Here is a 279,767-nt window from a genome sequence, read left to right as displayed (position 1 = left end):
TGTGTGTGTGTGTGTGTGTGTGTGTGTGTGTGTGTGCGTGTGTGTGTGTGTGTGTGTGTGCGTGTGTGTGTGTGTGTGTGTGTTACTTTCCTCCGGTCAGTTGTGTTCAGTAGCATTGTTACCAACCCATTCGCTCACTATTGGCTCCGGATTTGGAGCCTGACGGCTTGAAATGCTGCAACTGACTGCGAGCGCTCGTTTTTTAATAGGAACTGTGTGTTCTTTTCGATCCTCTCCGGTGGCCTTGTCGCGTCTCACCAACTCTGTTGTAGGCAGACTCCACGAGGACGCTCTTCCTCCTCCTCCTCATGACAGTCAAAAACAAAACATAAAATTCAGAGATGACACTCGATGTGAGTCCTAAGATCAGCGTTTCCACTCCACCACTTGAGAACCACTGCTAACATTAAGACTCTTACAACAGCTGATCCAGCATGGTATTTACCGATGATGATGATGATGATGATGATGATGATTACTAGACACCAGAGTCACCCACGCGTCTTTTTTTCACACCGTGGAGCCGAACTAACAATGAACGTGTTGCTAGAAGTAACACACTGGAGAAATGATGCGTGAATGAGCGGAAAGGTTCCAGGTAGACACCAGCAGATATGACAGTGTGCTGCACCAGGAGGACCAAAAGTATGGCACCGTATCAGCACATCCCAACTTCCTGCTGAACTTGTTTGCATGTCCTGCAGAATCAGACTCGCCTTGAAATGTTAAAACTCGCTGTCTGCCTTGAAACCTCTTGACAAAGTCGTTTTTGCAGTTTTGATTGCCAAAGAACGGCTTCAATTAGGAAGCTGCATTCAAGAAATGTCCTATTGGTAATGGCGGGAATGATGACAACCCTACTGCGGTTGAAAGTGCTCCTCCCTACCCAACCTCAGTCAGTACATTTACATGGCACTCGGAAAAAAACAAAACAATTACTAGCTTAATCTGTTTACAAATGAAGTCGATGTAAACGCGTTACTCCGACTGAAGTCGGAATTCTCATTCTCCGGCATAATGCGGTTGGAATTCAACTTTCTCCTTTCTTAGTGGCAGGAGAGAGTGAAGGGGGTCTATGTGATGGAGAAGCTAGCAGCCCGCCTTCATCTCGAGATGGACATTTTCTAGAACAAGAAGGGCTCCCAAGTACTTGAACCAATGGATGTGAAACACTGTCAAACTGTGCAGTCTTCGTAGAACTGTCCAAGGGTATCTGAGATTTTTGCAGACGAACGTTGGAAGCGATCCAATGTGACTTAAAGGTCCAGTATGTAAAATTTCTAAGGAAGCCCTGGTATTTAAGAAAGTATTTCATATTTAGGCCACTGTCAGGAGGGCTTCCTTCAAAAAACAGCTTTAACATGAGCAAATATTTTGTCATATTTAATACCATCACCAGGAAAATGAAGCTTTCAGTATCATTTTCAAATTTTCCCTCAACATAAACTCCTCTATCGTCATACTTGCACTGGAAAGATGAATTTGATTAGAATACAATTGATGACAAGACAGCCAATAGGAGACTTGGTGGGGAAGCAGTCCAAACAGGAAATCAAAAAGGCTGTTCCTTTTGTTTTGTTTTTTCTATCACTTCACTCGCCATCACTCTATCTTCTAGGCCTGAGCGGGTCCGCAACTTATATCAACTCCCTTTTACAGATATATAAAATATTAGATGCCTGGAGGCCCATCAATCTTACTCCAGAATAGATTACCTTTATTTCTTTTTCAGACAATCCCCATATTCATCCCCAAAGCATTCTTTACTGAAATGAATAAATACATATCAACTTTTACATGGAACAAAACTGTGCCACGAATTAGGCGAACCTTTTTAGAGAGACCCAAGGAAAATGGAGGTTCAGCACTGTTACTGGGCAGCTAACCTTCACGCTCTTTCATATTGGACATCTGACATCCTTGAACGTGAGGCACCAGAGTGGTTACTTATGGAACAACACTGTAGCTGGCCGAACTCACTGGCTGCCTTGGCACGCTCCCCTGCCAATGAGCAAGCGTTACCACACAAATAATTCAAATAAAACATTGGGAACTCCCTTTGAATCTGGTCACAATTCAGAGTACATTTTGGAAATAAGAAACAGTATAAGCATTTAAGCTGTGGAAAAGTAGAGGTCTCTTATGTGTAAAGGATTTCTTTAAAGATGGCCACTTTATATCATTTGATTACGTAAAGGTGCGTTTTGGCCTTCCGAACACTCCTTTTTTGCAGATATCTGCAGATTGGAAATGACATTAAAATTAGCTTTTCCCCTTGCCTACAAGACATTGAGAAAGGTTGGATCCACGACTGTGTTGAAAGGGATCCACGAACAAAAGGCTTTGTTTCATTTGTATATGATTTAATTCAAAGTACATCAGCTCCATCTCTCCATCATAGAAAGACTAAATGGGAGGAGGATCTCAACCTGCAGATACCAGATACCAGACTAACACTTCCTCTATCTGTATCAGACACAGCCTAATTCAGTTTAAGGCAGGAGTGTCAAACTGATTTTGGTTCATCACGGGCCACATAGAGGAAAATCTCTTCCCAAGTGGGCCGGACCGGTAAAATCGTGGTATGGTAATAATAACGTAAAAATAACAACAACTTCCAGTTGTTCTCTTTGTTTTACTTTGTCCGTGTTCTTTGAGCACTCTGCACCAGTGTTGCCAACTCCTCAGTAAGGAAAGTCACTATTGGCTGTCCTGAAAGTCGGTAGAAGTCGCCAAATGACGTCATCGTCTAATTTGCATAATTGACCATTTGCACTTGATTGCAACGTAACAACACCAGGAAAAGTCGCTAGATTTGTCGCAAGTCGCTTTTGACAAAAAAAAAAAAAAAAAAAAAAAAGTCGGTATGGGGAGAATAGCAACTTTTTGGGGGGGAGAAAGTCGCCAAGTTGGCAACACTGCTCTGCATCACCTTGTCTGTTTCGACAGAGACATTTTGGGGCAATGAGGGTAGCCAATAGGAGACGTTCTGAGGCAATGAGGGTAGCCAATAGGAGACGTTCTGAGGCAATGAGGGTAGCCAATAGGAGACGTTCTGAGGCAATGAGGGCAGCCAATAGGAGACATTCTGAGGCAATGAGGGTAGCCAATAGGAGACGTTCTGAGGCAATGAGGGCAGCCAATAGGCGACGTTTTGGGGCAATATGGGTAGCCAATAGGAGACGTTCTGGGGCAATGAGAGTAGCCAATAGGAGACCTGAGTGGCTGTACTTGTGCCGGTTTGCTCAGCCCCAGTATTGAGTTTGTTTGCGAAGCAGAAATGATATTGCGACACCAAGTGGCCACATTTAGAACGGCACTTTCTTTCACTGATAAATTGCAGTTTTTATATTTTGCTAAATCATCTCGCGGGCCGGAAGAAAAGAGTTTGCTCGCCTGATCCGGCCCGCGGGCCGTATGTTTGACACCCCTGGTTTACGGTATTTCACAGACTTCACCTCTCCCGCAGCAGGTTAGCTAAACTGTATGCAACTGTAGACCCAACCTGTGAAAAGTGTCACCTGACAGAGGCCACCCTCGGCCATATGTTTTGGTCGAAGTTGAGCTCCTTCTGGCTGTCTATCTTTAGTAGCGTCTCCTATGTTTGCAAGAAAAGGATCAACCCCAATCCAACTATGGCAATATTTGGAGCCTCGCCACAAGAGGTCACACTCTCAGCAAATCAAGCAAAAATGGCTGCTTTTCTTACACTTCTTGCCAGGAAATGGATTCTTGTCAACTGGAAAAGCTCTAATACTCCAACACGTAAACGCTGGCTTGAGGAAGTAATGGCCAATTTAAAGCTGGAGAAATTGAGATACTCCTCAAGGCTGTACAGAGAAATTTTACAATGTGTGGCAGCCATTTATGGAATATTTCAGTGAGGAACTTTCTTTGCCTGCATCAGATAATCCTGATGTTTAAACACCCCCCATCCCCCCACCCCCACCCCGGTCTGTGTAGCTGTGATGTGCTCTTTTGTTCTGTTTTTTGTTTTGTGTTGTTGTTTAGTTGATGTATGGTAGTATATGTATGTAATAATTGTGGTGGTAATTGTGATGTCTGTAATTTTGGCATTGAAAATTTAACCAAAATCTTTGAATATTTCTAGGCGAATTACGTCCTGGACAGCGATCACCTGGTGCTGACTCAGCGGCCAGAGTACGACGTTATCATGTGCCTGAGCGTGACCAAGTGGGTCCACCTGAACTGGGGGGACGGTGGCCTCAGGCGACTCTTCAAGAGGGTCTTCAAGCACCTGCGGCCGGGAGGCCTGTTCCTGCTGGAGCCGCAGCCTTGGGAGTCCTACGTCCGCAGGAAGAAGCTGACGGTGAGAAAGAGATTTTTTTTTGTATGTAACTGAATGGGACCCATTGAATTGTTCTATATTTTTTATCGTCACTTTTATCGTTGTCAATAAAAAAAAATTTGTCCATATCGCCCATCTCCAGTAGCTATTATCTGTTGCTTTCTTGCATTTGTTTTACCTTTGTAAAGTGTGGTTGAGTATTGAGAAAGGCACTTAAATAAATAAAGTCTATTATTATTTTATTTTTAAATATATACAATTATTAGACTCTTTTTTTTGTCTATTAAAAGTATATAATTTTATATGTTTTATATATCTTATGGTTTTTTTTTTTGTTTTTACTTTTTATTTCTTGTTATTTTTAACCTGAAAGCCTTCAACCCTTGTATTGTTCTGTCTTGACAGGACAATATTAGCAAGAACTACCACAGCATCCGCCTGAAGCCCGACCAGTTTCCATCATACCTCACCACTGAGGTGGGCTTCACCAGTTTCGAGTACCTTGGGGCCCCCAAGTGTTCAATGAGAGGTAATTCACTTATTTGACTTAATGTATTATTTTTATATTTGTAATAACTTAACATACTGCTCATACATTTCTTCATAAAAGTGTATACTTGCAGTGCAATAAAAGTAATTTGGTTTTCCTATGTGTACCTATATAGATAGAGAGAGAGAGAGAGAGAGAGAGAGAGAGAGAGAGAGAGAGAGAGAGAGAGAGAGAGAGAGAGAGAGAGAGAGAGAGAGAGAGAGAGAGAGAGAGAGAGAGAGAGAGAGAAGGGGGTGGGGGTGGGGGGAGGGTCTTGCTCCCAGACAATCCAGGTCACCTGACAGCACATTCTGTAATTGGGGTGACTGCTCCCATCTTCAAATAAACCAACATAGTACTAAGTATCCAGGTTTGTGTGCGAAGGCCACCGTAGTTCCCTGGCAAGCTCATGAGGGGGAGAGAGCTAGTGAAAGGCGCTGCAATCTAAAATGTAACCACTTGATGCTGCTGTTTCTTCTTTGGCATCTCCAAATATTACACATTGGACCTTTAAGCCAATTGTTCTCAACTGTGTAGTCTCGGGACCCACAGTTCTTTTTTTCCTTATCATGACGTTGCGACCAAAATTTATGCCACAAAAATAAAAATGCGAGCCCTCACTCTACCGTGTCTAGTAAATAAATTATTGAATTGAATTGTGTGTCCTGCAAAATAAATGTCCAACATTTTCTCTATAAATATTTACATACGTATTTTAAAATCCCTTTTAAAAGCCCACAAAGCCGCAACCTAATCAAAACAGCTACGTGACCCACTTTTGGGTCCCAACCCACCAGTTGAGAAACACTGCTTTAAACTGCAATGGTAGCTCGATTTCACCTTCTTTTTTTCTTACCTTTTCTAAATCTCAATTAGGTTTCCAGAGGCCAATCTACTTGTTCTCCAAGTGACCTCTCCTTCCCAAAAGGTCGATGGACGTGAGCAGTTGAAGCTGCGTACCGCCAGACGTCCATTTCAGCCAGCCAGCCAGCCAGCTAGCTGACCCCAGACTGAGAGGAGGCTCCTGAATGTGTCGCTCTGGCCTGACACACGCTGAAGATGAAGATGAAATACAATGAATGGAAGATGGGACCAGCACTTTGAGTGCGTTGGAGACGAGACCTGGGCAGCCAGGAACCCAGGATCCTGTCAGACTTTATACATTCTTAAAGGGAAAGATGTGGTGAACTCACATTGTACACAAATCATTGTGGTTTATTGACACTGTAATGGAGGAAGCTGGCTGCCTGGCTGCTCCTCAGACTGTCTTTGATGTAGACAAGGTCTCACTCTGATGCTCATTTCTTCTAATATCTTTGGTCTTGAGTTCCTACTTTGATATCTTTGTTACACGCCACCACCACGTCAACCCGACAAGTCGTCCGATACCGAATCCCATGTGATGCAATGCGATGTGATGCGTGACGCGGACACAAATTAATCGAATACACAGGACTGGAAAAAAGTAGCGCTGGCAGCTTCGTGTTTGCTAATTGTGAGCAGCAGAGTGCGACGCCTTAATCCAGTCAATCTGGTCATCTCACGTTTTCAGCCTTATTGCCGCCACTGATATCGTCTTGCAGCGGGTGTCATTGTGTTAAGGCTGCCTAGTTAACACTGGAAAGTGTAATACAGACATTTCTTTAAAATGAATAAATAAAATTAGCCACATCCAAACTACAGCAAGGTGCTGCTGTTTGTCCCACGATAAATCTTTAGCCCATATTTGCACTACAGCCCTCCAGTTTCAATTCACAGCGTGAGTATGAAAAATATAGTTCTCACAAGGATTAACATCATGCTCCACGTCGTCATCACCACTAACAGTGATGCTGATGCACAGCAACAGCCTCAGCGTCGTTCTCAGCCCAAACCCTCACTGAAAATCTCTTTTTTTAAAAAAAAAAAGTCATAATTCAAAGGTGTGGTTCTGCTGTGTGAAGCAACATCAGGGTTCAAGTGGACTACAAACCTGTGGGATCAAGTCAGCGCCTTTGAGTTTCAACAGCAGCCAGCAGAGTTTCTCCCACGCTGACAGATCAGCCATAAGCCGAGTTTACCTGTTGATCTCAGCATTCAGCTTCTTCAGAGTAACCCTGAAGGATCAGATGATGACTGGATGAACTAGAGCCAGGTGGTGCTACAGTAGGATTACTCATCAATGAATTAATTGTTGGAAGTCTCGTCGGCACTGAGGAATATCTTTGATTTATGAATCAGGATCGCCAAACATTTCTAGGATATATTATTTCCAAGCACATATCACGCATCCGTAAACCCTTGACTCAATTGAAAATCAAACAAAGGCCAAAATTGCTGAACTGCTCTGTTTTCCCCCCTCAATTATAAAAAAATATATTTGCCACCTTTTGCTTTTGACCCAGCGTGGACAAGCTGGACTTTGCAGGTGTTAAAAGTCCTGTTGATTGTATTTTGTGTTTTTATTATTGATTGCTGCTGCGTATCTACATTTCACTCAAAAGTGTCTGAGGCACAAAATTCATTTTAAAGTGAAAGTGATCAAGAATGGAAGGTTCCAAGCAGCATTTGCCATCATGTGGCGTGAAGGACAATGGAGGTTTCTATTGGAAGGAGTGATGATCAGTGTAAATAAATTGAGGAATTGTCAAATTGCTGTTGTCAGTTTTTTTTCCAGGTTCGGAACTGCTTTGATAATTTGTTTCCCCCTTGAGTGGAATTTTTTTTTTTTCTGTGTCTTCTTTTCAGGTGTTTGCTGCCAATTTAGAAATGAGAATGCTAATCCAACTCTAGCAGGTCATTGAGTCGGTGCACTGTGTGATCCTGTTTTCTTTTTTGCTGTTGCTCTGTCCCAACAGGCTCATGGATTGTTATACTGGCCCTTTATTTTATTTTTTTTTTATAAACTATTTGAAAGTAGACTTGTTGTTGTTGCTGCTACATCCTCATTTCACCACATTAAAATGTTTTAGGCTTACAAAATTTCCTCCTATTTAGGGAATGATATTAAAATACATTTTCCATCAGCCTTTGTCTATATTAAAACACTCAGTGAGGCTAAAACAGGCATGGGCAAAGTATGGCCCAGGGGCCATATGTGGCCTGTTAAGCTTTTATCCAGCTCAGCGAATTTGAAGGAGTGATATTAATAGTAAAAAAAAAATAGGTAATAAAATAGCTGTATTTCAGCAATTTTTTCAGCAATTTGAGAGTCAATAAAGAGTTAAATACCATGGGGTTTCAAAGACACACATTTTGTTATAATTTCCTTTCTCTTATTTTCAATTGACATTTAAGCACATGTTTTCTACGTATCCCATTCTATATTTTTTTCCTCTTATGAGGTGGGTCGCCAAAACAAAATAACACTCCATCCATCCGCTCCTGCTCCGCCCCCTCTGTCACATTTTAGAACTCATTGTGTGGCCCACTAGTCAAAAAGTTTGCCCACCCCTGATCTAAAATGTTTTGAACACAGCTCCAGCTCATGGTTGTAAACTTGCAACATCAAGTCGACATTTTTCTGTGCTAAAAAATCTGCAACCAACTCAAGAAAATGTGGTGCTTCATATTGATTACAACCACCAAGAAAACCCCTTCAACCCTTCTTCTGCCTGCTGTTGTTGCAGTACTTAATCAACCATGCACTGCGTATGTTTTGTAATAGAACAGAACACAACTGGGGAACTGGGAAAAGAAGATGAGAAGATGATTCTCTAGGTTCTCGAGGTTAATTACGCTGAAATTCAGCTCTCGATTGAATGTCAAGAACCTGCTTGAAATGAAGTCAATCAAGTCAGAAAGAGTCTAATGAACTGAACAACAGCAGGTTGGAGGTTGGACCATGATTAATTGTCAGTGATCAGTTGTCAATTGTCATTGTCAACATTTGAATAATTATACATATGTTGACAGCAACATATTTAGCCCTCTGTTTACTGCTAGGTGGCTAACGCTCCATTTTAGCCTCCTGTTGAAATGAAGTAGAATAGAATAGAAGTCTTTATTAATCCCACATACAGTGGGGAAATTGGCCTAATTACAGCAAATTACTTCCCGTGCCCTTTGTGATATCATGAAGGGCATGTTTGTTTGTTTGTTTTTTCTACAGCACAAAAGAAAAAGATGATCTTTTCTGGAGACTTCAGAGACAAAAATGCAATTGTCAGAAACCAGCAAAAAATAATAATTTAGTTTCACATCTTTCATCATTTACCTTTATTTGGTAACAATAACACCTGTCCTCCTGATTTATTTATCTTGTACTAGCTTTATAATATAAGTATGCCACTTTTGGATTGTTTTTTTTTTTTGGCTGATTTTACAAAAACATTAAAAAAAAACAAAACAAAAAAAACATTGTGCCAACAACACGGGTGTGCAGCCTCTGCGCGGCTCCTCACTGTCAAGTTGTCACTCTGAGCTTTGTGAAGACAGACAGAGGCCTGTAAACACGTTCGCGGGATTTCAGACCCCTTTGTGGTTCGGTCACGCTGTTGCTCTCTGAATAGCACAGAGATTCACCCCAGATGACAATGCAGGGCACAATGCAGTGGCTGTGTTTACAAATAGCATCCGTCCCTTTAAAGGTCCAGTGTGTAAAAGTATTTTTGGCTTTATTTTACGATTTTTAGATTGGTAAAAGCTTAACATACTGCCCATGAATACTGTAATAAAAGTGTATACTCGCAGTACAATAAAAGTAATTTGGTTTTTCTACCCTTGGAACAGTTCTCATAGCGCAATAAAGGTCTTTCTCCTAGTTAGCTGCCATTCTTTAAGGAAGCCCGTCGAACAGTGGCCTGAATACGAAACGCGAAAAAATGTTTACACACTCAACCTTTCTCAAGCGTCGTGGACTAACTATGGATCAGTGTTTTAATGTGATACTGCAGTTTTTCTCAACTGATGGAGTCTCAGGACCCAATTTTTTTCCCCAATCATGAAGTCGAAGCCTAAATTTATTCCACAGCACTCAAATTTATCCCACAAAAAATAAAAACTCTAGCCCACTTACTAGATAAATTATTGAAATTGTTGAATGCCCAACATTTTCATTATATGACTATCCGATTTTTGGCAAGTTCTACAATAGAACATATATACATATGAACACGCACACACAAATATATACATATAGATACACACACATACACACATGTGTATATTTATATATGTATATATATATATATATATACATATATATATATATATGTATACACACACACACGCACACTCAGGGGCAGTTTCTTTTTTTAAATCAATTTCATATAAATATGTATATGATATATGTTTATATATTTTTTTTTAATCCCTTTAATAAAAGGGGGGAGGGGGCCTCCCCCTCGAAGCCATGACCCAATCAAAACAGCTCCACGACCCACCCGTTGAGAAACGCTGTTATATAGCCATCAAGATTTGGCAGTGCAGGACTGGAAAACATTAACCCTGACTTGGTTTTTTGAAAACAAAAAAACAAGGGTCCCACACAGAGACGTGTGGCTAAGCAAAGACAGGAACCAATATGACATTGAATTTTGCTTGGCAGCGATTGACTGACTGACTGGCTGACTGACTGACTGACTGACTGGCAGCGACCGGTGACACTGGTCGTCTGTCTGTCCCAGACAGACAATGTCGTCTGGGACAGACAGAATGGTGAAATCACCCAACACACTGGGACATTAGCGAGACATTAGCACTTCATTCACAAAAGCTCGGCTCCATCGCAGCTGTTTGGGGGGTTTCGCTCACTTGACCGTCATTGTCCGCTGGCGGTGGCCAGTGCTGAGCCAAAGCATGCTGGACTCTCCCTGCTGGTAGTTTCCTCCCGTCAGGTCAAACTCACCACGGACCACCTACACTAGTGTTTGTTTCTCAATCCAGCACAGTGGGAGTGGTACAAATACTTTGTGACTGCACTTCAGTAACCTTTTCAGGTATCTGTACTTTACTTGAGTTGTTTTTTTTCCACTGACAACATTTTACTTTGACTCTCTACATTTGTACACAAATATCTGTACTTTCAACTCCTTACATTGTAAAAACATGGTGTTTGTTTAAAAATTGCAAATGATGTTAAAAATAATTCATCTATTACCATAGTTGTTGTTGCTTGAAGTGGAGCCATAGTTCATATCGTGTCATATAGTTGGGTAGATATATATAAAACTGTATAATATTCAGTTCTGTTACTTTTACCAGAGTATTTTCTTTACACAAGTATCCATACTTTTCCTTGCGTACAGAATGTGAATTCTTTTGCCACCTCTGCCGACGAGTGAAGTAAATCCGGTACAGATGGAGGAGACCCACATCTACACACAACACTTCCGACACACACAAAGCATTGATCATTCATGTCTGAGCATTTATTATTTGCAACACAGTGTTTTATGGAAAAGAAAGTTTGTTTAAAATTCAAATTTCCAAACAGGAATTTGTTTACCGAGAGCTTTAATTCTAACATCAGCATGTCAGTGAGAAACCTAAATAAAGTCTGTCTCACGTTCAGATTCTTTAGCATGTTAGGGTTTCAGGACAGGTCCAATCTTTGGCCGGGATGTTAAATCAACAACTGTGCTGCGAATTGAAGCTCGTCGTCGGCCTCTGTGCTGGTTGACAATCTCCCAGGGATCATTCCGTCGCAACCATTGCTAAGACCGCGTCGCACAGCACCTAAAATGAGCGAAAAATACAACACTGGTGTCAGTCTCACTCATTTCTAACCCCCTCTGAGACTGATCACTCCTCCGCCATTGTCTCGGGGTTGCCCTACCTGTATCGCCGGGGGCAACCGTGATGGCCCACGATGTACTCCTGAGCATAGCAGAACCGCCTGCAGAGTCCTCTATACCCGCACGTGTAGTACTGCATCTCTGGATCGTTCCCTTGGACTTTTCAATCGACACAATGACAAAGTGTGAATAACTTTTGACGTGAATGGCAATGACAATTTAGCAGACAGGCCTTTTCAAGAACACACTTGATTTTCCTACACACTGTAGAAAACAATTACATTTTCTAGTTCCATACCATCGTTATTTGAACTATTATAATCATGGAGTCATCAAAAAGCAGGCTGTGAATATCAAGCTATGACTGCAATTGTGCTTTGATATTTGGTCAAATATATATATATGTATGTATATCTATATCTATATCTATATCTATATAGATATAGATATATCTATATATATATAGATATATATATGTATATGTATATTGATTTGACGTCACACTGGAATGAAAATGAGCATATCCGTTTGCTTACCCTCCCCAGCTGCGAGCATCAGGAGAAGCACAAGGAGAACCAAGCTTAGTCCCTTCATGTCTGGGCACCACAAGCTTTCAGACACTGTTGTGGACAGGCTGATGCTGCATTTATACAGCTTTTAAAACCGCGGGGGAGGAGTCCGTCGTGCCCGCTTCCAAAATCACAATAACAAGTGTTTGCTGGATGAGAGCAGCAGACTGAGGGATGAAGGTCAGGGCTGTCAGTATACCTCGCGGTGGTCCATAATCAACAAGCTCTTGAGAAATTGAATTGACTGAGGGTTTAGCTTTTCATTTTATTTTAAAACAGCAAAGTACTGTTTTTCCCTGCTACGCTATTGTGCAAAACATCTTTTTCCCTGGCAGTAGTTATAATAATGTATTTTCAGAAAGTCATGTGAAAAAAATAAAATAAAAGCTCTTTGCTATTGTACTTACATACGCCTCTATATCTGGAACAGAGGCAAGAACACATAGATACACACGCCACCGCAAGGGCCTCCTTTAAAAAAAACAAGCCACAGTGTGTGTGTGTGTGTGTGTGTGTGTGTGTGTGTGTGTGTGTGTGTGTGTGTGTCTGTCTGTCTGTCTGTCGCAGTGTTTTTAATGGGCTGCCCTCTGTTCTAGCGCTGGGCTGCCCTCATCTGAAAAATGGCCATAGTGTTTGTGCTATTGCTGATGCTGTGAAACCACAATCAAACTGCACAAAACACGCCGCTACAGTGTCACGGGCAGGATTGTGTTGCCAAACAATAACAACACGAGGCGCAGCCCTCCCAGGAATAAGCTTGTACAGCGTGCCCCCTAGTGCTAAAATGTGGGAATAAGAATAAGAATGCCCTTATTTAATCTCACATTAGGGACATTTAAAGTAGCATGTACAGTGCAAAGAGAACTAAAAGCAGCAACAACAAAAAAAAAGAAGACATGAATTAAATATACAAAAATTATTTTCAGGAGTGTTTAAAAAGAAGTGTTTATAAATAAGTGTTTTATTGCACCTGTATTTAAATAAGATGCAGGTCTGCATTCCCATGTGTGTAAGTATACACAACAGCATCTTGACTAAACAATGTATGTTTTCTTCTAGCCCAAAAGTCGCTTGAAACTAGCACCACATGTGAGCATTGAATTGGAATGCTCCTTTAACTAACCACTGACCTCAACAGCTTTCCCCCAAAGTACGCTGAGCAGAAAAAAACGACGCACTCTGAACTTAGTCATCGATTACACAACCTCAATTTAATTTGTGAAAACGGCATTCTACAGAAATTTAAAATTGTTAAATTATGGATTTTCTTGACAATACGGTGACTCCACCAGACAAGCACACGTGCATTTCTTTTGTTTTTGTCTCTTGACTTTTGTAATCGCATGCTACTTGTGGTCTGATGTGAGGGTTTGAGACTGTCTGGAACCATGAACCGAAATGGTTTAAAATTGGTTGCAGGGTCGTGTCATGGCTGAGGATTAAAAAAAAAAAAAGAAAAAAAAACTTATCTAAATAAATCTATAAATCTAAACATTTAAGACAAGAAGTTGCGTTTTGCCTCCCTGCTCCATGAAATTCATTGCTGAAATATATTGATCGCTTGTCATTGGCAGCAGGGCCATATTGGCTCTATCATTTAAGTCATTAAATTAGGCAACAACACTTCAAAGCACTTCAATCCTTTAAACGCAATTCAAAAACGAGACAATTAATAATAACAAAAAATAAAATAGGCCAATTAATTTAAAAACAAAAACAAAAAAAGAACCATGTAGTACGCCGCAGTCTCTTGTTCTTGCTATCACTGTTAAATTAAAGAACACACACACACACACACACACACACACACACACACACACACACACACACACACGCACACAAAAGCTTTTATTGCTCGACGTCGTCTCTCTTTTTTTAATAGCTTCAGAAGAGTTGGCTTCCGGTGGCGGTTGCGCGCGCCTCCCGCCAAGCCCTCGCCGAGCTCGGCGGGCATGCGCAGTCTGTCGTAACAGCCGCCGTCGCCGCCGCAGTCGACCGACCGACTACGACAACAGCGCGGCCCGGCGCCCCTCTCACTGCAAGATGGCGGACCTCCTGGGTTCGATCCTAAACTCGATGGAGAAGCCTCCGACCGTCGGCGATCAAGAGAGCCGCCGGAAGGCTCGAGGTACGGAACGTCATGCTACACCAAAATAAAAGTTTTAAATAGTCGCTCTAAACGACTTCCGTGGTTTAACACTAGCGACTGACCGGCTACGAGGACATTCCTGCTATTGTCATTGGTCGGTCGAGCTCTCACGTTAACGCCGTCGTCTCGGGTTTGCTTGCTCGTTTCACGTAAGCGGTTATAGGTCTCACTTTAAACATTTGAAATAGAACTGAACCAAAAGTCTTGCCGCCGTGTCTCGGCGACAGCGACTCTGTCGACTCCTGTCTGTCCGTCGAGCCAGTCGAACGCATTTTGCCAGATAGTAGCGACACCTATTGGTGAAGTTGTTGTGTTGTATTTGTTCTGTCTGCAGCGTCCATCTGACTCGTCTCGACTTTCGTTTCTTTCAAAGCGCCCCAACAGGGGTTGATTTTGTATCAGGTTTAGTTGTTTGTCTCTCTGTGAACGTGTGTGTGTGTGTGTGTGTGTGTGTGTGTGTGTGTGTGTGTGTGTGTGTGTGTGTGTGTGTGTGTGTGTGTACTAGTATATCACCGTATGTGAATAAATATAGGAAATACTAATTTCTATACCATCTAATTATAAAACTGCTATAAAGTCTGGTTGGAGTGGGACGCATCGTCTTCTTTTTTTTTGTGAGACAGCTGTGAGATAGTTGGAAAAACAGACATCCAATGACAAGTACTTCTCCGTGACCTAAACATGGACAATCAAGATCACTTTGAAACAATGTGTCAGAAATGTTGAAATTCCATGTAATACAAACCAATGAAAAACTTCTTCATTCTTCATTCCCTCTCTCTGAAGAACAAGCTGCGAGACTCAAGAAGATGGAGGAGGAGGAGAAAAGAAAGAAGGCAACGTTCAGGAAAAAGGTGAGATACAACATGTCACTCTGTGCTATGAATATCACCGACTGTTTTAGACTTCATCATTGTACATCTTATAGTTCTCATTGCTTATGTTCACTTTTCTCGTTGTTTAATCGTGTGTGAATTTGAGCAGATGGAGAAAGAGGTTTCGGCTTTCATTCAGGACAGCTCGCGGCAGAAACAGAAATACAATCCGATGGGGAAACTGGAAAGAAGTATACTGTAAGTAGTCTGTATCTCAGTGGCCTGCATGAGCGCCCACAATTCATTCAGGAAGCACAACAGCTTTATCACTTCCTCGCACACTCCAAAAACATGCATGTGAGGTGAATTGGAAATTCTAAATTGTCTGCAGGTGTGCATGTGAGTGTGCATGGTTGTCTGTGTCTATGTGGCCCTGCGATGAACTGGCCACTTGTCCAGGGTGTCACCCTGCCTTCACCCTAAGACAGCTGGGATAGGCTCCAGCAGACCCACCGTGACCCTGAGCTCGGGAAGAAGAGGGTATGGAAGATGGATGGATTAGTGATTTTAATTTCCCATTTCCTCTCCAGCCACGATGTTGCAGAAGTAGCTGGCCTGACTTCCTTTTCCTTCGGGGAGGATGAAGAGAGCCGTTACGTCATGCTGTTCAAGAAGGTACGAATGTTTTGTTTTTGATTAGGCACCATGTGATGTGGCCTTATTAAAAGAAGGGGTGCATCTTGTTTTGTCTCAACATGTTTCCAGATGAAGTGCTCGTCCTCCTTTTTGTCTTTTTCCCGGTTTTTCTTGCACTTTAATTTTTTGAATCATTGTTGATTCGATTCCACTCAGTTGGTCGTCAAATATTTGAACTTCAATGTCCAGTGTGTTCAATTTTTTTAGGAAGCCCGTCTGACAGTGCGTTTGGCTATTTAGTTCACGGTCAGGAGGGCTTAATGAATAATGGTGGTGCAGGATGGCAGCTAACTCGGAACAAGACCCTTGTTGCTCTCTGTATTTTTATATGTATGGGAACACTTTTATTGTATTGCGAGTATACACTTCTGAATGTATTTATGGGCAGTAAGTTAAACTATTACCAATATCAAAACCATAAATCAAGCTATTTTTTTACACACTGGACCTTTAAGTCAAAAGTCCAAACAAGTGACCAAGTGCAAACAGGGCCTGAGAACAGGAACTGCGGAGGAACGATGCGTGCTTCGTCGTCGGCCCACAAAAAATAACGCCGGGAAAAGTCGCTCGATTTGTCGCTCGCCGCTTCTGACAAAGAATTCTCGCCAGATTTAGCGAGAAAGTCGGCAAGTTGTCAACACTGCAGCGTGTCTTGGCTTGCCCAAATGGTGCGTCGGTGACGTAAAATACTGCCGAAAAGCGTGTTTTGCGACACTGCGATGTACTCCATAGAGCTTCATGATAAACGATAGACATGTTCTATCGTCCAGACCATGTATAGCAGGCATGGCCAAACTACGGCCCCCACCCCCCCCAACGAAACTTTCGTGGCCCGCCGACGCGATGCAGGTCGGTCATGTGGCCCGTTGCAAATAAAGTTTGGCCACCCCTGATATATATCGTCATATCGACCAGCCCTAGTGGTGGGTTTTACTTTGTCTCACAACGCCTTTATTTTGAAATAACGTAGGCATTTTTGTCTGTGCTGTGGCAGGAATTCGCTCCATCAGACGAGGAGCTGGAAGCCTATCGCAACGGAGAGGAGTGGGATCCGAAACTGGCGGAGCAGCGACGTAGGCTCAAAGTAAGGCTGGATGCTCAAAGCTGATGCTTCTATTTGACGAGGTCCTCCGGACCATGAACCTGTCACACACCGGGTGGACCTGCACACGTCAAACAGCTGGAAAACAACACGTGCACATTGTGTGGAACAGTCTTGTGGAGCCAGTTGTTCTATCCTCTCTGTTCTCACTGCCTTGGTCTAAAGCCTCTTATGAGCTTTAAAGGTCCAGTGTGTAATATTTGGCTTCATTTATGATTTTTATATTGGTAAAAGCTTAACGCACTGCCCATAAATACATTAATAAAAGTCTATTATGGCAGTTAATATAAGTGTATAATGGCAGTACAATGAAAATCATTTGGTTTTCCGAATGATTCTCATATACACAGTGGTATGCAAAAGTTTGGGCATCCCTCTGACATTTCATGGTACAACATTTTTGATTCAGGAACAAGCAGCACTGGAAGAATCTGTGTCCAGTCAGACGAAGAAAGCGGAGACGTGTCCAAACTCCAACTACAGAGACAAGTACAGTCACCTGATCGGCACCTCGGCAGCCAAAGATGCGGCGCACACGCTGGAGGCCAACAGTGCCTACGGCTGCGGTGGGTGAAGCTCCAGGCCCAGTCGCTCTTCCTCCCTCCTGGTCCCCCTACTCCTCCTCCTCCCCCTCCTCCCCCTCCTCTGTCTTTAATTATTTTTTTATTTCAACATTATTTCATTTGACAAGGCTGCCTAACTGCTATGAAACAATTCCATGACATAAAATAATCTAGAAAGAAAATGTAAAGATGCAAAATTCCAAAAACACCAAAACGAAAACATACACCGTGTGTGTGTGTGTGTGTGTGTGTGTGTGTGTGTGTGTGTGTGTATATGTATGTGTATGTGTGTATATATGTATGTGTGTATGTATGTATGTGTGTGTGTATATATATATATATATATATATATATATATATATGTATATATATATATATATATATATATATATATATATATATATATATATATATATATATATATATATACGTACATGTATATATATATACATATATACATATATATATATATATACATATATACATATATATATACATATATATACATATATCTATATACATATATATATATATACATATATATAAACATGTATATATACATATATCTATATACATATATATATATATACATATATATAAACATGTATATATACATGCGTATATACATATATATATATATATACATATATATACGTATGTATATATATGTATATATATGTAGACATATATACATATAGACAATCACGCTCACGTAGGCTCATCCGTCTCCCAGTATCAGTATGTCATGAATAATCCATGATAATCAACGTTATTAACCTCCTCTCGGGTGTGTTTCCCTCCCTCAGTGCCGGTGGCCAACAAGAGGGACACGCGCTCCATCGAGGAAGCCATGAACGAAATCCGAGCAAAGAAACGTCTGAAGCAGGACGACACGGCAATGGCGCCACCTGGTGGCGGCAGCAACAGCTCCTGAGGCTCGGCTGTGTTGTGTCGTTTGTTTGTGTTTGTGTGGGAGGGAGTGTGTGACCAGCGCACATACTCTTTTATCCTCCTTAATGCAATATTATGAGTGTAAGTTATATGACATGACTTTTGGTGGAGGTGCATCAGGTGGGTCGCTCGCTGTCAATGTCCCATCACCCACTGGTAGTGACAAACAGAATTTCATGTGATCTCCTTTTTTTTTTTTTTTTTTTTTTTTTTAAAGTGTCAGCAAAGATGAAAATGTTTAATTTAGACGTGCATTTACAGTTGTAAAGGTGGCATTTTCATCATTCAAGTATTGACTATTAGTGAGCTGAGGTCAGGCTGTGCACCTGCTGCTGCGTTTTGGAGAATGTGTGGGCTGAACGTCTGTGTCTTTTTTTGTCATTAGTGTTATTACCCAGATTCCAAATTCTTACGTGTGTGTGTGTGTGTGTGTGTGTGTGTGTGTGTGTGTGTGTGTGTGTGTGTGTGGACACACACACACATACATATATTTTAGAAAATACAGTTTTTGGGCTTTAGGAATGAATGAACCAGTGTTTTTACATGTGCACATTTGTGAGCTGTTGAGGCTACCTGGCGGCTGTTAGTGGCTGCTGAGGCGACCTGGCGGCTGTTAGTGGCTGCTGAGGCGACCTGGCGGCTGTTAGTGGCTGCTGAGGCTACCTGGCGGCTGTTAGTGGCTGCTGAGGCTACCTGGCGGCTGTTAGTGGCTGCTGAGGCGACCTGGCGGCTGTTAGTGGCTGCTGAGGCTACCTGGCGGCTGTTAGTGGCTGCTGAGGCGACCTGGCGGCTGTTAGTGGCTGCTGAGGCTACCTGGCGGCTGTTAGTGGCTGCTGAGGCGACCTGGCGGCTGTTAGTGGCTGCTGAGGCTACCTGGCGGCTGTTAGTGGCTGCTGAGGCGACCTGGCGGCTGTTAGTGGCTGCTGAGGCTACCTGGCGGCTGTTAGTGGCTGCTGAGGCGACCTGGCGGCTGTTAGTGGCTGCTGAGGCGACCTGGCGGCTGTTAGTGGCTGCTGAGGCTACCTGGCGGCTGTTAGTGGCTGCTGAGGCGACCTGGCGGCTGTTAGTGGCTACTGAGGCTACCTGGCGGCTGTTCGTGGCTGCTGAGGCGACCTGGCGGCTCTTAGTGGCTGCTGAGGCTACCTGGCGGCTGTTAGTGGCTGCTGAGGCTACCTGGCGGCTCTTAGTGGCTGCTGAGGCTACCTGGCGGCTGTTAGTGGCTGCTGAGGCGACCTGGCGGCTGTTAGTGGCTGCTGAGGCGACCTGGCGGCTGTTAGTGGCTGCTGAGGCGACCTGGCGGCTGTTAGTGGCTGCTGAGGCTACCTGGCGGCTGTTAGTGGCTGCTGAGGCTACCTGGCGGCTGTTAGTGGCTGCTGAGGCGACCTGGCGGCTGTTAGTGGCTGCTGAGGCTACCTGGCGGCTGTTAGTGGCTACTGAGGCTACCTGGCGGCTGTTAGTGGCTACTGAGGCTACCTGGCGGCTGTTAGTGGCTGCTGAGGCGACCTGGCGGCTGTTAGTGGCTGCTGAGGCTACCTGGCGGCTGTTAGTGGCTACTGAGGCTACCTGGCGGCTGTTAGTGGCTGCTGAGGCTACCTGGCGGCTGTTAGTGGCTGTGGTAGGAGGAATCCTGGGTCACACTCTCTTTGGTCTCACCTCTCGCTCTGGTTTGTCAAACCTTCAAGTGTTTTTCTGAGGTTTCTCCTATTGTCTATTTTCTTATCAAGGTTGCACTGTTTTACCCCCCCGCCTCAATAAATGGAGAGCTGTGATTTGTCCATGTCGTCTCCTGATGTGTGGTACATGAACTGGGAAGGTTAGGTGATCACGAGGAGGGAGACTATACATCTCTAAAACATGCCAGATCTCGTTTGATATAAAATGCTTTACACATTCGTTAACCCTCCTGCCATCAAAAGTGAGGCGACAAGCACTTTAGAGATATTTCAAAAAAACATTTCAAAAATAAAATGTAATTATTTATTTGGCAGATAACAAATTGTAACCGCTTTGAATTTACATTCTCTGGCTTTTAGGTGGTCCACTGTTAATTTGAAAAGCAATGACACATTTAACCACCGCGACTCATTTTTCTGTTCAGGAATGCAAGGAGATAATTGTAATTTGACGATACTAATAAACAGTAATTTGCTTTGCTTTACTGTTTTTAGAGAGGGGAATTGGAATTTAATGGATTACAAAAATTACATTCTAGCTGTAACAACTTAAAAACTTTTCTTTTTTTTTTAATCAGTTCTTAAACATTCAACACCTCTTTTCTCCCGCGGGGGGGCGCCAAAGATCAACCATAAGGCGGGTCGCCTTATTTATTTATATATAAATATATATTAAAGAGACTGTTTGACACCGTCTCACAGTTTGCGTCTCGCACAAACACGTTTGTTGCCTGTTGCGAAGCTCGGGCCGCGCACACGAGGGAAGAACATGAAGTCATTTTTCTTCTTCTGCCTCATCATTTGGTTCGCAGATGCGGAGCCGAAAGCCCGGAAAGGTAAGACAACAGGAGCACGCAAAGGTTTTTTTTAAACTCTCCTATTATGGACATATATGAAGTAGTCGGTCAAATTAAACAAACATACAAATAAACATGTACGTGAAGAAAGCTAAGCGGTGACTGGCGGCGCGCATTGCGTTTACAGACTATATCCTGACTTTTGGTCGTGACTGAAGTTGGATCTGGATTCGTGTGTGTGTTTTGTTTTCTTGGTGCTTATTACAAACTCTGCTGGGATTAGCGCAGTTTCCTGTGTTTTCCGCCTCTGGGTTTTCTCCCTGGCTGCTGCCCCTTTTAGTCCCCTTTTTTTTTTTTTTTTTTTTTGCGACGATTTAGTGGTGCATCTGCGCCACACACACACACACACACACACACACACTGCGCTGCTGCGTCTCGATAACGCCTGACTTTGTGACCCCCCCTCCCCAGTCGGTAGCGCAGCACCGGGAGGGCCGCTGTGCACCTTCAAAGACCGGACGTTCGAGCCCGGGGACAGCTGGCACCCCCACCTGGAGCCCTTCGGACTCATGTCCTGTGTGCGCTGCGTGTGCACTGAGGTGCCGTCCAACATCAGCTCAACATCCAGAGGAAGATTCCTTAGAATAGAATAGATTAGAATCCCTTATTAATTCCACGTTGGGAATATTTGCATAATTACAGCAACAATATAGTGCAAAAGAAGGAAAATTTAAATAATTAAAAAGTGATAGAATAAAATATGTATAGCGTAAGAAAGGGAAAAACAAGATATTTACATCATGGACATTTGGATTAATTTCCAAGTTATGTACATACTATTTTGACATATAAAAGTGTTTTATTGCATTTTTATGAAATGTGTTTGAGAAGATGATTTTTTTTATTGCTCGCTACTTTATTGGCATTCACTTGACTTACTGTTACTTTTTTTTTTTTTACTCCACATTCCCCCCTCGTCATCCAGGCAGGCCGTGTGAAATGTAGCACGATCAAGTGTCCCCCTCTGCCGTGCGGAAACCCAGTGGCTGAACCTCTGCAGTGCTGTCCCAAATGCTCCAGTAGGTAAAACCCTCCTCACAAACACCTTGTTTCACTGGGCTTTGCTGTCCTGGTGTGACCCCCACACCCCTCGCCATCCATCATCATACCGCCTACCCCACAATCCCACCCCCTCCAGGTGATCAGCCCAGGATCCCTGCAGGCCTGAGGGCTTCGGCCAAAACCTGCAGGTACAACGGGACAGTTTACCAGCCCGGGGAGACCTTCAACAAGCACGACCTCTTCCCCTCCAAGCAAAGCAACCAGTGTGTGATGTGCACGTGCTCCGTGAGTTACACATCATTTGACATTTTTAATTTAATTTAATTTTATTCTTTTTTTTTTAGATTGTATTATCAAGGAAAATTGTACATATATATGGATTGTAATTTTAAGAGGTGGGGATTCTGATGAAAGAAACTTAGGTTTCCTTTGCAGGCGCATGTTGTCACACCAGGTCTATAATTTTCATTTAAAAGGGAATTATATGCTCAACAGGCAATGGGGAAAAAGGAAAAAAAAAATCTGGTTTGAAAAACTGCCCATTATAATTCTCTTCGATCCATTTTCTATCCTGGCTGTCGTGGAAGCAATGGGCAGGGTTACACACAGCACGGGTTGTCAGGTCAACACAGGGCCACGTAGGAAGATTATCTTAAACCTGTATGTCCTGTATATTTATACACTTTAGAGTTCTAACTTTGTTCTAACTAGTATCTGTATGTATAGACGTATGTATAGAAGTGTGTGCATACCCCCCCTCCCCGCCCCTCGAAACTTATCGAAAATATTATCAAAAATAAGTACTTTCCCAAATATCGTATCGAAGTCTGAAATCCAGTATCGTGACAACACTAATATATATACATATATATATATATATATATATATATATATATATATATATATATATATATATATATATATATATATATGTATATATGTATATATATATATATATACATGTATATATATGTATATATATATATGTATGTATAAATATATATATATGTATATGCATTGCAAATGTATTGAAAATGTGTATTCTATTATATATATGTATACACATATACCTATACATATATGTGTGTGTGTGTGTGTGTGTGTGCAACTTAAATAACTTTATAAGCTTTTAAAATGTCTCTTCCAGTGGAGCTCTTCTTTTCCTTTACTCACAGAAATACTTAACCTCTACTAATGCACATCGAAGGGTGTGATAGAATTCAATAACCGTCTTATTGCACCAGACCCTCATTCTGTATGGACACAGTTTGATCTCTTTGTTCTTCAACCCATGAGGTTAAGTCACATAAACAGCTGACAGCCGTTGGCACGCTCCAAACATTTCTCCTCCTCCCTCTGATCATCGACTCATGATGTGTATGTCGCGTCTCTGTCTCCTGTTGTTTGCCGTGTGTGTAATGATGCTGTCGTCTAGCTGCCAGCCGAGGCTGCTGGAGCCCGTTTTGTTATGATTGCCATAAAATAATTAAAGCACGATGGTTCGGTTTGCTGGTTGGCTCGGCTGCTTGTTTTCCCAAACAGAGAAGCAAACCATGAAAGTTTTTCTGTCTAGAAAAGAAAATAAAGAGCAGATCTCCGACGAGGGAAAAACAGCCGTGAAGCCAGAAGTTTGAGTGTGAGCCGAGGGCGAGTGGGATGGGTTTGTGATTTATTGAAAAAGGTGCCTGTCTGGATGATGACGGCGACGTCTGTGATCCAGAACAGGCAAAATTCATGTTTACGTCCATGTTAAGTGCCTTAAATTGGGCACGTTGGTCTCATATTGGAGCAGCTTGGATTTCATTAGCAGGATTAGCAGCTATTTTACACGAATACCAGCCCTTCATTACTACTATTATTATTATTTGAGATGCAACCACACCAATATCAGATTTGGGTATTGGTACTGATACCAGTATTGGGTATCGGTACCGATACTGGTACGCATACTGTAATGGAAAATTGCGTGCAATACCATGACACTGATACCATTTGTAGATGCATGTGTATGTGAATTTTGTTAAATTTGCGTTTGTAATGCAGTGAAAGTTGTTATAATAAAAAAATAATAAAACTTTATTTGTACAGCGCTAAATCACAACCAAGGGCGTCTCAAAGCGCTTTATACAATCAGAGAGAACCAACCGGGTCCCCGGAGCACGTCGGGCGAACGCTTCAGTTCAGTTCATTTTTTTTTTGTCAATTTCTTGTTATTACTGATTATTTACTGATTCCAATAATAAAACTATGACAGTTAACAGTGTGAATGTTGAAGGAAGCAGGAAAAAGGTTTTATGTAAGTTAGAAGTTGTCATAGTGTAAAACAACCAGTAATGGCAGCAGGGCTGTGCAAGTGGTGTAATAGTGCAAAGATCTCACTAGAATCCATCAAACTTTGTCGAACGTGTCACTCGAAATCCAGAGTGTACACACACACACACACACACACACACACACACGCCTTGCACTGTGGTGCACTTTTTGACGTGTGAGAGATCTCACTTCCCTTTCTTTCTTTGTTTCTTTGTTTGTTTGTTTGTTTGTTTGTTTCTTCCTGTCTTTCTTTCTTTCTTCCTTTCTTTCTTTCTTTCTTTCTTTCATTTCCTCAGAATGGAAACATCTTCTGCGCTCTGAAAACATGCCAGCCAATCACCTGCTCTTCACCCGTCTCCGTTCCAGAAACCTGCTGTTTGGTGTGTAAAGGTAAACATGACATGCTAACGACTGGACAAAGAGTGACTACACTTCTTCACTCTTGCTTTTTAAATGTTGCAATCGTGGTGTTCAGTGCTGAAGACGAGTTTTACAAAAAAAAACAAAAAACTTTGGTGCCTAAAACTGCAGACACACACGAATGATGAAGCAAAAGCTTGTCTTCATCGCAAGGCCCGGTCAGTGATTATACTTCTCACATACTCTTAACACATTCCTTTGTCTAACAGCTATTTCTTCTTTTTTTTTGCCCTTTTCTTTGGTTTTTAGATCACAGCATGAGTGGCTCGTCATCCACAGAAGACGGGAACCTTCAGCTGAATAGAGGCGTTGTACGTTCCTGCTGAGTTTTTATATATACATTTTCTTTTTCAGGTTATGAGGAAGTTGAGGCGGAGCTAGCTCGCTGTAGGTAAATTAAAAAAAAAAAAAAACCCTGATGTATCGCTGCAGGCTTCACATGTCAGTGATGCAGGTGATTATGTGACTTTTCCAGACAGTTTTGCAGTCATTTGCAACCCTTGTGTTCAGGTCAATTTGTCAATTTTTGTCCTAATTATTTACTAGCCCACTTTATTATACTGTTATGTACAGTAAAGAAATGTTTGAATTTATTGAATTGAATTGTGTGTCCTGCAACATAAATGCCATATATATATATATATATATATATATATATATACACAAAAATATATATATATTTATATATATACATATATATATGTGTACAGTTTATAAAACTGCCCACAAAGCAGCAGCCCAATCAAAACAGCTCCGCGACCAGTTGAGAAACACCAGCTCCAGACGTCCTCCAGTGTTGGTTCCATATGACCACTTGACTTTTCAGTGCTATGACGAAAGTGAGATGTGGCCAGTGAGTCGTGATTAGACTTGATTAGACTTCCACCAGGACAAACACAACCAACGGCAGTAGTTAAACAAACTTTTTTTTCACTCTGTCTGTGTTTGCAAAAAGAGGCATTCGTTGGACCGGTGCTCCGGGGAGCCAAGCAGGCCGCGACCTGACCGCGCCACCCCACCAAAGGTCAGGATGTCGCTCCCCAGAGGCCTCAACCTCAGCAGGCTCAACCTCAAAGGGGCTTCAGAGACCACCGTGAAGATTCTAATGCAGAGGAAACACCAGAAAGGTGAGACCCCCCCCCAAAAATCTTTTTTTCACCCATTTTATCAGTGATAGGCCATCAGGGCCTACGAGGTCTTCTCTGCTGACCTGAACATACTTAGAAGAGTACATTTTTCCATACATGTGATAATAAAGTTATTCTACATAGGCTGTTCTTTACACATTGTGTAATATCCACTAGGTTGCGCTGCTTCTGTTGTTGTATATTAAGGTATAGTTTTTATCCAATCATATTTCAGCTAGCTTGTGTTGTCAGATTCAATGAAACCTGCCTGAGGCCTTCAGAATCAACATTGCAGCCTCCTGTTCACTGTAAGTGAACACATCACCGTCAGTTGCGATCTGAGCCAATCAGACCAATCAGGCCAGCGAGCTGGCTTAAGCCCTGAGAACCTCTAAAACCAACCCAGAGATCCAGTTGCCACCACAATGAACCCACGACGGTAGAAGGAGAATCTGAAGATTTAGTTGCCGAATCATCTGCACTGTATAATGTGAATAACGTGGGGCATTGGCACAGGACCCACCAACATTTATGAAGGTGGTGTAATGCGTTAGTGTGATTCTGTATGGATTCTGGAGCCGCCGTGGTGTCATATTGACGGTAATATGAGGTGCAGTGATTTAAGGTAACTGATATCCTAGACGTGATTTGTTCGGCCCACCACTGCATTTTATAGACACGTTCCTGCCACTCGACGATGGCTTCCACATGTCCCCCGCCCCAAATCCCCTCCACCTTCTCCCCCCGTCCCTCCCCGCCCCTGACGCTCAGATGTTTCCCATTTCATCACCAGCGTGTTTGTACAACGGCAAGACCTACTCCCACGGAGACATGTGGCACCCAGTTTTGGGGAAGGTCCTGGAATGCATCCTCTGCACTTGCAGTGACGGCCTGCAGGACTGCAAACGCATCACGTGTCCCAGCCAGTATCCGTGTCAGCACCCCCTGAAGGCAGCAGGAAAGTGCTGCAAGGCGTGTCCAGGTGAGGCGGGACGTATTTTACTAGTTCGAGTACAGTTCAGTAGTATTGTAGTACTGGAGATTGGTCTTTTTGTCTCCAGACCACTTTTTAAGGGTCTCATTTCGGTCTTGAAGGCATTTTCACTCGGATTTGACTCGGACTTGGACTGGGAATTTTTGATCAAGACTTGGTTGAGACTCAGCCAACACTGCAATGACAGATAATCAAAGCTTTGGTGTAACCACTTCATCCAAACCCTTCGACCAAAACCTTGTTGTAAGTTCTGCATGGCCATGCAGAACTTTGAGCTCTTTCACAACCACGATGAGTGAGATGAGCTGTTTTTAGCGTTGAGCTCAAACATCAAAGGTTTTTACGCATTTTGTATGCATGTCATCATTTTCAGTTAAATTATTCCCTGTTAATTTTTCATTTTATGAGGCAAAGTTGTTTTTTAAAAAATGGTTCGATATAGCAACATGTTAAAGAACATTATTAAAAGGTACCTCGATGCTTCCGGACTTCCAGTGATGTCATGGATACGCTTGTAGCATAGTATCTCTGCTCTGCTGGACAAGAGTGAAAAAAGAGTGACAAAATACTATTTTTGATGCTGAAACTTGAGACAACCCGAAAAGAAACTTAAAAAGATGAAAGATTATTCAGGAAATACGAGTCTGAGAAAGAAAAACAAAGATGAAAACATGCTGAACATGCGGAATCAAGTCAACACGCCAAATCAAACCGGCACAGCTGACAGCAATACATGTCAATCAGACTCAACAGTACTTGAAGAGATGAAGAAACTTCGAAAAGAAAATCAAGACGAACATAATCACACCAAAATGGCCTTTGACCGCCTGGAACAAACTGTCTCTGTCATAAAGAACCAGTTGGCGGAACACGGAAAGAGATTTGGAGGTCTGGAGGACAGAGTGAGCACAGCCGAGGACACGGGTACCTGCTGCACCATGATTCAGACCTTTCGGCAAAATGTGATGATCTCCAGAAGAGACGCAGACGAAACAACATCAGGATTTTTCAAATTCCAGAAGGTAGTGAGGGCAGAGGTATGGTGGGATTTGTTAGAGGTCTGCTCCACAAAAAACTCAAACTACCACCAGACACAGACATTCGGATGGAACGGGCACATCGGTCACTGGTGGCCAAGCCCACAGATTTAACAATTGTGAGATTCCTGGACGTTATCATACAACAAGCATGGAGCCAGGGGCCAGTTTTCTTCCAAGGCAAGCGGATCTACTTTGATCAAGATTACTCTCCTAATTTAAAGCAGAAACGGATGAGAGTCCAAGAAGTAATCAAGCAACTTCAAAAAGAAAGAAATACAGCGAGGTGCTTGTACCGAGCACAGTTGAGGATTAAGCTGGACACCGGGGAGAAGACCTTTACAACACTATACTTTTGGAGGAGCTGGAGATTGATGTGCGCTGTGCGGAGAGGGAGCGCATCGAGGAGGAGCTGAAGGATGGATGGAGGAGCCAGGAGGGGAGAAAGAGGGGTGCAGTCTACTACTGAGGTCACCGGATCTTAAGGCTCTCCTGCAAGAGGAAGACTGATGTGGCTTTGCCACCACCAAGATGAATTCATTTTATCACAGTCAAAAACGAGTACGAGAAGACAAGAAATGAGTAACAGATTCTTCGGAACAGAATAAGCGTTTTTGAGGAAGGTTTGAGTTCATTTTGTTGTCACAAATTTATTTAAAAACAGGTTATACATTTTATAGTCCAGGTGGAGGCTATGCATAAATTGATGAGTGAAATACACTCACTTAGACCTTTTTTGCATGTTAGTGTAATATAGGTCACATTTGCACTATGTGTGCTTTTTCCCACAGGATGGGCAGGTCACGCCTCTTTGCTTTAGTATCAACGAGGATTTGATATAATTAGGGCTCAGCTATTGTGTCAGGTTGGTAACGTGGGAGTCAGGTTTTATGTTTACTGTGTTTTTGTTCTTCCTTTTTGATATATGTGATGGGGGCATTATTGTTGACATTTGACTGATTGGCAGTTGGTGGAATAAAGATAACCATATTGAATGTTTACGTCCCTAATGACGACTGTCCACATTTCTTTAAAAAAGTGGCAGATTTACTTGCAGATAAAAGTGAAGGAATTATACTGATGGGTGGTGACTGTAACTGCACATTAAACCCTAAATTGGACAGGCTCCCTGGAACAACCAAATCTTTATCTAAATTGTCTAAGGGACTATTAAATATGATGAAAGAGGTTGGGCTAGTGGAAGCATATTTCCATCCCAATGAGAGAGATTTCACTTTCACGTCCCAAGTACATGGGAGCTAATCAAGGATAGACCTATTTTGTGTATCAAAAAACAAATTAAATATAATTAAAGAAAGTAAAAAAGAGCCAATCACCATCTCAGATCATGGTCCAGTATGAAAATCAACTTACTGAAAATCAGCCCATATTATGTCAATTATATAACTATATGAGAAAATCAGGAGACCCTCCAGAATCATGGTCAGAAGCCATGTTGACCGTTTTGCTAGTTATTGCCCAATTAGTCTTTTATGTGTTGGTTATAAAATTTTTATTTCTATCATGGCTGCCAGAATTCAAAAATATGTAAAGAAATGAATAAAACCAGATCAAAGGGGAACAGATGATATAAGGAGAACTTTAAACTTGCAGTTAATTGCGCCAAGGTACAAGCAACCATCCATGCTTCTCAGCATAGACGCTGTGAAAGCGTTTCAACAAGTTCATTGAATGAAAAAAATAAATAAAAATAAGACACTAGTCATTTTTTCTGGTTCATTGTGAATTTTCTTTGATATGTACAGTCATGGCCTTGTTTTGGTCTTGATACTCTCTAGTCTGTGATTATGTCTCTGTCTCGGTTGGTCAGTGATGGTGTTTGTCATTCTCTCTGCAGAGGACAAGGCTGTGGGCAACCAAACGCAGTGTTATAATAAGAACAACGTGCTGGTGTACAAGGTGGAAACGTCCTTGAAGGTGGACTCGCCCGACATGGTCCGGGTCATCGCCGTGGAGAGGCCGAGCGCTGCGGAGGTGGAGGTGCATATGTGGAAGGCCGTGGAAGGTGCGTCAATATTTGCGAGCCGTTGGTCAAATAGTGCCTGATAAGCGCCTGTGCCTGAGAGTTTGGTAAGGGCTCATAGCGCTTATCTTGCCTTTATTCCTGGTTCCTTCAGACATGGGTCACATCGTGAGGCGCACCGATGGGGCACACTGTCAGGAGTGTCTTCGCATCAGGAACTTGGCTGTGACTCCAGTAAATTAGTATGTTTCTGGAGGTTTCAGGGCAATCAGATATCAGATTAGTCTTAGTATATAGAATAGAATAGAATAGATGTGCTTTATTGATCCCAAATTGGGAAACTACGCAATGAATTTAGAAGCATACACTGTTTATAACAAATCTTGCACACACTGACAGGTCTGTTTTAACTTAGTCTTTATTCTTTGTGAACAACGCGCTTTGCGTGCTGCGTCCTCAGGTTCACAAAGACGCAGCACACGAACATTAAGTTAAAGCAGACCTGTCAGTGTGCGGAGGATTTGTTTTTTTTAAGTCTGTCTGACCCTCCTGCTGCCAGAGGAAAATTTGGAATTCTGATATTTATGTACATACTGTATATGTACTGTACATACGTATATATATGAATATAGTATGTGCGTGTGTATACGTATGTATATGACAATTCTGCAACATTTTTGGTTGTACTGCAGTGAAACTTGTGACAGTCACTGTCAATGTTCTAGAAAAATATGCTGATAACAGCACATCTGTTGAAAACAGAAAAAAATAAGTAGTGAAATGCAAGTACTTGTACTCTGCTCGTTCTGTATCAAAGTGGCATGGGTATATATGGAGCTGCAGGCCTCCCATTGGTTTAAGGGCCAGTAGAAATGTGCCAGCAGCCTCTGGCAAACTGTGATGTTTCACTTGACTCTCACCCAAGCAAAGTTGGGAGTGAATCAAAAATATTTCTCCACCCTGGATGAAAAAAAAAACAAAACCTTGGCGATCGTCTCTTGAAGCACAAAAATGCTGCCCATTTCTAATAAATAAAACTGCTGTTGCTGCGACATCCTATTTTTTCCCACTCGACGTCCCAGAGTTTCACTGACGGGTCTCCAGCTATCCTGTTCGTGAAGCCAAATTGTTGTGGAAAAGAGTAAAGACACGCAGAAATACTGAGTAAATAATCAATTCAATGAACAGAAAATGAATGATCGGAGCTCCGAGGCACAAGCACAGTACAACCAACAGAACAGATGCAACAAGTGCAGGCGCTCAAGTGAATGCGAGTGCAAGTGCAACGAGCTAAGGAAGATGGAGGTCCTTTATACCTTGGACTGGATAGGACGAGGATAAGTAAAAGGGGAGGGGACTGATCACTGCTCACAGAATAGTGACACAGACGAAGTTGAATATTCCTGCATGGATGTGCGGCTCCTCATCCTAGCTGTTCTGCTCCACAGGGGTGTTGCAGTTGATGGAGATCGGCGATGTCTACAGGAAAGACATCGTAGATCATCCAGAGAACTACACACTGCTTACCACACTGGATGAAGGTTTGTCTCACAATATCTTCTCTTGGCACGCCCAGTGGTGTAGTCTAGTTTATTAGAGTGCAGTGTTCCTCAACTGGTGGGTCGCGGAGCTGTTTCGATCGGGTTGTGGCTATGTGGGCAGTCCCCTCCCCCAAATTTTGGGCATTTATTTTCTGGACACGAAATTCAATAGAATAATTTATTTACAAGACATGATAGAAAGTGGGTTAGTGTTCTTATTTTGTGCAATCAATTTGAGTGCTGTGGAATAATTTGGGTCGTGACTTCATGAAAAGGAAAAAAATGTGGGTCCTGAGACTCCACCAGTTGAGGACCACTGGTTTGGTTTATTCATGTGGTCTCCTGCTTCTAGCCTCGTATACGCACATCTGTCCGGAAGGCGCCGGACGGTTTTCCAGAACTTCTTCAAGGCCAACTTATAGTCCTTCTCCGTTGCCTCCCTGAACTCCTCCCAGGCCTGAGTTTTTGCCTCCACTACGGTCCGAGCTGCAGCACGCTTGGCCTGTCGGTACCCATCAGCTGCTGCAGGGGTCCCACGAGCCAACATGGCTCGATAGAACTCCTTCAGCTTGACAGCATCCCTTACTTTCGGTGTCCCCCACTTAGTTCGGGGGTTGCCGCCGTGACAGGCATAAGACACCTTACAACTACAGCTATGAGCAGCTGCATTGGCAATAGAGGTGGAGAACATGGTCCATTCGGGCTCAATGACAGAGGGCTCAACCAGACATTCACAGCAGACCTTCAGGGTAGGCTTGGGCTTGCTGAGTCTCTCCCGTCTCCTCCCCCGCCAGCAGATTCAGCTCACCACCAGGTAGTGATCAGTTGACAGCTCAGCCCCTCTCTTCACCTGAATGTCCAAGACACTCAGGTCAGTATTCGTCTCACATACGTTGCAACTTTCGGCTGACGTCACACTGTTGTAAAGCCTCTTCGAACTGGCCTGCGGCTGTATGTTACATTTACCCCACCTTTTCTGGAACCTGAACAATTTAATTGAACATTACAGCCAGTCAACCTGCCTGGCTAAACCAGGTGGAGTACCGGCTTGCCTGCATGGCCTTGTGGGTTATTCTGCCACACGACAGGCCATGCACTAACTAAATTGTCAGAAGTCTGTCACATAATCCTTGAGGTAAGATGGACTCTGGTGGACCTGAATAGGGCGGGGTCCGAGCTGCAACGGTACCAATTCCTGCAGGGAAACCGCTGCCTGGAGGGGCGTGTGCAACATGAGGATCAGCTCCAACTCTGATGGGTCCTGGCTGTCCAACGTAGGATCAGGAGCAGCTCTGGAAAGTGCATTTGTGACAACGTTCTCCCTGCCGGTTGTGTAAACTGTGTGGTGAAGTTGTACGCCTGCAACCACTCAGACCACCAATAGAGGCATGGCGGCTTATGCCCCTCGCTGATTGTGGCCAGCAGGGCAGTGAGGGCGTAATGGTCTGTTCGCAAGGTAAAATGGCGCCCATAGAGGTACATCATTTACATGCCCACACACAAGACAGCACCTCCCATTCCCCCACCGAATATTTACACTCCGTCGGAGTAAGAGATCTTGATGCAAATTCCATTGGGCGCTCAGTTCCCTACTGAAGTTGGGACAAGACTGCGCCTACAGCAGTGTTGTATGCGTCAAATGTCACAAATGTAGGGCTCTTTAGGTCAAAGTAGGCTAGTACAGGTGAGGAGGTGAGCTGGGACTTGAGCCGACGAACAGCAGCAGAGCATGCAGGGGTCCAAGACCAGGGTGTATCCCAATTGAGGAAGGTGCGCAGCCGTGCAGTGGTCTCTGAATAGTGGGGCATGAAACGTAGATAATAGGCTGTCATCCCGAGAAACTATGAAACCTGCGCAGGGTAGGAGGCTCAGGCAGGTGCAAAACGGCATCAACGTTTGGGTGGAGTGGGCTCAGGCCGTCACTTATCAGGCGGAACCCCACAAATTCAATGTCGGAAGTGGCAAAGATGCACTTCTCTCCATTCAGCGTCAGGTTATGGCTACTGAAGGCGTCAAGCACCCAGCAAAGGCGTTTTGGCGTGTGAGGCAGACGTCTCCCTATGTACCACAATGTCGTCCAGGTACACAACCACACCAAGGATAGCTGAAATGATGGTTGCCATGATCTTTTGGAAACAGCTAGGGGCAGAGCGAAGCCCAAACCGCATGCAGATGTACTGGAAGACCCCCATGTGGGTCACAATGGCAGTGATATCGTGACTGTCTGGAGGCAATTGGACCTGTGGGTAGCCCTGTTGCAGATCTAGTTTGGAGAAAACTGTCGAGCCATAAAACTTGGCAGACAACTCCTCCACCGTGGGCAGTGGAAACTTGTCAGGGATCACCGCTTCATTTACCCGCCTAAGGTCAACGCAGGGGTGCAGGCCACCCGTTTTTTTCTTGGTGACCATCAGGTTAGAGACCCAGGGCGAGGCTTTGACCCACTCAATGATGCCAGAGTCTAACAGGTTCTGCAGCTCAGCTATGACATCACGCAGTGCAAGGGGAAGCCGACGTAAAGGTTGGATGAGTCGGGGCACCTCAGGTGTGATGAGCAGTTTGTGGTTGAAAGCAGTAAGGCAGCCCAGTCCAGTGTAAAGTGACAGCCAGCGTTGCTGCCAGGGTGTGCCATGCAATCCGTGATGGAGAAACCGAGGGCACGGAACAGGTCGAACTCCAGGAGGTTGCCGCCTTGGCTTGACACCTGAAAGAGGAATGCTGAGTGAGTCTTGGAGCCGAACGCGCAGAGAAGATGGTGGTGCCTACCATGCCAATCTTTGCATGCCTACAGCCGTGTTTCTCCTCAGCATCCGCCCTGATCACCTGTCGAGGAAAGAGCCACCGGACTGTGGACATGTTAAGTAGAGACCTGGATGCGGCAGTGTCCAGCAGCAGCGGCAGCCAGACGCCATCCAGTTCCACAATACACCATGTGAATGGCTTGGTGCTGGAACCCACCGAGTGGGTGGTCATTGGACTGGGTTGGCGGGGTGAGCGGTCCAAAGGTTTGCAGAGGCAGGAGCAGAGCGTCGCACTGTAGAAAATTGGTTGATCTTTCCACAGCGCTGGCACCGTTGCTCCATGGCCGGGCACATTGGCACGCACGAGGGGTATAATGGTGAGCCACAGTTCCCACACTATCGACATCCTGTGGCGCCCTGACGTCCCACGGCATTTGCTTCGAGGTCATAGCAGGGTTGAGAAGACAGGGCCACTGTCTGTGCTGAAGGGGCAGTGTGCGGCAAAGCTGGGTCCGGCGCCGCTAGCCACAATGCTAACTGATCGGCCGACTAAAGCTGAAAAGCCAAGTCCACCGCTTTTGATAATGACTGGTTGTCTAGTGCCATTAACATTTTCTCATGGAGCTTAGGGTCGACTGTAGGTTCTGCGAACTGATCTTGAATCATTTCGTCTTCCAAAGCGTTAAATTTACAAAGACTTGGCAGACATTGGAGGTCAGCGACATACTGGTGGACCAACTCGCCCGGTTGCTGTTGGCGTTGGTGGAAGATAATGCGCCATACCATGGCGCTCTGTGTGGCGGCGAAATGTCCAGCCAGTAACACGACACAGTCCACATATGTCGCTGTGGGCGCAAGAGTCCGCAAGATGTGCTGTCCCTCGTTGCCCAGACTCTGAATTAGCAGGGCTCTCCATCTCGCATCTGGGCTGTCTGTTGGCCCCATAACCGCTATTAAAGTCTTGAATGACTCGTGCCAGAGGGACAAGGGTATCGGTGGTTCACCGGCCAGAGCGAGGAACGGAGGTAAAGGAGAGAGTTTAAGCTCCATCCTTGTCGCTAGGGTTGGGCATCGTTTGAATTTGAACGATTCCGATTCCAGTTTCGATTCCTTGTTTCGATTCCGATTCTGAGCGATTCTCGATTCGATTCTTTTTAAGCGGCAGGGTCAAAAAGTTTTCTCGATTCATTTTAAATTGATAAACTTTTATGAACTTTACTTTGAATTTCTCACATTATATTTATCAAGTCTATGAACTTTAATTTAAATCTTATACACCTTCTTCTCGCCCTAATTCCACTGGCCAAAAAACGTGGTGATGTCCCGCTACTAATCCGCATTTGGTGGCGGTGGAATCTGCTCACCGAGCCGCGCTGTTGCACGACAAAACGGGTCAAACAACCCAGCAAGCGACCCGGGCTCCGATCGGCTCGTTATGGAATTGGGACACCCGGGACATCGCCACCTTTTTTACCTGCCGCACGGGGTGACGTTGAGCGTAACGTGCGCTAAATCATAATATCGCGCCAGTCGCGGCGTATATCAAGCACTGATGCAACAGTTTTACATCACGTTCCATCAGCGCTCGATAATTGTTCATTGTCCTCTGGCTGTTTCGCCCGCTGCTCGCGCACAAAGTGGACCAGACGCCGAAACAATCGCTGCACGGCGGGAAGCGGCCGCGGAGGCTCGCGCCGCTTCGAGTCTGGCGGCAACGACGTCATGGTTCCACTACAGCCAAAAGTGACCCAACAACTAAGAACACTGGCCACCGCCGGACTCTGGAATTCTGTAGCACTTCATCATGCGATCTCAGCGCGATGACGTCAGCAGACACGCAGCAGTGACAGCGGAGGGGGTGCAGCTTGCCGGCGGGGGTGACACCCCGCTGGTGTTTGATCATGTTAGTCGTGAACCCTCCTTTGCACGAAATAACCGTTTTGCAGGTCGTGCATTTAGCTGCTTTATCATTTTTGTAAAGTGAAGACAAACCTTGGAGCGCCGCCGCTCACTTTCCATCGCTACCTACTTGCACACTGCTCTGCGTTTGCCCCTCCCCCAGGAATCGAAACTTAAACATTTGAAGGATTCCGGGAGCATCGGAACCTTAGAACCGGTTCCAGTCGATGCTCGATGCCCAACCCTACTTGTCGCCAATGTTGCGTTTATAGCATACACGGATATATACGAGCATATACGACTTGAACTGGCTCAGACTTTATTGCCGTTCATCACTGTTTGTCTCACATACGAAAAATGATGTAGGTCCTCCTGAGACTCCAACAGTTGAGAACCGTTGAGCCGTAACTGCTGTGATTTTCGGAGGGAGATTTATTCCACCTTGTCACTGCTTTTTTTTTCCTCTTGGTTTTTTCCCAGAGACGTGGAGGAGGTTCAGAGAAGAGGGTGAAGGCCTCAGCAGAGCCTCCCAGGCCTCAGTGTGTGAGGACGGCATCAGAGAGATGGTGACCTTCCTGAACCCCAGGCAGATAGAAGAGCTGTGCTCTCCCTGATTCTCCCGTGTCTCCCATCTAAAGCAAATAATTACTGTCCCTTATCATGTTTTTGTTTTTTGTTGATGGCCATTTTTGCGGCATTCGTCATTTTCATTGATCACACTTTTCTTATTTGAAAGCCGAGGCTTTTCTTTTTAGTGTTGTGTCCATAAACTGGCAGGTCGCTGTTTTTCCTTGCAGTGAGACAAAGGTGGCAGTGGATCAAAATTAAACTCAATAAGCAGAAATATGTGAATGTGAAGGCCAGAAAGAGCTACATTTGTGGTTGGATTGTTTTTTTCTTTGTCTCCATGATGTTAATATATTTTCAATCAGTGTATAAACACTTTCACCACATGAAAATTAAAAGAAGGTTTTGGTATGTCTGATAAGGGACCATAGGCAGGTTCAGAAGTGCAAATAAATAAATGAAAGGATTTGAAGAATTTTTTCATAATCAAAATGCTGATTGTAAATGTATTTTTTAAAAACTTGTTCATCTTATTTAAAATGTACTAATTCGTGAAATTTTTTCCATGTTTATATTTGACTCAATGAATGTTTTTGCACGTTGCAGCAAGAGGAGTGGAATCATGGATCTGGTCTTTGCATTGCAGAAATGTACGTTTTGTTCCTGATATTAAAATGCAGACCAACTGTGTTTTTTTGTTTTGTTTTATGTTGTTTCTTTTTTACACCTTTGCACCATTTGGTTTGTTGTCAGAGCATAATTGCATTTCCACATACCAGAAGTGTATGTTATTGTCAAAGCTGAATGCAATCTGTTTCCCTGCTCAGTTTGAATCTATGAACAAACAAAAAGAAATCCTCTCTTTTACGATTAAATGTGTTTTTTGTCCGATTTGTTCTTGGCTTTAGCGTTTAAATGGTGCACCACGTGATGTAATAAACCTGTCTGATCTGGAGCTGTTCCTCAGGCCTCACCTGAGACAGATCTTCATATTCTTTCCATTTATTCATTTATTTCATTTTGGAAGTGCTGTTCCAAAAGGGCCCTCTGATTTATGGTCTGCAGACTGGCCTCTCCAAAACAGCCGGAGAACCGTCCCTGCCTGCCTGGGGGCTGCTGTCAAAAAAAAAAAAAAAAAAAAAAAGCTCCGGAAGGCCGGATAAACTGTTGTCCCACTGGAGACGAAATGTTATCAGAGGAATGGAAATTAAATGCAGAAGTTGTAACTCCCTTTCCAAAACACACACACACACACACACACACACACACACACACACTACCACTCCCATCAGCAGAAATTCTCACAGAGACAACGCTTTGTATCCGAGGACAGAGTCAGTCGACGGCATCAAACCTGCACATTGCTCGTTGTTTTCCAATTGCAACGCAATAGAAAACAGTCTGGAATGTGGATCTGCTGGCCGTGTCATGATTTCATTCTAACGTCATGGCCGGTATTAGGAAGATGTGAGATCAAGTGGGACGTGAGAAAACAGGGATTAGTGCCAGAATGACCTTCCTCCAGATGGAATTTCATGATGAGAGGGGAAAAAATGTTTGAAGGCTGAAGCTGAAGTTCAGGAGGAGTCGCTCACTGTTGCCCACTGTGATGTTTGATTGATGGGACAGTTGAAAAAATGTTTGAATGTCAAACTGCAGTCGGGGGAGATTAACGCTCATTGTTCATCCCCACTTTTGAATGAAAGTTGCACTTTGTTGTGGTAAACTGAAGGGGGGCGTCGACTGTTCCAGCAGTTCAACCAGAAAAAAAAAACTGAAGAAATACGCAAGACATGAAAAAGAAATATAAAAAGAAAAGACAGATTTGACTTCCTGTGCATTTGTGTGAACCACTTGATAATAATATCTGTTCTGTCATTTCAAGGACGATGATGTTTTGGCCTTTGGACTATTTGCTTATACAACCCGTAATTATCCTTAAACGTTGCAGCTGTATTTTACAATATTGGATACATCCCTGAATCACTGCCAGTGTTTCATTTGTTTTGTGAGGTGTATACGTAAATATGGCAGAGGTCTTTTCCCATATGCATCTTTTGAGCAGCAGTCCAAATGTTTTGTGAGTGAAAAGGGAAGCAGACCAAACTTGACAACACATGATGACGCCGATCTTCAAAAGGTCTGCGGCGGTAAATAACATTATGCGGCCGAAAACTGTGTGTTTGTGTGTGTGTGTGTGCGCAGGCTGTGAGCAGGTCTGTCTGATCAACAGGTGTCCGATGATCTCCGCCGTTCCCAGGACTCCTCAGCCCTGGCATTGCGGCTCAACTCGTCCACAATGACTCATTGTGCTTCTCTCCTCTCGCTTTGCGCCAGACGGACCCCTAGTCCAATCTCTGGCTGAAACCGTGAAACAATATTTTTGAAGCAGATGCACTTCCCTTGTGCGCCTTCATTACCCTCTTCCTCTCTCTCTCTCTCTCACAGAAAGTCTGTCATGGTTTGGGGAGCCTGCTCGAGAAATATGGTGCCGCAAGATGGCAGATAACTAGCAGCAAGAACCTTATTGATCAATTTATACAAGGGGCCACCAATGTGGTGCCCATGGGCACCAGGTAGCCCGCAAAGACCTCTCAAGTTGCTTCCCGACAGGCCAGTATATATATATATATATATATATATATATATACTGTGTATATATATACATACATACAGTATATGTATATATATATATATATATATATATATATATATACATACAGTATATATATATATATATACATATACATACAGTATATATGAGAATATACATCTGTTGTCACCAACCTTTTTATACCTTGGAGCTACTTCATGGGTTCTGAGTCATATGAGGGGCAAATAGTTTGCTACTCTCTACTGAAATAACAAACTTTCTCAGTAATATAATATTACTAATGACACTGGTCTATGTGAAGACACTGATCACGTTCATGAGCTCTTATTAATTAACAACAATGACTTAACCATGTTGGATGAAAATGAATTTTAGGCACAGGTCCACGAGTTGTGCTCTTTTTCAAACAGGCCAGCAACTTGAGAGGTCCTTGCGGGCTACCTGGTGCCCATGGGCACCACATTGGTGACCCCTTGTATAAATTGATCAATAAGGTTCTTGCTGCTAGTTCGCTGCCATCTTGCGGCACCATATTTCTAAGGAAGCCCGCCTGACGGTGGCCTAAATAGGAAACAAGCTGTCAATACCAGGCTTCCCTTAAGATTTCAATTTCGAATCCACCTTATGTTTTTGTTCCTGTTTATTTGAATTGATATTGACATCACAAATACATTAACACCATCACTGTGGACAATCAGATTGCTTTCGTGTTTGTAGCGTGTGTGCTTTTCAACGCCAGTCCATAGGCAGCTTTTCTAAAAACAGATTAAACAACAACCTCCTCACCCCTGTCGCTCCACCTCATTGACAGTGCTGCAGTTTGTTTTTTTTTAAATCATCTTCACCGCTTCCATCACCTTCATTGCCAGGCTTGACGTAAAATCCCACCAGCCTCTAATTTTGTTGAGGTTTGTGGATTTGTCTCAGCTATGCATGCCGAGCCTTGGCCCCGGCCATTGAAACAGCTGGGTGCAGTCAGTAGATATAAATCATGCAGTGGCTGGGCTCTCTGTGTATGTGTGTATGTGTTCCCCCACGCTGCTGCCGGAGTAACCCAGATTTGGTGAGAAAGGGAAAGTAATGTTAATTTCACTTTCTCAGCCTGGGACCTGAGTGTGTGTTGCGTTTGCAGTTGTTCCGTGGGAAATCTCCGCCGAGGGTGTAGTCAGAGAACCTACAGATGTTGTCAGGATTGTTGCATGATGGATATTTGCACTCATGAGGAAAGAAAAATGAACAGGCGTCCACACTAGGCGTCCTTAGAAATATGACGGAGCTAGATAGCCGCTAACTGGGAGCAAGACCCTTGATCTTTGTATATTCTTATATGACAACTGTTTAATGCTGAGGAAAACCAAATTACTTTTACTGTACTGCATGTACACACTTTTATTCATGTATTTTTGTGCAGTATATTAAGCTTTTACCAATATAAAAAAAATCACAAATCAGAGAGAAATTTAACACACTGGACCTTTAAGTCATCAAGACTGAATCTCACATTTCTGAATGTGCTGCAAGCAGGCGGCAGTGTTTGTGGGGAACTGAAGCATTGCAAATCAATCAGACAGTCTTTTGATTCAAAGGGAGCCAAATTGTGTAAAGTTAATGAAGTCTGATGGATGTGTTTGCTTTCATAGCTGATTAAGGCGCTTGGCGGAACCCCTGAGTTTATACTTCATCAGAATACTTCCGAAATCTATCAAGGGCCCTGTTTTTTACACCCCTCGCTCCCTCGTTAATTAAGTTGGCCCTGATCATTTTAGCTGGTGTCTGGAGTTGGGCCAGGAACACATGAACAATACCGGGATACTTGTGGCCAACACTCGGCCCTTTGTTCCCCCCTTCTTCTCAGCCGGTCGCTCCAAAAGGTCACAACTTTTTAAACACGCGCTCGTAATGAGTGTAAACAACTAAAGACAGAGCACGCAGACATCTTTGATGATGGCAGCAGCGACAAACTGCAATTAATAAGGGCCCCCCCCACACACACACACACCCCCCAGCCTCCCCGGTGTCAGCCAGAGTGTCTGGAGCCATGACTAGTGTGTTACATAGGGATGCACCGATACCGGTATCAGGTAAGTACTGTACTCGTAAAATAGGAGCGATATATATATACAAGTTTTATTCTCCTTAAAACCTCCAGAAATATACAAATTTAGTGGACTCACATCATCGAAGTGAGTCACATCACACACACACACACAACAGTAGAACAATCTACTTTCTCAAATGTTTTCTATGATCTCTTTACCATCTACGATCTCTTATATAAATCTCTATCTATCTATCTATCTATCTATCTATCTATCTAACTATCTATACATATAATATATATATATATATATATATATATATATATATATATATATATATATATATATATATATATATGTATATATATATATATATATATATACATATATATGTGTGTGTGTGTGTGTGTGTGTGTGTGTGTGTTAGAGATGTACCGATACCAATACAGTATCAGGTATCAGTATCGATACCAACGTTGAGTACTCTACCCGTACTTATAAGTAAAAAAAATAAGTGCCGATACTACGACACAGACACCAGTTGTATTTGGATGTATGACAATTGACAATTATGTTAAATTTGTGTTTGTACTGCAGTGAAGCTTGTTTGAGTACAGAACAAGTACTTGCAAGTACTCTACTTGTTCTGTAAAAAAAAAAAAAAAAGTGGTATCGGTGCATCACTAGTTTTACAGTTCAATTGTCCATCTATAAAGGGGATAGAAGAAAGAAAAGAAAAGAAGAAAAGCCCTGAGTAGAAGAGGTCCAATCTGCAATGAACTCATTTGGCACTCAGAGTAATGAGGAGTGTTGATGAGGTATTCAGGCCGGTGGTGTGTCCTGAGCCAAGTCTGGTGTGTGAGACTCGGCGGGGTCTTTTCTCCTGGCTTCATGCTCACTCGGCCCTCACTCACTCTCAGAGTCAAATAAAAAACTCACCCAAAATACTCCCTGCAGGCAGACTGCAGTCAGGGCAGGCCGCTCCAGATGTCAAAATGTACTGTGTTGAAGTATTTAGACTAAAAAAAAGAATGAAATAATAATACACTTGCAGCGAGCACATAAATTGCTGTGTCCATTTTGTTTGACTTTTGTGAGCTTATTTATTTTTTGTGTTTTATTTTCTTGCATTCTGGAGAGCCCGCAGCGAGCTCTTTCAGCCAGACGGCCTTCTATCACACAGAGCACAGACGCAAATGTGTTTTCAGTTAGTAAAACTCAGCATCACTTTTCATGGGCAGGACAAGTATTTGGAACGAGGAGCTGGGTCGAACCCTCTCGCCCTCTCTCTCTCTCGCTCCCTCTCTCTTTCTTTCTGTCTGTTGATTCGGTGCTGATGTTTGCATGCAGACACGCAAACTACAAAGTCTTTCTGCCCCCACAACCCCAACACTCCACACACCATAACAACTCTGGGTGCTATAACTATAACTTTGTGTTTGCAGTCTTTATGTAATTTCTCACTCATACCACCGAGCCACTGTCACTTCTTTAGCATGAACGCCTCCGTGAGGGAAGATGATGTAAGTCCCCCTGTGGAAGCAATTTTTCCATATTTGCGGATATGAGTAGTGTTTTCCCGCTTATTGCGAATGTTACGAAATATCATGCATTCTGTGTTGTAGGTTTATTACGATGATGCTGATGATTATCTTTGAAATGATGGTTCCTGAAATCGTAGTATTGAAAGGTCCACGGTGCAAGGCTGCTGCATCCTCAGGGCAAGAAGGAGCTGCTTTCACAGGTCATTCGTCCCTGCAGCCATCAGGTTGTACAACTGCGATCAATAAAAATCATCCTGTCAACTACCTACATTTCATAAAGGTGCAATGAAACACTTATTCATATGTCAATGTGGAGATAACTTGTAAAATAATCCAACTGTCCACATGATGCGAATATCTTGCTTTTCCTTTCTTACTCAATAAATCCTTTATTTCATTTCTTTATTTCTATTTAATTTATATAATGTTCCTTCTTTTACTCGATATTATTGCTGTAATTATGCAATTTCCCCCAATTTGGGATTAATAAACGCATTCTATTCTATACATTTGTGTAACAACACATCAGTAGGGAGCAGCTGGAGGTCAGACACAAGTTGATACAATGTTTCGGCCACCATGTGCTGAAGAATAGAATAGCCTTCACTTAACTGTCCAAACTCTCTCTCTCTCTCTCTCTCTCTCTCTCTCTCTCTCTCTCTCTCTCTCTCTCTCTTTCTGTGTATGTGTGTGTGTGTGTGTGTTTTCTCAGGGGATGGAGGGGAGTCACCTACCAATTGCACAGGCCAGACGGTGTAGTGCCCCGGGTCACACAGATCACCTCAAATGAAACATTGTTTTCCTGCCAATCACATCATTGTCCTCGATAAGTAAGGGGGGGGGGGGGGGGCTTGTCCGGTCCACGTATTTTATCGGCGCACTGTCAGGTCAGGGTCTGGGATCAGGTTGGGGTCCAGGATCAGGTCTGGGGGTCAGGCCTCCTTTGACATGTAGCACGACTACATGAACCTGAGCGGGCTGTTGGGGCAGCTCATCGATGAGCGGCGACTGAACCCCCCGAACCCAGCAACACCTGTGGAGGCAGCATAAAGACAGCAGCAAAAATCACCACCACCACCAACAACAACAACAACAACAACAACAACAACACCTCTGCATTCTATGGCCAATTTAGAGTTCCCAATTCACCTCATATACATGTTTTTGGATTGTGGGAAGAAGCCGGAGAACCCGAAAGGAACCCACTCAGACATATGGAGAACATGCAAACTCCACCCAGAAAGGCCCCAGGCCCGGAATGGAACCCATGACCTTCTTGCTGTGAGGTGGCAGCACTAACCACTGCGCCACCATATCGTTTTTATTAACCATTAGTAGTGCAATATTAGCCACTTAGTCCAGAATATTATCTATGACACAGTGGGGAAGAGTTATAGAGGGTGATGGGTCGAGACAGGAAGGATCTCCTGAAGCGTTCCTTCAGACAACCAAGCTGTCTCAGTCTCTTGGAGAAGATGCTCCGCTGTCTGTCCAGTGTGGTGGTCGAGAGGGCGGTCCTGGTTGTCCATGATGGAAAATAGTTTGTTTACCAGCCTTCTTAATCAGTTTGTCCAGTCTGCTGGTGTCACCGGTTGAGATGCTGCTTCCCCAGCACACCACAAAGAAGAAAAGAGAGTGCTGGCTACCAGAGACTGGTAGAAGATCTCCAGTTGAACAAATTGAAGGTTTCTTAGTTTCCTCAAGAAGTAGAGCAGGGGTATCAAACTCAAATACACAGTTGACTAAAATGTAAAGCCTGGACAAAGTCTCATGCAATATTTTTTACATTTACAGTTTTTTTTTTGTTTGTTTTTTAGTTACACAGTTACAGTCATTACTTCATAAGTCTATCAAATAAGCATTGTAGAAAGTAAATAAGTAAATCCGCTCCACCTCTTTATTTTTGTTATTTATATTCTGTTTCAAGAAGAATGTATCCTCTTTTCCTACTGAATATATATACATATATATATATATATATATATATATATATATGTATATATATGAATTTCTTTGATAATAACATGTGTATAACATGTGTATATATATATATATATATATATATATATATATATATATATATATATATATATATATATATATATATATATATGAATTTCTTTGATAATAACATGTGTATGACAAACTGCTGGAGACTGCGCCACCACTAGATGGTGCACTTGGAACGCTTGGGGATGGAAAGGCCCCCTCTCGTCTGCAAATGCCTCGGCTGTCCGGTTCCAGAGCTCCGCCCTTGTTCCTTCTGGAGTAAAACTTCCCTCAAAAGCAGCGTCCACAAGGTGGCACCAGTGGGAACCTCACAGGAGAACAGAAAACATCTGAACAACTCCAACTGCTGTGTCTGCCACGATGCTGTGTGTCAGTGTCGTGTGTATCACAGGGCTGTGTGTATTACAGATTGTGTGCATCGGTGTCGTGTGCGTTGTGCATCACATACTTTGTATCATAGTTCTTCTATGTGTGTATCACAATTTTGTGGGTATATTACAATGCTGTATGTGTATTGCAGTGCTGTGTGTATTACCATGATGTGTGTATCACAATGTTACGTGTGCTAATTCAACTCGGCATGAGTGCGACGCTGAACAGCGTCAAGATAACCACGTGACTGTGTCGCTGTCTCGAGTCCCTTTTATCTTTCTAAACTTCTCGGTGGAGGTCGTCTAAAATTAGAAGCAAATGTCAATATAACTCGCGGTGTCGAACCGCCTTTGCTGGAACTTTGCGTGTTCATTATTTCAGCGACGCGTCATCGCGATGACGTCAAAGTTCCTGACAAAACATCAACAAACACGAGACACTCGGAGAGAGAGAGAGAGAGAGAGAGAGAGAGAGAGAGAGAGAGAGAGAGAGAGAGAGAGAGCCACGTGGTGCCGTGACCGAAAATAACCGCCAATCAGGCTTTTTGTAGTAGCAGCGGCCTGACGGGCCAATCAGGGGGCGGCCCGCTGGTTACCGAGCAGCTCCCGTGACTAATGCCTGTCATATGACTGTGACACCCATGGAGACGGAGAGCGCGAGCAGCAGGATCCGCGGTCGTCTCTGACGGAACCAGACGGTCGGGACCGCCAGGCCGCATCGGGGCCTCAGACAAGATGCCTCCGACTCTCTTCCAGAAACTCTTCAACAAGCGGAGCGCCCTGTCGCCGCCGCCGCCGCGGTGCAGCAGAGAGGACCCTGCGTTCAGGTAGCTGCGCGTGCGTGACGTCTGTCGAGGGGGTGGGGGCGGGGGGCTGTATCGTGGTGCTATTTATGACTTTGGCTTAGAGCCGTCGAGAAAATGGTAAAAGTGTGTGTGTGTGTGTAAAGTCTGACTGGCGCTGCTTTTGGCGGTGTTGTTTTGTGGAACTAACTTCCGGTTGGCTCAGTGACCAGTTGCTACTTGTGGCTACGCTAAAGCTGGCGAGCAGCATGCGCTGTGTGATGTGCTGTTGCTGCTGCTGCTGCTAGCGTTTGCTAGCTAACTGTCCGTCGCGCCAGTTTTCAAGGTGTTGTTCACAGTGTAACGCTGTCAGTCTGTCGGCGACCGTGTTGTCTGGTGTATGTGTGTGTGTGTGTGTGAGAGAGAGAGGGGGGGGTGGGGGGAGGGAGGGAGGGGAGGGAGACACAGAGAGAGAAAAACTGCGGGCTGCTTGTCTTCTTTTGTTTTCTTTGTGCGTGTTGGCTGTGGAAACTGCGGTCAAAAACATCCCTCCGGGCTTCCGTAGTCTGGAGCAACATTCACGTTGTCGCCCGATAAACAAACTCAAAGTCCAGCAGCCACACAAGTCAGTCAGTGTCAGGCTAACCCAGTTCACCAGGGCCTAGTTCCAGTTCCAGATCCGAACCGGGTGTCTGACATTTGTTATAGCAGATGACGAGAAAGTGATCCCCCAACAATACAAACAAGTGAGCACGTGGCATCTTCACAGCGCTCTAAAATGAACGTACGCCTATTTTCCTCCCAGGATACCAGCTTAGTGAGCGTCTTAACAGGCCCAGGTTTCACAGTGAATGAGTGTAAATAAATTAAGAGACTATAATGTCATTGTTAGGCTAAAAAGTGGTAGAAATGTGTGTGTGCGTGTGTATATACTGTATGTGTGTGTATGTATATTTAAATGTGTGTGTGTGTTTGTGTGTGTGTATATGTATGTATATATATATATATATATATATATATATATATATATATATATATATATATGTATGTATGTATGTATGTATGTATGTATGTATGTATGTATATATATATATATATATATATATATGTGTGTGTGTGTGTGTGTGTGTGTGTGTGTGTGTGTACAGTATTTTTAAGTGTGTGTGTGTGTGTGTGTGTGTGTGTGTGTGTGTGTGTGTGTGTGTGTGTGTGTGTGTGTGTGTGTGTGTGTGTGTTAAAATAAACATCCCAAATACACATTGAAGAGGAACATGATGTTCTTTCATTGAATAATGATAAATGAAAGTAGGCAAACCTTGAGCTCCTTGTGCAAACAATAAAGCCAGGATGCTCTTGCTTTGGATGGTTGAAGTGGGCTTCGTTATTGATCCTGGATGTCGGGCCACAGTTGAGGAGGAGATGTTCAACAGTCTTCTTATAGCTCTTCTCAGGACCCACCTGCTCAGCTCATCTCCAAACACCTCATTTTCCCATCATTCCTGCTGAAAGGAAAATTTTGTTCCTTTTTTTTTTTAATGACATATTTGCTTACAAAAAGTATTTCTCCTTTATTTGACAGTAAATTGGGAACCTGGAGTGAACACAACATGTCTAGAGACAACAAAAGGGGTGAAATGCAAAATGTTTTAAATTTAAATTTAAAACTCTTGCGTCGTTGTTGTTGTTGTTGTTGTTGTTGCTCGTGGTTGGCCTGTATCATTGTCTTGCGTCCTCAGCCTTTGACCCCGCGGGGCAGTCGTTGCTACACCTGCATTGCCAAATCAGATAACGCAACCACGCAGTGTTACTTAGCTATCTTTCCTCGTGCAATCAAACCTTTTATAATTCATAAACCAAGATCAACTTGGGCTTCTGTATCTTTTTGGTTTGGTGCTGTTCCTTTTCACGTTGCAATTTTCGCAAGAGTCCCAGGATTTGACAACAAACCCACATGTGTGCAAAGATCGTTCAATCATTGGACAAAACGGTCTGGGAGATGTTTACCATTTTGCGACAACGAAGACGTTTGGCAAGAACCGTCTCCTCGTTGCTACACGTTGAACCACGGCTCATGTTAGCCTGACGGTCCGACGACGTGCTACTAAACTTTCTACTATGCTAACCAAAACATTATTTCCCATAATGGTTGTGGCTACGGAAGCCTCTGACGTGTAAAAAAAAGTGTGTGTGTGTGTGTGTGTGTGTGTGTGTGTGTGTGTGTGTGTGTGTGTGTGTGTGTGTGTGTGTGTGTGTGTGTGTGTGTGTGTGTGTGTGTGTGTGTGTGGCGCTTCGTCAATGTCTCCTGACACAGCACGTCAAGAGGTCAGAGCAGGCCACCAGTGTCCCTGGCGCTTGCTGTGTTAGCAGCTGGCAGCGTGCTGTCAACCTGCCTGCCCTCTCCCTGGGCCTGCACCTGTTCGGGTGAGGTGTGGACCTTCCAGGTTCACTGTTGGCCTCCAGTGCTTTGCAGGTGTATGAACAACCACACAAGGTTGTTTTTTGCCCTGCAGTGAGAAGCTTCAGCTTCATCACAGGACCTCTCTGCAGCAACAACCAAAACTGCTTAGCAGTGAATTGAATACAAATATACAGTACGTACACATTATTTATAATGTGTGTGTATGTATGTATATAATATAAATACGTGTGTGTGTGTGTGTGTGTGTGTGTGCGCACACACACACGTATATGAGTGCAGGGAAGTATTGACAGTGTTTCAATTGTTTCAAGGAAGTCTCGATGTGTTGCCTTGTGACTTTTGTCACACCATTGCACACCACACTACGCTACACCACACTGTGCACTTCCACCCCCCCCCCCACACACACACTCCTCCCGGCAGGGAAACCTCAGCGGCCTCTCCTGTATCCTCGGCATGCTGCACATTGCTGTGGGAGCTTGTGGTGCACCAGTGATGTTACCTGAGCCAGCCAGCGTGGCTGGCTGGCTCAGGTAACATCACAGTTTCCTGTTTTTGCTTTTCAAAGAAAGGGCTAAAAAAAAAAATCAATTATGCACACACAGGCTTATAGAGAAAATGTTGGGCATTTGTTTTGCAGGACATGCAATTCAATATATCTATTAACTAGACATGATAGAAAGTGGTTCTTAATCCCCTGTCGTTTTCAACGAACTGCTGTCTCGTCTTCTTTTCTGATGTCCCATCAGTCTCATGCGTGAGGTGTTTGTGGCAACGGGACGCAGGGCCGGCTGTGGACCGCCGACTTCTCTGCTTGCTGATTGGCCAGAGATCCTGTCAATCACTCTGCAGGCAGAGTGATTGAAAAGTCACTGCGTTTCTGTTTGAGAACACCAGTGAGTCGTTCCTCCCGTGACTCAGCTCATTGGCCATCAAAGTCACATGACCCCTCACTGATGACCTCATCACATGACTATCCAGTTTGGACTGGACTGTAACCGTCATGGGGTGGCTCCCATCACTTCCTTCCTGTGTTGAGCGACTTGAGTCACTGGAGATTGGGACACGCTGCTCCAGTGTTGACACACACGCGGCTCCTCGGGTCGTTTAGGAACTCAGCTCTCCTCAACACAAGTCTTGGGGTTCCGTTCACCTAAACGCTGTGCAACTTGACCTGCACCTTCACCTTCAGCAGCTTCTTGACCAGAATGTCCGCAGCAGCAGCAACAGCACTGCTGGATGTAAGAAAGTTTGGAGTTTAATTTCAGGCTTTCAAGAATTTCAGACTTCTGTCAGGTTGTGGATCTGGAATGATGATGATGATGATGATGATGATGATGATGATGATCAGCTGTTTCTCCTTTTCACTGTGCAAAGTGCCTCCAGATGGCTTTTGGGTGTGATCTTGCGCTTATTTATCAATAAAAGTTGATTGATTCATCATCTCTCATCTCTGGTCCTTGCATTTAAACCTGCTGGTGACGACTGACTGAGGGGAGCAGCTTTGTGTGGATGCAGGATACTTTTCTGCTCTATCGCAGTTAGTTCTGGGGGAATAAGCAGCTTTCATTTTCAACCACTCTGGCATCTCCAGATGGTCGTCTTCCCTCCCTCAAAGCAAGACTTCCTTTTCCCATCCTGGAGAAACTCTCACATCTGAACATTTTCCATGTGAGGAGGAGGAGGAGGAGGAGAAACAAACTATGAATGGAGGAGGAGGTGGACGAAGAGGAGGAGGAGCAAACTAGAAATCAAGGAGAAGGAAAAAAAATACAAATGTAGGAAGAGGAAGGGGAACAAAGTACAAATCAAGCAGCAGGGAGTAGGAACAAACAAGCTATGAATCAAAGAACAGCACAGATTCCCTCTGTCAGGCCCTTATCACAGCACACACACACACACACACAGTCTGAGCGATCACCTGACAGTCTCATGTTGTTGTGTGAATTCAGTCTGTGGCTATTCTTGGAGCAGCGGAGGAGTGCAGGGAGAGAAGAGGAGCGGTGGAGCTGACAGCAGCCCCCCGGCCTACTGACCACTGCCATGGACAGGTAGGAGGTGCAGCGAGATGGATCCTGGACCTGCCCATCTACGTGACTGTAACGGTCCGACTGCGAGTCTGTGAGAGGCGGCTGTGTGATCATGTGACCAAGTCACTTCCTGTCAGGCTGCAAAGCACCGCAGGATCCCAACGCTGATGGTGAATGCGTTCCTCTCATTGGCTGTCTGTCTGTGAAGATGGGTGTCTTTGGGAGTCTTGGTGACATCACTGGAGGGGTTGGTTTCATTGCTCAACAGCGCCACCTGCAGTTCTTTACAAAGACGTATTGGCAACATCAAAGGGGAGCATTGACAGCCAGTCCCCCTCTCTCTCTTTTAGTCTTTTTGCAACCAACTGTGGTGGCACCTGCTGGCCTGGCCAGTTTCTACTAACTTAAACTTTTGGATTTTTAAAAAAAAAATTTTTGGAAGTAATAGCTCCGCCCACCTTGTTACACCGTCAGTGGTCAAATAGTTCTGTGTGTGAGAGAGTGATGGTGGTGAGGTCATGTCATGTGACCTCCTTCCTCTACGCCTCCTTCTCCTGCTCTCTCTGTCTGCAGTGATTCAGATGTCATATTTTCAGTGGCAGCTGTGAGCTAAACAAAGGAAGTAGCGCATGGTTTAGTGTTTGAGAGGTGTGAATGAGCTGCTGCACTTCTCTGGATCTTCAGCTTCAGGTGAGCTGCTCTTCCTCCTCCTGGCTCCTCTGGGAGAGCGGCTCTCACGTCCTGCAGGGCTGGCCGAGGTGCTGGAAAATAATACAGTTCTTTCCCTCTGAATCAGAGGATGCTGGAGTTCAGCACAAACTGGACATCTGTCTGTTTTGAAGATGTGCACCTGAAAGGAGATGAGATGTTGAGCTGGAGGAGCAGCTGCTGCTGCTTCTGAGGAGCACAGATCTTCTCCTCCTCCTCCTCCTCCTCCACTTCCTGGGGCCACGTGTACAAAAACGTACGTGGGTTTCATCCTGAAGCAGAAATTAACTTTGCAGCTTGGGATTTCTTTCATTCTGCAATTGATTTCAGCATGAAAAAGAAAAACTTCACTGACTGTAAGCTGGAAACACGAAGTAGAAACTTGGAAAAGATGTAAATACCTCCACGACAGACGGAGTTGATTAATGGGCGTCGTCGTATCGGTATGCGGTGTCGTCAGCCACGTCTTTCAAGGAAAGCCACGGTCACCCAGGTCCAATCCACATTGTGCACAATATGCCTTTTTACACGTCGCCAACATGGATCGAACCGTAAATGCCACAGCCCGCCGCTGATAATCAAATCACCAAACATGCACGCCTGTGATCGACGCACTTGGGGCTGCCAAACACACAAAGAAATTCGGAGGCTTTTTCAAAATGTTTTGTATTTGGTTCTGGTTCTGCTCTGTTCACCTCGTCCTCCCGCCATCGTGCAAATGCTGCCATTGTTGGCTTCATTTTCTACCCCCCTGTGCACGCGTGATTTTGTACGATCAATGAATGTGTTGTTCGCCGTAGCCGTTATTGTAAATCAGACTTTGTTCTTAATAACCTGCCTGGTTAAATGAAGTATTTTCTTTCAAAGCCTGTTTGAAACGGCTTCAGTAATGGATTCCCAACATAACCAGTGAGTGTCGCCAACGAACCAACAAGTGCAGAAATGTACGTGAAGCACTGCACATTTCTATGGTCAAGGCACGTTTTTGTGCGTGTGTACCTTTTGTACGTGATGGCCCTGGTCTTTCAGCTGCACTCTCTCTGACTGAATGAGGTTTCTTCATAAGATATATATATATACGATTATTAGCAATAATCATATGTGATCTCTCTCTCTCTCTCTCTGAGTGTGTTCCTCAGGTCTCCTCATCCTTCAGATCTTCTCTATTTTACTCTCATCCATCATCTCCGCATCTGCCTGACAGTCTTGCTCCCTCTGTCCCTCTAGCTGGCCCCTCCCCCAGCTGGAACCCGCTCAGATCCGCCTAATTGTCTACCAGGACTGCGAGCGCCGCGGCAGGAACGTCCTCTTCGACTCCAGTGTGAAGAAGAAGAGCGCCGAGGACACGCCCATCGCCGTGAGTCACGTCTTCGTGTTCCACCGCTGGCTCGGCGTTACGATAGGTCGGCTTTTACTACGCCACGCAAGTCGGTCCATTTCCAATTTGGAGCGATTGGATCGCTGATGTCACAGGAAGTAACCCTTCAAAAAAAGGCCTGAGGTTATTCAAGATTATCAATTAAATTGTTTTCCAAGGTGGCTGCAACATGAATTACAGGCTTCTGTAAAGTAGTAATGAAGCTGACAGTGCATAGACACACACACGCGCGCGCACACACACACACACACACACACACACACACAGTTGAGGAAGTTCAGATCTGATCCAGGAACAGCAGGAAGGTGTTTTTAGTGCTGCTCAGTCACGAGTTCCTGACCAGTCATATGACTGAGAGTCACATGCTGCTGCTCTCTGTACAAACACACACACACACACACACACACACACACACACACCCTCTCGCCCAGTTGCATTCCTGCTGCTTTGTGTGGTGCAGTCGCACTGCTGAGCTGACGTTGCTGTTGACTGGGCGTTGACTTCCTGTCTGCTCTGCTGCCCTCAGCCCCCCCTCACTTCCTGCTCCTCCAGTCACTCATTCATTCAGTCACTCAGTCAGCCAGTCAGTAAATAGGTCAGTCAGTCAGACGGTCTCCTGGACGGTCAGTCATTCAGTCAGGCGCTCAGCCAGTCGATCAGTCAGTCAATCAGTGAGTCGGTTGACCTGTCAGTCACTCATCCAGTCAGTCAGTCAGCAAACCAGCCTACCGCTCATCCCACACATTGAAGCTCTCCTCCACCGATTTGGTCCTGACCAAATCAATCAGTCAGTCGATCAGTCGCTGCTGATCAGCCAGCAGTTAAACGGCGCCACCACCAGGTGTCGTCCACGTAGTGCAGAACTCCTCTCTCCTCCCTGTAGCTGCTAAATGTAACCGTCCCATTGGCTGTATCTCTGTGGGAGGAGCCTGAACCCTGACTTGACCATTACACTCCCTTCCCCCATAGGGCAGCGATGGCCAGGCCAAGGTCTTTGGAAAGTGCTGCCAGCTGCGTCCTACAGGGGGCAGCAGCAGCTCCCTGGACAGCTCCTCCTCCTGCACCTCTGACAGCAGGGAGCAGGGCCTCCGCTACCAGGTCTCACACACACACACACACACACACACACACACACACCTCCAGTGCTCCAGTTGTCTCTAACTGCTGCCGCTCTCGCTGTTGCTGCTCCAGGGCTCCAGATGCTCCTCAGATGTGGCCATGCTGGGGGAGATGATGTTTGGTTCTGTGGCTATGAGCTACAAAGGTTCCACGCTTAAGATCCACCAGATCAGGTGAGTGACGGAAGATTGGGGGGGAGCAGTTTCCGCTTGCGTCCTCACTGGACTGAGATGAAGCCTGAAGAACCTGAAGAAGCAGCTGCTGTGTCTCCACCAGGTCGCCCCCTCAGCTGATGCTCAGTAAGGTCTTCACGGCCCGGACAGGAGGGAGCGTGTACGGCAGCCTCAATACGTGAGCACGGGTCCACGCACATAAGCACGCACACGCGCACACACGCACGCACCAGGCCTCACACCGTCTCCCTCTGTGCAGGTTGCAAGACAGCCTGGAGTTCATTGGCCACGAGAGCAGCGCCACCGTGAGGCCAGAGCACAACTCTGGAGCTCACAGCCTGCTGGGGAACATAGGTAGACATCCTCTCCTTCACCCGTCCTCCCTTCTACCCTTCTATACTTCTAGACCCCCACCCAGGGAGCCTCCTGCCCCTCCACCTCTCCACCCCTCCTGACCCTCTACTGACTTCAGTGTTGTTACCTCAGTGTTAACCGCTCTCCCTCTGGCTTCCCTGCACCAACCTGAAGACCAGCAGAGGAGACTGGTGTGACTGGTGCAGAGAAGCAACGCCTGCCTGCATTACCTGTCGTTGTTGTTGTTGTCGTCGTTGTCGTTGTTGTCGTGTGCATTTCCTTTGTTGTCCTCACAGAAAACGGGCCATCAGCTGTGTTCTCTGTGATGCTAGCTAGCTACCTTCCATCCCTCCAGATGCTAAAACCTTCTGCTAATCAAGTAGCACAGGACTGTAGAGGACTCAGCAAGAGGGCGTGGGGGTTCGAGGGTGGCGGCGACTCCCCTCCCCTCACACTTACTAACCATGGTCCATGTTTTTTTTGTCTCCTTTCCCTCTTCTTCCCTCTTCCTCCTTTTTTTCCTGTCTTGTCTGTTTGTGCCGTGCAGGATTCTCTCAGCTCTGCAGCCCGCGGCGGGCCTTCTCTGAGCAGGGCCCTCTGCGCCTCATCAAGAGCGCATCTTTCTTTTCAGGTTGGCGCTGCCAGCTGCATGCCCTTTGTGTGCGCATATATGTGTGCGCGCGCATGTTTGTGTGTGTGTGTGTGTGTTGGCGGTGGTAGCAGCAGCAGCAGTAGTGCAGGCAGTCCAGGCTTGGAATGCAACAACATTCTTGTGTGACCAATGTTTCTGCACATAACAGCACACAGCATGTCAGTATTTTCTGCACTACAAGTAGTTGTGTGTGTGTGTGTGTTTGTTTGCTTCCTGGTGCTGGTGGCTCTAGTTGTAGTCCGGCCGCTCTGGGCTGTGTGTGATTGTGGTTTCTGGCCGGTCAATTCAGGCTGTTTGAACTTGTGGGTTGCAACCTTCTCTCCTTCTTGTAAGTCTTCCATGATTGTGTGTGTGTGTGTGTGTGTGTGTGTGTGTGTGTGTGTGTGTGTGTGTGTGTGTGTGTGTGTGTGTGTGTGTGTGTGTGTGTGTGTGTGTGTGTGTGTGTGTGTGTGTGTGTGTGTGTGTGTGTGTGTGTGTGTGTGTGTGTGTGTGCCTGCGCACATGCATGTTCACACTGGTATGTGTTCCAAAGCGTGACACAGACACTTTGATGCCATCTACTGCTGAGCTGTTGATGGATGAAACTTTTTTGAAGAAAATAATCAACCTTCCCCTTTGCTGGCCACTAACATCTCAAAACTGTAGCTCACCACTAGCATCTCAAAGCAATAACTAGCCACTAGCATCTCAAAACTGTAGCTCACCACTAGCATCTCAAAGCAATAACTAGCCACTAGCATCTCAAAACTGTAGCTCACCACCAAGCATTAGCCAACCTGCCCCCTGCTGGCAGCTCAGTCCCTCCTCACCCACCGTAGCACCTGGTGTGAAAGTCAGCAGACATCTGGTGTGATGCTCCACACAGCATGCAGCTCCATGGCCCACACCTGTAGTGCATCCTTGTCCCAACAGATCATGTGACCAGGTTGTTCCAGGGTTTGCTCTTCTCCTGCCTACTGCTGGTGATCCCTGATGTTGTGTGTTGTGTCCTCCACCTCCAGGCCACAGCCACCCCATGGACATGCCTGGCCGAGGGCTTCACGACGAGAGGGATAGCGGCATCGCCAGATCAGGTGGGTTTCACACTGCAAACTGCAGGGAGTGCCAGTGGGCAGGGCTTATCGTCATCTCCATCTTCCAAGCGAAAGGTTTGAGCTTAGGTTGTTTGTTTTCATGGTTCCTCCTTAGCGCACACACACACGCACGCACGCACGCACGCTTGAATCCCAGGCCTCCAAGTGGAGGAAGGTGAGGCCTAGGTTAGAAGAGCCTCCAGGTGGAGGAAGGTGAGGCCTAGGTTAGAAGAGCCTCCAGGTGGAGGAAGGTGAGGCCTAGGTTAGAAGAGCCTCCAGGTGGAGGAAGGTGAGACCTAGGTTGGAAGAGCCTCCAGGTGGAGGAAGGTGAGACCTAGGTTAGAAGAGCCTCCAGGTGGAGGAAGGTGAGGCCTAGGTTAGAAGAGCCTCCAGGTGGAGGAAGGTGAGGCCTAGGTTAGGAGGAAGGTGAGGCCTAGGTTAGGAGGAAGGTGAGGCCTAGGTTAGAAGAGCCTCCAGGTGGAGGAAGGTGAGGCCTAGGTTAGAAGAGCCTCCAGGTGGAGGAAGGTGAGGCCTAGGTTGGAAGAGCCTCCAGGTGGAGGAAGGTGAGGCCTAGGTTGGAAGAGCCTCCTGGTGGAGGAAGGTGAGGCCTAGGTTGGAAGAGCCTCCTGGTGGAGGAAGGTGAGGCCTAGGTTAGAAGAGCCTCCTGGTGGAGGAAGGTGAGGCCTTGGTTAGAAGAGCCTGGAGAAGTTCCTGCAGGGCCTCTAGGGGCTGAAACACTTGCCCAATGGAAACTGAGCCCCTGCCTCCACCTCCTCTACTCTACCAGCCACACCTCCATGTCCCTCTGGTATGACTGGCATGACTGGCATCATGGTGAAGAGTGTTGCTGCTCCGGCACCCCAACCCTGGCTGCTGGGGTCACATGGTAGTGGGTCTGGACAGCAGCTGTGGAAGCTGAATGAGCTTCTAATTCTGACTCTTGAATAACACAAATAGACTCCAACCATCTCACCCAGAGAGGAGGGAGAATGGAGGGAGGTAGGGGGAGTTAGTCCCACCTCCTCATTTCCCTCTGCTGGTTCCGCCCACATTACATTCTTTCCCATTGGTGCGTGGCAGCAGCAGCAGCAGCAGCAGCGGTGGATAATAATCCTGTGGGTCATGCTGCTGCTGCTGCTGCTGCTGTTTTTCTTCTCTGTCCTACTGATTGATTCAAAGATGTTCCTTCTCTTCTTTATCCTCTCCTCCCCCAGCCTCCCTCAGCTCCCTCCTCATCACTCCCTTCCCCTCGCCCGGCTCCTCGCTGACCAGCAGCTGCGCCTCCAGCTACCAGCGCCGCTGGCTCCGCAGCCAGACCACTAGTCTGGAGAACGGAGTCTTCCCACGATGGTGAGGATGAGCACGACCTGTAGGTGGTGCTGTAGGAGGCTGATGGAGCTCTGGGGAGACGACCCGACTTACTGACTCACTGACTGATTCATTCACCGACTCTCTGACTCACTCACTCATTCACACAGTCACTGACACTCTGATTAACTCACTGACTGACTGACTGACTGACTGACTTACTGACTCACTGACTCACTGACTCACTGACTGATTTGGTCCTGCAGGTCGGTGGAGGAGAGCTTCAACATGTCAGATGAAAGCGGTGGTCCCAGCCTGGGCGTCGCCCGCAAGAAGAAGATCGCCATTGGAGTGATCTTCACGCTGTCGACCGAGCCCGAGGAGAATAGCCGCTTCCAGGACTTCTTCTTCTCCCACTTCCCGCTGTTTGAGAGCCACATGAACAAGCTGAAGAGCGCCATCGAGCAGGTGGGCGGTCATGTGACTAGGCTGGATGGAGTCTTCCTTTCTTTCTTTCTGTCTTTCTTTTCTTAAGGTGTTCAGACAGAATCTACCTGCTTTTAGCTTAGCATTAACGTTCAGAAAGAGGGACTGTGTCTTCCAGCCTGCTCTTGTAGTTGTGTCTGCTCTGTTGCCAAACGTGTGTGTGTGTGTCTGTGTCCCCCTCCAGGCCATGAAGATGAGTCGCAGGTCTGCTGACGCCAGCCAGAGGGCTCAGGCCTACAGCCGCATGGTGGACGGCCTCAACGAGTTCAGGTCAGTCCTGGTGTGGTGCTGCTGCTGCTGCTCATCCCTCCAGCAGGTGGAGATGATGACCGGACCAACCGTCGTGTGTGTGTGTGTGTGTGTGTGTGTGTGTGTGTGTGTGTGTGTGTGTGTGTGTGTGTGTGTGTGTGTGTGTGTGTGTGTGTGTGTGTGTGTGTGTGTGGGGCTGACTGACAGTAACGCCTCTGTTCTCTCTCTCCATCTCTCTCACTCTCTCCCTCCTCCCACTGTCTCCCCCTCTCCCTCACCCGGAGCAGGAGGACCATCTGCGACCTGTACACCATGCCCCGGGTGGTGCAGCCCGTCTGGCTCACCATGATGTCTGGAGCCTCGGAGAAGAACCAGCTGTGTGGCCACTTCATGAGAGAACTGTCGCTACTGATGGAGCAGGCCTCCAAGAATCAGTTGAGTGGCTGCCGCCTTCTGTCTGCCTGTCTGCCTGCCTGCCTGCCTGCCTGCCCTGTGTAGCTGCTGCTGCTGCTGCTCCTGCTCCTGCTGCTGCTGCTCAGCATGTCGGCTCAGCAAGGAGATGATGGGAAATGCAGCAGAGAAAATATTAATGTTCACTTCTTAAGTATAAAGACACACAAGTTACACACACACAAACCCACACACGCACAAACCCACAAACACGCACAGCACAAACTCACTCACACCCACACACAAAGAAATCACTCCCTCACATACACACACACACGCACACACGAAAACTTGTGGCTCAGCAAGGAGAAGATGGGAAATGCAGCAAAGAAAATATTAATATTCACTTTAAGTGCAAAGACACACAAGTTAGTGATGGTCAGTGGTTGCACGCGCACACAGACACAAACACACACAGTGTTTGCCTTGTGTCACCCTCATTGTTGTTGTTCTTACAAAGCGGTATTGCTAGGCTACGGCTAGCTCGGTGCTCCTGAATGGGTGGCTAGGCGTTTATTGAACTGAAGACATTACCCATTAGCCCCCTCTGCACTGAACTGCAGTCAGTGATTTCATGTGATGTCACGGCATGTGTCGTTTTCCCTCCTGCTATTTCACTGCTGCTCCAGGGGGAGGAGCCTCAAACATTGGGAGGATTCGCTGACTGGCAGGCAGGAGAAGTTAGAAATAACTGAAAACTTGAGCCTGAGGGTTTGATCATGTGACCCCTTTGACCTTTTATCACTGATAGAGGCAGCAGACAGCAGCAGTTTTTAATCCCATTGACAAACACTAGATGGCTCTATAGCAGTAGTTTCCAGATGTTCACCAGAAGAACTCTGAGCTCCCTGATGACCACATGGGCGTCATGGAGACCATGACACGACCACAAATCACGCCCTGGGTTTCCAGCACACGACAGAAACTGAGTCACATGACAGGGTGAGGGTGGGGGGGTTTAGGGGGGGCGGGTGGAGGAACCATGGAGGAGAAGTGAAACAGGCCTCCAGAGTTTCTCGGCTGCTATTTTTCACTGTGTGTTTCCAAGTCAGAAGGTCAGATGTTCTCCCAGTGCGGGAGGTTCCTGTTAGCCACTGTTGCAAGCAACAGTAATGCTCACCCTTGGTGACCCTTGGTGTTACTGTCCCCAAAGCTCAGTAAAAAAAAAAAAAAAAAAAAACATGAGAAAAAAGTAACATTGGTTATTGCTATTAAAAGTGTGAACATCCAATAATGTCTCACTGGTCAGAACTTTTACCAATTACAGATTGGTGGTGCTGCAGTTGAAAAAGAACAAAAAAAAAAAAACTATCACAACTTTTTCCATTTTTGCAAAATGATCAACAAGTGTATTGTTTCATTCATCACAATACAAATGAAAATTTTTACTTTTAACTTCAGTACATTTCAGAACCTTTACTGTCTTACTATTACTTGAGTAAAGGAGTTAAATCTGTACTTTTACAGAAGTACAGAATGTGAAGACTTTTCCCACCTCTGGTTGGTGGTTTGAACCCAAACCAACATCCAAGTCACAACCCAACAGGACAGCTGGGGCCCCCTCGTGTTCACCCTGTGAACGACGCCCTCGGACCTTATTCCCTGCGGCTGTCCTTTCGCTGAGCAGCCCCGTGTGTCTGTTGCAGGTTCCTGCCGGCGCTGCTGACGGCCGTCCTGACCAACCACCTGGCCTGGGTGCCCACCGTCATGCCCAACGGCCAACCGCCCATCAAGATTTTCCTGGAGAAGCACTCGTCCCAGAGTGTGGATCTGTTGGCCAAGACGCACCCCTACAACCCGCTGTGGGCCCAGCTAGGTGAGCAGGGGGCACAGTGACACCCAGTGCTCATCACAGGGAACCACGCCCTGATTTATTTTATTTTTAGGCCTGTAAAATTATTAATTAAAAAACATTGTGTCGCTTAATTATGTAAATTTCCCCAATGTGGAATTAATAAAGGCCTCTATTCTATTTTAAATGTAAATGTAAATGCTGTAAACAGAGGGCTAAATACATTGCTGTTTACAGAGCTGTAACTATTTAAATGCGGTTGTTTTGACAACTAATCATTCTCCAACCACTGCTGCTGTTCAGTTTATTAGCGAGACTATTAGCATAACTGTCTATGCTATTCTATTCTATTCTGACCCCCCTGCAGGCGACTTGTACGGCTCCATCGGCTCCCCGGTGCGGCTGTCCCGGACGGTGGTGGTGGGCCGCCGCCAGGAGCTGGTGCAGCGGCTTCTCTACGTCCTCACCTACTTCATCCGCTGCTCGGAACTGCTGGAGACCCACCTGCTGGACAGCGCAGAGGACGAGGCCATCGTCATGCCGGGCTCCCTCATCACCACCTCGCTCAGGAAGGGCGAGGTGGAGGAGTCGGACTACGTCCTGGTCACCGTACACAAGCCCAGTGGGGACTACCTCTCCCAGGGGGCCGAGGGGCAGCAGCACACCACCACCGCCCAGTGTGAGGATGGTGGTGGCAGCAGCAGCAGCTACCGCTCGGGGAACAGCCTCCAGAGCAGCACCTACACAGACACTGAGGCGGAGCCTGAGGCCGGGGACATGCCCAGAGAGGAGGAGGAGGAGGGGGAGGAGGAGGAGGTGAAAGAGGAGGATGAGGAGGAGAATGATGAGGAGAATGATGAGGAGGAGGAGGAAGAGGAGGAGGAAGAGGAGGAGGAGGAGGAGGAGGGGAGCAATGTCTGTGTGAGTCTGGGATCCAGGAGCAGCGTCCTTCAAACGGCTCCAGGTCTTGTCCAGAACCCATCTGCACTCATGATCGAAGAATCAGAGGAACCTGAGGAGCCTCAGCAGGAAGCCTGCAGTAGCAGCAGCAGCAGCAGCAGCAGCAGCAGCAGAAGCACCGTAGCAGCAGCGGTGGAGGCCACTTCATCTGAGGACCAGAGCCACCTGAATCCTGGACCACCAGCACCGCCCTCTAGTGCCCCCATGGAGGCTGTAGCAAGCCCTCCCCGGACCCTGGCCTTCTCCTTGGAGAAGAAGCCCCCGGATAAGAGCTCAGCTGTTGGTGCTGCTGCGACCCTGACAATGACGACAGAGGAGCAGCAGCAGCAGCAGCAGCAGCAGCAGCAGGAGCAGGAGGAGGAGGAGGAGCCGGCAACGAAGGTCACCTTCCTCATCGGAGATTCCATGTCCCCCGAGTCGGACACGGAGAGCCGCCGGAGGAGGATGGAGGAACAAATCAAGAAGCACAAGAAGCTGCTGGGTGACGTTCATCTGCTGCATCCGCAGCACCCACAAGCGGAGCAGCAGCAGCAGCAGCAGCAGGCGGCCAGCAGACTGAGTTTACACAGTGCAACAGAGGACCAAAGCAGGCCCAGCAGGGGGGCTCCAGCCCTGCAGAGGGTCTCCAGCAGGATGCCCAGTTGGAGCACCAGTGGTGTGGAGGACTTGACCGGGTACTTCGCCCCGGACCCCCACCGCCACCATCCCCACCCTCACCCCAACAACCTCCACCACCCCTCAGGGACCGGCACCACAGAGGACCTAGCCCAAAGAACCCTGGACAGTTTACACAGAGACCTGCTGGACCCCTCGGGAGCCCCTCAGCCCAGCGAGGTCAGAGGTCAAAGCAGCAGCACCAGCAGCAAGGCCTCGGACCCCAGAGGGTCCGGCCGCTTTGAGGCGGACCGGAGGTGCGACAGCAGCTCGGCGGACCTGTGTGACAGTTGTTGCTGCGGGAGCTGCTCGGCCGAGCGGGACCACGGCCTCCTACTGCGTCACAACAGAGGTCAGAAGGTCAAGGCAACGGGGGGAGCGGCCACGACCAACGACTGGGAGATCCCTCGCAACGAGAGCTCGGACAGCGCGCTGGGCGACAGCGAGACGGAGGACGGCGAGGACTGGCAGGAGGAGCTGCTGGTTCCATTCCCGGGGTGAGTAGAGAAACCTTCATTTGAGGATGAACTGATACCACTAGTGGGTATCCGTACCAGTATCGGGTATTTGTACTGATACACTACCGGTATCAGTATTGGATATCGTTACCAGTATCGGGTATCAGTACCAATACCGAGGTTGAGTACTCCACTCGTACTCGTAAGATAGGTACCGATACCACGACACAGATACCAGTTGTGTCTATATGTATATGACACTTTTGTTAAATTTGAGTTTGCACTGCAGTGAAACTTGTTCTAGAAAAACATGCTGAGGAATGTTGTTCAAAATCACAGAACATCTGTGGAAAAATTAACAAAATCAAAGTAATTCTATAAGGTGTAAAGACCTTATTAAGTACTCGGTATCGGTGAGTAGTGAAATGCAAGTACTCGTACTCTACTCGTTCTGTAAAAAAAAGTGGTATCACTGCAACCCTAATTTCATTTTGAATTCATTTATTTATTCAAACGGGTGAAAAGTAAAAAAAATTAAAATAAATAAATAAAATGTGTAAAGATGCTGAGGCAAAAAAAGCCAAGTCCATAACATCAGTAACCACTCCATGTTTGAGAGCTTGTTGGATGAAGTTCATAACAACTTAATGTCCTTGTCCTGTTTTCCTTTTCTCCCACGTCCACCGCTCACACCCGACCCGACCTTACCGCCCGCCGACCCCTCCGTGTCCCTTGGACCTCCAGCTCCAAGCTGGTGGAGAACTACTCCAAGCCCAGCGTGGCCAACTTTGGCCGATCACTCTTCGGAGGCTACTGTCCCGCCTACGTGCCGGACTTTGTCCTGCACGGGATCCCCAGCGACGACAAGCTGCGGCAGAACCTGGCCGCCGAGCTCAACCACGCCGTCCAGGTAGATGGATGGATGGATGGATGGATGGATGGAATATTTTATTGACATTCAGGAGAAATTTGCGTTTGTGGCAGCTTGACAAGGGAACTAGTATAATAAAAGGCTTGCCATGTGCTAAACTATAGTTTTTTTTAAGCACTATTTGTGCCACAGTTTTGCTAACCAGTTAACTCAAACTGTGCCATTTTGGTAATTAATTGACTCTCTGCAATATCTTTTAAAGTACTTAAATAGGGCTGCAACAATTCCTCAAGTAATTCAAGCAACTCGATAACAAAAAATAATCGAGGCATTTCATCTGCCCCGAGGCGTCGTTTAAGTAAATTTAAAGCTCACGTTTCGCACGGACTCTTTTTAGTGTGACACAACGTGCTTCTGTCACAGGCCAAGCGCCCAATGCAAATCGGTAGAAGGTGGAAATGGTCTTTTGGCGGCGGGGTTTTACGCTTCTGGGACGCTTCTGAAACTGGCCGCGCCACATCTGGTGTGAACTTGCACCACTGCATTAATGGCCGTGTTCTGCTGCGCATCGGGCTTTAATTAAGCAAACGCACGTTTTATCTGATGACTCAATGAATTGTTGGAACGTTTGATAGAATAATTAATTATTAAAGTATTTGTTAGCTGCAGCCCGAAACTTACATTTTCATCAAGTCTATTATTATTTATTCTTAATGTCATTTAATACTGTGGATAAGATTTTGAAGAAGCAAACCCAACATGTTGCTGGCCAGGTTCTGAACCGAGTCCACACTGACTCACGGTGCTAAACAGCCACAATCATAACATGACATGACATAACAAATGCACTTACACACACACACACACACACACACACACACACACACACACACACACACACACACACACACACACACACACACACAGTCGGCATACAGACGTGACATGGGCAATTTGTGCACCCTGAAAGGTAGCAGTGCCACTGGCATCTAGTTGCTTGGTTGCTTGGTGGTCACCGTGACTCTCTGGTGTTGTCCGCAGCACCCAGTCCTGGACGAGCCCATTGCAGAGGCCGTGTGCATCATCGCCGACACGGATCGCTGGACGGTGCAGCTGGCCAGCAGCCAGCGCAGGGCCACGGAGGCAGGCCGGCTGGGAAAGGAGGTGCTGGTCTCCAGCCTGGTGTCCAGCCTGCTGCAGTCCACCCAGCAGCTCCTCAAGCTCAACCTGTCCCCCAACTTTGTAGGTGTCTCCTCAACCCGGCTCCTCTTTTATTTGTAAAGTGCTAAAAATCACACGCGATATTATGACTCGACACACGCCACGCTCAACATCATCCCGTGTGGCAGGTAGAAAATGTGATGTTGTCGAGTGACTGACGTGTGTTGATGTGGTCAATTTCATCAAAACGAGCCCTGAAAGCGCGGCTATCCTCTGCACTTTGTGAGGAGATGGGAGCACAACATGAAGCTGTGTTGTTTCACAGGGAAGCCAGGATGGTGGATGTTACAAAAAAAGTAATTTGCAGAGCAGAAAAGTGAAAGGAGTATTCTCGTTTTAAAAAGTAATGTTCAGGATTTGATGTCACAAAGAGTGATTTGCACATTTATGTTGTTTCAGTGAATTTGAAAAAAACTATTTTGTCACCATTTTGGCTTTTGGGGGGCATGAAAATTTTTCTTCCTCCAAGGTGGGGCGTGACGGAGAAAGTTTGAGAACCACTGCTGTAGACACTCCAAAGCAGCATTTCTCAACGTGTGGGTCGCAACCCACTTTTGGGTCTTGACCCAAACTCTTTGACTGGGTGGGGGCTTCCTGGGTGTTTTTTGTTTTTTTAAAGGCATTTTAAAATACACATTTTTAGAGAGAAAGTTTTGACTGTTTATTTCACACAATTCAATTCTGTAATTTCAATAGTTTTATTTACTAGACATAATAGAAAGTGGACGTGCGGTTGTATATGTTTGTTGAATAAATGTGGGTCCTGAGACTCCTCCAGTTGAGAACCACTGCTCTAAAGTAACTCTCTCTCCCCTCTCAGTGTGTCATGCACCTGGAGGACCGGTTGCAGGAGATCTACTTCAAGAGCAAGATGCTGGCGGAGTATCTGAAGGGCCAGACCAGGGTCCACGTCAAGGAGCTGGGCATGGTCCTGGGGTAAGGAAGGTTGCTCCCTGGGGAAAGTGGGGCCGTCCCTTGTCCTTCCTCGCTACTGGCCCGCATTGCTAACCAGCTCTCTGCTCTCCCGTTTCAGCATCGAGTCCAGTGACCTCCCCCTGCTGGCAGCCGTGGCCAGCACGCACTCGCCTTACGTGGCCCAGATTTTGTTATGATGCTGTGAGTAGGAGGAGGAGGAGCCATCAGAGGGGAACACATTGTGATTGGTCCATGCCTGGCAGCAGACCCCACCTCCCATAGCTGTTGCAGGTTTTGTGGGCGGTGCTGCATGATGCACCCCCATCCCACCAGTCCATCAGGCTCGTCAGCCCACCGTCAACACTGCTGTTGCACTGTCGATGTTTACCACGAGGGGGCAGTAGTGACACAGTCACAGGTGGACGAGGTTCCATGGGACCTTCTCCAGTCTCTGAATGTCTCTTTTTCAAACATTCTTTTATTACATCCATCATTTTCTCTTCAGGACGAAGGTTTAAAAAAACAACAACGCTCTATTTGGTCTTTGTTGTAATTGTTGTTTTCTGTCCACTTTCTGTTGCACATTATGAGAAGCAGCGACAGCGATGATGAGAAAGAAAAGTGAGCAACGGTTTCGGACATTACGTTTTTGCTTCTTTATAGCCTCGCGCTGCTTCCTGTTTTCACTTCTTATAGAAAACGCCAAATGTCCAGAGATCTTTAAATAACACTTGTAACTATTTTGCACAGCAGAATTTTTTTTTCTTTTTTTTTTTCTTTTTTTATTGTTGACTTCACGGAGCCTGCCTGTGAAGTTGCAGACTGGTTTATGCTGCTCAGGAGATGATTTTTGTTTTTTGAGAACTTGAGATTGGGTACTTCACGAACCCTCGGAGCTCCTTGGATGAGAAGAAACGTGCTGACTGCCGGAAGGAAAGACTATTGCCTCCTTCTGCTGTAGAGTGGAAGCACTAGAGAGCCCGTTCAGTGCAGCTGACTTTCTGCATTTTAAGACCCCCAAAGCTGTGGCGCCCCCACTTGTGCGTCAGCGGGTTTACAACTGCAGAGAGGGAGGACTACAGCTGGCCTGTCGACAATACTGTTTTTGTTGTTGTTGTTTTTTTTTAAAAAAAAAACGTTATTCTCACAAATGGAGAAAGATTCAGCTCTCTGTCCTTCAGATCCAGTGAATCTGGTCTCCAAAATCTGTCCAGGCGTCCCAGACTTTGTTTTACACGCAACGTAACTAGAATTGCGCTTTATAAAGAGCTTTCTGTCCACTCAAAACAGCCGCAGTCTTAAAGAATTGAAACGGGAGAGCTCAGCTTAGTGCCAGAAAAATATTGTATTTACACTGATGATTTTCTACAGGGCAGGAAGTGACGTTTACCCATTTCCCCTTCCTTTTTGTATATACATAAGTTATTAAATTGCCTGTTTTACGTCCATTAATTCATTCATGCATTCGTATATGCTGTACATACTTGTTTTATTGTCACACGTGTACAGAATGTATTTTTTTTCCTTCAAATGATAATTTTTCCCAATTTTATGGGAACGTTGTGCAATAAAGATGCCGATTATGAGAAGAAATGTGTGGGGAAACCTGTGTTCGAAGTGAACAAGTTTTTCAAGAGGAACTGAGCGCCTGCCGGGTGGACTCGGCTCTCATCCCCGGCCGCTAGATGGCGCCAACAGTGTGACGCTTGTTGCAGCGCGGAATCATCTCTGGGAAACATCGGAGGACCAACCCGTCTTGTGACTCACCTCGTCTGTCCGCATCTCAAAGATATTTCTATATTGAGGTTTAAGTATGTGTGACGTCACGTCACGCTGCTCCCGGTCGCGTCCTGTTTGCTTGCCTGTTGTTGTGTTGTGCGACTTGGCCCAGTGGGGGTGGAGACAAGACCTTCAGGCTCAGCTCAACTGGGCCCCCTTATTGCTTGTTCAGCCTTTGTCTTCAGTTCGGAACATGTCACCATTATCTGCACCTGACTCTTGGTCAGCTTGATCACACCTGCGCTATCGCTGTACTGGCGAATGATATTTTATTGTTCCCGTATAAATGGATAATGACTGCTGATTAGCCTTTCAGGACAAGCTGCTGTGATGGTGAACTTGATCAGTCACCACCTTGTCCCGCGGTCTTCTGGATCTGAGATCGATCCTGAAAGTTCAAATATTTCCAGTTCCTATTTCTAATGTCACATGACTGAAATAGCCACATTTGAGCGCGCGCATGTGTTTTGAGAACTTCGTGACGAGATTCTTCAGTTTCGTGTGGAGGACTAACAGCTGGAGCCGGCTGTGCCCCCGCCCGCTACACAGAGGTGAGGGAATCGAGCGTACACACGGTGGTTATGCAATGAAGGGAGGAGTGAACATGGAAAAAACACCCCCGACAAAGTTTCCTGTCAGAGTCTTGGTCTTCTACCTGGAGCCGGAAATCTCACTGAGTAACATTAAAACGACAATAACAGAGGGACATTTATAAAGTGTTCGAGGTCAAAGTCCGATGGGAGATGTTGCCTTTGAACGCACCACGACACCGTGTTGCGTTTGGACAGGGAGGAGCTCTGCCGCGTTTAGGGCCCTCCTCTGAATTCGTGCACTGGAGCTCCTCAACTGAGTGAACGCGCGACTGATTTTTTTTGTCAGTGAATGGAAACCGGAAGTGGAGGTCGTGCCGATATTCAAATCAGTCAGCTGACGACGAATACCATTCATCTAAAGTACAAGTACTATAAGAAAGACACCTATACAGGGTCTAATGTCGTTGTTCTTTATTCAGAGTGCTTAATAATTTAAGACATCAAGTCTTTGTCTTTGTTGTTTCATATGTGAGAGTCGTGACATTGGCTCTTTTTTTGGGGGGAAACGCGGATGACCCACAGCCAGTGAAGGTAGCAGTCCGGGACAGATGTCGTCAACTAAGAGCTGAGGAGGAGGAAGAGGAGGAACCTCAGAACTCCTTCAACTCAATGCGGAGCTGCAATCTGACCGAGAGGCCAACTTTTCCGTCAGAGACATGCGGCGGCTCGCTTGTGTTCCGTCAGCCCGGGTCGAAGTGTCCCGCTGCCCCGGTCTTCACTGAGGTGGAGGACGGGGGAGGAAGAGGAGGTGGAAGAGCAGCCGAAGGAGGACTTCACTTTGGCTCCCATAGAAAGCGGCGGTAGAACAAGCACAAGTAAAAGGAGATCGGCGGAGGAAGAAGAGGGGGGAGAAGTAGGACTACTTCCTCCGGAGTCGGCTGTCCGCGGAGATGTGACTGTTTTTGGCCACGGAGCGACCGCCTCTCCCCGGACTGTGTGTGTGCGGCGAAAATGAGCGCGGCCACGGAAAGTTCCTTCAGACTGGCCCTGAAGAAGCCGCCCGCCCTGCGGACCACAGAGGTAAACAAAACCATCATTCCGCACCGCGCTTCGCTCGCAGTCCGCTAGCAATGTTAGCCGTTGCCCCCCCCAAAAAAAACAAGTTGCTTGTCACTTTGCTGGACGGAAACCAGCCCGCTGCCAGCGTCCGGCGAGGCATTCAGGCGTTCTAGTGACCGGAACTTTTCCAAGCAGTCAGTCACGTGGTCGTGTGGTCACCCCGAGGTCCCAGGCGCCGTTTAACAGCCGCCGCTGAGCGGCTCGGCCCAGATGTGTCACTCTGCTCTCATTAACACTCAGGCTAGCTAGCTGGCTAGTTGCTCACACCGGTGTCCAAACCTCAAACCGGTGTGGAGACCTCCATTGCTTCTCTGGAAATGCTGACCTCTGACCTTTGGTGGGGCTGTGTTGGTCCCCAACATAATGGATATCCAAGCAAGGAAGATCGTCCATCTAGAGCTCAGGGAGTTTCTCCCTGCTCCCTTCCTTCACCTCCTCCTCCTCCTTGTCCTCCTCTGTCTCTTGCTGCTTCTTCACCTCCTTCTTCTTGTCCTCCCCCCCCCCCCCCTCTTCTTCGTCCTTTTCCTCCACCAGCTAGCTCTTCCTTCTCCTTCACCTGCTCCTCCTCCTTCACCTCCTCCTCCTCCACCGGCTCTTCCTGCTCCTTCACCATCCCCTGACCTCCTCGTTCTCCTCACCTTCTACTTCCTCCCTCCTCTTCTACCGTACCTCCCCCACCCCCCAGCGTGTTGTGGTGACCCAGCTGGCCATCACCACTTCAGCTCCATCTTCTGGCCCAGAAGTAGCAGGAGCAGCCTCCTCCCTTGGTGTCCCGTGATGAAGTGAATCTCTTTTCACAGAATGAAAGTAAGGAAGAAGAAAAAAAAGCCCCGGGTGGCCTTTGGCTTTGCTTGCTGTTCCATAAAGACAAGCTGCTCCCAAAGGTTCTTAATCCTCTGTTTGTTTGTGTCTGCTGGCAGTAGAAGGGCCCTCTCACACCTCACAGAGGGCTCTTGTGCACCAGCCAACACACTGTGACGTTTGGTCGGCCAATCAGGGCAGCAGTGCTCTGGCAGCTAGCTAGCAGCTTGCCGCTAAAGTTCTCCTGCGTCGGTAGTTGTGTCAGTCTGAGGTGAAGACCTGTAGCCAAGCCTGGTGTGGTGTGGTCTGGCGCAGCATGGCCTTTTCTGGCGTGGTCTGGTCTGGCCTAGACTGATCTGGTGTTACCTGGTCTAGCCTGACTGGGCCTGGTCCTGGTCCGGTGTAGCCTGGTCTGTCCTGTTGCAGTCATTCAGTCCTGTTTAAATTTGAGGGCACAAAGAAATAAACAGATTTGACATAAACATCGGCGGTGCTTTCACTGACTGTGGGACAGCAGACCCTGCAGCAGCACCGCGTGTTGTGAGACGACAGCCTTCACCTTCTCTGAGTGGTAGAAGCTGTGCGTGCGTGTGTGCGTGCGTGCGTGCGTGCGTGCGTGCGTGCGTGCTGGAGTCCACAGAGGTCTGACCACAGAAGCTCACACCTGCACCCACTGTTCACAAAGCTGCTGGGATTTCAAACCCACAACCTCCAGGTCACACCACAAACACTTAGATGCTTGTTGAGAAAGTCATGTGACATTGAAAAAAAACAAAAAAAAACAAGGTCCCACCCCCCTCCCCAGTCAGCTTCGGGCCAAAGAATATTAAGACAAATTTGAACATCTAGGCTGAGGTCCTGCTCGGTGAACTTGGGAGAAGATCCAGAGCAGCTGATGTGGTTGTTGCTGCGGTCAGTGAGTGTGAAGATGCTGAGGAACATTTCGGAGTGCACAGATACAGGATTTTTTTTTTTTTCCCAGCGTCACTCGTTCAACGACAGACGAGTGAAGCTGCAGCAGGACCTCCTGGAAGCTTCTAGAAGGAGGAGGAGGAGGCTGCAGCTTCTCCAGCAGCAGCAGCAGCCACACGCCTGGAGCGTAGCCACCAGCGTGACTCATCACAGTTTACATGACATATAATTTGGTTTTTGGTGAAATTTCCCCTGATTTTCTCATCATTTGGCTCCATCAAGCTGCTCATTAAAGGGCCGTTCCAAAGACGTGCCATGCGTTTTGGAGGAGGACGGTTGAACAAAGAGCAGCTGCTTAAGGACCAGGACGGAGACCCGGCGGGAATCTGGGAAAACTCATTGCTGTTTCTGTAGTTTGGAAAGTGATGAATTTCATTCATTCATTCATTTGTTTATTTGTTTGTTTGTTCCGATCATGACTGAAGCATGAAATATTCCCGAACCGAAGAGGAGCACTTCACACTGCAGTCATAAATCAGTATCATAAATAAGAGAGAGAGAAAGAAAAACACAAACAAAGTAGATTCACTTTCTGTCTCAACACCCGTACACAGTATACAAACCTGCCTGTCCGGCCACTGCAGTCCAGCTGTTCTTTCTTGATTCTTGTTCTTTTTTTTTTTCCTTGATTTTAAATATGTTAAAACAGCCATTTAAATCTCTCCATGAGGAATCCTAAGGCTGCAGAAACACACATCTGCTTTAAAGCTGATCAAATTTCCTGTGGTGGTCTTCATGATCAGAACTAATATAGAACTCATATGATAAAACCAGATCAACAAGATCGAATGACCTGTTGTTTCCATGTTCTCTATAACCCAGATTATGAACAACTCACTGCTTGTTTCTGTTGTAGAAATAAGTATAGCTATATAGTAGAGTAGGACCCCAGGTTTGGCGAGCAGTATAAAATCCACATTGATTGATAATTGAACACATTTCCTTCTTCAGCACAAACATATTCTTACGTATGACTTCAGTTGTTCTTTTCTAAAGACAAGGTTTTCTTTTCACTCTTACCTTTACGAAGACATGATGAATGTCATCGAGCTACTATATTCTTATGTACCATTGATATAAGAAGCATGAGTTGAGAACGTACTATGTCTCTCAGCTGGCCAGGGAAGTCTGGGTGTCTCTGCTGAGGCTGCTGCCCTGTGTTTATATGTATATGTTAATATATGTATTTATATGCATCCATGTATATACAGTATGCATAGTCAGTTGACTTTCTGAAGAAAGACTTTATGAGCTGCAGCAGAAGAGTGTGTGTGTGTGTGTGTCACTCACACACTCACACTGTGTGTCATGTCGACTCTCACATCTCAACGTGTTCACGCAGCTCCTGCACTGACAGGTTTGCCAGGAATGCTGAGCGTCCACCTATGGAATGCCGGGAATGTCGCCGCAGGATTCCCGCCTGTTTCAGCGGCTCAGTCCATTTGTAGATCAGCCTCCAGCAGACTCAGCTGAACCCTGCTGAGATACTGGACCCAACACAAGGTCTTGAACTATTTAAGAAACAAACTCAATACAGATAGTTTGACCCAGTTTGACCCTGTCACATGATCAGGGCTGTTTTAGTTGGATGAATCCGCGATTGGAATCTATTTTCAGAAGTCAGGAACGGCTGGTCAGTTGGTCTTCTGGTTCTGGTCCTGGTTTTAGAACTGGTCAGCTGTTCTTCTGGTCCTGGTGTTGAACTGGTCAGCTGTTCTTCCGGGTACTGTTGTTGAACTGGTCAGCTGGTTTTCTGGTTCCTGGTCCTGGTGTTGAACTGGTCAGCTGGTCTTCTGGTTCCTGGTCCTGGTGTTGAATTGGTCAGCTGGTCTTCGGGTTCCTGGTCCTGGTGTTGAATTGGTCAGCTGGTTTTCTGGTTCCTGGTCCTGGTGTTGAACTGGTCAGCTGGTCTTCTGGTTCCTGGTCCTGGTGTTGAATTGGTCAGCTGGTCTTCGGGTTCCTGGTCCTGGTGTTGAACTGATCCGCTGGTTTTCTGGTTCCTGTTCCTGGTGTTGAACTGGTCAGCTGGTCTTCTGGTCGCTGATCCTGTTGTTGCACTGGTCAGTTTGTCTTGTGGTTCTGGTCCTGGTGTTACACTGGTCAGCTGATCTTCTGGTTCTGGTCCTGGTCTTTGCACTGAAGTGACTCAGAGTGCCAAGGTCGGACTGATACTGTAACTGCTTTCCCCCAGGGCAGAGTTGTAGTCACGGATCTTTGGTCTGAACCATCTGGGATGGAGCAGGAAGTACTGCAGCTCCGAGCCTTCACTGCAATCTTCTCCTGCTGACCTGATTTGCAATCACCTGCGAATGTTGATGGAACTAAAATTAGAAAAAAAAAGTGCTCCTTTCAGGGCCCGCGGAAAACCTGGAAGCTGTCACTGTTGTGTGTAGGTGTGGCCCAGACTGACGGGTGACAGGTGAGCTCCCTTCCCACCAGACATGATTCAGCTCCAGCAGCCAATGAGCTGGGACGAAACCACTCATAAAAAAACTCCCACCAGGAAGCGAAAGCAAAGACGTGTTCTATGGTGTTGTTTTTGATATCATGGTGAGTATACAGTCAGTTACTACTGAAGGCTCCGCATGTTGGAGCCAGGATGTGCTTGTGCAGAACAGAGGAACCTTCTGGGCTCGCACTGCTGGAGGCTCATATTTTCCAGAGTGGCGGTGTGGCTGTTTGCTTTGGCTGCTCTGAGTTCAGGCTGCTGGAGAAGTGGCCAAGAAGTAGAAGAAGAAGTAGTTGACGATGATGAAGAAGACTTTCCTTATCCCTCAGACAGCAGTGCTCCAGATACGATGTTGAACGGTGGAGGCCTGGAGAACTGCGACTTAAGTCCCTCGGGGAGGACTGGAGAACTGCAGCTTTAGTGTCTTGTGGAGGCCGGGGGAACTGCAGTTTTAGTCACATCAGGAGGGGTGCTGCAGTGTCACGGCTGCTGGGCCGATGCTGCAAACTAGTCGTGATGTCATGCTGCAGCTCCTACTCACTGCTCTGACAGAAACGTACCGGGCAAGGTGGCACACACACACACACACACACACACACACACACACACACACACACACACACACACACACACACACACACACACACACACACACAATAAGGGCATCTTCCTCCTGTCACAACTCACACTTAGGTCACATGGTGCTGCAGGTATCAGGTTCACTTGATGTTTCTGGAGAAAAACTCTGTCCTGCCTGAACCCTGAAGTTCAGCTGAGCTGTTTGAGTTTCTACCAGATGGGGGCAGTAGCTGCTTGCTCAATCTGAGTCTGTCAGCTGCATGTGTGATGATGATGATGATGATGATGATGATGGTTGTGAAGATGGTGACGATGACAATTCAGATGATAATGACAATGATGCTGATGATGGTGATGATGATGTCATGGTGTCTCTGCAGGACCTCCACACCATCTACTGCCACCTCTACCACATGGACGTCCTGTCTCACCTTAGGGAACATCAGCTACGGTCAGTCGTCCTGCTGTGTGTGTGTGTGTGTGTGTGTGTGTGTGTGTGTGTGTGTGTGTGTGTGTGTGTGTGTGTGTGTGTGTGTGTGTGTGTGTGTGTGTGTGTTAATCTTAAAAATCAGTTTCAAATATTTTATTTTGTTTTTTTCGGGATGAAACATCATTCATGTCTAAAGTGAGATGTGAGATTTGTGATGTCCCGCAACCTGTCATTGTTTTGTCTTGTTCTTAGCTCCATGTGCACGTCGGCCAGGTTAGAGAGGCACGAGGCCAACCACATCCTCTTCTAGTGAGTATCCAGTGTCCACCCTGGACGTACTCATCTCCTGCTGCTCCTCACTGTACAGTGACAGTGAAACTGCTCCACCTCACTTCTGTTTTTGCATTATTTAGCATTGGTAATGTTGTGCAACATGATGATTGATTGATTGATTGGTGCATTTAGTTTCTAGGCAACAGCTCAGAAAAATTCAAACTCACTACAGAAAGAGAAAATTCTCCTGCGCTGTGACCTTTGACAGAGCAAAGAGCAGCTGCGGCGCCCCCAGCTGGTGGAAGTTTGTGTGTGTGTGTGTGTGTGGGTTTTTTTTTTTTTCACACCGCTGTTGTGTTGCTATGTTGCAGCCCCGACAGTGTGGCCTGCTGCTGGTACATCCTGCTGTCCGGCTCAGTCTTCGTCAAGGAGCACATGTACCTGGCCAGGTGCTGGTAAGTAACATCACTTCCACTTCCTGTTTACTTGCCAGCGTTCGTCCGAGTCAGCTAGGAGCAGTGTGAGATCAGCAGCAGCAGCAGCAGCAGCAGCAGCAGCAGCAGCAGCAGCAGCCTCACCACCTCTGCTCCCCCTGGTGGCCATCACTGATGATGAACCACATCTTCACGTCAGATGTGACTTGTAGAATGGCCCTTTAAACCAGTGGTTCTCAACTGGTGTCGGAACCCATATTTTTTTCCTAGTCATGAAGTCCCGACCCAAATTTATTCCACAAAAATAAAAACGAGCCCACCTTCTATCCTGTCTAGTAAATAAATGATTGAAATGATTGAATTAAATTGCAAAATAAATGTCCAACATTCTGTCTGTCTCTCTCTCTCTCCCGGAAATGTGTGTCTTGAGACTCCACCGGTTGAGAACCACTGGTTTAAAGCACATTCACTGAGCAGCAGGACAGGCTGAGCTCAGAGCTGCTGCCAGTGCCCACCATCACAACTCACTAAACATCTTCCTCCACCTTCACAGTAAAGTTCTCACCGTCTTGTTGAGTCCTGGTTTGACTTCCTGTCACCAAGGACCTTCAGCTAATCAGCATCCAGCGTCTGTCTGTTCTCACTGCAGTTGGGGGGGGGGGGCACACGACAGTGAGTGTTGTGTCGGAGAGGGGTCACAGCTGTGTGTGTGTGTGTGTGTGTGTGTGTGTGTGTGTGTGTGTGTGTGTGTGTGTGTGTGTGTGTGTGTGTGGGGGGAATGCGGAAGCCATGGCAGACCAGTGGCTGGCCATGTGTTCCTGAGCAGCCAGTGTGGAGCCCCGAGCACATCCAGGCAGGAAATGAGCAGGCAGGCACACACAGACACACACACACACACACACCCTCACAGAGGCCGACAGAGTGGAGCGGGTGTGTGAGACACACTGGGAATTATATCAGGATTTCTGAAAAATCTTTTGCCGTCCTGATGCTGTCTGTGGATTCATACTCTGGATTAATTATATGAATTTATAATCTGGATCCAAATTCTGGATATAATTTTTTCCCCACATGGAATCGAAAGAAGCGGATCGCTGACAGAGCCGTTCCCGGTCAGTCAAAGTTCTCATCTGTCAGACTCACTGTGGCAGGGACAGCAGGAGGACAGTGGGATGTTCAACACCTTGACCAGGAAGATGTTAGTGGCCAGGTTCTACAGGTTCTTCAGGTTCCCTGCCGTCCACCACTGATGTTGTGATGTCGAGGTGGTGCCATGCTGCTGGACAGCGGCGTTCCTCAGGGCTTCGTCCTCCTGCTCCCAGGCTGTTGGTTTTCTTTGGACCCACGTTGTTGGTCTGAAGATTGTGGGTTGTTTAGAAAGTGCTTCACTTTTGGACATGAAGAGATTGTGGCATTAACTGTGTGTGTGTGTGTGTGTGTGTGTGTGTGTGTGTGTGTGTGTGTGTGTGTGTGTGTGTGTGTGTGTGTGTGTGTCCTGCCTCCAGCTGTCCCAGGATGAGGTCATCAGCTGCTGCCACAGGTTTCGTTCTCAGCCCACCTATAGTGTCAGGTGGTCAGGTGGTCTCTGTAGTCAGTTGGTCTTGGTGGTCTCGGCGGCCGCTGACTGACTTCAAGGTCCAAAGAGAAGTTTTATGTTTTTGGAGGAACTTTGGAGGAATCCAGTTGATTCCAGTTTAAATGGGGGTTTGCTGCTTGACTTCTTATTACTTAAGGTGGAACTCCTTTTAATGGCACTCTTTTTTTTCTTCTCGCGCGATTAACGCCTGGTCCACACTGGTCCCACGTGTTCAGACAACTCCCTCTACATCTCGTGTCGTGCTTGCGTTAGGCTGGGTTCACACCGGCCGCAGAAGCACTGTGAATAGCTGCGGAACAGAGCCCTCTTCCTTTCGCACCCTTGTTAAGCGATGGTGTTGTTCAGAGCAGACTCGGAGTGGCGCGCATCTCCGCGACCGGCTCGCGCTGTGCAGCGGTCATTCCGCCGTCTGGTCTATTTTGTGCGCGAGCGATTGGCGTCAAGCTGGACAGGAAGTCACTCAAAGAAATATGAGAGAATCTGGTTTCAAAATTTTCAAAATAAAATACGACAATTGAGAAATGCGATCATATTTGTGTACATTATATTTGTCAGTAGCTAGTATCGGAGTGCGAGAGAGATGAAACAAACAAACACACACACAAACATTAGTACACGCACGCACGCACGCACACATACACAAACACACGTACACACACACACACACACAAGTGATGAAGGGGCACACAATGAAATGGCCAATCTTGCACGCAAGTAAAAAGGAATTGTTTTATTTGTAAACCCTAATGGTTAGGAACATTGGCTTGAGAATACCTCAAGGTTTGAGTTTTTTTTTTTTAGGAGAGTATCTGGACAGTTTAAGTATGTAATCATTTTGGAATGTTCCAATGAAAATAAAAATAGTATATTTCCACAAAATACTTATTATTGTCCCCACCAATTTGTCCTAGTGTAGAAGAAACACAATAAATATCTTGTTGTTAAATATAGAGCAGGGTATAAAATTTGCACTTAATCGCAAGTTAACTCACGAATGTGATCAATCTGATGATGATGAAAAAAGGAACAGTGACATCAAGTGGTCATATTTTAGATTGCAGCGTCTTTCACTCTCCCTCCCCCTCCTGAGCTTGCCAGTGAACTTCGGTGGCACTGCGCACACAAACATGGATAGCTCGTCCACCATCTTCATTTGTTTATTTGAGGACGCTGGCGTTCACCCTAAATACAAAACACGCTGTCAGGCAGCTGGATTGTCCACACCAGGCTTCCTTTGAAATATGGTGGTGCAAAACGGCAGCTAACTGGGACCAAGAGCCTTATTGATCTATGGATATTCTTATAATAACCATTCAAAGTGTATGACTTTTATTGTACTGTGATTATACACCTGTATTAATATATTTATGGGCAATATGTTAAGCTTTTACCAATACGAAAATCATAAATTACTCACTGGACCTTTAAGGGATGCGTTCAGTGTTTTTGATGGTGGATAATCCCTCAGTTTGATACTGTTTTAACACTGTGTGTGTGTGTGTGTCCAGTTTTGGCAGACAGCTGGGCGGCCGACGGGGTTGTGAATGCATCACCTTGGAGCCGTCAGAGATGATCGTGGTGAGCAGAAACTTCACCTCTCCGTCTCTGTCTTTTTCACCCTCTTCCATCTTCATCCTCTTTTCACTCTCTTCCTCTTCTCACCCTTGATGTTGTTTGATGTCTGCATTATCGTTATTTCTACTGTCTCTTGCACTTTCTCTTGTCTTCCTACCTTCCTCTTGGTCTTCACTCTGTTTTTGACCGCTGGCTGACACGGTGACACACACACGCTCGCACACACTCGCACACACAGAGGCATGGGGAAAAGAGTATGCTGCTGGGTCTGCAGCCAATCAGCTAATTGTAGCCATGGGAAAGTGTGTGTGTGTGTGTGTGTGTGTGTGTGTGTGTGTGTGTGTGTGTGTGTGTGTGTGTGTGTGTGTGTGTGTGTGTGTGTGTGTGTGTGTGTGTGTGTGTGTGTTGATTGGCTATGTGGCCAGAGTATCGGTTAGGAAACACGGTGGTCATGTGATCATCACGGCTGCTGTGTGATTGGAGCATCCAGGTCTCAGTGCTCAACCCCCCGCCACCTCCGCCCTCCAGGTCACAGGACAACAAGCTGTTTGTGGAATCATGGGACCCGACACACAGTCCTCTTCTGCTCCGCACTGTCCCCCTCAGGCCATGTTGAACAGGTGGTTTTTTAGGGCTGGGCAATTTCGGACAAAAATAAAATCCAGATTTTTTTTCTCTCTGAAAACTATTTTCATTTTCGATTTTCATTGTTTTTGTCTATTGCTGGTTTTAAGACATTTGAAAAGTGGGGCATGGAGGGGCCCAGAGGGAGCAGCGTACTGTTGACAGCACCTAGATCACTCTCACTATCACACACATAGCCTGAGCATCTGCTCACAGCAATTCACAGTCCTGCTTAAAAGTGAACCTTTGGCGAAGTGGGTTCATTATTTTTCATTTAGTGATCGACTTGCAAATAAATGGAAGACTCATACCGATTTTTTTTTTTCAAAATACGTTTTTTATTATTGCTGTAATTATCATCGAGGACAAACGTGGAAAGGGGGCGTGATATTTTTATCTCCAATACCCAGTAAGCACTTGCGACATTAGATTACAACACATCCTTCAAAGCACGTCTTAGTTACGTGACATTTCTCATGAAATATGCTACAAAAACTGAACAAGTGCATGTCGTACGCAACTTCGGGAAATAATTTACTAGCGGGTAGTGGCGAGGGCAGCATTCAGAATCACTTTCTGGTTTTAACACCTGCTGTAGCTCAGGCAACTACAGATACGAGTAAACAAAGGTAGCCAGTTAGCATAGTAGTGAGTTGATCCGAAACACCGGTCTTTCGTCCTCATGTACAGCCCGCAAAGCAGCACGCTGCTCCCACGCTCGCTCGTGGTGTTTGCGAGGTGTTGAAATAAGTTTGTCATGCTGCAGTGTTTAGCAATACCTCCTTAAGGAATACTTTATTGCCTTTTTTAAATGATTGGACTGTGAACCTAACTTGCTGCTATCCGAGAGATGCTACCAAATGAAATTTCGTTGTATTCTGTACAATGACAATAAAGCTTCTTCTTCTTCTTCTCTCGGGGAGTGGTGGCGCACAGCCCGATAGCATGCGAGAGGAAAATCGATTTTACGGTTCGCCTTTTTTCAACATCGTCTTGGCTAAAAAAATCACCCAGTCCCAGGTGGTTTAACACTGTTTTACACGCCGTGACATTGATCTGAGATCAGGATCATCACCGGGGGAGTGGGTGGGGCATCAGCACCTGAATTCCACATTTGACTAAAAACTCTTTGACCTGCTGAAAAAATACAAACGTATCACATGGGACTAAAAATGGGAGGAGAAGGGAGTTAAGTTTGAAAGGCTGACAACATGGCGGAAAAAAATTCAATTGAATTTAATTGTATTTAATTATATTAAAAAACTTTGAAGCTGAAGAAGTCAAAGCTTGGAGCAGCTCAGCCGGCGGAGAATAGGAGGGTTATGGGTTTGTTCTCTGTGCAAGGAGGCGGGGCTCGTGTGTGCGCGTACTTGTGTATTTACAGTTTCCTACAGGAAACTGTGGCTTAGCGTGCTGAGTAACTCAGACACAGACAGCCAGTGAGTTTCTGCAGCGACCTGCCGGGACCTCGAGCTCTCCGGGCTTCTCGAGCTCCTCGAGCTCCTCGGACTCCTCGGGCTCCTGCCGCTGATGTTGTGGCGGCTGTTGGACACGTGCGGCCGCTGACTCCTCCCCTCTCTTCCTACTTCCTGCTTTCTTGGGGTTTGGTTTTGTTTTCTTTGCCTCGGTGTCGTCCTCTGGTCCGGATGAACGTGCTGCGCTGGCAGCGGCTCTCAGTGCTCTGGAGGAACTGGATGTTCAACCAGGAGCCCCAGGAGGAAGTTCAGAGAGTTGACCTGCAGGATGAGGGAGCAGACGTGGGACGGGGTGGAGGAAGAGAAGAAGAAGTAGTAGGAGGAAGAGGAGAAGAAGGAGAAGGTAGAGAAGGAGGAGGAGGAGGTAGACAAGAAGAAGCAGAGGGAGGAAGAGCAGAAAGAGGAGGAAGAAGAGAAGGAGAAAGAGAAGAAAGAGGAGGAGATGAAGAAGGAGCAGGAGGAAGAAGAGGTGGAGAAGAAGGAGGAGGAGGAGAGAGCGAAGGAGGTGGAGGAACTGAAGCCTTGGACTCCACCGGTGTGGACTTTGAGCACAAGGTCCAGGCGTGTGCCCTTGACCTTGGCCCTGAAGGTGAGGGCTGCAGGCCCTCTGGGAGCTGCTGGTCTGAGGAGGCTGTGGTGTCTCTGCTGCAGGTGGACAACAGCAGTAGCGAGAGCGACGAGGCCGTCCTGCAGAGAGAGGAGTCTCAGCGCAGGTCCCGCCGCCGCTTCAGGAGGATCAACCCCCGAGGAGAGCGAGAGGTCATCACCACTGACGGCCAGGAGGACTGCGGCCTCACCACGGTAGGAGCACTTCCTGTCAGCTGACATGTCAGCAGCAGAATTCTATTTTTAGACCTTCTGAAAATAGATTTTCATCCAAAAAATGTGTTTGATGCATCAGCAGCTGCTGCTGCTGTTACTTTTGCTGCTTCTGTTGCTACTACTACTACTGCTACTGCTACTGCTACAGTACTACTACTACTGCTGTTGCTGCTGCTACTGCTGTTACTACTGCTGCTACTACTACTGCTGCTGCTGCTGCTGCTACTACTACTGCTGCTGTTGTTACTGCTACTACTGCTACTACTGCTGTTACTACTACTACTACTACTGCGGCAGCTGTTGTTGCTACTACAACTACTACTACTACTATTACTATTCCTATTGCTACTGCTGCTTTTAATACTACTACAACTTCTGCTGCTGTTGCTGCTCCTGCTACTGTTACGACTGCTACTTCTGCTGCTGTTGCTGCTGCTACTCCTACTGTTACTACTGCTACTGCTGTTACTACTAATACTGCTGCTGCTGCTGCTGCTGCTGAAGGGTCTCCAGCCTCACCTGAGACTGCAGATAGGAGCTGGTTGAAGCTCCCAGAGAGTGTGGGGTTCCCTCCATCTGATAGTGTCACCGCAGCCAGCAGTGTGTCAGTTACAGTTGGACTAATCGCCAGTTAACACACACACACACACACCCGCCCACACACACACACCTACCTCAGCCTCAGTCCTTTCTGGACCGCTGACGGTCGGATGTCTCCACTCAGAAGATGAAACAAACAATTTCAAAGAAAGTTTTACTGAAGTCTCGCCGGAGACTTTGTGTCTGTTGACTGTCACAGACACTGGTGACCACTGACCTTTGACCTCTATTCACTGACCGCTGCACTCTTCTCTGTTCTGCATGTTTCCACCGATGGTCTCTCAGGACACCGTTGCCAATCAGGTAGGTGTGTGTGTGTGTGTGTGTGTGTGTGTGTGTGTGTGTGTGTGTGTGTGTGTGTGTGTCTAAATAATAGTGTATAACAGGTGCTTACAACACAACTCTCTCTCTCTATCTCCATCTCTGTCATAGTCTTCCTCTCACACACACACACACACACGCACACACACACACACACACACACACACACACACCATGCTTTGTGTGGCAGAAGGGGATATGGCTACTGGTGGAAAGAGCCATGTGCGTGCTGAGAGCAGCAAGTGTGTGTGAAGCTTCTGGAGCTGCTGGAGCTTCTGAAGCTGTTGGAGCTGCTGAAGCTCCGGGAGCTCCATTCCATTCAGCAGTGAGGAGATTTCTGGCTGCAGTTCCTCACACTCATCCGTCAGAGGAAGAACGTCTCTCAGTTTGTCTTCACTTCTCTAGTCAACTGAAGCTCCATGGAGGTGGTTTTTGATGATGCTCTGTGACGGACGGAGACCGTCCTGCAGGCTGAGGTTTTTTTGTGGCCGGAGCTTCAACAGCTTTTTGTCCACGGGTGCTGGTAGTCTCAGGTCAAAGGTCATTCAGACTTGTATTTCTTCTGTTCTCTACAGTCACGAGAGGTCTGATGGATTTCCCAATTTCCCAATCCTGAAAACTTATTCCACTACTGCTAGGATGAGGGTCATTACACACACACACACACACACACACACACACACACACACACACACACACACACCAAGTCTCCCGGTGGTCCAGCAGAAGCTGCAGGGTCACATGATGCAGCCTGAAATCACAGTCGTTTGATTAGGTGCTACCAGTGTCCTGGCTGATGCGGTGCACATCTTCTCTCTGGTCTGAAGTAATCTCATGTCGCCTTGCACAGGAAGTGGTGCGTCTTTTGAAACGTCTGTGGTCGGCCGACTTCCTATGCTGCAAGTCTGGTGTCTGTTTTTCCCCAATGTGACGGTTCCCCTACCTACTTCTGTTCTGCTCTAACACTGAGACACTGATCCAGAACCTCTGCTCTTCATCAAAACCTCTGGTCTTCATCAGAACATTTTGGTCTGTATCAAATCATCTTGTTTCATCAGAACCTTTTGGTCTTTATCAAATTATCTTGTTTCATCAGAACCTCTAGTCTTGATCAGAACCTCTGGTCTTCATCACAACCTCTGGTCTTCATTAGAACATTTTGGTCATTATCAAATCATCTTGTTTCATCAGAACCTCTGGTCTTTATCACAACCTCTGGTCTTTGTCAGATCATCTGGTCTTCATCAGAACCTCTGGTCTTCATCAGATCATCTGGTCTTTATCAGATCATCTGTTCCACCTGTAAAGATGTAGGAAGCAGATGGTGGGGCGAGAAGGGGATTCCTGGATGTCAGCTGATCTTCACTCTTCACTCTTGGCCTTCAGCTTGATGAATGCTGGATGTCAACATCATAACATCACCTTGTTCTTCTGCTTCTCCCGATGATTCATGTGATAATTCGATCTGATCATCTCAGCTCCCACTGGAAGAGCTCCACTAACCCCATCAAGTCAGCCTGGATTTTACCTTCCAACCCATCATCAATGTTCTGAGGGTTCGAGCTGAAGTCCAACCTATCCTCCAACCTCAGTTTTGTGGAGCCAGATGGAGTTGAAGGCTCCAACCAGCAGCAGCGCTGCCTGTCATTGACTGCTGGTCAGGAAGACAACACGGGTTCCTCCCTCAGTCGCCTCTTCTTCCATCACTTCCTGCCCACTTTCTCAAGGGATGACTTCTCCGCCTTCCTGGAGAAACACTGACCTGGAGGTCTGATCTTCAGCCAGATGTGCTGGAGGAGTTTGAACCTGCCGCCTGCTGATGTTCCCTTAAATCTTTGTCTGTGCTCTCGGGTCTCAGACCACTACAGATGTTGTCATGGTTATTTTGAGCGTGTTCGTGGTGTGAGCTCCTGGAGGAAACTTGTTGAGTTTTGGCTGAAGGTTAGTGTCGTTCTGAAGTCACTAGTTTGGAATCATGTTCAGCCACAGCAGCTGCCGTGTGGTATCCTCTCAGAACATCCTGAACTTGTCAAGTCTTCGGCAGCTCTAAGCTACCACGCAGAGGAGCAACATCTTGGTCAGAAATGAAGCTGAGCAGAAGAGGCAGCTGTCGGAATGGACCTTTGACTTTTGAGTCAAGATGTGGTTATGTTTTTTCCCCCTGATGGCGATCTCTCTCTGGGTTCCACTCGATTCCCGCCAGTTTTCCCCCTGAAGTTGCTTTGGGAGGTTTTCTCCTTCACTGAAGGACGCAGACGATTGTGTGTCTGGAGAAAGTAATTCCTCTCTGACGTCTTTCCTGTGGCGCGACTGATCCTGAGTGTGAACACCCCTCTGGCAGGATGTGGAGAGCAAAAGCTTTCTGAACAGACCTCTGTTGTGAAACTGCATTGCAATGCTTTATTGCTGGTTGTTGAGTGTGAGAGTGCAAGATGGCTGCTTCACCTACAGCCGCTTCATCAACAACTGCTCTATCTACAGCTGTTTCACCTGCAGCTGCTTCATCCACAACTGCTTCATCTACAGCTGCTTCATCCACAGCTGCTTCACCGACTTCACCTGCTTCGCTTACAGCTGCTTCACCTGCTTCGCCTCCAGCTGCTTCACCTACTTCATCTACAGCTGCTTCACCTACAGCTGCATCACCTACTTCACCTACAGCTGCTTCACCTACAGTTGCTTCACCTACTTCACCTACAGCTGCTTCACCTACAGTTGCTTCACCTGCTTCACCTACAGTTGATTCACCTACAGTTGCTTCACCTGCTTCACCTACAGTTGATTCACCTACAGTGGCTTCACCTGCTTCACCTACAGTTGATTCACCTACAGTTGCTTCACCTGCTTCACCTACAGTTGATTCACCCACAGTTGCTTCACCGACTTCACCTACAGCTGCTTCACCTACAGCTGCATCACCTACTTCACCTGCTTCACCTACAGCTGCATCACCTACTTCACCTACAGCTGCTTCACCTACAGTTGATTCACCTACAGCTGGTTCACCTACTCCACCTATTTCACCTACAGCTGCTTCATCTACTGCCTCACCTACGGCTGCTTCACCTACTTCTACAGCTGCTTCACCTGCAGCTGCTTCACCTGCTTCACCTGCAGCTGCTTCACCTACTTCACTTACAGCTGCTTCACCTATAGCTGCATCACCTGCTTCACCTATAGATGCATCACCTGTTTCACCTACAGCTGCATCACCTGCTTCACCTACAGCTGCATCACCTGCTTCACCTACAGCTGCTTCACCTACAGCTGCATCACCTACTTCACCCGAAGCTGCTTCATCTACGGCTGCTTCACCTGCAGCTGCTTCATCTACACCTTCACCTACAGTTGCTTCACCTACAGCTGCATCACCTACTTCACCTACAGCTGCTTCATCTACGGCTGCTTCACCTGCAGCTGCTTCATCTACAGTTGCTTCACGTACGGCTGCATCACCTACTTCATCTACAGCTGTTTCACCTACAGCTGTTTCACCTACTTCACCTCCAGCAACTTCACCAACAGCTGCTTCATCTACAACTGCTTCACGTACAGCTGCTTCATCTACAGCTGTTTCACCTACTACACCTACATATCTACAGCTGCTTCAGTCTAAACATTGAGCTCAGGCTCAGTGTTTCACTTCCTGTGTGGTCTTTAGGGGCTTCTATAGAGCTGCTGCATGATTAAAAGTGTGTGTGTGTCTGTGAGAGAGAGAGGGACGAACACGCCCCTCAGAATCTCCGCCCCCATTATGTCTTTGTGCTGCACTCCCCCCTCCCCTCCTGTGAATGCAGGGCTCCATGTGCTCACATCTGATTGGCCACAGAGTGAAAAGATGATGTCATCCTTAGAGGCAGAGTGTGTGTGTGTTGTCTCTCTCTTTCCCTCCCGCCCTCTTCTTCTCACTTACATTCCCCCCCACATACACACACACACACACACACACACACACACACACACACACACACACACACACACACACACACACACACACACACACACATACGCAGACCAGCTCTGCACATAGAGACCCAGTGAAAACTGTTGACAGGAGGAGAGCCAAGGATACAGACAGGAAGTGTGGGGGGGAGCTGAGGATGCAGACAGGAAGTGTGTGTGTGTGTGTGGGGGGGGGGGGTGAGGATGCAGTCAGGAAGTGGTGGGGGGGAGCTGAGGATACAGACAGGAAGTAGTGGAGGGGAGCCGAGGATACAGACAGGAAGTAGTGGAGGAGAGCTGAGGATATAGACAGGAAGTGATGGAGAAGGAAAGCTGAGGATACAGACAGATAGGAAGTGATGGACGGCAGACAGGAAGTTGGGAGACGTTGTTGTGTTGTGTCCTGGTTGTTGTGACATGAAGCCAGACGGTGGCGTTGTCGTCTCCGAGGGAAAATTGTCCAGAAGCAGGACGGCTTTCAGTTAGCAATCATTTAGCCTAATGCTAACTCTCGCTCCTGTCGGCATCCAGTGCTGGGAAAAAAACAAATCAGCTTCTTTTCTTGTGTCACAAGTTCAGAGGAGGGAGTGGGAGGTGGGGAGGGGGGAGTGGGAGGGGTATGGTTGCCCCTCCTATCACCCTCCGCCCCCGACCCTCTCCCCCCATCACCTCCTCCCTTTGTGTAATTTATGGGGGTGTCCTCAGTTTGATGTTACCAGCTGATCAATAGAGGCTCCCTCTCTCTCCCTCTCTCTCTCCTTCTCTCTCCCCTCCCCTTTTCCCTCTCTCGTCCACATCTGCTTAGCAGCCAATCACACTTTTGCTCCCTCCGGCCCCTCCCCTCCCCCTTCTTCAGGCCCCACCCCCTCCAGCCCCTCCCATCCCCTTTCCTCAGGCCCCTCCCCCCTGGCTCCCTCCAGCCCCACCCCTGCCCCTCCTCCTCCTCCATTGTACAGGTGATGTCATTCTTTTCCAGCTGGATTCTCCTCCCTGGCTGCTCCACTCTGTACTGGGCGAGCTGCTGCTGCCGCCACTGCTGCTGCTGTGGCTCTTGCTTGGCGGTGCTGGCTGGCAGGGAGTTACGGAGGGGGGGAGGGTGAAGGAAGCGGGACCACCGACCTGCTGCTGCTGCTGCCCGTTGTCATGGAGCCACGGTGCAGTGCCCATGCACACGCCAGTGGCAGCCAGAGGAGCAGCAGCGTGTAGGAGAGAAGAGTTGCGAGAGAGCAGAAGAGGAGTTTTGTTCCCCGGAAGACCTCCCGTGGGGGGCTGCAGATGCACAAGCCGTTCTTCTGCTCCAGCCGGCCGGCCGGCGGTGGATGGAGCTGCACTGGAACAGAAGAAGAGATCCAGCACTGAGACAAAGAAGTGGATTTGAATCTTATTTTTTGTTTTTCCGCTGGGATAATAAGTTGGAAAACCATACCTGATTCCCGGCTCCAGTTGCTGCGCCTCCTCGGACAGGAAGCAGGAGTCGTCTCCGAAGACTGCCGGACTTCCTTCTTCTTCTTCTTTTTCTTTTTCTTCTTCTTTTTCGTCTTTTTCTTCTCTTTCTCCTTCTCCTTCTTCTTTATCTTGTTTTTCTTCTTCTTCATCTTCTTTGTCACATTTTCACTCTTTTTCATCTCCTCCTCCGGTGAACAAGGGGGAAAAGTCCCTCTGCACTCTGTAAAAAATGGCTTTCCTGGTGCGTTGCTATGCCAACTGCCTGCAGCCGTGGTCCTCCAAAGTAAGCCATGTCGTAATCCCTTTTCTGGCTGGAGCCTCAGATCGAGTGCGCGTGTGCGCGCGTGTGCGTGTGCGTGCGTGTGCGTGCGCGCGTGTGCGTGCGTGTGTGTGTGTGTGTAGTGGCTTGGAGATGTACAAATATTTACCGCGTCTCTTCCAGCTCCTCGCAGAGCTGCTCTAGTTCCTCCTTCATGGAACCAAGCTGACATGTGCTCATGGTTTCTTTTTGTTTTTTAGGATGGTTTACCGTGATTGGCTGAGCCAACAAAAATTTGTTCTCTTCTTGTGTGTGTTTTTTTCTTACTATTATTTCTCCAGGAGTGGTGACTGCTGCTCTCCGCAGGAGGTTTTTTTCATCAGATTTTTTCGTCAGGGCACCTTGCATGTTGAGCGGGTCTGAAGTGGTGAAGGCTCTTGTTGTTCACGATGTGCCCACCGGGGGACAGCACTGAGGCCACAGTGGCAGGAGAGAGCAGAGTTCATCAGGAGCAGCAGCGGTTGTTACAGAGGGAGAGTAAGAGGAGCCCAGTGCATCATGGGAAAACCCCAGCAGCTTACCTGCGACCTAGTCACAGGAAGCGACCTAGCTTCCTGTGGTTTCAACTCAGTCTAGCAGCCCAGTCTAGCAGTGATTCATTTGACGTAGTAGAAAATATTCCGAATATTATTGAGTTTGATTTTTGATTCCTTACAGGAAGGAAATGTGATCCTGGTGGTTGGCTGTTTAGAATAGATAGAATCAACCAATCAATCAATCAACTCTTATTTGCACATCGCAAAATCACATCCAAAGGCGTCTCAAAGCGTCTCTTTGTTGCAATCAGAAGAAAACCAACCGAACTGATCTGAAACCACAGCCCGGCTCTTCTGCACTTGTGAGGCCTTTTTATTTTATTTTAGACATGCTGTTTGCTGACAGCAGCTGTCAGACGTCTGCCGGAGAGAACAAGAGGCTGCGCTATTTATAGAGGCACCGACCGCTTTAAATACAACAGTCGTGTCTTGGTGGCCGACGGCTGAACCTCAGAGCTGAGATGAAAGCAGCAGCAACTGACTCAGGAGGATCATGTTCACTGCACGCTACCGTCGGTCACGTGATCCACAGTCAGTCACTCAGTCGTCCTCCAGCTGGTCCAGGTCCTCACTGGAACTTGCAGCTCATCAGAGCTCTGTTAGCGTCCTCTCCTGCTGTCACGCTAGCAAGCAAGGGATGGAGAGTGTAGCATGGAGGGCAGGGATTGACTTCATCTACATCAACTTCACAAGGTGGAAGAGGAAAAAGTGGAGGATGAGGAGGTGGAGAAGGTGGCGGATGTGGAGAAGAAGGAGGAAGACCTGGTGAAAGTGAAGGGGGGGGGAGTGGAAGAAGAGTAAGTAGGAAGAGGATGTAGTGATAATGGAGGTGAAGTGCAAGAGGATGAGGTGGAGGAAGTAGTGGAGGATGAAGTGAATTGACAGTGACTCTGGGGTGCATTTCCACCTGATCTGGGTAAGCGTGAAGGTGTGTCAGTGGGGGGGGGTAAGATTTCGGGGGGTACAGGATGCTCTTTGATTGGCTGCCTTGTCTGCAGCAGGGGCACAGACTGGCCACTGGGCTGCACTCTCACGTCCCAAATGCCCCAATTTTCTAACCTCTGAGGGCGGTTATTGAAATATTGACCGTGCGTGCGGCTGCAGCTCTGGCATCAGATGACAGTGGAGGGTGGGGGTATGTGAAGGGGGGGTTATGTAGGCCAGTGGAGCTGCTCTCTGATTGGCTGTGGACCCACTGGAGGAAGTGGCTGCACCACTGCTGAGGCCTCCTGCTGCAGATGTTGCTGCCACTGCAGCTCTGGCTCCTCCTGTCCTGCCCCGACATCCATTATTAAAGCATTAATAAGCCGGCTGCTGCTGCTGTTGTTGTTGTCTCCTCCTTCATCTCCTGCTTCCTGTGGCAAATCTCACTGCCTGCTTGCCTGATTTGCTATCTTCTGCTGGCTCTTTGCCCACAGTCTGATTTTTAGCTGAGATGAAAATGATGATGATGATAATGATGATGATGACGATGATGATGATGACGAAGAGGGATGAAGTGGGGAGAAAAGCTGTTTAATAGCTGATGAGTGCCCTGGGCTCGTGATGGTCAGGGATGCACAGATGCGAAGGAATGCACAGATTCTGGTATCGGGTATCCGTACAGAGACCGATACCGCGGTTGAATACCATACTCGTACTCAAGAAACATGTGCTGATACCACGACACCGATACCAGTTGTATATGTGTGTTTTTGACATTTCTTTTAGTAGTGAAACTTGTGGCAGTCACCCCATGTTCTAGACCAGGTTTTGGGAAAACTACAGCCTGGAGGCCATATAACACATATTTTGTTGTAACTTTGCTTTTGTTCATTTTCAATTGACAGGAAAGCACATGTTTTCTACATATGCCATGATATATTTTTCCTACACCGAAACACTCCATCCATCTGCTCCATCTGATATGGCTGCATCCCTAAACATGGATCTATGAGGTTCTGGGTCCTACCGCAGCTCCTTCATTATGGGTAGTTGTTGGTGTTTTATTGAATGAGAGAGTGATGCGATGCGTAGGAATCACTGACAGGACAGGAACTGCTGCTCCGACAGTAACCAGCAGGGGCGGTAGGTGGTGGTGGTGGTGGTGGTGTTGGTGGTGGGCCTCCATCAGTCAGTCACGGCAACAGGAAGTGCATTACAGAGGTCATATGACCATCAGTGGAAACAAAAACATGTTGTGTTTTGTACAGGTGACGGATTAGATCAGTGTGTGTGTGTGTGTGTGTGTGTGTGTGTGTGTGTGTGTGTGTGTGTGTGTGTGTGTGTGTGTGTGTGTGTGTGTGTGTGTGTCTTTGTAAGATTGCTTCAGTCAACAATTTTTTTTTCCCACTACTTCCTGTCTGTCTGCTCAGCTTCCTGCCGAGCTCAATAAGATGCACCTGACAGACCACAGCCACCAGCAGATGGCACACGTGCCTTCCAGCCAATCCGGGTGCAGCATCGCCAGCGACTCCGGCAGCAGCAGCCTGTCAGATATTTACCAGGTGGGTGCAGCCTCTGTATGTGTGACGCAGTGGTGGTGTGTGTGACCTTTGACCTCCACCGAGGATATTTAGAAAGCTCGTGTTGTTTTCTTCCGCCCATGTCCAGGCCACGGAGAGCGAGCTTGGGGACGTGGACCTCTCGGGTCTCCCGGAGGCGGCAGTGGACAGTGAGGAAGAGGAGGAGGAGGATGAAGACCTGGAGAGGGCCTCGGATGCTCTGCTGGGCCGGGACCTGGTGCGGGAGTGTTTGGAGAAGGAGCCAGCGGACCGCAACGACGACGACATTGGTCAGTACGGTAGCAGCAGCAGTAACAGTAGCAGCACTAATGTACTATCAAACTTTGGTCTGTGGAGGGGAAATGGAAATGGACGTTGCTTAAGAAAACCAATGCAATGCAACAAAAACAAAATGATGAACATAAAACATACACACAAATTTTGTAAAAAATTAAAGATCAGATGTAATTAAAATATATTATAATGTAATCATAAAAGACTCCACAAGTAACTGAAATTTAATTACACATTTATTCCCCAGTAGAATATTATATAGGATAGAAGCCTTTATTAATTACAGCAACAATGCAGTGCAAAAGAAGGACATTTATATTAATTGTGAAGAAATAAAACATTTATAGAATAAGAAAGAAAAAATGATTCAATTAATCTTTTTCGTAATTAAATTACCCAACTACGTTATAACTGGCTTTCTGACGACCTCTTTGTCTTCTGGCATCAAACAGAGCAGCTGCTGGAGTTCCTGCACCAGCTGCCGGCCTTCACCAACATGACCATGTCGGTGCGCCGGGAGCTGTGTGGCGTCATGGTGTTCGAGGTGGTGGAGCAGGCCGCCACCATCCTGCTGCAGCACAAGCAAGAGGTAGGACCTCCATCAAGTCCTTCACTGTATCTTTCCCTTATCAGCCACTGAAGCAGGAGATGGAGATCAGAAATGACGGATCCAGAACGTGGATCATAGATCTACGATAGAAAGAGATGGACCTAGAAGTAATTGGATCTGACAGAAGGAGACGGATCTAGAAGGAATGGATATAGAAGGAAATGGATCTAGAAGTAGATGGATCTACGATAGAAGGAGATCGATCTGTGAGAGGAGATTTATCTAGCAGTAGATGGACCTATGATAGAAAGTGATGGATCTAGGAGTAGATGGATCTGTTATAGAAGTAGGTGGATCTAGAAGGAGATGGATCTATAATAGAAGTAGATGGATCTAGAAGGAGATGGATCTATAATAGAAGTAGATGGATCTGTTATAGAAGTAGGTGGATTCAGAAGGAGATGGATCTCTGATAGAAGTAGACGGATCTGTGATAGAAGGAGGTGGATCTATAATGTGAGGAGGATCAGAGTGACTTCAGGTCAGAAGATGAGGAGTAGCTGCTCCACAAGCAGAAGGACCAAGCGACCGTCAGGAGATCTCAACGGCAGCTTCTTGGTGATGTTTGTCTGCTTCCCTCCAGCTGGACCTGTGGTACGTCATCCTCAACGGTGCCGTGGAGATCAGCCGCGGAGAAGGCCGGACTGAGACCCTCTGCATGGGCAACAGCTTCGGCATCTCACCCACCCTGGACAAGCAGTACATGAACGGAGAGGTTCGCACCAAAGGAGACGACTGCCAGGTGAAGACACGCCTCCTACTCTGTGTCCTTCACTGCCCACTGCACCCAGAACCTCCTGTCTCCTCCTCCATTGCACCCACTACTTCTTCTCTTCTCCTGCACTGCACTTCGAACTTTGGCTGTGTCTCAATTCAGGGTCTGCATTCTTCGAAGCCTGCATTTGAAGACCAGTTATGGTCATAGCACTGCGCGAAGGCCTGTCCCAATTCAAGGATGCTCCAAATCCGCCCTTCAAATGCGCCTTCCTTTTAGCCGATTTGGAGGATGCACCGCTACTATCCATCGTGGCCTCCCCTATCCCAGGATGCTTTGCGTGCTGCTGCAACGCATCCTGGGATCTTGGGAAGTCAGCTGAAATGCTGGTATCTACTGGCAAAGACATGACTTATAAATTTAAGTATTCAAATTTCACATCAAATATGAAGTTTTTACCATAGGGCTTTAACTTATTTGAACATCCATATATGTTAACCTTCAACCACAAAATTCACTTAAAATATGTGACTGTTAATGCTGATAATGGTTAGCTTGATGCTATAAAAACGTCACTTCCGGCGTTGGCCAGCAGTAGGGAACGGCCGTGAAGCAACCAGGAAATACGCCGAAGGCTAGGCCGTCCCATAACGCAGTGTTATGATGTAACTGGCCTTCAAATGCAGGCTTCAAAGGCTGCAGACCCTGATTTGAGACACAGCCACTGTCTTCGCTGCTGGGTCTTCATCACCTTCATCGTCTTTCCAGTTTGTCTGCGTCGCCCAGGAGGACTACTGGCGAATCCTCAACCACGTGGAGAAGAACACGCACAAGGTGGAGGAGGAGGGTGAGATAGTGATGGTGAAGGAGCACCGGGAGCTGGACCGCAGCGGCACCAGAAAGGGACACATTGTCATCAAGGTAAGTGAGTGAGACCTTCTCCCGCTCTCCCTCCATCCACCAGGTCCTTTGACCTTGTGTGTGTGTGTGTGTGTGTGTGTGTGTGTGTGTGTGTGTGTGTGTGTGTGTGTGTGTGTGTGTGTGTGTGTGTGTGTGTGTGTGTGTGTGTGACACCTCAGGGAACTCCAGAGCGTCTCATCATGCACCTGGTGGAGGAACCTTCGGTGGTGGATCCCACCTACATTGAGGACTTCCTGTTGACCTACAGGACCTTCCTGTCCAACCCCATGGAGGTGGGCAGGAAGCTGCTGGACTGGTTCCATGTGGACAGCCTGCGGGACACGGTGTGTGTGTGTGTGTGTATGTGTGTGTAGTCTTGCACAGGCCAGCAGGGGTCACCCTGTGTACAGACTGTTGACTGAGCTGCGTTTCTCCACCAGGTCACCAGAATCGTTCTGCTCTGGGTCAACAACCACTTCAACGACTTTGAAGGTGACCAGGCCATGACGCACTTCCTGGAGGACTTTGAGAAACATCTGGAAGTCACAGTAAGCTCCCAGCTCAAGCATCCTCCTTCTCCTCCTTCTCTTCCTCCTTTTCCTCCTTCTCCTCCTCCTCCAACCTGCTCTCAGCCCAGTTCTCCTCCTCCTCCAACCTGCTCTCAACTCAGTTTTTCTCCTCCTCATCCTCCTCCTCCTCCTTTTCCTCTTCCTCCAGAGTGGATCTTGTTGAAGTTATCAGTGGGTGTGAAGTCTGCAGAACTAATGTCTCCCTTCCTCCACCTCCCCTCTCCCTTTCCTGGTTGTCTTCTCCCGTCAGAAGATGAAGGGCCACCTGCGGCTGCTGAACATCGCCTGCGCAGCCAAGGCCAAGTGGCGGCAGATCACTCTGCAGAAGACCTCCAGGGAGTCGCCACTGCACTTCAGCCTGCAGGGCGGCAGCGAGCGAGGGTTCGGCATCTTTGTGGAGACGGTGGAGGGCGGCAGCAAGGCGGCGGAGGCGGGGCTGAAGCGAGGGGATCAGGTGAGAACCTGCTCAGGAGCATCAGCACGTCCAGTAGGTCAGGCTCTGGCCCCGGGTTCACTCATGTCCTGCTGCTGTTTCAGATCATGGAGATCAACGGGCAGAACTTGGAGAACATCTCCATCTCCAAGGCCGTGGACATCCTGCGGAACAACACGCACCTCTCCCTCACTGTCAAAACCAACATCTTCGGTCAGCAAAGGAGAAGATGGCTTTGCACCAGTTCCATCAAAGCAGCACCAGCAGTTAAACCCTCCCTCTGATTTTTCTTCTCTCCAGTCTTCAAAGAGCTCCTCAGCAGGGTGGTGCACGAGAAGAAGAACGGCGGCCCCCACATCCCCAAGATCCAGGAGAAGAAGGGCAACCGCTTCTCCATCCCGGACCTCCCTGGGGACATGGAGTTCTCCACGGGCCACAAGAGCAACAGGAAACTGAAGGCCAACACGGTGTCAGGAGGCCGGAACAAGATCAGAAAGATGCTGGAGAAGACGCGCTTCAGCATCCTGCCCCCCAAACCTTTCAGGTGAGACGGTCCGACGCCATGGTCTCACCGCGGGTCTCCCACAACTGATCAATCAATCAATAAATCAATCAATCAATCAATCAATCAAATTTGTATGGTGATAAATCACTTCCAAAGGTGTCTCAAAGATCTGTGTGCAATCAGGAGAAAACCAACTGATCCCTTCAGAGCACCAGGGGGTGATATATATATATATATATATATATATATATATATATATATATATATATATATATATATATATGTATATATATACACACACACATATATATATATATATATATATATATATATATATATATATATATATATATATATATGTATATGTATATGTATATATATATATATATATATATATATATGTATATGTATATGTATATATATATATATATATATATATGTATATGTATATGTATATATATATATATATATATATATATATATATATATATATATATATATATATATATATATATACACACACACACACACACACACACACACACACACACACATGTAGGTGTAATTATACTTACAAACATTTCATTTATATATATATGTATATATATAAATGTTTGTAAGTATAATTACACCTGAATTGAATGGAATGGAGTGGAATTGAATTCTTTATTGTCATCATACAGGAGTACAACGAAATTTAAAAAGTGCCTTCCATCGGTGCATCGTATAAAAAAGAGCAATAAATACTAAAAACCATACTAAAAAACACTTTTACCACATTCAACCTAATCACATTCTGCAGTTACTGCACTTTTCCCCTTAATTGCACAGACCATGCCCCTTGTGTCTGTCTGGTTCTTGACTTGTTCAGTGAAACTTCAAATTATCATAGAATTTAAATAGGCTTAACTGTGGACAGTTTTTGCTGCCGTCCATATAGAAAGTATTAGTCAGTGATTGAAACAGGAAGAATTTGGTCAGAGGGAGGCAGAACCAGGGAGGTTCCTCTGATCGGACTGAACCCTCCCCCGCCAGATCAGACTATACGTTCTACCCCCCCTGCCCCCTCCAACAACCCCGCGCCTCCCCCCTCTTTCGCTTCACACACTTTCTTTCCTCTCTCTTCCTGTTTCCTCTGCTGCGTCAGGGGCCTTTTTGGGTAAGACCTCCTGCCTCACCTCCATCATCCGGCCATACCAGTCCAGATCCATCCGCAGAACACACACACACACACACACACACACACACACACACACACACACACACACACACACACACACACACACACACACGATAACCTACAGCAGCATGTCAAAGATTTCATACGAGTTCAGCTTTCATCCAGTGTTTGACATCTTCAGCTGGGTTGAAACTTCTCCTTAGTGCTTGGCCAACGCCAGTGGAATGGGTGTAATGGGAGGAGATGGGTGTTGCATTAAAGTGAAATTGAATCCATGAGTTTTTTGAGGGTGGTAGAAGCTCTACTGCCAACGAGCAGCAACATCCAGGCAGCTGTGTCACCTGTGCAGATGGTGGCGTGGATTGTGAATTTTACACCTTCTGCACCACTTGCAGCTCATGGGAAGTCATGGAAATTCCTAATTGGAAGGAAATATTGTTACCTACCACTGTTCCCTTTCTTCTTTTGGCTGTGTGTGTTCGTGTGTGTCTGCACAACGTGAGGATTGATGTTGCATTTAACAGCAGCAGTAAACATTTTGATTAAATCCAGGTTTTAATCATATAAAAATAGTAATAGTAATATCAGTAATATAAAAAAAAATGGAAATAAGGTTGTTGGAAAAGTTCTGCTGCTGCAATGGCTGAATTTATAAAGGTCATTAAGCTCATTTCCAATGTCAAACGCATCTCAACTCGTTTTTTTGTTTCTTTTTTTCCTTACAGCATCCAGCAAGTTTTCCCATTTTTTTTCCCTGTCTCCGTTGCTGTTGCTTCACCTTCACCTTCACCTTCTCCTTCTCCTTGTGTTTCATCTGTGCAGCGACGGCGGCCTGCCTCAGTCTCAGGACGATAGCATCGTGGGCACCAAGCAGTGTCGCCACAGCGTGGCCATCATGCCCATCCCTGGGAACCTGTCATCCAGCAGCCCTGACCTGCTGCAGCCGGCCTCCAGCATCCTGGACTTCTCCAACCCAGCTGGTAAGACCCAGACGCAGGCACATGACCCTATGATTGACAGAATTGCAGAATTGGTAAATTAAAAAGGAATTCAAGTTTAACTCAGGATGTTTGACTGAAATGCCGTTTTGTGTTGAGGTAGGCCCAATTTCTGTAGACAGCAAATCAGAATCCCATCAAAATAAAAGCGTTGTAATTTTACAGTGCTACAAAATAAAGGCGACGTTCAGACTGCAGGCTAATCTGATTCAAATCAGATTCCTTATCAGATCTGATTTTTATGGCCGACTGTCCACATTGTTTTTAGCAAGTGTCCAAATGGGATCTGGCTGTGTTCAGACTGGGCCACATTATTGACTGATATGACAGGTTGCTGTAGCAACGATGTTGGAGCAGAGGCATCGTCCAGCACTGTGTGATGCCATATAATAGTGACAGCGGCCAAAACTAAATCGACTTGGATTTCATGTGATTTGTGACTGTTCAGACTACAAAATACCCATCCGGTTTCAATCTGGATGGGCTAAAGATTGGATTTTGGCTGGCAGTCTGAACGAGGCTAAGAAGAACAAACAGGAAATGCAGAATAACCGATTCAACCTTCAAAATTAAAATTAATCAAAAGCCAACATATGGGTATTTTATACATGCAATGATCATATGATAACAAGAACCCATGTAAGAAACAAGGAAAAGAACCAGTCACCACGTCTCTACATACAGTGCGTTGCTGGTCCTACATTTAATTCATTGGATTCAAGAAAACAGTTTGTGAAGGATATTTTGGTTATGTTTGCTGAGGCTGAGGCCTTCCCTATTGAAAAAATGACAAAACTGCACCCATTTTTATATGGCTGTTGGATATAGGAGGATATTAAATGGATATTGTATGGAGTGTGTTTTTTTTGTTTTACCTAATTAGATTTAAGGTAGCTATTATTTTTGCAAATTTTATTCATTTTAATTTAGAAACATATTATATTTGGTAGTAAAATAGCAGTAAAAGGTTAAAAAAAAAATCTCAAAATTAAAACTGTAAGCAAAACAATTCCACTAGTTTATGCTAGCATAGTGCTGGAAGGCTCCACTTTTCCTGCCAGATGGTCTCAATCACGTCCAGAGGTGGAAGAATCAAGCACTGTGGTCAGTGATTGTGTATTTCTTGGCTTTGCCCACCTGCCATAGCTGTTCCAGGGCCTGGGCTGCTCTGTCCCCTCCTCTCCTCCAGCAGCTCCTTTCTTTTCTTCTTCTACTTCTCCTCCTCCCTCCCTCACACACAACTCACTTACTCTTGTTCCTCTCTTCCTGCTGCGGCTGAAGCTCTGGGACTTTACTGTGAGTCAACCTGCTGTTTGTTCTCCACTTCCTCCTCTTTCCACTATGCACCTCTACCTGGCTGATAAGAATGAAAAAAACACAAAGTTTTTTTTTTTTTTTTTTTAATAATTTATTTGAAAAATGTAAATTTGACAAGGCTTCCTAACTGATATTAAACAGTTTCTTAATATATATTTTATTCATATAAAAAATAAATTTAAGGAAGCAAAATTCATTTAAAAAAAAAAAAAAGAAAAAAAGAAAAGATAATTAATTGATCTCCTCCTGGTTGTTTTTTTTTCTCCACTTCTTGTTTTTGACAAGACAAATGTCTAGCTGTCAACTCTGAGCTCCTCTCACTGACACTTCTCCATCTGCCACCCCCCGCCAGACATCCCAGACCAGGTCATCAGGGTATTCAAGGCTGACCAGCAGAGCTGCTACATCATCATCAGCAAAGACACCACAGCCAAGGATGTGGTGGCCCACACCGTCCACGAGTTTGGTCTGCTAGCGCCGGCCGAGACCTACTCCCTGTGCGAGGTGTCCGTCAGCCCCGAGGGAGTCATCAAGCAGCGCCGCCTGCCTGACCAGTTCTCCAAGCTGGCTGATCGGATTCAGCTCAACGGCAGGTGAGAATCAACAAATCCATCCATCCATCCATCTTCTATTCCCACTCCATCCTGGAGGTTTTGCTGGAGCCCATCCTAGCAGTCACAGGATGGAGGCGGAGCTCCACTCTGGACAGGTCAGGCTTTTGGCATCAGGCACTAAACTACCTGGTGAAGGACGAAGATTCTTGAAGAAGGTCTTGGACAGGACCAAGAAGACCAAGTGATGGATGTTGGAGAAGAATCCAGAATGATGTACGACATCCAACTGTGATGAAGGTTCCCCTCCTTTTTCTTTCCCAACTGCCTGGAGGAGGACAAAGATTATTGAAGGTCTTGAACAGGATCAGGAAGTTCTTAAACCAAGTGGTGGATGTTTGAGAAGAATCCAGAATGACTTCTGAGGTCTCTGATGCGATAAAGGTTTCCTTCATTTTTCCTCCCAAACTGCCGTCGTTTCACCTCTTTGGCTGCATTGAACTGGATTTACCCGTTTACACCCCACAACGTTTGGAACCCTGGGCTGCTGAGTCGACACAGCAGGTCTCCAGTTGACCAGAGCAGATCTATCGAGAACCTTCAGTTACCCGAAATGTGCTGGAAGTCTATTGGGATGCAGTTGTTGTTGTTGTTGTTGTTGTTGTTGTTGTTGGATCTGCTCAGCTGGATGAATGGAGACTGGTTGGAAGATCTGTAGCCCTGTGAGTTCAGAGTAATTCGGACCAGGAGGTCTCAGGAGGTCAGCAGGTCAGGAGGCCTCCTCGCTCCCTTCGAGCCAACTCAGTGCGAGCCACTGGCACACCAGCAACACCCCCAAATAGAAGCAGCTGCTGCTGCTCCACACACACACACCTTCTACTGGCTCCTCTGCATAGCATGATGTTGAAAAAGGTTCCACTGATGGTCACATCCCAAAGGGGGTGATGACCTTTCCTCCCCTGAGATGGCAGCAGCTCTTCACATGGGTGCACACTTTGGTTTTGAAGTGTTTGAAGCAGGGGTTGAAGGTGAAGCCAGCAGGCGTCTGCTGTCCCCCACTGTAAGCTGAAGGTGTGTGTGTGTGTCTCTCTGCAGGTATTACCTGAAGAACAACATGGAAACGGAGACGCTGTGCTCGGACGACGACGCTCAGGACCTTCTGAGAGAGAGTCAGATCACCCTGCTGCAGCTCAGCACCATGGAGGTGGCCGCCCAGCTCTCCATGAGGGACTTTGAGCTCTTCAGGAACATCGAGTCCACCGAGTGAGTTGCTACTTGCCCTAAGCCGTGCTACATGCTACTCTGCAACCTTTGTTTGTTCGCTTTCCTCTTAACAAACCTCAAAAGAACAGAATTACAGACGTGGAGGTCACCTTGTGTTGAGGGTTCTTGTCGCTGTGGTTCTCGGCAGGTACGTGGACAACCTGTTCAAACTGTATTCGGCAGTGGGAAGCGGAAACCTAAAGCAGTTTGAGGAGGTGATCAACCAGGAGACCTTCTGGGTGGCCTCGGAGATCCTGAAGGAGCCCAACGCCCTGAAGAGAATGAAGACCATCAAGCACTTCATTAAGATTGCGCTGCACTGCAGAGAGTGCAAGAACTTCAACTCCATGTTCGCCATCATCAGGTAAGTGTGGCCTACAGCAACGCTTTGAGCTGTGAGACAACCGTCTTTCTTCTTCTATCTCAGCGTGAGAACTGGCCAAAGACGTCAAGACACGTCAAGTGCTGCTTTGCAGGCTTAGTTCTTCATGTTCATCTCCTTCAGTGAAACAGAGGAACAAATTCTGCCAACAGTCTAGTCTAGATCACACCAGTCTAGATCTTGCTCGTCTAGAAATCATTTGTCTGGACTACAAGTCAGCAGTCTATTACTTGCATGTCTGGAACACGCTAGTCTAGGACTCGCTAGTCTAGAAATCACTTGGTCTAGAATTGCTAGTCCAGAAATCACTAGTGGAGAACTTGCTAGTCTAGAACTCGCTAGTCTCAAACATGCTAATTCAGATCCTGCTAGTCTAATACTCGCTGGTCTAGATCATGCTCGTCTAGAAATCACTAGTCTAGAATTTTTGGTCTAGAAATCACCCGTCTAGAATTTTAGGTCTAGAAATCACCAGTCTAGAATTTTTGGTCTAGAAATCACCAGTCTAGAACTTGCTAGTCTAGAACTTGGTTATCTTAAATTCATTTAGTCTAGATCCTGCTAGTCTAGAACACACTAGACGAGAACTTGCTAATCTTGTCTAGAATTTGCGAGTCTAGAACTTGCGAGTCTTGAACTTACTAGTCTAGAACTTCCCCCGAGACGCCTCCCATCTCTGGAGCAAACTCCCAGAAAGCTGCTGAAGTCTCAGTTATTTCCAATCAAATTCTGACATCAATAAATATCTTACCTTGCATTTAGAATTCTCTCTTTCTGACTGATTTTTTTAATAGCTTATTTTAGTTCCTCATCGATCTCCTTCAATTATATTATTCCGTTTTTATATTTGAATTGTATCTACCTTATTTTGCCTTTTGTACCTTTTGTTTGAAGCAGCTTCATCCACCTTGTGTTTAAAATTACCCATAGAACTAAAAAGCCTCTTGCTTGAATTTCCCTCAGCGGCCTGAACTTGGCGCCGGTGGCTCGGCTAAGGAGCTCGTGGGAGAAACTTCCCAGCAAGTACGAGAAGCTTTTTGGGGACCTGCAGGACGTGTTCGACCCATCCAGGAACATGGCCAAGTACCGCAACATCCTGAGCAGCCAGAGCATGCAGCCGCCCATCATCCCTCTGTTCCCTGTAGTCAAGAAGGACCTCACCTTCCTGCACGAGGGTACCGAGCTCTGCCACCTCTCCACAAACCTCAGCCACTCCTAAATTAGATAGATAGATGGATGGATAGATGGATGGATAGGTTGGTAGGTAGGAAGATAAGTAATCAGACAGATAGATAGGTTATCAGATAGATGGATGGATGGATGGATGGATGGATGGATGGATGGATGGATGGATGTACTTTATTGGTCTCAAATTGGGAAATTGCAGCATTCAAAACAAGAAAGAAATTGTACAACAATAACAAGAAAGAATCCAAGTGAATTAGAATAGAATATATAAACAAATAAGAGCAAAATGTGCAAAAGACAGTCAGTTCTGCAGAGGTAAGGCTAAGCAAGGTTTTAAAGACCATTAGTGCAGAATCATTTAAAGAGTGAGCTGCTGGTTGGCCTTCTGCCCTGTGAGGAACCCTCGGTAGATTCCCAGCAGGACAGGGAGGTTCTCAGCGCTGAGATCGACCGTCACGTCACACAACGCTTGTTGTTAGTAGAAACTTGTGACTTTGCTGCTTCACTTTGCGTCTCTCGTTTCTTCTCCCCCAGGCAATGACTCCAGCGTGGACGGCCTTGTGAACTTTGAGAAGCTGAGGATGATCGCCAAAGAAATCCGACACGTGGTGCGCCTGACCTCAGCCAACATGGACCCGGCGCTTATGTTCCGGCAAAGGTGGGTTGATGATGCTGGACCAGGGTCTGCACTCTACCTCAGGCCCTGTCCACAGGGGAACGTTACCGTTTTTACACGCTGGCAGATGGAAACGGAACGGTGGGTGAAAACGATGTAATGCGTATGCCACACCGAAACGTGGCGCTGTTAACAGACGCTGACACAGCCACCGGACCCACGATTTAGAAAGGGGGCATTTCAGCTACACACTTAACACACAGAAAACAAAAATGGTGAGTAGCGGGGGAAAAAAGTGAGTGTGAGGTTTTGTAGTAATATTGCCAACAAATCGTGAAGCGCCAGCGATACAAAGACAACTCTGCTCGCCGCTATCGTTGTTGTTTGTGCCGCGGCATGCCGTGTTTTTTCCGGTCACATGACAGCGACGGTGCGATGACGTCATCGTTTTTACAAGGAAAAGCCGTTTTCACTGTCCAGACGACAAGGATGTGAAAACGGCAAAACAGCGTTGTCAGATTTTCCCACTCTGGAACCCGTTTTCAAAAAATACCTTTTCGGGGGACCCAAAACGCCGTTGCCATACGGACAAAACGCCGTAGCGGTTAAATACTTTACCGTTTCCACCAAAAAACGTTCCCGTGTGGACAGGACCTCAATTGCGTAGGACAAAAACTCCATCGGTGGCCTCTCTGTACTGCAGCTGTTCCTCTTTTCATGAGTTCAGAACCCTAGAGGAACTTGCGCCACCCTCAGGTTGCAGGTTGTATACTCCAGCACCATGACCAGGCCCAGGAGTGGACTGGCCAACGGGCATACTGGGCAATCCACACAAATACACACACACACACACACACACACACACACACACACCGCCCGACATGGGCCACTCCTTATTGGAAAATGCCAGGCCTGTTTTTTGGTGCCAGTCCACTCCTGATCAGGCCCACAATGAAGGTCCTGATCCAGATCATGATCATGATCCTGGTCCTGGTCCTGGTCCTGGTCCTGATCCTGGCCCTACCCTGGACCTGGTCCATTTCCTGACCCTGGTCGTGCTTACTTCCTGTCCTCCTCAATGGGTTTTTTGTGATGTCACAGCTTCTCACTGCTGCAGTGCATGACTGCCCCCTTCAGGAAGTTCCTCTGTACTACTGGCCGAAAGCCTCAGATCAGACCCGGAGCCTCATTTAGTAAATTTTTCCTTGTTTTCCAAAAGGTAACGTACGTACGAAGAGTACACAGCAGTATTTTGATTTACAGCACAAACACGTTTTTAATCACAACCAACTCAAAGTTTGGTGCCGGAGTCAGAGTGCCCAGTGCTGCCCGCTGTTTGCCAGCGTGGCCACACGTTTTTCACAGTTCATACTTCACAGTACCGCACAGTTCATCCGTCTGCCACCAGAGTTTGATCAGCTTGTTGAGCAGCCTCCCACAGTTCCAAAGTCTGCCAAGGCCTTGTTCAGACTGCTAGCCGAAATCTGATTTTCAGCCCATCCAGATTGAAACCGGATGGCTGGTCTGAACAGTCACAAATCACACGATATCCAATTTTTGCAAGACAGACTGAAACCACATTCGGGAAGTGGTTTCAAATCGCATTTGGACAGATGTGTCTCAGTCTGAACAGCTGTAAACACACCGATCGGTTTTGACTGTCTGTGACGTCACTCTACGCGACGCAAGACCCAATGGGCCAGACCAGGGAGCACCATTGGTGCGGAGCTGTAACTTTATGTAACTTAAAGGAGCAGACAGAAGAAGTAGAAAACAGCTGTCCCTGGACAGAGGACTCATTGCCTCATCAGTCTGTGGGAAGAAAGCTTCATTCACGCCAAGCTCCAGGGCATGTATTGCAACAAGTCCATTTAGTTTTTGCCGCTGTTGCAATTATATAACATCACACAGTACACGCGCTGGTTGACGCCTCCGCACCGACGTCGTTGCTACAGCAACCTGTCAGATCGGTCAGCAATGTGGCCCAGTCTGAACACAGCCGGACCTCATTTGGACACTTGCTAAGAACAATGTGGACAGTCAGCCCTAAAAATCGGACTTGATAAGGAATCTGATTTGAATCAGATTAGCCTGCAGTCTGAACACAGCCTAATTGAGAATAGAATTGAATAGAATAGATGTACTTTATTGATCCCAAATTGGGAAACTATGCTGTTACAGCACTAATAACAATAGACAAAATAAGCAATACAGTAATTACGAAAAACAAGTTCATTTATATTCAACGAACAAACGAGCAAATGTGAGACAGTCAACTGTGCAGAGGCAGGGATAAGCAAGCTTTTATGAATGAGGTTTTATAAATGATGAATAAATGAGGCTCCTGGAACTTGATGTTTGAAATGGGTGTTTGAAGGGGGCTGGAGAGGGAGGCGTGAGGTGGGGAGACGTCACATGATGTGTGTGGCTCCGCATCTGGCCACTTCCTGTCTGTCTGTGGTGGCATGACGTCCGTACATGTGTCTTCATGGTCTTCATGGTCTGGTCTGGTCCACCGACACCTGAACTGTCTGAGTCACGCTTCAATCTTCACGCCTCTCGCTTGCAGGAAGAAGAGGTGGAAGAGTTTAGGGTAAGTAGTGTGTTCTGCTGCTGCGGGTGGCAGCCGAGGGTCAAAGTTCACCTTGCACCTACGGCCACCCTAAGCGCTGCATGACCCCCCCCTCCCCCCTCCCCCTCCCATCCCCCTCTCATTTGTTTGACCCCAACTCTCATTCAACTACCTTGCCTGCCTGCGCTTGTGTGTGATTAACGCTCCATCGGCAACGACCGTCCCGCCAAAACCAGACTGACATTCACCACTGACCCATTAACTCTCAGACCTTCTCCTCAAGATGAGTCACATAGTAGCGTGAAAGAAAAAACTTACTTACTGCCCGTCCTCCACCGACTCTGAAGCTCCAGGACAGAGGAGAACAATCTAACCAGGAGGCCACATGTTTCCACACAACACCAAATGGAAACCAAAGTGTCTTGACGTTGACTGTGGATGCGCAGCAGAGGCTTAGCTTAAAGGTCCAGTGTCGAAAATTTGGCTTGATTTATGATTTTTATTTTGGCAAAAGCTTAACATACGGCCCCTAAATACATAAATGAAAGTGTAGACTGAAAGTACACTAAAAATAATTCTGTTTTCCTATTTAAATACGTTTTCATATCCATCTAAGAATATTCCTATAGACAGGGGTCATGCTCCCAGTTAAGAATAAGACTAAGATTGCCTTTATTTAACCCACTTTAGGGACATTTGCACAGTTACAGCAGCATTTACAATGAAAAGAGAATAATAATTCTAAGGAAGTCTGGTGTGGACGATCCAGGCTGCCTAGCAATGCGTTTTGTCAATAGGGTTCCTGCTCGCGTCTTCAAATAAACCAAGTATCCAGGTTTGGGTGCACAGCTCACTTTCAAGCCCAAGACGCTGCGATCTAAAATGTGACCACTTGATGTCCCCGTTTCTTCTCCAGTTATCCAGATATTACACACCTAACCTTTAAATACCGAGCTTCCTTTAAAGTTTTACACACTGGGCCTTTAAGTGTTCAGATAAAAATAACAAAACTTTCATTTATCTTCATTTTTCACTCTTTGTGCCAAAGTCACAGACACACAGAAGTGTGGAGCAGAAGTGTGAGATGGATGTGAAGGTCTGAAGGTGTGCGGCAGCTGATGGCTGATGAAGCAGCAGCAGCGTGCAGCTCAGAGTCAGAATCAGAAACTGAATCCGACTCGGTTGGTTCTGAAGAAGCTCCTGACGGATTGTTGGATGATTGGCTGTTTGTTGATGCTGCTAGCATGGCACAGGAGCGAGAGCGGCTGCATGGTGCCGCCCTCGAGTGCAAGAACTCCAACGTGAAGATGTGGTGGTGATGATGACGGAGGAGGAGATGTTTGAGAAGATCACTCGCTGCTGAATCCTCTGGAATGACTTTTTTCTCTCCCTTCTCTCTTCCTTCTTTGCTCCACCTCAATCTGTTTCTCATCCCCTCGTCTTGTCGCCATGTCCACTACCCCCCTCTTCCCCACGGTGGTCACCTGGTCAGGTCTCTGAGTCAGGGCAGCACCAACTCCAACATGATGGACGTGCAGGGCGGTGGCCATAAGAAGCGCGTCCGCCGCAGCTCGCTGCTCAACGCCAAGAAGCTGTACGAAGACGCCCAGATGGCCCGTAAGGTCAAGCAGTATTTGTCCAACCTGGCGGTGGAGACGGACGAGGAGAAGCACCAGATCATGTCACTGCAGTGTGAGCCTTCCTACAGCACCTGTGAGTCCACCCTCACCAGTAGGAACCCCTTTGACTCCCTCACGAGTTCCCGCCGGTCCATCTGGGGAAGCTTCTTCTCCAGAGGATCCACATCTTCTCCTCACACACTCACTCATTGGCTGTGTCTCAATTCAGGGTCTGCATCCTTTGTCGGCTGGGACCCGGCCGATGGAGGACGAACCCAAACCCGCCTCCCCAGTAACCAAATGGGACGGCCTAGCCTTTGGCGTATTTCCGGCGTATGCCTCACTGCCGTTCCCTACTGCTGGCCAACCCCAGAAGTGACGTTTTTATAGCATCAAGCTAACCATTACTCAGCATTAACAGTCACATATTTTAACTGAATTGTGGGGTTTTGGTTTGATATGTATGGCGTTTAATGTTCAAATAAGTAAAAACCATACGGTAAAAACATTCATATTTGACGTGAAATTTAAAAACCTAAATTTATATGTTGTGTCTTTACCAGTAGATACCAGCATTTCAGCTGACTTCCCAGGATCCCTGGATGCTTTGCAGCAGCACGCAAAGCATCCTGGGATACGGGAGGCCGCGAAGGATAGTAGCGGTGCATCCTCCGAATCGACTAAAAGGAGGGCACATTTGAAGGGCGGATTTGGAGCATCCTTCGAATTTTAGTAATTTGGGACATGCCTGTGCGCAGTGTTGTGACGCAACTGGCCTTCAAATGCAGGCTTCGAAGGCTGCAGACCCTGAATTGAGACACAGTCATTTACTCCACACCAGTGAATGTCGCAGCTTGTATTTCCTTTTATTGGCCCGCACTGCCCCCTACAGAGTACCTGCCACCTACTGCCATCTAGTGAGCAGAAAAGAGCAGAGCAGTATTTGTTGCATTAATCAGGGTATTCAGCAGTATTTTATGTAATAATCATGGTATTAAGCAGTATTCTGTGTGTTAATCAGAGTATTAATCAATATTTAATATGTTAATATAGTTGACGTACTAATCAGGGTGATGCTATTGTAAGGTGGGCGGTCCGTTCAGGGAGCACACTACCTGGCTCACACAGTAATGACTTTGCTGCCCCCTGCTGGTTTGGCTTCAGTGTCCAAGAACTTGAGCGAAAGACGCTCCACCAAGTCGGACGTGACGCCGGTGACCCTGCGCTCGGCTCCGCCCTCGGCCAAGACGCAGAAGCGGGTGTCGCAGGTGCTGCAGGTGCAGGTGCCGCTGAATCCTCTCCGCAAGAAGAGCACGGCCAAGGACGTCGGCCCACCATGTGAGTCCAGCCGCAGCCTTTCACTTTTTCCTGCTGTTTGTATATACATATATATGTATATATATATATATATATATATGTATTATAATTCTATAATTTCAATAATTTATTTACTAGATTCCACAAAACTAGCATTTTTAGTTTTGTGGAATACATTTCGGTGCTGTGCAATGAATTTGGCTGACAACAAAAATAGACTAGAAAATAGAATGTGGGCCCTGAGACTCCACCACAGAACCACAGATGTATAGGAACCAGAGTTATAATAGTTTGGGATTTTTCATTTCAGTTTAGTTTTATTTCGTTTTGACTTATTTCCCTACAATTTAATTAGTTTTAATTAGTTTTTTAGCGTGGGTTTGCTAGCTTTCATTAGTTTTCATATTTTCAAAAAAGCTTAGTTTTAGTTACAATTTTAGTTGTTTCATACTTTGGGTTATTCGTCCGGTGCAAGATTCAAAAAGGTCACAGTGACTATTGTATGATGAAATTCAACAAGAGACAGAGGTTTGAGGGTGAGTTAACTAGAACTGACTTTTTATTTTTGGGTGAACTACTACATCAAGGAATACATACAAAGTGCATTACTGAGACACATCTGGTCAAAGCAAAAAATTCTAAAATAACCAGCAAAGCCTTTTCCATCTTACCTCCCCCAAAAAAGCTTATTCACTCTTGCAGCACCGGGGCATTTGAATTTTGGTTCAATGAAAGTGCCGCTGCGTCATTCGTTCATTAACCTACTGCTGTGAAAGACGGGTGACGCCACAGAACGCGAGGTGCATTTAGGTGCTGCTGCGTAAAACTAAAACTAAACATTTCCTTGGCAAATAGTTAGTTATCGTTTTTGTCTCATAATTTTAGTTTTTATCTATTTCAGTTAACAAAATTGTTTTTTCAATTTTATTATTTTGTTTGTTCCTTTTCGTTATCGATTATAACCCTGACAGGAACCCCGCCCCCCTCCAAAAAAAAAGCAAATTTCTAACTGCGCTTCACTGGTTTTCTCCAGACTCCAGCTCTCCGCAGGTGGTGAAGAAACCTCCGGTGAGTTCGTCGGAAGAGTGGAGCTCCAGGAGGCCATGTGACGACACCATCTCCACTGTCTCCTCCCTTCACTCCAGTCCCACCGTGTCTCCGCAGGGGTCCCCGCGCAAAGGTCAGTACTAGTCTCTGCAGAGTTCCTCCACTCAAAGTGACCCTCTGCTCCAGGAGGATGAGACTCGCTCCTGGATGTTCCATGGAAATTATCTATCTCGACTAGTGGACTAAAGGGGGTCCTGCAGTTATCAAAAACCTGCACAACCCACCTCAGCCCAGAACCCACTGTCATTGTAATATGTCTTTGAATACTGCTTATTTTATTCGGTCAAGAAGGTGATTGTAAACTTAAACCTTAAAGGTTAAGTGTGTAAGGCCTGGTTCACACTGGACACAGAGGCACTGCGAATTCGGTGCCCTTGTGGGGTCGTTCACACCAGACGCGAAGCATCTATTTTGCGCCCTAGCCGCAAGCGATCTACGTCAACTGGCCAGGAAGTTGCTCGAAGAAACACAAGCAAATAAAAGCAATATTCAAAATAAAATACCACAAAAAGGACAAATTCGATCATATTTTGACCTTTTTCTTCGTTGGTTTATTTGCAAACGCAAGCGTTCCTCTGAAATATGACACGTGCTGTCAGGCTGGATTGTCCACACCAGGCTTCCTTATAAATATGGCGGTGCAAGGTCCTTGTGTATATTCTTATAGATATATGAGAACTATTCTAAGGGTAATAAGGTGGGAGTTAAAGACCGCACTGACAGAGGGCTCAACCAGACGTTCCCAACAGACCCTCACAATATGTTTGGGCCTTCCAAGTCTCTCCGGTCTCCTCCCCCGCCAGCAGATCCAGCTCACCACCAGGTAGTGATCAGTTGACAGCTCAGCCCCTCTCTTCACCCGAGTGTCCAAGACACATGGACGGAGGTCGGATGACACGATAACAAAGTCGATCATCGACCTCGGTCCCAGGGCATCCTGGTGCCAAGTGCACCTGTGGACACCCTTGTGCTCGAACATGGTGTGCGTTCTGGACAAACTGTGACTAGCACACAAGTCCAACAACAGAACACCGTTCTGGTTCAGATCAGGGAGGCCGTTCCTCCCAATCACGCCTCTCCAGGTCTCACTGTCGCTGCCCACATGTACGTTGAAGTCCCCCAGCAGAGCAACGGAGTCCCCGGTCGGAGCACCATCCAGCACCCCTCCCAAGGACTCCAAGAAGGCCGGGTACTCTTCACTGCCATTCGGGCCATAGGCCGAAATCACAGTGAGAGATCCGTCCCCAACCCGAAGGCGCAGGGACGCGACCCTCTCGTTCACCGGGGTGAACTCCAACACGGAGTGTTGGCGGCTAAGCTGTGGGGCAATAAGCACGCCCACCCCAGCCCGCCGCCGCTCACCGGCAACGGCAACGGCAGAAAAATGAAGAGTCCAGCCCCTCTCGAGGAGCTGGGTTCCAGAGCCCATGCTGTGCGTGGAGGTGAGCCCGACTGTATCTAACCGGTACCTCTCAACCTCCCGCACAAGCTCGAGCTCGTTCCCCCCCCCCAGCGAGTTGACATTCCATGTCCCTACAGCCACAGGCTGCTTCCGAGGCCCGGGCTGTCAAGGCCCTCCGCCTCGACTGCCGCCGGAACCGCACTGCACCCGACCCCTACGGCTTCCTCTGCGGGTGGTGAGCCCACAGGAGGTTGGACCCACGTCGCTCTTTCGGGCTGGGCCCGGCCGGGCCCCGTGGGCAAAGGACCGGCCACTAGGCGCTCACATGCGATCCCCAACCCCGGGCCTGGCTGCGCCATACCGGGCGACGTCACGGCCCTTCTTGTGTAGCTGTGTGGGGTTTTTGAACTGCTCTTGGTCTGTCCCGTCACCCAAGATCTGTTTGCCTTGGGAGACCCTACCTGGGCCATAAAGCCTCAGACAACATAGCTCCGAGGATCATTCGGGAACGCAAACTCCCCCACCACGGTAAGGTGGCAGTTCAGGGGGAGCCTATGAAGTCTGTCAAAATAAATATTTCATCATTTACAAAAATCCTTTGGCACACTGTTTGACCCACCCTGCCCAAAAAAGTGAAAATGTCCTGACTCTGCTCATTCCTCAGGTTAAAGGTCGGCCCGTGCATCACTGATCTTGACCTTTGCCCACTCTCTCCTCTCTCCAGTCGGCGGCTTGGCAAAGTCCCAGAACTGCAGCCAGATGAACCTGTCAGGATCTTCGTCATCGCTCACTAGTGACGCCAGCACCAAGGCCGCCAGCCTGCGCAGCTACGGAATAGGTGAGCTTCACGTCCTGCAGACATCCCTCTAGAGCAGCACAAACAGAGGAGAGCTGCGGTGAAGGAGAAGAAGAGAAGGGACAGCAGACGTTCTGGAAGGAGGAAGAGAGAAAGGTCCCAACAGTGCATCCTTGCTGGTGAAGGAGAAGTTTGTGAAGGTGGTGGAGGAGCGCAGGAGTGGATGGTGGGAGGGGTCAATGAACGGTGGGAAGGGTCATTACTTAGTGGGTGTGGCCGGTAGACGGTGAGAGGGGTCAGTGGACGGTGGGTGGGGTCGGAGGGAGTTCGGGGGGGTCAGTGGATGATTGGAGGGGTCAGTGGACGGTGGGTGGGGTCAGTGGACGGTGGGTGGGGTCAGAGTGGATGATTGGAGGGGTCAGTGGATGGTGGGTGGGGTCGGGGGGCGGGGGGGTCAGTGGATGATTGGAGGGGTCAGTGGATGATTGGAGGGGGTCAGTGGATGGCGGGGGGGGTCAGTGGATGGTGGGTGGGGTCGGGGGGGCGTCAGTGGATGATTGGAGGGGTCAGGATGTTGTTGAGCCTAATCACCTGACAGGAGGCTGAGCCTGGTATGATGTTTCCTGCACTGTCCCTTTATGTCCTGACCTCTGACCTTTGACATTAAAGTCAGAACCACAGGCCTTGTTGGTCCTGGAAGAAGAACAATCCCAATAATGTCAGTTACCAGTTTTCCCAGTTTTCCTCCCACTGTGTCTGTCCGACCTCCTCCTCCAGGTGTTTTCCCTCCTCACATCAGGTCTGTGCTCCCTGTGTCTCTGCTCAGGCTGCAGCCCCTTCCCCTCCGGACGGCTGGACAACCTGTCCGACTCGAGCCACAGCGAGATCTCGTCCAGGTCCAGCGTCTGTTCGGTGGACTCGGTGCCGCCCCCTGGTGCCGAGGAGCGCTGCGGCCCCGGCAGCAGGACATGTGCACCCACTGCCAGCGCCAGTCCTGCTGCCATTGTGGAGAGTGCGGCGGCGTCGGCGTCATACTGCAACGCTGACTTCAGCCAACCCAGCAGCAGGTGGCGTTCTTCACTGCGTCTCCCACTGTTTGTGTCAATCTGTGTTGTCATGCACGTCAAGTGTCGCCTAGCGACCGGAATCTGAGGAGGAGGGCTACAGCTGGAGACTCGGGGGGGCGGGGGGGACAGGAAGGCAGCCTTCCCATAGCAGCCCTGCATCCTGTTCACACTGGTTTTACTGGTACAGTAATGTTGTTGCAGGGACAGGGCTCTGTTCGAGCAAGGCGGGATTTATAATATTTCTGTTCAATTTTGCTTCTTAATTAATGTTCTTTGAACACGAGTGTAGAAAAATCAATAAAACAATCACTTCTAACAGTTTTACTTTAAAACAGGTTCAAACTGATATTAACTGTAGTAGACTGATTAAAACACTAGATCAAACCTTGCTCAAACTGGTTCTAATTGGTCGTAACTGGATTTGACTGGTTCTAATTGAAACAAACAGGTTCTATCTCGTTCTAACTGGATCAAACTGGACATAACTGGCTCTAACTGGATCAAACTGCAGTTTGAATCAGTTTGAACCACCCGTTCTCGTCCCTCCTCACTTCTCCTTCGACTGCATCTTCGTCCCTGCTTGTCTGTCTTCACGCCTCACTCCGCTTCTTCTCCCTCACCCCAGCTCCTCGCCAGCGGCCCGAGGATATGCACCACGAGGCTCCGCCTTCACCTCCTTGGCCTCCTTCACCTCCTCCCCGTCTGCAGAGGAGCTGACCCCGGACCACGCCTCCTCCGACTCGGTGGCCGACAGCGGCCGGGGTAGCTGGACGTCGTGCTCCTCCAACTCTCACGAGTCCTTCCAGAACCTCTCAGCCTCCTCCTGCCGGCCCTGGGACCACGGCATTCACGGCGGCATTCACGGCGGCGTCCACGGCGGCGTCCACGTCGGCGCCGTCCACCATGTCCACCCGCTCTGCCTGCAGCACCCGTCGGGGTCCTTCCGGCAGCCGCAGCTGGCCCTGCCCGTCGCCGAGACGGAGGCCGTGGCCGCCACCTCCCCCGGGTGGGCCAAGATGCACTCCAGGAAGTCCAGCTCGGACCTGAGCTCTTCACATTCGCGGCAGAGCTGGGCCTCGTCCAGCTCGCTGTCCGATACCTACGAGGGGAACTACGGCACCATCAAGAGGCGGAACCCCTCGGAACAGCTCCCCTCCTCCTTGTCCGGCGGGGGAGGGGAAGCAGGGGACAGAGGAGAGGAGGAGGAGGAGGAGGAGGGGGGGGCCGGGACCCCCGGCACAGACCCCGCCTACAAAACTGTCACATCCAGCACAGAGAAGGGCCTGATAGGTGAGGGGCTGAGGTTGTAAGTTTAATTCCCTGTTTAGACAGAACCCTCCTCTGCTTTCTGCCTCCAAGCTGCTCTGCCTCAGACTCCTGGTGGCTTCATGTAACAGCTGGGAGGAGCAGAGCCAAGGGGTCGGAGTTTCAGTCCTTCAGTTGCATGCTGATTGGACGTCACATGCACCTCGTCAGATTATTTACCTCATAAATTGGGGGTGGGTAAACTTTTTGACTGGTGGGGCCACATTAGGTTCTAAAATCTGACGGGGGGGGGGGCAGAGCAGGAGCAGATGGCTGGAGTAAAAAAAAAAAAAAAAAAAAGATCATGAGATAGAAAACGTGCTTTGATGTCAATTGAAAACGACTCAAAGCAAAGGTCCAAGAAAATCAGTGTCTTTGAAGCCCCCACGGTATTTACCGGTATCTCTGAATTGAAATGACCCTGAGAACATATCAAATGGATGAAATACAACTCTTTTATAACTTACTGACTTATTAATATAATTTCTTCGAGTTCTCCGGGCCAGATTAAAAAGTTTAACGGGCCGCATATGGCCTCCCGGGCAGTGTTTTGCCCACGCCTGTCATATAATAATCCGACAAGGATCATTTGGATGGAAAACATGCCTCCATCATTTCACCTCCATCCGTTTTGATTTTTACTCACATTTCTTTTGCTGCATGGGCATCCTGATGAGTGTCGTGTTGATTTCATTTTCTCTATGATTTCTTTTTGTCTTTTTCTGTTTTTTCCATCCATCCATCCTTTTCTTTTTCCCTTGCTCATCCCCGCCCCTCCTCCTCCCACCTCCCCCTCCTTTTTCTGTTCCTCCTGCATCTCCCATCAGTCTACTGTGTCACCTCTGCCGCCAAGGACGAGCGTTACCGAGCTCCGCCTCCCACCCCTCCAGGCTACCAGGGTCTGGCCCTGGGCGACGGGCCCCACCCCCACCCCCACCCCCACCCCCGGCCTCCCCACCTCCGGCCCCCGGACTACAGCGTGGCCCTGCAGAGGAGCAGGCTGCTGCAGAGCCCCAGAGGAGGAGATGCTGCCCCCCGCTGGTCTCGACCGGCCAGCATCTGCGTCTCGCCGCCGGAGCTGCTGCTTGACAGCGAGGACGGTGCGACCTTTTGACCTTGAATTTGCCGATACAGTCATAGATTTATAAATGATTGATTGATTGATTGATCTGTCTCAGACAAACCTGATTGGTGCCCTTGGCCCTCGTGGGCCTATTAGCCATGAATCAATATTACATTCAAGATTGCAAGAACGAGTCAAGTTGCCCCAAATGAACCCCTCTACAAACTGATCAATGCCCTTGTAAATGAATGACGTTCACATCGTTACATCCACGTTAGCCGTGGGACTAGAAAAAAAAAAAAAAAAGCAGAAACATGAAACAACCTGTAAAAATAGGGACGCATACAAATAAAATATTTTCTCAGACAGGATACGAAACACTTTGCAGGCCTTTTCTAGTTGTGGTGGAGCTTTTTTACGTCTCTGCGGTGTGAGTGAAAGGACGGCTCTGAACTCTGGCTCATGATGAACGCGAGTGTTTGATCGCAGGAGGAGGACCGGAGTGTGCGAGGCATAATAATATTACATTTTATTGATATTGGACTTGGCATTTCAAGCAATCTCAAAGTACTACGGAGCAGAAAAAAATGATTGAAAAATTAAACATTATTAACGAGACGAATTTGAAAATCCGCCTGCAGTGACTTTAAAATGCGGCTGCTGTTGCGCCGCGTCAACCTGCTGCCTGCAAACCTCTTTAATGACTCTTTTAAGACCACATTTGTTTCAATGATTTTTATTGATCTCTATAGTTACACTATTTTACACTTGTCTCCGAGCCTTGAAAATGACTGTTTCCTTCAATAACATTTTCCCTAAAAAGAAAAATTCTGAAATAACTTGATGTAAAAAGTTTTTATTACATTTTTTCTCCTTCTTCTCTTTCTCCTTCTCCTTCTCCTCCCTCTTCTTCGTCTTCTCTTTCTCCTTCTCCTTCTCCTTCTCCTCCCTCTTCTTCATCTTCTCTTTCTCCTTCTCCTTCTCCTTCTCCTCCCTCTTCTCTTTCTCCTTCTTCTTCTTCTTCTTCTGTCCTCCAGATGAACAGGTGTCAGCAGTCTAGAAGACTTCAGGGTCCACTGCGCCTCAAGCGTTGACTTCACCATGGACCATGATGCACCTAGATGGACTAAGATTGCCGGGGGAGGTGTTAGTCATGTGGCTTCCACAATTGCACAATCGTCTGTTTTTTTTTTTCCTTTTTTGTTTTTTTTAAAACAACTCAGAAAATCATAGAAAAATCTTTTCAAACTCTTTCGCCATGTCGGGAGGGAAAACGGACCAATAGCGTGCGGCCTAAGCAGTGATGTCGCCGTGGGCTGCTCCTCCTCCTCCTTTCTGCCGCATCACAGCATCTGAACCAGGTGGTTTTTCTTCTCCTGCCTCTCTGGGCCGTCGGACACTGTGGTGAAGCAGGAGAAGAAGAGGGGAGTCAGCCATCGTCATCGTCTTCTTCTTCTTCCGTGTTTTTTTTTCCTTCTCTCTCAGAACTGAACTGGATCTGCTCAGTTTCCTGTTCTGGAGGAAAAAAAGACTAAACAAGTCATTTTTTTTCTCAACATCTGTGCCTGAAAATAGAATTCGTTCATTCTGAATCTCCTCCCTCTTGTGTTTTTTTTTCTTTCTTTTTGCCACGTAGCCTATTTAGGTTTTTCTTTTTTCTTTTTTTTTTTTTTTTTCTTTGGGGAATAAATGAAACCCTGTGGTTTGCTCGGTGACTTGGACCCGACCTGCTCACTGTGGCACTTCCTGCCTCATTTCCTGTCTGCAGGAAGTTTGACCAAAGGGTGTTTTAGCTGGAAAAAAGGCCTACACCGTGCGCGCACGCACACACTCACACACACACACACACACACACAAACTGTGTGTTGCATAGTTGCCTACACTTTGTGTTTACAGTGTTTTACTTGTTGGTTATAGCTTCCTGTTTAATGCTGAGATGTTCAAAGTGCCATCGTTTGGTTCATTCTTCTTCTTCTTCTTCTTCTTCTTCTTCTTCTTCTTCTGTTTTTTTTGTCTTATTTAATTAATGAACAAGCAACAAAACAAGCCCAAGAGACGTGGTGTCACCACCCACATCCTGTTCCCCCACTTGCTGTCTCGTGGAATTTTAAAGGCTGGCTGTGCTTGAAACACGTTTACTTGTCAGAAAACACGCTCTTATTTTTCCTTTCTTTTTTTTTAAGCAGAAAAAACTCAATATTTTTGAAAATGTTTTCTTTTTTTTGCTGCCCGCAGCAGGATGTGAACTGGAAGAACTTTTGTTTCTCTGACCTTTGGCGACCTCCAGTCGCTTTTCGCTCAAAGACTTGAATATGATTGTTGCTAATATTTAAGGACACACAAATACACACAGCGTCTTTGTATATTGGTGTATATATTTAGTTTGCTTACCTGAAATCAATGTATAGTAATGTAGAGAAAATGGCGGCGTGCAGCAGCCACTGGATCATGTGACCTGCTGGGATTGGCTCTGAGCGGGTGGGGGACTGCTGTCACCCCTCCTCCGTTCAAACCTCTGCTGTGTGGTTTTCTTTTCTCTCTCTCCCCCTCTCTGTCTCCCTCCCTCCTTCTCTCTCTCCTCCTCCCTCCCTCCTCTCTCTCTCTTCCTCCCTTGCTCCCTCTCTGTCTCCCTCCCTACTCTCTCTCTCTCTCTCTTCCTCTCTCTGTCTCCCTCCCTCCTCTCTCTCTCTCTCTCTCTCTCTCTTCCTCTCTCTGTCTCCCTCCCTCCTCCCTCCCTCCTCTCTCTCTCTTCCTCCCTTGCTCCCTCTCTGTCTCCCTCCCTCCTCTCTCTCTCTATCACTTCCTCTCTCTGTCTCCCTCCCTCCTCTCTCTCTCTTCCTCCCTTGCTCCCTCTCTGTCTCCCTCCCTCCTCTCTCTCTCTCTCTCTTCCTCTCTCTGTCTCCCTCCCTCCCCTCTCTCTCTCTCTTCCTCTCTCTGTCTCCCTCCCTCCTCCCTCTCTCTTCCTCCCTTGCTCCCTCTCTGTCTCCCTCCCTCCTCTCTCTCTCTCTCTCTCTCTTCCTCTCTCTGTCTCCCTCCCTCCTCTCTCTCTTCCTCTCTCTGTCTCCCTCCCTCACTCCTCTCTCTCCCTCTCTCTCTCTCTTCCTCCCTTCCTCCTCTGTCAGATCACCAAACACCTTCATCCCACTTTCAGTCACTTTCCTCCTCTACCTCCTCTTGCTCTTCCTCCTCCTCTTTGAACACCTGTCAGTATTAACCTTCCGCCTGAGTGGACAGAGAACAGCAGCACCTGCAGTTTACAGTCACATCTTCAGCAGCTCCGAATGCTCCTGTATCTTCTGTCTTTGTTTTTCCTGCTGCTTGTTGATGAGAACTCGACACTGATGATTTACGAGGGGCCTCTTTATTTTCCGATGTCTTCGGCACCACAAGCAGAATACACCCACCCACCCCCAAACTCCTCCGCAAGCCCCACCTTCACAGTCAAACTGCCATGGTCACCTCACTGGAGAGGAGAAACATACCGCTTTGTGAATACGACGGGCTGATTCTGTTTTAGCCACTCCCTTCCCCGACTCCACCCACAACAACCTGAATGCAATAAGACATGAATGTGTGTGATGTGGCCTCTCAGCATTAAAAATGCACAATGATAAGCTGAAACGAGTCGAGTGCTGCACAAAGTGTCGTGTAAAGTTGCCTCTGTTGTCGTCACTCCATCGTTGCTGTTGTCATTTTTGTCTTTTGAAAAGACAAAAGGATTTTAGCCCATATGCTTTTTATGTATTTTTTACAAGTGACTGTAAAGTTGTTATATTTTTGTTGAAGAGAATGTCTAAAAAAATGAAAATGTACATTTTGTTCCTCAATCCTACTGAAATGAATTTTGACGGTGAATAAACTATACAGAAACTATTTTGTCTGTTGGATCTGCTCCCATCACCACTTATTCCTTAACATCTCAAACTACGGTATCTGCAAAATGGGCACCTATCGAATTCAAAGCAGCAACATAGGATTTATGACTGAGTTGATAATACTGAACAGGATACCAGGGCAGTGGCTATTGCTGTTGATGAGATTAGACATGTGCTTTGCTTTAGCATCCTTTACTGCTCTGCTAGGAGAGAAGACTGTCTCTAAAAATCTCCAGTGACACCTGCAGCCAATCCGTCTTCCATTCATGCTCAGCCCTCCTTCACTGACGCCTCAGGGCTCAAGTAGTGATTTTAAGGAGTCCAGAATCTGGGAGCATATGGTGTGGAATGGCGAAAGGAAAAGGTCCAGACACAGATGATGAGATGTCAGTTTGTTGTTGGAAAAAAGTTCCGAGGCAGAAAAGCCAGCAGCAAAGTCATTGATGGTAAAGGGGGTAAAGATGTGACAACGTTGAGAGGCAGTGGTTGGAGGTGCAGGAACCGCACAGATATACAAAAAGAATGTATTATTATTAATATTATTATTATTATTATTATGTCAAACTGTATGAGAGAGTGGTCAGAGATGGGGAAAATCCACAACCTCACTGATAGACACAGTCGTACCCGCTGTGGTGGAAAATAGGGATGTGCGATAACACTATTTTTCTTTTCGATCCAATACCAAATAATACCACGGCTGATATCCCGATACTGATACAGATACTTTTAGATGCGTCCCTGTGATTACGAAAATGATTAATTTTACAATAAACATTTATGACATGAAAAATGTATTTGATGTCCTGCTTTGACCGTGAAGGTGCTGGAAAAGCGATATATATATATAAGTGCAGTCCATTTACCATTTTAAATATTTTAGGAAATCTAACTCGTTTTATAGCAGAATTTTAACTTAAATAGTATGAATCTTAAACAGTTACTTCAACATGAAAGAAATGTTTAGCAGCAGTACAAGACTCATAAAAAAAAAAAAAAAGGTTGGGAAAATCAAATAATCCAAGCAGGACAGTCATTACTGCTCTCAACATAATTAGCTACAATTTTCGTCTTTTTCATCTTAATAATAAATCTTGTAACACAGAAAACATAAACATTTTCAATTAAAATTGCAGTAAGTGTCAGCAGTTCATGCCAGTAGCTTGTTTGTGGCTTGACCAAAGCTGAACAGTGTCCTCCTCTGCTGCCTGCTGCAGTCACACTGAGCTGCAGAGTGATTCTGCTGAAGAACTGCAGCCAGGTGCTGTCACTCAGGTAATCGGCTGCAGGGAGTAAGGGATCTCTCTCCAATGCAGTGCTCCACTCGGGGAGCACTGCATTGGAGAGAGATCCGGTAAATGGACTGCACTTATATAGCGCTTTTCCAGCACCTTCATGGAATCCCAAAGCGCTTTACATGGACCTCTCATTCACCCATTCACACACACATTCATACACCAATCTACCAGATGTAAGCACCTCCGCCACCTACCTCTGCCTCCTGTAGACCACGCCCAGCCTCTGACATGCCTCATCTCCTGACGCCCATCCAGCCTGTGCAGTAGCAATTGTAATATATTGGAGGTATAACAGGACTGTCAAAAAGAACCTCATGGTACTCTTTGATGTGTATTCATGTTTATTTGGGATGTGTATTTTTATATATGATGCATGGGAAAGTATAAGTTACAATCAAATGATTTCAATATTATCTCAACTAATTTCTCTATAATGATTGAAATTAAATTATTCCAAACGTTGAAATAAGTGAGTCTAGTTGAATGTGGTAACAATGTGTAGTGTTCAGTGGAATAATTATTGGTTTCCGTTGGTGGTGACTGTTTACTGAGACAAGGAGTGAGATTAAATAGATCCTGGAATTCAGCCTGGTCTGAAGCAGGTTCACTCAACAGAATAAATCTCCGTGGTAACTTATACCATAACATGTTGCTCTTCCACCTATTCTACTTTTGTGCAACCGGATCACAGATAAATTCATCCAGGATGACCAACATATCCCGGCTTAATCCCTTATCCTAGTTTCGTGCAACGTGCCCCAGGTCATGAACTCTCGGCTCACTATCGCCCCCTTCTTTGAGGCAGCGGTACTGACTGCCTCAAGGCATGCCTTTCCTTAAGGGTTCGGCAAAGCTGAATTTTTTTTTTTTTTTTGAGGGATTGTGCAATCAGTGGGGAGGCTCTACCTGTCACTGCCTCACTTATCTTCTCTCCGTTGTTATTTGAACAGGAAATACAGAATTTCAGCGATTTTGACTATGAAAACTATCAAAATATTTTGGAACCACACCAAAATTGCATTGAAAGCATAGACCAGAGGACAAATATTAATACTTATTTTATTTTCATCGTGACAGCTGAGGCACTGAGTTTTGAGCCTTTTACCCCCACCTAGTGGCAAGGTGAGGCACTGCCTCCCCCGCCTCCCCTGACAGCACGTCCCTGCAACAGGCCAACAAGTGCAGAAATGTACAAACGCCCGTTTGAGACTTGAGGTGAAGCACCACACATTTCCATGGTCAAGTTATTTTTTTGTACATCCAAACGTGAACGTTGAAACGGATACACGATGGGTTTTTTGTGCGTCTGTACCTTTTGTACATGAGGCCCCTCCAGCTCATACTGCCGGCAGTAGGACTGCAGCTGCGACGCGCGGATGGATCGTGCCATCCCCGGTGTTGTGCCCGTACTAATCCGAACATACTTAACACGCTTAACTTATCGCTTATTGAGGAACTTTAGATTCTCCGCTTGGGCAGCAGGACTAAAATTAGTGTGTCATTATGGTCTTGGTCCATGGTCTTTTTATTATATGGGATTATTAGTATAACTTTCTTTGGATGAAAAGTCTAAAAAAAAAAAAAAAAAAAAAAGAGAGAGAGCAGCTTTTAAAATCATTCCTGAATGTCTTTATTTCATTCACCCATGCCCCCCAAAACCCCAATCATTACAAGGATATGGTGCTGATTCCATTTTACAGCAAGATAGATAAATAAATAAGTACAGTTTATCTCACTAAACGCAAAACGGAAAGAGAAAAAAAAAAATCCATTCAGGCCCATGACTTCCTACATGTGCCTACTGTACATCTAGCTGTCCCATTGCTTTTTATCCACACTCTTTATGCTTTGGGACAAAAAAAACAAAAAAAAAACAAGACTTTGGGTTGCTTCTCCTTGAGACCTCCTTCCAAAGACAACGTGTTGCTCTAGCAACTCGGCCTCAACAACATCTCCACCTCCGCTGCCGTGTACTGGCAGGAGCCACCTGCCTGCTGATAACAAGAAGACACAAAAGCGCAGCGGGACAGGCTCCGCCCCCTGGTGGTTGACCTGACCCTGATGGGTGTGGATGGATGGATCGATGGAGGAAGCAGTCTAGACTTGGGCCATGCAAGCGAAGGTGCTGCAGAGGCCAGGCAGCTTGGAAGTGTGGAGAAGGAGGTGCTTCTCTCATCCTCACGGGCAGCCTGAGGACAGGGGAGCAGGAGGGGCGCCTGGAGGCAGGTGAAATGGACCATTGCCCTGGTTTGCCAGGTGAAGCCGTTCAGCAATGGGAATTCAAGTGTGTGTAGCCTTCAGCCTAAACATGAGATGTGATGCTGTTGTGCTAGATGGAATTTTGAGAAGAAAAACAGCAGATCAATGATTTTCAAACACTCCAAATTAAAAAAAGGAACAAAAAAAATCAGTGGGAAAATTCTAATTGATGTGTGCGTTTGACTTTTATTTTAATTTTTTTTTAAATTAATTTAAAGTGTCAAAACAAATTGAAAAACTCACAAAGTGTTTGTAAATAAAAATAAAAATAATAGTCAGCTTTTTTTTAATTTGAAGAAGAAACAGCAGCAGATTAAAAACTGACAGTATGTAGTGTAGGCTGAGTGTCTAGGTGGCCACCTACTGGACACTATATGAAATACAACATGTTGCTTCCAATTTGTGGAAAATTGGGGCAATCATTGAAGGAGAAAAATACTTTCCGAGGTGTTCTCACCTCATCATGACACTAGAAATGCATTAAAGTAAAGGAGAGACACAAAATAATCTGATCTGATCTTCATTTTGATTCAGGAATTTTCAGCCTCACAGAGCAGATTGACTCTGTCACATGTTCATCCCAGGGCAGGTCGGCGGGTGGAGAGGTGGATGGAGACCACGCCCCTCTGGTCACATGGAGATGCTGCTGTAGAGCTGCTCGATCTGCTCTTTGAAGAACTCTTTGAGCTCCGGCCTCTTAGCCTTCAGCGTAGGGGTCAGGAGGCCGTTCTGGATGGAAAACATCTCGTTGTGGACGTAGATGTTCTTCACCTGCAGATTAAAACACCAGCAGGTAAACTTGACTTACTGTCCATCACGTCGCAGTATTTCAAGAAGCCCCGTGATTGGCTGATTGTAGCTGTTTTTCGGTTCTTTTACTGCGAGAGCTCAGAGCTCAGACAGTCGGTCATGGACCTACCTGCTCAAAGGAGTGGAGGCCACTGGCTTTGCCCAGACGTACCAGATCTTCCAGGATGGCTTTCTTCACCTCCTGTGGAGGAAGGGGGGGTGTTCAAACTGTTCACCACATCCCATCATCGTGTCAGCGTGCAGGAGATCCAGTTGTGCTCCATCCACCTACCGTGTTCCTGCAGAGCTCCTGGTAGGAACCCAGCAGACCTCTTTTCCTGGCCCAGTCCGGCATCACCTCAGGGTCTGGAACCACGATTGCCACCAAACACGACTGGAGGAACAACAACAGAGGAACCAAAAGTTACTTATGTCATCAAAAGAGGATGCGGTGATGATGATGATGATGACGATGGTGATAATAGCGATGATAATAATAGCGACTGTGGCTCAGGAGGTAGAGCGGGTTGGCCAATGACTGAAAGGTTGGCGGTTCAAATCCCGCTCCATCCTAGTCCGTCGTTGTGTCCTTGGGCAAGACAAATATCCCTAAATTGCTCCCAGTGGGGCTAGGCAGCAGCCACCCATTGGTGTGTGAGTGTGTGTGTGAATGGGTGAATGAGATGCCATTGTAAAGCGCTTTGGGGTACCATGAATGTGCTAGAAAAGCGCTATATAAGTGCAGTCCATTTACCATTTTACCATAATAGTGGTAATGGTGATGGTGATTCTGGTGATGATGATGATGATTCTGCTGATGATGGTGAAGACTGAGAGAAGGTCCAGCTGACCTGCAGACTGTCTCCGTGCACGTAGAGCTGCGCCACTGGCTGACTCCTGATGTAGATGTTCTCAATCTTCTCCGGCGAAATGTACTCGCCTTGCGCCAACTTAAAGATGTGCTTCTTCCTATCGATGATCTTCAGGGTGCCGTTCTGCAAGAGGTCCGCAGGAGGAGGCTTCATATCAATATTTTGCGTTTGACTCACAGCACCAGGAGCAGGCAGCTGGCACTGCCACTGCTTACCGGCAACCATTTGCCGATGTCTCCAGTGTGAAGCCAGCCGTCTGCGTCCAGCGTCTCGGCCGTCCGCTCCGGGTCCTTGAGGTAGCCTTTGAAGACGTTTGGACCCTTGACGCAGACCTGGTGGGACAGAGGTTTACACGTGCTGGACGAGGCTGGGAGAGGCCGAGAGCTTCTCTGAGGATCGGCGCTGACTCACCTCTCCCTCCTGCTTTGAGGCAAAGTAGTTCTTCTCAGGGACATCCACCAGTTTGATGAGGTTACATGGCAGCGGTGCCCCCACATGGCCTGAATTGAGGAGAGAACATTCAGTGGATTTGCACCTAAAATTTGGCGGAAAAATGTTCAATCTACTTGTGCATGTGCGACCAGTAAATTTGCCCTATTAAAATTATCTTTTATTAGAGCTGTCAGTCGATTAAAAAAATTAATCCGATTAATCGCATGGTTTTCCATAGTTAACTCAGGATTAATCGCATATTTTTTTTATCTGCTCTAAATCTATCGTAAACTGATATTTTTTCCATTTTTTTAATAATCATATCAACATGGGAGTAGGCAAATACTTGCTTTCTGCAAATGCAGCATGTTTATTCGTGTTGGAGCAATGACAAGTACTACTAACAAAACAAAAGATGCACAGGGTAAAAAAAAAAAATGTGTGCGTGTGTGTGTAAATAGAAACACGCACTCAGGTGTCCATCTCAAGACCTCTTTCATAATGATCACTGACCGGCATCTCTAGGATCAAACAGACGTATTTTGATCAAGTCTTCCTCTGTGTGTGTGTGTGTGTGTATTTGTTTAATCTCTCTTGCACTCTGATACAATGTTCTGACAAATATAACATACAAATATTATCGAATTTGTCATTCGGTTTTTATTTTGAAATTCACCGGATTTTCTCGTTTTTTAAAGCGACTTCCTGTTGACGAGGATCGCTCGCGGCTCGCGCACAAAATAGAGCAGACGCCGAAACGACAACTGCATGGCGCCAGCCGCGCGCCTGTTCGCGTCTGGTGTGAACCACCACATTGATTAACGTGGGCGCCGAATGGAAGCGCTCGGCGCTTCGCTTCCACGTCCAGTGAACTGACGTTAAATGCATGGCGCGATCCGCGAGGGGAGCCGCGCGCCTGTTCGCGTCTGGTGTGAACTACTACATTGATTAACATGGGCGCTGAATGGAAGCGCTCGTTACAGTAAATGCACATCACTTTTGTCCGGTCAAGACTGCCATCTGGCAGGGTTTTGAAGTGGAACTTTTCCTTTACAATTGACGCCTTATCCATGTTAGTCCTTCCTAGTGCTCATCTACGCTCAGTGTCCTTTTTTTGTTGTGTTTACACGCCGGCTGCAAGCGTGTGACTGTGTGCTGTGAGTCAATTCATTTCCCGTTTCCACAATCTACGGAGCGGCCAAAGGTTCACAAAGCACCGTGTGCGTTAATCGCTCGATAAAAAAATTTGTCGGTGATAAAGCGGCGTTGAGTTAACACGTTAATAACGCGTTAACTTTGACACCCTTATTTTTTTTTATAAAAATCAAAATCATCCGTCTATATTCTAAACACACTTCCTCCTGCACTCAGGGTGTCAGGGGGCTGCTGGAGGCCTCAGGCAGGGTAACACCCTGGACAAGTGGCCGATTCATCACTGCACCACATAGAAAGACAATTTAGACAACTTCACCTCACATGTGGGTTTTTGGAGTGTGGGGGGAAGCTGGAGAACCCGGACAGAACCAGCGCAGACACAGGGAAAACATGTAAGTCCACACAGAAAGGACCCCAGAAACTTCCTTGCTGTGAGGCGACAGTGCTGACCTGTGCTAACCGCAGTGCTACATGATCTTTTTACAGATCAGAAGTTTGGGTCTGATTTTATTGTCAAAGTATTAATAGGTAATACAATGAAAATGAGAGGAGATGTGAATATTTACTTTGAAAGTTAATTTGCAGTAGCACCCTTAGGTTTTCTGCTTGCACCCCTAAAATTTAGGGGCTTCCACTGTGCTAATAATTAAACAACAACAAAAAAAGTCTGGTCTGGAGCCCTTGGATGGAATTATAATAAAGGGCAGCAGGGGGCACTGCAAGACAAAACTCTGAATGCTTCCATCGCAGGTTTTAATGTGTGCACCTACAATAATCATTTGCCGTCACCTGACAGCAGGCTTAAGGATTTTTATGGACCCAGAAATGGTAGAAGGTTGTGGTGAGCAGCCAATCACACAGCAGCACTGACCTGAGGTCCAGTCTCCAGGTGTGGTGTAGGTGCAGCCGGCCGTGCACTCCGTCTGGCCGTACGCCTCGTATACCTGCAGTAAAAACAAACAAAAAAACAAGTGTTTGAAATTGGTCTCCTCTGCTTCTGGTTCTGGTTCTAGTTCGAGTAGAGCTTCCATCAGTCCCAGACTGCAGGTGCAGATTCCAGGGGTGTGTGGAGAATGTGTGCAGACCTGGCATCCCAGCGCTGCCCTGATGAAGCCCAGCACGCTGGGCGAGGTGGGAGCTGCTCCCGTGATTATCATCCTCAGTCGGCCACCAAGACTCTCCTGTTGACAGACAAGACTCACGTTCACATATCTTCCTTTCTTACTCTATAGATATTTTTATTTCTTTATTTTCTAAATAAATATAATTTCCCTTCTCTTTTGCACTACATTTTGTTGCTGTAATTATGCAATTTCCCCCAATGAGGGATTAATGGAGGCGTTCTTCTTCTTCCTCTCCTCCTCCCCTTCTTTCTCCTTCTTCTCCTTCTTTATCTTCACCTGCTCCCCCGAGCTGTGATTCCCAGTGCCTAAGGTCCCAGGGAACTTAATACCTGGATCCTGCTGAAGAAGATCTTGTCCCAGATGCTGTCGCTGCGGATGACCCCGGCGCTGACCTCGGCTCCTTTTCTCTTGGCCGCAAAGTTGAGCAGCCACCTCTTGAGTGGAGTGTTGGCCTGGCTGAAGATCTGCAGCAGAGACACAGAGGCCTTCACTCAGTCTGGATCTCCTGCACCGCTGGAGCTTCCCTCCGCTACAGCAGAGCGCGTGTGAGTGTGAGTGTGCTGCAGCAGCAGCAGCAGCAGCAGCAGCAGCAGCAGCAGCAGCAGCAGCCCTTCTCACCTTGTCGTACATGCGGTTGAGCAGTCGCGGCACCACAGGGAAGATGGTCGGCCTAAGGGCCTTCATGTCATCTGGTAGCAGGCGGATGTCACCCTGGTAGAAGCCGATCCGTCCTCCATGGCAGTACACCACAGACTGCACACACACACACACACACACACACACACACACACACACACACACAGGGTGGTCAATAGTGTTGTGACTAGGGGTGGCAGAAAGAAATTGATTCACATAAGTCTTGCGATTTTTTGTTTTACGATTTTTAAATAAAATTTTTTTGGTCAAAAATCTTTTTTTTCTCTTCCAAATTCCAATGCTTCATTTTAGTCCGTTCAGCCGGGTTGGGAAAAAGTTACCACTTTTCAGCAGATGGCGAAATGCAGTTCTGAAAAAGCAAAACGCACAACTAAATCAAGAGCGGACTTTATTCACAGAGAGCCGTGGCTGTATAATGTTGCCGAGAATACAGAATTCAGGAACACGCTGGAGTCGAGGTATGCTATACCCTCCAGAGAGTATTTCTCTGAAACAGTGGTGTCTCAAACCTACGATGACGTTAAGGACAGTGTGAGAGTATTGCAGATAAATGTAGCAGTTTACCTCAAAGTCTATAGCAGTTGTTTTTGCACAAGAATCTTGACATTTGAATGGAGCAGCAGAGTACTTGAAAAAGTATATATTATTGTTGACTCCATTACAAATTTAATCTAGCCTACTGCTTTAGACGTCCTACATTTCAAAGTTTAAGGCTCACATTTGAGTATTCAGGGGCTCTATTTGACTGACTGAGCAGGAACACATACCAGAAAATTGCCACTGGAGAAAAATATAATGTGTTTATATTTATTTATGTTATTATTTATTTGTGTGCAATGTGCATTTGTTTTCCCTTTTTACTATTTTTTTAAGGGTCCAGGTTTTGAAAAGGGTTTTAGTTCACTTTATAATGGAGTATGTTACTTTATAGGCTTCTACAGTATTTGTGTGCAGATAAATGTTACAATGTAGCAGTTTACCCATATCTATATACTGTATATCTCATTTTGTCAGAAAGGTTTCAGAAGCCTGTTTTTTTCTGTACTCTTTTATACTTGGCCCCTTTTATGCAGTCCAGGCTTTTGAAAAGAGAGTAAACATACATATTGCTGCTGAATAAATCTTAAAATCTGACTTACATGTGATGTGTATAATCTGGAGCAAATATGGTTCCTGGAATAGTCTGTAGACAATCATAATCATTCTGTTTCATTGGTGTTAAAAATGCAGACTAAAAATCGAGCTGCTGAAGCCACTGGAACAGCGACAGGCAGCCAGAGGTGGGAAGTAAACCTAGGACAAATATTTTGTTACTGTATTTCAGTAGATTTTGTTAAGTATTTGTACTTTACTTGAGTATTTCTTTTTTTTCCCCTGATATTTTTTTTTATTTTTTACTTTGATTCCCTACATTTATACACAAATATCTGTACTTTCTACTTCTTACATTGGAAAAAACAAACAAACATCTGGTTACTTTTGTGTTTAAAATAAATATGTTATTGATTATCGGTATCAGTCTTGAAAAGCAGGGATTTATTGGTATCGGCTTGAAAAAACACACATCATGCATCCCTAATTTTTTTTTTTACAAAAGTAACTGTACTTTTAGTGACGTACAGAATGTGAATACTTTTGCCCCTTCAATGCCAGACCTCCCAGTCAAATATTCAGTCTATCAGCTCACTGAAACGCAAAGACCACTCTGTCTTAGAAAAGATCCCGACAAACACATCTATTCCCTGTGGTTTGTGGCCCCGCCCCTCTACTTCCACCGAAACAACCTTCTGAGTGAGTCAGTCACAACAGCAGGATCTTTGGGAATTCTCTTGGAAGCTTCTGGAATTTTGTCCGACTGTGGTATTTGTGTGAACGTGTGTCTGCAGCGACATCAGGGCGAGTCGGGTGGTTTCCTGCCTCGCTGCATCTGGTAAACAAACCAGGCAGGTTCAACCTGGTGATAGCCACACCTCCTACCACAACTATCGCAACAACAGTTCGGGTTGTTTTTGTTTTTTTTGGTCGTTTTTTTTTTTCTTTTAGAAGAAGAAGAACTTAAGAGTGTTGTTGGTGTTGCTGGAGGTCGAATTACCACCAACCCAAGTGTGGGATGTTTGAGGCCTCTGAGCAGCTGAGTCGCAGGGTCTGCTTTCCATTCAGACTCCAGCCCCCTGCTGGACACCATGTTGGTGTCCAGCAGGGGGCGTGGTGGTCATGACACACAGGAGGAAATGTGACCTAGTTGTAGTTACATAATACATATAATGAAGCATAATTATCATTTTTAAATGTCAATTTCACTTCCTTCAAAATAATATTTTACTCTCAGAGTGAGGTCTGAGTTAACCTTGATTTTTGGTGGCGAGCCAAAAAAAAAGAAGAAGAAGAAGAAGAAGAAGAAGAAGAAAGAAACTATTGGCGGCCCACATGAAGTTGGCAGTCTCAAATGCAGCAGTGTTGGGAAACCAGGGGAGGGCACTAGAGAGTCAAATGGCAGAAGATGGTATCGATGTTGTGTAACTTTTGGTATCTTGTGCTTTGAAACTGAATTGTAGTTTGATGATGAGCATTGAATTCATTGGACTGGAAGACTTTACAATCTGCCGTATGTGAAACACACTACAGAGGAGACCGGGAGCCCGCAGTGACTCTGCAGGTGAGGTCACAAACCCCCGGCTCCAGGTGAGCAGGAGCTGGGCTCAGGCTGCAAACCTGGTGGTATCCCCATAGTGCTGCACGCACACGGACTGGGAAGCGTCTCTCGCCCACTCATCACTTTCTCCGTCATTCCTGTGAGTCCACTTACTTCGATCAGCCTCTCAAACATGTGTGCCAGCGGTAAGAAGGAGATGAGGCAATCATCCTGGTTGGGGAAAATCACTTTCTGCAGGAAGGAAACAATCAGATGACAATCACACGAATACTGCTGCAACCGGAGGAACGTTTTATTTATATTTTTTTTATTCCATTTTTTTTTTTAGCAAAAGAAACAAGATGAGTGAACTCACGTCTGTCACTTTGAGAAAGCCAGAGAAATCTGCCACCACATTTCCATGGCTCAGCATCACTCCCTTAGGGTTCCCTGCGTGATACACACACACACACACACACACGGTAATGAGGTCAAACTGAAACGTTTGTGCAAATCAATTTCTAGGTCAAGGAGGAGGTCAATCAATCAATCCATCAGCGATGCTTCTTACATTATCCACTGTGTCTTTAAATTAAAAAGCAAAAAAAACCACACTCGACTTAAGTATGGAGTGGACAACACTAGCGTATGAGTTGCTTTAATTAGAGCACCTCATAAAAACAACATCTGAAGGCTTGTCATTTGGTTTTACGTGTAAATTCCCAAAGCCAATCGCCGCTTTGGCATTTTCTCATTCACTGTGAAGTCCACACACACACACACACACACACACACACACACACAAACACACACACACACACACACACACACACACACACAGTTTCTCTTTCCAGACAATCACGTGACTTCCACACCCTCTGAGGCTGATCGGTGTTGCAACACGGCTCTCAGGCAGAGGGATTTCTGCGAAAACCCTGCAGTTAGTGGAAAGCCAAAAGGCTTTCTGCTTCTACTCTTGATGCCAGCAGGTGGCGGTGTTTCCGAGCCAACCGGCGCCTCGAGTCCTCACATGAACTTTCCCTGGTGTAGCGCCAGGAAGGAAAGGGCGGTTTGTGCAAGATATGACCTGGCGTTCACCCGATGGCAACATCGATAAACAGTCTCAAACATTCATTCATTCTTCTATACCCGCTTATTCCTACTCAGGGTCACGGGGACAGTCGAACATGACAAGCCAAAAGGTTTCTACTTAATTTAAGATTGTTTTGAATATCTTCCATCTACCTGTTAAACATGAGGGCATGCCATGCTGCTGGCCTTGAGTGTAAATATGCAAATATGCATCTGTTTGGGTTCTGCTTATTATTTTTTTTCTGGGTGTGTAACGATAAAAAGAGAGATACGAGAGCAGAGGCAGCAGGGCAATGATGTCACGGGATGGTGGGAGGAGCCACTTCCTGTCTGGGTCTTTTCCGAGTGTCTCTCTTTAGATCTGACTGACAGTGGTCTAGACGAGTCAGCTGCAATAACGGCTGTGGTCACAGCGAGCCAGTCAGAAGCCAGCTCAGCTGTAAGTGTGAGAAAAATGGAAGAGTTGTGTTGTTTTGGGGGGACCCTGTGAGAGTCTTCATGGTGATCTGGACTATTCTCAGCTCAGTGGGAAGCTCTTCCTGTTTGTACCACTGCTTCTAGTTCGACACCTGTGGTGCAGCAAGCTTGCGTTCACACACCTCAGGCGGGGGGACCAAATCGGAGGTCAAACCCTTTCCCTCCTGACTTGTCATTTTTTTGTCAAACTGAAGTGGCAGCTGTGTGAGGGAGAGCCTGCGCTGGGTTACCTGTGGTGCCGCTGGTGAAACACACGATGGAGAGGTCGTCTGGTGCCGGTGGCTGTGGATAAAACACCAGAGTCAGCACACAGGCATCTGAGTTGTCCAGTCCCATACAGAGCCCCTTCGACCAGTGGTCCTCATATGGTGGAGTCCCACATTTTTCACAACCCAAATTTATTCCACAAAAATAAAAACGCTAGCCTACTTTCTATCATGTCTGGTAAAAAAAAACAACCAAAAAAACGATTGAAATTATCGAATCGAATTGTGTGCTCAGCAAAATAAATGGCCAACACCTCTTATACTGTATATACATTTTAAAATCCCTTCTTACAGAAAAAAGGGAAACGTTCCCGTAGGGGCTCTGTAGTTCCACTAGCTGGATGAGATTAGGTTTTTTGTAACCTCTTCTACCCAACAGCTAATGAGTCAGGGATGGTGGCGGAGGTGCGGAGGTATGGAGTCAGGCTGTAGGAGGGAGGACTTACTATGGGGTTCCTGTGGTGTTCTCGGCCCAAAGCCTGCAAGGAAATACAGAGACATGGTGAGAAGAAGTTGAACTGATGTGGGAGCCACGTCATAGCGTGAGGTCACATGACCAGTTAGACCAGTTAGAAGAGTGTCTTCAGCAGGTGGGACACGGCTCGATGTAGCTGAGCACGAGAGTCCCACACCCGCTGTGTGTGTGTGTGTGTGTACGTGTGTGTGTGTTTGTGTATGTGTGTGTTAACCTGCAGTCAAGCAGGACAGAAACATGAATGTTCTCCTTCCTGCTAGTTCCTCAAGCCAGGAAGTCCCTCCCATCACTCTACCTCCACTTCCTGCATCGCTTGCACGTGCACGCCACAGTTCTGTCCTCGCTCCACCAGGTGGATCTGCACAGCATCCATCAGGATGATCCTCTGCAGGCCCGGAGTCTCCTGCTGCTCCACCTTATCCAGCAGCACCTCGGCTTTGTCCACCTTGTCGCAAATGACGGTGGAGATGTCGGCTGAGAAGACACCAGCACACAGGAGAAGAAGAAGAAGAAGAAGAAGAAGAAGATTTTTGAAAAATAACATTTATTTGCCGCTCTCATTTCCATTCAATCAATCAAACTAAATAAATAAATAAATAAATAAATAATTTTCTTGTTGTTTTTTACACAAGCACGTCGCTAAAAAATAGTTCCCCCTCTGTCACTGCACACAATGCACTGTGAAAAAAGAAAAGAAAAAGCTCCAAGTCCCCTGCCCGAAGAAGAAGAAGAAGAAGAAGAAGAAGAAGAAGAAGAATATGGCGCCCCCAGGTGTCAACCAGAAAAACAATTCTGCTTTCCACGCAGGATCCTGACATGTTTGAATAGACTAGTAACAATGTGCGTGTGTGTGTGTGTGTGTGTGTGTGTGTGTGTGTGTGTCTGTCAGTCTGTCTGTCTCACCTGTGTTGATGATGAAGCGTATGGCGTCTGGGCCCAGCGTGTCGTACAGGGGAACCACTACCATGGAGTAGGTGTAGCAGGCCAGCTCTGAGATGATCCACTGAGATCAAGAGGGGTCAAAAATAAAACATGCAAACACTTTAAATTCGCTGTGTGATGACGGTGATGACTGTTGAAGAGGTTTTGCAGCAGGATGGTGGGTGGCCATCACCTCAGGTCGGTTCTGTGCAAACACGCCAATGAACTGATCGGGTTGAGGCCTGCAGCCCTGGTGCAGGAGGCCAGAGCCCAGATCTTCAGCCCGGCTCGTCACCTGAGGAGCGAGGCCACAGAAGAACAAGTGTATCTTTATCTGTGTGTGTAGGTTTTCTTTCCTGGCTCTTCAGGCCTCCACTGGACCACTTCTAACACTGGCAACATGGTTCTCTTCTACATAGAACATCTGTGGTCATCTAGTTGTGGCAAGAACATGAGAAGACACCAACCTCTTTGTAAGACATCCACTGGTATGGCTGGTTAGGAAGCCGAGAGCCCAGGCAGGGTCCATCACCTGGGGGCACAGTGTCACAAAACTTCTCAGAGTCGGCTGGGTGAAGTGGAACCTGTCAGGGAGACCTTACAGTGAACTCTGTCAGTGTAACCCTGTCAGTGTGACCCTACAGTGGAGTCTTTCACAAAAATCAAAACCACCATTTTTAAATGCACCTCATGGATTTTTACATTTTCACCTCATTAAAAACTGAAATGCTTATGAAATGTACCATGAGCTGCAGCCGTTTTTGTTCTGGGTGGCCGAAGGAAAAGCTCAAAGAGAGCTGGATGGACGGAGGGACACACAAGGAAGAAGCCTTCCTGGTTTCGCTGCTGGTGGCCGCAGTACAGCAAAACAGTGTCGTGAGAAATCAAAAAAACGCAGAGCGACTGCTGACCACAACAGTCAGAGTGGAACGAACAGAAAAAATGTTGGAGGTTTTGATACAAGTCAACAGTATTAAACAAAATCATACTAAGCCCAAAAACATGGTCAGAACAAAACGTAAAACCTAAGATTCCGGGGACACGGAAGGCACAACAAAAGTCCAGGGACCTTAGGTCCGCCTTGCAGCCGTGAAACGTAAGCCAGTGGAAATGTCTCCCTACCAAGTACTGAACAGAGCCGGCACCAACCGAGTACAGCCAGTGGAAACGCCCTTAGTTTTGAACCTTGCATTGGAACCCTGGCAGTGGAACTTTGCAGTGGAACCCTGGCAGTGGAACTCTTACAGTAGAAACTTTGCAGTAGAACCCTGTCAGTGGAACTTTGCAGTGGAACCCTGGCAGTGGAACTTTTTCAGTGGAACCCTGGCAGTGGAACTCTTACAGTAGAAACTTTGCAGTGGAACCCTGGCAGTGGAACTTTGCATTGGAACCCTGGCAGTAGAACTCTTACAGTAGAAACTTTGCATTGGAACCCTGGCAGTGGAAACTTTGCAGTGGAACCCTGGCAGTGGAACTTTGCAGTGGAACCCTGGCAGTGGAACTCTTACAGTAGAAACTTTGCAGTGGAACCCTGGCAGTGGAACTTTGCATTGGAACTCCGGCAGTGGAACTTTTACAGTGGAACCCTGGCAGTGGAACTTTTACAGTGGAAACTTTGCAGTGGAACCCTGGCAGTGGAACTTTGCATTGGAACTTTTACAGTGGAACCCTGGCAGTGGAACTTTTACAGTGGAAAGTTGCAGTGGACCCTGCCAGTGGAAAGCTGTGAGTGGAACCCTCTCAGTCTAACTTTACATTGGCCTTTGCAGTGACCCCTGCCAGTGGAACCTCATTCTGCTGTTATAGAGCAGTGACATTCCTGCAGCTGAAGGCGCCGAGAAAGTTTCAAGAAGCTTCTCCTGTCAAGACAACAGCCGTTAACAATGTTCTTCATGAGAACTGTGGTTCCTGACAGGCATTCAAGTGTTTGCGTGTGTGTGTGTGTGTGTGTGTGCGTGTGCATGTGCGTGCGTGTGTGCATGCGTGTGTGTGTGTTAAACTGACCAGATATGTGCAGGCCCCTCTGGAAGACCTCATACAGGGTGGTGGCATCGTCATGGTAGTGAGCCAGCAGCTTGGAGCCGTCGGCCATCATGGACCTGCGACCTCCACCTTCGTTCTGCAGTTTTCAAAACACGTTCACGTCACGCTTTTTAGATACTGAGGGCCAGATCCACAAAGCGATTGCCCGGCTTTTGTGCCAGAAAGCGGATGAAAATGCCCTGAGGCGCAGGTAGCAGCAGGGCTGCACTGGACTCATTTGAATGTTCTTTCTATCCTTCTATGCAAATATGCCTCATACGGGAAAAAAAAGCGCCAGATCCAAAAAGAGATTGCGCTCACGTTCGCCCGTAGTTTTACAGACTGTTTCCGGCGTCAGACCCACTCTCTCTCAAGATGAGGTGAGTGTATATAGAAAAATATCATACGCAAATATCATCATCTTATCAAATATAAAATCAATATTTTGACGGATCTATTTATTTATTTATGTGTTAAGAACGCAAAACATCGATAAGTTACAAGTTCACTTGAACCTGCACTCACTCGATCAGATCAGCCACTAAACAGCTACAAATCACACTCAGGTTGGTGTTGGCTACTGTAAAATACACAACACAATAATATATATATAAATGTATTGAAGCGCCTTGACTGCCTTCCGATCATGACCACAGTCGTAATTCCCGTAGCGCACAGGAACGCAAAAAGAGTGCCACAGTTTCTCTTTGTGAAATCAGACTAATCAAAACGATGAGAAGGTTTGGGTTCCTTCTTGCCGTGCAATCAACCACACTCGTCTTCATGTCGTATTTGTCATGTGTGTTCAGTTTCGTATGTGTTCCACTGTGTATTAATGTTCGTGTTGCTGTTTAGTATGGGGCGAACACGTCTAAGAGGACAACAGAGACCGCGGAAAAGTGCGTGTTCCGTGCGCAGGGCTGTGGGGATGTTTGGAGAAAAGTGTGCAACTGTCTCTTTCTTGCCGTGAGTTCGGGGGGAAAAAACAACGTGCACGTTATTTGACAACAACAGAAATAAAGTATTCCGTCAGAAATTCAACTTCTGGTGTTTAAGTGGTGCACCAATGTTATAATATCTGATGATCTATCGCACAGCCAGGTCACTAGAGAGAGTGCATTTTGCGCGTCTGACTCCTCAGGTGCCTCATTTCTGGGCGTTTTTGTGCCTGCATATCATTAGTGCAAAAAACCTTTCTGGATACGATGCAAATGTGGCGGAGATCCCAGCTGCAAAGGCGCTGCACAACGTGCTGCAATTTACCGCTGTACTCCATTGCTTGTGGATCTTGCCCTGAGTGTGTGTGTGTGTGTGTGTGTGTGTGTGTGTGTGTGTGTGTGTTAGTGCAAGTGGCTGTGCACCTGTGTGTGCCTGTGTGTGTGTGTGTGTGTGTGTTCCCATCTTACCGGCACCTCCTCGGACTGATGCTGCAGGCTGCAGGGGGGCTTGATGGGGCGGGGCCTGGTGGCCAGCCAGTAGGCCAGCACGGCGGTCAGGGCGCCGATGCCCACGAGCGTGGAGGTGGGCAGCGAGCTGAGCAAGTGTCCCAGCTGCTCCAGCTCAGGTATCCTCAGGCCGTTCATCATCTCCTGGCCAACCTGCATCTTCTCCACCAGGGTGGAACTCAGCTCTGCAAAACATGCACGTCAAACACGTTAGCTTCAAGAACGACTCTGCAGTTTTGTTGATTTTTTTTTTTTTTTTAAACCAAGCAGTAGGAAGTCAATATCTGGGCAAGAATTTTTATGGAAAAAAAATGAAGTCGTTACGTAAAAAAAATGAGGAGCACCGCAAACATTGTGAACATTACCATAAGCCAGGCAAGGGCAAACTACGGTCCGGGGGCCATATCCGGCCTGCCGAACTTGAAGAAATTATATTAACAGGAAGTAAGTCAAAAAATTTCTGCATTTCATCAATTTTTCAAAGAGTAATTTAAATAAACAGCTAAATACCGTGGGCCATCAAAGACACTTTTTTTTAAAAAAACTTTGCATTTGTTCATTTTAAATTGACATTAAAGCATGTTTTCGACATCTCCCATGATATATATTTTTCTCATATGAGGTGAGTCACCAAAACACTCCATCCATCTGCTTCTGCTCCGGCTCCTCTGTCAAATTTTAGAACCTAATGTGGCCAAACCAGTTTAAAAAATTTGCCCACCCCTGCCATGAGACTCGTACATGATCATTGTGAACATGAATAAATCATGTTTATTTTGTTCTTCTCAAAGTAAGGGCGTTGTTATTTTACAAAAAAGGACGTTTGCGTCATTATGTTATTTTGTTTTGACACTAAGGGTCGAACTGCAACAGAATAAGTTTAGTTTTGAGAAGTTTAATGAATGTGGTGATGTGAAGAGCAGGTGAACAGAGAGTTGGATGGAGAAGGAGGATCTGACTGTGCGAGTTGGTGTGGTGATGTGGAGATCAGAAAGATATGGTTGTGGATGGCCTTGAAGGTGAGCGAAAGTATGTATTGGATACAAACAGGTGATGGAGACAGTGGAGCTGCTGCATGATGGGTGTAATGTGCTGAGTGGATGGAGTTCTTGTAATGACACGAGCTGCAGATTGTAGTTTTTGGATGCATGTTTGAGAGAGTCCAAACAGCATTCGAGTCAGGAAGTGACAAGACTGTGGACCAGAATGGCAGCTGTGAGAGGAGTAAGAGAAGGTCAAAGGAAGTTGATGTTGTGTAAGTGGAAGTAAACAGACTGGGTTGTGTTGAACACGCGGTTTGGTTTGGTACACGCGGTTTGATAGCAGGATATTAGGTAAAGGAACCAAACCAACAATCATCAATACAGAAGTCACTAGCTGCCCCCGCAATTCCCCCCTGAACTGCCACCTTATCGTGTTGGGGGAGTTTGAAGCCCGAATGATCCTCGGAGCTATGTTGTCTGGGGCTTTATGCCCCTGAGAGGGTCTCCCAAGGCAAACAGGTCCTGGGTGATGGGACAGGCCAAGAGCAGTTTGGAAACCACTGTGAGTAGCCACACAACGAGGACCATGACGTCGCCCGGTATGGCGCAGCCAGGGCCCCACCCTGGAGCCAGGCCCGAGGTTGGGGCTCGTATACTTGCTTATCGCTCCAAAGCTCAGCCGCCACGTGTTGGAGTTCACCTCGGTGTTAAGGGCCGTTTTGTCCCTGTATGACCGGAGTAGGAGTCTGGTTGGCATTAGTAAGTCAGACTTGTTCCAAGTGCATGTTGGACTCCAGCAGGGATGCCCTTTTTCACCAGTTCTGTTCATTATTTTCTGCATTATCTAGTCGCTGCATTTTGCAGATGATGTGGTCATGTGCAAATTTCCCCGATCATGGGATCAATAAAGGTCTTCTTCTTCTTCTTCATGTTGGCTTCATCAAGCCGGGATCTCCAATGTGCGCTGGGGTGGTTTACAGCCGAGTATGAAGCGGCTGCGATGAGAATTAGTATCTCCAAGTAACCCCTGGTAACACCTTGGGGTCCCACCGGAGGAGCTGGAGGGGGGAACTGGGGCCAGTCTGGGTGTCTCTGCTGAGACTGCTGCCCCCGCACCCGACTCCGAGTAATGTGGCAGAAGAAGAAGTAGAAGTCACTGGCACAGTCAGGAAGTCCATGTATGGGCAAGAAGTCACTTTCAGACCCTGCTGACAGTTCAGAAGCCTGCGTTGAAACCTGTCTGCTCAATGCTGGTTGCCGACGGTTGCAGCAGGTCTATTTCAGAGGCAGAGTTGAAACTTTCTGTGTGAACAGAGAGAGAGAGAGCGAGCGAGCGAGCGACGCCCCGACAACTGAAACACAACCGTTGCACCTCCGCTGCCACCAACACCAACAGCAGCCAGTTACTCTCTCTCTCTCTCTCTCTCTCTCTCTCTCTCTCTCTCCCTCCCTCTCTCCTTCTCTCTCTCACACACACGCACACACTCTGGCCCTGTTTGCACTTGGCCACTTGCAACTGTTTTGGGGGATCGTATCACAAGTACGCATCTTGAAGCATCTGTTCGCACATGGCATTAACATGCGTCTCGGGCGTGCCACTTGTGATCGCATTAGTGCATTTTTAACCACTAGGGGCAGTAAAGCGCAAAACGACGGCTAGTTTCACCTGAAAACGAATAAGAATCAACTTCCTGTTAGCGGACTATATCAAGCCACTCGTTTTAATTCTACTGCAGCTCGTATGGATCCGAACGAGGAGTAACGACTGGTGGGACAGAGTGGCGACGACTTCATTTTCGCAACAACAGTGGCTGGCAAATTTTCGGATGCAACGTGGCACATTTAATCTCATATGTGGGAAACTGCGACCGCTGCTCCACTGACAAAATACGCTAATGCGGAATGAAATTTATTAGCATCCTAATTAAAAGAGTCTAACAAAAATGATTTGTTTTCGCTTCTTGTTTTTAACTTTATAATGATGACGCCGGGAGGTGGGGCGCCGACCAAGTACGTACACAGGAGAGGTGAGTGGAGTAGGCGGTCGGTAATGTGGACTGAGATCGCATTCTGTTCACACGTCCGTGAAGAATGCTATGCTATGCTATGCGTCAAAACCACCTCCCTGAGGTGGTTTGGGTATTCGGATGACAATACGGATTTGGACTGTTTCCACTTGGTTACTTTGTGTGTTTTTTGCCAATCGGAATACGAAAAACGCTTGAAATGACCAAGTGCAAACAGGGCTGATTCAGACAGATGGCTGATGTGGAGACAATGAGACAGGTCTCTTTGAGGACAGCTAAAGAAGTGACCCCACCGACCCCACTGCCCGACCAATCAGCAGCCTGAACTGGTACTTCCCAGACACCTTCACCACTTCCTGTTCCTGATCAGACAACGACGTTCTTGCACAAACCACACAGCCTTTCTCACGCTGCTGCTGCTGCCTCTTTCTGCTCGCTGCAGCACAGCGCTCTCAACGTGTCCTCTTTCTCTTCTCCTTTCTTCTCTTCTCTTCTCTCCTCTATTCTCCTTTCTTCTCTTCTCTTCCCTCCTCTCCTCTATTCTACTTTCCTCTCTTCTTTCCTTCTTCCCAGTGTAAAGTGGCGATGGATACCAGAAGTCATGTAACTGCGGCCGAGTGCTGAGAACAGTCTGAGAACAGGAGGCTCTGTGCTCTGATTGGTCAGCAGTCAGCAATTTGTGCACAGCTGAAGTCTGTCTGAGTAGCAGCTTCATGAGGCAGGTGGCCAAATTAAATTGAACGTGCAGTTTGTATTTTTCCAGCTCGTTAAAGGGTAACGCAGCATCCACACTGACCAGGTCGAACCCTGGGCTGTAGCCCCGCCTCCTTCACCTCCACAGTGGACTCTGATTGGAAAGTGGTAGCCTGATTAAAAGCCACAAGAAGGATTGAGACTGGAGTTTTTCAGGACGGAGGAGGGGTGCTGAGATGTCAGCGATCCAGCTGAATCCGATTCGAAACTGTGAGAGACGTGATTTGACGCAACTGAGTTTAAGTGACTTTTATTGTTGTAAAAACAGGTTAACTTGTTCAGCTGGTTCACACACACACACACACACACACACACACACACACACACACACACACACACACACACACACACAATCGGGTCTTTAGGTTCAGTCCTGCGCTGCCTGTGGGACGCAGAGTTGTTGTGTTTTTGTGTGTTGTTGCAGCTGATGTTGCAGCAGCGGAGCACTGACCCTGATCCCAGGGTGGAAGGAGGAGCTGGAGGAGCTGCAGGAGTCTTCAGTCTGAAGTCTGAAGTCAGTCTGAACAGAGCCGACACAAGGCAGCAGCAGCAGCAGCAGCAGCAAGACAAGGAGTTTGTGAAGGTGGAGTAGTTGTGTTTAAGTGTCGATTTCCACTGACTGACACTGGAGCCCAATCACCTGATCCGTGCAGAAACGCACACACACACACACACACACACACACACACACACACACCTCCGCCTCTTCTTCTCTCAAGCTTTAAATTTTAATGGACACACATGTGGAGCGAGGCAGTAAAATCCAGAGCAAGAAGGAAGCAGGTGAAGCAGAGCGTCAGGATCGTGTCAAGACTGCACGAAAACAAGCGCTCCCTCCTACTTTTCCACTCAGCAAATGACAAGGCTACAATGTACCACATGATGCAGAACAGCCAATCCAGTTGCAGGTGGGAAAAACAAATACATTTACAAAGGAAGACTTGACCAGTCAAGAAATGAATTTCCAAGAAAAAGCATTGAACAAAATAAAACCCCGCTGTCCTCGTTCCACAAAAGAGATCACATTTCGGGGTCTGGAAGGTTTTTAGTTTCAGAGAAGACGAAAACAGAAGTCAAAAGAATACAAAGAGTGCTTTGACTTTAATCGCAGCGCCGCAAGGAAACACTAGAAATTTCATACAACCACCTCAAACGTCACCAGACAGCAACATTTTGACTAAGCTGAAGACTCAACATGCTGACTAACTGGTGTTCTTAGCAAATAATCTTTAACTTGTCTGCTTTTGCTCCATACAATAAGTGTAATAATAAACATTTGTTTTGAAAATCATCAATTTTCATTTTCCTTTTCCCCAGAATCGTGCAGCCCCAGTTCAGAAAGTACACTGTGCACCGTCAGCGTGAGCTGAGTGCACTCTCACTCACTCCAGATACTCCTCCAGCGAGGAGTGAAGGGTCCACGCTGCAGGGAGCCCAAGCTGTGCAGGAACAAAGCGGAGCTGCTGCTGCCGCCGCCGCTGACACTTCCTGTGACCTCACAAGGCTTAGAGCGAGAGGAAGTGCAAGCCGGGCGTCTTTAAGTCCCGCCCCATCAGCCCATCCGAGGGCTGTCAGCAGCGATTAGAGTCCAGCAGCAGCAGCAGCAACAGGGGGAGATTACAGCCTATTAGCCCTGAGAGTGAGTGACCACTAGTAACCTCATGGCCGCTCGCTATTTAAAGACTCCGCCTGCACTGCAGCACGTTCTTCTATTAACACCTCAATCCTTCCACTTCTTCTTCTTCTTTGATCATCACTTGTGATTTTTTTTTAATCTTTTTTTTTTTTTTTACGCTTTTTGCAAACACGACCACCCACTTCCACTTCCTCCACATCAGACTGGGCTGCAGATTCACCGGTAAAACCAGTGGAGCAGAACGAGAGCTGCAGCGGTGCCACCGTCGGGACTTTAGAACATCAGCTCTGACAACATTTCGGATTGATTGATCGATCGATCGATTGATTGATCTGTTTATTTAAGTGTCAAACACCCTGATTGGTGCCAAGCCCTCATGTCATGGGCTTAATAGACACTAATCAATACATTTGTCAATAATATTCCCACAATTACATCCACAAAAGCATCTATTTCTCTCTCTCAAACGCACACACACGCATGCATGCATGCACGCACACACACACACACACACACACACACGGGTTAAAACAGCTGTGGTGTCAGTAGCAGCACTTACAGAGAGGTCGCGGCAGCTTGGCAGTTGATGAAGTGTGTGTGTGTGTGTGTGTGTGTGTGTGTGTGTGTGTGTGTGTGTGTGATGAAGTCGGGGGACCCAGTGATTACCTTTCCACCGTGTGTGTGTGTGTGTGTGTGTGTGTGTGCAGTGTGTTTGGCCTTGTTTGAGCCTCGCCGGCTGCCGTATCACGCCACCGGCTCCCTGGCACCCTCCCCTCCCCCCTCCTTCCCCATCTTCACCCCCACCCACTTACCCCGATACCATTGCCTTTGGGCAGTAGGTGACGCCCTCACACGGCCGAACGACATGCCTGCAGGTGAGATGTAAACGAGTGATTTGGAAGTCAAAGTGGCAAAGTGGCAGCTGCCGAGCACAAAGACTCCTGTGGCCACTCCTGCATATTTAACGAGAGGCTCCACCCCCATCGGCTGGAGCACGCTCAGTTGTTCCAGTCGCGCGTTGGCTGAAGGGGGAGTGTGCTCCGAAAGGCTGACGCAGCAAAAACACAGGCAGCAGTGAGAGGGGGTCAGCTTATTGATCGGTCCATTCAGCTGAATGATTAGCCCGGTGTTTCTCAAATTGTGGGTCACAACCCACTTTTGAGTGAGGAAGCTGTTTTGATTGGGTCGCAGCTTGGTGGGCAGTTTCCCCCTTTTTTCTTTTATCAAAAAAGGGATTTTAAATTAGAGAAAATGTTTGGTGTTTATTTTGCGGGACACACAACTAAATAAAATAATATCTATATATCTATATATCTATATACTATCATTTACTAGACATGATGGAAAGGGGGCTAACATTTTTATTTTTTATAGATTTGGGTTGGAACTTGGAGACTCCACCAGAAACCACTGTGTTAGTCTGATCAATTATCTGATTTTTAACTTATCATCATCATTGGACCATGACTGGTGCAACATCTGAGCGCCAGCACATACTCCAGGACGGTGAAGGTCCGGACTGATGTGTGACAGCCCCTCCTGGATCCTGGCATGTGATTGGTGCAGCCTCAGCCAAAGAGGCAGGGCCAGGCCTGCAGCATGCTTTCAATCAAATATTTAAAGGAAGGTTCATGGTGGTTGCAGATGGTGGTCAGGGTGAATTATTTACATGCAGCGAGAGGAGCAGCAGCAGGTGACAGGTGACAGGTGAGCCCTCCTGTCTGGTTGATTGGCTGCGCCACATCCCAACCCCCCAGCCCACCTCTTATCAAATATGTCTTGGCCAATCAGCTGCCACCATCCAACCTCCAACCCGCTAACCTCCTGCTGTCCTCCCTCACTGAAGCATCTCCAGTGTCACAGAGAGAGAGAGAGAGAGAGAGAGAGAGAGAGAGAGAGAGAGAGAGAGAGAGAGAGAGAGAGAGAGAAGCCGCGCCTCTGTGTGCTGGTGTGCAGCAGCAGCAGCAGCAGGAGGAGGAGGAGGAGGACGAGGAGGAAGTGTCATGGCGCACCGGCAGGCCGCAGGATTTCAGCACCGCGTTTGTCGTGGACAGCTCCGTCCAATCAGCTTCGCTCGCCTGCAATACGTCACCGCTCCCCACGCCCTCCTCCATCTGAGAGACATGGCGGAGGACACCGCGACCGACAGACCGACCGGGCGCCCATCGGTTTCCCGGCTGCCGCAGGCGGTCAGGGTGACCCGACCCAGACCGCCGGTGTCACAGCTGCGCCTCACCGGCCTGCACGGTGGCCGTCAAGCACAGTCCCCCTTCCCACTCCCCTCCCTTGGTGACGTGTGTCCGGCTTTTATAGGCACAATGTCACCGGACCTGAGCAGCTGTGCGGCCGTACAGCGGCGCGCTGCTGATGCGGAGGTGGAGGAGGATTGCGACTGCGAGTCCGCGACCCGGTGGTATCCCACACGGCGAGACCGCGGCTGTTTGGGGGCTGCCACCCCTCCATCCAGCCCCCTTCCATCCATCCCTCCATCCTTCATCCATCCATCCTGCAGTCTCTCCTATCCTGTCTCACTAGCCGCACACTGTGAGCACCGAGCTGTCGGCCACAATGCGGAACCTTCACACACGTGTCCCGGTGGAAATAAATATAGAAAGAAAGAAAGAAAGAAAGAAAGAAAGAAAGAAAGGGTCCTGCAGCGGCCACGAAGGGCGGCCCAGCCCCGGCGGCACACAGGTGCAGCATCATCATCGCCGCCGTCATCTCTCTCTCTCTCCCTCTCTCTCTCTCTCTCTCTCTCACACACACACACACACACACGGTATAAATCCCAGAATGACAGAATGATGAGACTGACCTAATATGATCCAGAGCGAGCCGGACACCAGGAGGAAGCCGAGCATCGTTCGCTCATGGAGCTGCAGCTGATTCCGATGTGTGCGAGACTGGTCGGGCCGGTGGCCTACTGGAGCATCTTCCGTCCTGCCGCCGCTTCACCTGCCTGTCTGCGCAATGGCACAAATAAGCAGGACTGAACAGAGCTGCTGAGCCCCGGATGCCGCTGCGTGCAGCCGACGTCACGGCTGGGGGAGGGGCAGGGCTGCAACCGAACGCATCGTCACTCCATCTGATCCTCATATTTCCACCGAAGATTTGTCCAGGAAGGTTTTTTTCTCTCTTCTTTTTTTTTTTTTTTTTTTTTTTTAAACGCCCCGTCGGACAGAAATAAGGAATGCTTGAGTGGTTGGTATTTTTAGTCTGCGGCATCGTGAATCCCTGCGGCTGAGTGTAGCCAGTAACTTCACATCAGCATCACGTGGTGAGATAGGGCACTCCCACTGAACTAGAGTAACCTTGAGAGAGGCTGGAGTTGTGAGGAGATGGGGGCAGGTGGGGGGCTTCCACCTCCAGAGTGACAGTGTCCCTGCAGGACACTGCTTCATGCTGTCTGGACCAGTTGTGCAGCTGAGCAAACCACAAAAACCATCTTGAAGTCCAGAGGGTGGACGTAGTAAAGCAGAAGTGGGCCATGTGACCTTTGAACCAGTGTAATGGTAAAGAACACGTTGAAACAGTGGAAAATAATTTGTCTCGACATGAATGAGAAGAAATTGAAATTAATCCCTTTATTGTCATTATGCAGTTAGTACAACGAAATTTGAGAAATAGAATAAAATACTCAAGTAAAGTACAGATATCTGAAAAATCGAATGAGGTATTTGTACTTTGTTGCTTCCCACCTCTGGCGGTGGGGCAGTGTGTACAGTACTAAAAACCCCTGCAGTCATCGATAATCTGCCTTTTTGATCACCACATTGATCCTGTTTGCGCACCAACATCTGCACCTTAGCACTGATTTTACCTTTATCCAGATGTTTTTTTTGTCTTAATCTTCATCAACTGGTTTGGACTGGTCAAAGTTAAAACCCAAACAGACTCCAGAGCAGTTTCAGAGTCAAAGCACCGTGCCAAGGTGGTGGATACCTCTCTGACCTTCCTCGGCTACAACCACTGCTACCAAATAGCACCAGTGTGTGTGCCAAAAAAAAAAGTGCCTCCGTTTGGAGCTAAAAGGAACTTAAATTAGAAAGCAATAAATACAAGAAAAACATAGCTAATAAAACCATTATCCGCAGCTTTTTATTGTCAATGTACAAGGCATACAACAAAATTATAGCACCAAAGCATGACGTTGCCTTAAATGAAATAAAATAAAATGATTAATTAATTTTACTGAAGTTACAAAATTATCAATAACATTATGATATGGCAGCTTCCTGGTGACAAGAGGGTTTAATGTTCATTATTGAAAGGCCACCGAGGTGGGTCATTAGGCCATTAGGTCATTGTTGACCTCATATAAGTCTTTAGCTTCGCTCTGCAGATCCAACTGACTCTGGAGCAATTTAAAGAAGACAAATAGACTGAATTGCACGAAACTCCCCTCGCAAAATGAAAAAACTAAAAGATATAGAAAAAAAAAAGAAAAAAAAGAAACACAATCAGTGATCCCAACAGCCTCTGTCCATCTTTTTACATTTCCACATGAACAATAAGCCGTAACTGACTTTTCTGGCTCATGTAGATGATCTTATCTAGACACGAACAGGAGAAGCACAAATGATGAGATTATTGTGGAGTTCTGAGGAACCATCAGCTTTTCATCAGTCGTCATCAGCGGTGAGCAGAGGCACCAAAAGTATTCACATTTTGTACCTCAGTAAAAGTAAAGATATTTGTATGACAAAATACTATGGTAAAAGATACTGATTCAGTAAAAGTACAAAACAAAAATCAAGTAGAATTCAAGTAATTCAAGTAAAAGTATGAAAGTTTAGGTTCTGAAATTTTCTGAAGTCAAAAGTTAAAATTCTGTTTTTTGCCATTAACAAAACAACACATTGGTTGATGATTTTTCAAAAAGGAAAAATCCAGAATAATCTGGACTGAACTGACCAAAGGACAGACAGGTCAGAGGTCTCGAGCATCGGAATCATTTCGAACAGCTTTGCTACTCCCACACACTATACTTTTTTTTTTCTTTTTCAACTGCAGCTACCAACCAAACAGTTATTAGTAATAATTCTGACCAGTGAGACATCATTGTCATTGTTGACACTCATAATAGCAACAACCAATGTTATTTCTACAAGTTTATTTTTCTCTGGACTGCAAATGGGGACTGGATAGTGACCCCAAAGCCGAGGTCCTCTAAATAATCTCCTGTCTCTAAAATATCATCCACTGTTATATAAAACTACACAACAGTAGAGTTCAAATGGCTCTACTTCAAGCAACAATAACTATAATCAATAATCCATGAATGACTTTGAACACAATTTAAAAAAAAATCTTTTTAAGACTTTTAAACACAAAAGTAACCAGCATGTTTTTCCAATGCAAGCAGTGAAAAAGTACAGATATTTGTGTACAAATATAGGTAGTCAAAGTGAAAAGTCATCAATAAAGGAAATACTCAAAAAGTAAAGTCTGTAAAATCTGTAAAGTACAGATACCTGAAAGATCTAGCAAGCTATTTGCATTCTGTTACTTCGAACCCCTAGTGGTGGGACAGTGTATTGTGTACAGGACTAGAATACACTGCAGTCACTGCATAATCAATGATTATTTAAAAAAAAATAATAATAATTTTTTTTAACAAGTTTTACAACTTTGGGTCCGGCGCTGACCACAACTCCTTTTAATTTTCATTCTTCTGACAACAGGAAACCATGCATGAAGGTGGGTTTAAAACAGGTCTGCATAAACAAAGTGATTATATCATAGGGGCAAGAGTTTCACATGACTATTAAAGGCGTTTTATCTAAAGCGGGAGAAAAAATATGTGTGTCATTAAGCGTCTTATCTGTTCAATAAATGAGATAAGGAGAAATCAGGTTCAGCCACATACAGGTTGATTGCCCTGAAGGAGCTCAGCACTTTTACTGCCACCTTTGTTCCTGCAATAATTTAATCACTGACAGCAGCTCATGAAACTGCTTGACCTCGCGGTGCCACTGTTGCTCAGAAATGTGCCTGATTTCATTGATTTTAATGATGGGCAGCAGGTGGAGGACGGTGTGGTGGCCATGACACTCAACTCTAAGTGACTTGTGTTCTTCGTTCAATCTTTTACTGAACAACTAGCAGCTTTTACAGAAAATATGTGCACAGCATAGAACTATGGAAAGTTCTATCTCTTAAAAAAACAAAACAAACCTTGGTGGTTCCCCTTCTCAACCAAAGAAATTCATCTTTAATGAAGCAATAAATGAAGTACTGTATCAATAAAATGAAGATACAGAACAGAGGCTAGCATGGTGGCCCGTGTGATGGTGTGCTGATTTAATTTATGTGAAGCCCAAGCAGCTGCAGAAGATCGACACGTGTGAGAAATTTCCCCACTCATTGGTTGTAGGAACCAGCGACACTAAAACCGGCCAATGGTGTGACCTGTGGTGCGAGACCTCCTTTAAAATAGCAAAGAAGAAGAACAAGAAAAAGAAAAAGAAAAAGAAAAAAGATGATGGTCAAAGTCCTGACTCAGCGCCGGTAGAAAGTCACCTTCTGCTCCAGCTGCTGCTGCTGCTGCTGCAGAACGGCCGGCTGTGCTGGAAACCACGTGGCTGGAAGTGAACTGCACCCCTAACGGTGAGTCGGGTTACTACACCTCATCCAGTCGTCCGGTGCTAAACAGTAGTGCGCTAAGCAACGGGGGCTAAGCTAGCTACCTAGCTAGCTGCTGCTGCTGCTTTGACTTGTCAAGCCGACGTCACTGACTGAGCCGATAAAGCAGATGGTGTGATGGTCCAAGCTGCTTAAGCCCCCCTCTCCCTCCCAAGACACGCGCATCATTGTGTCTTCCTCACAGGTTGCACACGTCACACACTCACCCCAGTTAGTGAAAACAACAACAACAACAACAACAGCAACAACAACAACACACGAGCATCGCGTCAGTAGTACATAGTTTATGCAATACAGTCAGATCTGCCAGAGGCCAGAAGTGTGTGTGTGTGTGTGTGTGTGTGTGTGCGTACACGCGCGCGCGTGTGTTTTGGGGTGGAGGGGAAATCCCGTAAAGAGACGTGAAAAACTCCCTGCGATTCCCTCCCGAGGGAAGAGCCTGACGTCGCGGTGGGAGAAGGAGCGCGAGAGCACGCGTGCACGCGATGAGCAAAGAGGGAGGCCCCTAGAAGACAGCAGGTGTCCCGTGCAGTGCAGGCGGCACTCTGGGAGTGTGTGTGTGTGTGTGTGTGTGTGTGTGTGTGTCGGGAGTTTGTTTTTTGTTTTTGTTTTTTTTGGGGGGGGGTCTCTGCAGGCAGGTATCCCATGCAGGCGGCACTCTGTGTGTGTGTGTGTGTGTGTGTGTGGGCGGGGGGGAGCGCGCACACACGCACACACACACACACACACACACACACACACACACACACACACACACACACAAACGCAACACGACGATCCAGTCGGCTGATAATCGTTTGATTGTGTAACTTCATGGTGAAACTCTCCAGGACTGTCGGTGCAATAGCGCCCTCACTGGCGGCCTGAAATTACTACAGCATTTATTGTAAATGTGCTGCTTACAGTTGATGGGCGTGCTGCCCTGCTTGTTACGCGGGCGAGAAGACGCGTGGGCGTGTGACTGTGCAGCTTGTTTACGGCACTACGGTATGTAGCTGGTTAGGCTGACCTCAGGTGGTTTTGCAGACAAGAGAAACTATTGAAACCGTTTAACGTCAGTTTTAATTTATATTTATATAATTTACTCTGTGATATAGTTATTTATGATCTGATGTGAGTCACACGAGGCGACAGCGTTTCACAATAAATCCTAAAAAGTAATTCTGTAAAAAAAACAAAAACACTAAAAATCTTTTTAGTAAAAAAAACCCCAAAAAACAAAAGCAAGAAATAAACAAAAAGCCTGTCCGTCAACGTAAGACCGGCTCCAGCACAGAAGCAGGTCGCAGGCGCGCGCACGCAGGTGCCCTCTGCGTCGCCGTGAACTTCCTCCTCGCTGCGAGCAGCGTGATTTCCCGTAAACGGCTCTTCTGCCGTGGAAGGCGCAGCGCTGATGCGCATGCGCCGACGCTGTAAAAAGTGAACCGGACTCCCGAGCTGGAGCTGCTAGAAGTGACAAGGTCACGCGTTGGCTTCCACCAGCGAGGAAGCCCGCCGGCCGTCACTTTTTACAGCGCAAGGGGAGGAGAAGGGAGGTGGCGAAGGGGCGGTGCGGAGGGGAGGGGAGGGGAAGACAAGAGGGGAAAACCAGCACCAGCAACAGTATAAAAGTGCTAGTGCGGGAGTTCAGCGCTCAGCCAACTGTACCTTGTGGAGCTTCTGCAGGTGGATCAGAACGAGGCAGGACCTGGGACTATCATTTGCATCACCTCCTGACGGAGCAGCAGCAGCAGACAGTAAGTCCACTGAGATAACCTCATCTTTTAAATAACAACAACAAAAACAACAACAACAGTAATAATAATACTACTAATAATAATCTATCTTTTAAAAACGAACTTGCTTGTCAGTGACAGAACTATTATAGTCTTTTACTGCTGCAACTTTCTTCACTCACGGTTGAAAACCTGTTTAGTTGGAGAAGAGGAGGAGGAGGAGGAGTAGGCGGTTGGGGATTTGGGGGGCAGTTTATCGCGCTGCTCCAGTGTGGGTGGACAAACCCTCCTCCTCCTCCCACCCACTCCTCCTCTTCTTCCTCCACTTCCTGCTGCTCCACCTCCATCTCCGTCGACACTTCAGAGTCTCGTGTTCTGCTCGTCTGACGCTTTTGGCTCACGCAACCTCTTGTGACCCCTTTTCAGTCCAGCATGCCGGTGAGCAGGATGAGGATGAGGCCATGGCTGACCAAGATGATTGACTCAAGCAACATCGCTGGCCTGGAGTGGATTGACAAAGTGAGTGCCTACAGCTCCTCCTACTGCTCCTCCTCCTCCTGCTGCTGCTGCTCAAGATTCTATCAGTGCCCATTGCAAAATTACAAATTTCCTCAATGAGGGATGAATAAAGACATTCTATGCTATTTGATCCATGAGAAGTTCAGAGATCAGCTTCATGCCTGCTGTGTGTCCTCTAGGATGAGACCATCTTTACCATTCCGTGGAAGCACGCAGCCCGTCACGGCTGGAACCTGGAGAAGGACGCCTGTCTCTTCCAGAAGTGGGCCATCCACACAGGTGAGCACGTGCGCCAAAAAAACAAAAGAAAAAAAACAAACACATCTGCAAACATTTGATGGCCCCAAAGAGCCTAACGTGAAGATTCCTCCACCCTCACCGATGCTGCAGGGAAACACACAGCGGGCCAGACATCGGACCCCAAGACGTGGAAAGCCAACTTCCGCTGCGCCCTCAACTCCCTGCCCGACATCGAGGAGGTGAAAGACCGCAGCGTCAACAAGGGCCACCACGCCATGCGCGTCTTCAAGATGCTGCCGGAGGCTTCTAAAAGCAGAGGTGAGAGGAAGTTTGTCTGCTTTGTGTGCACCGAGTATGGGTGTATCTGTCAGTGTGTGTGTGTGTCACTCACCAGAAGTTGTGTTTGTGTTTGTCTTCTTTAGAGAAGAGAGTTAAGGTCAAGACAGACAAGACCCACAGGAGGAAGGTAACTGGAGCAGATCTTCACATCTTCTCTCAAGTTTAGCCACATTAGCTGATGAAGTTAATTGGGGGATCTGAATAAAAAAAGAAGGGAAGAAAGAAAAATTCACTCCGTTCAAAGTCTCGCTGCCTCACTGAGCAAGACTGCGTTTCTCTTCCTTCTGCAGAGCTCCTCCTCTAAATGCTCCTCCTCCAAGGCTGACAAGGACATGGACAGCAGCGACACTCGCTCCTCCACGGACGAGTCTGTGCTGGAGGAGGAGGAGGTGGCCACACAGGAAAACACGGTGGACAGCAGCACGGCGGACAGCAGCAGCAGCAGCAGCAGCAGCAGCAGCAGCAGCAGCATCAGCATCAGCGGCTTCTCCCCGTGTCCTGAGGAGGGGGCCAGCACGTCCGCTCAGCAGAGCTTCCCAGAGTTTTCCTGGCCGCAGCTTCCAGACACTTTGTTCCACAGAATCCAGGTCTCGCCGGACCACTGCACAGGTGAGATAGTGACACCCAATGGTGACTCAGCGTCACTGCAAGTGCGAGTGTGTTCCTCACCTTCTTTCTTCTCCTCTTGTCTGTCCGCCTCCTCCAGACTACGACTATCCCAGCGACATTATCGAGGTGAGCTCCGCCTCCAACTGTCCTCATGTCCTCATATTTTGCTACGTTAGCCGCTATCTAGCTGGTGGCCAGAGTTCTCTTTGGGTTGGAGTTCTGATTACACCCGTTGTTGTTCCTGCAGATCTGTGCAGAACTGGAGAGACTGGAGGACCAGCACTTCAACAGCTGCTGGAGCAGCAACAGCAGCCCAATGGGAAGCCAGTTCAGTGACTCGTCAGGTAGGTCTGGAGCAGCAGCCGCAGCAGCAGCAGCAGCAGCAGCAGCAGCAACATCTCAGGACTGGAGTTAGAAAAGAGACCTAACTACAGCTGACCACACCTGACCTCACCTGAGCGGACTCTCTCTGTCTTACAGTGGATGACAGTGACGACACACCGCTCTACACGACCCTGTCCTCCTTGTTCTCATCCGAATGGAACTCCATGAGAAACTTCACCTGAGGACTTTTTATGGCTCTGCAAAGACTTTGGACTTTTGAAAAGTTTTTCCCCACTGCTGGATCCTCCTCCAGCCTCAGAGACTCTTCCCCTCACCCAGCCAGAGCTGGTTCATCAGTTCGGTTCTACATCTGCTGGTTTTCATCTTCTGCTGTTAAAATCCACACACCTAGAAACTGACAAGGGCTCTCTCTCTCTCTCACTCTCACTCTCTCCACACCCGCTGGTGTGGGTCTCAATTATTCCAAACGACATTTATCCGTTATGAGCAAAGGAGTTTTTAATGTTATTTTATGTAAATATGTACAGTTGTGCATTTTTTTTTAAATAAAAACTCAAAATATGACTCTATGTTTCTAATATCAGTGTGTTTGTGTGTGTGTGTGTGTGTGTGTGTGTGTGTGTGTGTATAATAATAATAATGACTATTATTATTATTATTATTATTATTATTATTATTATTATTATTATTATTATTATCATAGATGGGGTACTTCAGTATTAATTACTGCTCCGAGCAAATATAAAATATTAAAAGTCAAAGTCTTCCCATAAATAAATGACACTTTAGTGTTTTAAAGTGGTTCCACTCGTATCGTTGTGGAAGAGTTTTTTTTTTTGTTTTTTTTTTTTATCTCAATAGACAATAGCTCCTCCAAACACTGTGAGATTACCTGTGGGATGCCAAAAGGATCTATCTTAGGACCATTACTTTTTAATTTATACACGTTGCCCCTGGGAAATGCCATCAGGAGACATGGCATCTCTTTTCACAGTTATGCTGAAGACACTCAGCTCTATGTGGCCGTGTCTCTGGATGACACTGGACATTAATGTGTGTGTGTGTGTGTGTGTGTGTGTGTGTGTGTGCCCTGAATGGTCTTGCACCAGACTATTTTTCAGAGATGCTTTCACTGTATGAACCGGTGAACCAGGTAGGCCCCTCAGATCCTCTGGCTCCTCTCTTTTAACTGTTCCACAGAGTAGAACAATAACATCTGGCGATACTTCTTTCAGCCACTAAGCTCCAAAACTGTGGAACAGCCTGCCATGGGATCTGAGAAGGGTAAGAAACATCAATACTTTTAAGCATAGGCTAAAATGCATCTCTTTAATCTGGCTTTTAAATTATAGTGTGATTGGTCTCCAGGTTTTTTTGTTTTGTTTTGTTATGTTTTTTGCTTTTTGCTGCTGGTTTTTCCTTTTTATTTGTATATTTCTTAATCAGTATGTGAAGCACTTTGAACGACATTGAATTGTTTTGACAGGTGCTATATAAATAAAATTTGATTTGAATTAATTTGATTTGAAAATATATGAATAAATAATAATATTATATATATATATACAAATAAATGTTAAACTTTCAACTTTTACACACTAAAAAACAAACACACACACACACACACACACAAACACTTGGTTATATATGTGTGTGTATATATATATATATATGTATATATATATATATATATATATATATATATATATATATATATATATATATATATATATATACATATATATATATATATATATATATATATATATATATATATATATATATATGTATATATATATATATATATGTATATGTATATATACATATATATATATATATATAAATAACCAAAAAGACAGATTGGAAAATTTGAAATCATAAAATGCCAATGCGACCTCCTGCCCTCAAAACCCCATATCAGAGGCCAGAGAAGTCTCCAGCTAAAAGTCAATAACAACACCTGCAGCCTCGTATTTTAATTGTGAGTCATAATGACACAATCACAAACGAAAAAATGGAAACAATGTCACATTACTGGACGGTCCCAGAATGGAAGACCAAGTCAGGTGACCAAATGAAATACTTCCGCACAACAACAACACACACACACACACACACGCACACACACGCACGCAGAGTAGGGAGGGTATTACTGTGTTGTTGGTGTTGTGTGTGCGTGTGTTCGTGTATGTGTGTGTGTACGCGCGTGCGTGTGTGTGTGTGGAGGGGGCAGTGTGAGAAAAAGAGAAGTCAGCTGACTTTCTGGAAAGAACAAAATTGTGTTTCTGCTGCTGTCAGGTGAGACAAGATTGTTTTTGTTGAGCATTTGAATGTGTGCGTGTATGTGTGTGTGTCTGCACGCACGTGTGTGATTGTGTTTGTGTGCGATATGAAAAAGGAAAGAAGAAGACAGTGACGGGCTCAGCTGATTTACAGGAAAGACCAGAACTCTTTCTGCAACCACTTGTTTATGCCAGTCACACACTTTTGTGTGGGCACACACACACACACACACACACACACACACACACACACACACACAACACACACATGCTTGGATGGCTGCGACTGTAACCGCAGTGAGACAGGCAGAAGGTAGAACCAGCCACACTGCTGCCGCCGCTGCTGCTGCAACATCTGCTGCAGCTGCTCAACATGTGACACGGCTGCACATATGGCACGAGGTGAACACCAAACTCTCTGCATTGTGAGCAGAACTGTGGTGACTTCCAGAAAGTCTCTCTGAGCTCTGAGAGCAGAACTGGGTCATTGACCGAAGCTCATTGTTTGCATTGTATCTCCCCGGAGACGTCCAGTCAAACAATGGTCACTGATTGGCTGGGTGTGGCTACAGGTGAGTCACCACAATATCAGCTAGATAGATAGATACTTTAATGATCCCGATTTGAAGTAAGCCTTCCACACACACACACACACACACACACACACACACACACACACACACACACACACACACACACACACACACACATATATATAGTATATATATGAAAGACGTGGAAGAGGGCGTTTTCTGGGAAAACAGGTGGCCTGGCTCAACCTGTCTTCTACTGCAGGCGCTGCGAGAACGGAGCCTGTTCTTCTGGCCAGTCACGCGTCCCCACAATCACGTGACTTCCAAGAAAACCCTGCTCTGCAATGCTTATAAGTGACCATGAGAGGGCAGCAGGCAGCATCGCTCACGCTGAACGACGCTGCATTTCTGAAGAACAGCGGTAACACTCGTGGGAATTTCACTTTGCGAGTGACCAGCAACACACACACACACACACACACACACACACACACACACACACACACACACACACACACACACACCTAAATGTAAATATTAAATCCACACCCAACGTTTTACATTTCACTGCACATCCTATGAGCATGTGACAAATAAAGTTCTTCAATCTTGAAACATGTAAGTGTAAACAAGCACCGGTTTTCACATTAGAGAAGAATAAACCATTATTAGGCTTGTGTGGGAAGATTGCAAAATAAACATGACTTCATGCTGTTGTGGCCACGAGATGATTAACGCGTGGCCATGATATAGTAATGCGTGGCCACACTTTTTTCCAGTTTACCAGGGGGGCTCCGTAGAATTGACATCTCACTCACATAAAGTGGCAGTGCATTTTAGATTTAAATGAACATTGATCCACATTTTTCTGATTGCACACTTGAAACCTTGAAATGGACCCACCTGACTCTGCTGGTCTTTACATAAAGAAACTTCATGAATGAAAACATCATATGTTTGGCAGCATTTTGCAGGTTGTGGCGTGCTGTTAATGCATTAGCAATAACCACCTTCTGACTTTGCAGGAAACTGATGGTTCATCACTGCTCAGGTCTGTAAAACGCAGCCAGGTGGTTGCTTATCACCGTATTGCTGTCGAACCCTCCAATGTCAATGATTGACCTTGCATTTTATGGCATGTGACTCAAACGGATGGACTCTCTGTGAACGCAGCAAAAGACCAGAGATCTATTTTACACAGCAGGTTTAGTGAAAACTTTGTGATTTTTGTGAACCCTGAGATGAGGGAAACTCTGAGTTTTCCGTTTCACAAAAGGGGCTAGTAAGCCAGCAAGCGAAATAGAGGTTTAAGGGGGTCTCATATTTACTCACTGAAATATCTTTACGATCACCCTCTCTAATATTATTATTATTATTATTATTTTAAATATGTGTCTTTGAAGCCCGGTATTTAGCTCTTTATTGAAATTTCTCTTCTAAAACACTGAAAAAATGGATGAGATACAGCTTTTTTATGAATTAATTACTACCATGTAATTTCCTGAAGTTCGGTGGGCTGGATTAAAAAGCTAAGCAAAAGCATATGGCCCCTGGGCTGTAGTTTGCCCATGCTTTGTCTAGCCTGTTTCACAAAGGGAGGTAGCTTAAATTCTCAGTCAGTTACAGCAGTAACAGACTCCATGAAACTCACCTCAAAACCAGCTTTTTCCTTAATGAACCTCCAGTTTCTTGCTGCCTCTGCCCTCTTTCACCCACACACACTGTTTAATTTTCTCATTCAGTCATAAAAAAATGACAAACAAATTTTCCTTCGTCTTGTCTGGTCATATTGACAAAAAAGAGATGGCTCTGAATGTCCTAATGATGGCTGACAGATTTATTATCACAGGTAGAGCCTGTGACTCGAGAGTGTGAATCACAGAGGTGGGTTGAGGACGGGTTTCATTATGTTACTGTTATTCATGGCCATGACTGGACTGAGGGAGCGACAGGGGGTGAAAGGGAAGATAGAAAGGGGAACTTACAGTAACGTTGCATGGGAGGAGAGAGTGATAGGAGTGAAGTGAGAGGGACAGACAGAGCAACTGGCAAAAACAAAAACAAAAAAAAACAATACTGTGGCATTGACAAAATCAGACATTTGAACAGCAGCACATGATTACCAAAGGCAATAATAAATAAAAAAGAGGAAGAGTGACAAATAAATACAAATAAACCAAAAATCCAAAAATAACAAAATATAAAATTGTGTGTAAGGGTGTCTATGCATTTGTCTATGCACGTGTTTCTGTGTGTGTGAGTGAGTGTCTATGTGTGTGTGAGTGAGTGTCTATGTGTGTGTGAGTTAGTGTGTCTATGTGAGAGTGTGGCTAAGTGTGTGTATGTGTGCGTGTGTGGCTATGTGTGTGTATGTGCATGTGTCTCAGCGTGTATAAGTGTATATATAGGTGTGTGTGTTTGTGTGTGCGTGCGTGTGCGTGCGCGTTACTGGAAGCTGTGATCTGCTGGTTGGTGTGGTTACACCGCACCACGCCAGCCAAGCAAGGGTCCAGGGCGCGTGAGGGGGTGGGAAATGTGTTGGGGGAGGTTACGTATTTGTCAGGAGATGCTGGTCTGCGGTCCACTGGGTGATCACAGAGCAGCTCTCGGTGCGGCAATAACTTCCTGTTTACTGCAGGTGTTACGTCCTGTTTACTGTGGGACTCCAGCAGATTCTTCAGTCTTATCAGATGCAGCCAGTCTCTGCTGCAGCGTCACTCTGACTCAGCCTCTGTCGCCATCTAGTGCTCCGTACGAGCAGCAAGGGTCTCCTAAATGCTGGCCAATACTGACACCTGGTGACGGTTTTTATTATTAAGTCCTTTTTGCAGCCGCAGCTCCTCTAACAGGTGTGAACACATTTTCAAAGTGACCGAGCTGGTTTTTTTTTTATGGATGAAATCAGTCACGTTAACTGTTTGTTCAGTAGGTTACAAACCATGACGTCATAGACAGGCAAAAAACAAATACAAGTCATTAATGTCACACACTATGGAAAAAAAAAGATAGGACGTACTCCATACTATGGCAGGGTGCGAGAACTTAGTCTATTCTGGCCACTCACGCTTCTCCACAGTCACACGTGACTTCCAAGAATTCCTTGCAATTCTGATAAGTGACCAGGAGAGGACAGCACGACGCTGCATTTCTGAAGAACAACGCTGACACTGGATGTATTATAAGAACTGGATACCGGACTGGCACTATGGCAGCACCCCCCACCCCCAGTGGCCACTCGACGTACTGCAACAAAAAAACAAACAAAAACCAACCGAACAAAAAAATCCGATGGGCTCTTTCTCAGCTCGTTCTGATTGGCAAATGATCATGTAAGTACTTTCTGATCACTTTCGGCTTTATTGTGGCGGATCACATTCCCCAAGCGAGGTCTATAATGAGTAGAAACATTTCGGACTCTGTTGTTGCTGAATTTAAAGAGAGGCTTCCTGATCTGCTTGATGCTCTTGTACCTCTGGACATGCTTCCGGCCTCTCCCCCTACCCACTTGACTGATGTTGATCTTGACTCCTTGTCAGATCGTTTTTCTGGTATTCTGAAATCAACATTGGATGATCTTGCCCCTTATAACGTAAGAATGAAAAGGCAGGATCGATCAGCCCCTTGGTTTACCTCCTCTACTCGCAAATTAAAACCAAATTTGCGAAGGCTTGAGAGAACTTGGCGTTCGTCAAAAACAACTTCATCCTTCAAGACTTGGCAGGAATGTTGTAGGTCCTATAAAAAGGCCCTGCGTATCAGTAGAACTTCCTACTATTCTGCTCTTATCGATTCCAACAAGAACCCAAAGTTTTTATTTAGTACAGTAGCGAAGCTGACGAGGAGCCATCATTGTGTTGAGCCATGCGTCCCAATTGGTCTGTCAAGCAACAATTTCTTGAATTTTTTCCAGCAAAAAGTAGAAGTAGAGTCTTCTTTGTCTTCTTTGTCTTCCACTGGTCACATGGCAGATCTTTCTTAACATGGCAACCCCAGTGTGTATTTCAGGAGTTTTCGGCAAGTTGGTGAACTTGATTCTCTTGTCTCCTCTGCAAAGTCGACCACTAGTCTGTTGGACCCAATTCCAACCAGGCTTCTCAAGGAGGTTTCCCCATTGCTTCATTGTGTCATTCTTAGAATAATCAATCATTCTCTATCAACAGTTTCTGTCCCTCATGCTTTCAAAGTGGCTGTAATCAAGCCTCTGATAAAAAAAAAACAATTTGGACTCAAGTGTGCTTTCAAATTATAGGCCGATCTCGAACCTTCCGTTTCTCTCTAAGATCTTAGAAAAAGTTGTCGCCAGGCAGCTTGTGGACTTCTTGAACGACAACAATCTACTTGAGGCTTTTCAGTCAGGCTTCAGACTTGGTCACAGCACTGAAACTGCACTGCTTAAGGTGAGTAATGATCTCTTGTGTGCATCTGACAGAGGTCTTCTCTCTGTTCTGGTCCTCCTAGATCTCAGTGCAGCATTTGATACAGTCGACCACATCATTCTTCTTAGGAGATTAGAAGATGCTATTGGAAACAAGGATTGCGCCTTGGACTGGTTTGGATCTTACTTTTCTGACCGTTTTCAGTTTGTTCATGTTCATAATCATTCATCAGAACGTAGGAGGGTTAGTCATGGTGTCCCGCAAGGATCTGTACTTGGGCCACTCCTCTTCAACATCTACATGTCACCTCTTGGTGACATCATCAGAAAGCATAACATCAGTTTCCATTCTTACGCAGATGACACACAGTTGTACTTTTCTTTTAAGGCAAACGAGGCTCATCAGTTGGCTAAATTGGAATCTTGTCTTAGTGACGTCAAAACTTGGATGACACAGAATTTCCTGTTGCTTAATACCGATAAAAATGAGGTCATTATTGGACGATTTGGATCGCGAGAGAGTAGGGACAGAGCCTTTCATGGACAAGGTGGTCTATTTGGTACTACACCCAGTTCTACTGTGAGGAACCTTGGAGTCAGTCCTCAATCAATGTTTGACTCTATCTACTCTGTCCAAACTAGCTCTCATTATGCTTTGTACAGTATGCTCGATATGCATGATACTGCCGCAGTCTCTGTGTCCCCGGCAGGTGATGACCACTGCGCCAGGAGCTGGATTGTGCTGTCCTGGGGGTCTTGGTGTCATCGCTTCGTCCCACCACCACGCCTAGGACCTGGACTTGTCCTATCGGCAGATTGTTCATCGAGCGAGGCTCTTGCCTCCCAAAGCATGGACAATTACAGCCCACGTGGACAGCAGCCTTGAATTATTTCCTAATCTTTGTGTCTATATCTGTTTTGTGAATGGCTGGTTGGTGTATCTGTTTTTCACTCTGTCCTGTCTGTCACCCTGGCTCACTCTGCTCCTTTCTCTCTTTCTCTGTCTCTCCTCTATTATTGTATTTCATCCCAACTACTCATAGGCAGATGATGGCCCTCTGGAGTCTGGTTCTGCCCTAGGTTTCTTCCCACAGGAGAGTTTTTCCCAGCCACTGTCGCATCTTGCTTGCTCCGGGGGCCCGGTTGGTTCTCTCTGATTGTAAAAAGCGCTTTGAGACGCCATTGGTTGTGATTTAGCGCTGTACAAATAAAGTTTTATTATTTATTAAGTGACAGAGGCACGATGGAAAGTGACGCGCGCGCGCGCGCACACACACACACACACACACACACACACACACACACACACACACACTGTACAAATGCTCTCTACAATGAAGCACTTTAAATTAACCTTTATTTACAAAATGTTTAAAGCAAAACAATTGCTAAACACAAAAAATCACAAGATCCTATAATCTGGTTTCCTTCTGGTCCTTTTTAGAAAGAGTCTCATCTTCAGCGTCTTGTTCTTTATTTCTTCTTCGGCTGTTTAAAAAAAAATAAAAAAATAAAAAAATAAAAACTCTCATTGTTCAAAAAAAAAAAAAGATTGTGTTTCGGCGGACAATTAACACTGAACAAAATGCTGTTGAGACTCAAACGTAGTCAAACTTGTGGTGATGGTCGCCCTCTAGTGGCCACCTGCATTAGAGACGCGCACGCACGATGAACTCGGTCAACTTACCTGCAAATCTGCTGCATTTGGTCCATTGTCTCTGGCAGAGGTTTCCTGAAGGTCTCGGGCAGAAGGAGACACAGGATGGAACCACAAATAGCCAAACTGCCCATCAGTATGTATGGCAGCGCTTTGTTGTATCGGCCTACAAGAAGAAGAAGCACAACACATAGACGCTAAGGAGACAGCAGGAGGGGAGGAGAAGGTGTAGGCGGGGTTTCCTGACCGACCGGCGGGTTACCGACCCAGATAAATGATGAACGGGGAGCTGATGGTTCCGACCCGAGCAGCCATGGAGCAGCAGCCCATGCCCATGTTCCTGATGACGGTGGGGAAGAGCTCCGAGGACACGGCGTAGACGATACAGAAGGACGCCGTCACGCCGAACTTCCCCAACATCTCCAACAGCACGGCCACTATGGGAAGGTCTGCGGGCCGCAGAGTCACCCGTGAAAAAGGGAGGCAAAGAAAACAAGTGGCCGGAGTTTTGCTAAACGTCCCCTGTGAGAAAAATAGCTCTATGACGCCATTGCCTCATTTGCATAATGGGTCATCTTTGTAATGGACACTGTAGGGCTGAATGAGAGGAATAATGTGGAGGGAGAGACAAATAAATAGAGCTGAATATGTTTAGAATGAGACACTCTGGCAGAGTGACGATTATTTATTTATTTTTTTTATTTTTATTTATTTTTAACCTTTATGATCCACTAGGATACGACAGCAACTAATGACCAGGTCAATGCACCACATGAGAACCCAGAACTACAGTAGATGAAAGCAAATTGAAACATAAAATCTGTCTACAGGCACAAGTTTTGTTGTTGTTTTTTCTCGGCTTTGCAACTTTCAGATTAATTCACAACAACAGCACGTTTGGTGAGCAGGTCAAAAGAACGATACATGGTGTCACATCCAAGTCACCAAAAGTCTTCCAGAGCAACAGAAAAAGTAGCTTGATTTATTACCAGTTGCTTTTTTATTCATTTATTTTATTTATTATTCATTTATTTTATTTATTATCTGGAAAAAAAAAAGTGGCTAAGAAGTCAATAAGTATAGCCGCAAAGTGGCTGAGATGAGCAGACACTGACTGGTCGTCTTCTGAGGCGGTGTGGTGGGCACTTACCAAAGGGGATGAGGTGGACGCAGAGGATGAGGACGCCACCCACGAAGAGCGTGGAGGACTGGCAGAAGTGCCTGGAGCAGTGCTGCAGCAGCAGCAAAGCAATGATGTAGGCGGGGACCTCGATGGCAGCCGACAGGAAGGTGTTGAGGTAGGGGTCGCCGTGCAGGTTGGAGGTGTTGAGGATCAGGGCGTAGTAGCTGATGGTAATGACGAACCTGCAGGGTTTAGGAGCCCAGGGTTAGTGACCTGGGGCACTCCAGCTGGAGGTTGGCGGGGGAGACGAGCAACGACGCACCAGAGGAGCGAGCAGAGCAGGGTCACGCTGAAGGTGTTGCAGCTCCGCAGGATGACCAGGAAGGTGTGTTTCTTCTCTTTCTGGGACAGAGCTTCATCCACCTGGAGTTACAACCACAGCAATGCCTCATTCATCCAGGAAGTGTCAGACACAAAGGGGGTGGAAGGGTGGAGCCTATCACAGCTATATCAAGGAGACTACACCCCTCTTTGAATGAGAAACAAACACCTGACCACACCTACAGACCAGTTAGAGCAGCCAGTCAGCCCGCTGTGCCAGTTTTCTCCAGGTACTGGACTGTGGGCGGAGCCTAGGAGTACCTGGAGAGAATCGGCAGAGATCCTGCGAGAACACGTGGAACTCAGGGAACAGGGAATAGGACCCACGACCTCCTGGATGGCTGGGGACCCACCTCTGCCTCGCTGAAGATGGGCTGTGGAGGTTGGACCCGGTTCTCCTTGGCAGCGGCCTTCAGGACGGCCTCAGCCTCCTGCACTCGGCCCTGGGACAGCAGCCAGCGTGGAGACTCTGGCAGCAGCCTGCATGCATGGCAACACACCTTCATCATCATCATCATCATCATCATCATCATCATCATCGTCATCATCATCATCATCATCGTCATCATCATCATCATCACCATCATCATCATCACCATCATCATCATCATCATCATCAGGTTCAGGGTATAATGTTCAGAGATTTTGAGAAGGAACAGTGACATCAAGTCGTTGCATTTAGATTGCCAGTGAAATACGGTAGCCTGCAAACACACGCCTGGATACCTCGTCCACCTTCTACGTTAGCTGATTTCATTATGTGAGCATTCACCCAAAAATATTAAATGCGCTCTCAGGAAGCCTCAGGATTGGCCACGCCGGGCTTCCTTAGAAATATTGCAACTAAATAAGAAATGTTTTCTGGGTAGGAAAACCAAATTAATTTTATTGTACTGGGATTATGCACTTTTATTTTGGTATTTTTGGCAGCATGTTAAACTTTAACTAGTATAAAAATCATAATTATGACCAAATTGTACATACTGGGCTTTTAAAGCCAACCAGCCACACCAGTACTAGTTTACCAGTGGAGCCAGCTGGTTACAGCTTCCTATTGGTTCCACCCTGGGGTTACGGTTTGGCTAACAAACTTCCAGATTTTTCTGACACTGAGTGTAGTTCCTTGGTCCACTTTTCTCCTCAGTCATAATGAGTATTCCACAATACTGTTGTATTGTATGATACACAAGTCTGTCTCCAACCTTGACAGCCAAACTGACACAGCAATTAAAAATCTGCTTCAAGATTGTGTGCCATCCTCTCCAGACAATATATAAGAAACAGTGAAAAAAAACATGCTATGGTTGGTTAATAACATAGTCTCTAAAAGTAGTCACGTCTTATACAAAGAATATGAACTGTCAATACCAAAGTGCAAATTCAAAGTTGCCCAGTTTAATGAGATCAAACTTAAACACTTCAACACACACATTTTTGTGCATCAATCAATCCACTAGCTAAATGCCAAATCAATTTTTAGATCAAGGAGGAGGTGAAGGGATTTTTGTGTTTTCTATGTGTTTCTATGTTGTTTTTTGTGGTGTGTGATGTAATGCACAACATTGTACACTATGGACAATTGATGTTGCATGTTTGTGTTAAGTCTCAGTGAGCAACTGAAGAGACGCAAAACAAATTTCAGACCTGTCTGACAAATTGAGTATTACCAATCAATCAATCAACCAACCAACCAATCAATCAATCAATCAATCAATCAATCAATCACTTACCACCACAGAGGGATGTATATCAACCCTGAGGCAGCCATGGGGATCAGCAGCAGCCGCCACCCCCGCAGGAAGTAGCCCACGGCTGGCATCGCCATGTACCCCACGGCCGAGCTCATGAAGACCCCCAGGCTCACGAAGACCACCCTGGCTTTGGGACTCAGGGTCTCTGTGCCTGGAAGAGTTCAGCTGCTGGTTAGTGGGGCCTCTTCCAGAGGGTTCCAGAGGAAGAAGGAGTAAAAGAAGGACCAGAAAGCCCTGAAGCACCCACCCAGGATGAAAGCAATGATGTAGTTGGAGAATCCACCGGCTCCTGTCAGGAAGTAGGTAAAGGTGAAGATCTCCCAGTTGGGGGAGAAGATCTGAGCTGTGAGGGCCACAGTCTGCAGGACCATCATAAGGAAGAGTGCCGGTCTCCTGCCGTACCTGGCTCAACAAATCAATCAATCAATCAATCAATCAATCAATCAATCAATCAATCAATCAATCAATCAATCAATCAATCAGTTTTTATTTGTACAGTTAAATAACTCCCAAAGGCGTCTCGAAGCTCTTTGCATGATCAGCTGAAAACCAACTAAACCCTCAAAACCAACAGGGGGTTGCAGTGGCCAGGAAAAACTGCCCTGTAGGAAGAAATCTGGAGCAGATCCAGACTCCAGAGGGCGCTCATCTGCAGTGTTGTGCCCAAATGCGTTCAATGAACGATATGAACGTTCATGAATTTGTTCATATTTTGTGTGAACGTGAACGGACCGTTCTTTACTTGCGTTTGAACGCGTTCTTGTTGAACAGGCTCACTGTGGCGATTGTGAGCGGTGTTCTAAACTACATTTAGACCTACGTTTAAAACCACCCAATCTGGCAACCACCAGCTGCCTGTCTGTCACTCCAACAAATATGACACTATCAGTTGTCACAACAACATCCTAGTACACATGGACGAGGAAGGCAGCACTAGTAGCTTAGAACACTCAGATCCGTATGAACATTTGAAAGAATTTTATGGAAAAGTCAGCATCGACCCAGACGGTAAAGCAACTGACTTGAAAAAGACAAATGTTTAAAAGTTTTGCATTTTGACCATTGTACTTTGAGGTACAACCTTAGTTTCCTACCACAGCTTAGTTCGTACCTCAGATTGTGCTGTGTGTTATGTTGGCAAATGTTCTGTACTTTGTTGTTAACAGTATAGCCTACTGCAATTTAGAACTGTCGCCTTTATATTTGTATGCCTGGGCTGGTTTATTCTTCCAGTATTTGTTTAGGTTCCTTTTTTAGTATAAATGGAATTTGATGTGAATTGTTTCCAGGTAGGTTTAGAAAAGCATAGAAATGAAAAACATTTGCTCCCTGAGGTGCTACAGTCCTGTTTTAGTATTGATAACAAAGAGTCTAAAGACCAGTCAATCAGCAAGTTTTTTCCTAATGTTTATGAAAATACACGCAACTGCATACGAGAAAGCATTCGGGAAATGCCGGTATTCTGAGGGCTGTCCTCTCGATTATTACTGCTATTGTAAACCTGGTTAGATTAGGATTGAAAAATGGATATGATGATTAGTTTCAGTGTTAGGACGGATAATATAATGTCTGTCTGTGGTTCTATATGGACTCTGTCAATAATCTTGACAAATTATAGCTTGCAGCAAAGTATTGGAGTAAAAAATAACTGAATTAGTTCATTTTTGGGAACCATGAACTTTAGTTCAAAATGTGGAATGATGAACTGAACCAGTTCATTTTAAAATGAACTTTGAACTAGTTCAGGTAGAAAGTGAACTTTCCTAACACTGAGTGTCAGACAGGCTAGAGTGAGTTGCAGAGTGAACAACCAAATACACACAAAGCTCTCATAATATAGATATAGATGTACATAAATGAATAATTCAAATATGCATAACACAAAGGCTTCTAAAATGTGACAGAAGGGCCAGAGCAGGAGTTGGATGGAGCAGGTGGACGGAGTGTTTTAGTGACCCACCTCATAGGAGAAAGAAATATATAATGGGATATGTAGAAAACATGTTTTAGTGTCAACTGAAAATGAACAAAAGCAAAATTCCAACAAAACATGTATCTTTGAAGCCCCATGGTATTAAGCTCTTCATTGAAATTACTCTTAAAACACTGGGAAAAAAAAATGGATGACATACAGCTATTTTATAACTTACTATTAATATAATGTCTTTAAATTCGGCAGGCCAGATTAAAAATTTTGAACAGGCCGCATAGAGCCTCTGGCCATAGTTTGCCTATGCTTGATTTACAAAGTATTAATCTGATTTGAAGAGGAAGAATTTGGTCAGAAGGGGGCAGTACCAGGTATTGTCATCTGATCGGACTTGGCCCTCTCCTGCTGGATGCCTGCCAGTGTGTGTGCGTGCGTGCGTGTGTGTGTGTGTGTGTGTGTGTGTGTCTGTGTGTGTGCACAGACCTGTCAGACATTTGACCAGAGAGGAACGCTCCAACCAGGACGCCAGCATAATGAATGGAGGACGTCAGTGGCATCTTGTAGGCTTCGTTGCACACCAAGTCCCACTGCGACACACAAACACAACACAACAACAACAAAGGATCACGTGCTGTCCACACGCCGCTGTCATGTTGTGAAGTGGCAGCGAGGCAGCAGGAAGTGCTGGGGGTTGGTTGGATCCAGGAGGACTTCCCAGTCCGAAGATGTTTCACACTGCTGTTGCTGCTGAAGAACTGAAGAACTGAAGAACTGAGGAACATAAGAACTGAAGAACTGTTGAACTGACCTCTGTGACGATGGTGGACTGGTAGATGTCCCTGCTGTAGATCCAGCCGTCCAGGCAGCCCTCCAGTGGAATGCTGCTCACGTTGACGTCAACGTGTGGCAGCAGGCCACTCTGGGAGAAGTTCCTGACCAGTGTCAGGTTAAGTCTGGAGCAGGAGCTGGGCCCAGTGGCGCTGTCGGCTGTCTCCTCCAGCGGGATGGTCACGTTCCTCCAGGCCTCACTGAGTCCGTAGCTCTCTGGAATGTTGCACTGGTGAGGTGGTGTGGCCCCCACAAAGACGATGTAGATGCCGATGAAGCCGTTGGGCAGGATGCTGATAGCCAGTGAGACGAAGATCCTGAGCTGGAACCTCCCCCAGTGGCCCAGGAAGGAGGTGATGGTGTCGTAGTCTCGGGTCTCCAGGTGGCCCATCGTCGTTTTTCTCTGCAAAGCTGCTTCTGCATGTGAGGAGCTGCACTCGCTGTCTTTATACAGCAGCCTACCGACCTTTCCAGAAGAGGGTGGTTAAACAGTAACTTCAAGTTTTGAAATGCATCACCAATGGCTCGTAAAAAAAAAAAAAAAAAAAAAAAAAAGGGGAGGTCAACTTCTCTGTCACTTTCGAGGAATGAGACGAGTGGCGGAAGGTTCAGTGTGGTTCAGGTTCCTCCTCTGGGCCTCCGGCAGCAAAGAGCAGATCCAGGCCACGTCTTTGAGGTCTCGCCTGAGCAGGTGGACCAGCAGCGGATAAATCGTCGGAACGTTGTAGGGATCAAACGTCAAAACACTATCACTGCAGATTTATTATGTCATGACAGCAGCAGAGGGCAATTGAATGAGTGTCTGCTGCGATAAGCCACGAGTATCACTGAGCAGGCTCAGTACAACCCTATCTTATTATCACTCACTTCCATTCTTTTCTTTTCCCATAACTGTACGTGAGGGTGTTTGCTCCCATCAGCATAAATTATATTGGTACAGACATGTAATGTAACTAAGTCTGTATTGGTGTGTGTATGTATATGTACTAGTGTATGTATATGTATATGTATATGTATATGTGTGTGTGTATAATACACATATAATTATTACCATTACACTTTATGTATAGGTCAATTACATATGTTTTGTTGATACTAAGTCAGAAAAACATCTGTGAGACTATGACTATTTTTCCTTCTTTTTTTAAGTAACTGATACTCAGGATCAGACATGAGTGTCTGGAGAAGATCATTATTGTTCATTACTGAAGGGGTTGTACTCACTCCTTTTTCCCAAAAAATCTCTATGTCTCATTTTGAATTTTTTAATTTAATTTATTTTTTTTTACCTTTATATTTAAAATAAATGCCTCAATCAAAATCCAGACTTTACTCCCCATAATGAATTATTTATATCCGAGATGTTGAAGGTGTCCTTCCATTTCAAAGACAGGAGAAGAAGAATAAACAAACAACTAAGTTGGGTAGCTTATCTTTTAATATATATATAAGAGTTACATGAGACAGGACATTTTTGGCAGCATTGTTAAAAAACAAACAAACAAACAAACAAAAAACCCCTCCATGAATTAGTTTCTGTCAATTGAGTATAAAAATAGTTTTTGAAAAATTTACACTTCGTTTGAATTAAAGAATGAAAGAAGAAGTGACAAACCCACAAAATAAAATAAAACTAGGGGTTGAGACTTTGTGCGTCTGCTTTTTCTAGTCCCATGGAGGCGCTGCTGCGGCTTATTCTGTTCTCAATATTCTTCTTGTCCTCCTTCTTTGGCCCACCGCAGCCCCTGCAGATGGTGTGGCAGAGCAAAAAGGGAAAACACACACACACACACACACACACACACACACACACACACACACACACACACACAAATGAACACAGCCACAAATACTTCATTGCTGTACTTAAGTAGATTTACTTTACTTGAATATTTCGTTTTCTGACGACTTTTTATTTTTACTCCCTACATTTGTACACAAATATCTGTACGTTGCACTCCTTTCAATGGAAAAAAACATGGTTGTTACTTTTGTGTTAAATAGAGTTTAAAAGATACAAATTCTTTTAAAACAAATTAACTTATCGCAGTTGTTGTTGCTTCAAGTGGAGCTTTTTGAACTTTTCTGTTGTGTTGTTCAATACAAAATTGGATTATATTTTGGAATTCGATTTAGAGTTAGATTATGTTCGAGTACCTTGGCTTATGAATTGTAATTGTATCTATTGTTCCATTAATTGCAAAAAAAAAAAAACTTTTAGAATAACATTGGTCATTGATATTAAAAGTGTCCACAAATATGTATCAACCAATGTTTAGTTTCATTAATGGCCCAAAAAAATTTTTTTTTTCCTTTTAATGTCAGTACATTTCAGAACCTGAACTTTCTCACTTTTTACTTGAGTAAAGGAGTTTGAGTACTTTTATCAGAGTATTTTTTGCAGGGGTATCTGTACTTTTACTTAAGTACAGAGTGTGAATACTTTTGACACCTCTGCATACAACACAGCAACAAAGCACACAGGGGAAAACGCAAAAGTCAAAATGCTTCTCTACCTCTGGCACTCCTGCATCTGCTCCACAGTCTCTGGAAGGTCTTTGTTGAGGGTCTCTGGGAGAAAGAGGTTGACCACGGAGGAGGCCACAGTCAGGCTCCCCATGAGGACGTAGGGCAGGACCTTATTGTAGGTACCTATGGAGGAGGGGGGCGGGGGGATTAGTGGGCGTGGCTGCTGTATCTTGGAAGCACTGCCCCCTGACCATCCATACCTAGGTAGATGACATAGGGAGCCGTGATGCTGCCGATGCGGGCGGCCGACGAGCACATCCCCATGCCCACGTTCCTCAGTACAGTGGGGTAGATCTCAGCAGTGTAGATGTACACGATGCCGAAGGCCATGGTGAAGCCAAACTTGCCGGTCATCTCCAGAGCCAGAGCCACAGAGTGGAGAGCTGCAGGTGGAGCAGGAGAGGAGCCAGAGGTAGAATTACAGGAGATATCTTCCACAGCTGCAGAGCTTCAGCTTCAGCAGAGAGATGGTTCTTCTGGACCTTCAGAGCCCCTGCTGAGAACTTCTGCTGAAAGCTTCAGAGCCCCTGCTGAGAACTTCAGAGTCCCTGTTTGGGACCTTCTACTGAGACCTTCACAGTCTCTGCTGCCATGCTTCAGTGTGTGTGTGTGTGTGTGTGTGTGTGTGTGTGTGTGTGTGTGTGTCCAATGGCTCTCCATGTGAAGGGTGGGGCTAGCAGAAGCTTCGCTGGCAGAAGCTGCACTAGTCAGTGAAGGTGGACCAGCTGCTAGGCTTTGAACCTGCAGCCGCCCCAGAACAGGACTCACAGTCTGGAATGAACTGAATGAGCAGCAGGACTCCTCCCCCGATGACCAGGAAGGCCGACAGAAGGGGTCTCCTAGGACATTTTTTCAGCAGCCAGATGGAGACGATGTAGGCGGGAACCTCGGCGGCGGCCGACAGGAAGCAGTTCATAAAGGGATTCCCACTCAAGTTGGAGGTGTTGAGCGACAATCCAAAATAGCCGATGTTTATGGCCATCCTGTAAAAAACAAACAAACAGAACAGCAGCAGCAGCAGGATTCATGTTAGCATACGGAAAGAGATTAAAAGATGATATTGATGGTGATGATATTAATGTTGATAATGACAATGATGATGGTGATGATGGTGAATATTGGTAATGATGATGACAATGGTGATGGAGATGATGTTGGTGATAATGATGATGATTATGGTGAAGATAATGGTGACGATGGTGATAATGGACCATTATCACCATCGTACTGGATGGTGGTGATGACGATGATGTTGATTTCCTCACCACAGAATGAGACACATGAACGTGATGCATCTGATGTTCTGGGACTTTATCACATCCAGCATGGTGTATCTTCTGTTTGGAAGCATTGTCTGCAGCCCGAACACACCAGTTCAAGTCACACACCTTATCATTGACAGACCAAGTTCCCATGTAAAATCCGCCCCCTCTCACCTCAGTCTTCTTGAAAATGACGGCTGGAGCCTGAACCTTGTTCCTCTTGGCAGCGTCTCTCAGGATGGCCTCCGCCTCCTCCAGCCTGCCTTGGGTGATCAGCCAGCGTGGGGACTCGGGGATAAACCTGCAGGAGGGTCAGTTGTCAAAGGTCATCGTCTGGGGGGCAGCGGTCAGGTGGAGCTTTGTCGGCGAGGAGACCGACCACCATAGAGGGAAGTTGACCACCGAGGTCATGGATAGGACAGCCAGCAGTGTCCTCCACTCCCTGATGCTGTAGGCGATCCATGGCAGCATCATGTAGCCAATGCAGTAGAAGAGGAAGGCGCCCAGCGTGGCGAAGATCACTCTCATGGTCTTGCTCAACACCTCTGTTCCTGTGCAGTGAACCCAAAAAAACGACTGACGACCAGAAGATGAGCAGCAGACTGATCGAGTTGAGTTCCGTCAGTTTGCAGTTCCTTACCAAGCACAAAGGCTGAGATGTAGAGGGAAATCTGGGAGGCTCCAATGAAGAGGAACATGATGCAGAACATCCTCCATGACGTGGAGAAGGACTGGAGCAGCACCGCCGCGCTCTGGGCTGCCAGAGACATGAAGACCACCTTCTTGCGGCCATACCTGAGATGAGAAGATCAAACGTGGCAGGAAGGAGGCAGAACTGTGTGTGCTGATTGATTTCCCTGGACAGGAGCAGCAGCCTCCAACACACACACAAACACACACACACACACACACACACACACACACACACACACACACACACATAGAACACCTCTCCAGCCAATCAATTTGCGTGTTGAAGACCATGTGACACTGATCAAAAAGAGTTTTTGCAGCTGCTGAGGAGCCTATAACCACCACCACCACCACTGCTGGATCCTGAGCCTCCAGCAGGGAGAACATCAGCTCCACCTCTAGCTGGGTTTTACACGGGGCCAAGTATTATTCCAGTTAGAATTGTTTTATACTATGTCCAAACCAGATAAAAGCAGAATTTAAAATGCTCAAAGATGTTTAACGTTTTTGCCCTCAGATGATCTCAAAACTCAAACTAGTGGACAACTTAGTCCAGGACTAAACCAGTAAAACTGGGGACATGAAACTTTCACTGGGAACCATTTTGGACCAGTAAGGGAAAAAAAACAAACATCTGTACACACAGTCCGACAACAGATGGCGATGTTACAACCCTCCCAGTTTCTCTTGTCTTATCTGATCTGTTCTGCGGTGGAGAAGAACCAGGTACCTGTCGGACAGTTGGCCAGACACCAGGGAGCCCAGCAGGTAGCCCACGAAGAGAGCCGAGGAGGCGAAGGGGACCTTCCACTGGTCCTGACACACCAGGTCCCACTGCAAAGAGCCGACCGGGGGAGAGGAGGAGAGGAGTGGGAGGAGGGGCGGGGGTGTCACTTTGAAGAAGAATGAGCCGTCAGAGCAAGCAGGCCTTCTCTGCTGGCCGAAACATTAGAACTTAGAAAAGTACATTACCCCGTAAATACGATAAAGTAATTCTCCATAGTCTGTTCTTTTCAGATCGTATAATATCCACAGAAGTGATGCGGTGGTGAAGTAGTTAGTGCTACTGCTTCATAGCAAGAAGGTCGGAAGTTCGATATTTGGGCCTGGGACCTTTCTATGTGAGTTTGCATGTTCTCCCTGTGTCGGTGTGGGTTCCCTCCGGGTGCTCCGGCTTCCATACTCCAAAGGCATGCATGTGAGGTGAATTGGGAACTAAATTGTCCGTAGATGTGTATGCGAGAGCGAATGGTTGTTTGTCTCAATGTGGCCCTGCGATGAACGGGAAACTTGTCCAAGGTGTACTTTGGGGATAGGCTCCAGCAGACCCCCATGAACCTGAGCTCAGGAATAAGCATGTATTGAAAATAGATGGATGGATAATATCCACTAGGTTGCGCTGCTCCCATTGCCCCCATTTGTATTTTTCATAGCCTAAACATTGGCATATAGACTGTAGTCTATGCCTATCTATATATAAGATTTGGGGAGCCATATATATATTTCAGGCTTTTCAGAGAGGAAAGTTTCACTCAGAAGCCGGAAACACTTGGACAGACAGAAGCTGCGCCTGGTTTTGGCTGGCGGTGTTTGCGTCTGTCAAACTGCGTGCGGACACGAGCGCAAACTCTTCCTGGATCTGCCGCTGTTTGAATGAAGCATATTTGCATAGAAGGGGGTGTCCTTTTGCGCGTAATGACTCATTGAAATACATTCAAATGAGTCTGGAGCAGCCCTGCCTCGGCGCATTTTCTGCCGATTTTCACGTTTGCGTCCCCTCTATTTACACAGATTTTCTGGCGCAAAACCTGGGCAATCGCTTTGTAGATCTGGCCCTAAGTGTTGCTCTACCAGGTCCCTGATATGAAGGTGATGTAATGGGTTCATGTTATTCTGTTTGGATTCTTGAGCCATTGATATTGTTTTAAATTTCCCACTGATGGATAAATAAAGGAATGTCTTGTCTTATCTTTCATTTTTCATTCATTTTCCATACCCGCTTAGTCCCGAGCTCAGGGTCACGGGGGTCTGCTGGAGCCTATCCCAGCTGTCATAGGGCGAAGGCAGGGGACACCCTGGACAAGTCGCCAGTTCATCGCAGTTCATTGTCTTATCTTATCTTATCTTATTGAGGGTAACATGAGGTGTATCAATTTAGGGTGGACTAAATATGACGTCACTGATGGCCTATATGTGAAATGCACGGCCTGCCACTGTGGAGAAGGTGCCATGCCTGGTGGAGGGCAAGTTTGCTGTGGGTTCCGGGATGACGATGACGACCACTGACCTCAGTGACGATGTTGGACTGGTAGACGTCCCTGCTGAAGCTCCAGCCGTCGAGGCACTCCTCCTGCTCCAGGCTGCTGAGGTTGACATCTCTGCCGGGGAGCAAACCCCCGTCGGACAGGTTTTTTACCACCTCCAGCCGGTACCGGCTGCACTGGCTCCGCACCTGAGCACCGCCGCTGTCCTCGCCCACCACAGGGATGATGGCCTCCGCCCAGGCTGTGCTCAGGTTGAGGTCTGGTACCAGGCAGTGGTGCTGCGGCGCCGCCCCCACAAAGACAATGTAGAGGCCATTGAAGCCGGTGGGGATGAAGACAGTGTTGAGGAGGAAGAATGTGCTCCAGAAGTAGGGACCTGTCTGGCCAAGGAAGGCTGTGTCCTCGTCGTAGTCTCCCATGGTTCTCCAGAGAGCTTTCCGAGAGGTTCCTGAGGAAGAGCGGCGGTGAGGGGCTCCGTGTGGCTGCTGCTGTTGCTGCTGCTGCTGCTGCTGCTGCTGTCAGACTGAGGTGGCCCCTCTCAGGGGGAAACCTGCAGTGCAGCCTCTTAAAGAGATGAGCGCGCTTGGCTGCATGTCTGCGCTCACAGCTCTCACACTGTCGCACGCTGAGTCCCTGGACTCTCATACACCGTCCACCAAGACTTGCTAGTAGTGGTGGTGCTGGTGGGGCTGGTGGTCCTCACGGTGTCCTCCAAAATTCATTCCACACTTTTTAAAGGCTTCAAAGACCTTCACGTGCCTGCGCTCAAAAATGTGGCTAAGCACTTTGACTCCTATTGGTCTATTTTTTAAAGCTGGGGGGGATTGTGGGGTGTGGGTGGTTGTGGGGGAGGGGATGATTCAAATAAAGAGTTCAGTTCAAAAAAAAAAATGTTTGCTGTCAACTTTTGAAGAGTTTGTTAATGATCATGAGAAAACAGTGCTGAGCCAGCTGACTGAAACCTGCTGATGGTTTATCCTGCAGCCTGCAGCAACTTCACCCCTTTACTTACAGTCAAATAATAATAATGATCATAAAAAATCAATGGAAGAAACTTTGGAGAAACTTTGGTAAAATGAAATGAAATCTCTCAATGGAAAAAACTGTGAAGAATCTTCGTTGCTTCTTTTTTTGCAGAAGGTGTTTCTGAAACGGACCTTCAGTCTTGCTCTGCTGCCTTCTCTGCTTGTGGTCTGGTGGTGACCGACTTCACCTGGACGGCAGAGCTCCTCTGATCTTCAGACGGGGGGGAGCATTTAGTTGAACAAACAGGCCGTTGTTGATGGAAACAGCGTCAGTCCACAACAAGCTTCTCATGAGGGGATAATGAGCTTAAATGATTTACTCGAACCCAGTGACGGTGATCATGTGACTGCCCTGCGCCACCTTAAAGACTGAATTCCATGCGTGCAGAAAACAATCAAGAGTGTAACAGTGGCTGAGTCTGTCTGCTCCAGGAAGTGCTGACTCTCTCCAGAGGAGATCCAGATCATCATTATCACTGTTTAATCAGTATAAAAACAGAGTTGGCTCTCGAACCTTGAACTCAGGTCACTGGTCAGGGGCGGCAGTAAAAGGCAGCCGCAGCAGATCAGCATTCCCAGAGAGAGAGAACTTCTCCACAGAAGATGGAGGAGGTTCTCCTCCCGACAAGTCTTTATTTTCTTATAAACACAGCCTGGAGGCACAATGTATCAGGCCAGTTCTTGTCTCTGGAAGACAACGAGCACAATCTCAACACGTGACCAACAAGTCAACCGGTCGATGCTTCACTTCCTGTCCTTCCTAACTCTCACTTCCTCTCTGCTTGTGGCACAACCTTCATCCTTAGAGGGAGCTAGTTCAGACCAGACCATAGTTTCATTAATAATTAAAAAATAAATTTTTACTTTTTACTTGAACCTGAACTTTTTAACTTTTACTTGAATAAAGGAGTTGAATTAGTACTTTTACTTAAGTACAGAATCTTAATACTTTCCCCAAGTCTGCAACTAGGTGCGTTCTGGTGCTGGTCATGATTGACCTGTGCAGCAGCCTTCAAACTCAAAGTCACAGGGTCACAACACAACATCCTGTCATGCTTGTGGGACAACTGCAGGATGGATTCCACATTCCTCCCATTACAAAAAAAAAAACAAAAAAACTGTCCAGTTCCAGTTCCACCATGAATTACTGCTGTTGTAACCTGTGTTCCCTCTTTCACTGCAGGCCGTGGACACGCCCCTTCTAGTGGAAAACCACGGGTAATGCTTTGCACACAGACCACATCCAGCACCTGCACTGGCTCGTCGCTGCCTGCAGCCTCAACTTTTGCCCACTTCCATCCTGGTCACTGTGGCCACTACTACACTATGTGTGCACATGTGCACGTGTTGCCAGCAGGTGGCCCCGCATTCCCCTGGCCCCTCAAATGAAATCACTTCCAGGTGGCTGACTGCTGGGGCCTGAGCACCGCTGGATCTTTCATCCCAGAGAAGAAACATCTGCAGGATGGTGAACCCTCAGCACGTCTGTCACACCGCGGTTGGTCCTCCGAGTCCTTGCTGTGTCAGCTGACCCCACATTCAGTACAATGACCCCACCCACCAAACACACCCCACGCCCCCATACACACAGTTTGAGCCAATTGTTACACAACCATCACAGCGTCGTCCCTCTAACAGCACATAATGAGTTGTCAGGTGCTGTGAAACCAAGACCCCCAGTATCCAAAATGGCTCCCATTCATTTACATGTATTTGCTCAGCAAGCACAGACACCAATAAAATTGTTTGGGTTCTACGTGATGTGGCTCCCATAGAATATGCACACTTCACACCATGCCTATGGAACTCCCATGATACATGAAGACACACCAGCCAATCAGAAGGAAAGGAGACACAGCAGCACGTGAATGCTGTGACCTCACACTGGGAATATAATACTTTTTATAATTTTTGTTGAAAGACTTAAAGACCCTGACTGAAAGATCTACAATGGAAATATTTGTTTTGAACCACGTTTCAGGTCAAAGGTCGCCCTGTCGGCCGATTTAGAAGCGGTTATTTTTGTGTTGCGGTTTAATGGGGGAAAATGCTTTTTGGGCCCCATGGAATTTGTTTGCTGCAGTACCTCGAGTGGCCACTGGGAAAAAACTGGCTGTCTTGCCATAATGACAGTCCAGTATCTAGAGATGCGCCGATCCAACACTGGTTATCGGTATTGGTCCGATACTGGATGAAATTACAGTATTGGATATCGGAATGTACAGAAGTAACTTTCCCATCCAAACCCGCAGCCATTCACGACACCTCTGGCTTCACTGCAGGACATGCCGTAAAGACAGCCGAGAGCGGCTGCTGCACGTGTCACGTGAGCAACGATCAACTATCACCAAATTTCACGTGGGCAATACAGGAATTTAAAATGCAAGCTAGGCACGACTACAGATGTCAAAGATAAATATAGTGATGATCGATTGCTGTTTTCAGTCATTAAGCTACTTTTAGCTCTTTAAGCGTTTATGAATGTCCCCTCAGTGTCACATTATAACGTGAAAATGATCACATAAAAACGTGAAACTATGACGTTATTTTTTGAAAGTATCACGTTATAAAGTGAAAACTATTTTTTTCTAGGATGGCAGAAATGCGCTTCCGTACTAATGTCTATTGGTAACAAAGCAGTTCAAACTTTGTGAACCATATACTTTTTTGAAACCCTATTTTAAGTTATGATTTACCACTACCGGCAAGCCACTGGCCGGTGATGGTCATGACCTCAAGCACTGCAGGAGGCCTCCTTTATTTTTCTGAAGGAAAGTTGACAACACTACCTTCCGCAAATGCTTCATCAAGCTTGTGGTGTAAAAGTTTCCAGTGCTGCCACCCCTTGAGACATGTTTGTTTCTCAAATTGCCGTCTCCTGTTTTGCTTTTAGCTTTGTTAAGCTTGAAGTAAGTCCACAACGCCGACATTAATACCGCTCTGCTGACTTGTATAGTCTGGCTGCTGTTCATGTATATATATATATATATATATACATATATATATATATATATATATATATAACTAGATTTATTAGGATGATGCTTTTGATATGGTTATCATAAGGTTATCTTGATCAAATGTATCCATGCAAATAAGGTATTTCCAAAGAAGTTTAGGAGGTCGGTATCGGTATCAGTATCGGTAGATATTGAAAGTAAAGTATCGGTAGTGGTAGCGGAAATCAAAAACTGGTATCAATCCATCTCTACCAGTATCCAGTTCTTATATCTTATAATACATCCATATGTGAAACCTTCAGGATAGTGTGTTCCACACATCTCCAGCCACACCACTAGGGGGCAAGACTTTCTTGGACTCAGCCCAACTTGCTTCTATACAAAAAACGAATGCCACCGACCCCTCCTCTTCCTGCTCCTCCTCCTCAGTGGCGGCGCTGAAGCTCGTAACTCAGAGGAGCTTGGTCTCCGTCTGTCGGTTGCACAGGAAACGGCTACTGCACATCCTGCCTTGCTGCGACCTGAGGACCGCTGAGAACCAGTGGACCACTGCAACCGTTTCCATGGTGACCGCCGGCCATCCACATATCCATTCATCCACTCACTCATTCATCCATTCATTCATTCATTCATTCATTCATGTGGCTACAGTAAATTAGCAAAGATTTTACTGCTTGGCTGTTGAAAGCCACTGGAGCCAGTTAATTGGAGATAATGCTGTTTGTAATTCATAATATAATACAATAATAATTTATTCAATTAATACGACCAAGATGATGATAATTGAACATAATTTTTTTTAATGTGCTTAGTGTTTGGAAAACAGGTGATTCATTGAATGGATCTGACACCAAAAGGGAGCAATCACATTTGTTATGGACGGTTTATCCAGCCTGAGACTTTCCATGGTGAGCTCTGCCTCCTTTTGCCCAGAGGAAGCTGATTGGCTGGGGGGGGAAGTGACTGATGAGCCACTGTTTTAGGACCTTCGCAGCTGTTACTGCTGTTTATGTCTCTTCTCCAGGGAGACGGACGTCCTCAGCTGAGGAGGAGGAACAGTGTGGAGGAGGAGCCAGACCACCCCTCGTCGGCTCTCTCGGTTAGGACATCCAGGCTCAATAGAGGAAAGATAAGGATATGGTGTTTTCCTCTAGAGGGTCAGCGAGTTGCAATCCTTATCAATAATTACAAAAACTGATGGTGTGAATGTTTGACAGTGGAGGAGCACAAGAACAGCGAGCAAAGGTGGAGCACATGAACAGTAGACTGGCATTAATGATTGTCTGCTGCCGGGTGCTCTGAAGACGTTGAGGAGACCTGATGATGTCTGCTGAAAAATATCTGTCAAGAAGAAGGAGAAAAAGAACAAGAAGAGTGGACCATCTGATGACTCTGCTTGTGTTTCACTGGTTGGTTTATTATGAAAGATTTATTATTAAGTTTGATGAAGGAGAAGCTAAGCAGCTTTGTGTCCCATTTCCTAAAACGATGATGACATTATTATTAATAATAATAATAATGATTATAACTTTGCTCACATTCAAAGCATTATTCATAGACGCCACATTCATATTGACGTCGCTTCAAGTGCTGATGACTCAAATTGCTGACTGTCATTGAAACATCACCTGGCAATCATTGTCTCGGACACCAGGAATTGTGTGTCACTTGTATTGTGTTACGTCTCAGTGCGAGAGTTTGAAATAGATGTTACTCTTCGGCTTTACAACTTTTGAGTTTGGTGCCAACACGATGTTTCTAATAAAATCACAAGAACTGTTTTTGTCGAGACTGCATGTTTTTGAAAGACTTCCCGGCTTCCAATTGTGGGACATAATGATCAAAGTACCAATTGAGTCCAGCAGAGGGCAGCACCTGGCAAAGTGCACTGACGGTCAGAGTCTCCGCCTCACCTGCTGCTGCTGCGCTTCGCACACCTGAGTGAGCTTCGTCCCCACTGGATGCTCTGAGTGGATAAAAAGCCTGACTTAGGCTGAGTGAGAGGGGTTTCAGACGCTCTGGCTCCTCCCACTGACCAACCACATGCACACCAGGTTTCCTCACGGTTTCTCAGAAAAGAACACGTGATGAACAGGTGGCTGGTGCAGGTGACCCTGCCATCAGCCGCCCTGACTGCAAGTAAATGAACGACTGCGGAGGGCTGAGGACAGCAGTACCTATGGACTCCAGTAGGGGGCTCAATGGGCGCACAACCCTTCTCAGTTTTTTCAAAACACTGCAAACAATCCAGTTAAAGTTTACGTTTTTTTTTTTTTAATTGAACTTACCTAAAAGGTTGAGGACACCTGGATTGAAGGTGAGGAGGGTCTGATGACCTTCAGGCTGAAGGTCATAGCGAACTCTCTGAGAGCATGGTGGCTGCTGGATGCTCCTCCCGGGACCTGGACAGGAACTTGAACCTGTCAGCACAACATACACACACACACACACACAGTTGCCATGTTCACTGATGCAGAGGGCATTAGGCTGGAGGGCTGAAGATCCCCTCAGGAACGGAGGATTTGTTTTTTTTGTTCTTTCTGCTGCTGATGTTGTTATGTTTGATCTACCTTGATTCTATTTCAGTGTTTTAAACATGTGCAATAAAATTACTAACTAAAATCTCTGGACAACCCACCCTTTCCTCTTTGGCATCTCCTCAATGGTCTGAGGTAGAGGCTTCCTGAAGGTCTCCGGCAGGAAGAGCGCGCAAAGGGCGGAGCCCACTGCCAGCACGCCCAGCATGATGTAGGGCAGGTAGTGGAAGTAGGAACCTGGAGGAGAGGAAAAGGAAGGATGTCATGAGGACGGATGAAACCGCAGCAAACAGGAAGCGGAGGAGGGGAGAAGCACTGACTCAGTTTGAAGAGGAAGGGGGCCAAGCTGCTGCCCATCCGGGACAGGATGCTGCATGCGCCCGTGCCCGTGTTCCTCAGCACGGTGGGGTAGAGCTCTGAGGTGTAGACGTACATCAGGGAGGAGCCAGCGGTAACGGCAAACTTCCCCAGCATCTCTAGAGCCACAGCCAGGGAGGGGAGGCCTGGTAGGAGGAAGAGGAGAGGAAGAAGAAGCCGGAAGTCAGGAAGAATAGTATCAGCCACCTGTAGTTAACACAGGGCACCACTAGCTGGCACTAGAGAGGGGAGGCTTGGGGGAAGGAGTGAGGGTGTGGGAGGCGCCATGGATGTATTATTAGTTATATAGTTACTGATAATAATTAAACAGTAACTATATAATAATGATTAATTATATAGTAAGAACTGGATACCAGACTAGCAACATGGCCCCGGAGGAGGCACAGGACAACACGTGCAACCAGGAGTCTCACCTTGAGGTACCAGCTGGATGAGGAACAGTGCTGCTGCCGCCAGCACCAGGATGACAATGACGGTGAGCCGGCGCCGCAGGTAGCGCAGCGTCAGCCACATGAGCACGTTGGCCGGGATCTCCACCGCCGCTGACATGAAGCAGCTGATGTAGGGGTCGGCGTGGAGCTGCGAGGTATTGAAGGACAGGCCATAGTAGCCGGTCCGGAGGGTGAACCTGAGTGGGGGTGGGGTTGGGGTAAGGAGTCACCCAATGATGTCATCACCTAATTTACTTAATCAGTCTTAAACTGTAGAGCTGAATGAGGAATAACATGGAGGGAGGGACAAATAATTGTTGAAGATGTTCGGAACTACAAATGAACTTCCACTGAGAGACACTCTAGCAGAGCAATGAATTAATGGTTGACTAGGAGGCGACGATAACAACTAGTGAACAGTCAAAGTAGCACATGAGGAACCAGAACCATAGTAGAGAAGAGTAGAGAAAAACAAAGTCACCATTTGAACCACAATATTGGAAACATGAAACCAGTCTACAGTCACTTTGTTGTCGTTTCTTTTTCTTCCTGTTTCACACATGTCAGATTCACGCCCAGACTGAATAAAGAGGTTGTGGCTTTTACATCTGAGTTGCCAAAAGTTCCCAAAAGCATGAAAAAAAAAAGCAAAAAAGAAGTGGCTATAATCCACTGAAGACTGGCTAGATGTAGCGAATAAAGTGGCTATGAGTTGGTAACACTGAAACAGGGCGTGGTGTGAACCCAAATGCAGCACAAACAGCGTAGTAGAAATTGCAATGAGGGGGTAGGTGTTGGATCAGGAGCAGGCCCGAACCAACAAGGGCCAGGGAACAGGCAGACAGACACCAGAGACGCAGAGGCTGTAGATGTGGTCGGGGGCAGAAGGCTGGTCGGGTTGCCGGGGAGCTGGCGGTCGAGACAGGTCGGGGACTGAAGGCTGGTCGGGTTGCTGGGGGGCAGGACGTCAGGGAAAAACGGGGTCGGAACCGAGAAGGCAGGAGGCGGATTACCAAGAGCGGAAGCGGGCAGGTCAGAACACCAGGGAAATCCAAGCTCCAAGCTGGATCGGGTCAGGGACAGGCTCGGTCGACAACGGGTGATCAGGCAGGGAACCACCGGAAGGTCTTGCATGGGGACAAAGAACAATCTGGCAAAGAATGGGTGTGGCGCAGGAGCATATATACTGAGCTGATTGCAGATGAAGAGCAGCTGTGAGCACAGGTGAGTGGAGTGGCTGATGAGGCGGGAGTGGCTGGCATGCTGAATGGAAAAGTACTGTGACAAACACTGCCTGGACATGAGAAGAAAGAAGAAAGTGCAGAAGAAGAAAAAAATGCAGGAAGCAGAAATGAGGAAGTGACATGTAGCAACTGAAGCTGATCAGACGTTCAAATCTAGACTTGAATTTTTTTTTTCTTCCGTGCAGAATTCAAACACTATTCCGTTCCTCCTCCACCTCCTTCTGCTCCCCCTCCTTCTCCCCCTCCCATTCCACCTTCCCGTCAGGCTGTACTGCTTTGTTAGGGCTACAGAGGAAGAAGTGGAGCTACTCAAACAGGAAGTGCCTTGATTCTCTGCCAGTTGGTGAAGGGCAAGAAACAATCTATCCTTGTTATTATTTATATGATTATATAGTTATTAAGAGTACTGTGACTATTATTCTATTCTATTAGTTTTGAAAAGTAATTACAAATCAATACTACATTGCTACATTGTTTATTTTTCTTAACTTCTTTTTATTGTCCCCCTTCTTTACAATTTTCTTATTTCTATTAATATGATTACGGTTTTCTCTGTCTGATAATTGTAGTATTATTATATATTTATACTCAATACTGGACAGACACACACACACACACACACACACACACACACCACCACCACCACCACCACCACCACCAACAACAACAACAACAACAACAACAACAACAACAACAACAACAACAACAACAACAACAACAACAACAACAACAAACAAACAAACAAACAAACAAACAAACAAAAAACACAGCAGTCCAAACAAAGACAGCAGCCCGAGATGTTCAGAGCTGCTCACTCAGGTCAGTAGGGGACGCTCACCACACCAGGCAGACGATCAGTGTGATGTTCCTGATGTTGCTGGTCTTCACCAGGTGCAGGATGTGGTGATGCTTATCCTCAGGATGCTTCTGCTCCTCCTGCTCCTCCTTCCCCTCATCCTGCAGGAGAAAAACAAAAACCTCTGCTCATACCGTTGAGGGAACTTCTCTTCCTCGTCAGCCACCGTCAGTGCACTGCCCCACTCGCCTGGACCCCCTGGAAGATGCTCTGAGGAACCTGGACCCCGTTCATCCTGGCAGCTTTTCTCAGGATGGTCTCGGCCTCGGCCGCCCGGCCCCGGGAGAGGAGCCAACGAGGAGACTCCGGGATCTGCCTGCCTCCACCCATAAGAACCACACTTCAGAGACAACAGAGCAGCTACGGAACACACAGCCTTTCCACACATCAGTTGAAAAGGGCACAAAATGAACTTGCAGAAGTCATATAATGCGAGGAGGTGAAGAGTCTTTCACCCGGAGGCTAGAGGAAGTTGATGTTGAAGGTTGAGTGTTTTACCACCAGAGGGGCAGGTAGAGCAGGCTGAACAGGCAGATGGCCAGCAGCAGAGACCTCCAGTCTCGCAGGAAGTAGGCTATGAGCGGCAGCAGCATGTAGCCAGCAGAGAAGCTCAGGCAGACGCCCAGAGACGAGAAGATCACTCGGACCTTGTGAGTCAAGATCTCAGCACCTTTTTTTTTTTTTAAGTGAAGAGACAAAAAAAAAATAATCAAAAAACCGCAGCCTCAGACAGATAGACTGATGGACAGATGGACAGACTGTCGTCTGTACAGGAGGTGCAGGTGTTCACACCTACCCAGGATGAAACCCGACACGTAGCTGGAAACCCGGCCCACTCCGGTGATGAAGAAGAGGACAACAAAGACAGTCCAGGAGGGGCTGAAGATCTGGGCCAGGCTGGAGAAGCCCTGCAGGGCCACGGCTCCAAACAGAACGGGCTTCCGTCCAAACCTGCAAAACCACAGTAGAAGGTCAAAGGTCATCTCTGGGGAGCCGCTTGTCTTCAGGTCAGAGAGGCTGGAATTCAGGCAGATTCTCCGGCTCCTTCAGGCCTAGAACCTCCTCCAGGCTCATGACCTCCTTCCAGGCCCAGGACCTCCTCCAAACCCAGGAGCCACGGGCTGTTCCTGCTGCTCCACCTACACAAATATGCAAATAATGTCACAATCTGCTTGGAGTCTGAAAGGAAAAAAAAACAGTTCCAAGGAGGCAAAAATTTATAGCAGCAGGTGGAGACACATTGTCTTCTCTCCTGGCCCTTAAGCCCTGCTTTTGATAATGTGCGGACAGTGGAGGAGGTGCAAGTTCAGATGAAAGGCAGTTAGATAGGTTAGAGTGATTCGAGCAACCGTAAACTACACAAAAAACATTGTTTTTGTACAGGTCAGATCCTCAAAAACCAATTGACTCTTCATCTTATACCCCCCACCTTCGGCTCCTGAAAAAAACCTGTTCTGCTCCTTCTTCTATGGAACTCCTTAAAGGTTCTGTGGACTAAGATACAGAGTGGAGTCAGTGCAGTACCTGTCGGAGACCTGTCCTGAGAAGAAGGACCCAAGGAGAACCCCGAGGAGGAAAACAGTGGAGGTGAAGGGCTGCTTCCACTGGTCGCTACACACCAGGTCGAACTGCAGGTGTCACACAACAACAGACCTTAACACACTGCTGAACACTTTTCCATTATTTCTTCACATTTCTTTTCTCTCAGGTTTGGTAGAAAGTCACCATTTGAACCACAATATTGGAAACATGAAACCAGTCTACAGTCACTTTGTTGTCGTTTCTTTTTCTTCCTGTTTCACACATGTCAGATTCACGCCCAGACTGAATAAAGAGGTTGTGGCTTTTACATCTGAGTTGCCAAAAGTTCCCAAAAGCAGCAAAAAAAGTCACTCAATTCGTTGCTTTTCATGAAAAAAAAGAAGCAAAAAAGAAGTGGCTATAATCCACTGAAGACTGGCTAGATGTAGCGAATAAAGTGGCTATGAGTTGGTAACACTGCCTGGACATGTCAGCTTCAGGTGACAGAGAGTGCAGAAGAAGAAAAAAAATGCAGGAAGCAGAAATGAGGAAGTGACATGTAGCAACTGAAGCTAATCAGCCGTTCAAATCTAGACTTGGATTTTTTTTTCTTCCGTGCAGAATTCAAACACTATTCCGTTCCTCCTCCGCCTCCTTCTGCTCCCCCTCCTTCTCCCCCTCCCATTCCACCTTCCCTTTCTGTGGGATTAATGTGAGATACTCAGTACTAGGCTTGAGTATCGAAATCGGTATTTTTGGGGGTATCGACTGAGCCAGGTCGGTACTAACCGGTATCGATTCACTTGAAAACGAACGATACCACGTTTCGATACCTTTGAACGTACATTCACAGAGCATGCGTAAATTACGAGGAGCTCTTGAACGCACCATTACGCTGCACCGATGGGCAAGAAAACTCAAGACAGCATGGCCAGCCGTAAGCGTTCGAAAGTGTGGCTATATTTCACCAGCATAGATCGAGACAGCGCTCGTTGCAACCTTTGCGACAGCATTAAGAGAGCTCCCAAAGGAGACACTTCAAATTATAGGAAGCACCTCATCAAGCACAATATATATTTAAACGCAGAAGACTGTGAAGTGTTTGATAGTTTGAGGTTGAACCCCGCCTCCTCTCAGTCTTCAACTGAGGACGACTCTGCAAGTGTTTGTGCTTCAACATCGTCAGGTAACTAACATTATTTAATTTGCTAACGTGAGCATTCTCTTTGTTAGATAGTTACCACTTACCATGGCTAGTAGTTCATTCCAAACGGGGCTACTGTAGTTATGCTAAGCTAAGCTGCTGGCTGGGATAGCTTAGCTTTAGTTTTAGCTTAGCTGCTAGGAGCCCCGTTTAGAAAGAGGAGCTAAACATAACTGTAAATGTTGTAATACATTTTCACCAGCTCTTGTGTTGTTCATTATGACAAACTGGGGTCATCTTAATTCATACTTTTCAACACTATGACTCCTGCTTCCATTTCTAGGTCACCGTAACGGGACAGGCAAACAGTCAGAGACGCCATTCACTGTGGCCAAGAAGGCAGCTCTCCCTCAGATGGAAAAAGTAGAGTGCCACAGAGCGCTCACTGCGTTTGTTGTGAAGGGTATGTTGCCCTTTTCTACTGTGGAGACTCCATGGTTCAGGTAAATTATTAATGCATGAATTAAATGAGCGATTTGTGTGATTAATATGAAGTAAAAATAAATCTGTTATTAATAACGAACTGTTGAAATTAAGAAGTTTTGACTTGTTTTGACTTAGTCTTTCAACTTAAAAAAAAAGTATCAAAATAGGTATCGTTTGGTACCGAGTATCGATTCCTAGGTATCGAAAAAAGTATTGTATCGATTCAAAGGTGAAAGGTACCCAACCCTACTCAGTACTCCAGGTGCTCAGAACCAGAAGATCTGGTCTGAGCACCTCTGGTTCCTCCAGGGCTTCATTTGACCTCGCTTTGATGACGTGTCTCCACTTCACGTTGCGAAACCTGGTTTGTGAGTCAGTGGGCACTGCTGTAATCACTCATCTGTGGTGTTTATCTGTGGGAGGAGGTAAGATGTCGTAGCTAACCTGGGTGACTAGGGTGGACTGGTAGACGTCTCTGCTGTAGCTCCAGCCGTCCAGGCAGCTCTCCTGCTGCAGATCCGTCAGGTTGACGTCCCTGCCAGGGACCAGGCCCTGAGCTGAGAGGTTCCTCACCAGGTCCAGCCGGTACCTGCTGCAGCTGCTCGGCACTTCCCTGCCGTTCACCACCTGTTGGGGGCACAAACTGGAACTGGGAACATTTTCCTGGACCGAATACCCCCAGTCACACCCACTAACACAGCCATCCTCAACTGGTGGAGTCTCAGGACCAACATTTTCTTTCCTTATCATGAAGTCGCGACCCAAATTCAAATCAATAATTGATCGAAATTATTGAATTGAATTATGTGTCCTGCAAAACATTTTACTAGCTCCGTGAACCACTTCTGTGTCATGACCCACCAGTTAAGAAATGCTGCACCAACACACACTGAAAAAGGTCAGAAATTCCCAAGATGAGAAAACGTGGAATTCAGTATTTGTGTTTTTCTCGACAAAAACGGAAGGTACTGATGGATTTACATCTTGGTGGCAGAGACGTGGAACCAACCGACCAACAAACAGACTTTTGCTGTGTCTCAATTCAGGGTCTGCGTCCTTGAAGTGCGCATTTTGAAAGGAAGTTGCGTCATTGCACTGCGCGAAGGCTTGTCCCAATTCCCGAGGGTGCTTAGGACGCTCAAAATGCGCACTCGGAATTACTCACTCGTTTTAGCTGATTCCAAGGATGCACCGGTACTATCCTTCGCGTACTTGTGTATCCCATGATGCTTTGCGTGCTGCTGCAAAGCATCGTGGGATCCTGGGAAGTCAGCTGAAATTAGCGGCATGTACTGGTTAAGACACGACATATAAATGTAAATATTGAAGTTTCACATAAAGTATCCAGTTTTTAACGTAGGATTTTATTTATTTGATCATCCAACGGCATCGTTAGATGGCGAGCCAATGGTTAGCTTGATACTATAAAAACGTCACTTCCGGGGTTGGCCAGCAGGAGGGGACGGCGGTGACGATACGAGGAAATACGCCGAAGGCTAGACCGTCCTGAGTTGTTACCGGGGAGGCGGGGTTTGGTCCGTCCTTCTAGGCTGGGAAGTCTAAGAACGCTTCCTTCAGACGGAGGACACTCGGTCTCAAGGGTGCAGAACCTGAATTGAGACACAGCATGTGTGACGGCTGACTGACCACCTGACCAGATGGTGAAGGGACCAGGTAACCAGAGAGGAAGGACTGGACACGGACTGATATTCAGTCTGCAGTTCTCCAGTTGCGAAGCCTACTCGGCTCTCTCACATCTCCCACTGTCACCCACATTCTCTTTGTGTGGCATTTTTGAGCAGACAAATATTGAACTCATCCATCCATCCATCCATCAATCCATCCATCCATCCAATTTCAACACCCGCTTCTTCCTGAACTCAGGTTTGCGGGAGTCTGCTGTAACCTATCACAGCTGCCATGGGGCAAAGGGAGGGTGCTACCCTAGATAAGTTGCCTATTCATTGCAGGGCCAGAGAGAGACAAACAACCATTCACACTCACTCACACACCTATGGACAATTTAGAGTTCCCACTTTACCCTGTATGCATGTTTTTGGAGTTAGAACCCGGAGAGAACCCACGCAGACACAAGGAGAACATGCAAACTCCGCACAGAAAAGCCCAAATGGAACCCACAACCCTTTTTAAGGAAATAAGTAATTTGTGAAAGAAGTAACTAATGAATGAAGCAAGACAACAAGGGACAAAACATTTTCTCTCCACTCTGACTGGTCAGGATGGATTCAAAAGCCAACAACAGCCTGATTTTAAAGTGGGAGGGGAGGAGCCTTCTGGTGCTCACCTGTGTGGGGATAGAGGCTTTGAGCCATTCCTGAGTCAGGTTGACCTCCGGGACCAAGCAATAATGTTTGGGCGTGTCAGCCAGGAAGACGGAGCAGAAGGAGACAATTCCGTTGGGCAGCATGCAGAGGCAGAGCAGGGAGAAGACCAGCTGCTGGAAGCGGCCCCACTCACTCAGAAAGGCCACCTGCTCGTCGTAATCCTGCATGGCGGCGGAGTCCTGGCGGCGATGGTGGCGGCGTGGAGATAATCAGCAGAGACCCAGCAGGAGGGGAGTCTCTCTGGAGGGAGGGAGGACGGGGGAGGGAGGCGTCTTCTGGCTCAGCACGTCTTTCCTGCTTGCTGGCTGAACTGAACCAAGGCCACACACACCCTCACTCCTTCCAGCTGCTGCTGACCACGCCCCTCAGCATGCACAGTGCAACGGCGAACAGTTAACTGTTTATATTCAACAGGTTGGAGCAGTGACTCACTGCTGGACATCTCACCTGCAGCAGTGAGGCACCGAGGTGAACTCAGATGACCTCAATATGAGGTCATCTGTGCAGAAAAGAGTGTGAATGAGGAGGTGAGAGGAGGTGAGAAAGGTGTGAGGAGGTGAAACAGGTGTTAGGGAGGTGAGACTGGTGAGAGGGGTGAGACAGGTTTAAGGAGGTGAGACAGGTGAGGCTGGTGTGAGGAAGTGAGACAGGTTTGAGAAGGTGAGACAGGTGTGAGAAGGTGAGACAGGTGTGAGGGGGTGAGACAGGTGTGAGGAGGTGCGATGGGTGTGTGGAGGTGAGACAGGTGTGAGAGGATGAAGTGAGGAAGTGTGAAGAGGTGAGGCCTGTGTGAGGTGAGACAGGTGTGAGGCGGTGAAGTGAGGAGGTGAGACTGCTGTGATGGGGTGAGACAGGTATGAGGAGCTGATGTGAGGAGGCATGAGGAGGTGAGATAGGTGTGGGGGGATAAGGTTTGTGTGAGGAGGTGAAGTGAGGAGGTGTGAGGAGGTGAGACATGCGTGAGGAGGTGAAGTGTGGAATTGAGAGCAGGTGAGACAGGCGTGAGGAGGTGAGACAGGTGTGAGGAGGTGAAACAGGTGTTAGGGAGGTGAGAGAGGTGAGACAGGTGAGAGGGGTGAGACAGGTTTAAGGAGGTGAGACAGGTGAGGCTGGTGTGAGGAAGTGAGACAGGTGTGAGGGGGTGAGACAGGTGTGAGAAGGTGAGACAGGTGTGTGGAAGTGAGACAGGTTTGAAAGGATGAAGTGAAGAAGTGTGAAGAGGTGAGGCCTGTGTGAGGTGAGACAGGTGTGAGGCAGTGAAGTGAGGACATGTGAGGAGGTGAGACTGATGTGATGGGGTGAGACAGGTATGAGGAGCTGATGTGAGGAGGTGAGATAGGTGTGGGGGGATAAGGTTTGTGTGAGGAGGTGTGAGGAGGTGAGACAGGTGTGAGGAGGTGAAGTGTGGAATTGAGAGCAGGTGAGACAGGCGTGAGGAGGTGAGACAGGTGAGACAGGCGTGAGGAGGTGAAGTAAGGAGGTGAAATAAGGAGGTGAGACAGGTGAGACAGGCGGGAGGAGGTGAGACTGATATGATGAGGTGAGACAGGTATGAGGAGCTGATGTCAGGAGGTGTGAGGAGGTGAGACAGGTATGAGGAGCTGATATCAGGAGGTGTGAGGAGGTGAGACAGGTATGAGGAGCTGATGTCAGGAGGTGAGACAGGTATGAGGAGCTGATATCAGGAGGTGTGAAGAGGTGAGACAGGTATGAGGAGCTGATGTCAGGAGGTGTGAGGAGGTGAGACAGGTATGAGGAGCTGATATCAGGAGGTGTGAGGAGGTGAGACAGGTATGAGGAGCTGATATCAGGAGGTGTGAGGAGGTGAGACAGGTATGAGGAGCTGATGTCAGGAGGTGTGAGGAGGTGAGACAGGTATGAGGAGCTGATATCAGGAGGTGTGAGGAGGTGAGACAGGTATGAGGAGCTGATATCAGGAGGTGTGAGGAGGTGAGACAGGTATGAGGAGCTGATATCAAGAGGTGTGAGGAGGTGAGACAGGTATGAGGAGCTGATATCAAGAGGTGTGAGGAGGTGAGACAGGTATGAGGAGCTGATATCAGGAGGTGTGAGGAGCTGAGACAGGTATGAGGAGCTGATATCAGGAGGTGTGAGGAGGTGAGACAGGTATGAGGAGCTGATATCAGGAGGTATGAGGAGGTGAGACAGGTATGAGGAGCTGATATCAAGAGGTGTGAGGAGGTGAGACAGGTATGAGGAGCTGATATCAGGAGGTGTGAGGAGGTGAGACAGGTATGAGGAGCTGATATCAGGAGGTGTGAGGAGGTGAGACAGGTATGAGGAGCTGATATCAGGAGGTGTGAGGAGGTGAGACAGGTATGAGGAGCTGATATCAGCAGGTATGAGGAGCTGATATCAGGAGGTGTGAGGAGGTGAGACAGGTATGAGGAGCTGATATCAGGAGGTGTGAGGAGGTGAGACAGGTATGGGGGGATAAGGTTTGTGTGAGGAGGTGAAGTGAGGAGGTGTGAGGAGGTGAGACAGGCGTGAGGAGGTGTGAGGAGGCGAGACAGGCGTGAGGTGGTGAAGTGAGGAGGTGAGACAGATAAGACAGCTGGTTAGAACCTGTTCAGCGGTTTCTGTCTGCAAACACTGACTGTTTGTGGTTGACGCAGGGAAGCAACTGCAGACAGGTGAAGATGTACGGCAGACATCCTGAATGCAGGTCACTTCTCACGTTCAAGGGAGCTAAATGCGGAGGGCCAATCAGAGGAAGGGAGGCCGTCACATCATGGGCTCAGCAGGATATTTTCCCTTCCTGCGGGATGTCCCGAGACACTGAAAACAAAACAAAAAATCTGAATCTTCTCACTTCTTTGTCATTAACACAACAGAAAGACGTTTTTCCTCCACAACCATGTGTGTTTTCTCGTTACCGTCTGACAATATTTAGCCAGTTGAACTGTTGAGAGTTTGCTGAACCTGCAGTAAACTCTCTCTGCACATGTAGGCACGTTTACTGTGTGCGTGCGAGCAAGTGTGCGTGTGTGTGCGTGTGCGCGTGTGTGCGTGCGTGTGCGCGTGCGCGCGCAGCCTCTCAGCTGATATCTTAGCTACTCAACCTGTCACTTGTCACCAACCAGCTCTTACAACATGAAGTATGTGAATGTTCTACAGGAAGTAGTGTAATCCCCCCTGCCACACACACAAAAAGAGAATGTGCATGGTGAGTGTTGCTCAACAGAGAAACTGTCCTTCTTCAGTCATCCTGCACAGGTTCCTCAGACTTTACTGCTCAGTGAAGTTCTGAGGAGCATCACCAAACCAGCGTGGAAAGACTGTTGGAGAAGAAGAACTGCCTAGTCAGACCAAAGCGGCTCAACTGGTCCAACTGGTCCCCCTGGATCTGTTACTGGTCCGCTGCGTGGTCCTGTGAGCCGGATGTGCAGCATGTGCCTGATGTGCCTCAGGTGGTAAATGTTCACTCACAGTACTGACAGACCCAGACCTTTCACCTGATGTTCATCTAATCTTATCTAATGTTTCCACCTGTCCCGTTTTTTCCCAGAATTGTTCTCTTTTTTCACCACCTGTCCCGGGAAAAATAAAATCTCTCCCAGGGACACAATTTGTCCCGTTTTTTTTTTTTTAGGGAAAATGACAAAACCTCATTTGACTTCCGTCTGTGGTCTCCTCGCGTAAAATACGCGATTGTCCCATATTTGGCAACTAAAAAACCTGTCCTGTAATGAACTGAGACGGGACGCACTTCACTTGGTCCCGTATATTTCGGGAACATCTTCCCCCCGTTGACAGACTCGAGACCCCCCCCGCACCCCCCCCCCCCCCCGGAGATGTCCCGGATTTGTAAATCTGGGAGGTGGCAACCCTAATCTTATCTCCTGCCCAACTTGTTGTCACCTCCTTACGCTCCATCTGAACACCCTGTTTGTCCGCCGTCACCGTCATAGCTGAGCAGGGCAGAGCAGTGCCTGCAGGGAGCGTCCAGCAGGTGGCACCTTTCTCCAAACCTCGGATCAATCAAGAATCACAAGGCCTCTCAGACTTTCCTTCCTCTTTCTGCTAAAAAAAAAACAGCAGAAGTGCTGCAACATCAAAAACTCCTCCTGTTTTGCTGCCAAATGCCAAATCAGACACAATGGAGCAGATCTGGTGACACAGTGAGGCTCAGTCTAGTCACACACACACACACACACACGCACACACACACACACACACACACACACAAACATCATCGTCTGATTCCAACAGCCTCCAAGAGATGAAGAAGAGGAGCTGACGGCAATGTTTGAAAACACGTATGAGGACTGTGAGTGTCTTGCGATTTCAAGCAACTGTCTTCTTTTAGGTTCTTTAAAAAGTATTGCCTTGTCTCATGGAGGTAAACTGTTACCCATCAATGCTAACTGTGTATCCTGCTTGTCTTGTCTCATGCTGCCTCTCGGGTTTTGCTTCTGGGAGTGGTTTAACGCCCTGTTGCATGTTAGCATCAGTGGATTTAAGCTGTTGTTCTTACCGGTTCTTTGTTTTACAGTTTCACGCTTTGAGTGGCCTTTGAATGTTGTGCGTTTATTGTTGTTCATTCATTAACTATTTTGTGACCCAAGCAATGGTTTCACCTCCTATATTTTGTCTACCAGGGCCATATTTTAAGCCCAACTAGTTTATTGTCAAAAACAGTAAAACTGTTGACTGATGCCAAGGGACTTTGGCTCTGTGGTGACTCCACAAATGCAGACCTGGAACCGAGTTACAATGGAAATACACCCGAGCCCAGCCGAGCCAAGCTGATACAGCCTAACAGCAATGCTGGAGTCGTTGCTCAGTCATTCCTTCCGTCATTCTAACAATCAACAAGTGCGGTCAACCAAAATAACAGGATGATGAACAGAGTGCAAACCAAAGACAAACATCAGGGTGCAAAAACAACAATCAGCTACAAGCTGCTGTTATGAATGTCAACCACGTACATCCTTTTGATGGGATCCGGGTTCCCTCCAAAACGGACAAAAACTTAGAATGCAAACAATAACATGAGCAGACGCTGCTGATGCCTGACTATGAAATATTCAGTGAGAACTGAAGGTCACAGACGGTCACTGAAGGAGGAAGACTGGAAGATTGTGAGCTGTAGGAACAAGAAGAGGGAGGCCGCCGGTTCTACTGCAGAATTTATCATTTGTGTTTATTATGTCTTCAGTTTTTAATGGATGTGAATCTTTCTTTTAATCAGATGTAGGGTTAACCTATGACTGATTAAATTGTCACCATAGTGTAAACCAACCTATTAGCTTTGACAGGTCGCTCACAACTCGCGCTGTCTGTTGGCCTTTCCAGGATGCTGCTCCAGGTCTGTGAGAGCATGTACGCTCCCTGACAAGGCCAGAGCCATCTGCATAGAATCCAATAAAAACCAGCGCTGGATCTGGAGCAGCGTCCTGGAAAGGCAAATGGACAGCAGGAGGCATGATCAACCTGCCAAAACCAATAGGTTGGTCACGCCTCCATAAACACCAGCTGACCAAGACGTGCCACACATGCCACCAAGTGACACTTTCTGAAGAAGGCAGAAATCTCTGCCAAAACTTTTCAAAGGTAGTTAAACCTATGACTGATTAAAAGATCTAATGCAGCATTAACTTGGCTGGTCAAATAACACTGACGTCTGATCTAGTGGGTGCAGCCAGTTCAACCTTTGACCTTCCACCTTCCACAACAAACTGTAAACTGCTCTCAAATCTCATGCCTGTTTTTTGAGAATATTGTGGGAGTCCAGAGTGTCATGCTGCTTCAGTGTATTTTGATTACTTTCAGTCACAGGCCCTGTTTGCACTTGGTCATTTCAAGCGATTTTTGTATTCCGATCGGCAAAAATCACACGAAGTAACCAAGTGGAAACAGTCCAAATCTGTTTTGTCATCCGAATACTCAAACCACCTCAGGGAGGTGGTTTCGACGCTTCGCTTCGCATAGCATTCCTCACGGACGTGTGAACAGAATGCGATCTCAGTCCACATTAACGACCGCCTACTCCACTCACCTCTCCTGTGTACGTACTTGGTCGGCGCCCCACCTCCCGGCGTCGTCATTATAAAGTTACAAACAAGAAGCGAAAACAAATCATTTTTGTTAGACTCTTTTATTAGGATGATAATAAATTTCATTACGCATTAGCGTATTTTGTCAGTGCAGCAGCAGTCGCAGTTTCCCACATATGAGATTACGTGTGCCACGTTGCATCCGAAAATCTGCCAGCCACTGTTGATCCGAAAATGAAGTCTTCACCACTCTGTCCCACCAGTCGTTACTCCTCGTTCCGATCCATACGCAGTGCGCGAGCTGCAGTAGAATTAAAACGAGTGACTTGATATAGTCCGCAAACAGGAAGTTGATTCTTATTCGTTTTCAGGTGAAACTAGCCATAGTCTGCGCTTTACTGCCCCTAGTGGTTAAAAATGCACTAATGCGATCACAAGTGGCACGCCCGAGACGCATGTTAATGCCATGTGCGAACAGATGCTTCAAGACGCGCACTCGTGATACGATCCCCCAAAACAGTTACAAGTGGCCAAGTGCAAACAGGGCCACAAAAGCCAAATGCAACGTTATCAAATGTCTGACCATTTAAACTGGCATGACAGGTTACAGTTACCGTTATAACAGCAAACAATAAAACAAGGAATGCATAAAATGAAAGATAAAATCCACTGAAAGTATTCAGGAGCGCTGAGAGAATCATAGGAGCTCAGAAACCCTCCCTGGTGTGGAACGGCGAGTGTGGGCGGGACACTTAAGCCTGTGGACGGACACACACACACACACACACGCACGCACGCTCAGTAACTGAGCCCTCAAAGGCAGTAATCAGCTGAAAGTTGCTCTCACAACATGTTTTTGACAGAGAATCAGCAGAGTCACCACATTTCCACCTCACCTCTCCATCTTTGGCATTTGGTCAATGGTCTGAGGAAGTGGTTTCCCAAACGTCTCTGTCAGGAAGAATGCGGTGAGTGCCGAGGCCACAGACAGGAAGCCGAGGATGACGTAGGGTAGAGAGTGGAAGACAGATGCTGAGGACGACAAAAAAAAGGATCTTACGTCAAGCTGATCAAGTGTTACGGCTGTTTGCCATCGTCCCGCTGTCGCTTTCACTCACAGAGTTGGAAGAGGAAGGGGGCCAAGCTGCTGCCCACCCTAGACAGGATGCTGCACACCGCTGTGGCCGTGTTCCTCAGCACGGTGGGGAAGAGCTCCGAGGTGTAGACGTACATCAGGGAGGAACCGGCAGTCATGGCAAACTTCCCCAGCATCTCCAAAGCCACGGCCAGGGAGGGGAGGCCTGGTAGGAGGAAGAGGAGAGGAAAAAGAAGCAGGAAGTCAGGAAAAACAATATTAGTCAGCTGTAGTTACCACAGGAAATCACTAGCTGGTGCAAGTCCACATTAGGTATCGCCAGTGGCCACTAGAACTTCGGCGGTACTGGAGCTGCAAGTTCATAGCTCCTACTGGAAGAACCAATCAGAGGCACACACAGTTGGGGGCGGTGGCCAGCTGAGGAAATTCCATGCCATCATCATCATCATCATCATCATCATCATCATCATCATTGTCTTGAGAAGGTCACTGTACCTTCAGGTACCAGCTGGACCAGCAGCAGGGAAACTCCGCCCATGACCAGGATGCAGATGACGGACAGGCGGCGGTGGAGGAACCACAGCGTTAGCCAGATGAAGACATATGCCGGGATCTCCACCGCCGCCGACATGAAGCAGCTAATGTAGCGGTTGCCATGAAGCTGGGAGGTGTTGAAGGACAAGCTGTAGTATCCGGTCCTGATGGTGAACCTGCGAGGAGGAACAGCAAAGCCAGAGTGTTTGGGAAAAGGAGGAGGGGCCTTTTGAAAAACCCACTGGGGAAGAGATTCTGCCTGCTAGTGGACAAATCAGATTCTTTCTCTTGTCAACTGCAGTGCAGGCTGCAGATGTTGGGGCTGTTGGGGGTCCCAGAAGGTTGGACACTGACCACACCAGGCACACGATCAGAGTGACTCTACGGATGTTGCTGGTCTTCACCAGGTGGAAGACATTGTGGTGTTTTGTCGGCTCCTTCTTCTGCTGCTGCTCGTCAACCTTGAATGCAGCAGAAACATCCACAGTCACTGGAGAGCCACAACACCTGGCGCTGAAGGTGCACCAGACCTACAGCTGGACTGAGGTCCCTGAAGATGATCTCAGGAGCCTCCACCTGGTTCATCCTGGCAGCTTTCCTCAGGACGGCCTCAGCCTCCGCAGCTCTGCCCTGGGAGAGGAGCCAGCGGGGAGACTCTGGGGTCAGCCTGCAGGGGCCCAAAGGTCGAAAGGTCAGCCAGATATTGATTGATTGATTGATTGACTATTTAATGACCACACAGCCAAGATGGTAGAATTTGTTGTCAGCACAACATTTAAACACAGACAATAGATATGCAACCAGACAAACACAAAGGCCATGCTCAACCCTCCTCAGGGTTCAGGGTTCAGAATATTAATAGAAACTGAGATGAAACTGCCGATGATACAGGGCTGAGATACAAACAAGCATCAACAAGAATAATAGCAGCTCATCTGCATGACTGTTTCACCCCCCTCTACCTGCACTCTCCTCCAACAAATCAAATGCAGAGATGAAGCCTTGTCACCCTCATCTGGTTCCCACCTTCTTCTATTTGAATCATTGACACTCTGACTCTTCTTTCCAGTCGTGGAATCAAAGCCCTTGTCGACTAACATTGGTTTAGTATTCATGGACGTTATAGACTTAATGGACTAAAAGTCTTTATGGACTACCAGCATTAGTGATAAATTTCTTTGACGCTTTGCAGATAATGGTTGTTTAATGGCATAAGCTGATGTGACACGTATTGCTGTTGTTTCACTGTCCTGGAGAAGGGAAGATCCCTCTTCTGCACAAAGTTCTAGTTTTTCCTCATCTGGTTCAAGGGCCGAAGGTTAGAGGGTGTTGCATAGGTTCAAGATATTAAGCCTTCAAATTATTTTAATCAACCCGGATTTCTTCCTGTGGGTGTTTCAGCGATAAAGACTTTGAATCCACATCTAATCACAATGTTCCATCTTAATCCACTTCTTTTGTGGCCAAGTATGATTGTACAAGAGGCCAAGGGTCTTCAAGATGCCAAAAGCACTCCAGTAGCCTGAAATAGATCATAAAGTACTACGATAATCTGGACCATTGAGCACCTTCACAGATAAAGTCCTTACAACATTGTCAATTGGTTTCAATCAAATTTCACTATTAACAATCAGAAATCACAGCTAGGTTTCTTGCAGTTGGCTGATTTGGAGGCCAGGGAGCGGTGTACTGTGGAAACCTACCACCAGAGGGGGAGGTAGAGCAGGTTGAGCAGGGACACGGCCAACACGAGAGACTTCCAGTCCCGCAGGAAGAAGGCCAGGAGCGGCACCAGCATGTAGCCCAGGGAGAAGCTCACGCAGACTGCCAGGGCTGAGAAAAGGACCCGGACTCTACCCGTCAGTACCTCAGTACCTTAGAACGCACACAGAAACACAACACAAACAGGGCTACACAACTTCCAGTGCAACAGCTGTCCCTGACAGACGGTGCGGTGGCTTCACTGTTACCCAGGACAAAGGCTGAGATGTAGCTGGAGACCCGTCCCACTCCGCTGATGAAGAAGAGAATGGAGAACATGGTCCAGGAGGTTGAGAAGACCTGGAGCAAGATGGCGGTGGACATGAGCGCCATGGACCCAAACAGGACGGGCTTCCTTCCAAACCTGCAGGAAGAAAAATGACAACAGGTTTGAGAAGACCCCCCCCCCCCCACCTCCTCAGGTGGTCCTGACCTAGTTGTCATCCAGTCTGAGGAGTAGGCGGGGCTAAAACAGACTGGTCACTGATCTATCTGTGTGAAGATCCTGCAGTCGCCTTAACCTTTACAGCTGCGAGGCTGTTGCACTGTGCAATTTCAGAGGAGGCTTCAAAACCTCGTTGAACGTTGTTGAATCTTGAACCATATCGAAAGGTGGCTCAGTTTCAACATTTTAAACAAGAAATTATTGTTTTATTGTTGATGTTTTTTAGGTTTAATTTCTCTAAAACACTGTAGCCCTGATACTCAGCTGTGGTATTTGTTTTATTTTATGTTTTAATGATGCATATTTTGGCTGGCGATTATTGACTTTTGTTCCAGTTCCATAAAAATATGACCATGTGTGTGTGTGGGGAAAAAGCCGTAAACATTGTCGTTTGGAGCTTTGGGCTAAGGCCCGGAGCTCTGGAGCAGACCGTCAGTCAGTCAACCAGCCAGTCAGTCAGCAGGGTGTGGTGCCAGCGATACAAAATCCTCAGCTCCTCCAACAACTGGGGGAGTTGCTAATGAAGAGCAGACAGCAGCTGTGACGGTTTCTCTTTCCGTCAGGCTGTTTTTCCTCATGAAAACGCTGCTGCTCAGAACACAGACTGTGGCTGAGAGCTAAGAAAGTTTTGTGGTGAGGAGGAGGAGGAGGATGTGAAGATGGTGGTGGAGGAGGAGGATGTGAAGATGGTGTAGGAGGAGGAGGATGTGGAGATAGTGTAGGAGGAGGAGGATGTGGAGATGGTGTAGGAGGAGGAGGAGGATGTGGAGATGGTGTAGGAGGAGGAGGATGTGAAGATGGTGGTGGAGGAGGAGGATGTGAAGATGGTGGTGGAGGAGGAGGATGTGGAGATGGTGTAGGAGGAGGAGGAGGATGTGGAGATGGTGTAGGAGGAGGAGGTGCTCACCTGTCGGACAGCTGTCCTGAGAAGAAGGAGCCACAGAGGACCCCCAGCAGGAAGGCGGTGGAGGTAAAAGGCTGCTTCCAGCGTTCGCTGCACACCAGGTCGAACTGCAGCGGGTTGACGTGCAAACAGTCAGTCCTTCCACAAATAAAAAACTAAAAAACTCCGAACTCAGTGCAGCTCTTCACAAAGAACCTGAGCTGAGGTTCTGTCCTCAACACACACACACACACACACACACACACACACACACACACACACACACACACACACACACACACACATGATGTCAGAGCTGACCTGGGTGACCAGGGTGGACTGGTAGACATCTCGGCTGTAGCTCCAGCCGTCCAGGCAGCTCTCCTGCTGCAGCTCCGTCAGGTTGACGTCCCTACTGGGGGCCAGGCCCTGAGCTGAGAGGTTCCTCACCAGGTCCAGCTGGTACCTGCTGCAGCTGCTCAGCACCTCCTTGCCGTTCACCACCTGGCGGAGGTAAGCAGAACCAGCAGCAGCATCAACAACAGAACCAGCAGCAGCATCAACAACAGCAACAGTTACAGTGGCTTGCAAAAGTATTCATACCCTTTGCACTTTTCCACATTTTGTCACATTACGATCACAAACATGCATTTATTTTATTGGAATTTTATGTGAAAGACCAACACAATGTGGCATACAATTGTGAAGTTGAAAGAAAATTAAACATTATTATTATTTTTTTTTTTAACAAAAAAACCCTGAAAAGTGTGGTGTGTCAAAGTATTCAGCCCCCTTTCCTCTTCGTGCTTACAATTGCCCTCAGAAGTTGCCTGATGAACGCTGAATGATTGAATGTTGACCTAATGACTAAATAGAGTCTACTTGTGTGTGATTTAATCTCAGGACAAATACAGCTGTTCTGTGATGGCCTCAGTGGTTTGTTAAGAGAATATTGGGGAGCAAACAGAATCAAGAAGTCCAAGGAACACACCAGACAGGTCAGGGATAAAGTTGTGGAGAAATGTAAAGCAGGCTTAGGCTAAAAAAAAGATTTCCCTTGTAATGGAAAATATGTATTCTTGGATTATTCTTTATTCTGTTGTATTCTGTGTCATATGATCACTAGTAGCACGTGTAATCTGTTAGTTTCATAGTATAACCTTCTCGAGACATTCTCCTCGTGGTCCACCAGAGGAAGCTGTAAATGTGTCAGCTTGTGCTGATTCTCTGTGCTTTGTTTTTCTCTTCTTCCCTCTCCTTATCTCTTCCCCTCCCGGTCCACTGTATTAAAGACCTTCTTCTTCCTTTCCTCTTTGCACTTGCACTCGCATTCATTCGAGCTGTTGCACTTCTGCATCCGTTCTGTTGGTTGTACTGTGTTTGTGCCTCGGAGCTCCGATCTTTTATTTTCTGTTCATTAAATTACTTATTTACTCAGTATTTCTGCATCGGTATCTTTGCTCTTTTCCACAACACCCTCATCCCGAAATGGAAACAGTATGGCACAACTGAAACCTACCAAGACACAGTCGTCCACCTAAACTTACAGGCCGAACAAGGAGAGCACTGATCAGAGATGTGGCCAAGAGGCCCATGGTGACTCTGGATGAACTGCAGAGATCCACAGCTCAAGTGGGGGAATGTGTCCATAGGACAACTATCAGTCGTGCACTGCATAAAGCTGGCCTTTATGGAAGAGTGGCAAGAAAAAAAGCCATTGTTAAAAAACAAACCAACCATAAGAAGTCCCGTTTGCAGTTTGCCAGAACTCATGTGAGGGACACAGCAAACATGTGGAAGAAGGTGCTCTGGTCAGATGAGACCAAAATGGAACTTTGTGGCCTAAATGCAAAACGCTGTGTGTGGCTGAAAACTAGCACTGCACATCACTCTGAACACACCATCCCCACTGGTTAACATGGTGGTGGCAGCATGATGCTCTTGGGGTGCTTCTCCTCAGCAGGGACAGGGAAGATGGTCAGAGTTGATGGGAAGATGGATGGAGCCAAATACAGGGTAATCTTGGAAAAAAAAAACATTGGAGTCTGCAAAAGACTTGAGACTGGGGCGGAGATTCACCTTCCGGCAGGACAACGACCCTAAACATAAAGCCAGGGCTACAATTGAATGGTTTAAAACAAAACATATTCATGTGTTAGAATGGCCCAGTCAAAGTCCAGACCTAGATCCAATCGAGAAACTGTGCCAAGATTGGAACTATTGCTGTTCACAAACGCTCTCCATCTAATCTGACTGAGCTTGAGCTGTTTTGCAAAGAAGAATGGGCAAGAATTTCAGTCTCTAGATGTGCAAAGCTGTTAGAGACGTACCCCAAAAGACTTGCAGCTGTAATCACAGCAAAATGTGGTTCCACAAAGTGTTGACTCAGGGTGGCTGAATACTTTTGCACACCACACTTTTCAGTTTTTTATTTTTCATTTTTTTTAAAATCATGTATAATTTTCTTTCCACTTCACAATTGTATGTCAGTTTGTGTTGGTCTTTTACATAATATTCCAATAAAATATATTTGTTTGTGGTTGTAGCATGACAACATGTGGAAAAGATCAGTGGGTATGAATACTTTTGCAAGCCAGTGCATGTCAGCTTCAGAGCAGCAGAATCTTTGCAAAGCACACACACACACACACACACACACACACACACACACACACCACCACCACCAGACCTTCCACTGCCTGCCCCCGAATCCAGTTTACCTCCACTGGGATGGTGGCGTTGGCCCAGGCCTGGCTAAGGTTGAGCGACGGCATCAGACACTGGTGACTGGGCGTGTCGGCCACAAACACGATGTAGAAAGTGTTGATTCCGTTGACGACTGAGTTGGCGCATAGCAGGAAGAACACTACCTGCTGGAAGCGGCCCCACTCAGCCAGGAAGGCCGTCGTCTCTTCGTAGTCCCTCATTATGGCACCGTGCACGTCAGGCTCGGGTGTTAAAAATATGTGTGGAGAAACAGAACTGCAGCACTGCTAGAGGAGAAGGAGAAGGAGGCTGAGGAGGAGGTGGAGAAAAAGGAGGAGGAACCTTCCTGCCCACGCTCGCTCCCACCAAATAAAAGGTGCTCAAAACAATAAAAAGAAGGATGCTGGCCAACGTTTTAACAAGTCCCTGCTGCTCAGCCTGCACAGGAAGCACGGCCTGAAAAAAGGCAGAGTGACTACAGAGCTAAGCTGAGCTGGCAGGAACTGAGGAACGGATGACGTTGAACTCAGACTGTAGGCCTGCAGGCCACTCAGCATAGCTGAGGACCCTAAATACCACGCCCTGCCCCCTCCGTCAAGTTGACCCCCAAGCCTCCACCCCCCACCCCCCACCCCCTTCTTCAGTGCAACCGCAGCAGTTGGCCCTAGCCTCAACCAAGGAGCTGAGGCCAGAATGTGTAAAGGTCCTCACAGCCCTCTGGAAGTTCCTCCTAAGTGAGTGCAACCACTGTAGACTGTAGTTGTGGGTCAACATGAAACTGTAGGCAGATTGTCATTTTGTATTTTTTTTGCAGCAGGTTGTTTTTCAGGGGCTGCTCGGCTTCTGCGAGGTGCCGTCACACAAATCTGTATGATCTTCTCTGCAGTCTCAAGGTCAACTGTTGCTACCTGGTGGTGGTCCTCTTCTTGCAACGTCTGAGAGAGAATTATTATTATTTATCAGTGGCCCGGACAAAACATTCTGTACTTATTGCAGTTGATCGCGAGCCCAGTGCGGCCCGACGTTCTCAGAAAAGTTGAAGTAGATGCATAGACATCTGGAACTGTTCACTGTTGGTCTCCTTCCAGTCACAGTGAAGAAGCTTATTGGAAGCCACAACATGACATGATCCTTTTTTGGGGGAGGTGACAACAAAATTCACAATAGTTTGATGTTGAACATTGCTGAGCAGTTTGTTCATTAAATTCCTCGGCCGAGGAGAGCAAACAGGAGGGAGTTTCAGTGACTACGATTACATAGACAGCTTAATCAACTCTTAGGCTTTTGCATCTAATCGGACTTCAGTCCATGTGCCAGTTTGCACGCTACTGTGAAAGTAGAATTACTGACCAGAATATATCCTCCTCCTCACACTAGGGAGCGATATGAGTGTTTCAGCATGGTAATTCGGCTCCCTTTCTGGTTGACCTTTTACGTCGCATAACAATAAACAAACAAACAATAATAACCAGGGTCCTCTGTGGCTCCTTCCTCTCAGGACAGCCGTCCGACAGGTGAGCACCTGATTTATAAATCATTTCTTCCAGTTTCACCCTTCTATTATTGAGAAAGGGGAAAGGCTGAAGCGCACAACCATGTCAACGTCACCACAGCAGGGTGCATTTCTGGCAGAATCCTTCAACCTTACTTAACCTAAAACAGCATCTAAAGCTAAGGACACTGAATTTTAGTAACCAGCGGGTAAATGAAAATGCTGTCAGTCTTGTGTATGTGTGTTTACAGAGTTATAACTTTAAAAAGGTGAATTTGTTTATTGTGTTCCTGGGGATGATTGTGGAGGCCACAAGCATACGAGAAAATATATATAGAGGTGAAATAAGACGCCTACAGTATCACAAGATCTGATTGAATTATGTAACTGTTTTTCAGATATTGATCAAAATCCTTCAAGAACAAGAGGTAACAATGGCCAGTGGCAGGTTCTTTCCCGCTACCACCCACCCCGAAGAGACCACGACGGTGAGAGTTTTTGATTTGTGATTGAACTCAGTAGATGTTTACAAAAAAGAGAAATCGAAGTCAAATTATTATTGCCAGTATTATAGTGTAATATTGTGTGTTCATAAACGGTACATGTATATATATATATATATACATATATATGTATATATATATATATATATATATATATATATATATATATATATATATATATGTATATATGTATATATATATATATATATATATATATATATATATACATATAAATATATATATATACATATATACACATATATATACATATACACATATATATACATATATACTAAGCTGCTCTTCTGTGCCTGTGCCTTGAAAAAAACAATGTGTGGGGGAGCTGTGTCTGTGCAGTGTTTGAATGGTAGGTAGCGTAATACACCAGGAATCAAGAGCGGGCTTGAACCTGCAGAAAGCCATTATTATTTCCTTGGTCGTTGAGGTTCTTAAGTAGTGGACAGTTCTTGTGACTCCAGTCGTTGAAGGCTTGTTATCAGATCCCTATATTCAGATTCCTGCTACACGCCACAATAGCAAAGATTTACAGTGCCTTCTTTTTTTGCTGTAAATTAATATTAACCATATGCTAATGTGAAAGTAAGTGTGACGTGTTGTGGCCATGTGTGCATGTTGCAACTGCAGCCTAATCTGCAAGTACTCTTTATAATTGGTTGTGTAAATCCCCATTTTATTAATTCTCAGTTACAATTTAGTTATTGTTGTAGGCTTTTAACTAACTTCTGAGTTTTGCAGTAGCCTATAAAGTCGTGGTGAGACAATGAAGTAGTCAATCCTATGGTTACAATAAACATGCAACTGCACAAAATGCATAAAATTATGTTATGTGTAAACGTACGTGCTTTCTGAGCATCTTTGTTTCAGCAGTGCTTAACAAACTTCCCTGGGTACATAATTTGATTTTCTCTTTTATTGAACCTGATTTTGCACTTTGTTTTGACAATGTGCTGTTTGGCTTCACTATCTTTCCATTTATCAAAGTTAGACAGCATTACATAATTAATCTTATTATCCTTTTATATTTTATCCAAATGGCACATTCCTATATGTCGTTACACTTTTCAAAACCCTTTTTTCTTACATTTAAGAACGAAGTCAAACGGTATATTAAAACTATTGAAAAATATAACAACATACAAACTGTAAGAAATACCTTTATGAATGTAACCCCCGGCGATAGTTTTTTGTTTCTGTGGGTTTTTTTTTGTTAGTTTGTTCATTTTTGTTGTATTGTTTTGAACTTAATATAGTTCATTCATTCATCTTCCATACCCGCTTCTTCCTGAGCTCAGGGTCACGGGGGTCTGCTGGAGCCTATCCCAGCTGTCTTAGGGTGAAGGCAGGGTGACACCCTGGACAAGTCGCCAGTTCATCGCAGGGCCACATAGAGCAACCATTTTCTTAATATAGTTTAAAAAAAAAAAAAAAAAAAAAAAAGATGAACTAACTTCCGGCATGGATGTTGTGGCAGCGCCCACATCAGCCATTTTGTCTGCACCAGGATACCCTTGTCTCATTCAGCTTCTCACGATGGCTTTCTAGTGCCCTCTCAGCATTCTCACCAGTACTGCATTAGGTCTTCAAGAAAACCTAAAGTGTTTTTTTTTGTTTTTTTTGTGTCCTGCCCACCTACTATAAAGAGAGCTGCCGTCCAGGCAGCTCTCCTCCTCCAGCTCTGTCAGGTTGACGTCCCTGCCGGGGACCAGTCCCTGAGCTGAGAGGTTCGTCACCAGGTCCAGTCGATGCCTGCTGCAGCTGCTCTGCTCCAGCTTCCCGCTCACATCCTTGTAGGCGAATTAATCAGAATAAAATAAATTGTGAATGGGCAGAAAACTGACGATATTTAATGTTTGGGAAACAAATTCTGTCAATCGTGAGGTGGATTACTGAACTACACAACAGGTGAATTCAAAAAGCTCAACTTCTAGCAACAACAACAACAAGAATAAGCAATAAGTGAATGACTTTGAATAGAATTTGTAACTATGAAAAACTTTAAACACAAAAGTAACCAGCATGTTTTTCCAAAGTCTACAAAGTCCAAGTATTTGGGTACAAATCTAGGGAATGAATCAATAATACCTTCACTGGGATCACAGCATCCAGCCAGTCCTGGCTCAGGTTGCCCTCTGGGATATGGCAGTGATGGCGTGGGACGGCAGTGATGAAAGGAAGGGATAGAATTGAGGTTCCATTGGGAATGGCGGTGATCGAGAGCAGGAAGAAGAGGACCTTCTGGAAATGGCCCCAGTGGCCCAAGAAAGCTGTGGCTTGGTCGTAGTCCATTACTGCTGTCCTCTTTAAGGAGCAGAGTCAACGGTGAACTTTGCACCGTTCGCTGTCCACAAGCTACTCACAGGTGTAAATGATTACATTCATGTGATGTATGTCCGGTTACTTTTATTTTGGCACCGGGATGTCGATGTTGGAAACTGTTTAGAGCTAGAGCGCCAAACGCTTCGATAATTATAGTGTGAAGAATATACATAGTGACGAAGCGACAGTGCAAGAGAGAGCGGAGCAGTAACAGTAAAGGGTTTAAAGACTACTACTGGTCGAGGGCACACATGGTATATAACCTTATTTTGTTCTGTACTTTTCTGCTGTTTTCAGCAACACCGAGAGGTGTTTAGCGTTAATTTGCATGACAATGTGCACTCATGTTCTGTAACTGTATATGCAATGTTATCCTGCTGTGGTCTATTAACACCTGAGCACCTGATTTACGTGAATGCTAATTTGTGCTGCTGGAGAAGCTTCGGTTTTGTTTACTTCAAGAGCTTGAATGAATTACTACTCCTGTAAGTCACAATATTGTAATATTGTCTTGTAAATGTCACAATATGAATTCTAATAATACATTTATATTGAGTGGTATATTTTATATGAACTTTAAACTTGTGTTGATTTATTTGTGATTAAAAGTAGCCAAATTGATTGTGACGTATGTTCAATAGGAATTTAATGTCTGACGTAAGTATTCGTTGGAACCATTTTTTTTTATTCTAGTTTTCAAAGTGTTCAATGGTGCTTCATCAGGCTGTTTGGATAAAATGAATGTCCCTTTTTGACATCAGTATGAAGCGTGGACTTTCTGATTGGCCAGCGCTAGCTACGCAGGGTACATCATCATGCATCATGCCTCCACAGGAGTCACCTATGGGTCTTTACTGAAGTTTTGCTGTAGGTTTCATAGAAAATAATCTGATGATTAGCTGATGGTACAGAGACCAGATTCAACTCTGGACAGAGAACTGGAGTCCCCTTGCACGAGAGAACCCAACTCAACATCAGCACATATCTGACTGAGGTGTCTGAGATTGTGGTGTCGAATGTATTGTATGCCTGATTTCTTTCATACGTGGTCTGTTTAGGTCAAGACAAAAAGTGGATTCTTAGGACTAGTATTTACAGACCCCTGAAAACCTAGCCCTGCAGGTAACCCACAGACTTTATGACTCTGGCCTTATGTTATCACGGCATTTCACGTGGGAAACCTTTGTTGGCTCCGACTCAGAGATGTCCAGAGGGAGAATCTGAAGTTCCTGAATAAGTGAATAAGGCAGCAAAGTGTCTGAGGTTCTTTGCTAAGGTCACTTAGCTAGGTTTTTAATATCAAACTAACACCCTGAGCGAATTAACTTTTAGGGGTGGCACTCGGGGTGTCCAATCAGATTTCAGGGGTAGCCAGCGCCACTCTGGACACGGTGTTGGCATCCATGGAGATTCCTTCAAAGTCGACAAATTGTGGCCTCGTGACAACATACAAGAGGAAGGTTCTTCTGCAGGGTTAATCCTACCTCATTCCCCTCTGTGCCTTCTCCTGCTGTCTCGTGATCTCAGAACTCTTGGGGAGCGGCTACAGACAAACGTCGGAAACGATAAAGGCCAGAAAATCCCCAGAAAAGAGTTTATTCCCAGCCTGACGTCACAACGTTGTATGTGCTACTGTGTCTCAACTCGTTCTGATTGGCTGCGTACTGAAAGTGTCCGTATATAACATTCTCCAGAATGGTTCTGAATGGCCAAATAGATCATGTGAGTTACAGAGACATGAGGGGAAGTGACACTAGTGCACATGCTCTATGGGCCCTTTAATGCGGAAGTCAAAAACTTTTTCGGCGTAAGCGTGGGTGAGCAATTTCATTGAAATGAATTGGTCCATCCTGGACTCTGGGGGTGTGGTTCAAACCTGCCAATGCAGTTGACCATTTTTATCATCAGCATCAGCATCATATTTTAAACAGTCAAATCTCTTCTGTTGGTGGCCTCAGACAGAAGAAGAGATGTGCCACTATGGCCACAAGGGGGCAGACTGGACTGATGAAAGTTGACCAGGGGGATGAACAACCTGCTCCGACGTCACACACGGGCCTCCTGCCTGAACAAAAACGCCCTTTACACATCCTACTGATGCAACAGAATTGTCTTTTGTGCATATTGTAACAGTCGGCTCTGAACCGACACTTAAAAGAAGGAAGTGGACAAAAATGGTGTCATTAACCAAATATATGTATTTAAAAATCATACATATATAATCATTCATTGTAAAATAACTGTAGTTGAAGAGAATAGAGAGAGATAATGTAACATGAGTATATGACTGCAATGCAAGTGCCAGTATGTTGAGATAGTGACGTAGAAGAGAGAGAGAGAGAGAGAGAGAGAGAGAGAGAGAAGGTGCCAGTGGGAGAGGTGTCACCAACAGAGAAATGGCCTACAAATAGTGACCGAGGGAGAAAGAGAAAAGCCATTTTATAACTCAACAACCCCTCACCTGGTGTGTCCCATTAAGCAGTTAGCCTGAGCCAGGCTAGCACGGCCGGTGCACTGACTATCCCAGGTCCGTTCGAGGCACAGGTGGGTGTAACAATATCCAAATGCGCATTTTGTCCATGCACACTGAATATTTAAAAATCGAGTATTCACACGAGAGGAAAGAGCTTAACTGATTGCTTACATGGCATGTTCTCTGCTTGTGCTTGCATGCTCTACCTCTCGCCTAAACATATGAGTACAGGGACATTCAAGTGGCTCTTAACATACTTAAAGGCAACACTTAGCCTCACAAAGGCCTCACATAGCCACTTGTACTTAATGCATCAGTCAGACAGGCCTTCTGGATGTAATCATTATCCTATGGTGGTTCCATTTTCATTTTGTGTTTCCATTTGCTGCAGCCATGAGTGACTTCTCTTCTTCAATGAACGTCTTGATTTCAGTGCATGGTATTTTGAAATTCAATCTGACCTGAAGCTCAGCCTTCATCACTGCAACTGGCAGTCTGTTTGTCTTGTCAGACCAAACCAAACATCTTCTATGTGACTGAAAACTCTCTCTGCAAAGGCACTGCTGTATTGAAATAACAAAAGCAACTAGTTTTAACAGTTCAATTGACTCAGTTGCTTTGATGAAAAAAGGCCCACTTTCTGTCTGGTGTTAGGTCTTTTGGAATTGTGTCTAACACCTCATTCAGAATGACCACTTCACTGTACAGCTTCTCTTCATCCACACGGGGCAAGTTTCTCTTCTAAAAGTTCCTACTGAGATCACTGGAGACATGCAATATGTGCAATTATATGATCACTGATATCAAATTTGTCCTCAAGACATTGCACTGCTTTCTCCAAAAATCTGCCTACCAGGCTTTCGAACTCCTCTCCTGTTGCAGGGGTAAAAGTTTTCACAGTGTTTGCTTTGCTTTGTTGCCATAAAATTGGTCTTTTGCGTCTTGAAATCAGCTGACCTCGTAAACGGTTCATCACGGAGTGAACTTCAATAACAGTTGCACAGTCACTCTCTAAGTTTCTAATAGATGAATCAAACTCTTGCACTGGATTGTGCATGAATGCCAGGACACATACAGCAACAGTACCATGCACATTTTCTGCATCAGTTGCACCACATACAAATGCCCAGATGATACTTGGGCAGTCCTCATTTTCTCCAGACACAAGATAAGACTTTAGAGCTGGCCAACTCTCCAAAATCCTCTGAATTGCTGGCAGCAAAGACAATGTGTCAGAATGTCCTTGTATTTTGTATTTGCAAATTCACAGAAGTCCTCAAGCAAATCCACTTTTTTTAGCAGAACAACTAAATGGCACCTTGTGCCGCTCGTAATTAACTGATGCATTGTCTGCACCAAAGGCAATGATTTGAATTGTTATTATCTACTTGAATATGGCTGCATTAGGTTTGTCCGGGTCATCAGTCAAAGCATATAGTTCACATAGTTCAAACTGCTTTGTGACCAATAGACATTAGAAACAAGTAGCCAGAGTGGCAGACTGGCCAGAGTGAGTTGCAGGGTTAACAGCAAAGCTCTCACAATATACATGTAGATATAGAAGAATAAATCATTCAAATATGTATATAAGTAGATGTTGTTGTGTCATATACATCAAACCATTCTAAACGTTTAAATAGGCTTAAATGTTAAGTGGTGGGGTGGTACAGCTGCTGTCCAAGTAGAGTGTGTGTGTCCTCGGTCCCCGATCCTGGCGACACAGATGAAGCGACGGCGCCAAGACTCCCAGGACTGCACTCTCCAGCTCCCGGCGTCATGGCCATCGCCTGCCAGGGACACACAGAGCAGTGTTGTGCAAATAATAGGTAGCTCAGGTGGAGAGGAAAAAGTGATAGAAGCTCCACCTGCACAGAGCGACAATCCCTTTAACGGGAGAGACAGATCCCTTCCTCAGTGGCCTAGGCCGATAGCGGCTTAACTGGAGCTGGAGATGGTTCCAAAGTGAAGGAGCCAAAAAGCTAAAACTTCTACCTCCTGATCTAATTTTAGAGACTGTACGGGTTACCAAAAGTCCTGAATCGTCAGAGCGAAGGGCTCTCAGAGGATGATAAGTTCAATAAGTTCTTCAATGTCTTCAAAAGAAAGAAGGCCACTGTCAGATGCCTTAAGGAGATCATTACTCACCTTTAGCAGTGCAGTCTCAGGGCTGTGATTCTTCCTAAAATTTGACTGAAACACCTCTATACAGTACTAATCCAAAACAACTGTGTCTCAAACAAAGGAGTAATAAGGGTCAGCCATTGAAAACGACAAATCTAATGAGTGAATAAAAGCTTAATTTTAGGCGTTCAATTGCGTTAATCCATCCATCCAAACTACAGACTTTTGTGGGGATTTTCTGACCTTTAGAAAATACTTAGAGAGATTAAAAGTCCATAAATAAAAATATACAATAGAAAGATTTGTTATAAATCATGAGTTCGGTCAGAGGTGTCCTGTCAGCAATTTTCTAGACGTTTATTTTTGTATTGCGCGCCGCCATATTGCCAGTCCGATTATTTTTTCCTAGGGAATGAAAAATCTCGCGTCCGGTATCCAGTTCTTATATTACATCTATGAGTGCCACATGTACAGTGTGCATGTAATGACCAACAAGTGGCTCCAGGTGGTGCTGTCGAGCTAAGAAATGTTTCCAGTTTCACACGGTGAAAGTTAAAACAGACCAAACAGGGTTTTTCAAAGACGCGGTCGTCGAGAGAAAAAGACTCCTGGTGGAGTTTAGGGTTTTTTTCCCCTAGTATTTTTCTACTGTATTCGACTCTTCCGAGTCTTTTTTTTCCTTTTTTTTTTTTTTTTTTTGGTTTTGTTTTCAAGGTCTGCTCGCGTCATCCGGGTCTCGAGCTGCTGAATCACAGCAACCATCTGGCTCTGACGGGGAGGGGACGGAGGGGAGGAGCTGTCTGAGCTGGGATAGGCTGCCGGGAGTTTGCCAACGGCACGGCACGGGACCGGCCACCGGGGAGGAAGGACGACTAACGGGGACGAACTATAATCCGGACGTGCGCGCGTGCGCGCTCAAGGTAGAAAGAGACAGAGGGTGCGTGTGTGTGGACGCCGCACAGGAAGCGTGACGTCACCGCACTAAGGAGCCCAGGAGAAGCGATCCGGCCGATGAGCAGAAGAGACTCGGAACTTCAAGTCGAGCGGGGAGGTTCGCTGCCGAGATCCGAGCGGGAGTCAGTCGCCGTGTTCCCGCGACCATGCCGCGCCGCACCGTGCAAGAAGTCACTGTGCAGGACGTCCAGAAGCGGAGGAACCCCAACAAACACTACGTAAGGCGCCTTCGAAATCTATTTTTTTTTTTTTTTTCCTCTCCTTTGGCTTCTTTTTCAGTTCCTTCTCCTGCCGGACGGAGGAAAAACAAAGAGAGGATCAGATTACAGCGGAACCCGGAGGGAACCGACGGCTGGTTGGTTGGTGCGGAGTTTGGAAAGTCCAGGACGGACACTGACACAGCTGGAATGGGGGGGGGGATTCTGCCGGTCTGGGTTGGAGCAACAGGAGGAGAAACAAGAGGAGGAGGAGGAGGAGGAGGAGGAGGAGGAGAAGCTTTTCGGACGCTCCCTGGCCTCCGCTGTGGCCCTCAAACAAACATCTGGCTGGTGAATCAGAGGTGCCTCAGTCTCGTCTCACCTCCAGAGTCTTCAGCTCACTGGGACAAAAGACAGCAGCAGACCGACAACTTCCAGCTCCAACAAGTTCGCAAGCACAGTTTCAACAGGCGGTTTATTAGAGTGTCTGGTAACATTCGGGACCATCAAGAGAGCAAGAAGTCACCATCTCACGGTGTGTCTAGACAACTATAGTTCTCCTGCTGGTTTCTGTGGAGCACTGCACTTTTAGGAAGAAAAAATCAGGATAAGTTATTCCCTCTCTCTCCCCTGTGTGTGTGTGTGTGTGTGTGTGTGTGTGTGTGTGTGTGTGTGTGTGTGTGTGTGTGTGTGTGTGTGCAATTCTTCCTCTCTGGCTGGAAAACTGGTGTGGTTGGAGGCAGGAATGTGAGGACAGCAGCAGATCTTCTGCAGCTGAACTGGGTGGAACTGGGCTGATGGAGACTGATCATGTGATTTCACTGGGCAGGTCGGCCACGTGCCCAGGCCCTCAGCAGGTGTTTGTGTTATTTCCGTGAAAATGTGTGTGCGTGTTTGTACACACGTTGACCGGCTGCCATCTGTGTGTGAAGAAGCCAGTGATTGGATGGAAGTCTTGCGGGAGCTGCTGGTGGAGGTCCAGGACCGGAATCTCCTGGGTTCCTGGGCCTGCTCCATCTGCTCCGGCCTGCTAGTGCTGCTGCTCAGTTACTGGTCACCTCCCTTCTTCTACAGCAGTCCTGACTGGACTGACCAACTGACTGAAGGGGGAGCTGCACTCTAGTGGCCTCTCGTGGTCGGTCTGAGTCCAGGAACGAGGCAGAAGAAGAGGAGTTTTCTCCATCACCTTCTCCATGTCCACTGCTGACTGGTGAACCAGCCACATGCTACTGCTACTGCTGCTGGTGACTGGCTCACTGTGACATCAGGCTGCTGGTCACGTGACCAGGAAATCAACTTTTACCTGAACATCACTGGAGACCCTCCATGGATTTATTATAAGAACTGGATACCGGACTGGCAATATGCCGGGGCACCGATTTTCTTTTCCCAGTGGCCACTCACGGTACTGCAGCAGAGGAATTCCATGGGCCCAAAAAGCATTTTTTCCCATAAACCACAATACAAAAATAAATGCTGTCCATAGCAAGTCTTTCTATTGTAGATTTTTCAGTTACGGTCTGTTAGTCGTTTTAAAAAATGATAAAAGCCAGAAAATCACCAGAAAAGAGGTTATTCCCAGCGTGATGTCACAATGTCGTACGTGCTGCTGTGTCTCAGCTCGTTCTGATTGGCTGCGTCCCGACGTGTCTGTAAGGGATGTTCTCCAGAATGGTTCTGATTGGCCAAATAGATCATGTGAGTTCCAGAGGCATGATGGGATGTGACGTGCATGCTCTATGGGCCCATTAATGCGGAAGTCAAAACATTTTTGGCGTATGCGGTGGGTGAGCATCTACATTGAAATGAGTGGGCCGCCATTTTGGACTCTGGAGGCCTGAGGCCCTCAGACCTGCTGCAGGAGTCACTTTGATATATGATTGTGTTGATGTAGACAGACAACAACTGTGTCGCAAACACTCTGCCCCCCTCCATTCCTAGACCCCTCCCCCTCCAGGACCCACCCCTTGTGACTCCGCCCACTGCTGACGTCTTGTCCTGTCTCTCCCACCAGGTGTACATTATCAAGGTGTGCTGGAGCGATGGCAGCACCGAGATCATCTACAGACGCTACAGCAAGTTCTTCGACCTGCAGGTCAGTGTCCTCCTCCAGGGGCGTGGTCAAGTGCCATCATCCTTTCCTCCTCGTCTTCCTCCTCCTCCTCCTCCTCCTCGATATTTGTAATGATACAGTGTGAGAGGAGAGGAGCTGGAGAGCGTCCAGTGATGGATGTGGCCACCACAGAAATGTCTGAGTCACTGCTGGACGTCACAGCTGTGTGTGTGTGTGTGTGTGTGTGTGTGTGTGTGTGTGTGTGTGTGTGTGTGTGTTGCACAAGTAGGGAATCTCATTAGTTCCTTGTCCTCTGTCCGGCCCTGATGTATCTGGGCCGGACAGAGCGGCACAGACTCCAGGAAGCAGACGGGTTGCTACTCTTTACAAGGTCGATGTGGGCGGAGCCTGGCGCCGGCTCCTAATTGGATTAAATTCCTTTTGAATTGATTAGAGGACGCCTGAGCACTGTGACTAAAACTAAAAGAGTTTCTGAGTTCATATCTTCAGTGATACCTTCAGACTGAGCCATTTGTGGTCGGGTTAGTTAGTTACTAAGGCTACTTGCCATCCCATCAAGTAACCCTGGCCTATTAGTGGTTGGGTTAGTTAGTTAGTTCGTTAGTTCGAAGGGTTAACCCTACCAGCCACCCTACCAACCAACCCTAGTCCATGAGTGGTCGGTCAGTTAGTAGTCTTAAGGCCACTAGTCACGCCCACCAACCTAGGGCAACCCTGACAGACAGACCTGAAGGTGGTAAAGACAGTGGAAAACAGCAGCAGCCATGTGAATCATAACGTGTGTGTGTGTGTGTGGTAGCAGCAGCAGCAGATGTCAGCTTCCTTCCTCTTTCCCCTTCAGCTTCACTGACCTGTGACCATCATACTGCAGTACTGCAATATTACTTTTTGTTTGTTTGTTTATTGGCGGCAGATTAAATCAAACCGTCGCAGCTGCCACCCTCTCAGTTTTAAGGTCCAGGTTTCCCTCCTGGTCACTGGAACATCAAGCGGAGGACACACAGATGTGATTTGACTCGTGATGTTGGAATTTTTTCACGCAGTCCCACTGGTGTGAACTGTCAAACTGAGAAGTTGGTTCTGTCTTACTGGGAACCAGTTTCAAAAAAAAGAAAAGAAAGAAATCCCACATTCTGCTGACATCCCTCCAGCAGTGTTAAAAGATCAGTTCGTCCTTCATCCTGCTGCTCTGCAAACCAGCTGCTAGTACCTTCACTTTGGTGATGTCACAAAGGGCAACTATGAGACCTCCCCCAGGTCACTGGCCAAGCCACATCCCCCGGCCAGGTCGCTTTTGGCTCTGCCCTCTAAGACTTTCATACGTGTGGAAGGTGGAACCAAGCCTGGCCTTACAGCGGGAGGCTGTAAACAGAGGGCTAAACGTGCTGCTCACTGGACATGTTGGGGTTGCTGCTGAAGAGTCCAGGATGGAAAACACAAAGTCCTGAGCGGAGCGTCGACTGATGTCAGGAATGCTGAGTGACTCCAGATGATCTCGTCCGAGTGTCTGATTACACTGCAGATCGGAGACACACACACACCCACATACACACACACTCACACATGGCAATAATTACAAAGTGTGGCTGTTGATTCTGTTTGAGGGTGGCACTCCCTCCTACCCCCCCCCACACACACACACACACACACACACACACACCACCACCACCACCTGACCAAGCACATTGTTGCTCTGAGGCCTCCACCTTCCCTTCACACTGCTGCTGTTCTCCCTCTCAGGTTACTGTCTCTTTAAGAGATGCTTTTTTAAATTGGCTGCAGCCTCACCTGCTGCAGCATGAGATCAAACCTCAACATTATTTGTGCACAAAGTCCTTTAAGAGTGAAATGTCTCTATTAGACCTCCGGTCACAGATGCCAATGTGCTAAAGCGCTAAGCATTAGCCTGGCCAGGCTAATGCTAAACAAACACTCTCAGTCTGGGCCGACCCCCCCTCACACACACATACACACACACTCCTCTCCCTCTCAAAGCGGTGATACCACAGGAGAGGGGTTGGTGGGTGTTATTCCCACTGCTCAGTGCTGGAGGGAATAAAACCCTCCCTGTTCAGACGTGTTTGACAGTTTTTTAACATCCAGATCTGTCGGGGCCACGTTCTTCATCATAGTCTCTACTCACTTCCTGTGTGAGCGCAAAGTATTTGATTCAGCAGGACATCAATCAATCAATCAATCAGTCAATCAATTAATCAATCAATCGTCATATAGAGTGCAAAGCAGGCATGGGCAAACCACGGCCTGGGGGACATATGCAGCCCTTTAAGCTTTTTAATCCCACCTGTCAAACTTGAAGAATTTAATAGTCAGTAAGTCATCAAATAGCTGTATTTCATCCATTTTATCAGTGTTGAAAGAGTCATTTCAAAAAAGAGCTAAATACCGTGTAAATACCAGCTTCAAAGACACATTTTTGTTGTTGACATTTATCTGTGTTGTACATATCCCTCATACATATTTATAGGCTCCCCTGTCAAATTATAGAGCCCATTGTGGCCCACCAGTCAAAAAGTTTGCCCACCCCTGATCTAAAGAGTCACTGGAGACCGACTGTCAACTCCTCCTCCTCTTCTTTCCTCCTCCTCCTCCTCCTCCTCCTCCTCCTCTTCTTCTTTCACCTCCTCCTCTTCCTCCACTTCCTTCATCTACTCCTCATCCTCCTCCTTCTGAAAACTGAATATGGCTTCAGTTGATGGGTGCAGAAGGTCCAGGTGTCCAGGTGTTATTGGCATCAGCTACACGGTGTGTGTGTGTGTGTGTGTGTGTGTGTGTGTGTGTGTGTGTGTGTGTGTGTGTGTGTGTGTGTTGTGTGTGTGTGTGTGTGTCCGACTGGAGCTCATAAGTTTCATCACCAACAGTGATGGAACCACACAGGGGTTCCTGTCCAAAGCTTAGGTTGATCTGAAGCCCTTGAAGCTTTGCACCATCTGCCCTGGACCTCCTAGCCACTGGCAGACCTTCTCTCCTCTCCAGGAACTGCTGCTTTTGCAATGAATAAATTCCTGCCCTGGACTCTTCAGCCAGCCGCTGTTGTGTGTGTGTGTGTGTGTGTGTGTGTTAAGCATGCTCACAGTTGGCTGTGGTTTCAGATGGAGCTGCTGGATAAATTCCCGGTGGAAGGAGGCCAGAAGGACCCCAAACGTAGGATCATCCCCTTCCTGCCAGGTCCGAGTCTCTCGCTCTCTCTCTCTCTCTCTCTCGCTCTCTCTCACACACACACACATACGTTATATAAACAACAACTCAAGAAAATCTGCTGACTCAAGCTCTTACAGGGGAGGGATTTTCCACTTTTATGCTCTCATCTGAAGCCCATTTCTGCTGCACTTGGGTGGAACTTCTGCTTCTGAGGTTCCACCCCAGAGAACCGTGACTCAGACACACAACATTCTGTGTGACACACACAAACAACTAGAATAATGTAATTATGTAACCATAATAGGCATCATCATCATCATCAGCCTCTTTTCACAGAGCACAGCCGACGAGGTCTGGGTGAGTCTGGTCTCACTGACTGAGTCTTTGGTTTGTGCTCCGTCTGTCTAAGCCCAGACCTTTGGAATGTTGTTGTGGGTGTTTTTTTTAGTTTGTTTTTTAACATGATCATTAAATTTGGAGGATGGCTGTCAACGTGCAAACCCTCCGCAGCTCTTTCTGCTGAATTACGGTTCCTGGTTCTGAACAAATGAAGGTGTGAAGGACTCACCGAGTCTGAAGCCTTGTTAAAACTCCTCACTAATGATTATTGTTGTGTTGTTTTGTGCGTCTGGGCTGTTTGTTCAGGCTTCCAAACTCATGCTCAAGGGTTTAGAGCACCACCTCTTGGTGTGATGATGTCAGCTGATGTCCTGCTGGTCCTTAACGCTGTTTTGAGTAGAAAGCAGCATTTTTAAAGTCTGCTTGAAACGTCTGGTCTGGCAAGAAGAGACAATGCTGAGGGGCAGAAGTCTGGAGCCAGAGCGAGTCAGTCAGCCAGCCAGTCAGTGAATCAGTCAGTTCGTGAAACAGTCAGTGAGATAGTGAATCAGCCAGCCAGCCAGTCAGTTCGTGAATCGGTCAGTCACTCAGTTTAATCAGTCAGTGAGTTAGTCAGTGAATCACTCAGTCAATCAGTGAGTGAGCCAGTCAGTTTGAAAGTGAGTCAGCCAGCCAGTCAGTCAGTCAGTAAATCAGTCAGCTGGTCAGCCAGCCATCAGCTCCTCTAGTGGACATGAAGGTCAGCAGCAGGCTGCTCCTGATGCTGGTCATGAACTCATCAGCCTGGTTCCTCACTACGGAAACTCTGAAGGCCAAAACTGTGGGAGGGTTTTACTTCTTACCCTGTTTGGAGACGCCTGCGCTGAATCCTCTCCCTCTCCAGCTGTTGAGCTCCAGGCTTAAAGCCTGCTGTCTGAGCTGAAGCTGAAGCTTCTCAGCAAAATGACAGTGTTGACACTTGAGCTCACTGGGGGGGGGGGGTTCTGAGCAGCTCCAGTGTGCAGCGTGTCACCATGGATGGACCTTGGATTGAAAATGTATAGCTCAATAACTTGTTTGACCTCTTCTGACCCTTTGCACCTTTTTCCACCACAGGGAAAATCCTCTTCAGGAGGAGCCACATCAGAGATGTTGCCATGAAGAGACTCCGGCCCATCAACGAGTACTGCAGGGTGAGTGCCGCCAGGACCCAGACGACCTTCTCGCATTATGCTCTGTGAGCAGAGGCTGTAGAGCAGCTCCTGGACTTTCTCCTATAGCTTCTCTGGGCTTCAAACAGTGGACAAACATGAGCTTCTATCAACACAGTGAGCTGCACAGGAGCTGCGGGACGTCCTCCAGACCACCAGGAGGATGTGCTTGTAGTCCAGCCAGTGGAGGCAGCTTTTGTCTTTGCTGCAGTGGTCAGCAGGATGGGTGTGGGTTCTATTCCCAGCCAGAATAGAACCCACTGCAGATGTCTTCCCTGTGGGTGCGTGGCTACTTCCCCAGTTTTCTGGCTCTGCCCACATGCAGGCAAACTGGTGTGAGTGCGGATGGCTGGCCAGTGTTTGGATGCAGGTCATGAAGGTCATGCTCAGTAGGCCACGGCCTGCAGCCAGCGGTGGTGTGCGGTGGATGATGAGGAGCCTGCTGAGTCTGCTGCCGTCAGCAGCCCTGGGGCCGGTTGTTTTTCTTCTGCTGGTGGAACCCTTAGGGGCCTCAGAAGCAAACAGCTTCGCCCTGCTGCCCTCGGAGGAGGAAGAAGGAAACCTCAGGATGTTTGGAGAACGTTCTTCTGATCCAAGACCTCCCTGCTGAAAGTGAAGTGAGCTGAAACACCAGCTTTCTGTGTGTCGCTGGGCTGCTGTTCTGTCAGGAGAAGAGGAGGAGGAGGAGGAAGGTGAAGTGAAGGCAGTGGAGGACTGGGCAGGGCCTAGAAGGAATGTGCAGCTTTAATTACTTAGGTGCAGTTAGTCGGTGGGGGGGATTTACTGGAACAGCTGAACCACAATAGCTACTCAGTCTTTTGACCGGCATTCTCTGTTGCTGTGTTGTCACTTTGTCATTGTGGTTAAATTCAGAATGTTCAGCAAGCTGAGACGCTTCAAGTTGGAAGTGAGCCGCGATTGGCTAACGAGGTGCAGGATGTGAAGACCTGAGTCAGCCACTGGAGTTGGTGGAGCTGGAAAAGTCCCAGTTCACAATGAAGTCATGGAAGAATTGCCAGCTGTGCCCAGAGTCTGGGTCTGGACCAGTTGAGCAGTTGAGGTCAGAGGTCACAGCTCTGCTTTTTACACTCTGAAAAAACTTTTTTTTTCACACTGAATTAATTAGGGGAAAAAAATACACTTAGCTGACTGAGTTCAAGTAGTAAGTTCCAAACAATTCATAAATGCAATCCAAAAGAAACCAAAATCCAGGGAGGAATACAGAAATTCCTGCAACTGTCGCAACAACCCATGTGGGTGAGAGTTCATCAATGTGAGCAATTGCCCATACAGTTATTGTCCATTAAATGACCGGTAAGAGTGATCGGGGGTGTTATCAGTCAGTAGTGAGAGTGGTGAGCGGGCAGGCTGTGTCAGCCTCCTACCAGACCCATGGATGATGGTTGACTGTTCTTTTTTTTTTAGCTCGCCATCAACCGTTAAAGAGCCCACACACATATATATATACACATATATATATACATATATATATGTATATATATATATGTATATATATATATATATATATATATATATATATATATATATATATATATGTATATATATGTATATACATATACATATATATATATATACGTATATATATATGTATATATATATATGTGTATATATATATATATATATATATACATATACATATATATATATATACGTATATATATATGTATATATGTATATATATATACATATACATATATATATACGTATATATATATGTATATATATTTATATATGTATATATGTATGTATATATATGTATATATATATATATATATATATATATATATATATATATATATATATATATATATAGATATATATAGATATATATATACATATTTATATATGTGTGTGTGCGTGTGCGTGTGCTTGTGCGTGCATGTGTGTGTGCATCTTGGGTCAGCTGGTCTAGTTAGCCGCGAACAGCTACCTGCTGCTCTCTTCCCTGATTAAAAACTGAGCCGACGGCGCTCCAGGTTCAGCTCCTGTAGGAGAATGAAACTCTGCCTCTCAGGAGGTGGATCTCGTCACTGGAAGAAGGGGAGGAGCATCTGCTGCTGCTGCTGCTGCTGCTCCTGCTACCACACACACACACACACACTCACACACACGCACGTAATTACGCTAATGCTGCTGGCAGCTCCATAAAGTCCATTTGCGGTAAAGTGGCTCCTCCCTGGTGGGTTGGGGGCAGTGGGGAGGTGGGGAGTGACATCAGGAGGGGAATAAATCAAAGCAGGCTGCCATCACCATCGATGACCTCTGACCAAAGCAGCACAGCATTTTGGGCCACTAAGGACACAACTAAACACATTCCCATGTGTCCCACTTCTTCAGCCCTCTGGAGAGTTTGGTATCATGGTGCCGTTTATATTGACTGGCGAGTCATCCAGTGGAAATGCCACTTCCGCATTGCTTGACCCACTGGATCGCTTCTTCTTCCGGACTTGGACTCCATGACTGCATCCATATCTCCTCTTTGACACCTAATGATGGCACCCGTGACTTTGGCTCAGGGTCAGAGGTCAGGGATCTGAGGTTGTGCAGATATTGGTTGTGAATGAGGGTTTTTTTTTTAGCCTTTTTCCTCCTGAATGTCTTTGTTACCATCTTTGGTGCTGGACTCCTGGAGCAGATCCAGCAGGTTGTGGTTTCTTCCAATCAGGCTTATGGTCTGATCCACTCTCCAGTCAACTCCATATTGTGACCTGGGCTGTGTTCGAAGTTTGCTCGGCCCAGACAGGAAGCTATCTTCACAGCTGTTGTACTTATTGTGTGGCAGAAGGCTGATGAGTTGTCGGCTAAACTCCTGCAAGACCACAGGTAAAGTTCTTCTCCTGTCTGCTGTCTTCAGGCCCTCATCCAGCTGCCCGTGTACATCTCCCAGTGTGAGGAGGTCCGAATCTTCTTCGAGACCAGGCCCGAGGACCTCAACCCGCCCAAGGAGTGAGTTTCTCTCTCTCTCTCTCTCGCTCTCTCTCTCTCTCTCTTACTCTCACATACACACACAAAATGCAGGAGTAACTGAAGTGCTGTACATTGAGACATAAACATTAATTTAAAGGTTAAATGTGCAATTTTCTGGAGACTTGGAAGAAGAAACCGCAACATCAAATGACTACATCACAGATTGCAGCGTCTTTTACTCTCCCTCCCTCCACTGCGCTTGCCAGTGAACTATGGTGGCCTGTGCACACAAACCGGGATACCTCGTCCACCTTCTTCTTCATTGGTTTATTTGAAGACACGAGTGTTCACCGCAATTACAAAACGCCCTGTCAGGCAGATGGATTGTCCACACCAGGCTTCCTTAGAAATAAGACGGTGCAAGATGGCAGCTAACTGGGAGCAAGACCCTTGTTTTATGTATATTCTTACGTATAAAAAAGAAATGTTCTAAGGGTAGGAAAATCAAATTACTTTTATTGAACTGTGATTTTTCCCTTTTATTAATGTATTTATGAGCAGTATGTTATCCTTTAACCAATATAAAAATCACAAATCAAGCTATATATTTCACATTGGACCTTTGAATAGACGTAAAGAACATATAAAAAGGACGAAAATACAAGTGCATTTGGAGGACAACAAACAAGGTGAAAACTGATAAATATAGGTAAAATTAAAATGAATTTAAGGCCAAGGAATAAGACACACACGCACGCACGCACACACACAGTGGATGATGTCATGTCCTGGCAGACTTCCTGTGCCTGTGGTGATGATGTCATCGCTTCCTGCCTCCACAGATGACAGACGGTGACAGTGATGGTTCCTCTCCAAAATGCTGAGTCTCTGAGTCAATGCTTCACAATGTTGTTGTTTTGTTCCAACGCAGCACCCTGTGTGTGTGTGTGTGTGTGTGTGTGTGTGTGTGTGTGTGTGTGTGTGTGTGATCAATACTACACACACCATCCACACACAGTTTGTCCTTCCTGCGCAGGCCAAGGTGGTGTGTCCGTGCCTAGAAGGCAAGTCTTTATTGCAATAGGGTTGTTGCGGCCTCGTGCCAGCAACCTGCAGATTTCCTGAGTGACAGCAGCAAATAAATCACCGTCACTATAGTTTCTACAAAAAAAAAATCAGTCAAGATGAACCGCTGGTTGGCTAGTTAAAAGAACACGACTCAAGCTACGACTGCTGCTTGAGCCGGTGGCGGCGGGGTGTGTGTGTGTGTGTGTGTGTGTGTGTGTGTGTGTGTGTGTGTGTGTGTGTGTGTGTGTGTGTGTGTGTGTGTGTGTGTGTGTGTGTGTGTGTGTGTGTGTGTGTGTGTGTGTCCCCTCTACCCTCAATGTAAGTGGATTGGATCTTAGTAAGTGGACTGACAACCTATTCCCAAATATCTTAAGCAGACAAATACAAATAGCCCACATAGAGCCCACTCAGAGGCCAACTTTTAAATGAAAAGTACTACTTCTTTTACTTAAATATAACAACAACAAAAAATAGAAGTTATGATTGGTTGAAATTAAGGCTGGGCGATATTTTCACCAAAAAAGCCGATTCATGATTTAAATCGATTTCTTTCAACTCTACTTAAAATCAGTGGTCAGGGCCATGGCTATCGCAGGTCGGTGGTAAATCATAACTTAAAAATTGGGTTTCAAAAAAGTATATGGTTCGCATAGTTGAACTGCTTTGCTACCAACAAACATTAGATATAAGCTGAATGTCGAGATTGTATCAAAGTCTTTCAATTGAACATATTTTTACCCAGCAATCAATAACGTGCAGGATGGAATTAAATCAATATAGCTGAAAAGAACAAGCGATCCTGGTTCATAGCCTACCCTACGCAGGCTACGCAGCCAGTACGCAGTTGTTGCGAATGGTATTGCCTGCAGCTACGTAGATGGCGGTTTTGAACGCAAACTCTATGGAAACGAACGTGAATCAGCGTTGAAAATAAAGCTACGTTCAAGACAACTCAGAAACACGGGACAAACCCCGTCCTGTATCCGTTCCAAACGGCACGCACCATTTCATCGTCTAATACGACACAACTCTGTATTTTAAGGGACGGTTGGCAACTCTAACTGGCACCATATCTCTTGCAATATTAATCAGGACTTGCTTTCCACCTGGCCCCTTTCCTTATATTATGGTGTACAGTTTGTAAACGTTTCCAAGGTGGTAGGTTGTTTATTGGTGGTGGCGCTCGGACTGCTGCGGTCTTGTTCATCGCGTAGGGGCCTCTGTTTCAGGTGCTGCAATAAGTTAGGTAGGACTGCTAACCTTTTGTCACAATAGCTTTCAAACACATTTTACAGCGAGGTGTTGTTTGTTCTGTGTCTGACTCCACAAACCTGGAGCAATTCCATGCAGCCGAAAGCACGTAGCCTTTCTTTGGAACAAACTCCTCTCTTTTCGCCGCCATGCTGTTTTGTAGGGTTGTCATGGCGATGACGTCAGTGCCCACTCTGAGCTACGGGAGCACAGCGGAGAGCGTTGGTGACGCATTTCAATAAAAACTCGATTTTCATTGCAAAAAAATTGACCTTAACTAAAAACTCGAATTAATCGATAAAATCGTTTTATCACCCAGCCCTAGTTGAAATTTTCCGCTCACAACACGGTTTTCTTTCAAACCAACTGAGTTTTCCATAAGGATCACACACAGGGTGCAAACACCTCTACATTAAGCCGACAAGACAACCAAACCGTGTATATAACAAAATAAAACAGTTTGCAGCTGTGTGTGTCAGATGGCTAACAGAGTTCTTGTCTCTTCAACAGGGAACCTGCAGGGAAGAAGAAATCAGGTGAGACCTTGTGACTCTACGTCTGTCTGTCTCTCCATCCAGTGGTCAAATACACTAAGTGACGCAAACACAATTGAGTCAAAAATGTTGTTTCCATCGATCATCAACCAACCAACGGCGACTCTTCCTCTCTGGAGATGTCCAGTCCTTCATCACACATGTTCAGTCTCTTCATTTTCCTTCAGCAGGGATTGTGGAGCGAGCCGCCACTTTCTTAAAGCCAGGTAGTAAACGATGGGCTGTGTGGGGTGGAAGGGAGTGGGGCTATGGTCCTAGTCCTGGTCTTGGTCTTGGTCCTGGTTCTGGTTATGGTCCTGGGCCTCCTTCAGCTTTGTGATGGAGCTGGTTAAAAGGAGATAAACTTTGATTAAAAATCTGAAGATTACTGTATATTCAATTTGAATTATTCATATAATGAGATGTAAAAACTTTGTAACCAGGGGAGCCAAGTTAGCATTAGCAGTAGCACAACTTAAACAGTTTGCTGCTACTGCTGCAGAGCTCAAGGCTCCAGATCGTGAACCTGGCGTTTCCCTCCTACTTCGGTATCTTCTGTTCCTGGTCTTGCAGGAAGTTCTCTGTCTCAGCCTGTGTGTGGCTGATTGGAGAAAATCTTGAGCAGCTCCGGTCACCTGCAGCAGCAGCAGCTGTTCATCATCAAGAAGCAGCAGCCAATCTCCTGTGTTATGTGTTGGGGGTGGTGGGTCTCTGTGTGCAACTCATGTGCTGCTAGTGATTGGCCTAACACTGTTCAACCTTCTAAAGCCCGCCCCCCCTCTCATCCCGCTGTCCAATCATGTCCTCGGCTTCTTTTGCTTCCCGTCTCGGTCATCTCCACACACACCTCCACGTCCTCAAAGTTTTCAGTCACACATTTAAAAAAAAAAAAAAAAAAAAAAATTGGAATCTTTTGATGATCTTGTTTGAAGAGCCAAACTCTTAAGACTCTGAGTTCTGAAGAGTGGATGGAGGCTTGTGAGCGTGATGGAGATGGAAAGACACTTTGTACTTCACCCAGCAGGAAGTGCTGAAGGTCTCAGTGAAGGTCTCCTCTGGGTGTGTCTCTTGGAACAGGCGACTCGACCGCGGCCGACCCACTGCTCCTCGACCAGTACGTGGCTGTCACCGACTACGAGAAGCAGGAGAGCTCCGAGATCAGCCTGCACGTGGGCCAGGTGGTGGAGGTCATCGAGAAGAATGAGTCTGGTGAGGCGAGACACAAGGAGCCTCCACACCGACAGAACAGAATCTTTGGACTTGTGAGAACTATCCCCTCTCTTCCCTATGTCTCCAGGCTGGTGGTTTGTCAGCTCAGAGGACGCTCAGGGTTGGGTTCCTGCCACCTGCCTGGAGGCCCAGGATGACCCTGATGACTTCTCCTTCCCCGGGGATGAAGGTAAGGGAGGTCTGTGGGACCTTCTTCATCAACTCAAAACTTCTTCTTCAGAAGAAGAAGACTTTAGCGTTAGTGTTTGTAGCAGGATCAGCAGCAAAGTATCAAGTCACTGATGACTCAATGGATATTAATATAAAAATTCTACTTAAATGCCACAAATACAGTTTTTGTGCAGCAGCACAAGTCCACAAGAGTCCACTAGATGGCGCCAAATATACACACACACACACACACACAGTCTGCTTGTTATTTGCAAAAAATACAATTTATGGTGGATCTTTTTCAGAGGATGTGATTGGCTCACAGGTCAACCTGTCTGTAGCAATGTGTCTGGTAGGAAGGTTTCTGCTCGTAGGAACCATTTACTAAACCTCCACTTGGTTCCTGTGACACCGTCACTTACCACCCACCACACCCCCACTCCCCGGTGACTGCTGGGACGTCAGGCCCTCGCAGATTCTGGTCGCTGCCGAGGCACATGGGCCGCCGCAGAACTGTAGGGGATGTGTTCAGCTCAGGCTGTGGGCAAGGTGGAGCGCACGCCTCTCTATCCCCTTATTCCTACTTGTGTGTGTGTGTGTGTGTGTGTGTGCATGTATGTATGTGTGTGTGTGTGTGTGTGTGTGTGTGTGTGTGTGTGTGTGTGTGTGTGTGTGTGTGTTCCTGTGCGTGTGTTCCTGTGCATGGAATGTTTGCAGCATGATGATGGATCCAAGCATGGGAATGAAACACAGCATAGAATCAGTGTTGCCAATTCTTGAATGAGAAAAGCAGCCAGTGGCCATATGAAAAATTGCTAGATGTGGTGGGCAAGACAAATAAATATGTTGAATATGTTAAGAACTATAAATTACTGGCAGAAGGACGTTTTTGTTGTTGTTGTTTTCAACCTTCATGACTTTATGGTCAACTCGAAGGTGACAAGTGACCAGTCAAAGTAGCACATGAGAAACAAGAACCAAAGTAGATAAGAACACGTCACAATTTGAACCAGAACAGTTGAAACATAAAACCAGTCTGCAGTCACGTTTTTTGTATTATTTTTTTTCTCCAAGTCTCCAAGAGCAGCAGAAAAAGTTGCTTGATTTGTCGCTAGTCGCTCTTCTATCAAGAAAAAAAAGGGGCTAGAGGGCACTGAATACTGGCTAAATGTATCGACAAAGTGGCAACACTGACTGAAAGTTGTTGTGTCGGCATGTTTGTTTGATAATTTTGTCAAATAAATCCATTTCTTGTGTTGTTGCACTTTGTTGTTGGTTGGTTGGTTGTTGTTGCTGTGACAAGTTGTCGAGTTTGCGCGTTTGTCTTTGTTTCTCTCTTTCATTTTCTGATCAAAGCACAAAGTGTCAGGAAAGAGAAAACATGAACTTTTCAAGGGAGGAAATGGAAACTTGTTGTTTGACTGATTCTATTGATTTGATTCATTTTATTGACTTCAGTTCCAGTTTTGTGTTGATCCCACAAGACTTTCAGCTCCTCCAACATGTGTTCCAGTGTTGAAAACGTGCATTTTAACTAATAAAGCTGCTGCTGTGTGACATCAGAGGAGAAGTACTCGGTGGTCTACCCCTACTCGGCCCGGGACGAGGATGAGATGGACCTGGAGAGAGGAATGGTTGTGGAGGTGGTCCAGAAGAACTTGGAGGGCTGGTGGAAGATCAGGAGTCAGGGCCGTGAGGGCTGGGCTCCAGCCTCCTACCTGAAGAAGGTCGACATCCAGTGCCAGAAGTTGTCAGCCGGGGCTGCTCACGCCAGCACCAGTGACCTGGACGGAGCCTCTCGACAAAACCAGCAGAACCGGGACATCAGCCACAAGGAGAGCCGCCTCTCCTTCCTTTCCGACACCAAGAGTGAGTCTCAGATTCCACCAATCAAGCGTGGAGATGTTTTGAACGTTCTGGAGACTCACACTCCCTCCTTTTCAGGTTCTTCTGGTTCACCAGCAGTTTGCATGTTTGTGAATGTTCCTCTTGGTTCTGCACGGTTTTGCAGGACACTGAACCTAAGTTGAGCAGAGATAAAAGCTGAGCAGACCAGAGTTTGATACATAGACCTGAACTCTGAAAGTTGAGGGGTTCTTGCAGAACTTGACTTCCTGTTTGCATGTTGCATGAGATGGTTTTCCAGAGCTGACCCAGATCTCCATTCCCTCCACAGAAGTGGGATCCAGACACAGACCTCCTCCCCGCAGAGATCTGACCATAGTAAGACCGCCCCCTGATCCTGGTCCTGGTCCTGGTCCTCTGGGAAAACTTCCTGCTCCTCCTCACTCTGTTTATGTCTCTACAGCCACGCGGTCCCAACCTCCCCAAGCCGCCCGTCCCCCCTCAGGTGGAGGAGGAGTTCTACACCATCGCAGACTTCCAGACTACCATCCCCGACGGGATCAGCTTCCAGGCCGGGGTCAAGGTGGAGGTGAGGAGCAGAACCCAGTCAAGGAGGAGAACCATCCTTTCACTCTCAAGCTAACGTCTATTTGTTGGTCAGGTGATTGAAAAGAACGGCAGTGGGTGGTGGTACATCCAGATGGAGGACAAGGAGGGCTGGGCTCCCGCCACCTTCATCGACAAGTACAAGAAGACCAGCAACGCCCTCCGGCCCAACTTCCTGGCGCCACTGCCGAACGAGATGGAGAAGCTGCAGTTGGAGGACGCTAGTTTGGAAGACACCTGGTCCAAACCGCTGCCGGACGAGCCTACCACCGCCGCCACCACCACCGAGTCCTGCACCAAGCCCAAGCTGAGGGACTGGAAGAGCAGCAGAGGGAGCGGCGGGCCGCTGCCTCCTGCTCCTGCTGCTCCTCCAGCCGAGGAGAAACCAGCTCTGCCTCCTCGCCGCGAGTCCATCAACAAAAGCTTTGAGCTGGAGGCGGCGGAGAAAGTGAGATCCGACCGAGATGCCAAACCTCTGCCACCCAAACCGCCAGCCCCGGGGGTCATCGCCCCGCTGGTCACGCCCAGGCCACACCCCTTCAAGCCGGACAAGGTGGGCGAGGCCAAGAAAGAGGAGAAGAACAAACCTCTACACCTTCGAAATGAGATGGGTCTGGAATGTGGCCACAAGGTCTCGGCCAAGGAGGTGAAGAAGTTCAACCTCAAACCAGTTCCCAAACAGCCTCCCAGACCCAGAGCTGAGGCACTGGAGGAGAAGGTGGCAGAGAAGGTGGAGGCCACAGGCCCGGCTGTGGTAGTCAAGCCCAAACCGCTCATTCGACCCAAACCTGCCCCCCCTGCCGCCAAATCCGAGCCCACGACCGACAACAAGCTGGACATCACCAACTTGAGAAGCAAGCTGAGGCCTTCCAGGCCCATGGAGGATGGCAGCCAGCCCGGTTCCCCACCCAGTTCCCCCACCAGCCAGGCCCCGGTTCCTGCCCTCATCAACGGGAGGAACTGCGAAGAACCCAAAGCGCCGAGCAAACACACCAACGGCGTCGGCCATGAGAGCTCCTTCCCTGCCGCCAAGCCGGCCGTGCCACCCCACAAGGACGCCCCTCTGAGGCCCCCCGCGCTGGCCCCCAGGAGACCACCTCCCCCCAAGAAGGAGAACCCCTCCAGCCCCACCGAGCCCAAACCTCCCAGCCAGGATGGTGCCCGCCAGCTCGGAAGGCCTCCTCCTCCCAAGCCTAAAGGCGGCGTCCCGCTGGCGGCACCCACCAGGGAGAAGGACGAGGTCAAGGGTCACAAGGTCCCGCTCCCTCCCAAGCCCACACTGAAGAGCGAGAAGCCCGGCCCGCCCAGGGACAAGCTGCCACCACTGCTACTGAAGGAGCCGGGCGGGGAGGAGCTGTACCTGGCTGTGGCCGACTTCCAGGGTGAGGACAGCAGCTCCAGCTTCAAGGTGGGCACTGTCTTCCAGGTGCTGGAGAAGAACGGCAGCGGCTGGTGGTTCTGCAAGAAGGCTGGAGACGATGCAGAGGGCTGGATCCCCTCCAACTACCTGAGCAAGAAACCCTAGAAGCCCCGGGCGGGCCTCCCGACTCCAGGGGGCGACCTCCTGGATCTCTGGAGGCTTCTTCCAGTCCAGAGGATCTTCTGGACACTTATTTATAGGAACCATTTTTACCAGTTAACTTTTTTTGTTTTCTAACGAAACAGACGCAGCCGTCGCTCAGGACCAGAACCGGTCTGGACTGGTCAGCTAATGTTTACCGTTTGTGTCTAACTTTCATATAACTTTGACTCATATCAGCATTAATATGGCAACCAAGGCCAATGCAGCAAGGTCTTCTGGGATACGGCGCCTCTGTAATCTACCAGGCATTCCTCTTGCTGCTGTAGTGCAGTCGTAGAGCGACACCTGGTGGTCAACGCTTCTTGTGTTACATGTAGGGATAGAGTGAGGGGGTGGAGCTACTTGAACCCCCCTTAAAGTGCTTTTGACTAAATGGCCACACCTGTTTGTTCAACTCAAACCGCAAATACAACCTTCTCAAGAAATCCTCACAGCTTCGAGGAAGCTGTTAGTATTGCAGCAAACCTCTCTTGTTGAAGTAGTTTTGTCACATCTGACATCTGGAGTGTGATTGGTGCTCAACCAACGATGCTTGACTGGTCTCAAGCCTTCGTCACTCAAGCAAAAATTCTATTTTAGTATTATGTCTTATCAGAAGAAGATTGCAGCTGTTGCCCCGCCCCCCAGCAGCCCGTCAATCATCAGTGGATTAAAGACAAGTTGGAAACCTCAATGTTGAGCTATTTTTTTCATCGTTATTTTTTGAATAGTTAATACCCGAGAAATGATTGTTGCCAGACTGGTTCTGTTCTAACCCACCGGTCCAGTCCGGAACGGGACAGAACTTCCTGTCTGCTGAGGTACCAACATACTCAGTTATCACCCTGGCGTCTAGCAGAGTCACTTCCCGTGTTGTGTATTTTCATTACAAGTCAATAAAAAATTTGGGGGGGATTTTTCACTTCTGTTCCAGCCTGTTTCATTTTTCCTTCAGTTTTCTCACAAGACCTCTCAGTGACCAGAGTTCTCCTCCCTTTGTGATGCCCGCCCTCTGTGACGTCACAAAGGGCACTGACTGTATTCCCCAGGCTATCCACCACGTGTGCCACACCACCCCGGGTTCAAACATGTCGGTAGTTCCAGCAGTAGCCCAACCAATAGCAGGAGCTATTTCCTGTTTTGTCGCAGAGCAGGGCTGATTGGCTGTGCACACTTGGCGACAAGAATCACACGGCAAATGTATTGTCAATTATTATCTCTAATTTTAAAATGCGCACTCATTTTTTCCCCCAAGGTATAGTTAATTCATTTTAAAACCCAGGTTACAGTGATCATGTGGCCTGTGGCGGTGGCTGAGGCTCTTCCTGTGGTTCTCCTCCCCCCTGAGATTCTGAATCCACTTCAAAAATCAAAACTCAGAGCAAAATCAGCAACAATAGAAAATTTCTCTTTATTAAGACTTATTCACAAGAGTGGCTCCTTATTGAAGTCGCATCCGCACTCGCAGCTCCACCAGGAGTACCTGAGCTGAACTCACACAACAGAACACGCAAGCAGTTTGTCACAAAACATCGTCTTAAAAAAAACACATCAGAACCAGTGAAGAAGAAGAACTGAGCAGGTCATTAATTCAGGAGATTTGTGGATCCCTCATTGCCTTTTCTCAAAGAAAATAAACCTCTGAAAGCAGATGCAGGCGTCATATTGCACTTCAGCCAACAGGCGGCGCCATTACTGCACCTGCTCGAGCAAATTAATGCACTTTAAACTATTTTTTTGGTGTCGTTTGTTTTCATTCATATCACGACAATAACAGTATTTTAGCTTTGGTTCATCGGTCCCCATCCAGTGTGACTCAATTTAAAATAAAATAAAAAGAGAAAATGTCAACACATCTGTGCTGACCATGCTAACAACCGGCAGTATCTGTTAAAAAAAAAAAAATAAAAAAAAATTCGAAGTCGGATCACTTCTTTTCAGAAGTGATTTCAACAAAAACAAAACAACATCAGCACAACATTCATCCTGCGACATTTGAGCTAGCGGGCAAGTCGACCTTGGCTTCCCGTCTTACTGCAATAAATAGAAAGGAAACAAGACTGAAGAGAAGTGTGGATCAGCTGAGGCGTCATTTTAACAGTCTGCTCTGATCATCAGCCACAGAAGATAAAACAGCGCAAAGAAAAACAATCTTAGAAGACGAGAGGAACCGAAACACTGATGAGCCAATGGAGGGATTAAGAGTTGTGGACCCCGACTTTCCCCCTCCGCAGGCCCACCCCTACCAGGTCACATGACAGCGGGCGGGTAGGGTTTATGTGTTGGCAGCGTCTGGAAAAGGCACAAACTTGGAGAGCTTGGTGGGAGAGCTGGGGTTGGGGTAGTCCATGCTCATGCTCAGCCTGAAGAAGGCCTCCTGCTCCCTCTTCTTCAGCGTCAGCTCATTCTCTAGGACCTGCCGGGACAAGGTCAAAGGTCAGAACCACAATCTACCCCAATTAATTTTAAAAGAATAAATAAACAAATAAATAAATTTTACGACAAGGACCTTCTTTCTGGGCCTCAGCTGGTCCTTCCACTCCTTCAGCAGCTGGTTGTTCTGCTCGTCCAGGTGCTTCAGCTTCAGAGTTTCGTTCTCCACCAGCAGGTGACACTTCTCGTTCTGCAGAACAACATCAGCCACCGTCAGCAGCAGCAGCAGCAGCAGCAGTAGCAGTAGACAAGATGTTCATAGAGGAGACACTGCTGGTCTAACTGGAAGGTCCACCTAGTCCAGTCTAGTGCTATGAGTGTGTTCCTGCTTGACCTGTAGCTGCTGCAGCTCCCTGATGTTGCTTTCACACTGGCCCACCAGCTCCCTCATCTGGTTCTCATGCTTGTGCTGCTGGTGGAGCCTCTCGGCCTTCTGCCGCTTGTCCTCCTGCTGAGAGAACTGACGGAGACAAAGACGTCATCAGGCGACCTGTGGAGAAGAGAAGAGCATGGACGCAGGCGCCCTGCCAGGTCCAGGTCTACCTGTTTGATCTTCTCCCTGCCCTCGGACGAGCTGCCAGTGGAGTTGATGCGGAGGCTCTTCTTAAACATGGCCATGCGGGTCTTGGCCTCGCCGCGCTGGATCTTTGGCAATCGGTTCTTCTCCTGCTGCTGCCGGGCTTTAATGATCTCAATCATCCTCTGGTTGTAGCACTGCATCTGCTCCTGCTCCTGAAGCCACATGAGAGACAAAGATAGAGCATTGGTGGACTTCTGAAACAAAGATCATGTGTAGTGGTTAGCAGTTAGCTGTTGGCAGCTGTACCTTCTCGTGTTTTTTGAGGAGCTGGTGCCTATGGAGGAAGTACTGGTCCTTCATCTGCTGCTTCATCAGTTGGTGTCTCTCATGAAGATTCTTCTCCTCCATTTCCCAGATGGTGGCTTCGCGCTCTGATTCAGCCAAGAAACACACAACCAGAGTTGAGCAGACAACAACGTCTGGCACCATCCAGCAGACATCTTCCATCTGCATCGCAGGATTGTTTGGGTTCTTCTGAAGCTCCGACTTTTAAACCGTTTTACCGTTTTACTCACACTGTCTGAAGATAACACTGATCAAGGATAACACTGACCGTGGCCAACGCTGATTGAAGCTAATTCTGACGATGGCTAAAGCTGACAGAGGCTGAGACTGAAGCTAACACTGATCAACGCTAACAACTTATTGGGGCTAACACTGATTCAGGGCTAACATCTCACTGAGGCTAATGCTATCTGAGGCTAACGCTGACCTGGCTGACACTGACTGTGGTTAACACGGATCGAGACTGACTGTGACTGACTGTGTCAGTTACGCAGTGCATCTTTGTGTGTTGCCGTGGCGATACCTCTGACCAGGGCCTGCTTCTTGTCCAGACATTGTCTCTCCATGGCCTCCATCTCCGTCTTGTTGATGAGGATGATGGCCTTCAGTGTTGTGTCCAGGTAGTTCTTCTGATCTGCCAGGAACCGACTCTCCTACAGCACAGCAAGACGAGAAAGAGAAGACAAACATTTTTTCCCAGCAATGGACAAACCTCCATCTGCGTCGCCTCACATGGCAGCGACTCACCTCCCTGGTCTTCATGTCTTGGAAGGCATTCATCCTCTGCTTTAGGGTGTCTTTGCGCTGACTTCTGGGCAGCTTATCGACCAACTGTTTCACCTGCATGACAACAAGGGGCTTTGTCAGTTGAGCTTTGCAGGAACACTCCCAGGTCTACTCTGAGCTGCTCTCACCTCCTTCTTCCTGTGCTTCAGCTGATCCTGGAACTTGTGATAGTCGCGCTCCTGCTCGGCCTTGATGCGTTTGGTCTCATCCTTGAGCTTCACGGCATGGTTCTCCTCCATCTTCTCAATGGTCTGCTTCTGTTGCTTCTCCAGGTTTTCCAGCTCCACGTCGTAGTGCTTCTTCTTGGCCTGGCAACACAGGTGGACCGAAGGCACGGCGTTCATGTCACCGTTGTCTGCAGGGTAAAACGGTAGACTAGGTGCACCACTAGGTGGCACTCACGTTCAACTCCTGGTCAAAGCGGCGCAGCATCTGATCCCGCTGTGACTCCAGCTTGGTGTTGAGTGCAGCCTGAGCTCGGTGTGCTTCCTTCTGCATCAGCCGCAGCTCCCGCAGCTCCTGCCGTCTGCAGGAAAGAATCAGGAGGAGGTCACACCAACAACTCTGGAGGTCGTCCAGGAGGAGACCATCCTGGAAGAGGTCATCCAATAGGGGGTCATCCAGGAGAAGACCATCCTGGAGTCCAGTCTCAGCTATGGCAGCTCCTCAGAAAAACTCCCAGATCATCATCCCGAGCGTCTCGCCACCCACCTGAGGAACCTCATCTCCTCGTCCTTCTTCTCGTCATCACTGATGATCTTGGAAGTGGTCACGCTCACCTCCACGCCGTCCACTACAAATTTCCTGGTTCGCTTCAGAGTCTTACTGGAGAAGTTCTGCGGGAGGCAGGAAGGTGAGGAGGAGTGTAAGAGCAAGGTCAAGGTCAAGGTCAAGGCAGTGAACCACCTCTACCTCCACCAGCCACAGACGGCCGCCAGTGGTGTCAAGACTCCAGGAGCAGCAGCAAAGAGTGAGTGAGTGAGTGAGTGTGTGAGTGTGTGTGTGTGTGTGAGATGCTGTTAATTCATGACTGGTCCAGTTACATGTGTAGTGTCTTTGACTCGACAGTTCATCTTCCAGCAGTGGACTAAAAGTTGTGAGACCTCCATCCTCAGGTGTTGTCGTCACTCAATCACACGTTGTGTATTTGTTCAGTCAGCAACAGCCGAACCAATTCCTCACCAACCCTGAACTCTGACCTCCTGACGTGGGCGACCTGCTGTGTCACTTCATGTTCCCGTCGCTCTGGTTCTGCAGCAGCAACAACTCACTGGATGCGTCACCAGAGGGGCAGGAGCGAAACAGGAAGTGACCTTTAAAAGAACTACATAACTTCACACGCCATTGAATCTGAGTCACAGATGCGCAATTATAATACCGGATACTGGACTGGCATTATGGTAGCATAGCAATTCTCTTCCAGTGCAGTGAAAACCCAGACTCACACTCAGACCGTCCTACAAAAAGAAACAGGGCGACCTTTGACCTGAAAGGCGCTTAATAACAAATCTTTCATTTGTCGATTATTCAGTTAATTTTTCAAAAAAAAATTCTAAAGGCCAGAAAATTGCCAGAAAAAAAGTCATATTCCCAGCGTGACGTCAATGTGTTGTACGTGCTGCTGTGTCCTGACTTGTTCTGGATGGCTCATGCATTCTGATGTTATACAGGAGTTACAGAGGCGTGGTGGGAAGTGTGTGGCCGCAAAATAGAATAGAATATAATGCCTTTAATAATCCCGCATTGGGGAAATTTGCATAATTACAGCAACAATACAGTGCAAAAGAAGGAAAAGTATATTCATTAAGAAATAAAGTATGTAAGTAGAGTAAGCAAGTAAAAATATTCATAGACTAATAAGAAAAACAGGATATTTTTGCACGAGGCACCTTTAATAAGAAGCCATTTAAAATCAGTGTGTTGACAAGGTGGGCAGGGCTTACTGTGTAAACACTGGCTGGCTCCAGCCGGGCGTGATGATGTCACTTCCTGCTTTGTAAATAGTTATAAGAGGAGGAAGAACGGTGCTGTACTGCTGTTGACTGTGTGTGTGTATGTGCATAAGCGTGCATGCGTGTGTGAATGTGTGCGAGTATGTGTGTGTAAGTAAGCGAGTGTGTGTGTGTGTGCGTGTGTGTGTGTGTGGAGCCGCGCCTGAGTACTGACTCTGCTGTGAGCATAGTAAGTCCTCACAGCTGCTGAATAACGTTCTGTTCTAGAAAACTGAGCAAGGCCCCCGATAGACAGACAGACAGAGAGAAGCTCTGCCCACCAGTGGTGCAGCAACAATGAGCAGCACAGAAAGTTCCACCTGCCGCTGGATGCTGACGGACAGAGAGACTGTTGCTCTCCATCAATGGCCAAGTAAACGGATCAGCGAACGACAGCCAACGGTTGAGTGAATGGCTGCGAGTGTGCGATGATGAAACGTCTCCTCCAATCAGACACGTCTATTAGAGTCTATTTACACATCAATGGGTTTCTTCTCGTCTGGCGGCCGGAGGCCGTGAGAGCCATGAAACAACCACAGCATCGGCGTGAACTCCGTGCTTCACTGAGGGCACAGTCCAGCCTCTATGCTGCTGCCTTGACTGACACACTCACACTGCTGCAGCAGCTTCTATGAGACCGTCTGACTGTCTGTGGCAGCTCATTGACTGACCGAGAGCTGCCCGTCTGCAGACTGACCTCTATCTGCAGCCACTGCCAAGAAGTAGACCAGGGGTGGGCAAACTTTTTGACTGCTGGGGCACAATGGGTTCTAAAATTAGGGGCCAGAGCAGGGGCAGATGGATGGAGTGTTTTGGTGGCCCACCTCAAAGGAGGAAAAATGTATATGATGGGATATGTAGAAAACACGTGCTTTAATGTCTATCGAAATTAAAAATATCCAATCTTTGAAACCACACGGTAATTAGCTCTTCATTGAAATGACTCTTAAAACACTGAAAAAAATAGATGAAATACAGCTATTTTATTACTTACTTACTATTAAAATATTTTTTTCAAGTTGGGCTGCACATGGCTCCCGGGCCGTAGTTTGCCCATGCCTGAACTAGACCCTAACCTAGGAACTGAGCATGGCCCAGGAACTAGACATTGCACAGGAATTAGACCCAAACCACCCAGACTTTTGTTTATCTATTTATATTATATACTGCAGTATATATCATACGATATATTCTACTATATACACTCAGCATATATACTATACTGTATACTGCAATGTAGAATGACAATTAAGTATTCTAATCTTAAGTCTAAGAACTGATGCATACACAGCCTGAAACTAGACGCAGGCCAGGAACCAGACGTGACACAGGAGCTACACATGAGACAGGCACTAGACATAGGTCAGGAAATAAGGCCAGGAAATACACCCAGCTGCTGACAGACTCACCCTGGAGGACACCGACAGACTCTCCCGGTGGGCTGACAGGTCCAGGCTCTCGGACGCCAGGCTGCCTGAGTAGGAGAAGCGTTTGTTGATGATGCCACCGTTGATGTATGGCGAGATGGTCTCTCCGTCTCCGCCCATTGACATCCTCTGTGGGGTTCCGTTGCGGACGCTGCCATTCTGTCCTGCTGCTGCTGCTGGCGGCGGGACAACGGAGTGGGACATGGTGGCAGACGGTGGAGGAGAACCAGCAGAACCTGGTCCTGGAGGCTGCTGGGCTCCGGCCACTTTCTGGTCCTTGGAGGGCAGGACGACCTCAACGGGTTTCTTCGCTGGAACTGCCACAGGAACCTGGAAATGTGGTTGGTGATAAGTGAAAGTGGGAGGAGCCAAGAGTGAAGCAGTCGCAGGTGGCCTCAGACCTTCTCGTCCTGCTCCTGCTCCTCACACATTGGGCTGCTCTTCCCGTCCTCGATGCCGGAGTCGGAGCTGGAGGTCTTGGTGGAGGTCTCGCTCTCGGACCTGTCTGCCGCCTCCTGGCTGCCTTTCGAGTGGAGGTTCTGCCGTGGGAGAGGAACCGGAGGAACCTGCATGGAGCCGAAGCCAGCCCCCTCCCCCTCCTCCTCCTCCTCCTCCGCCCTCGCCACCGTGTCCTTCCTGAGGGGAGGAGTTGGTGAGGCTCGGGAGGGGGGGCTGGGACTGGGAACGCCCACAGAGCAGTCCCCTTCCAAACTGGTCTGGCACGGCTCCTTCACTGGAGACTGAGAAGGACCAGGAAGAGGTGACAGTTGAAGAGGAGGAGGATGAAGAGGTGGAGGAGGAAGGGATGGTGGGGGGAAAGGGGGGGGTGGAGAAAGCGGAGGAGGATGTGGTAGTTAAAGAGGAGGAGGTGGAGGAAGAGGACAAGGAAGTGGTGGAGGATGAGGAGGATGTGGTAGTTGAAGAGGAGAAGGAGGAAGTGGTGGAGGAGGACAAGGAAGAGGTGGTGGAAAAAGAGGAGGAGCAGGTGGAAGATGAGAAGAAGGATGAGAGGAAGAGGGGGAGGGAGGAGGAGGAGGAGTACAGTTATAAATGATGTCAGAGGAACAACAAGTGTCAAGTGATTTTCAGTCGGAATTGATTCTGCAGTTCTTTAGCCCCACATCCCCACAACATAATCAGCTCATCCTCCGTTTACAGCCCCCTGCTAAACCCTTCCACATGAGGGGCATAGCCAACACATGGCTGAGGGTGTGGTGTGTAAGGATGCAGGTTCTCTGAGATCTGAAGAAAAGCTGTAGGCCAGCTGAGGACAAGCTGAGGACCAGGAGGAGACAGAAGCTTGAGAACTGCTCCACCGCTTCCAAAACCTACACTGCAGAAGGAACGTCGTCATTCCAGCTGCTGAATCTGCTCACCAGACCAGGTTTCCAGACAGGAAAGTGAAGTGGACAATGCGTGTGCGCATGCGCCACACCCCCGTGCTAGCATCTACCCCCGGAACAAAATCATTCAGGACACGAGCTCCTTCAACGCGTGGCACTACCTATGAGTTTCTGTATAACTGAGGACACAACCGAGAACCTTTTTAGTTCCTTTGTGTTCTCCAAGAAAGGTTCATACAGAACAATAGCGCTTCTCACCTGGAGTGGAATTGGTGCTTGTAGTTACTTACTGGAGGCTCCAAACCGCTTCAAAAGTCCACAAAGTTTCTCAAATGATCGGCCCGTTATTCAGAAATGTGTTCAAAACTCTTTTAATACAGTTGTGTTCTCTACTTCTATTTATCAACACAATAAAAAGAGTCAGTAGATACATTTCATTGCCTTTACTGAAGCTCCAAACCCTCTCCCATCAGTCGGTTTTCTGAACCCGTATGTACCAAGAACAAAGTGTCCGCGTCACTCACTACGGTGACGGCACAAAGTGAAGAATCGAAGACGTGTATTTGTTGTAGCCCTCCAACAGCACACGGCGTTAACCAGTTGTCTGGCGGAAACCAGTTGTCAGTAAGCTCTAAAACGTACTGACTGAGGTGAACTTTCTCAACCTAACGGGGTTTCTCAATGGTTCCCATCTCCAGAGGACCTTAACCTGCTGGAGGACCTCAGTCTGCTCAGACTGACCCCACACAGGCTCCTCCCACTGCTGCTGCTGCAGCTGAAATGTAGCCAAACTGAGGTCTGAGGGTCCAAGCTAGAGGAGTTCGAAACCACCACCTGCGTGGGTGGGAGGAGTCAGGTGGACCTGGAGGTCCTCAGCTGGAGAAGCTCTAAACCACCATATGGGTAGGAGGAGTCAGGTGGACCTGGAGGTCCTCAGCAGGAAAAGTTCTAAACCACCACCTGGGCAAGAGGAGTCAAGTGGACCTGGAGGTCCTCAGCTGGAGAAATTCTAAACCACCACATGGGTAAGAGGAGTCAGGTGGACCTGGGGGTCCTCAGTAGGAAAGGTTCTAAACCACCACCTGGGTAAGAGGAGTCAGGTGGACCTGGAGGTCCTCAGCTGGAGAACTTCTAAACCACACCTGAGTGGGAGGGGTCAGAGGGACCTAGAGGTCGTCACTCAGCAGTAAGCAGCAGCTGATTTTCACAACACAACCAGGACATTCTGTGAGAGATATCTTCTGCATCATCATTATTATCATTATTATTATTGTTATTATTATTATTATTATTATTCGCTAGTAATATGTAGTATATATTACTATTATTACTGTTATTACTATAACAAATATTTGTTAGAGATAATGTCCCTTTCTCTGCATCTGACTAACTGAATTTAGTCATGAGAATGATTATGTCACTGAGAGCAACGCAGTTGCAAAACTCCTTCCCCGACAACAACCACAACATGTTTGTGTTTGTGTGTGTGTGTGTGTGTGTGTGTGTGTGTGTGTGTGTGTGTGTGTGTGTGTGTGTGTGTGTGTGTGTGTGCGCGCGCAAGTGTGTTTGTTGGAGAAGAAAAGGGCGAGGAGTTACCGCCGCCGCCGTGAGTTCTAGGCTGTCGTCTTCCTCTCCTTCCTCCCTATTGTCCTCGATTTCCTCCATGACTTCTGCCTTGGACTCGGCCACCAGCTCCCGCAGTGGCCGGTTGCTGTTCACTGACCTCACAAAGGGGTGCTGGGGAGAAAAAGAGATAATGAGAAACAAAGGCGATGGAGCTTCAGTCCAGGACAGAAGGAGGGATATGCGCGCGCACACACACACACACACACACACACACACACACACACACACACACACACACACACACACACACACACACACACACACACACACACACACACACACACACACACACACACATCATTCATGGAATCATCCCTTTAGTCTAGTGTTCATTCATGTTGTGTAAAAGCCAGGGTGTAGAAATTATGGGGTATAAAAGCAGCTTGATTTTGCACACACTGCATTTCGACTTGAGACTTGCCATGGCAACAGCCATGACATCAGGGAGCGAATTGTGTTGCCTTGCATAAGTCAGGCTCGTCTCTTGGGACCATTTCAATGCAGCTTGATGTACCAAGGGCATCTGTTCAGACAATTGTCCACAAATATAAGCACCTTGAGGTCAGGTGTGGGTGTGTGAGAGTGCGGAAGTGAGAGAGAGCGCAGAGGCACGCACAGAAACTTTGTGACGCGTGTCAGAAGAGGACGTTCCAATATGCTTTCTGCCACCAAGTGGTCAGGGGTGAATTGCAACCTGTCAAAATGACCGAGGGCCTTCAGATTTTTCCGTCACCATTAAAAAAAACAAAAAGCATCAAGGACAGAATATTAATAATATTAGGTTAACATGACCTCTGATACGTACATATACATACATGTACAGATATACATACATGTACGTATATACATCGACAGGTACACATACATATATACACATATAGATGTAGATATATGCATTTGTGTTTAATTCAATGTTAAGCCCTTCTTGCTGAATGCTCTTCAGTCAGAGCATTTTGTCGCTCTCTACTTGTGAAGTGCAATGACAGCCAAGTCGAATGAGAAACTCTACAGAGGGACAGTGAGTCCGAGGAGCAGACCAGAACAGGCCTTCCTGGCTCCGCCTCCTAAAATAAACAGCCGTGCAAACGACAATAACTTGCAACGTCACGACCGCAGATAGAAAGGTCGTCTCTGCCAGGAGCAACCGGCACGATAACCATCTGAGACCTCCAGCACCACGACCGCACCCTCCTGGCCTGGACAACACATGCTGGATTCCCAGCAGCCTCCGACTGCTACTGCTGCTGTGCCCTAATTGGCTGACTGAGGCCCGATGCATGCATGCCATTGGCCGATGTCAGGAATGCAGTCGTGTGCCAGCAGCTCAGTAGTGGGACGCAGACAGGAAGTGGCGGCTCTGAATGTTAATAGCTGCTGCTGCTACCCTGTAGCCGTTACTGCTGCTGTGCAACACATCCTGTAGCAGCGGCTGCTGTGTAACACACCCTGTAGCTGCTGCTGCTGCTGTGCTACTACTGCGAAATACACTCTGTAGCAGCGGCTGCTGCGTAACACGGCCCAATCGCTGCTGCTGCTGCTGCTGCTAGTGTAATACACCCTCTAGCTGCTGCTGCTGCTGCTGCTGCCGCCAATATGATTCAATCCAGATTACAGTGGCAAAACGAGTCTCTGTCGTGGTCTTGGTCTCGACTCTGGAGCTGCTGGTCTCCTTCATACCAGTAGGAACTGAACTTCTGTCTCTCACTGTTCCTTTGCACCAAACCACTGAACTTGGAATGAAAAGTCTCTCGCGTGAAAGTGGGGAACTGTGATGCGTCTGGTGAAGCTCCGCCCCCCGCGGCCTTGCCACACACAAGTCACTAGGCCAACCAGCGGTGGCTGCCTTTACCTCTAGAAGCTGAGCGGCGCTGGGACGAGTCTCCGGGTTCTTGTCCAGCGCCCTCTTCAGGAAGTCCCTGAACTCTGGAGACCTTTTGGGGAAGAAGAGAAAAATATTTTTTTCATTTTTTTGCAATCACACTTTATTTACAGAACTATTTTGAAATTTTGAAACATATTTTCACGAAAACATACATTTTATCAATAAATAAATAAGTAAATAATAAACAAAAACAGACAGACAAACAAAAAAACAAAAGCCCCCAAAAAACAGTCTTCAATGTTTCAGAATAATTAACTCTTATATGTTTTCTGAGAAGCCCTCAAGTTCTTTCATTACTTTGAAAAACACTAATTCCAACTTAATTCTGCAACAAAGTGCGGCGCTCCACTTACAGAAGAAGACGAGAAGAAGAAAAAATAAAGAGAGGAAGAAGAGCTCCTCAACACAAAATGTTCATGGTCCTGCTGATCTTCTCACTGCTGCTCCACAAACATCAACCTCTGTGCCACTTGATCCTAATGTTCTACTCATACTAAGCTGATTGGAGGTCTGGAGTCTTCTCTGGACCTGAAGCTACAAACTGGAAGTCCACACTTTTCATTGCCATGTGCCTCAGAAGTCAGAAGGTTCCAGGCTCCTACCACTTGTGAGGCTGCTCCAGCGTGGGCGGCTCCGCCTTGGCAATCTTCAGCAGTACCCTCATGGGGTTGAGCTCGTGGTGCGGCGGCTCGATCTGGGCCATCTCCAGCAGGGTGATGCCCAGCGACCAGATGTCAGCCTTGTAGTCGTAGGGGGCGTCCTTCATGGTCTCGCACATTACCACCTCCGGGGCCATCCTGCAAACATGAAGACCAGAACGGTGAGGAACCTTACGCAGCTGGAGGAACCTTTATTGTTTCCTGCCAGGCCACAACAGAAGCAACAAGACACCAAAACAATGTCAATCAAAAGGCTGTTCTAGCAATAATCTAGCCAGCCAGCTGGGGGCACTGCGTTGGTGACAGGGGAGTGGATTCTGACGGCTACAAGCCTAGAATGAGTCACCAGGTGCTGCCTTAAAACGACTGAGTCAGAAGTGTAACCAGCCATGATCTGCAAAGGTGGGAAGTAACAAGTACTAATACTTTACACGTTACTGTAGATTTTTCAGGTATCTGTACTTTACTTGAGCATTTCTTCTTCCAAAGGTCTTTTTAGTCCCAACCTACTTTTTACTTCCTTGGAAAAACATGCTGGTTACTTTTGTGTTTAAAGGTATTTAAAAAAAAAATACAAATTAGTTTCAAAGTCATTCACTTATTATTGATTGTAGTTGTTGCTTGAAGTGGAGCTTTTTTTTTAACACCAGTTTGCGTAAGTTTACTGAAGTGCAGAATTTGAATGCTTGACACTTGACAGGAAGTGAGTTGCCCAATCATCAGGACATTTTACTTCCTCTTTCTTACTCTTTAATCGAGCTGACAGCAAGGCTTCAATGTTTTTTTCTGACAATCTTAAAGGAGAGCAGATTAAAATCTGTGTTTGTTTCCATGTTTTTCAGAAAAGCGTCCCAGAGGGAAGGGGCGTAGCCAGGGCGTTCCTGAGGTTCCTGACCTCCTCTAGTCAATGCTTAACTTCCCCCGACGTCACATTTACACTAGGAACTGAACAAAGTCCCCCGAGACTTCCAAGTCTTCGGCTCATCCAAGATGTAATTATGGGAAGATAAGTGATGAAGTCATCGGGTTAATGTGTTGAAGGAACATGACAGTCAGTAGTCAGCAGCAGCAGAGTCCACTCACCAGTACGGCGTTCCGATGAACGAGTCTCTTCTCTGCAGGGTTTTGGTGTTTTTGGCAGAAACTCCAAAATCAGCTGCAAAAAAAACATGGGAGACAAAGATGTTTAAATGACAACAACAGCAGTGAAGACCACAGCTGACCTCCAGGAGGTCCTCAGCAGCAACTGCAAAACCTTGTGGGTACAAAACCAGAAGATCAGGTGTTCCAGGACTGAAGATCAGGTCTTCTAGGCCAAAAGATCAGGTCCTCAAGACCTGAATAACAGGTCCTCTAGACTAGAAGATCAAGTCCTACAGACAAGAAATCAGGTCCTTCAGTTCTGAACATCAGGTCCTCTCGACCAGGGGCCTCACGTACAAAAGGTATGTACGCACAAAAACCCATCGTACATCCGTTTCCACGTTCACAGTCGGATGTAAAAAAAAAAAAAGTGACCTGGCCATGGAAATGTGCAGTGTTTCACGTCAAGTCTCAAATGGGCGTACGTACATTGCTGCACCTGTTGGTCCAGTGGCGACACTCACTGGTTATGTTGGGAAACAATTACTGAAGTTGTTTCAAATGGGCTTTGACGAACAACACATTCATTTAGATTGATCAGTACCAAAGCATGGGCGCACAGAGGTGTATAAAATAAAGCTAACAACGGCAGCATGGGCAGTTGTGCACTATGGAGAATGAGGTAAAAAGAGCAGTTCGTCACCCAAGAATTACAAGAGACTATCCGGACATCATGGGCCGTGTCAGGTTCTGAAGGGCGGTTCTTTTAGAAGCCTGCTCCGAGCTGCAGCCCTTCAGCGCACCTTGCGACAAGGAGCCGTGGTGCCAACAGCTGCGGACCACGCTGGGGTTCCAGATCGGTGTCAGTCGGCCCTCATTCCAACCATGAGTGTGTTACGGATTCATCCATGCGTCAATCAGGTAGATCAAATTCCCGGCAGTTGATGTGCAGCGAGAGGCTGATTTCCATACGTAATAGGAACTATCGACTGCACAGACATTGCCATACAGGCGCCATGACACAATAAAAAAAAGAATATGTCAATCATAAGCGTTTCATTTTTTGATTTCATTCCATCAATGTAGATCATCAGTGGTGCACGCACATAGCTATCAATATTTCAGCGAGGGCTGCTTCAACAAACGGCTGAGTGAAGCCGGTCTCAAGCTGGCATGGTGCTCGATGGTTGGCTCTTCGGTGGCTAAACAGTTAATTCATTTTCTCGATGAATCCCCTGACAAATCAAGAAGGCTATGTGAAGAGTTTACTAATGGCCAAACTCATTTTCTTTTTTTCAATTTTCAATTTTATTTGTATTTGGTTTTTATATTACTGCCTGGAAATTTGTAACGCCATTTCCCGTGTTTTTCTGCCAATATTTTGTCTCAAAAACAAAAAAAAAGGTGCTTGTTGTTGCCCGTTGCCTTTAGGCTTTTTATGGTAGCAAAAGCTGCAAGTAATTCATCTTGTGTAGCTGTTAACTTTATTCGAAACATCTTCACAATGTTATTTTCCTTTTAAAAACAAAAAACAAAAAAAAAACAACCAAAACTTGCTGGATGCGCACTTACATTATGCGTCTCATCTCTTCGGACTCATTCATTGCCCGCGGTTTTAAATAAGACAGGTCCTGTTCTTTATTGGGTCAAACTACAAATTCAGAAGTTTTTCCAATTCAAAAAAGCCTCCGAATTTCTTTGTGTGTTTAGTAACACCAAGTGCGTCAATTAAAGATATGCGTTGATTTTCACCAGCGCGCTGTGGCATTTATAGCACGATCCATGTTGGTAACTTGTAAAATGACTCAATGGAAGCAAATAATACATTCTGTACACAGTGTTGATTGTAATACGATTTTGTTTAATCGATCTGAGTCACCGTGGCTTCCTTGGAAGATGAGGCTGTTGATGCTGCAGACTGACAGAGCGCAGCGGAGAACGGAGATACGATGAAGTCCATTAATTAATTAATTATTTGCATATTTTTCCGAGTTTCTACTTTGTTTCAAAATGTGTTTCCAGCTCAGTGAAGTTTTTTCTTTTCATGCTGAGATCGACTGTGGAATGAAAGAAATTCCAAGCTGTAAAGTTCATTTCTATAGATATGCATATGTATATGGAGGCGTTCCGAGGTTGGAGCGGGGCGCGCTCTCATGTATTCCATGATAATTGGTACGTTTAAACTGTGGATGAACGTGAATGAACGCCACTTTCATTTTTGTACATGAGGCCCCAGAAGATCAGGTCCTCCAGGCCGGAAGATCAGGGGCCTTGTGTACAAAAACGTGTGTGGATTTCATCCTGAACCCTGATGTACGTTGAAATCCAGAAAACTACGTTAGACCAAAAAAATCCAGATGTTCAAAACAGTGCAAATGCACAAATTTACACACATTTTCTTTGGACATCCCAATCATTGTGGAACTGAGCATACACAAGCCCCCCCCCACCCCGCCCCCCCTTTTTTTCTTCCTTGGCATGCCTCCATATACATATGCATATCTATCGAAATTAACTTTGTAGCTTGGAATTTCTTTCATGCAAGTTCAATCTCAGCATGAAAAAGAAAAACTTCACTGACCGTAAGCTGGAAACACTTTGAAACGAAGCAAAAACTAGGAAAACTATGTAAACTTCACTGACTATAAGCTGTAAACACTTCGAAACGAAGTAGAAACTCGGAAAAACATGCAAATATCTCCACAGACCGAGTTAATGAATGGGCTTTATTATATCTCCGCTCCGTCAGTCTGCGATGTCATCAGCCACGTCTTCCAAGGACGCGTGTTGATTAAACAAAAGCGTATTAGAGTCAACATTGTGTGCAATATGTATTATAATAAATAAAGCTAACAGCTACACGGGATAAATTGCTTGCAGCTTTTGATATCAGAAAATGCAGACGCCATTATTTTGTTTTCTGTTATATTGAAAGTGTAAATGATAGAAATAAAATCTAACTTTTTTTTGACATATTATAAGAATGTCCCATCCGTAATTTGATGCTTTTTGGAGACTTTTCCATCTTTCCTTGGCTTCTTAATTCCCATGAGTACTAATTTTCACCTGGGGTGCCCAAACTTTCGATCCCCACTGTACAGTAGTCAGAGGCTTGACATGAAGCGCCGCACGCTTCCACGGTCAAGTCACTTTTTGTACATCCGAAAATGAATGCGGAAACGGGCATACAGCGGGTTTTTGTGAGTATGTACCTTTTGTACATGATAACTCAGGTCCCTCAGACCAGAAGAGCAATTCCTCCAGACCAAAAGATCAGGTCCTTCAGGCCTGAGGATCAGACCCTTCAGGCCGGAGGATCAGCTACTCTGGTCTTGACACCTCTGCTGCCCTGGAGGAACATCAGACTTGGAGTATTTTCCGGACCTGAAGATTTTCCTCCCGCGGTTGCAGGCGGAATGCTCCAATTACAAACTGCCGTGTTCTATTACTGGGAGTAAAGCGACGGTCTCGGTCTGCTCGCAAACTGTAATTGAAAGATCTCTGCCTTCCCACTCAAACGTATGATTTGCAGCACTGCAGACTAAACTCCACCGGCAACCAGCAGCTTCTCGCTCTCGTCTCCAGATCAAGCAAAAGTGGTTACGTTCCAAGAACCCAGCAGGAGCAGGAGGTTTAGAGGAGCAGCTGGAGGTTTCAGAGACGAGAGAAAGACGACCATCTGGATCATAGTGTCGGGTGTGTTTACACACACCTGGCAATAAAATCTGATTCTGATTCTGAGGCAGAGACAAAATATTTCCAGTCAAGCATGAAACCCACCTAACCCATGTGATGCAGTTTGCCACTGAGCCTCAGTTAATCACAGGTAGCATTCCTTAAATCAGCGGTCAACTGATGGGTTCAATAATTTCAATAATTTATTGACTTGACTTGATAGAAAGTGGGCTTGCGTTTTTATTTTTATGGAATAAATTTGGGTTGCAACTTCAAGATAGAAAAAAAAAAAAAATGTGGGTCGTGAGACTCCACCAGTTGAGAACCACCACCTTTAATTATAAAACATCTAGTCAGAGAAGTTTGGAGGCAGTAATGAGTTGTTTCATTTTTTCCAAGAAGCCACGCACACTCATTACATGTAATTGGCCAATGAACAGTGAAACACAGCAGCAGCAGAAAAACCTCAAAAGGGAGTCGAGCTCAGATTGACACACACGTACAGAATGTTATTCATATTAAAAAATGAGAAGTGAGCTGAACAACTGGAAACCATGAAGGAACTTCAAGGTGAACTCAGAGTCCATCTTCTGCCCCCCCCCCTTGTCAGCTGAACTAAAACTAGCCCCGTGGAGGTAACTACAACAGACCCTAGTTCCAGCGGTGGGAATGGTCCTCCTGCTGCTTCTTACCCAACTTGATGTCCCCGTCCAGCATGAGCAGGATGTTGCCGGCCTTCAGGTCCCTGTGGATGATCTTGATGCTGTGCAGGTAGACCAGAGCCTCCAGCATCTGGCGGGTCACCACCTTGATCTGGGGCTCCGTCAGCCCACGATCCAACTCTGGCCCGGACAGGAAGTGGAGAGAGAAAGTGGTTAGACACACGCAGGCCGCATTCCATACTGAGAAACGTAAGGCTTGACAGGAAGAGGGAAAAGCAGAAGAAGAAGGTGGAAAAGTCTGAAGGAAGTTAGCGGTGTAGCTGGATTAATAATCCTCCTCGTTGCTCCAGGCCTGCTGGGGTTGTTCTGGCCCAGTCTGTGTTTGCTCAGCTGCAGCAGGGGAACCAGACTGTTATGAGGCTGTGGATTACAGAGTGAAAACAGGCCCCGGAGGTTCCCACGCTGGAGGCCGTGAGAGGAGCAGCGGGACGCTGAGGGCGAAGCTACCTAAGAAGCTAAGGTGAGGGCGGTGCAATAACACCCACATCTCCACATCCACCTCCTCCAAGCAGCAGCAGTAGCAGCAGTAGCAGTAGCAGCAGCGAGCAGCCCTGGCTTAGAGAGAGAAGAGTCAGAAGAACAAAAAAAAGGGGGGTGGGGGGGTCTTACCGAGCATGGTGGCGTCTACGGCGCCGCCGGGGCAGAACTCGATCATGATCTGCGAAAGGAAGAGAAGAAGTGAGTCAGAGAGCTTCTTCCAGTTCTCAGAACCTGAACCACTCTCTCTGACCTGCTTGGGACATCACTTCCTGTGTTTGAAGGAAGTGATGTCCCAATGTCACAACTACATATTCCAACCCCAGTCACCACAGTGGTGGCACCAGGAAGTCACCTGCGCAACATCGTCACCCTGTCATAGGCCCCGCCTGAACTGCCAGGGTGCAGAGCTGTCGCTGCACGAGCAGCAGCAGCAGCAGCAGCAGCAGCAGCAAGAATGTGGCTCCTGGAATGTTGCTCCAGGTGTCACAGTTGCGTTCAGACGGATGAAACCTTGCCTTCGTTACACTGTTTTCAACTACACTCCGTCTCCCTGAGAGAAGGTTTCATGTCTAGTTTGGCCTTGGCAGATAAAACCCGTGAGAGAGCTTCACACCCCAGGTCACACCTGGGATCAGACCCTGTATCAGATCCTGGATTGGATTCTGGATTAGATCCTGGGGTCAGACGCTGGATCAGAACCTCAAACGGACCCTGGATCAGGTCCTGGATCAGGTCCTGAAGTCAGAACCTGAAGTCAGAACCTGAATCAGACCCTGGATTAGATCCTGGATCAGACCCTTTGGGGAACTATGATTAAAAACTCAGGTTACATTTCTGAATATCCTGAGTCTTTCTGTAGACAAAGTGCTACTACTTTCAAGTTGTGATTCATCCTCATTCCTAGTTACAGCCTCCAAGAAACAGCTGGCACTGCTGCATCGATTTATGCAGTACTACATTAAGTTACTGCATTAAATTACTGCGTCACTGTATTGACCATGTCAAACTGATCACGTGTGTCGAGACTTTCCAATATTAAATCTGGTCAAATCTGCTGTGTTCTGCCCACAGCAGGCATGTTGTGTATGTGGCTCCACCAGTGGGGTGGCATTCCTCCCTGATGTGTCAGAACGTGGCAGCAGCAGTGACAACCGTCTCACTGATCTTCAGCTGTTTGTCTCATCCATGAAGACATTTTATTTACCACATTTGGCTGCGTGGGTGTGGTCACTGAGCCGGGGCGAAGGGGTGAGAAGTGGCCCAGCCCTGCCCCTCCCTCTCCTGCTCCTGCCAGAGTGCTGCAGTCAGCACAGCCCCCGCCCGCCCAACCCTGCGATTTAAAGGCCCTGTGTTTCTCACACTGAAGATCAGATTGTTCCTGCAGGAGAACAAACAGGCCCCTCTCTGTCCCCCCCCTCCCCCCTCCCTCTCTCTCGCCCCCCACCCACTCCTCCAAACAGGACGGGCGGGATGCTGCTGGAATGTGTCGTCTCCGCCTCCAGCCTGGAGGTCAGAAGACTGAGCAGCGCTACACAACCAGGCCAACTGTTCACGTCCTGAGAATGCACACACACACACACACACACACACACACACACACACACACACACACACACACACACACACACACACACACACACACACACACACACAGAAAGAATTCAGTGAATGGGAACCAGTCAGTGGGACTGGAGGAGAGCAAACGCAGCATCAGATTGGCTGGTTCCTGATTCGACTGGTCCAATCACATGGATCACAGGAAATGAGTGGACTGGAGATTCTTCTTCTGATAAAAAGAACAGCAACCATGATACCATGTGGGGCATTTTGAAAACACCACAAGCGGGTCCTCAGACATCCCAGTCTGGCAAATCTGACCTGCTGGACCAGAGATCAAGGAAGAGGCAGGAGGAAGAAGAAGAAGAAGAGGGAAGAGGAGCAGGAAGGAGCAGGAAGGAGAAGTAGGTGGAGAAAAAGAGGAAGGAGGAAGAGAAGGAGAAGGACGAGGAGGAGCAGGAGAGGGAGGAGAAGAAGAACTCACAGGAGGCTGAAACATGTGGGTAAGGTGCAAAAAGAAGAAGTGAAAGTGACTGAACAGACAACAGACTCTGTCTGAGTCACAGAGGAGGGAAACTTCTCTTTATCTTCTCACACAGGACAGACTGAGAGTCCCGGAGACGCTGTGAGGAGTTTATCATTTCCTCTGCTGGTATCTCTGCTGTGATTGGCTGTGAGGAGTTTATCATTTCCTCTGCTGGTATGTCTGCTGTAATTGGCTGTGGCTCCGTCCAGGAGACACAGACAGGACGTCCTGGTTCATTGCGTCTCCAACCAACAGTCGCAGTGACGGCAGCAGAGCACAGCAGAACACAGCGGGGAGTGTCACACTCTGAGGCCACACCCCCTCGACCTGAGCAGCAAACAGACGGGAGGGAAGGGAAACACGCCACCTACCCACAGCGTGTTGTCGTGGTAGAAGGCGTCCAGTAGCTTGACGATGTAGCGGTGCTCACACTTGGCCAGGATGTCGATCTCCACCATGTAGTCCTCCAGCTCCTCCTCGCACTTGGTCTCAATCTGCTTGGCGGCGGCCAGAGCGCCGGTCTCCTTGTTCTTGGCCTGAGGAGCACAAACAACAAAAACAACATCAGCAACACAAATAACATCCATAGCCCAGATCTGCAGTAATCACAAACAACATTCAAGAAGGAAGGAAAAAAAGTAGGAAACTCCCCTCCATAGTTGAAGCAAGGGGGCTCCAAAACACATAAGGCGTCACTGTTTGACGCACATACACGTGCACACGCACACACATACACACACAGACACACGCACGTTTCGCTATCAGTGCGACTTGCAGAGAGACTGAACTATCCACTGGGGGAGCTACACCTCCAGCTGCCTGTGAATACATCTGAGTAAGCAGGTGTGTGTGTGTGTGTGTGTGTGTGCGTGCGTGCGTGCGTGCGTGCGTGTGTGAAAGAGAACCCTTAGATGCTCTCTCCCGTGTGCCAACGTCTCGCCACACTGTGAGGCTCCTGCCGCAGCAGCAGCAGCTGAGGGGCGCGCTGAGAGCAGTGAAATACACAGCTGAGGGCCACAGTGGGGACTGGTGGAAGGTGTTAAGGCAGATGTTCCACAGCCTTGTGTGTACGCCTGTGTGTGTGTGTGTGTGTACGCCTGTGTGTGTGTGTGTGTACGCCTGTGTGTGTGTGTGTGAGAGAGAGTGCGTGCTGAAGCCAAACATCGGCGGCCTTGTGTGTCAAACACACCAGCAGCCTCCAACAACATAATGACGTGTTGTCAGAGTGGCCGGCTGAGGGATGAATGAGGGAGCAGTGGGTGTGTCGGCCCACGGAGCAGGTCCTGGGCAGACTCATCAGCTGGTCACATAACCTCCCTTCAGGATGGTGCTGCTGCTGCTGCAGTCACTGGAATGTGGACAAACTTCTCTTGAACCTTTTCACCTCCACCACCAATGTGTGTTTTGTTGCTTTGTTACAGCAACACACACACACACACACACACACACACACACAGAATGTGTGTTTGACCTTTGACACACCTCTGACTGTGTGTCCATGCAGAAGAATGCAGCAGCAGCAGCCAGTCGACTCTGAACCTGCTCATGATTTTATGGGCCAAGATGAGATTAAAGTTCATCTGTTTTTTTTTTTGTTTTTTTTATTTTTATTGTTGGTCACAACTGTGACCTGGAGTGTCTGTGAGAGAGGTTGAGGAGCAGAAATCTAACCCAGAGGTTCAGGCTGAAGGAGCAGCAAGGACTCGAGTCTTCACAGAACTCTGAGTGAAGATGAAGAAGAATCAATCAATTAACCTTTATTTGTACGGCGCTAAAATCAGAGAAAAAGAACCAACTGGGCCCCCAGAGCAAGCAAAGTGTGACAGTGGCCAGGAAAAACTCCCCTGAGGGAAGAAACCTAGAGCAGATCCAGACTCCAGAGGGCCGTCATCTGCCTATGACCAGTTGGGGTGAGAAGGAAATACAAAAAATGTAGAGAGAGAGACAGAGAGAGAGATGAAGAGAAGAAGAAGAATAACTTGAGCAACAGAAAGTGTGCACACACATACACACACACACACGTCAAGTCTTAACGCCGTTTCCTTCCTGCTGCAGAGCTGACTCTGGTTTTTGTGGGTGGAGAACTGACGAGTGAGAGAACTTTGATCTAACGCCAGGTCCACACTGCCGACGCACCAGCAAACACACCGAAAGATCTGCTGCAGCTGCAGCCGCTCCGTGTGTGGAGCATCTCAAAGTGGCAGAAGAAGAGAAGCACGGAAGATGACTGGCTGCTCCCTCTACTGCAGTGTTTTTGCAGTGTGGTTGACATTAGTGTGCCGTGAGAGATCATCAGGTGTGCCGTGGAAAAATGCCCAATTTCAACCCATTGGTCCAATTATTATTTATTTTACAACGCAAAAAAAATTGTCTTCTTGCGTCCATCTATGTGGGCAACATGCAGTGACAGGCAGAACAATTAAATGCACTTCCACTAAATGGCAGCAGGAAGTGAATTAAACTGTGTACCTGCTGCTGCTCTAACAGTAGAACAAGTAATGCTTCGAGTGAGACAGCGGCAACGATACGCGAAGGATAATTATTGTGACAAATTCACAAAGGAATCAATCACAGCGAGGATCTCTTCTTCGATACGTCACAGCGACGTCAACGCATATTAAGTAACAATATCACGCCCCAACGTGTTGCGAGCTGGGTCCTAACTCAAATGGAGTCAACACTGACTCATAGTTCTAGCAGCAATGAACAAAAACATTGCACACAACAGCGGAACAACACACTAAGACACTCGCCCTAAACAACAACATGCAACGTAACTCAAAGTTACCCCCATAACCCATTGCGGCTACAGGGGAGTATCCAGCTTCCCCCGGCTGCCACAATATTTAAAAAAAGAAAAAGTACTCAATCAGGACCCTCTGGTCCTGAAGAACATTCTGACTCAGATGAAGGCCCAAGTATGAGTAGTGGTCAGAAGAAAGTGAAAAAAGGCGATCGCGCTCAAGACAATTGGAATTTGGAATCACTTTTACTGGGGAACCAACTGAGCCACTGAGGAAAAGCTGTCCAACAGAGCCATGGTTCCAAGCAAACTTAAACGCCACCGCCAAACTGAACGGAGGGAGCAGAGCTTTCTCCACAACATACCTATGTGAGCTGGGCTTTTCAAGAAAATAAGGTTGAATAAAAGAGTGAGACTCAGAGCAGTTGAAGGAGATCTTCGTGTGTGTGTCTCCTCAGTTCCGGCAAGAATGTCAGCTTTGTGTTCAATCAAACAGGGCCAGATTTCACATTGAGTCAGTGAATTGAGACTACAATTTCATTCTCTTTCATTAAATACCTTTTCTGACATATTTATTCGGCGGTGTGCCGTGTGATTTTTCTAATGTTAAATATGTGCCGTGGCTCAAAAAAGATTAGGAAACACTGCTCTACTGGATGTTGGCCAACAGGAAGCACTGGAGTTCAAGGAGTGGTGGCTGGTGGAGATTCTTCTTATAAAACACCAAGACGTGTTTTTCATTTTCTACCGACTGGTCATGAAAATAAGGAAGTGAAGAGCTGAGGTCACGCCCACCATGGTCACATCAGTGACCCTAGAGCCCAGAGGTTCTTGAAACTGACACGCACTCTTGCTAAAATCATCCAACCTCAGAGGAGGAAACACTTCAGGCTGAGCAGGAAGTGTCCGAATAGAGTCAGCGTTCACGCCTAAAGAGGCTAAATTTAGACCACGGCTTCTGTTCAGCACAGCACCACAGCAGGCCCCTCCCACCACCAGTGCCAAGTCACAGAAAGAGATGTTTTTAAAAATAATACATTGTTTGAATTACAATTACTAATAACATTTATTTCTCTTTCTATTCATTTTTGTCATTTATCTACCATATTTGGGAAAACATGATATATTAAATACGTTAGAACGGAACAGAACAAAACAGAATACAATAGAATGCCTTCATTTATCCTACATTGGGGAAATCTGAATAATTACAGCAGCATATACAGTGCAAAGAGAATGAAAAAGAGTGTTAATAATGACGTTTTTATGAAAGTCTTACGACACCCGTCGTGAAATGTTATGGTTTAAGAATATTTTTCTGACAATACTATATTATGTTTATTTCCATAATATAGTTTTTGTTGGATGGCTGAAGGTTTGTTTGGTTTTTTTACCCTCATTGTACTTTCTATATAATGACTTGTAAGACGAGTGACTCGGGTTCATCACTGGCTGGACTTCCCCCTGCCCTCGGGCTCAAACCACCGGACAGCAACACACACAACTTGTGTTACCGTTGTTGTACGCCATCATATCCAACGCAACGTCTGGCCCAAAGGCGAGCCGGACAACAAAACAAGAACAAGCAGCGTCCAGCAGAAATTCGACTGGCCCCTAGACAGAGGCTGGAGGTGAAGGCGGTGCTGAGGTGTTGAAGGTTCATACGACCACAACAGCTGCACAACACTGGGTAGGACTTGAGCAGCAGCAGCAGCAGCAGCATCCCTGGTGTTGTTCAGCAGGATCGCAGCGGCGGCGACACAGACTTAACTCCCGAGCTGCCACCAAATTTAGAACGATTGCCACACACCACAAACAAGGCAGCGGCGCACAACACTTCCTGTCTTTGTGTGCAACTGTTGTGAGGCGGCTGTTGTTTCTGCAGGTTTTGGCTGAAAACCTCCATCCAGTCATACAGTCCCGGAGTCCTTTCAGTCACGCAACAGGACTCGTTGAAAAACTGTTTCTTCAAAGACAATAACTGTTGCACCTGCACTGATGACCAGGAACCAGATCGTGAGGTGTGAATCATTTTTGAACTAGACAGAAGTTGGTGGAGGCGCAGCTACGGGGAGACTCTGTGGAAACCAGACCCAGAGTCCAAACTCAGAGTCCTGACCCAAAGTCCCCAGATCCAAAGTCTCCTCACCCAGATTCTCACGATCCGAAGTTTCTGCAGTGAACGGCTTCATCCAATGAAAGGAAAGTGCTGCTGATGTTCCTCCAACACACACACGTCACCTCCGTTCTTCTCCCAGCTACCATCTGCTCCCACTCTGCTCTTCCTCCAAGCTGCCAGACGCAGGTGCTCCAGGAGAGGGAGCTGCTCTTCTCCACCAGCTGGCCCATACTTCAGGTGGAATGTGGTCAGAACGGAGAAACACAGTTCAGCCAAGTGTCTGCCTTTTTAGAGCCACTGCGCCGACTCTGGTGCGCAGTATTCTGGGATACCAGAATCGGCACTGGGACCAGGAGTGTCACTTGCTTGTTTATAATCATTAGGAGGCCGCTGGCAAGATATCTCACAGGCTCGTGAGGCTGAAGAGAGATGCATTATGGGCCCACTTACATAAGTTAAAACTCAAACCTGCGGTTACATAAGCCAGCGTGCAGCATGTTTACCGTCCAGTGAAATACCACAGTGAGGCGGAGTCCCAACACAGGGCAACACTGGTTCTCTGTCTGGGCCGGAGCACCATCAAACACCTCACTGTGCTCACACCAGAGGAGGGAAGGGACCAAATACAAGTACATCCTGACTGTACACTTCAGTAGATTTTTCAAGTGTTTATTCTTTCCTCCAGTATTCCATTTTTTCCAGACAACTTTTTAGTTTGACTCCCTACATTTGTACAGAAAAATCTGTATCTGCACACATTGGAAGAACATGCTGGTTACTTTTGTGTTTAAAAGTGTTTAAATGATACAAATTCTGTTCAAAGTTATTCACTTATTATTTATTTCTATTTTTTGTAGCTGCTTAAGTGGAGTGGAGTTTAGTTCAATATAAATGTACAATATAAATGGATTTCACTAATAAAAAAAAATAATAAAAAAAAGGTGAATGGCTTTTTGAGATTTTAGAGGACCTCGGCTTCAGAGTCACTATCCAGACCAGAGAAAATAAACATGGAGAAAATAACACTGAAAGTGTCCACATGTAGGTACACAAGGAATGTATTGCGTCATCAGTTGCTGATGGCTGATGGGAGTTTTTTTTTTTTTTTTTCTATCCCCTGCGTCACAGGAGTCACTTCTGACTGTGGAAGATGTCCAGACCAAAAAGCATCAACAACTATACACCATCTCCTGCTCTTCACAAAGCTGTTAATACTCAGGAGTAGTCCAACGACCACCACACAGTCCAACTACCACTGTCAATGTTTGACCAAGTTCCGGACACTGCAGCAGGAGGGGTCAGAGGTCACCAGAAGCTCACAGACGTTCGAACACCGGCAGTGTGAGAGGAGACAACAGAAGTGAAAGTTCAGAGAGAGAGAAAGAGAGAGAGAGGGCGAGAGAGAGAGAGAGGGGGGGGGGTGAAGCAGGTGATTCCACCACTTACCTTGTAAACTTTCCCGAAGGCTCCATCGCCCAGTTCTCCCACTATCTCCCAGATGTCGTTGGGATTAATGTCCCGGTGCACGTGCTCGTACTGCTTGACTTTCTTCTTGATATCCAGAGTTGGGAGACGAAAGATCTTGTTGAACTTGGCCAGCGCCATCTCACTCGTCTGTCTCACTGTCTGTGTGTGTGTGTGTGTGTAGAGTCCCAGGAATGATAGAAATCTTCCTTTGAAAAAAAAAACAAAAACAAAAACAACCCAACAACAATTGACTTTACAAAGTCAGCATTCCGCGATCAAAGACTCGGAGAAGCGGCTCCAGCTCCACCTGCCGAACGCCTGTCGTCCGACAAACTAACAAACGGTAACCAGCAGCAGCTAATTATTATTCTGCGGCTCCATGTCACTCGCGGTGCGGGGCGCGCGCTCACCACCTGTCCTTGCTGCCCGTCGACTGACTTGTTGCTGCTGCCGCTGCTGCTGTGTGACGAGCCCCGCGTGGCCCCGCCCCCTTTAACGCACGCTCCACCCGCTGCCGTCATGGAAATGGAGGCGGGGCGAGCGGGCTGGCGGGACCGAGACCGGAACCGGGAATGGTATCATGAGATTATTGCGAGATTTTTTTTTTTTTCCTCTAGGCGGAAATAGGGATAACCACACCCAAACTCGCTTGATTGGTCACTGTCAAGCCTCTCACCTCTACCTCGAGTACGCCACCTTTGGTGGCTGAAGGATAGTTTTTAAACATACTTTACTGTATTTAACTTTAAATGTACAACACATGTTGGCATGGTACATTGGTGTACTGAAAAGGTAACAGACAAGCCTCAGAAGATCATCCATAGAAAATAAAAGAAAATGAAAATGAAAATAGGAAAGAAAGAAAAGGAAAGTGGAGAAGCGAGGGCTTTCAGCAAGGTTAAGCTCCTTGACTAACCTACACAGTTTTACTGCATGTTTCTTCTCCATACATTTCCAGGATGAAAAGTAATGACAAAGTTCTTTATGAAAAACATAGAAATTAGGTTTGGACTTCATGTGTCTATTTATATGTAAAAAATAAAATGACCGAGAATGATGAGTGTGTTAATAGCCAGGTCATGGGATGATTCTTTTACAGAAATACCATACAAAACATTTTCTTTTCTTAGAATAGAGAGATTGCACAATTCAGGGAATAACCAGTCGTACAAATCTTCCCAGAAGACATTAACAAATGTACAGTCATAGAATAAGTGTTCAGTTGTTTCAATGTCACAAAATGAACAGTTGTTGTGGTCCAAATTAATGCTATTCCTTAAAAATTCAGAAGAGGGGTATATATGGGCTGAAATATGTGCCACCAGAAACTGAATTTGAATTTGAATGTTGAATTTGACTATATTTGAATCTGAATAGCTAAATGCAAATAATTGAATTAAAAATTTGAATTTGTATCACATCATTTGAAATTGTATTGTTAAATTTGAATCATTGCATTGAAAAACTGTATTTGAATAGTAAAATTTGAAATTGAAATTCAATAAAAATTGATTGTCACTGAAAATCCAACTGTCTAGACATCTTCACATTCAGTTCTCACAATTCAAGTTCAGTTCTCAAAATTCGAATTCGCTTCTCAAAATACAGTTTCAACTTACTGTGACAGACATCCGGGTGCTTGAGGATGAAGGGGAAGAGCAATCGAGCTCAGATACACAGGACTCCTCTTCGGCCAATCAGCACTTACTTTTGTACACTTACGTTGATGGACCGGCGTTCCGGTTCAACTCGCTACTATGTTAACTGGCTACGTTTACTCGCATCTGTGGTGCAAGTGATCACATTCCATGTTTGTTTTGTTTTTTGAACGTTTCATTGTCTGTCTGGTCGGAACGGTGTTAACGAACAGAGTTGGAAGCAGTTGTAATGAATGTTTTTCATGTATGTGGCGATATTGGTACTCCTGAATATCTGGGCAGTATCCAGGAGTTTACAGGAATATTCCGGCCCGGATACATGGCTTTTCATGCAGTGATTGTCAATTAGTTTATGGTCTTTCCAGGTTCAGGGATGAGTGTGATTATTCCTTGCTTCATAGTGGCTGGAAGAGCATAGAATTCAGATATTTCTCTTAACATATGAAAAAAGAGGTTTTCAAGATGTTCCCAAAAATGCCTATAGAAATTGTTTGTTAGACCATCCAATCCCGGTGGTTTATCCAAATGCTAAGCATTTAATAGCTTTTTCTATTTCTGCCATACTAATATCTCTCTCACATACGTTTTTGAAGCACTCATCGATTATGGGGGTCCATACCTTAACATGCTCAAAGAAAGCATCAGCATCTTGGGATGAATAAGGGGATGAATACAGTTGAACAGTGAAGATTTCTTTAGAAATCAAATCTGGGTCAGTGCATTCTTGACCATCTATTAGTAAAGTTCTTATAGCATCCCGTTCTTGTCTCTTTTTTTCAGTCTACAAAAGTATGCTGAGCTACTCTCTCTTTCTATTCATTTCGCTCTTGATCTAATCCATGCCCCTTTGGCTTTGGAGATATAGATATTATCTAGTGAAGATTGCAAAAGTAAAAGTTTTTGTCTGTTATCTTCTTTTATAGAAGGTTTATTGCAGATACTGCTGTTTTCTTTGATGATTTCAAATTCTTTTCTCTTACTATCCCTGCTTATTAATTTACTTTTTGAGATAGAAATGGTGTGCTTTATATTTCAAATACTCCCATTTTTTTTCTATAAGTTTCAATGTTAGCATCTGTAATTACATCATTTATCAAATCAATTATTTCTTGGTAGAAAGGTTCATTTTTCAGTAAATTTGAATTAAATTTCCAATAACCTTTTTTTAAAATTTGTGTTTGAAGATATAAACCTAAGCTTAACCATACTATGATCTGTTAGAGGTTCATCTGAAATTGAAGCGGTTGATTCAAGCCAAGGGCCAATATCAGAATATCAGACCAAAAATCAATTCTGGATTTAATTGAACCATTAGGTGTGAACCACATATAAATTTGTGTATCCAGATTATCAAAATGCCACGTCTTTCAGATTAAACGCACTACAGAAGTCAAGCAAAACAGGATTATAAAAATGACTTTAGGGGGTATTTTAGGGGATACCTATCAAGCCATTAATCCATAACCAAATTATAATTGCTACCAAAAATAAGGTTTGTAGTAGGATACCTTTGGTAGAGATCACTGACTGACTGAGTGATTTCAGAAATCATGTTTTGTTCTGGTTAACACTGTTGTACCCATAAATGTTTCCGAGAATTAGAAAATCATCATTTACTTCAAAGACTTAAGTGATCTAATGGATCCCTGTTAGTGGTTAAAATTTTCCCAGGGAAGTTGTTTAAAAATATAGCCACACCTGCCGATCTGTTTGTACCCCACTGATTCAACCAGAATTTTTCATTCATTCATTCATTCATTCATCTTCTATACCCGCTTATTCCTATTCAGGGTCACGAGGGTCTGCTGGAGCCTATCCCAGCTGTCATAGGGCGAAGGCAGGGTGACACCCTGGACAAGTCGCCAGTTCATCGCAGGACCCAGAATTTTTCATCCATGTCATTCGAATGTGTTTTTTGCAGGAGAGCACATTTTGCTTTTTCATTTTTGCAAAATAGGACAGTTGATTCTCTTTTAATAGGATCTCAGAGACCTCTCTTGAATAATCCGAGCTATCCGCGCTGGAGGCAACAGTTCACTTTAAACAATATGGAGCGTGCGAATAGCATAAAGCCCCGCCCTGCCTCGCCCCAAAGAAGTCACAGGTGGTGACATCCTCGAGCTGCGCGCTGTACTCGCAGGCAGCTGCAGGAGAGGAGCAGAGAAAAGACCCTCACGCGAGATTTCTTTTTTTCTCCCCTCGGTGACCGATGGTGGCGCATGTAGCACACTCGATAGGAAATCAGCAAGATTACGTAAAAGAAGAAGAGACGTTGCAGGGACGAATCAAAAGAGTTCGGGGCGTGGTTATCCCTATTCCCTCCTAGGAAAACTTATCTCTCCACCCGTATCGGGGCTTTTGGACCGGGACCAGCGTGACGGCGGCCCGGACCGAACCTGTGTGCTGGTTCGGGTGCGGCCCGGCTGTACAATTTGTATCACCTTAAATTGATGCCTACTGCTGTTTTCCTCGTGCCGGCAAGTCGGTGCCATGGTGCCATCTAGCGGCACCTAGTGGCCAGACAGCGTCAGACACAGGACTGGCCCGTGTATTTGATAGGGAACTTTGTACAGTGAAACAAGGACTAATGTTATCTATATATATTATATAGGACTATTTTCCAAGGGCGCGTTACGAAAGAGAATGTCAAGTAGATCAAAATTTAAAATATAAACATCAACAAAACCTTCAAACGTCCAAATGCAAATATAAGAAACACACAATGTACAACATGTAAAAATTAAAAATACAACAACGAATAAACGATAAAAAGAAGGGCGAGGAAGGGTGGCCGGAGTCAGTGCACGATTGATTTTAAGCAGGTTTTGAAGACAGGGAGTGGGTCGATAGATTTATTCTGAACAAGTGTGGTGACCAACAGATCTGGATCGGCTGAAATCTTTTCAGGCAAATAATTCAGCAGAAAATGAGTTTACACACGTGTTGTCACTGTGGAGGACACAAAGACGAAGCTAAAATTCTCAGCTGGGCTCCAACTCGATTTTTTTTTAAAGAAAGATCATGTGGATGGTTTAATGGTCATCACGTGACCGGGGTGAGCCACGTAAAGAACTGAAGGGTTTAAAGGTCAGAGTGAACGTGTTTGGCGAGTTGCAAGTGTCCCAGCGGTGACTTGAATCCCATACCATGTAGCGTCCTCGACTGTCCACTAGATGGCGGGAGCTTCACACAGATAATCTGCAGCAGGACTGGCTCATTTCCGGCCTGTTGCGATGACGACACGTCATCACGCCAGACAGCCGTCTGTCGACCTTTTCACGCTATCTGTTCATCACCTGAGCCTGGTCCCTTTGGCCAGCAGGGGGCGTGAGGACAGCGGTTGCAACACACTTTAAGTGCGTGCTGCTCTGATCCGCTGCCCCTTTGGCCTTAAACGCAACGCAACGCAACAAAACGCAACACAGCACAACAAAACAAAACACAACCCGTGCCCGATGAATGACCACGACAGCAGAGCGAGCATTTGGTCGATTCTCGTCAGCTTTCAGTCGTGTTTGAGTTTCCAGGGCAGTGTGCATTATTAGTGGAACAGCAGCAGACAACGCAGAAGTGAACGATGACTGGATTCTGATCATTGGTGGGACAGAGCGTTGCAAAAAAAAAAAAAGAAGAAGAAAAAAGAAGGATAATTTCATTCATTTAAGAAAGGGGAGATGATAAGGGAGATGTCCGTTATTTGATTTTGTGTGAAGGGGGGGGGGCGACGAGGTCTCCTTCTCCTCCTCAGTCCTCCAGAACCGAGGGAGGGGAGGTGGGAGGGGCGGGGTGTGCGATGGTCCCGCCGTCCCGAGCAGCGGACTGAGGCTGTGAGGAGAGGCTGTTGCTGCTCCTTTTCGACGTGTCGGCCGTAGCAGCAGCAGCAGCGGCGATGACGCTGGTGTCTCCGTCCACCGCCACACGGACGCGGGATGAGGCGCTGCTGGAGCCGCTGACACTGCTGGAGCCGCTGATGCTGCAGACAGCCGCTCGTCTCCGTCCTGCACCTTCACGTCCGGCAGAGGCGCTCCGCGCTGCGTCCTACGCGAGGCGCTGAGTCCCCCCCCTCCCCCCTTCAGTATCTCATCCGAAACGGGAGGACGTTGTGTTGTGTGCTGCAAAGAAGAAGAAGAAGAAAAAGAAGGAAAAAGCAGAAGAAGAAGCATCAGCGGCCGCGGCTGCAGCAGCTGACATTGACAAGGTTCCCTCCGTCATCTCAACACCGCCGGGGGATTCAAGCGTCAGATGGAGCTCAGGTCAGTGGCTCCTCTGGTTCCACGGTTCCTCCGCCACCACCAAGACAACTTCCAGATGAACTTCGTTGGCAAATTTTGCAACTGTGGGGATTATTTATTTATCTAAATGATCATTACGGTCACCGTGAGTGAGTCACAAAGTGGCAGCTGGCTTTGTCTCCACACATGGAATAAAAGTCACGAGGCCGTCCGTCCAGAAGAGGGTAGACTGGCTGGCTGTACTGTAAACTAATTTAAATATCATCATCATGTGCTGCTAGTAATGGAGCAGTGTGTGTGTGTGGTGTCATGTTGCCCCCCTCCCACCCTCCGCTGGCTCCTCCTCCAGGTTGGACTGTCAATCAGCAGTGGCCACACTGTGTCCTGCAGCTCCTCCACCTCGTCCCGTTCCTCCTCCTCCTCCTCCACCTGCTGCTCCTCCTCCTCCACTTCATCTTCCTTGTCTTACTTCTCTCCCCCCCCCCCCCCTCTTTTTCATCCTGCTCCTCCTGCTCCTCCTCCTCTTCCTCCAGGCTGCTGAGCAGCGTTTGTCTGCCTGCTTCCATCTGAAAGAGTGTGTGTGTGTGTGTGTGTTTGTGTGTGTGTGTGTGTGTGTGTGTGTGTGTGTGTGTGTGTGCGCACGCGTGCAGGGCTATGAGTGTGTGTCAGAGGGAGAGACCACTGGATGCTGAGCTGAGCTGAGAGCAGCAGCAGCAGCAGAGTTGGAGCAGGACGGCTGCTGAGGAGACAGGAGCGGCAGCAGCAGCAGCAGTCATGGGACTGGGACAGTCCAGCAAGGCTCCGGTCAGCCACCACAGCGACGAGGGTGAGTGTGAATTCTTCTTCTTCTTCTTCTTCTTCTTCTTCTTCTTCTGGGAGGAGGAGGTGTGTGTGTGTGTGACTATTCTGCACCTGGAGCAGCTGCAGCAGAATCCAGAAAATTGGGAGTTTTTTTTTTTTTACTCTTTTAACCTGAACAACATGGTCAGGTCGGTGGTGCGTCTCCTGGATGAGCTCCGCCAGGGGGACTCTGGTCTGCTCTCCACAGCTTCAGTGGATCTGATTGGCTGAGAAGAAGGCGCGCTTGCTGTTGGGGGGATCAGTTGATTTCACTTCTTGATAGTGCAGAGCTCCTCCTGGCACCTTCGGTTGTGATTAAGTGATTTACAGATCAAAGATGAAGTTGTGTGAACTTGTCTGTGACTGGTCAACATAACCAGGCTGAGCTTGAATTCCTCTCCAATTCCTCTCATTCTGCCACGGGCCCACGGCAACGGTGGGAATTTATTAATTTATTGACCCGAGAACCTGAAATGAAATCTCCCCCTTGGACGGAACCCAAAAACCGTCCAATCAGCTGCGGTGGCTGATTTAGTGCCTGTTTTGTTGGGGCTTCTCTTTCACGGCTGTGTGCTCCCATTCGAACGGGGGGGGGGGTTGCAGAGGAAAGTCCTGATTCATGCTTCACCTCAACACCCACAGCCGCTGAGTCGGACTCTTGGCCACCACCCCCGACACCCCACCTCCACTAGGGAATGAACAGCAAGTGGGGCGGAGTTTACAAAGGGTGGAGCGCACACATATACACGGGGAGAGTGGACTCTAGACAACATGTTGTTATTGTGGTTTTGATGATTTGTCCTCAGAGTTCCAGCTGCTGCTGCTGCTGCTACTGCTGCTGGACGAACACTGCTTACAAACTTTTTTTTAACTCCATACCGAAGCACCATTTGTATTTTGCCATGTTTTGTTCTATATTCTTTGATTAAAGCTATGACGAAAACAAAAGGGGTACAAATAATATGCACATAAATCAACTGGGCAGTCACGTGACGGGTCCACTTCCTGTTCTTTGAGGATCTCCTCCTTCCAACCCGAATAAGCTGCAGTTCTGCCACAGACTGTTTGTCCCATGTGCAGAACCTTCTTCTTCTGCTTGTGTTGGAATAAAAGGCCAATGAATGTGAAGCCATCAGTGACCCAAGAGGATCTGCAGGAGAACCTCCAGAGACCTATGGACTGATCTGCACATGGAGGTGGACGCTGTCAGGACTTGTCTGTGTCCCCTGAGACTGATGTGCATGTGTGTGTGTTGCATGTTGGCCCTGCCTGCATTTTCCATCCGGAGCTTCTGGCTAATGGAGCCGCCTGTTTACGGCCCCGCCGGCTTCGGTTTCAGTCGTCAGAGCAACGGGGCCGAGCTGACGTGCACCCCCAGCGTCCTGGAGGTCCTGGAGGTGGATGTCAGCAGTCAACTGGCACGTGACGAGAAGAAAACAACATGTAGTGGTTTGTCCTCCTTCATCTCAGAAGCAACAGGCCGGAAGAAAAACAAGAACAAGAACAAGAAGCGGCCTCCAGACCGACTGCTGCTGGACTGACCAGCCTGGTTACTGCTGCAGCTTCATCCCAACTGGGTGGAATTTTTGCAACTGAAGATAAAAATGTGAGTGAAGGATCTTCTCTCTGCTGGCTGAAGCCTCCAGTGAGCTGCCTTAGTGTCCTGCTGATGGTCTTGCTGAACCCTGAAGCAACTTCAGAGAATGAGTGGATCCATTCACAATGCAGACTGGAGATGCACCCTCATCTCCTGTCCAAAGTGGCCAGCAGCAGCAGCAGCAGCAGCAGGTGTCACTCCCGTCCACATCAGCCCAACAGATGAACGTCTGTCTCCATCCACCTTGTTCACCATTACATCATTGCATTACTTACAGTCAAACAGTTAAAGACACTGTTGCAGTTATACAGGTGTCTCAGCTGCCACTCCTACCTTTACTTTCCTGTCTGTCTGTCTGTCTGTCTGTCTGTCTGTCATGTTTCACCAACCACCACAACCAGCCAGTCAGAACCTGCAATATCTCTTTCCTAAAATATGAGTGATTATTAGATTATAAGATAATTTGTGTGTGTGTGTGTGTGTGTGTGTGTGTGTGTGTGTGTTTGTGTAAGCCAGAGTAAACACCCCTGTACGGACAGTGTGTGTGTGTGTACGTGAGGAGGAAGTGGCAGTGCTACGTGACTAACACAGCGTAACATTACCTGTCACATCCAATAGATCTGTTGACTGCAGCCACCAGTGTGTGTGTGTGTGTGTGTGTGTGTGTGTGTGTGTGTGTGTGTGTGTGTGTGTGTGTACACGGTCGCAGGAGTGCAGCAGCTGTTCCCTCCTCTGGGGAAAGCGGCGATGAAGGAACACCTTCTGTCCTGGTTGTCATGGCAGCAGGAAATAAACAGCTCCATCTACCTGCAGTGTGTGTGTGTGTGTGTGTGTTTGAGGAAAAAACTGACACCTGGCCATGAGACAGCACAGAAAAATGTTTGTTTGTTTTTGTCTTTGCCGAGCACCATGATGGCAGAGCTCCTGCAAGGAAGAGGATGTAGTTCTGAAGGTTCATCAAGCCTGATGTCCACCAACTGAAGGTCCCAGTGTCTCACTGTCACACTGTCTCAGTGTCTCATGTCAAAGGTCACATTGCCATCGCTTACATCAACTGCACTGTGACAAAAAGGCTCCTCCCATGTTGCTGCTGCTGTCCAGCCGTCCGGTTGCAGTGAAGATCTTCCTCTTCCTGATGTTGTAGTCAAGACTGCGACCAACAAAGACCGAAAAATTATCAAGACTCAAAAGCATCAAGACCAAAACAAGACTAAGACTGTAGATATCAAAGAAAAATCAACACAAAGCAGAAAAAAGGACCACTTTATTTTTTTTTTTTACAATTCAAGTTTGCTTCTACATAAAGGGAACAGCAAAAAAAAAAAAAATCACCAATATACCTTTAAATCATTTTCTTTAACATTTTGCTGCTTTGCTAGCTATTTTGAACTATTTAAAAAAAAAAAAAAAACAACAACAACAAAAAATAAATTGACTAGGAATAACGGGGTGTATCACTATGGGGTGTTACAATCAGAGTGAAACAAGGCTGCAGCTGGATTCTTTTCTGTTATTATCATGTCATTGCAGTGTTGGCTGAGTCTCCACCTGAGTCCATCCAGTCCGAGACCAAGACCCTTAAATAGTTGTCTAGAGACCAAGACCAACCTCCAGTGCTACAACACTACCTGACACTGATGTTTCTCTGTTTCTCCTCCCTCACAGTCAACTTCGACCACTTCCAGATCCTGAGGGCCATCGGAAAAGGAAGCTTCGGGAAAGTAAGTCTCACTCGTCGCTCATCAACTACAAACACGAGGAATCCTGCCGAAGGTCCAACTGCCACCAACTGATTATTCAGGTTTTTATTGTTTTTGAGAAAACTGTAGCAAGTCTTTCTCTCTGGTCCTCCTCCATGTGACTGTGAGATTGCCCCGTATCTGTCTCCCCCTGTCACCACAACATTCTGCTGCATCCTCCCTGGTTTGACCCCCGACACCTCTGGGTGATAGCGCTCTGAGGTGTTAGCGCTCGTCGTTCCGCTAAGCCATGCGGTGCTGGGTGATTTTCAATTGCGGCTTAAAGCACATAGAAGTGCACGTATGGCCAGCTGCCGTGCATGCCGCTGTGCACAGACGCACACACGATCGCATCGTCCTGCAGCTGATTGAACCGACAGCTGCTGCACTCGGCGCTGCAAGTTCACAGTAATCACAGCTTATTGACGCTCAGGCAAACATCCTGCTGCTCGGAGAACCAGGATTCCTCACTTCCTGTCTGTGGAACCAGGGTTCCTCACTTCCTGCCCGAGGAGCCAGGGTTCCTCACTTCCTGGTTTAGGGACCCAGGGTTCATAACTTCCTGTCTGAGCAACCAGGGCTCTTCACTTCCTGTCTGGGGAACCAGGGCTCACAGAGTTAGACTGAAGCATGACAGTTTCATGTGTTGGGGAGGTTTAACTGACAGGTTCTTTCCATGATTGTGTGACCACAGGTGTGCATTGTGCAGAAGAAGGACACCAAGAAGATGTACGCCATGAAGTACATGAACAAGCTGAAGTGTGTGGAGCGCAACGAAGTACGGAACGTGCTGAAGGAGCTGCAGATCATGCAGAACCTGGAACATCCCTTTCTGGTCAACTTCTGGTAAGATGCTCCATCACCTGGTCCTGGTCCTGGCCCTGGTCTTGGCCCTGATACAGGCCCTGGTCTTGGCCCTGGTCCTGGACCTGGCTATAGTATTGGCCCTTGTCCTGGTCTTGGTCCTGGTCCTAGTCCTGTAGTTTGGTTGTGTGACTGGATCCACAACCAAACTGCAGTGAACTGACTGGATCCAGCTGAGCCTCAGTGTCTGTGGCTCAGCTTTAATGTTTGATGCTGATTGGTTCGCTGCAGTCTTTCCCACTAAAAGCCGCTGAGCTCCTCCTCCGACTGTCAGGCTGCAAAAAGCAAAATGTGGTTTTCTTGCTCATCCGACCTGCAACTTTTATGGACTCGGTCCTCATCTCTAGGCTGCAGCTCTTCCCCGTGAGAGAAGAGAAGCTGCAGCCTGAACTGAGATGATATCATCATCTGCTCATTTCTCAGACCAGTTTACCAAATTGAACTAGTTCTGGTCCTTCCGCAGTCAGAGATGCACAAACCAGGAAGCTCTCTACAGTTGTGAGTCTTTTTGCATTATTTTTTGTTTTGTCTTGGTCTGCTCATGTGACATTGAAGTCTGGTCATATGATGCTGAGGTCTGGTCATGTGACAGCTGGTCTTGCTGCTGGAGTCAGTGTGGAAGAGCTGAGCTGGTTCTCAGGGTGAAGCTCAAGAACGTCATAGCTCTCCAGAAGAATGGATGATTCTTATGTTGCAGATTATTGTAAAGATTATTTTGCTGCAGGATATTTTTCCCTGTACAGTAAACAAATTGACTGAGTGCCTTCCATTTTCCTGCACGATAAAATGGGGAAGAATGGCAGAAGGTCCCTCAGGGGGCGACTGACGTTTTTGACCTTGAAAGGAGTGAAAGGGAGGCATGTGGCTGATGTGCTGCTGCTTTGTAACAGCAGGACTAAGAGCTGCTCACCACCACTATTCATGGTCCACAGAGTCAAAATGGACTCTTTAGAATTCCTGCTGCTGCTGCAGGCATGAAGCACGGCGGAGGAAGGGTGGAAGGAGGGGAGATTTAGGAGGAGGGAGGAGGTGGCAGGAGGGAAGAGAGAGGAAGAGGGAGGAGGGTGGGGGAGGGGTGAAGGAGGTGTGACTCCTCTCCTCCTCCTCCCTTCATCTTTCCTCTTCCTCCTCCTCCTTCTACTCCTCCTCCCCTCCCCTTCCTCCTCTTCATCTTCCTCTTCCTCCTCTTCTCCTCCTTGTCTGCCTCCTCATGCTCCTCATCGTTTCCTTCCTCCTCCCTTTGCTCCTCTCTTCTTCCTCCTACTCCTCTCCTCCCCTTCCATTCTCCTCCTCCGCCTCTTCCTGTCCTCCTCCTCTCCCTCCTCCGCCCCCTCCCCCTAACCCTCTCATCAGTCCAAGCTGATGTGTTAAAGGGACAGTTCACCCTGTCACCGTCTGGTTCTTTGATATGAATTCATTTCTAAAGTTTAACTGACACGGATCCATCAGATCATCCAGGATCAGCGCTATATTCTAATGGGTGTCGAATCCTCCTGGGCCAACAGAGTCAGCTGTGCCTCTGTCAGCCTCAGCCCACACAGTCCGCTCTACTCTTTGTGACATCATAGAGGGTCACAACCTGTTCTCCGGTTCCCTGCCGCCTGTCTTCACAGCCCTCTGCTTGCAGGTACTCCTTCCAGGATGAGGAGGACATGTTCATGGTGGTGGACCTGCTCCTGGGCGGAGACCTCCGCTACCACCTGCAGCAGAACGTGCACTTCTCGGAGAGCACCGTCACCCTGTACGTGTGCGAGCTGGCGCTGGCGCTGGGCTACCTGTGCAGCAGGCGCATCATCCACAGGTGAGAACTACCCTTCTTCCTCCTCCTGGAATTTCCTCTCCTCCTTCTTCCCCATTTTCTCCTCTTGCTGGTCTGAGGAGGAGGAAACTGACCCCTGACCAGTTTCACTCAGCTTGCATCTTCTTGATGCTGCATAGTTTCCCAATTTGGGTTCAATAAAGTACATCTACTCTACTCTATTCTATTCTATTCTCATGCATGCTGTTGCCTGACCTCGTTTTTCGTCCGTGACAGCAGGGTCACGCCTGCTGGTCAATCTGGGAACTGCAGGCTAAGTGATTTTTAAGCCAAAAAATAAATAAATAAATGTCTGGCTGTGTGACAGGCTGCATTGCTGGCCACATTCCAACATTATTATTTTAAGTTGTTGGACCAAGAGTTGTCCACTGACTGTCCTTGCTGACCTGCTGACACACACAAACACACACACACACACACACACACACACACACACGCACACACACACACACACACAACAAAACACATTGAAATATAACAAAACTGAAGTTGAATCTTGAGTTCATCCATCAGCAGGAAGACGCAGAGACAACAGCTCCTCAGTCAGCCAGTGTGTGTGTGTGTGTGTGTGTGTGTGTGTGTGTTGCGTGACAGAATCAACATCTTTTCAATCTGCATTCATTATCCACACACACAGGAAGAGGAGCTGGAAGTGACTCTCAGCTCATCTTTATGAAAATTGGACATAGAAAATCTCTCAGTGTGTGTGTGTGTGCGTGTGTGTGTGTGTGTGTGTGTGTGTGTGTGTGTGTGTGTGTGTGTATGCACCTGCTTTCCTTCCCTGTTGATAATAGAGTTAAGTTCTGGGGGAGGAATGGAGAGGATGGTTTGGGGTTGATGATGATGTTGATGATGGTGATGATGGTGATGATGATGATGATGATGATGATGATGATGATGATGATGTTGTTTGAACTTTGACATGGATGGCTGTGCTGTCATATATCATTAGATATGATCAGCATCTTGTGGGAGGTTTTACTGTGGATCATGGACCTGCTCAGTCTTCAGTGTTTTCACTCTGAGCTTCTCGGGTGTGTTTGGGACCTGCTGCTCCTGGAGGAGGGTGGGGGTGGGGGGAGAATTAGACCCTTGGGGGGGCTTCCAGCAGCTGGACGGAAGAGGATGTGTGTGTGTGTGTGTGTGTGTGTGTGTGTGTGTGTGTGTGTGTGTGATTATCCTGTCGCTGAACCCTGAAGGGGCTTCCCCTGTTAACAACAGAAAGAGTTTCAATTAGGTTGCACATTCAGAGACGCTGCAGCGTCTGTATGTGCGTGTGTGTGTGTGTACGCGTATGTGCGCTCGCATGTGACTGCGTGTTTGTGTCAGTGCAATAACAATCACCTGTGGCTCCTCCTGCTCCTCCCTTACAATGAAATTCATGTTGCTCTGGTTTTCGGGCTGTTAGTGAAGTGGTGAGCCAGCTTGCCAGCAGCCAGCTAACTAGCCAGCTAACTACCTCCTATATTTGAAAATTACACAGCTGCCAACTCTTACGCATTGGTCGTGAAACTCACACATTTAATTGGCTTCACACACTCTCACGCCACACCTCCGATTTCTCACACTAAAGTGCATGTCAAGATTAAAAGCTGACTGCTGACAGTTTATCTGTGATCTATCTCTTGAGCCTGAGAAAAGCCACTCGTGGTCGATAAGTTATGCCTGCAGAGAGACTGTGAGGGGTACTGGTTGAGCCAATACACCCATGGGCTAAGCTCGCGTAAAATATATGGCCCGAGCCGCTGTTATTTTGAGGATTTATGCCCTTAAGGTTTAAATAACATCTGCCAATTCCTTGTGTGTAAGTTAATGTGAAAGGTATCTTGAGCGTTTCTTGAACAAGATTAATGTTCATTAGCTAACTAAACTTATAATGCCATAGCAGCCAGCTACTAGCTTAACTTTTTCCTCCGAGCTAGCCAGGGTGACCAGACATCCTCAATTTTAGAGGACAGCCCCAGTCTTTAGTGACATGTTCCGAGTTAACACTCCCTGATTTTGATATTGAATGCGGGGAATTGCAGATGTGGCAAGGTGTACGCACAACCCAATACATTTCAGGACAGAACAGACATGTCCTGTGATTTTCAGCCTCTTATTAAATATTTAACCTTTAAGATTTATGATTCTTACTTATTTTTTTAAAAAAGGACGATTGCTGAAGAATTTAAAAAAATCCTTAACTGAGGTGGCTGGGCTGAGATGGCGGTTCAAAAACACAATGTGTGAATTATTCCTGCACATCAAGATGGAAACAGCCTTTCAATCATTATTGTTTTGAACTAAGTTTATGGTGTATACAAATAGAAAAAAAAAGTAATGACGACGTTACATTGACTTTATGATAAAAAGGGTGTCCGAGGTTCGGTTTCTGGGTGTGATTGTGGATGAAAAGCTAACATGGAAATCACATATTGCTTACATAAAAAAAACAATGTTTCAAAAATATTGAAGTTTTAAGTAAAGTAAGAAATGTTAGATTGTAAAGCAATGAGGATTTTGTGTTGCTCACTTGTGATGCCATATATGAGTTACTGTAATGAAATATGAGGCAACAACTACTATGCAAGCCATTGTTTTTTCCGACAGAAAAGGGCACTGAGAATAATAAACAATGGTCATTTTAGAGAACACTCAAATGGATTATTTTTTGTTGAAGCTCAGAGATGATTGAAGTCAAGGAGTTAAGAGCCAGATTGTTGGTTTAGCATGAGTTTGTTGATGTCATCTCTGCAAATTTGACAAAGATGGGAGGCCCCCATGGTGAGTGTGAGACCTGAATGAGTATCGTCTGTACTGAATGAGCAACTTGGACACCAGCTGGCGGGGGATGATGCAGTTGAATGCAGAATTGAAGTTTTTTTGAAGTACTTATTTTCTTTTAACTTAAATGTAAAACGCAAGGATGATGCATTGCATTAAGGAGAAAACATTTTCTTTTGTATGTTTTGTTTTTGTATCCCTTGTATTTTCTCATTTTTCTTCATGTTTGAAATAAATCAATAAATCAAATCAAATCAAAACGAGAGAAAAAAAAACCAATAACACTTGAGACCTTATTTCTACTGTGTTCTTTGTTCATTCTTCACAGGTGCCAGGAGTCTTTTCTAGAGGCTTGCCAAAATTGCTAAGTTTGTCCTGGTGCTGCCTCACTCTAACGCTGATGCTGAGCAGATGTTTCGGGATAGCAACAATACAAAGACAAGAAGCAGATTGGCCCTCGATATGACGCTTTCCTCCATAATGACAATTAAAATGGCAGGCCTTTGAGGCGATCATTAAGGCCTCAAAAAAGGCCACGGCCAATACAACCAGGCACACAAATCTTGATTACCTGTGACCTGAGTTGAGGGACATCTGCATTCTCCTTTCTCCCTGCTGCCCTAACCCATGTCCACATACCTGGTATTCATATTTTGGGACTGAGCCCCGGCAATAAGATCAGCTCTGAACAGAGTAGGCCTATTGCAGGGCGAAAGACCCGTTTTTGCTCTGTTTCTTCTTTTATTATTATATTCCCCCTTAACATACTCCAAAAATCACCAAACTTTGCAAGTGGGTCAGAACTGGAAAATATGAAAATAATTTATGAAGAAACTGGATCAATCTGCTCAATAGCACCCCCTACCTTTGATCAAAAACATCCTCTATAGCGCCCTCTAGGAAGGTCGTACAGACATGTGACAAAGACCCACACGTTCATTCATTCATTCATTCATCTTCCATACCCGCTTCTTCCTGAGCTCAGGGTCACGGGGGTCTGCTGGAGCCTATCCCAGCTGTCTTAGGGTGAAGGCAGGGTGACACCCTGGACAAGTTGGCAGTTCATCGCAGGGCCACATAGAGACAAACAACCATTCACACTCACATGCACACCTACGGACAATTTAGAATGTTCAATTGACCTCACATGCATGTTTTTGGAGTGTGGGAGGAAGCCGGAGAACCCGGAGAGAACCCACGCAGACACAGGGAGAACATGCAAACTCCACACAGAAAGGTCCCAGGCCCAGAATCGAACCCACGGCCTTCTTGCTGTGAGGTGGCAGCACCAACCAATCCCCACACGTTCATTTAATCCCTAACCTAATTTTCATGAATGCTGACCAAACCGGAAGTGAGCTATTTTCACTTGTTTGAAAAAATCTCAAAAAGCAAGACTCTGAAACCATAAGTGAATGAATGAATGAATTCTTCATTTCGATCATGTCATAATATCTTAAAAAACAGCTTAAAGGAGAAATAAAAATAAAACAGTTGACAACAAAAAAAGAAAAAAGAAATCGAAAACAAACAAAATAGAAGCTGCATTTGCGACTACATGAGCAAGAAGGTGTAGGAAGAAAAACTTATTTAATCCTACCCCCCTAAAATATAGTGTTTCATCGCACCATAGATATCATATACACACATATACATATCCACATATACCATTATCATGCATATATATGTATACATATATACATATATATATATATATATATATATATATATATATATATATATATATATATATATATATATATACATATATATATATATATACAGTATATACACATACATACATACATATATACACACACACACAAACACACATACAGATACATACACGTATCCATCCATTATTATTATTTTCATTTACAATACCTACTTATATATTTATAATATTTACACCATGTCCTACAACATTTTAATCTATATAGCAAAGCACCTTATAGTAACTAATTACCAGTGTACCTATGGAGAATCATTTCTTTATATCTCCCTTTTTTCTTTTTTTTTTAATTTCAGTACTCAATCTGTTCCACAATCTGTTCTTACTCCACAGATGGAAATACAGAGAGTTTTCTTTGCTGTGCTAACATTGCAAACCTTGAAATTCAATGGCTCTCTTAAATTCTAACCTCCCTTTCTATCGTGAAACATTTCCTCAATATTTTTTTGGTAAAAGATAATTCCTTGCTCTGTATAATATTTGAGCTGTTTTATACTCCACAAGGTCCAAAAATGTTAAAATTTTGGATTGGAAAAATAAGTCATTGGTATGCGCCCTAAAATGAACATTGTAAACGATTCTCAATACTCTGCAATATGAAAAGTGACTGAAGTGTGGTTTTGTAAGTGTTCCCCCATACCTCTATACGATATTCTAGGCAGGGATGAATCAGTGAGTTAAATAGAATGTGAAGTGATTTTTGATCTAGAACATATTTTGCTTTGACCAGCAAACTATGAGACAGTTTAGATTTAACATGGTTAATATGGGGTTTCCAAGAAATTCTATCATCTATAATCATTCCTATTTCATGTTAACACCACACAACTGTACTTGTCCTTGACTGTGTATTATAGGGTTTCCAAACAACATTATTTTAGTTTTATTTAGATTCAGTGATAGTCTATTTTTATCAAACCATATTTTTTATTTTTTATGATCCCATGCTGCTCTAATTTATAAAATGTTATGTCATGGTTAATTGTATCAAAAAAAATCAGTGAATACTCCTGCAGCATATTGTTTCTTGTCTATGGAATCTGTTATAGTTTCTATGAGGTCTGTTAAAGCGAGTGCAATTGAGTGGTCTGTTTGAAATCCGTATTGATTAATGCTGAGAAGATTGTGTTTTTCTATAAAACTATCTCATCATCTAATCTATAGTTAAGGAGTTATATAGGCCTGTCATTTGTGAAGTGGTGATGATCACCAGTCTTGGACAAGGGTATTACTTTTGCTTGTTTAATTTTATTTGGAAATTGGCCAGTTTGGAATGATAAATTAAAAATATAAGTGAGTGGTTTAGAGATCCCAACAATGACTCTATTTACTGTTTTCATATCTATATCATAACATTCAGTTGACGTTTTGTTTTTACATTTCTTAATAATTTATATAATATCTTTTTCTTCTATTGCTCTAAGAAACATAGTAAACTGATTCCCCTCCATAACCTCTTCATTACTACTCCCGGTCCTTTAGGATTCAGGGTTTTTTTCCCGCCAGGTTCGGTCTAACCTCAGTGGGCCTAGTGAAGACCACTGAGTGTGGCCCGCTCCGTAATCGAAGGACCAGTATTTCTCGCCTCCGCTGGGCCTGGTGTTGTTAGGTGGGTTAGGTGGCCAGTGAAGGTCGACAAGTGCAGGCCGCTCCGCCGCCGGAGGCCCGGTGTTTCTAGCCTCCGCTGCCACTGGAGCTGGTGTTGCTAGCCTTCGCCGCCGCTGGGGCTGGTGGAGTCCGCTCCATGGCCGGGGACTCTGTGTTGTTAGCTGTCGCCGCTCGCTGCTCTGCTGCTTGCTCGCTGCCCGCATGAAGCTGCTCTACTGCTTGCTTTCGGCTTGAAATCGAGTATGACACAGACAAGACCTTCATGACAAAAGTTGTCAAAAGTTGCCACTACGCGGCTCCAAGCCCCATTTTCACCCCCTTAACATACTCCAAAACACCCCAAATTTTGCACGCAGGTCAAACCTGCCAACAGATTTTATCTATTAAAAAACTGTACAAATCTGCTCGATGGTGCCCCCTACACAACTTAAATCTTCATATACGAAGGTACCGTAAGTGCTTTTGGCTTGAAAATGGACACAGACAAGACCTTCATGATAAAAAAAAAAAAATTCAGATCCCAACCGTTTTCATTTTACGGCCTCAAAATTGACCAAAAATCGCTCAACATCTAAAAACTAAAAAGCCTCAAGCGACCCCTAGGAACGTCGAAATGACATGGGACAAAGACCCATGCATTCATTTCTTCAACACCTACATTTCATACACTCTAATTTTTTGAATTCGACAAACATGAAGTGAGCGATTTTCACTTCTTTTTTTCACTTGTTTGAAAAAATATCAAAAATCACAGAACTCAAGAACTGTAAATGTTAGAATTTTCAAACTTGTTTTATTACACAGTCTAGATATTCAGAACAAAATAAAAAGAATGGTGAGGAAATTTTTAACCGTTTTCATTTTATAGCCCTTTAAAGTCGCTGTATGCTCAAAATTCATCAAAAATCGCTCAAAACACCACAAAACTAAACTGCCACTAGGGCCCTCCAGGAATGCCCAAAGAACATGCAACAAAAACCCAGGCGTTCCTGTCATCAAACCCTACATCCCGTATGCTTTAATTTTTTGAATTCGACAAACAAGAAGTGAGCTACAGTATTTCCACTTATTTGAACACTGCTCAAAATCAATGTTTTTTACAACTCCAGTACACATCTGACACACTTAATATGGTCATGAAATTCGACACACACACATGAACACATGTCCTGACATTCTTCTTGTAAAGTATCAGCCCAATCAGACCAACGGCACCACCTACAGAGCCAAAAATAGCTGCCCTGTGCACATTGACCAGATTCTCTTCTTGTCTTCGGCTGCAGGGATTAACAAGGGTGGAAGGGTAGGGACACACACATACACACACACACACACACCCTGTGGCCCTGGCTCACTTGAACTTAAATAGACAAAGAAAAAATACATAGATTCATTGCCATTTCCAAGGTGCTACAGACATCCTTCAAAAACCCACGTGTTTGTCTCATCAAGGCCTATAATTGACATATGACAGCCTTTATAAAAAAAAAACAACAACCAAAGAGTTGCAAAATCGGCATCATTTTCTTACACATGATGAAAAGACTTCTTCCTGTTTACACTAAACATGCTTCAAAACTCATCACATTTCACACACTGGTCCAGACTGTGTGGGACGCCCCCTGACACTTGCATCAATAGGGGGTCATTGGTAAGCATCGGCAGGTGCTGGGGGTCATCAGCAGGCATCAGCAGGTGTCGGGGGTCCTCGGCAGGTGCCGGGGGGCGGCCTCAGGCATCGGCAAGTGTTGGATGTCATTGGGCTGGGGTGTGTCATTTTGTCCAAGAAAAGACTCAAGAAACTCCTGCTAGCCTCCGCTAGTTTGCCAGCTAGCGGGAGTTTCTTAAGTCTTTTCTTGACCAAAACGAGCTCGCTAGTTTTAGCTTTAGCTGCTCCTAGTCAGGGCTGAGCAGCAGTGCGTGATGGATGTGGAGCCTCACATTTTGTTCCCCTTCCTGCCTCAATGAGCGTGAACTGGAGCACAAAATGTGATCTCACTGAAAAATTCAACACACTTCTGCAAGTCTATTTTGTTTTATTTTATTAAAAAAACACAACAGTTGAGCGCCGAGTGCTCAATCAGAGACACTACATCCCCTTTTCCAAGAATGAGATCTGTCCATGCACTGAATAACTTCATAAACATAGTACTGTAATGTGCTAAAATATATCAGACCTAGTGACACATACTTCTTTGAAGAACAGCACTTACGCAGTATTAACAAATTACTTTCTAATCTCTATGAAAGCATAGCAGATACACGTGCCTCTTAGGTTTAACTCTTAACAGAACAACCTGCTTTCTTTATAGGTGTCATGTTCTAGCTTTGAACAAAAGACATGGGACAACTGTGTGCTGGTTAACGAGAGCTTTAGCGAACAGGCTGCCTAACAAGTGCATGACCAAAGATCATCAGTATTCAAGTACACTGTCACATTAAATACACCACATCTCCCTTTTTTCTCATATGTCTAACATGTGACCTTAACAATGCGCTCAGGTTAAAACTTACCTCTTAATTCAACAATTATCTGTATTAACTTATCTAACCTAACCTATCCATTCACTACAAATCTAGCATTTTAGGTTGAACAATGGCTCTGCCTGATCTGGTTCTTACAACATCAGTGTTTACAGGAGTAACAGGAGGTACACAAGATGTTTGGGGCACCTGCACAGGTACATTTTACACACACTGCTGTTTAATAGACTTTTCATGAGAAGGTGAATGCAAAGGAATCAAATGCAGGTGATTGCGTCTCACTGTCCCATGTGGTAAAACCACTGCGTAACATCTCGGTGTAGAGTGACTCTGGACCACAGTGCCTGGTGTTTTAGCATCAGTCACCCACACGTGTTCACATGGTGACAAGTCGCACGAAGGTTTTGCACAATGGATGGATCCAACTGTGAGAGAAGTATTGGAAGTGTTGTCTGCAAGCGTCGACCCAGAAGGAGTTCTGCAGAGTTTTATCAATTCTGAAGAGGAGTAGCTTTGTAGGCAAGGAGAGCGAGATATGGATCAGCTGCCTTTTTTAGAAGGTTTCTCACGGTGTGTACAGCACGCTCCGCTTCCCCGTTACTTTGCAGAAACTGTGGTCTGCTTGTGATGTGTTTCAATCCATAAACTGCAGCAAAGTCTGCGAAAGCCTGTCTGGAAAACTGTGGCCAATGTCTTACATTTGGAACTCTAGAATGCCATGACGGGCAAAAAAAAGATTTTAGGTGGATAACGTCTTTGGATTTGGTTTTGTTCAACAGGGCAATCTCGATGAACCTGGAAAAATAGTCCACAGCAAGAAGGTAAGTTTTTCCTCGAAGCTCAAGCAGATCCGTACCCACTCTTTGCCGCGGGTGGTCAGGGCATTCAGTTGGCATAAGTGTCTCCCTAACGTTGTGCCTTTCTTGTATTCACGCCCTGCAGTTTAACACCATTTCCATTATTTGTTGGCCGAGCCCAGGCCACCATGCTGTTTGGCGAGCTTGGGCTTTGCATTTCATCACGCCTTGGTGTCCATCGTGTAGATTTGTTTGCATATTGTTCCGCTTTGCTGAAGGAATGAGGAACAAGCCATCTTTCACAATGAGCGTGGCTCGGTCGGGCAAGTAATTTCTCAGCAACGGTTCTTGTTTTGCATAGTCTGGCCAAACTTGATTGCACATGTCCATGACTCGAGCACACACACTGTCCATTTTCAGCTGTTCCTTGAGCATTTGAATATATGATGAACTGACGGGCATATTTTCAGTAATGCTGACCACGTATATGTCTGTGTTTTCCATTAGTTCTTTTTCAGTATGTGTCGGTTTTGTTTTCAGTGCAGAGCGGCACAGAGTGTCTGCCGTCCAAAGTTATTTTCCAGGAGCGTAC

At 46.6% G+C, this 279,767-nt stretch overlaps 16 protein-coding genes and 2 long non-coding RNA genes across 42 annotated transcripts in view; 10 read left to right on the top strand and 8 right to left on the bottom strand.

The window, feature by feature from the left end:
• Window positions 1–7,469, top strand: part of mepcea (methylphosphate capping enzyme a) — a 13,304-nt gene extending 5,835 nt beyond the window's left edge. For all 4 annotated transcript variants that reach the window (XM_076022064.1, XM_076022060.1, XM_076022062.1 and 1 more), the window contains exons 4-6: window positions 4,112–4,330; window positions 4,715–4,838; window positions 5,715–7,469. In XM_076022064.1, coding sequence (XP_075878179.1) covers window positions 4,112–4,330; window positions 4,715–4,838; window positions 5,715–5,749 — 378 coding nt within the window. In that variant the 3' untranslated portion in view covers window positions 5,750–7,469. The remainder of the gene's footprint in view (window positions 1–4,111; window positions 4,331–4,714; window positions 4,839–5,714) is intronic.
• Window positions 7,470–11,166: 3,697 nt separating this feature from the next.
• defbl2 (defensin, beta-like 2) lies at window positions 11,167–12,187 on the bottom strand. Its single transcript, XM_076022059.1, has 3 exons — window positions 12,091–12,187; window positions 11,596–11,713; window positions 11,167–11,495 (listed from the first exon to the last, which is right to left on the bottom strand). Exons 1-3 carry the CDS (start codon window positions 12,146–12,148, stop codon window positions 11,474–11,476), a joined length of 198 nt encoding a protein of 65 aa, XP_075878174.1. The 5' UTR covers window positions 12,149–12,187; the 3' UTR covers window positions 11,167–11,473.
• A 1,896-nt stretch (window positions 12,188–14,083) lies between these two features.
• spag7 (sperm associated antigen 7) lies at window positions 14,084–18,955 on the top strand. Its single transcript, XM_076022058.1, has 7 exons — window positions 14,084–14,251; window positions 15,059–15,126; window positions 15,257–15,345; window positions 15,678–15,762; window positions 16,778–16,867; window positions 17,295–17,451; window positions 18,255–18,955. The coding sequence occupies exons 1-7, from the start codon at window positions 14,167–14,169 to the stop codon at window positions 18,380–18,382; spliced, it is 702 nt and encodes a 233-aa protein (XP_075878173.1). The 5' UTR covers window positions 14,084–14,166; the 3' UTR covers window positions 18,383–18,955.
• Window positions 18,956–20,748: 1,793 nt separating this feature from the next.
• Window positions 20,749–37,445, top strand: chrdl2 (chordin-like 2). Its single transcript, XM_076022057.1, has 11 exons — window positions 20,749–20,908; window positions 21,341–21,468; window positions 21,855–21,948; window positions 22,068–22,216; window positions 24,541–24,634; window positions 24,914–24,975; window positions 25,620–25,791; window positions 26,585–26,773; window positions 29,681–29,848; window positions 31,255–31,347; window positions 36,468–37,445. Exons 1-11 carry the CDS (start codon window positions 20,842–20,844, stop codon window positions 36,599–36,601), a joined length of 1,350 nt encoding a protein of 449 aa, XP_075878172.1. The 5' UTR covers window positions 20,749–20,841; the 3' UTR covers window positions 36,602–37,445.
• Window positions 37,446–45,727: 8,282 nt separating this feature from the next.
• Window positions 45,728–66,777, top strand: fnip1 (folliculin interacting protein 1). Of its 3 annotated transcripts, XM_076022056.1 has the most exons (20): window positions 45,744–45,959; window positions 50,286–50,384; window positions 52,299–52,428; window positions 53,419–53,547; window positions 53,641–53,741; window positions 53,845–53,919; window positions 54,001–54,095; window positions 54,643–54,726; window positions 55,749–55,820; window positions 57,035–57,170; window positions 57,395–57,596; window positions 57,799–57,884; window positions 58,151–58,297; window positions 59,960–60,129; window positions 60,473–60,921; window positions 60,976–62,216; window positions 62,922–63,087; window positions 64,090–64,290; window positions 65,090–65,205; window positions 65,303–66,777. In XM_076022056.1, exons 2-20 carry the CDS (start codon window positions 50,377–50,379, stop codon window positions 65,379–65,381), a joined length of 3,687 nt encoding a protein of 1,228 aa, XP_075878171.1. In that variant the 5' UTR covers window positions 45,744–45,959; window positions 50,286–50,376; the 3' UTR covers window positions 65,382–66,777. The 3 variants fall into 3 exon arrangements, with proteins under 3 accessions (XP_075878168.1, XP_075878170.1, XP_075878171.1); XM_076022053.1 differs by lacking the exon at window positions 50,286–50,384 and having other exon boundaries at window positions 45,728–45,959; XM_076022055.1 differs by lacking the exons at window positions 50,286–50,384; window positions 54,643–54,726 and having other exon boundaries at window positions 45,730–45,959.
• A 1,086-nt stretch (window positions 66,778–67,863) lies between these two features.
• On the top strand, window positions 67,864–115,268 carry rapgef6 (Rap guanine nucleotide exchange factor (GEF) 6). 8 transcript variants are annotated; one of them, XM_076022049.1, is made up of 32 exons: window positions 67,864–68,576; window positions 73,797–73,867; window positions 74,099–74,155; window positions 74,491–74,574; window positions 77,659–77,728; window positions 80,476–80,625; window positions 81,532–81,549; window positions 90,165–90,296; window positions 90,403–90,583; window positions 91,040–91,176; window positions 91,781–91,939; window positions 92,681–92,833; window positions 92,992–93,156; window positions 93,253–93,360; window positions 93,632–93,835; window positions 93,919–94,027; window positions 94,115–94,358; window positions 96,322–96,479; window positions 98,167–98,407; window positions 99,461–99,628; window positions 99,777–99,992; window positions 100,974–101,185; window positions 101,733–101,856; window positions 104,384–104,407; window positions 105,879–106,099; window positions 107,170–107,343; window positions 108,356–108,502; window positions 110,556–110,669; window positions 111,454–111,694; window positions 112,320–112,984; window positions 113,827–114,099; window positions 115,100–115,268. In XM_076022049.1, the coding sequence occupies exons 1-32, from the start codon at window positions 68,508–68,510 to the stop codon at window positions 115,120–115,122; spliced, it is 5,112 nt and encodes a 1,703-aa protein (XP_075878164.1). In that variant the 5' UTR covers window positions 67,864–68,507; the 3' UTR covers window positions 115,123–115,268. The 8 variants fall into 8 exon arrangements, with proteins under 8 accessions (XP_075878164.1, XP_075878165.1, XP_075878166.1 ...); XM_076022050.1 differs by lacking the exon at window positions 81,532–81,549; XM_076022051.1 differs by lacking the exons at window positions 81,532–81,549; window positions 104,384–104,407 and having other exon boundaries at window positions 67,866–68,576.
• LOC142884267 (uncharacterized) lies at window positions 84,000–85,257 on the top strand. Its single transcript, XM_076019778.1, has 2 exons — window positions 84,000–85,008; window positions 85,229–85,257. Exons 1-2 carry the CDS (start codon window positions 84,000–84,002, stop codon window positions 85,255–85,257), a joined length of 1,038 nt encoding a protein of 345 aa, XP_075875893.1.
• Window positions 115,269–120,841: 5,573 nt separating the features above from the next.
• acsl6 (acyl-CoA synthetase long chain family member 6) lies at window positions 120,842–144,335 on the bottom strand. 6 transcript variants are annotated; one of them, XM_076022076.1, is made up of 22 exons: window positions 144,068–144,331; window positions 140,068–140,136; window positions 135,815–136,038; window positions 134,391–134,505; window positions 132,854–132,918; window positions 132,580–132,681; window positions 132,369–132,468; window positions 131,761–131,939; window positions 131,437–131,469; window positions 130,955–131,006; window positions 129,532–129,605; window positions 129,330–129,407; window positions 126,485–126,619; window positions 126,196–126,330; window positions 125,828–125,923; window positions 125,614–125,686; window positions 123,567–123,655; window positions 123,371–123,487; window positions 123,135–123,278; window positions 122,576–122,677; window positions 122,414–122,485; window positions 120,842–122,265 (listed from the first exon to the last, which is right to left on the bottom strand). In XM_076022076.1, the coding sequence occupies exons 3-22, from the start codon at window positions 136,010–136,012 to the stop codon at window positions 122,125–122,127; spliced, it is 2,100 nt and encodes a 699-aa protein (XP_075878191.1). In that variant the 5' UTR covers window positions 136,013–136,038; window positions 140,068–140,136; window positions 144,068–144,331; the 3' UTR covers window positions 120,842–122,124. The 6 variants fall into 6 exon arrangements, with proteins under 6 accessions (XP_075878191.1, XP_075878190.1, XP_075878187.1 ...); XM_076022075.1 differs by lacking the exon at window positions 144,068–144,331 and adding an exon at window positions 141,003–141,109; XM_076022072.1 differs by lacking the exon at window positions 140,068–140,136.
• Window positions 139,751–141,067, top strand: LOC142885534 (uncharacterized). Its single transcript, XR_012926303.1, has 3 exons — window positions 139,751–139,826; window positions 140,041–140,199; window positions 140,934–141,067. It is a non-coding gene; the product is annotated as an uncharacterized LOC142885534 (long non-coding RNA).
• Window positions 144,336–149,483: 5,148 nt separating the features above from the next.
• Window positions 149,484–152,231, top strand: LOC142885530 (uncharacterized). The gene is made up of 9 exons (XM_076022089.1): window positions 149,484–149,633; window positions 150,039–150,131; window positions 150,311–150,410; window positions 150,522–150,689; window positions 150,794–150,837; window positions 151,001–151,319; window positions 151,417–151,445; window positions 151,567–151,663; window positions 151,800–152,231. The coding sequence occupies exons 2-9, from the start codon at window positions 150,045–150,047 to the stop codon at window positions 151,883–151,885; spliced, it is 930 nt and encodes a 309-aa protein (XP_075878204.1). The 5' UTR covers window positions 149,484–149,633; window positions 150,039–150,044; the 3' UTR covers window positions 151,886–152,231.
• Window positions 152,232–159,762: 7,531 nt separating this feature from the next.
• LOC142885533 (uncharacterized) lies at window positions 159,763–160,017 on the bottom strand. The gene is made up of 2 exons (XR_012926302.1): window positions 159,892–160,017; window positions 159,763–159,837 (listed from the first exon to the last, which is right to left on the bottom strand). It is a non-coding gene; the product is annotated as an uncharacterized LOC142885533 (long non-coding RNA).
• A 177-nt stretch (window positions 160,018–160,194) lies between these two features.
• On the bottom strand, window positions 160,195–166,940 carry LOC142885528 (organic cation/carnitine transporter 2-like). The gene is made up of 10 exons (XM_076022087.1): window positions 166,505–166,940; window positions 166,180–166,283; window positions 164,014–164,168; window positions 163,746–163,917; window positions 162,369–162,495; window positions 161,957–162,057; window positions 161,662–161,876; window positions 160,778–160,960; window positions 160,542–160,677; window positions 160,195–160,342 (listed from the first exon to the last, which is right to left on the bottom strand). The coding sequence occupies exons 1-10, from the start codon at window positions 166,913–166,915 to the stop codon at window positions 160,267–160,269; spliced, it is 1,680 nt and encodes a 559-aa protein (XP_075878202.1). The 5' UTR covers window positions 166,916–166,940; the 3' UTR covers window positions 160,195–160,266.
• Window positions 166,941–167,944: 1,004 nt separating this feature from the next.
• On the bottom strand, window positions 167,945–174,058 carry LOC142885527 (solute carrier family 22 member 4-like). The gene is made up of 10 exons (XM_076022086.1): window positions 173,296–174,058; window positions 171,739–171,842; window positions 170,956–171,110; window positions 170,695–170,866; window positions 170,490–170,616; window positions 170,319–170,407; window positions 169,822–170,036; window positions 169,254–169,436; window positions 169,041–169,176; window positions 167,945–168,269 (listed from the first exon to the last, which is right to left on the bottom strand). Exons 1-10 carry the CDS (start codon window positions 173,689–173,691, stop codon window positions 168,158–168,160), a joined length of 1,689 nt encoding a protein of 562 aa, XP_075878201.1. The 5' UTR covers window positions 173,692–174,058; the 3' UTR covers window positions 167,945–168,157.
• Window positions 174,059–178,035: 3,977 nt separating this feature from the next.
• On the bottom strand, window positions 178,036–188,473 carry LOC142885531 (organic cation/carnitine transporter 2-like). Its single transcript, XM_076022090.1, has 13 exons — window positions 188,160–188,473; window positions 186,299–186,481; window positions 184,228–184,331; window positions 183,500–183,654; window positions 183,202–183,373; window positions 182,881–183,019; window positions 182,686–182,798; window positions 180,586–180,800; window positions 180,115–180,297; window positions 179,896–180,031; window positions 179,546–179,677; window positions 178,985–179,223; window positions 178,036–178,785 (listed from the first exon to the last, which is right to left on the bottom strand). The coding sequence occupies exons 1-11, from the start codon at window positions 188,364–188,366 to the stop codon at window positions 179,608–179,610; spliced, it is 1,677 nt and encodes a 558-aa protein (XP_075878205.1). The 5' UTR covers window positions 188,367–188,473; the 3' UTR covers window positions 178,036–178,785; window positions 178,985–179,223; window positions 179,546–179,607.
• Window positions 188,474–194,107: 5,634 nt separating this feature from the next.
• LOC142885529 (organic cation/carnitine transporter 2-like) lies at window positions 194,108–201,913 on the bottom strand. The gene is made up of 11 exons (XM_076022088.1): window positions 201,659–201,913; window positions 199,260–199,442; window positions 198,963–199,066; window positions 197,820–197,974; window positions 197,553–197,724; window positions 196,384–196,516; window positions 196,204–196,310; window positions 195,811–196,025; window positions 195,338–195,520; window positions 195,116–195,251; window positions 194,108–194,977 (listed from the first exon to the last, which is right to left on the bottom strand). The coding sequence occupies exons 1-11, from the start codon at window positions 201,863–201,865 to the stop codon at window positions 194,917–194,919; spliced, it is 1,656 nt and encodes a 551-aa protein (XP_075878203.1). The 5' UTR covers window positions 201,866–201,913; the 3' UTR covers window positions 194,108–194,916.
• Window positions 201,914–211,290: 9,377 nt separating this feature from the next.
• sh3pxd2b (SH3 and PX domains 2B) lies at window positions 211,291–230,577 on the top strand. Of its 6 annotated transcripts, none has more exons than XM_076022067.1 (14): window positions 211,291–211,742; window positions 213,736–213,816; window positions 216,906–216,981; window positions 218,389–218,465; window positions 221,359–221,450; window positions 224,241–224,266; window positions 224,455–224,490; window positions 225,341–225,472; window positions 225,561–225,662; window positions 226,109–226,192; window positions 227,207–227,512; window positions 227,820–227,866; window positions 227,952–228,077; window positions 228,150–230,577. In XM_076022067.1, exons 1-14 carry the CDS (start codon window positions 211,671–211,673, stop codon window positions 229,617–229,619), a joined length of 2,727 nt encoding a protein of 908 aa, XP_075878182.1. In that variant the 5' UTR covers window positions 211,291–211,670; the 3' UTR covers window positions 229,620–230,577. The 6 variants fall into 6 exon arrangements, with proteins under 6 accessions (XP_075878182.1, XP_075878181.1, XP_075878183.1 ...); XM_076022066.1 differs by having other exon boundaries at window positions 224,452–224,490; XM_076022068.1 differs by lacking the exon at window positions 224,455–224,490 and having other exon boundaries at window positions 211,293–211,742.
• A 470-nt stretch (window positions 230,578–231,047) lies between these two features.
• stk10 (serine/threonine kinase 10) lies at window positions 231,048–257,485 on the bottom strand. Its single transcript, XM_076022065.1, has 20 exons — window positions 257,019–257,485; window positions 251,082–251,246; window positions 248,757–248,805; window positions 248,118–248,267; window positions 243,751–243,823; window positions 242,611–242,805; window positions 241,976–242,057; window positions 240,097–240,237; window positions 237,559–237,897; window positions 237,140–237,487; window positions 234,451–234,575; window positions 234,142–234,265; window positions 233,868–234,047; window positions 233,701–233,793; window positions 233,477–233,606; window positions 232,915–233,039; window positions 232,632–232,820; window positions 232,423–232,548; window positions 232,165–232,278; window positions 231,048–232,071 (listed from the first exon to the last, which is right to left on the bottom strand). Exons 1-20 carry the CDS (start codon window positions 257,175–257,177, stop codon window positions 231,931–231,933), a joined length of 3,048 nt encoding a protein of 1,015 aa, XP_075878180.1. The 5' UTR covers window positions 257,178–257,485; the 3' UTR covers window positions 231,048–231,930.
• A 5,389-nt stretch (window positions 257,486–262,874) lies between these two features.
• The window catches only part of stk32a (serine/threonine kinase 32A), a 31,425-nt gene continuing 14,532 nt past the window's right edge, over window positions 262,875–279,767 (top strand). For 2 of the 3 annotated variants that reach the window (XM_076022042.1, XM_076022044.1), the window contains exons 1-5: window positions 262,875–262,950; window positions 263,463–263,755; window positions 267,032–267,087; window positions 267,800–267,951; window positions 269,597–269,770. In XM_076022042.1, the coding sequence (XP_075878157.1) occupies window positions 263,704–263,755; window positions 267,032–267,087; window positions 267,800–267,951; window positions 269,597–269,770 (434 nt within the window). In that variant the 5' untranslated portion in view covers window positions 262,875–262,950; window positions 263,463–263,703. Of the gene's footprint in view, window positions 262,951–263,277; window positions 263,756–267,031; window positions 267,088–267,799; window positions 267,952–269,596; window positions 269,771–279,767 lie in introns of those variants that run through there. The other variant, XM_076022043.1, reaches the window with a different exon arrangement.

Source organism: Nelusetta ayraudi, unplaced genomic scaffold, assembly GCF_046127955.1.
Source record: "Nelusetta ayraudi isolate G7.1 ecotype Tasmania unplaced genomic scaffold, CSIRO-AGI_Nayr_v1 ptg000011l, whole genome shotgun sequence".
NCBI classification, from domain to species: Eukaryota; Metazoa; Chordata; class Actinopteri; order Tetraodontiformes; family Monacanthidae; genus Nelusetta; species Nelusetta ayraudi.
Note: the sequence above shows the minus strand (reverse complement) of the source record. Positions and strands in the feature narration are given on the sequence as shown.

What these genes read in the sequence shown, in the direction of transcription:
- defbl2 (XM_076022059.1), bottom strand. Translation starts at nt 12,148, where the DNA reads ATGAAGGGACTAAGCTTGGTTCTCCTTGTGCTTCTCCTGATGCTCGCA. An exon ending in GATGCTCGCAGCTGGGGAGG is followed by an intron (nt 11,714 to 12,090) that starts GTAAGCAAACGG and finishes TCGATTGAAAAG; the next exon opens with TCCAAGGGAACGATCCAGAG. An exon ending in GGTTGCCCCCGGCGATACAG is followed by an intron (nt 11,496 to 11,595) that starts GTAGGGCAACCC and finishes CGCTCATTTTAG; the next exon opens with GTGCTGTGCGACGCGGTCTT.
- spag7 (XM_076022058.1), top strand. Translation starts at nt 14,167, where the DNA reads ATGGCGGACCTCCTGGGTTCGATCCTAAACTCGATGGAGAAGCCTCCG. An exon ending in GAGCCGCCGGAAGGCTCGAG is followed by an intron (nt 14,252 to 15,058) that starts GTACGGAACGTC and finishes CTCTCTCTGAAG; the next exon opens with AACAAGCTGCGAGACTCAAG. An exon ending in AAACTGGAAAGAAGTATACT is followed by an intron (nt 15,346 to 15,677) that starts GTAAGTAGTCTG and finishes TTTCCTCTCCAG; the next exon opens with CCACGATGTTGCAGAAGTAG.
- chrdl2 (XM_076022057.1), top strand. Translation starts at nt 20,842, where the DNA reads ATGAAGTCATTTTTCTTCTTCTGCCTCATCATTTGGTTCGCAGATGCG. An exon ending in CTGCTGTTTGGTGTGTAAAG is followed by an intron (nt 24,635 to 24,913) that starts GTAAACATGACA and finishes TTTGGTTTTTAG; the next exon opens with ATCACAGCATGAGTGGCTCG. An exon ending in GCAGAGGAAACACCAGAAAG is followed by an intron (nt 25,792 to 26,584) that starts GTGAGACCCCCC and finishes TTTCATCACCAG; the next exon opens with CGTGTTTGTACAACGGCAAG.
- fnip1 (XM_076022053.1), top strand. Translation starts at nt 45,868, where the DNA reads ATGCCTCCGACTCTCTTCCAGAAACTCTTCAACAAGCGGAGCGCCCTG. An exon ending in AGCAGGGCCTCCGCTACCAG is followed by an intron (nt 53,548 to 53,640) that starts GTCTCACACACA and finishes TTGCTGCTCCAG; the next exon opens with GGCTCCAGATGCTCCTCAGA. An exon ending in CTGCTGGTTCCATTCCCGGG is followed by an intron (nt 62,217 to 62,921) that starts GTGAGTAGAGAA and finishes TTGGACCTCCAG; the next exon opens with CTCCAAGCTGGTGGAGAACT.
- rapgef6 (XM_076022045.1), top strand. Translation starts at nt 79,996, where the DNA reads ATGAACGTGCTGCGCTGGCAGCGGCTCTCAGTGCTCTGGAGGAACTGG. An exon ending in AGGGACACATTGTCATCAAG is followed by an intron (nt 92,834 to 92,991) that starts GTAAGTGAGTGA and finishes GTGACACCTCAG; the next exon opens with GGAACTCCAGAGCGTCTCAT. An exon ending in AGGAACATCGAGTCCACCGA is followed by an intron (nt 99,629 to 99,776) that starts GTGAGTTGCTAC and finishes GGTTCTCGGCAG; the next exon opens with GTACGTGGACAACCTGTTCA.
- LOC142884267 (XM_076019778.1), top strand. Translation starts at nt 84,000, where the DNA reads ATGGCTGCTTCACCTACAGCCGCTTCATCAACAACTGCTCTATCTACA. An exon ending in TTCATCTACAGTTGCTTCAC is followed by an intron (nt 85,009 to 85,228) that starts GTACGGCTGCAT and finishes TGTGGTCTTTAG; the next exon opens with GGGCTTCTATAGAGCTGCTG.
- acsl6 (XM_076022072.1), bottom strand. Translation starts at nt 144,113, where the DNA reads ATGCTCGGCTTCCTCCTGGTGTCCGGCTCGCTCTGGATCATATTAG. An exon ending in CTCGCTCTGGATCATATTAG is followed by an intron (nt 136,039 to 144,067) that starts GTCAGTCTCATC and finishes CATGTTTTGCAG; the next exon opens with AGCTGAGTTCCACCCTGGTG. An exon ending in TTTCACCAGCGGCACCACAG is followed by an intron (nt 129,606 to 130,954) that starts GTAACCCAGCGC and finishes TGTATCACGCAG; the next exon opens with GGAACCCTAAGGGAGTGATG.
- LOC142885530 (XM_076022089.1), top strand. Translation starts at nt 150,045, where the DNA reads ATGCCGGTGAGCAGGATGAGGATGAGGCCATGGCTGACCAAGATGATT. An exon ending in GCCTGGAGTGGATTGACAAA is followed by an intron (nt 150,132 to 150,310) that starts GTGAGTGCCTAC and finishes TGTGTCCTCTAG; the next exon opens with GATGAGACCATCTTTACCAT. An exon ending in GAAGTGGGCCATCCACACAG is followed by an intron (nt 150,411 to 150,521) that starts GTGAGCACGTGC and finishes CCGATGCTGCAG; the next exon opens with GGAAACACACAGCGGGCCAG.
- LOC142885528 (XM_076022087.1), bottom strand. Translation starts at nt 166,915, where the DNA reads ATGGGCCACCTGGAGACCCGAGACTACGACACCATCACCTCCTTCCTG. An exon ending in TCTGGTCAAATGTCTGACAG is followed by an intron (nt 164,169 to 166,179) that starts GTCTGTGCACAC and finishes TTGTTGAGCCAG; the next exon opens with GTACGGCAGGAGACCGGCAC. An exon ending in CCCGTTCATCATTTATCTGG is followed by an intron (nt 160,678 to 160,777) that starts GTCGGTAACCCG and finishes TTCTTCTTGTAG; the next exon opens with GCCGATACAACAAAGCGCTG.
- LOC142885527 (XM_076022086.1), bottom strand. Translation starts at nt 173,691, where the DNA reads ATGGGAGACTACGACGAGGACACAGCCTTCCTTGGCCAGACAGGTCCC. An exon ending in TCATTTTCAAGAAGACTGAG is followed by an intron (nt 170,408 to 170,489) that starts GTGAGAGGGGGC and finishes TTCGGGCTGCAG; the next exon opens with ACAATGCTTCCAAACAGAAG. An exon ending in TCCCTATGTCATCTACCTAG is followed by an intron (nt 169,177 to 169,253) that starts GTATGGATGGTC and finishes CCTCCTCCATAG; the next exon opens with GTACCTACAATAAGGTCCTG.
- LOC142885531 (XM_076022090.1), bottom strand. Translation starts at nt 188,366, where the DNA reads ATGCAGGATTACGACGAGCAGGTGGCCTTTCTGAGTGAGTGGGGCCGC. An exon ending in TCAGGACAGGTCTCCGACAG is followed by an intron (nt 183,655 to 184,227) that starts GTACTGCACTGA and finishes GTGGTTTTGCAG; the next exon opens with GTTTGGACGGAAGCCCGTTC. An exon ending in CTCTACCTGCCCCTCTGGTG is followed by an intron (nt 183,020 to 183,201) that starts GTAAAACACTCA and finishes GGGTGGAGGCAG; the next exon opens with GCAGATCCCGGAGTCTCCTC.
- LOC142885529 (XM_076022088.1), bottom strand. Translation starts at nt 201,865, where the DNA reads ATGAGGGACTACGAAGAGACGACGGCCTTCCTGGCTGAGTGGGGCCGC. An exon ending in CTGATCGTGTGCCTGGTGTG is followed by an intron (nt 196,026 to 196,203) that starts GTCAGTGTCCAA and finishes TCCTCCTCGCAG; the next exon opens with GTTCACCATCAGGACCGGAT. An exon ending in GGTCCAGCTGGTACCTGAAG is followed by an intron (nt 195,521 to 195,810) that starts GTACAGTGACCT and finishes TCCTCCTACCAG; the next exon opens with GCCTCCCCTCCCTGGCCGTG.
- sh3pxd2b (XM_076022066.1), top strand. Translation starts at nt 211,671, where the DNA reads ATGCCGCGCCGCACCGTGCAAGAAGTCACTGTGCAGGACGTCCAGAAG. An exon ending in GACCTCAACCCGCCCAAGGA is followed by an intron (nt 221,451 to 224,240) that starts GTGAGTTTCTCT and finishes TCTCTTCAACAG; the next exon opens with GGAACCTGCAGGGAAGAAGA. An exon ending in TGCAGGGAAGAAGAAATCAG is followed by an intron (nt 224,267 to 224,451) that starts GTGAGACCTTGT and finishes ATTTTCCTTCAG; the next exon opens with CAGGGATTGTGGAGCGAGCC.
- stk10 (XM_076022065.1), bottom strand. Translation starts at nt 257,177, where the DNA reads ATGGCGCTGGCCAAGTTCAACAAGATCTTTCGTCTCCCAACTCTGGAT. An exon ending in AAGACATGAAGACCAGGGAG is followed by an intron (nt 233,607 to 233,700) that starts GTGAGTCGCTGC and finishes GCTGTGCTGTAG; the next exon opens with GAGAGTCGGTTCCTGGCAGA. An exon ending in GAAGCAGGCCCTGGTCAGAG is followed by an intron (nt 233,040 to 233,476) that starts GTATCGCCACGG and finishes TGGCTGAATCAG; the next exon opens with AGCGCGAAGCCACCATCTGG.